Source organism: Heterocephalus glaber, unplaced genomic scaffold (assembly GCF_053883595.1).
Source record: "Heterocephalus glaber isolate CG9 unplaced genomic scaffold, H.glaber_assembly_v1.0 deba00000281, whole genome shotgun sequence".
Classification (NCBI taxonomy): domain Eukaryota; kingdom Metazoa; phylum Chordata; class Mammalia; order Rodentia; family Bathyergidae; genus Heterocephalus; species Heterocephalus glaber.
Window position 1 is genome coordinate 36214173 of NW_028258139.1, and position 288358 is coordinate 36502530.

At 39.5% G+C, this 288358-nt stretch overlaps 7 protein-coding genes and 1 pseudogene across 30 annotated transcripts in view; 2 read left to right on the plus strand and 6 right to left on the minus strand.

The window, feature by feature from the left end:
- Window positions 1-13065: 13065 nt before the first annotated feature.
- Window positions 13066-31965, plus strand: Grsf1 (G-rich RNA sequence binding factor 1). Of its 2 annotated transcripts, none has more exons than XM_087188460.1 (10): window positions 13066-13530; window positions 15077-15233; window positions 17781-17936; window positions 20792-20935; window positions 21943-22078; window positions 24000-24184; window positions 25045-25166; window positions 27424-27559; window positions 29427-29501; window positions 30967-31965. In XM_087188460.1, exons 1-9 carry the CDS (start codon window positions 13066-13068, stop codon window positions 29474-29476), a joined length of 1551 nt encoding a protein of 516 aa, XP_087044586.1. In that variant the 3' UTR covers window positions 29477-29501; window positions 30967-31965. The 2 variants fall into 2 exon arrangements, with proteins under 2 accessions (XP_087044586.1, XP_012923597.1); XM_013068143.3 differs by having other exon boundaries at window positions 13066-13374.
- Window positions 31966-34024: 2059 nt separating this feature from the next.
- Window positions 34025-141326, minus strand: Rufy3 (RUN and FYVE domain containing 3). Of its 20 annotated transcripts, XM_087188456.1 has the most exons (19): window positions 124098-125800; window positions 107022-107075; window positions 80465-80638; window positions 79491-79608; window positions 78430-78531; window positions 75027-75150; window positions 73533-73594; window positions 70213-70278; window positions 68744-68813; window positions 63880-63972; window positions 62496-62579; window positions 59499-59666; window positions 58967-59064; window positions 54131-54250; window positions 51794-51893; window positions 49934-49998; window positions 47279-47306; window positions 45579-45641; window positions 42226-43638 (listed from the first exon to the last, which is right to left on the minus strand). In XM_087188456.1, exons 1-19 carry the CDS (start codon window positions 124273-124275, stop codon window positions 43495-43497), a joined length of 1911 nt encoding a protein of 636 aa, XP_087044582.1. In that variant the 5' UTR covers window positions 124276-125800; the 3' UTR covers window positions 42226-43494. The 20 variants fall into 20 exon arrangements, 19 of the variants coding, with proteins under 19 accessions (XP_087044534.1, XP_087044582.1, XP_021105478.1 ...); XM_021249819.2 differs by lacking the exons at window positions 107022-107075; window positions 124098-125800 and adding an exon at window positions 139996-140320; XM_021249812.2 differs by lacking the exons at window positions 107022-107075; window positions 124098-125800 and adding an exon at window positions 139996-140318 and having other exon boundaries at window positions 45572-45641.
- A 7716-nt stretch (window positions 141327-149042) lies between these two features.
- Window positions 149043-150684, minus strand: Utp3 (UTP3 small subunit processome component). Its single transcript, XM_004871729.4, has one exon. It carries the CDS (start codon window positions 150520-150522, stop codon window positions 149113-149115), a length of 1410 nt encoding a protein of 469 aa, XP_004871786.2. The 5' UTR covers window positions 150523-150684; the 3' UTR covers window positions 149043-149112.
- Window positions 150685-172965: 22281 nt separating this feature from the next.
- On the plus strand, window positions 172966-181051 carry Jchain (joining chain of multimeric IgA and IgM). 2 transcript variants are annotated; one of them, XM_004871727.4, is made up of 4 exons: window positions 172966-173333; window positions 176926-177052; window positions 179281-179361; window positions 179994-181051. In XM_004871727.4, the coding sequence occupies exons 1-4, from the start codon at window positions 173270-173272 to the stop codon at window positions 180202-180204; spliced, it is 483 nt and encodes a 160-aa protein (XP_004871784.1). In that variant the 5' UTR covers window positions 172966-173269; the 3' UTR covers window positions 180205-181051. The 2 variants fall into 2 exon arrangements, with proteins under 2 accessions (XP_004871784.1, XP_087044604.1); XM_087188478.1 differs by having other exon boundaries at window positions 173021-173333; window positions 176911-177052.
- Window positions 181052-190845: 9794 nt separating this feature from the next.
- Enam (enamelin) lies at window positions 190846-203120 on the minus strand. Its single transcript, XM_004871726.1, has 8 exons — window positions 203067-203120; window positions 201604-201672; window positions 201440-201484; window positions 200725-200766; window positions 198879-199124; window positions 197453-197515; window positions 195008-195061; window positions 190846-193671 (listed from the first exon to the last, which is right to left on the minus strand). The coding sequence occupies exons 1-8, from the start codon at window positions 203118-203120 to the stop codon at window positions 190846-190848; spliced, it is 3399 nt and encodes a 1132-aa protein (XP_004871783.1).
- A 15139-nt stretch (window positions 203121-218259) lies between these two features.
- Ambn (ameloblastin) lies at window positions 218260-230840 on the minus strand. Of its 3 annotated transcripts, none has more exons than XM_087188497.1 (11): window positions 230726-230840; window positions 229764-229832; window positions 227515-227580; window positions 225267-225314; window positions 224708-224818; window positions 223179-223301; window positions 222109-222147; window positions 221799-221858; window positions 221659-221703; window positions 221248-221295; window positions 218260-219339 (listed from the first exon to the last, which is right to left on the minus strand). In XM_087188497.1, exons 1-11 carry the CDS (start codon window positions 230738-230740, stop codon window positions 218809-218811), a joined length of 1155 nt encoding a protein of 384 aa, XP_087044623.1. In that variant the 5' UTR covers window positions 230741-230840; the 3' UTR covers window positions 218260-218808. The 3 variants fall into 3 exon arrangements, with proteins under 3 accessions (XP_087044623.1, XP_087044622.1, XP_012923581.2); XM_087188496.1 differs by having other exon boundaries at window positions 223179-223370; XM_013068127.3 differs by having other exon boundaries at window positions 223179-223415.
- A 31319-nt stretch (window positions 230841-262159) lies between these two features.
- Window positions 262160-267150, minus strand: LOC147830281 (R3H domain-containing protein 2 pseudogene; annotated as a pseudogene).
- A 16136-nt stretch (window positions 267151-283286) lies between these two features.
- The window catches only part of Amtn (amelotin), a 12244-nt gene continuing 7172 nt past the window's right edge, over window positions 283287-288358 (minus strand). The window contains exons 6-9 of the mRNA XM_087185202.1: window positions 287161-287196; window positions 285881-285907; window positions 284438-284708; window positions 283287-283598 (exon numbers count right to left, since the gene is read on the minus strand). Coding sequence (XP_087041328.1) covers window positions 283588-283598; window positions 284438-284708; window positions 285881-285907; window positions 287161-287196 — 345 coding nt within the window. The 3' untranslated portion in view covers window positions 283287-283587. The remainder of the gene's footprint in view (window positions 283599-284437; window positions 284709-285880; window positions 285908-287160; window positions 287197-288358) is intronic.

Below are 288358 nucleotides of genomic sequence, written 5' to 3' on the forward strand. Positions count from 1 at the left end.
GATGACAGCAGGTATCTAGATAAGAGCAATCAGTGGTGAGAAATAAGTACTCTAGGAATATGTACAGTAAAGTTATAAAGTCTTAGAAATGGAAACAGTTATTAAAATTCCCTTTCTAAAAGCATACTGACTATAGGCTGAGTTCGGCAGCAGTGGACTTGGGGGGCTGAGGCAGCCTGGGCTCCACAGCGAGACCCTGTTGCCTATAAATAAAGCATGTTGATTATAATATTTTAAATGCAGGGCTAGGGATGATTCCAGACCTCATGCAAGTGTTCTGCATCCCCAGACCTGGATGGATCTTTTTTGTTGTTGTTGTTGTTACGGGGGGTGGTGGGGTGGTGGTGGGTGGATCGAACTCGGGTCCTTGCGCTTGCGCAGCAGGCGGCGAAACCGCTGAGCTAAATCCCCAGCCCAACCTGGGTGGATCTTAAATACCTATTTCTGTGGTATTAGGGATGGAACCCAGGTCCTTTGCACGGAGATATGTCCCTAGTCCTTTTTTATTTTTTATTTTGTGATAAGGTCTCAAAGTTGAAGCCTTAAGTTTTGACACATATCTGTTGGCTGCTTTCAGTTTGACTTTTACCCAGAGGCCTCATGGGGGGAAGGGGTTGCTGTAGAAAGGGCTCATTCAGGCTGGCAGCATTTCCCTCTTGGAATTGCTGCTCTAGGTCTTGTTCTTGTCCCTGTGGGTTATTTTGTCAGTCCTCTAACTCCCTCTGATTTCTTTTCTCTCTACAATACCTTGTCCAAACTCCTGCCAGAGTTGAATTTCTAACTGGGAATCTGTCTATATCACTTTATTTCACTGGGCACCCCATCTTCTTCAAGATGAAGTTCAGGTGCCTTAAAATGAACACATAAGGTTTTTAAACAAAGTGACCTCTAGTAGTCTTTCAGAAATTCCCATTAGGTTAATAGTCCAGCTAGAAACCATTTGTCGTTTCTTGAATTCTTGATTCTCTTATGCTCCTGGGGTTTTACAAAAGATGTTGTCTCTGTCTGAGAGTGGTCTCTCTTTCATCCTGCTAATCTTTATCCATTCAATCATTCCTTAAGATCCAGCTTTGAAGCACTTATCATCTGTCAAGTACTTGCCACCTGTCATACCATAAGGTGGGGCCTCTTTTGAAGGCCAGTCATTTTCTGACAGCAGTCACGCAAAGTGCCACAAATGTGCGTCATGTCCGTTTTCATACTAGCTCACAGGGACCTTGAAAGTGAGGATGACTTTGATAGGTAGATTTCTCTGGCACAAAAAATCCACATAATAGACATCTCTGGAATCAATGACCCTCAGAATAGACAACTCCTAACTGCATAGCACTGTAAAGCATTAGGTCAGATTCTGGTCAGCCAATACAGTCAACAGATATTGTAATGAATGGAAGCACAACAAGAAACACCTGTGAGGGAATAGCTCTCAGGCCAGAATGCATAGGGCAGCCACACTGCCAAAATGATTCTGAGTAAAGGGAGATCTAGACCTCCTGGAGATGTCCAGGAAGTGTAAGAAGCAGCAGGGAGTTGGGTGTAGCTGGTGGGAACAGTGGGGAATGCAACTTACACCTCCAACTATGTTATATTCTTACTTGGAGGGGAAAAAACCTAAATCAAAACTAGAGGGCAGGCTCCAATACTGAGAGGGAGGAGGAGGAGGAGAAGGAGGAGGAGGAGGAGAAGGAGGAGGAGGAGGAGGAGGAGGAGGAGGAGGAGGAGGAGGAGGAGGAGGAGGAGGAGGAGGAGGAGGAGGAGGAGGAGGAGGAGGAGAAATCATGCAGTACTACTTAAATCAGTTTTCCTGCTGGTCTATAAATGATAATGGTACTGTGCTTGCTTAAACAACCTTCATATAAATTAGGTGCCATATTTGTACTTCTTGCACCCTCTAGTAAATGATTGTTATCAATGGAAACTACCACTTCAGGTAAATTAAGGGGATCAAGAGATGAGTGTAGGGGGAGAGAGGGAGGAAAGAGGATGAAAAAAGCAATTAAGGTGTGTTGTGTACATGCATCGACTCCACATAAGGAATGTGAATATGTGCTATAAACATGTACTAGTAAAAAATACATATTAGAATTACTTAAGAAATGGGTTTCTTTAGTCACTAGAATAATGTCCTTTCCAATGTCTAATGTACCATTGCTTTTTTCACTATTTGTTGCTTTTTGTCTAACTAGAAGTTCAATTTATTTATTTATTGTGGAGACTGAACCCAGGGCCTTCACACTAAGCTACATCCTCAGCTCTTTTAAAATGTTTTTCTTCTTATACAGAGTCTCACTGAGTCACTAAGTTGCCCAGGCTGGACTCAAACTATCCTCCTGCCTCAGCTTCCCAGAGTGAAGGGATTACAGGCATGGGCTCTGGTTGCACCCTAGTTTTTGCCTTTCTAAAAACCTAGTTGGTGTAACTGCTCAGTAGTTGGATGGCAAAACACACCACTGCCATCTGACCTTTGTAAAAATGGCTAGCAGATGCTGGTGCCCACCACTATGCTCCTAAATGTCCTCGCGCACAGTAGCAACTCTGACACAGCATTCACAGATAATTCTGTTTTGTAACTGCCTCACCTCTCTGGAATAAAACAACTCTTTATACTGTTCACGTTGACATTGCATTCTTATAACTCCTTCAGAAATGCACTTTACACTTTGTCTAGTTCACTTTTAAACATTTGCTATCAGAAAAACTGTCCTATTAATTTAAAATAATCTATAGCCAGCTGTGGTGGCATGCACCTGTAGTGCCAGCTACTTAGGAGGCTGAGGCAGGAGGGCCCTTTGAGCTCAGGAGTTTGAGGTCAGCCTGAGCAACATGACACCTCAAGAAGAAAACCCAAACAAACAAAGGGGATTTAAAATAAAATAACCCTTTCAGCCAGGAGCTGTGATCTAGAGCTGAGGCAGAGGCATGGCAAGTTTGAGGCCAGCCTGGGCTACTCAGCAAAGGCCCTACCTCAAAATAAAAAGTAAACAGGGCCAGGGGTGTTTTTCAGGGGTGGAGTGCTCCTGGGTTGTATCCCCACCCCAATACCAAAATACAACCTTTTATTTTTCTTCAAATTATATTTCTTTTATTTTATTCATTAAGTGTATTGGTACATTTTGGGTATACAATACGATGACATTCATCATTGGGAATTTGTACCTTCACATGATGTATCTTGGTTCTTATTTTTTTCCCCATTCCTCTGCCCTCCCTTCAACTCCTCCCTATTTACAAAGACTTTGTTTCCATTTTTTCCTTTTCTCATATTTATGCCTTTCCCTTCTTTCCTTTCCCCCCTCCCTCCCCCTCCCCCTTCCCCTTTGGACCTTTTCTTCCTATTTCACATTATCTATTACACATTTTGGTCCTTATTTACACCTTCAGTTTCCAGAGAAACTATTTGGTATTTACATATGTATGTCCTATTTATTTCACTTAAGAGTATGGCCTAAATGTGCATCCATTTAGTTATAAATGTCTCTAGTTTCTCATTCAAATTGTATTTCTTGACTGGATGTTTTATTTAAATAACCAGCTTACTCCCACCCCTATTTTAACAAGTGCAGAAGTTGCAGTATTTGGAGTTATATTAATCTGTCACAGGTCAGTGGTAAATAAGTACATTCTATTCTTTTGCAGAAAAATCTATGGGACAGACATAAAAATTGGATAGCATGGACTTGCTAATGACGGATATAGGCCAGCTGACAAAGCTAATTGAAGAAACATATCACCACCACCAGAACCCATCTTTGCACTTGTGGCCCTAGTGGGCCAGTTTCTCTTCTCAGAGAACAGAATGAGCCAGTGATGGAGATGATAACCTTCGTGTCTTTGTCTCTCCTTGGAAACAACAGGGAACCTCCATTCCCAAAGTGCTCTGGCATCTACTCCAGCCAGTAAGCTTGCTCCTTTAATCTTGGATGATGAACACCACTCCCAGCCCAGAGGAAGGGGGCTTCTGGGCCACCTTTCCACCACTCCCAGCCCACAGGAAGGGGCTACGGGGCTGCTGTTCCACAGCTCCCAGCCCAGAGGTAGGGGCTTCCAAGCCGCCCTTCCACCACTCCCAGCCCAGAGTTAGGGGTTTCTGGGTTGCCGTTCCACTGCTCCCAGCACAGAGGAGGTGAGCTGAGTGGGCGCCAACAGCACCCCTGCCATCGAAATGAGAAGACATGTAAACAAGTCTCAAAAGCAGACTTCCAGATCACCTACAGCAACCCCAAAGGGAAATGAGATGGAATACTCTGATACTCAACAACCTGGACTCCCTGAACTGGCAAAAAAAGAGAATCTGTGTAGCACCGAGACATAATTCCATTTTGGGCTGTAGGCAGGATAACTGGGCTAACCAAATGATTTTTCCCTAAAATTACATAGCATTGCTCCTGACAGATCTGGAAAAAATGAAATCAGAAATAATTTCTCAGATAACAGCAGAGATTGTACCCATAGTACAAGACATAATTAATAAATCTAGAGAGAACACAGATTAAAAAAAATAGAGGAGCTGAGGAACATGATGGAATCCAAACATCAGAAACAAATGGAATCCATAAAAGAGATGCAAACAGATTTCCAGGAGATTCAAAACTCCACTGAAAGTCTACACAGCAGAATGAGCCAATATGAGGACAGAATTTCAGATATAGAAGATAAGATTGCAATTAATGACCAGGAAAATAAAAATTGCTTCAAAATTGTAAGGACCATGAGAAATCAATCCAGCAGCTGCTAGACGATGCAAAGAATAACATAAAACTGATTGGAGTCAAAGAAGAAACAGGAGAGAGTGCAGATGACATAAAAAACATTTCACAGAAGTGATGGCAGATAACTTCCCAAGCAGGGGAAAAGAACTTGACATACAGATAAGTGAGGCATATAGGACTCCAAATAGCCTTGATCAAAAAAAAATTTACACATAGGCATATAATTGTTAAGTTTCCAGAAACCAAACAGAAGAACAAAGTTCTACAAGCAGTTAGAGAAAAGAAACAAATCACATACAAAGGAAAGCCCATTAGAATCACAGCAGACTTCTCAATGCAAACCCTCAAGGCAAGAAGAGCTTGGAGTGATGTATTCCAAGCCCTAAAGGAAAACAGCCTCCAACCCAGATTGATGGACCCTGCAAAACTATCTTTCAAAATGGATGGAGAAATAAGATACTTTCATGACAAAGAGCACCTTAGGAACTTATGAATACCACACCAGCACTCCAAAGAATTGTAGATAATATCCTAGGAACAGACAATGAAGATCACAGCCCCAGGAAGCACAGCAGAATGAATCCATTCAGTGTGACAAGAAATTAAATGTAAAGAGGGAGAATCCAACAGAAAGAGAAAGTCATGACAAGCATAAGTCAATACGTATCAGTTATAACCATCAATGCTAATGGTCTCATTTCACCAATCAACAGAAATAGACTGGCAGAATGTGTCAAGAAGCAAAATCCAACAATATGCTGCATACAAGAAACACACTTAATTCAAAAAGAAACTCATAGATTGAAAGTTAAAGGGTGGAAAACAATACTCCATGTGACGGGAACCCCCAAAAAAGCAGGAGTAGCTATCCTCTTTGCAGATCAAGTAGATTTCAAACCAACACTGATGAAGAGAGACAAAGAAGGACACTACATCCTTGTAAAGGGAATGATCCAACAGGAAGAGATGACAATCATAAACATCTATGCACCAAACACTAGTGCGCCCAACTATATAAAACAAATACTAACAGACATGAAAAGTCATATATGCACTAATACAATAGTAGTGGGGGTCCTCAATACCTCAGTGTCACAAATAGATCAACTAGGCAAAAAATAAGTAATGAAACACTAGAACTCATCCAACTGTTGAACAAATGAACTTAACAGATGTTTGCAGAGTGTTCCACCCTACAAAATCAGAATACACGTTCTTTTCAGCTGCACACAGGTTGTTCTCCAAAATAGACCACATATTCATTCATAGAACATGTTTAAGCAAGTGCAAAGGAATTGAAGTTACCCCCTGTATATCATCAGACCATAGTGTGATGAAATTGGAGATCAATAGCAAAAGAAATTGCAAGAATTTCATAAACACATGGAAATTGAACAACTTCTGAATAACCCATGGGTCACAGAGGAAATTAAAGAAGAAATCAGACAGTTCCTTCAAATAAATGACAATGACAATACAACATATCAGAATATATGTGACACAAAGCAGTCTTATGAGGAAAATTCATGGTAGTGAATACTCATATTAGGAAAACAGAGCCAGCCCAATTAAACAACCTGATGCTGCACCTCAAGCTTCCAGAAAAAGAAGAGCAGGAGAAACCCAAAGCTCATATAAGGGAAGAAATTATAAAGATCAGAGCAGAAATCAATGCAATGGATACAAAAAATTAATGAAGCCAAGAGTTGGTTCTTCAAAAGAATAAACAAAATTGACAAACCCTTAGCCAACCTTATCAGAAAGAGGAAAGAAAAGGCCCAAATCCATACAATTAGCAATGAAAAGGGTGGAATTACAATGGACCCAGCAGAAATCCAGGGGATCATCAATACCTACTTCAAGAACCTATACACCAATAAGATGGAAAACACAGAAGAAATGGACAGATTCCTAGATATGTATGAATTACCAAAGTTGAATGAAGAAGATATAAAAATTCTAAACACCTCAATATCAATGAAATTGACAACATAATTAAAAACTTACCAACTAAGAAAAGCCTAGGTCCTGATGGCTTCACTGCTGAATTCTATAAGACATTTAGAGAGGAATTACTGCCACTACTGTTTAAACTCTCCAATGAAATTGAAAGAGAAGCAATACTCCCGAATTCATTCCTGGAAGCAAGCATCACCTTGATCCCCAAAGCAGAGAAAGCCCCAACCAAAAAAGAGAAGTATAGGCCAATCTCACTAATGAATATAGATGCAAAAATCCTTAATAAGATCCTGGCAAATTGAATGCAGAAGATCAAGAAGATCATACACCCTGACCAAGTGGGATTCATCCCAGGGATGCAGGAATGGTTTAACATACACAAATCAATCAATGTAATACACTATATCAATAGAGCCAAGGACAAAAACCATATGATCACTTCAATAGATGTAGAAAAAGCATTTGACAAAATCCAACACGCATTTATGACAAAAACCCTACAAAAAAGTGGAATAGATGGTCTCTACCTCAATCTGATAAAAGCCATCTATGCAAAACCAACAGCCAATATCATACTAAATGGACAAAAACTGAAACCCTTCACACTAAAATCCGAAAGAAGAGAAGGATATCCACTATCACCACTCTTGTTCAATATAATTTTGGAAACATTAGCCACAGCAATTAGACAAGAGAAAGAAATAAAAGGAATAAAGAGAGGAAATGTAGAAGTCAAATTATTATTTGCAGATGACATAATACTCTATATAAAAGACCCCAAGAACTCCACCAAAAGTCTTCTAGACTTAATAACCAAATTCAGTAGAGTAGCTGGATAACACAAAAATCAATAACTTTTCTCCACACAATCAATAGACTCATTGAGACAGAAATAGGGCAAACTATTCCTTTCACAATAGCATCCAAAAAACTGAAATACCTAGGAATCAACCTAATATAAGAAATTAAAGACCTCTTCTGAAAACTATAGCACTCTGAAAAGAGATTAAAGATGATATCAGAAAATGGAAAGACATCCCCTCCTCTTGGGTAGGAAGGATTAATATAGTGAAAATGGCCAGACTTCCAAAACTGCTATACAGATTCAATGCAATTCCAACTGAAATCCCAGCAGCATACTTCATGGACCTTGAGAAAACAATCCAAAAATACATTTGGAACAAGAGACCAAGAATAGCAAAAGTAATTCTAGGTAACAGAGACATGGCAGGGGGTATCACAATCCCCAACTTGAAACTATACTACAAAGCTACTGTAATAAAAACAGCATGGTACGGGCAAAGAAACAGACCTGAGGACCAGTGGAACAGATTAGAAGATGCAGAAACAACTCAGCCACCTCATCTTTGATAAAGAAGCCAAACACCCTCACTGGAGGAAAGATAGCCTTCTTAATAAATGGTGCTGGAAAAATTGGGTTTCAACTTGCCAAAGATTAAAACTAGACCTATATCTCTCACCATTCACTAAACTAAAATCGAAGTGGATTAAAGATCTAAATATTAAAACAGAAATGCTTAACTGGCTGGAACAGAAGTTAGGTGGAATTCTTGAAGACATTGGTGTAGGAAAAAATTTTATGAACAAAACCTCAGTTGCCCATGAACTAGCACAAACACTCAACAAGTGAGATCTCTTCTTATTAAAAAGCTTCTGCACAGCAAGAGAAACCACCAATAGTGTTAAAAGACAACCCACAATGTGGGGAAAAATCTTCACCTGCTGTTCCTCAAAGGTCTACTGTCTCGAATCTATAAAGAGCTTAAAAAAATCAGACCTCCCAAATTTAAAGACCCAATCTGAAAATGGGCATCTGAAATGAACAGACATTTCTCAGACAAAGAAGTAGAAATAGCAAATAAACTTATGAAAAAGTATTCAACATCACTGGTCATTCAAGAGATGCAAATGAAAACAATGCTGAGATTTCACCTCACTCCAGAAAGAATGGCTGCTATCATGAAATCAACCAATAACAAATGCTGGTGGGGCTGTGGGGAAAGAGGAACCCTGCTCCACTGCTGGTGGGAGTGTAGACTGGTGCAAGGACTGTGGAAATCATTATGGAGATATCTGGAAGTCCCATTTGACCCAGCTATTCTCCTGCTAGGTATCTTCCCCAAAGAATGAAAAGAATCACACCACAGTCATATATGTGTATCCCTATTCATAGCAGCACAATTTGTAACAGCTATAACTTGGAAGCAGCCCAAATGCCCATCAACTGGAGTCTTGGATAAAGAAAATGCGGGCTTTTAAAAAATAAAATGGAGTACTACTCAGCCATAAAAAATGAGAAATTAGAGACATTTATAGCTAAATGGATACACATTGAGGTGATACTCTTAAGTGAAATAAACAGGACACACATGTATAAATACTGAATAGTTTCTCTAGTGTAAGAAACTGAAAGTGTAAATAAGGACACAAAGTATAATAGATAATTTGAATAGGAAGAAAAGGGGCAAAGGGGAAGGGGAAGTGGGAGTTATAGGGGAAAGGAAAGAAGGGAATGGAATTACTATGAGAAAATGAAAAAATGGAAACAAAGTCTTTGTAAATAGGGAGGGATGGAGTGGTTGAAGGGAGGGCAGAGGAAGGGGGAAAAATAAGAACCAAGAGAGATTATGTAAGGGTGCAAATTTCCAATGATGAATGTCATTATTTTGTATGCCTAAAATGTACCAATAAAGTAAAATTTTAAAAAAAATCTTGGATGATGGATAGCACCTTCCTCACAGCTTACACCAATGGGCACCATGTCTTCATGATTATGGACCTCAATTCCTTTTTTTTTCTTTTTTTTTTGGTACCAGGGATTGATCTCGGGTCCTTGTGTTTGTGCAGCAGGTGGCGAAACCACTGAGCTAAATCCCTGGCCCAATGGACCTCAATTCCTTTTCCTCTTTGCCACCCCAGGCTTATTGACATCCATGGTTCATGATTTTCAGTTTGTTTCAAATGCAAAAAAACACAGTGGGTTGGCACCTTTTGAGATTAATTAGGTTTCTTTGCATATCAGTAGAAAAGTGGGGTCACCTTTAGAGCACAGCCAATAAAATGAGTTCCTTTATTAGAAGACAGAACAATTATCCCCTTGGAGCTCCTCTCCCAGCTCACAATCAAGTGCTTCTCAGAGCTGGGAGGCCTTCTTTTGAACATTCTTCCCCAGGGATGAGAGGTGATAAATTTTCTCCTTCTCCCCCAAACGCAGTATTTCCGAAATTTACAACAGCTCTTCCTCAGAATCTGCCCAGGTAGGCAGACCGCTGGCCAGTCCTGTGCTCATGAGTAACCGACAGAACGGAGCCAGCTGTGTTTAAAGCTGAGCCCCCTCCTTCACCACGTTGAACCCATACACTCACTATGCCTGTTTTCTCCTGCTTCATCCTCAACAACTAAATCCTTCCCAACATCACTTTCACAGGTCCCAGTTGCACTTACTTTTGACCTAAACTTCTTGCACTGTCTTAGCCCTTTTTTATAACTCTCATTTTTTTTTTTTTTTTTGCACTTCCCCCTTTTTCTCTTTGCTTGGGCTTTGTCCTGGTCTCTGTTATCACCACCTCAAAACATGTGGACAAGGTTACCAACCCCTTCTGCATTGCTAAACCCAAGATGTTTTTCCTATTCTTGTCTCATTTGATAAGTGAGTATTGATTTTCGTAAGGACTTTTTCTACAGGGTGCTGGGGGCTGAAGTTAGGGCACAGAACATGCTAGGGAAAGTACAGTCTTCCCCTGAGTTGTTTCCCTGGTCCAAAACCTGACACGTTTGAATATTGTCTCTTTCCAGAAACAATACTGTTGGCTTCTCTTAACTTTCTTCTTACTCTTCTCTCTTTCCATTCATCTCTTTTTTTTAATTCCTTTTGATACTGGAGATTGAGCCAGGGGCACTCTATGACTGAGCTCCAGCTCCAGCCTTTTTTATGTTTTATTTTGAGAGAGTCTCCCTAAATTGTCCATGTGGGGTGGAATTTGCAATCCTCCTGGCTCAGCCTCAGTCAGTGCTGGGATTTCAGGAACACACTACTATATCCAGCTTTTCCCTGTCCTTTTAGGTTCATTTTCCTTTGTAGGGCCTTCTTTTCTCTCACTTTGAACTTGTTGTAGGCAATCTTGCCCAAATCAGCAGCTTCTTTTATACTGACACTGGCACATGCACACCCTGCAGTCAAACTTCACTGGCCTAACATAAAGTGAGTTTGATCCTGTTCTCATCTACTGGATCCACACCCAATGTTCAACTTTTTCAGCAATGAAAAGTCACCTCCTTCCGTGCATTTCCAAATACAGTCACAAAAACCAACAGAAAACACTGGCCCCTACGGCAGTCCTCAAGTCTTGTTGATGTCACCTTGGAAGAAAATTTGCCAAGTCTTTTTTCTCCTCATCCCAGTTGCCACCATTTTAATCAAAATCAGTCTCTTGTTGTACATTTCTTTGTCTGAGAGACTTTTCATTCCCATAATAATTAGCACTTGTGGGCTAATTATAGTCATTTGGGATTATAATATTTAGTAAGGCTACACTTTATTTTAAATTTTATTTTATATACAAAAGCAATATAAATATATCTACAGTATATGTTTTGTAGTACTAGTAACTATTGCACCCTGGAGCACTGAGCTACTTCCCCAGCCTTTTAAAAAATTTTTAGCTGTGCATAGCAGCTCGTGCTTGTACTGTTAGCTGAATGTACAAGCTCATGCTTATACTCTTAGCTGAATGACTTGGTGTCTCAAAATTTAAAAATTTTAAATGTAGCTCTGGGGATTTAGCTCAGTGGTGCCTTTGCCTGTCCGGCAAGCGCAAGGTCCTGAGTTCGATCCCTGGTACCAAAAAAAAAAAAAGTTAAAATGTAGCTCAATGTGAAGGCCCTGGATCCAATCCCAGTACCACAAAAAACATTTTATTTTCAGTCACAGTCTAGCTAAATTGCCCAGACTGGCCTCAAACTTTCTATCCTCTTGCCTCAGCCTCTTGAGTAGCTGGGATTATAGGTGTTTTGCCACCATGTTTAGAAAGCATTAAATTCCTTCTCTCCTCCCTCTTCCCCTCCTCTTGAGACTGGATCTCACTCTGTAGCCCAGGCTGATCCCTAACTCTCGATCCTCCTGCCTCTGCCTCCCAAGCCCTGGGACTGGCATGCACTGCCATGCCCAGCTCCAATGCTACAACTTTTCAGGCCTGGTGGTATTCCACCAGTTGCATTTCTAAAATGTTATTGTTATTCTCCTGTAAATCTAAGTGTATGTCTATTCATCCATCACTTTTATACTTATTCTATAAGCCTATATCCTCAAATGCCTTAGTACCAGGAATAAAAAGCACTTAAAATATGTTAGATGAATGAATAACTGTTCCAAGTTTCTTTTCTCACTAAACAATTAATGCTTTCCATTTGAAAGCTTCGGGTGTGATTCCCAATAACAAACTACAGGGCTTCCTTCTATAGAGTTAAGGTTCTAACTCATTCAGATTTGTACTCTACAAATCATGGCTGCTGGACAAGGAAAACGAGGGCAGAGAAAACACAGGCAGAAGCCCCAGCACACGCACACACTGTGCTTTGTAATGACATCTGTTATGAAGGCCTGGCCCACTTGCCTGATTCTGCGGTAGTGAGGCTTGCTTGAACCCCGGGCCTCTGCACTGAGCTACATCCCCAGTCCTTTTTTATTTTGGGTGGGGGCTTAATTTACTGCTGATAACTTAAAAACTGAATGATGTGATGAGAGTTTATAATGATAATAAAGCAATTGATATGGCATTTGGTGCTTTTTGTGGAGTGCAAAACAGGACGACAGAATCAATTCAGAAATACCTGCAATGAATTCATTTACTGTCAAAAAGACTGCTGAGGGCCGGGATTTAGCTCAGTGGTTCTGGCGCCGGCCTCGAAAGCGCAAGGTCCCAAGTTCTATCCCCGGTACAAAAAAAAAAAAAAAGACTGCTGACTTATCCCTACTTCATGGCGATGGCTGCTCACGCAATGCTTGAGACATTCAGGGCAGGCTCACAATGAAAAGATGGTCATTTTCTAGCTCTGGATATTTACTGTGCTCTGCAATGTTAAAAATTCCCTCAATTAAAAGGTGGAAGCATGGGCTGGGGATTTAGCTCAGTGGTTCTGCCGCCTGCCTCGCAAGCGCAAGGACACGAGTTCAATCCCCAGGACCAAAAAAAAAGTCAAAAGGTGGAAGCTTGAGTTGCCTGGCCCGCCCCGCCCCGCCCCTGGGGCGGAGCTCTCCTTCGTCCCCGCCCCGGACGCCCGCAGCTCAAGTGCAGTGTCTTTCTCGCTGCCCGTCTCGGTTGCCGCTTTCCCTGCGCACGCGCAACTGCCGCCGTCGCCACCGCCACTGCCGGAGTCCATGGCCGGGACGCGCTGGGTCCTCGGGGCGCTGCTCCGGGGCTGTGGCTGCAACTGCAGCAGCTGCCAGCGCACGGGCGCCGCCTGTCTGCCCCTATCCTCGGCTGCCGGTCCTTTCCCCGCAGGAGTGTCGGGCCGCCGCCGCCTGCTGCTGCTTCTGGGCGCCGCGGCGCAGACGCGCGGCCTGTACCCCGGGCCCGCGCGCTCCGGGAGGCTGGCGGGGACCCCGCCCGCCGCCGCCTGCTACTCGTTCCTGCGAGCCCCGCTCCTGCCCCAGTCGCTGGCGGCCACCGCGGGCCCGGCGCGCGAGGTACGGGGCCTGGCGGGCCGGGAAGCAGGGTCCCTCGTTGAAGGTCACTGCCGCACTTCCTGTGACAGGTCCGGCTCCGCAGGACCCGGGCCGGGCCGGGGCCGTGCTCAGCTGGTTCCGCTGGTTCCGCCCGGTCGTCGTAGTTCCTCCTTTCCGGTGAGCCGCGGCGGGGGGCCCGGGACTCGGCGCTTGATGCGCATTACGTGGCGCCCTCGCAGGAGCCCTGGCACCTGACGGCACCGCGTGGTGCCAGGGTACAGCCAGCCTGAGGAGATTTTGCTTTTTGTTGAATTTATGGACTCGGGAGCCCGATTAACCTGGCTGCTATGTGTAGGGGGTGAGCGGATTGAACCTTGCCCAGTACTTTCAGGGCCCTTTGTAAAAACTGGTGATGCTTACGGAATTCTGGGAAATTGGAAGAGTTGCCTTAAAACAACTCTTTGTGAGCCAGCTTTAAAAACATTTTTTCCCCTGTGAAATTAACTACAGTGATAATCTTTTTGAGTATTACCGTGTGTGAGACGCTGTACTTATATTTATCATTGGGTCCGTAACATTAGACTTAAGTTTTCATGGAAACGGAGAATGGAACACATTTGTCTATCTTTAGCATGGTAGATTGCAAGCCTTCAGGGGGTGAGGAGATAACTGAGGCTTGAACCCAGGTCCTTCACACTGAGCTACATCTCCAGCCCTTTTTCATTCTGAGACAGTCTTGGTTAATTACCCGAGCTCAGTTTGAACTTTGATCCTCCTGCCTCAGCCTCTCATAGTGCTGGAGGGATTACAGGCATATACTACTGCACCCCACTGGTCACAAGTCTTAAAGCCTTAGTGATCTTCCCAGTTTACAGTTGTAGTGCTTGTTGTCCACCTTTGGCTTAGACTTAATGAAATAGAATACTTTAGGTACGCTCAAGTCCCTGTTACCTCCCATGGCTGTTGCCTTCTGTGGTCTCTCCCTTTTTCTGTTGCTCTGACAGTTTCCAAGGCCTCCTACTGTCTTGTTGATTTATCCACTCCTTAATGTCTTTAATAACTTCCTTTTGCCTGTCCAGGGAAGGGCTTCATGTTGAGCCCGCACTAAGGCCCTCTGCTACATGGTTCCAAGTTCACTTTACCTGCTCAGCATCTTTGACACCCGTTTTTACCCTGCAGTTCAGACAAGTGGGATTTCCGGTTTTCAAGTGTGCCTCTGCTTGTCCTGCTTCTTACCCTCACCTCTGCCTGGAATGGCCAGACCTTCTTATTCCTGCAAGGCCCATCTTGCAGTGTATCCTGGTTCTCTTTCTGTGTTGCATTCCCACATTTTGTATCTTGATTATAGCACTAAAGGCATCTTGTCTTCTAGGTAGTGAGCTCTTTGAGATGAGGTCTAATACAGTGCCCTGTGAGGAGGGTGCTTTTGAGTATTTGTCACGTTGAAGGGACCCTCCTTTTTGACCTAAGTCACTATTATTAGGAACAATTTTAGGCCTGATGAATAAGCCCTGAGTGTAGATTATGTCCCGCCAAACCATTAGGATACACTTGCTTATTGGTTTAGGATGTACAATTTAAGCTAAAATAGGCTGAGTTGGATTTGTGAAGTTTCTTTCCTTTGAAATAATTCTAATATGTAGAGCATCTGTTTATGGAAATAAACATTTTCTAAGTAAGTTGACAGAGGAATATTTTTACATTTCTTCATCTCTCTTGAAAGGAGTCCAAAGCCACCTACCTGGAAGAGCTCACTGTGCTCCAGGAGTATGAATTGGCCCCCTCCAAGTTAGGCGAGGAAGTGGATGATGTGTTCCTCATTCGAGCCCAGGGACTGCCCTGGTCATGTACTGTGGAGGATGTACTTAACTTTTTCCAAGGTATGTCTTTCTCTGTTTTTTAGGTAGGGTCTTGCTGTGCTGCCTGGGTTGTTCTTGAACCCTCTAGCTCAGTGATCCTCCTGCCTCAGGCTCCTGAATGCTGGGCCTGCAGGCCCATCCCACTATGCCCAGGTTTTATATATGTTTTAAGTAGGTCATTTTTTTCCCTTTTTTAGTGTTGGGGTTTGAACCCAGAGTTCTCCCACTGAGTTACATCTGCATACCTTTTAAAAAATATTTTATTTTGAAATAGGGTCTTGCTAAGTTGTTAAATGCCCAGGCTGGCCTCAAACTTGAGATCCTCCTGCCTCAGCCTCTCAGAGTACTAGGATTATAGGTGTGTACCACTATGCTCAGTGTAAGTGTATAATTTCATTTGAGTAAAGTACAGCTAAGACAGCTAAGCTGGTAGCCTTTTTGATGGCTGGGCACTCTTATTCTGGGTGGTTACAGATTCTTACCAAGGGACACCATGGATATATTTGTGATATATACCAGATTTATTTATTTATTTATTTATTTATTTATTTATTTATTTATTTATTTATTTGTTGTGGTACTGGGGATTGAACCTAGGACCTTTGCACTGAGCTACATTCCCAGCCCTTTTTATTTTGAGACAGGGTCTCACTAGGTTCCTCAGTTGAGTTTGAACTTTGATCTTCCTCTTGAGCTAGAGTAGAGGAATCACAAGCATGTGCTACCATGCCCAACCTCTACCTAATTGAAAGACTCTAAATGTAGCTGGATGTGGTGGTGCACAGGTCTGTAACACCAGCACTTGGAGTCTGAGGGAGAATTGTTGGAATTTAAGGCCAACCTGGACCACATAGCAAGACCCTGTACCAAAAAAACAAAAAAGGCTTTGAGTGCAACAAAAGTAATGTTAAGACTGTGGTATGAAATCAGTTTTCTCAGAAGTTTTAATATGTATATAACAAGCCAGGCCTGGTGATGCATCCCTGTAATCCCAGCAGTCTAGGAAGCTGAGGCAGGTGGATTGAAAGTGTGAATCCTACCTGGGCAGCTTACCAACATCTGGTCTCAAAATAAAAAATAAAGGGCTGGGGATGTTGCTCAGTGGAAAAGCCCTGAGAGCAGTCACCAGTACTGCCAAAAAAAGTGTGTAACAGCTAGCCAAACCTGTTAGTGGAAATACGGGATTGAAGGGGATTGTTTATGAAATACATTTCAAACATAAGATCGCTTACATGGAATACCCATGTTTGGGAGGTTTACCAATGTATGGTTAGTATTTCTTTTTTAAAGGGGTATTTTATTTTTGACTGTGATTTAAAAATTCCCTCTTAAGAGGCTTTTAGATGATTCTCTTTTAAAATGTAAAAGAATAGCCAGGCATGATGGTGCATAGGTATAATCTCAGCTCAGCACTTGTCACCGAGGCAGGAGGATGCCTGTGCTATAGAATAAGGCTGTCTCTGAATGAATGAATGAGTGTATGGTAAAAGACTGTGACTGTGTTAACCTCCTTCATGTATATAGCATTGTGTTGAGTCAAGCATTTTATGAAGCCTAAAGCCACTGCCACTTACATCTTCAGCTTGCATTGTAAGAAATAAACACTTAAACTGGGTGTGGTGGTGTACAGCTACAGTCCCAGCACTCGGGAGGCCTGCCTGGGCTACATAGTGATTTCAGGGTAAGCCTGAACTACATAGCAAGACCCTGTCTCAAAAAACCAAAACAGGGCCAGGGATTTAGCTCAGTGGTTCTGCCGCCTGCCTCACAAGTGCAAGGTCCCAAGTTTGATCCCTGGTACCAAAAAAAAAAAAAACCCAAAACGACAGACAAAGCACTATAGAGATGTTTGATAATCAAATGGGGGAAATGAAATTATTGTAGCAAAATTATCATTATTATTTTTTGTACTAGGGGTTCAACCCAGGACCTCATGCATATTAGGCAAGTGCTCTACCATTGAGTTACATCCTGCTCCTATTTATTGTTTTTGAGATGGGTTCTTACTAAATTACCCATAATTATTTTCATAGGATTTTTTTACAGTGTTGGGGTTTGAACCCAGGGCCTCTCACATGCCAGGCAAGTGTTCTGCTACTGAGCTGTATTCCCAACCCCCTTTATTTCTTATTTTGACACAGGGCAGTCCTGAAACTTGTGATCCTCTTGCCTCAGCCCTCCCTTGATGCTGGACTGTAGGTGTGTAGCTGTGCCCAGCTCTTAGGAGATATTTTGTGAATATTTTAAAGGAGCGTGCTCATGTATAAACCTAGCCATATTTTTATTCCTTACGTGACTCAAAGCTGGTTGTAGAAACACTGGAGTGGACATAGTGCATTTGAATTGCGCCTGTCCTGACTCAGCCATTGCCCCACTCTGGAGCTGGAGCCGAGGTTGTATGTGCGTGTGTACTCTGTTGGCATCTCTGGTTCTGGTGATGAGGGTGTGTATGAGGAGTGTGAGGAGCGTTTGGACCCTGCTTTATTGCTGGGAAGCTGTAGTTGGTGACTTGTGTAATAAGCTCACAGTTTGGGGTCTGTTTTTAACCGGCTTCTCGTGTACTTTTAGACTGCAAAATCCGCAACAGTGAGAAGGGAATACATTTTCTCTTAAATAGAGATGGGAAGCGAAGGGGCGATGCCTTGATTGAGATGGAGTCAGAGCGGGACGTGCAGAAAGCTTTGGAGAAGCACCGCTTGTACATGGGCCAGCGATACGTGGAAGGTGAGTGTGGCATGGCACTGGGGCACATGCTGAAGTGCATGTTTCTTGGGGAAGTTTTTATTTGAGTTTTGGTAGTAGCGAAGTCGTATTTATGCATACATTATTTTACAGCTGTGAGCATGAAGCACACGGATAATCCGAGTTTCCTATGTATGAAATGAGGCTGCTGATCAGCTTTATTTTGAAGTTGTAAGGATGTGCTATGTGTGGCACATTTAATATTTGATAAATGTTCCTTGCTACTTTCTTCAGAAGTGCATACTGAGTAAGACTAGTGTTTGATTGGATAGCTCACCAAGTGGTAATGTTTGAGTGGACCAAAAATAGTCCAGGTTCTTGTGTATGACAAGGAAAGAGTTGGCAAGCATACACCTGGTAGTATATAGTATGTAGAAACTAGATATGTGTATTAAAGATCATGGGACAATGGTAGCAGAAACAAGAAGTCAAATTGTCATTATTTGCAGATGACATGATACTCTATATAGAAGACCCCAAGAACTCTACCAAAATTCTTCTAGACTTAATAACCAAATTCAGTAAAGTACCTGGATACAAGGTCAACACACAAAAATCAATAGCTTTCCTCTGCACTAACAACAGACTCACTGAGAAATAGGGCAAACAATTCTTTTCACAATAGCATGCAAGAAACTGAAATACCTAGGAATCAACCTAACAAAAGAAATCAGAGACCTCTATTCTGAAAACTATAGCACCCTGAAAAGAGATTGAAGATGATATCAGAAAATGGAAAGACATCCGCTGCTCCTGGTTAGGAAAGATCAACATAGTGAAAATGGCCATACTTCCAAAACTGCTATATAGATTCAGTACAATCCCAATTGAAATCCCAGCAGCATACTTCATGGACCTTGAGAAAACAGTCCAAAAATTTATTTAGAACGAGAAGAGACCAAGAAAAGCAAAAGCAATTCTAGGCAACAGAGACATGGCAGGGGGTATCACAGTCCCCAACTTGAAACTGTATTCCAAAGCTACTGTGATAAAAACAGCATGGTACTGGCAAAGAAACAGACCTGAGGACCAGTGGAACAGATTAGAAGATGCAGAAACAACGCCACACACACACAGGCATCTCATCTTCAATAAAGGAGCCAAACACCCTCACTGCAGGAAAGATAGCCTCTTTAATAAGTGGGGCTGGAAAAATTGGTTTTCAACTTGCCAAAGATTAAACCTAGATCTATATCTCTCACCATGCATTAAACTAAAACTAAAGTGGATTAAAGATCTAAATATTAAAACAGAAACACTGAACTGGCTGGAACAGAGGTTAGGTAGAACTCTTGAAGACATTGGTGTAGGAAAAGATTTTATGAACAAAACCTCAGTTGCCTGTGAACTAGCACAAACACTCAACAAGTGGAATCTCTTCTTATTAAAAAGCTTCTGTACAGCAAGAGAAACCACCAGCAGTGTGAAGAGACAACCCACAATGTGGGAAAAAATCTTCATCTGCTGTACTTCAGACAAAGGCCTACTATCTCGAATCTATAAAGAACTTAAAAAAAATCAGACCTCCCAAATTTAAAGACCCAATCCAAAAATGAGCATCTAAAATGAACAGACATTTCTCAGACAAAGAAATAGAAATAGCAAATAAACATTTGAAAAAATGTTCAACATCACTGGTCATTCGAAAGATGCAAATGAAAACAACGCTGAGATTCCACCTCACCCCAGAAAGAATGGCTGCTATCATGAAATCAACCAATAACAAATGCTGGTGGGGCTGTGGGGAAAGAGGAACCCTGCTCCACTGCTGGTGGGAGTGTAGAGTGGTGCAACCACTGTGGAAATCAGTATGGAGATACCTCAAAGAACTAGGACTGGAAGTCCCATTTGACCCAGCTATTCCCCTGCTGGGGATCTTCCCCAAAGAATTAAAAGAATCATACCACAGTGATATATGTGCACTGCTGTTCCTAGCAGCACAGTTTGTAATATCTAAAACTTGGAAACAGCCTGAGTGCCCATCAACTGGAGACTGGATAAAGAAAAAGTGGTTTTTTTAATAAAATAGAGTACTACTCAGCCATAAAAAATGAGAAATTAGAGACATTTATAGCTAAGTGGATGCACATTGAGGCGATACTCTTAAGTGAAATCAACAGTACAGACATGTGTAAATACCGAATAGTTTCTCTAGTGTAAGAAACTGAAAGTGTAAATAAGGACTAAAAGGTATAATAGATAATGTGAAATAGGAAGAAAAGGGGCAAAGGGGAAGGGGAAGTGGGAGGGGTAGGGGAAAGGAAAGAAGGGAATGGAATTAATATGAGAAAATGGAAAACTGGAAACAAAGTCTTTGTAAATAGGGAGGGATGGAGGGGTTGAAGGGAGGGCAGGGGAATGGGGAAAAATAAGAACCAAGAGAGATTATGTAAAGGTGCAAATTTGCAATGATGAATGTCATTATATTGTATACCTAAAATGTACCAATAAAATTAAAGAAAAAAAAAAAAGGAAGATGGGCGAAGGGAAAAAAGGGACCTCCATAACTCAAACTTCCAGTATTTTTAGGGTCAGACACTTCTGGTCCCACTGTCTCTCTCTCTCTGATACCAGCAGTCTGCCGAGCCTCCTAAACTGAAGCCTGGATGATCATTAGGGTGGTGTTTGGTTTATGGCTGAATGGAGAGAAGGGAAGTGGCTCACACAACTTCCCTGTGTTAGGATTATGGAAGCATGAGTGTGTGGTGTTTATAGTTGAACACACGGAAGGGTGTGTCTCAGTTTCTAACTCTGCTAGTAATATATTTTGACTTACAAAAATTGGCTTCCTTTGTTAGGTAAACCCTGTATCCCTGTTGTACTCTTTTTCCTTGCAGTCTATGAGATAAACAATGAAGATGTGGATGCCCTAATGAAGAGCCTACAGGTCAAAGCCTCCCCTCTAGTCAATGATGGTGTGGTTCGGTTGAGAGGACTTCCTTACAGCTGCAGTGAGAAGGACATTGTAGACTTCTTTGCAGGTGCTCAGCAGTTTGATCACATTTGGGGCATCACATCTCCCATGTCCTCTTTCCTCATTGTCCTTCTGTATCTCAGAAGTGTTCCGACTGGTGAGGCAGATCTTTGGGTCATGTCACATTTCAGAATAATTTCATAAAGCTTTGTTTTACTACTGAAGAAAATACCTTTGCAGGGTGGATGTGGTCAAAATATATTGAGTCCTCCCTGCAAATGTGAAACCGGGGAAGAGGGCAGGACAAGGGATGGGGGATGAGAATGATCGAAGCACTGTATGCTGCTTGCGGCGCATGCCTATAACCCTAGCACTTGTGTGGCTGAGGCAAGAAGATCACCATGAGTTCGAGGCCAGCCTGAACTACATAATGAGACACTGTCTAAAAAAAAATACTTGCATAATGAAAATTACAGAATTATATTGTTGAAAAAAATAAAGATGATCTAAATAATTAGAAATAGCACACGTTAAAAGAATACCTTCTTGGGCTGGGGATTTAGCTCGGTGCTGCCACCTGCCTTGAAAGCACAAGTTCCTAAGTTCGATTCCCAGTACCAAGAAAAAAAAAAACCTCTCCCTATTATTGTCATCATTTTGTGTATCTAAAATTTACCAATAAATGTTTTCCTTGGGGAAAAAAACACCTCAGAACAGTGGCCCTGGTTGTCTAAGACAAAGACAATCTGTATGATTTAAACACATGTAATTCCTAGAAAATAATACACTCTTAGTAGCTATGTTAGTCTCTTAAAATACAAATAATGGCAAAAAAGTGGGAGGTGAGTTGTATGCTTTAGATGGGCTACTTGGACCCTACACATTGTAGAAATATAAGTATTTATGTGTTACTGATGTTTGACTATGTAGTAATTCCCTATTTTACATTGCCCAGCTTTGGGATTGCCAGAATATCTTACAGATTTTATTAGGGCATGAGTAAATGTGTTAATTCTGAGGATAAAATAGTTCCTGTTAGCAGAAATAATTTGTAGTAACTTTCTTCTGTTCTAGGACTGAATATAGTAGACATCACGTTTGTGATGGACTATAGAGGGAGAAGAAAAACAGGGGAAGCCTACGTCCAGTTTGAAGAGCCAGAGATGGCCAGCCAAGCGCTGATGAAACACAGGGAGGAAATTGGAAACCGGTGAGTGAAGCAGACCGTAGTGTTGGGAAGTTCCCTGCAGCAGATCGCAGTGATGAGTGCATGGGATCTGACTGCTGAAGTTATCCACAGGAGACCATGGAGATGGGCTGGGAAAGGAGCCCATGGGAGAATCCTGCAGTGAGCCACTTGTATTGATGCTAACATTTGTTAGATTTGTTTTCTTTCTCTTCCTTTTTTTTTTCAGTAGTTGCCCTTTTCTTTTCTTTGAGACTGGTCTTGAACTCACTATGTAGTCCTCCTGGCAGGCCTTGAACTTGTGATCCTCCTTTCTCAGCCTCTCAGATTGCTGGGATTACAGGCAGATGCCACCACATCTGGCTGTTGCTACTGGCTGCTACTGCTTGTCATTGGTTTTTGTTTTTTGGTACTGGATATGGAACTTGGGACCTTGCGCTCGCGGGGCAGGTGCCAGCACCACTGAGCTAAATCCCTGGCCCTGTGGTTGGTTTTTGTTTTGTTTTCTTGTGGTGCTAGGGATTGAACCCAGGCAAGGTTCGCTCATGGTAGGCTAGTGCTCCAGCCCTGAGCTCTATGCCTGGCCTGCAGTTGGCTTAGAGGAAATTGGGCCAGCTTCCTCGTATAGTGTCTTCCATTCATGTAACATCAGGATGCACATAAAGATGTAGATGATGTATGTTTTAATTTCAATTTTCAAGGAATAGTAAAAGTAGTCAAATTTTCCATTATTGTTTTTTCCATTATTGTTTTTATTATTTATTATTTCTGACCTTTTTACTTAGCTCCCTTATGGTTAAAGGCCACTCCAAGGCCAGTGTATTCAGGATGTGCTGCACGGTTGGTTCAAAGGTCTTTGTTAAGAAGTGCTATTGAGGGCCGGGGATTTAGCTCAGTGGTTCCAGTGCCTGCCTTGAAAGTGTGAGGTCCCGAGTTCGATCCCCAGTACCAAAAACAAAACAACAATTAAGAAGTGCTATGGAAGGGCTGGGGATTTACCTCAGTGGTTCTGCCGCCTGCCTCGCAAGCACGAGGTCCTGAGTTCGATTCCCGGTACAAAAAAAAAAGTGCTATTGACTAGTTTTCTTTCTCTGTGTGGTTCTAGGAGTCACGTTAGGCAAAGCACTATGCCCCTGAGCTGAACTCTTGCTTCGTTATTTAATGTTAGGTTTTCACAATTCCCATTTAATAGCCTATTTTGGAAAAGTAGTCCCACTATCACTGTGATGGCAAGTCAGAGCTAATATTTAGTTCTGGAATTTTCTTTAGCCTCCTGTTAAGTTCTTTTGTGGAAGTTCTTATAATGTCATTTTTAATATCTTGTACAGAGGTGACTATTTATCTGCAATTGCAAGATGTCAAGGGTTGTGAGAAGAGAATAAGCCTTTGTATTAATCTGCTTTTCATTACTGTAATAAATACTTGAGGTAGGCTAACTTTATAAAGAAAAGAAGTTAATTTAGCTCACAGTTTCAGATGCTGAGAGTCCACCATATGGTACAGGTCTTGGGGACCCCCATCCAGTATGGCTGTGTGGGAAGAAGAAATCATGTTTCGTAATAGGAAGGCAGAGAGCAGCTCAGGTTAGGCTCAGGCTTTGGTAATGACTTGCTCGCTGAGGCCTGGCCTGCCGACTTACCCTTCCTGGAACAGTGCCCTCATGAGCGCAGGCCTTCCTAGGGTTCTTCCTGTGTGTGCAGTCAGCTTAGCCAAGCGTTCTCAGACACTATTCAAAATCTGCATGAGGAAAAAGTGTTAGCTTGGCAAAAAGATCTAATCATTAACTACTGCCGAGATTACTTTTTCATGGACTGGTATCTATAGCTTTTTTTTTTTGGTACCAGGGATCGAACCTCAGGACCTTGTGTTTGCCAGGCAGGTGCTGTGCTCCTAAGCTACATACCCAGCTTCTATAGCTATTGTTAATTTGCTCCATGTTTCATAGATACATTGAGATATTCCCAAGCAGAAGGAATGAAGTTCGAACACATGTTGGCTCTCATAAGGGAAGAAAAGTGGTGTCTTCTCCTACTGCCAAGTGTATAACTGAACCAGATGTGGTTTTTGAAGAACATGAAGTAAATGAAGATATTCGGCCCATGACCACTTTTGAAAATGAGAAGGAGATAGGTAAAGTCCTGCTGCTGCTGGAGATTCAGTGGGTCTGCCTTACACGTTTTGGTTTGTGTTAATTTTTTTTTTAACTGTGTTGTATGAAATCTTGAGATTATAGGAGGACAAAGGAATTGAGTTAAAGATTTAATGGAGTGTGAAGGTACTTTGAGTATATGCAGGAGGGCTTACTAACTTTTTTTTTTTTGGTACTGGGGATTGAACTCAGGTCCTTGGCTTTCGGGCCAGGTGGCAGAACTACTGAGCTAAATCCCCAGCCCACTTACTTGCTTTTAATATAATCATTTTGTAGATTGTACCAAAAGGTGAGTACTAAAATGGTAATAAAGGAAGTAAAATGACATTTAAACTGAGGTGGGGAAAGATTTGTATAGAAAGCAGGAATAGTGACTGAAGTAAGGATTTTTGTTTGACTCTGAATTTAATTATTTAATTCCCAACCCAAAAGCAACCTTTGGAATCTTTGAAATGTATTGGATACTTTGGGATTATCCTGTCACCGTAATATATGTGTATGTATATGTACTAAAGTACCTTTTACATATTTTATAATAATGGTTCTAATTCTGTGTATCTATTATATATTAGTACCTGTAACCCAGCAAGTTTTTCTTGCTGTAGAGATTCTTTTATGATCATTTTACCTTCTCTCAAGTTCTTAACTTGGTAATGGTTTGAGACACTACATGCTTGTGGGTGTTTAGGGATGTTGATAAGCAGCAGAGATTTCATTTCATCACTGTGGCTTTAGGAGCCCTTCCTTGCTGGTTCCAGAAGACATGACAATTTTGATATCACAGGTCTTGGTCTGTTAGTGACTCCTGAAGAATTTATGCCCTTGTTTTTGTTCTCCTCAGAATTGCCTAAGGAGGTGTTAGAGAAGGTTCCAGAGGCTGCGGATCTTGGAGCCATGCCTTCCCTGCATGTTGTGCACATGAGAGGGCTGCCTTTCCAAGCCAATGCCCAAGACATCATAAATGTGTGTGCAGTAAGACACCTAGTCCAACTAGGTTGGGAAAGCTCTGAAATTAAACTTGTATTAATTTGGTGTAGGGAGAGAGAAAATACAGTACTTTTGTTACATAGCATGTCCCTTGTTGGAAAGCTTGTTTGATTTTCTGCAGCTGAAAGTGTGGCATAGCTGGGCTTGATAGCACAGGCCTATACTCCCAGATACTGAGTGGTTGAGGCAAGTCCCTATAGCTTAGGAGTTCAGGTTAGCCTGGGCAACATAGTGAGACTGTGTCTCTTTAAAAAAAAAAAAAAAAAAAAAAGTGGCTTTTGGCCAGGGATTTAGTTCAGTGGTTCTGCCGCCTACCCTGCAAGCGCAAGGTCCTGATTTGATCCCCAGTACCAAAAAAAATGTGGCTTTGAGTTTGATTTCTAGTACAAAAAAAAGAAATGTGTTTTTGTATCACACTGAAAAAAATAAACAGATTCGAGGATTTTATAGATGCCGAATAATATGAGATCGGTTTAGTAATCAAAGTTTGATTTCATAATAAATTGGTTCAGCTCATTCAGTTTTTAGTTTAGGAAACTGAGACTCAGGTATTTGGTGACAGCCTTTGCATATAGATGCTCCTGGACTTATGATGAGGCTACACTGCAAGGTGAGAGTGCTGGTAGCTGAGCCTGAGCATCACATCTGAACCCCTGGCACCCTTAGGGCATTGCAGCCTTGTTGTCACTGTCCAGTGGGCTGGGGATGTGGCCGCTGCCATGCCCCATCTTAGCAGAGTGTCTTACTGCATGTCACCAGCCTGGAGAAGACCAAGATTCGGTGTGGTTTCTACTAAATTTGAATTGCTTTTATACTATGGTGAACTAAAAAACCTTAATTGGAACTGTGAAGCCATCATGAAGTTGGGGACTGTGTGTACTAGCCGAGAATCTAGGGCTGAAATGCCCAGCGTTCTCAGTACACACTATGTAGTTTTCTTGCAAACTCCCTGACTTTTGAGAAAATGAGTATAAACTACATTTTTATTTTAGAATAGACACTATGTGCAATAAAACAGAACAACAAAGCTCTGGACATCATGAACTTGACAACGTGTATGAAATATAGATCTAACCTAAAGTTGACAATTACTAGTGATGCCTCATTTGCCATCAGTATTTCAAAGAGCCTAATACTAGTTACAGGAATCAGCATTCTCTCTTTTTGATGGTATTAAGGAACTGGGGATTGAACCCAGGGGCACTCTACCACTCAGCTCTATCAATTGATTGGTTGATTTTATTTCAAGACAAGGTCTTACTAAGTTGCCCAGCCTGGCCTTGAACTTGGCAATCCTTTTGCCTTATCCTCCCAAGTAGGTAGTACAGCTGTGTGCCATCAAGCCTGACCAGGAGCCGTATCTTTATCTGAGTGAAGGTTGTACATTTTATTAGCATTGTGTTCAGTTGCTTTGCTTTGGAGCAGTGACCACTCATATGGTAGTTCTGCTGATGCAGTACTGACGAGGTACCTATCTGATTAAAACACAGTTTTTCTTTTTGAGACAAGTCTCACTACATATAGTGCAGGCTGGCCTTGAACTTACTACGTAGCCCAGGGTAGCCTTAAATTCATAATCTTCCTGCCACAGTGTCTTGAGTGCTGGGATTGCAAGCATGTATCACCGTGCCTGGGAAAACATGAGTTATTAAGGAATGAAGAATATTTATTCCCAGATGTAGTGGTGCACACCTGTCGTAGCACTTGGGAGTTCAAGGCCAGCCTGGAACATGTAGCGAGACTCTGTCTCAACAAACCAAAAAAAAAAAAAAAAACCAAGAATATTTGCTGACATTGTTTAGAAACCCAGAAAGGTATGTGGAATAATAAAAATGGTCTTTATTGTTGCTGGGCATGGTGGCCCACATCTTATAATCCCAGCAGTCAGGAGGCTGAGGCAGGAAGATTGTCATGAGTTTGATACCAGTCTGGGCTACATACTGAGTTCAAAGACCAGCCTGGACTACATAGTGAGGCCCTGTCTCAAAAAAACCAAAAAGAAAAAAAAAGTCTTTTATCATTTTGTTTGAAAATGTGAGAACCATTTGTGTAGTGATTGTGTTTGTAGTTACAGTTTTTTACGAGACCCGTGACTTGAGTTTAGCTTAAAGAGATGATACCTAAAAGCAAAGCTATGAGGTGAGCTGAAGAGTGTAAAGGAGCCATGCAGGGGCTGAGCCTGTAGGTGTGGCTGGTTCAGCAGTGTTGTGCTTGGCTGCCCTGTGTCACGCAGTTCTTCATGCCGCTGAGGCCGGTGCGGATCACCATGGAGTACAGCTCCAGTGGGAAGGCCACGGGTGAGGCTCATGTGCATTTTGGCAGCCACGAGGACGCCGTTGCTGCCATGCTCAAGGACCGGTCCCATGTGCGTAAGTACTTCCCCTGCTTGCTGGCATTGGCCCGGAGCTGTTCCCTATACTACTGAATTAAACATTAGGATAAATAGTTATTCTAATGAAAAGCATCGATTTGTCTGATTTTTCATTTTTCATTTTTCATTTTTTTTTTTTACTCTGGACCTTGTGCTTGCCAGGCAGGTATGGTGCCACTGAGCTACATCCCCGGCCCCATTTTTAATTTTTTTGAGATGAGACTCTTCCTTTGTTGTTGGGACTGGTAAAACTCAAGAGGCTCAAGTGGTCCTCCTGCCTCAGCCTCTTTTGGCTGGGTCCATGAGTATGTACCACCACACCTGGCCTTTCTTTGCCTTTTTGCTTTATTTTGCTTTGTGGCACTGGGGATTGAACCCAGGGCTACTGAGCTATATCGCAGCCCTTTTTTATGTTTTTAGTCAAGGCCTTGCTAAGTTGCCCAGGCTGGCCTGGAACTTGGAATTCTTAGCTTGGATTTTAGGTGCACCACCACTCTCAGCTTATTTTTGTGTTTAACTAGGGAATGGGCAGAAGGCTTGAATTGCTGTCTGGATGGTGAAAAAGTGGATCCAATTTTTTTCTGCCTTTTTAGCTTTTTTTCTTTTGGTGGTACTGAGGATGGGGCCCTTATGTTGAGCTCAGCCTTCTCTTTATTTATTTATTTATTTATTATTTAATGTTATATATGCAGTTTATCTGGTAACAGATTTTAATTTTTTAATACATTTTATTTTATCTCTTTCCCCCCTCCCCTCCCCTCTGTATGTACAAAAGCTTAGTTTCCATTTTTTTCCTTCTATTTTCACTTTTTTTCTTGTCCCTTCCTTCCTTTCTTCCTCCCTCCTCCCTTGTTCCTTTTCCCATTTGAACACTTTATCCTCATTTCCCAATATCCATTATACATTTCAGTTCTTATTTCCACTTTTGGTTTCTCACATCAGAGAAACAATGTGGTATTTAAACATATGTGTCCAATTTATTTGACTGAGGAGTATGGTCCATTCATTTAGCTATAAGTGAAGCTCATCCTTCTTTATGGCAGAGTAGTACTCCATTGTATAAAAAACCACATCTTCTTTATCCACTCATCAATTGATGGACATTTGGGCTGTTTCTTTTTTGGTACCAGGGATTGAACTCAGGACCTTGTGCTTCCAAGGCAGATGCAGCGCCACTGAACTAAATCCCTGGCCCTATTTGGGCTGTTTCCAAGATTTAGCTATTATAAACTGTGCTGCTATACACATGGGTGTGCATATATTGCTGTGGTATGATGCTTTTAAGTTTTTTGGGAAGATACCAGGAAGAGGTTTAGCTGGGTCAAATGGAACCTCTAGTTTTAGTTCTTTGAGGAATCTCCACACTGATTTCCACAGTGGTTGTACCAGTATACACTCCCAGCAACAGTGGAGAAAGGCTCCTTTTTCCCCACAGCCCCTTTGGCATTTGTTATTGTTTTTTCTTGATAACAGCCATTCTTTCTGGAGTGAGGTGGAATCTCAGTGTTGGTTTTTTTTTTTGGTACCGGGGATCAAACTTGGGTCCTTGTGCTTATGCAGCAGGTGGTGAAACCACTGAGCTAAATCCCCGGCCCTCAGTGTTGTTTTAATTTGCATTTCATGAATGATCACTAATGTTGAACACTTTTTCATATACTTATGTGCCATTTCTAATTCTTTATCTATTTCTCTTTATTTTTTATTTTGAGACAGAGTCTTGTTAAGTCCGTAAGTTCCCCAGGCTGGGCTTGAACTTGTGATCTTCTGCCTTAGTCTCCCAGAGTTCTTGGATTACAGGTGTACACCATTATGCCTAAGTCCTTTACAACTTTGTAAAAACTGATTTTTTTAATAATTATTATCAGACCATAGGTATATTGAACTGTTCCTGAACTCATGTCCAAAAGGAAAATAAGACTTCAGGGATTCCAGATAATAAGGTAAATTTATTATAATAAGGTAAGAGGTATAACTGGAAATTATTTTCAGTTGATAATAATCATTAACTCACTAACTGGGAATTTAGTGGAAAGGATTCTTCTTTTCGGGGGGGGCATTTGTTTTGTTTTCAGTATTCATTGCGTGGTAGGCAAGTGGTCTTCTACTGAGCTATATCTCCAATGATTCTCTTTTTAATAAACGTTTAAGGAATGGTAACTGAAACATCAATAGAAAGAATGGAACTTCTGGGAACTCACACTCACTGTGATTGGAGAGTGCTTTGATGTTACCCCTGTGCGGAGTCTTGCTCTGTCCTTCCCACATTTATGCTGTGTGTTCCACAAATGGTTATAGCTGCTTCTAGTAGGTGTTGTACAGAGCAAGTATGCCTTGCACTCACTTTTCTTCCCACTAATATGTACACAGTTCCTCAGTTGCAGATATTTTTAGGGTGTGAAAAGGATGTTACTTTGGTTTATTTTTAAATAAATTTTATTTTATTTTATCCCATTCCCCCCTCAAGCCCCCTCCCCTCCCTGTGTATAAAAGCTTAGTTTCCTTTTTTTCCTTCTATCTTCACTTTTTTTTCTTGTCCCTTCCTTCCTCCCTCCCTCCTCCCTTGTTCCCCTTCCCATTTGAACATTTTCTTCCCATTTCCCAATATCCATTATACATCTCAGCCCTTCTTTCCACATTCAGTTTCTCACACCAGAGAAACAATGCAATATTTAAACATGTGTGTCTGATTTATTTCACTTATGAGTATGGTCTCAAGGTCCATCCATTTAGCTATAAATATCTGAAGCTCAAAAAGGATGTTACTTTGAAACCAGGGTGCATCACCAAGGCACAGTTAACTTGCCACTGTTGCCTTTTTCCAAAGTTGTGTTATGAAAATGATTTTTTGTCTTAGGAAGTACATGGTCTCATATTTGAAAATAGGCCTTGGTATCTCATCTCTTGCTAAATATCTTTTTTTCCCTATAAAGTGTTTAGGTAGTTTCTATTGAAGTTATTTTTCTGCATGTAGTGATGCGTTTTTTTGGTACAGGGGATTGAACTCGGGACCTTATGCTTGTGAGGCAGGCGGTGGTACCACTGAGCTAAATCCCTGGCCAGTGATGCATTCTTTAGAGACACTTAACTGTGATAATTTTTTGAAAACACATGGGTGTTCTGTTATTAGGGATGTTGTGGGCTATTTTAGATGTAAAATCCCTTGATGTTAAATGTTTAGATTACCTCAATTCTTATAAAATACATTCTGTACCCACTTGTAGAAATCTGGCCATGCCAGGCTGTGTTCACTGATACATAAATTCTCTGCAGTTTAAATTGATTCATTCTCAGACAGCCCGCAGTCAGTTAGAAAAAGATGCTGATGTTTGTAATTTCAAATGGTACTGGGAACCACTTGTGTAATCCTTTTCATTTTAAGTAAATGTGCACCATTTTTTGTTTCAGGGTGAAGCAAGAAGCATTTCATTTGCACATGTTTCTTGGACATGGAATATGAAGTTCCAGTTTATTGGCAGCAGCTGCTAGAGAAAAGATTTTGAGGTTTTTGGTTAATTGTATCTAAGAAAAATTTGTAGTGGACTAATTAGAAAGAGAAAGATGCAGTTGGGGATTATGAAATAAACCACAAATTGTAATTTTTGTTTAAGCTGCCCAGTTAAGAGAAACTGGTCTTTCTTTTATATAATTATAAACAGTTTGTTTTCATAGAGAATATGATACCCATTGTAAAGACTACGTATTTTTTTTTCAGCTGTATTTGTTAAACTCTTTCGCCCATTTAAAAAATAATCTGTTCAAGGTTTTTTGTTTTTTTTTGGTACTGGGGATCGAACTCGGGACTTTGCACTTGCCAAGCAGGCGGCAGAACCACTGAGCTAAATCCCCAGCCCAAGGTTTTGGGTTTTTTGGCCTATGAATTAAGAACTCTGATATAAAACCTCTCAAGGGGTTGAAATAATGATATATTTTAACCACTCATGAAAGCAGGGAAGGATTTCAGACTTTTAAACCAGTATGGTTTGGCAAAACAAGTTTTAATTTTAGATGTATTTGGTTACTTAGATGGGGGTAGGAATTTAAAAAACAAAACGTGAGTGTAATGACGATTTGGCAGCTTTATGTCTTTGGAAGTGTTTTGCCTTCTAAGCCTTTTAGCATTGGTGCCTGTCTACTTAAGGGAAGTCAAGGAAACAATGCAAGTCCCTCATTTGCTTCTTCAGTGGGGTAGCACATCCTATATTTTAGAACAAATAGGGTGCCTTGCTTAGGTAAAAATAGCATTCACTGTGTAACTGTGTGAGGGGCTACGGATCAAGCTGTACTTCTGTACACTGGCACTCCCTTCTGCTTTCATGTTCAACAGCTTGTTATTTTCAGTACTAGACAAGACGGCTGGCTTCCAAATGTAGTCATTAATAAACTGTGTGCATCTGTGTCAAGAGAGTCAAAGTTCTCCGTCATACGTGCTTTGCCTTGTTCCTGTCTCAGGGTGACAGCCACCTGGGAGATGCGATTCTAGTTCTTCTCACTGACTCTGCCCAGACTTTGTGCAGGTGATGATATCTGGAGGAGAAATTGTTTCTCTCCCTTAGCATCCAACCGCCTCTGATTACAGCTGAGATGTGTCACTGTACTGTAACGAGTGCATGGATGAAAGCTTATTTTAGGCCGAAAATGGCTTAAGAGAATTTATTACTGGATTATGAGTCAACTATATATATATTTTTATTATATCATCTCCTGGCATACTAATATAAGAAATGGCTAATTTTCCATTGTATTTACATCCTATTAGAATATACCTAACCTGCTTAACAGTTGTGCTACTTAGATGGAAATGTGTTTTCTGTGTGGTTGAATGTGAAGGTTGTGAGAACCTGTAACCATGGTTACATGAGCTGTTAGGGTGTCATCTTTTTCTCTCCCTTTCATAGATTGCTTTGGGGTCTTATTTACTGTGGAAAAGAACTGTAGGGTCTATTGGGCTTGGTGAGGAGTTTATTCATTTGCAAGTACTTTATTTTCAGGTAATGAATCTCACTGCACACCTAAGAAAAGAGTAAGAACACAGGCAGGTGTGGTGCACACCTGTAATCCCAGAACACAGGAGGCTGATGCAGGAGGATCACCGTTGAGTTTGAGGCCAGCCTGGGCTACGTAGTGAATTCAAGGCCAGCCTAAACGACATAGTGTGACCCTGTCTCAGAAAAAGCTACACAAAAAAAGCTCACACAAAAGCTACATAGCTGTTCAATGGAGGTACCTTAGTACCTCACTGTAGAGGCCTGACCCTCAGTACAAAGCAGGCCCAGTATCATGAATTGTATATTCCACTCGTGTTAGTGGGTTACTTTTCTCGCCAGTGAGTAAGTGGCTGCTGATGGGGCAGATTGAATTGCTGGCAGAGGGAGACTGCGGAATGGAGTGAAGGCACTGTTATTTGTATACAATAAAAAGGCATTTCTGTCTTCCCAGATTTGTGAAAATTCGCTGTGCATCCTGTTTGTTATGGGGGAAGCATTGTTAGGGAAGCTTCCTCCTGTCTTAGGCTCCTTTGTCTTTATGATCTTGTTTCGCTGCAGCCCCAAGGGGAGAGGACTCAGGAGGCCTTGTTGAGCTCCAAGGAGAGAGACTCCTGTGGGGAGACAGAGGCCGGCCAGTGTGTCCTGTGCTGCCGAAGGGGTGGGGGGTGCCATGACCCCTTGGCACCCCTGCTTGTTGGTTGGCCATCCATGTCTGTTTCTGTGTCCAGATGGCTGTAACAGTGTGATACCTCTCCATCCCGGCCCAGAGCAAGTGTGGGAGGGCTGGGTACTGCCGCAGGGCTTGTTGGGGTGGGGAGGGGTGGAGCAGCAGGCTGCCCTGAAGCAGGACTGAGAGCAGCCGCTGGCTCCTAGGAAGGAGGCAGAGCTGTGGTAGTCCCTCCTGCCAGGCTGTGGACCCGCTCCCAGGTCCTGTGGTGAAGGCCTGAAGGGCAGTTGCCCCAAACTGGGGTTTTGTGAGGAACTGGAGGAGGAGGATGGAGCTACTCTGTAGGGAGCAGAGGGGCCAGGTGCTCTAAATCCCATCAGTGGCAATGACCCGATAGGCTGCTTCTCATGTCTCAACTGTTGTCTCTGTTCCATCTTTTGTGAAGTGTCTGCTTAAATCTAGTGTGGCTAGCTATATAAAACAAATACTAATGGACATGAAAAATCAAATAAGCACTAATACAACTGTAGTGGGGGACCTCAATACCCCAATGTCACAGATCAACTAGACAAAAAATAAGCAATGAAATACTAGAACTCAATCAAATTCTTGAACAAATGAACTTAACAGATGTTTACAGAGTGTTCCACCTTACAAAAATCAGAATACACATTCTTTTCAGCTGCACATGGGTCATTCTCCAAAATAGACCACATACTTGCTCATAGAACATGTTTAAGTAAGTGCAAAGGAATTGAAGTTAGCTCCTGTATATTATCAGCCCATACAGCAATTAAATTGGAGATCAGTAGCAAAAGAAATTGCAAGAATTTAATAAACACATGGAAATTGAACAACTTCTTAATAACCAATGGGTCACAGAGGAAATTAAAGAAATCAGACAGTTCCTTCAATTAAATGACAATGACAATACAACCTATCAGAATCTATGGGACACAGCAGTCTTACGAGGGGCATTCATAGCAGTGCATACACATATGAGGAAAACAGAGTGAGCCCAATTAACCCGATGCTGAACCTCAAGCTTCTAGAAAAAGAAGAGCAGGACAAAACCCAAAGCTCATACAAGGGAGGAAATTATAAAGATCAGACCAGAAATCAATGCAATGGAGACTAAGAGAATGATATAAAAAATGAATGAAGCCAAGAGTTGGTTCTTCGAAAGAATCAACAAAATTGACAAACCCTTAGCCAACCTTATCAGAAAGAGGAAAGAAAAGGCCCAAATCCATGCAATTAGCAATGAAAAGGGTGAAATTACAATGGACCCAGCAGAAATCCAGAGGATCATCAATACCTGCTTTGAGAACCTATACACCAATAAGATGGAAAACAGAAGAAATGGACAGATTCCTAGATACATACGAATTACCAAAGTTGAATGAAGATACAGAAATTCTAACACCCCAATATCAATGAAATTGACAACATAATTAAAAACTTACCAACTAAGAAAAGCCCAGGTCCTGATGGCTTCACTGCCGAATTCTACAAGACATTTAGAGAGGAACTACTGCCACTACTGTTTAAACACATCAATGAAATTGAGAGGGAAGCAATACTCCCAAATTTAATCCTGGAAGCAAGCATCACCTTGATCCCCAAAGCAAAGAAAGACCCAACCCCAAAAGAGAACTATAGGGCAATCTCACTAATAAACATAGATGCAAAATCCTTAATAAGATACAAATAGAATCCAGAAGATCATCAAGGACATCATACACCCTGACCAAGTGGGATTCATCCCAGGGATGCAGGGATGGCTCAACATACGCAAATCAATCAATGTAATACACTATATCAATAGAGCAAAGACAAAACTAATATGATCATCTCAATAGATGCAGAAAAACCATTTGACAGAATCCAACACGCATTTATGATAAAAACTCTATAAAAAAATGGACTAGATGGTCACTACCTCAATCTGATAAAAGCCATCTTTGAAAAACCAACAGCCAATATCATACTAAATGGTCAAAAACTGAAATCCTTCACACTGAAATCAGGAACAAGACAAGGATGTCCACTATCACAACTCTTGTTCAATATAGTTTTGGAAACAGCCACGGCAATTAGACAAGAGAAAGAAATAAAAGGAATAAAGATAGGAAATGAAGAAGTCAAATCGTCATTATTTGCAGATGACACGATACTCTACATAGACCCCAAGAACTCCACGAAAAGTCTTCTAGACTTAATAACCAAATTCAGTAGAGTAGCTGGATACAAGGTCAACACACAAAAATCAGTAGCTTTCCCCTATATGAACAGCAGAGTCACTGAGAGAAATAGGGCAAACAATTCCTTGCACAACAGCATCCAAGAAACTGAAATACCTAGGAATCAACCTAACAAAAGAAATCGAAGACCTCTTCTCTCAAAACTATAGCACACTGAAAGAGATTGAAGATGATATCAGAAAATGGAAAGACATCTCTTGCTCCTGGGTAGGAAGAATCAACACAGTGAAAATGGCCATACTTGCAAAACTCCTATATAGATTCAGTGCAATCCCACTTGAAATTACAGCAGCATATTTCATGGACCTTGAGAAAACAATCCAAAAATTCATTTGGAACAAGAAGAGACCTAGAATAGCAAAAGCAATTCTAGGCAACAGAGACATGACGGGGTATCACAACCCCCAACTTGAAACTATACTACAAAGCTACTGTGATAAAAATAGCATAGTACTGGCAAAGAAGCAAACCTGAGGACCAGTGGAACAGATTAGAAGATGCAGAAACAACTCCAGACACTCATCCACCTCATCTTGGACAAAGGAGCCAAATACCCTCACTGGAGGAATGATAGCCTTTTTAATAAATGGTGCTGGAAAAATGATTTCAACTTGCCAGAGATTAAAACTAAACCTGTATCTCTCACCATGCACTAAACTAAAATCGAAGTGGATTAAAGATCTAAATATTAAAACAGAAACACTTAACCAGCTGGAACAGAGGTTAGGTAGAACTCTTGAAGACATTGGTGTAGGAAAAGATTTTATGAACAAAACCTCAGTTGCCCGTGAACTAGCACAAACATTCAACACGTGGAATCTCTTGTTCAAAAGCATCTGCCCAGCAAGACAAACTACCAACAGTGTGAAGAGACAACCCATAATTTGGGAAAAAATCTTCACCTGCTGTTCCTCAGACAAAGGTCTACTGTCTCGAATCTATAAAGAACTTAAAAAAATCAGACCTCCCAAATTTAAAGACCCAGTCCAAAAATGGGCATCTGAAATGAACAGACATTTCTCAGACAAAGAAGTAGAAATAGCAAATAAACATTTGAAGAAATGTTCAACATCACTGGTCATTCGAGAGATGCAAATGAAAACAATGCTGAGATTCCACCTCACCCCAGAAAGAATGGTTGCTACCATGAAATTATCCAATAACAAATGCTGGTGGGGCTGTGGGGAAAGAGGAACCTTGCTGCACTGGTGGTGGGAGTGTAGACTGGATCAACCACTATGGAAATCAGTATGGAGATAACCTCAAAGAACTAGGACTGAAAGTCCCATTTGACCCAGCTATTCCTCTGTTGGGTATCTTCCCCCAGAATTAAAAGAATCATACCACAGTGATATATGTGCACCCATGTTCATAGCAGCACAATTTGTAATAGCTAAAACTTGGAAACAGCCCAAATGCCCATCAACTGGAGACTGGATAAAGAGAATGTGGTTTTTTTTTTTTTTAATAAAGTGGAGTACTACTCAGCCATAAAAAATGAGAAATTAGAGACATTTATAGCTAAATGGATGCACATTGAGGCAATACTCTTAAGTGAAATAAATAGGACACAAGTGTGTAAATTCTGAATAGTTTCTCTAGTGTGAAAAGCAGTAAATAAGGACTAAAAGGTATAATAGATAATGTGAAATAGGAAGAAAAGGGGCAAAGGGGAAGGGGTAGTGGGGAGGGTAGGGGAAAGGAAAGAAGGGAGTGGAATTAATATGAGAAAGTGAAAAAATGGACACAAAGTCTTTGTAAATAGGGAGGGATGGAGGGGTGGAAGGGAGGGCAGGGAATGGGGAAAAAATAAGAACCAAGAGAGATTATTTAAAGCTGCAGATTTCCAATGAGTAATGTCATTGTATACCTAAAATGTACCAATAAAATTAATTTTAAAAAATAAATTTTTAAAAGCTGGAAGAAAAAATGCAAATTGGGGGACATATGTGACATGGTATTTTAACCTTTCATTTGTAAGAATGTTTCCTTTGTGGTAAACCATGTAATTAGTGTGAATTATACTTCTCTGCCATAAAGTACCACCCCAAGTGGTAAGGTGCCGTGTCTGTCATCACACAGCATTCTCTGCCCAGAGGAGGCCTGAGTTATCTCTCCACCCCTCTCAGTGATTAACTCTCAGGGATCTAGTATCCTCAGCAACGCTTAGAACTGCTTACTAGTTCTAGTTTTCAGCTGATTTTACATTTCAAGGTAAGTTGTCTGCATGGTTTGTTATTCTACACGTGGACCTGTCCGAAACTCGGTTTCCCATTGAGTATTGACTGACATGTCCAGGTACCACAGAGGTGGTGGAGTTGGCAGCAGGTGTTAGATGACCTCGGTAGTGGACCAGCCTTCAGTGGCATATTTCTACTCAGACCCGACTTGGAGAACACTGGGGGAGTATATTAGGCTAGATTATTTGAGAAGTTTCAGTACATGTCAAACGGACACTTACTATGTTTTTGAAATACAATTCTTTAAAAAGGAGGCCCACGTTTTCTGGTGAGCGAGGTGGAAGTAAAGCTGTCATGGGCAGTGGCTCTGAGCACCTTCAAAGTCACTGGGCCATACTTAGAATACCAAGGTCCTTCTGGTGATGGTCAGGACACCGCTTGAGAGTTTTATTTACATTTTTATATCCTGGCTATAGATCATGATCTGCTTATCAACCCAAAAAATTTCTCAGATCTCTGGAAACAGACTGTTTAGGGAGTTCAGTCAGGTTCTAGTGGGTTAGACTGATAGTTGTTTGAGTATGAAAGCACTTTTTTTTTGTTCTGGGGACAGCCCAGGGCCTGTGTGTGATTGTGACAACTGTCAGGAGTCATTCTGTATACCCCCAGCCTTTTATTTTATTTTTTTAATTTTGAGAGAGGGTTTTGCTAAATTGTCCAGGCTGGAGTCATAGTTGGTGATCCCCCCCCCCCCCCCCGCCAGAGTGCTAGGATTACAGGTGTGTGCTTAAGCTTCTATTTTTAGAGTAGTTTCAGGTACAAAGAATGTTGCAGGGTTGGTGAGGTCCCTATATGCATCTTACCTATTCTGCCTACTGTTAACAAATTACAGTGTGTTTGTTACAGCTAAGGAACACGTGTTGGTAGATGGCTAAATTCCACCTAAATGCTTTAGCGTCTCCCCTGCCCACCCCGCCTCGGTGCCAGGGATCACACTCAGGACCTTGTGCTTGAGAGACAGGTGTGGTGCTACTGATCTACATCCCCAACCTGCTTTAGCTTTTTCTTAAATACCTTTTCCTTCTAGGATCCCACACAGCCTTTATCTGTCATTTCCCCTTATTCCCCTTAGATGGTCCGATGACCTCAGGTTTTCAGACTTGCTCTTGGTGACTGGCAGCTGTTAGGAGACATTCTGTAGACCCCCTCACAGATGAGGATGTCTTATTCTTGCTTCTGCTCAGCCTGGGGTTAGAAGAAGGCCCAGGACACATCAAGGGTGCCCGTCAGCAGCATGGCTTCGCAAGCATGGGCACACACTCATCCCCTGACCAGGCTGCCACAGTTACTTCTGCTGAGACCTACCTACAAGGAGAGGGAATCCATGTGCATTCTGTGGAATTGTGCTGTGTAGTTGGGGCTGCCTCTCCATTACTCGGGTGTTCCTCTCAGTACAAATGTTTCACACTCAGTTACAGTCCTGCACCATTCACTGTTGCGCACATGTTTTCATTTCTGGCCATTGGGAGTTCTCAGCTGACTCCTCGTTTTCACACCCTGGGAGACTCCAGACCCGGAATCAGCCATCTCTCTAAGGAGTTCTAGGTTTCCTTTTATTGAATGATGGTATCAGAAAACAAGATCTATGGTAGCACAAACCTGTAATCCCAGCTGAGGTAGGGGAGCCTGAGGTAAATAAAAAATGAAGAGCTGGGGTTGCTGCGCAGGACAGAGCAGTGGCCCACCTTGTACGAAGGCCTGGGCTTGAACCCAGTACTGGGATGACAGTCCATTGAGTGTGCGTGCTGCTTTGGCATATGGTGCTGCACTGACAGCAACAGGACCACAGATGTGACAACCCAAGTGTGCATGCAGGCATGTTTTCTGTATCAATCTAGACAGTGCTATTTAAAAACTGGTAAAATGCATATAGAACTTTTAACCCTTTAAGAAATATAGTTGAGCCTGGCATGGTGGCACATGCCTGTAATCCCAGCACTTGGGAGGCTGAGGCAGGAGGACTGCTGTCAGTTTGAGGCCAGCCGGGAGTATACAGCGAGACCCTGACTCAACAAAAAATCCCCAAAACCGAGTTGTGTAGCACTGTGCATTACATTGCTGTTCAGTTGGCCTCACCATCTAGCACCATAGTTCCCTACCCTTCCTGAGACTCCACCTATCAATTAGGAACTGCTGAGTCCTTTCTGCTCGAGCCCCTGCAGCGACAGTCCTACTTTGTCATTTTGCCTCCTCTGGGTACGAACGGGATCATGTGGCACACGTTTCCTGTGACTGGCCCATATCACTCTCTGAGTCCTCTAGGGCTAGCCATGTGGTAGCAGCATTTCCTGAGGTTGAATTGTGTTTATCTTAAGTACATACCACTTTGTTGGCCCATCACTAGTGCACTGACAATGCCTTTTGGCCCTCAGGAATACTGCTATAAACACAGGGATAGTTTTCCTCCTCAGTGATTATCAAGACCAGGACCTCACACACCAGGCTCTATACTGAGTTACATCTCCAGCCCAACAAATATTTTGGAGACCTGGTTTTTAATTCTTTTGGACATACACCCAGAAATAGACTTGCCAGTCATTTTTTAAAAAAAGAAATCACTATCTACTATCTACGGGTGTGATTTTACATTTCTACTAAGTGAACATGGGTTCCAGTTCCTGCCAAGTCTTTGCAAATACGTTTTGTCTTTTATCTTTTGCACTACTGGGGCCAGAACCCATTGAACTACCTCCTCAGCACTTTATACATTTTTTTGAGACAGGTCTTGGTTAGTTTCCTAGGCTGGCCATGATTGTGATTCTCCTGCCTCCGCCTCCCAGAGTGCTGGGAATACAGTTGTGCACTACCAGTTCAGGCTCTTTGTGGTTTTAATTTGCAATTCCCCAACGTTTACTGGTGTGGGGTTCCTTTGCACATGTATATTGAGCATCTGTATCTTTTTTGGGGGAGAAATATCTTTTCAAGTACTTTGCTCATTTTCATTAGGTTTTAAGTTTGTCTAAGAGTTTGAGTTCTCTTACATTTAGGTTTTGGATCCATTTTGTTTATGGTATGTGGGTCCAACTTCATTTTTGCACATGTGGCTATCCAATATTTTCAACTTTTTTGGAAAAAGTGTCCTTTCCCCACTGAGTGGTGTGGAAAACTATTTGCCCATCTACTTGAAGGCTCTTTTCTGGGTTACTCTATTCCACTTTACTTTTGTTTCTATGCTAGTACCATTTTGATTTGGTCACTGTAGTTTTTTTTCCCTTAAATTCTTTTATTGGTACATTTTAGGTATACAATATGTTTACATTTATCATTGGGTGTTTGTACCTGTACATGATGTATATTGGTTTTTATTTTTTTCCCCATTACCTGTGCACCTTTCACCCCCTCCACCCTTCCCTATTTACATAGACTTCGTTTCCATTTTCTCTTTTCTCATAATTTTTCCTTTCCATTCTTTCCTTTCCCCCCCCCGCCCCACCCCTTTGGACCTTTTCCTATTTCAAAGTATCAATTATTCATTATTAATCCTTTTGATCCTTATTTACATTTTGTTTTTCACACTAGAGCAACTATTTGGTATTTACACGTGTGTCCTATTTATTTCACTTAAGAGTATGGCCTCAGTATGCATCCATTTAGCTATAAATGTCTCTAGCTTCTCAGTCTTTATGGCTGAGTAGTACTGCATTTTATTAAAAAACCACATCTTTTTTATCGTTTCCAGCTGATGGGCACTTGGGCTGTTTCCAAGCTATAGCTATTACAAACTGTGGTCACTGTAGTTTTGAAACCAGGAAGTACTGAGACTGCTAGCTTTGCTGTTCCTTTTCAAGGGTACTTGGGGCTCCCTTGAGATTCTATCTGCATGAATTTTTGGATTTAAAAAAAAATTTCTGCGGAAAAGTTGAGATTTTTTTTTGAGTCAGGGTCTCACTATGTAGCCCAGGCTGGTCTTGAACTCAACTGTGATCCTCCTGCCTCAGCCTCCCAAGTGGCTGAGGTTTCTTTAAAGGGATTGCATTCACTCTGTGGATTGCTATGGGTGGCAATGACAGTTTTAACAGTATTGCCTTTCAGTCCATGTGAATTCATGGTGTGGTTTTTGCGTGGCGAAGTTTTGTAATTTTTAGTGTACAAGTTATCCACAGCCTTAATTTATTCTTTATTGTTTCATTCTGTTGATGCTGTTATAAACAGTGGAAAGCACATTTTAAAAGAAAGATTAAGCATAATATTAAGTTGAAGTATTCATGACTTAAGTCTCCTTATATTTGGTGGGGCAAAATAACCACAGATCTTTGAAGTTTTAATTTTTTTTTTAAAAAAGGCTAAATACATGTAATTTTAAGATCTCAAGTAATTAATTACTTATTTTTCCTTATATTCCATGTTATAGAGCTACCTCCTTGCTAATTATAATAATTCCATTGTGTCCTGTTTGGGTTTTGCTCTCCTGATTATACGTAGCACCTACAACAGCTCTGGATCATGTAGGTGACCAAGAAATAAGGAGAATAAAGGCTCGCAAAGGAAAAAAAGACAGTAAAATTAGGTCAGAATTACTAATTTATTTTCCCTTAGTACTCTTAAAACTTTAGCTTCAAGTAACAGGCCAGACTTACAGAACAAGCTTTTCACAGGTTTAACCATTTTACCAAATAATATGATGCTCTAGGGTATTTATGAGGCAGGCGGTGGAACCACTGAGCTAAATCCCCGGTCGCTCTAGGGTATTTATATCCCAATTTCTAAACCAGTTATGAAGTTGTATCTTCTTAAGGTCCTAATTGGAACCAAACAACCCAGACACTGGTAACATAATCAAGACAGCATTTACCATTTCTGAAGTGCCCTGAACACACCATGTTCCCAAAGGATTTCTTACTGAGAGATGTCTGAGTGTTATCCTTTCCAAAACAACCTGTCAACCAGCTCTGACTCTTAGCTCAAAATAAAGAATTTTTCATTCAAGGAACCACTTAATACATACTGAGCTACTGTTCTCAGCCATCAACAAATTCAACTTACTGTGCTCCACACCTGACTTAACTTTGGTTTCATCAGCACTTCTTACTTGTAGAAGACAAACTTCCTTCTGAACTCCTTATAAATTCCCATCATGACCTGGGGGTCTGGGGAAGAGCGATGGCTTTTTTGTAGTCGAGGATTCTGGAAGGGGCAGAGACTCAGGTTTGAAGCCATAAGGAGAAAAATACAAGTTCTTTCCTGTTCTGCTAATGAAATACTTGTAGGCCAAGACCAGCAAATTCTGGTCCTGAAATTCTATTACACTATTCTTAATACATTCAGATTTATATTACTCTTTACTTTCTTCTCCCTGAGTGTGGATTCACAGTTTGGCAGAGGTACTTTAAGAGGTAGTTATGGGGGTGAAGAGGAAATAATGTTTACATATAGCAGCACCTCATTTTCGTCTCTACTTTGATCTTTCCCCAAGGGAGGAAACCCAGGCCTCCTACATGCTATACAAGCGCCTTACACTAAGCTATGTCTCCAGCCTGATTCCTGTCTGCTTGGACATATTGTAGTACATCAACCCCAGTGTTACCATCACTGTTCATAAAAGTAGCCCTTCCAACTAAGCCCTGCACATTGTGTTTGTTTTGATATCGAAAAGAAAGGCTCAGTCCAGAACTTTCATTGAGCTAGTCATTAGGGAAAATGCACACAACTTTCAGCACCCCAAGGATGCCTTCCTCTCTGGACCTGGTTTATGAAGTCATCCCTGTCAGCTCTGTGGACTCTGAGGATGGGTGTTAGGGATCCTGAGAGCAGGAGAAAGATGGTCCTGGCTGCCAGCCTTAGGATGGGCTGCTGGAACACTCCTGTGTGAGCAGCTTGTGACAGGGGTTTCTGAGGCACATGGGCTGGACACTGTCAGGGAGAGGCAGCACTTCTGCGGTGCAGGCTCTGCAGAAGGTCCCTCTGCAGTCCTTACACACATTCTGCAAGGAGAGGAGGGTCAATGGGTAGCAGAAGAGCAAGGCAATGGATACACAGGCCAGAAACGGCCAATGTGAATAACAGGTCAGTTACTAGAGCACTACAGTTTACCTGATTTCTTGTGGAAGTTACTGAACAACTGGTTAAATTACAAATTTTTGAAAGTGCTTCAAGCGTATAATAACATCATTTAAACCCCATTCCTGGCTTTTGGGTTCATTTTTCTTTTGTTTTCCTAATTCACAACAAAAGCTTTTTGTTCTGTATTTAACCCCTTTTATAAGCAGTTGAAGACACCATATTTGATTTCATATCTCCATGGGAAGGAAAGAGTTGTACTCATCTTACAGAAGACACTGTTTCTTAATATGGAGGTTATGAGTACAATATTGAGTTAAATATATTTCCCTCATTTATTGTGTTTGAGTTACTTTTGCTATAAAGAGAAAATTACAGTGGCACCTTGATTCATGAATTCACCTCTCTCCATGATGCTGGCTGCAAACCAAACTGGACAAGAACCAAATCAAATTTCCCCATAAGGTCAACATTGAACCTAACTGTTGAATTTGATTTGGTTCTTGTCCAAGTTGGTTTGTGACCAGAATCATGGAAAGAATCAATTTCGTGAACTGAGGTACCACTGTATAACTCTTAAACATATTATTTCATTTGAAAATTCTTTAACAGATAGTAAACTTTGTTTTAAAACTGCTATTAAAAAAAACTGCTATGGTGTCTTCAAAAACTTGATAAAATATACAGAGAATTGGTCCATTTGTCTTTGTATTTACATTGGTTGCCAAAAGAAATGGGGTTAAGATTACACTTGTTTCCATTCTATTCATGTGGATACACATCCCCATGTCAACCAAAACACTGGGGCCTTCATAGTGTGCTGTGATGTCATATTAAAGAAGTTATTAAAAAAAGAACAGAAATGGACAAATATAACCCAGAGATGGAGGTGCATGCCAGGCTGAGGTGGGGGGAGGTTCACTGCAAGTTCCAGGCCAGGGAGAACTATAAAGTGAGGCTCTGTCTCAAAGAAATGGCCAAATATGGTCAGCTGTCCAGTGCCTAATCAAGTTCTGAGTAAATGTTCTTCACTGTGTGCCAGACAGTATCTGAGCAAACAGTCCTGGCCTTGAACTTTCGATCCTCCTGCCTCAGCCTCCTGAGTAGTTGGGATTACAGGTGGGTACCACCACATCCAGCAGCACTAGTTCTCCCCTACCCTACATCTCTTGGTTCCCTTCCCATCTGCAAAAGATCTACCTTCCTGATTCCTCTTTCCTGTCTTGTATTTTGCTCTTTACTCACACTTAGGGTCACTCATTTTTACCTGGCCTACTCTATAATGAACTGGGAGAAGCCCAGGCCAACATCCGTGGATCCATGGGAAAAGCAAGGGGTTTCGTGTTGAGAGCTCCCTTCTGTGCTCTGAGCAGGATGAGGATGAAGTATGGGAAGCTGGGCAGACTTTGGAGCCAGAGTCAGACTGGAACCTGGACTTAACTCTCCATTTTGACTTGAGAAATGCTGGGAAATGTACCTAACAACACCGGGCCAAAGGTGCTTCATCTGTAAGTCCTGACGAAGAGATGATGGCAAAGACCTGGTGTTTCACAAGTGCAGAGACTTTGTCTGCTTTGTTCATTATCATCTCTCCAGCATGCAGAAGAGCACACTCTGCATAGTAGGTGCTCAGTAAATACTTTGTTCATTTCTACACTACATGTGCTTATTTGGTGCAAATTGTGTATGCAGTTACTTATGTCTAATGATAGGGATTCACTGACACGAAATACTCCAGCTACAGAAGAACAGGAGGCTGGGGCTGCCGCTCCTGGGCTCTGCCTGCCAGGTGCTGTGGATGCGCTGTGCTCTGCACGGCAAGGCCCCTGGGAAGGGACCCACGACAACCGTGCTCACCAGTTACATTTGGGCTGCCATCCTGGCACAGCTGACACATCTGGGGCTTCCCGCAGAGCAGCAGCTGACCCTAAACCACACACAGGGCGTGTTTAGATTCCCGAAGTATCACAGAGACGTTGTCAGAATACACATTTTACCCACAATTCATAGCCACTGTAACCACACTACATACTACTGCAAACTAAAGAAACAAACTTCAGGCTGTCCTATCACCTAAACACAACTCTGATGATCCCATCATTACCCTTCCAGCTCTCTTAAATTTTATAATAAAGTACCATGATTTTACTTCTGAAAAAAATTTGAAGCACACACAAGCACAAAGTGAAAAGTTTCAGAATTGCCATCCCTCTGGTCTCACCCTGCCATCAAGAATAGAAAGCAGTAAGCTCCTTGCTGCTGCTTTTTTTTTTTTTTCTTTTTTCCCCAGTACTGGGGACTGAACCCAGGGCTTTCATACTGAACTACAGCCCTCCCTAGTCCTTTCTGATTTTGAGCAAAGTCTTGCTAAATTGCCCAGGCTGGGCTCAAACCTGCATTCCTCCTGCCCAGAATGAGTGGGCTCCCTTTTATATCCACACAGGTAAGTGACAGGAGTGACTCAGTCACAGTAGCATTTAGTAGCAGTAGTATGAGGTTGCCATACTATTATATACTACTATACAGTAAATCCCTGACTTGGGAAAATCCCAGTTGTGAACTTTCACCGATATGACATTTGTAGAAGTGAATACATCTCGGAGGTATGTGTTTGTGTTTCACGTGTTTGTTGGATACTGTCACAGTTGTGATGTGTGCTCACTGTACAGTGCAAGAGTGCACAGTAGTAGTACAATGCTATCGGGGGACTACTGCATTTGTTTTATTTTATTCTGTAAATTATTTGTGTTGGGGGCTGGGGATTTAGCTCAGTGGTTTTGCCGCCCGCTGCGCAAGCACAAGGACCCAAGTTTGACCCCTGGTACACCTCCCCAACAAAAAATTATTTGTCAAAGGTGTGTAAGACTCACTTTGTTGGACTTGCAAAAGAATCCAACTTATGAATGTTCTCCCAGAATGGAACTTGTTCATAAGTCAGGGACTTCATATTCTCAAGTGTTTTCAACTGTTTATGCTGAGTTATTTCTAAGTCACTAAAAAAGTATTTCTCCTCTCCATTCCATGTAAGGAAAAGCTAAATAAAAGAGGGGTGAAGTGAGCTCTCTTTGATCATAGTATTTTGGGGATAATTTCAAATAAGAAGTGAGAACTGTTGTTTACTTAGAAAGCTGCTCAAAGCTGACCTTTGCTCGACATGATTCCCATTTACAAATAGATTTGGAGTTATATTTTATATTTCCTTTTTTTTTTTTGAGACAGGGTCTTGCTATGTGATTCAGGCTGGCCTTGAACTCACTATGTAGCCCAGGCTGGCCTCAAAGGTGCGGCCACCCTTCTAACTCAGTCCCGAGTCCTGAGATTATAGGTGTGCGCCACCATGCCTGGCTTACATTTTCTTTTTCCAAGCCAAAAAAATAAGTTAGCATTTATGTTTTCCAGCATATGAGAACTTGAGGCAATACCTGTTCAGGACACTGTTAGAAGGATGGCACAGAGAACCATACCCATTTATCTTCTTCCCGTGCTACCTTATTTACTGGCTAGGCATGGAACATTAACTCCATTCATTTTTACAAGATGTTTTAAAACAGGAGGCTTAGTTACCTGTTCATCTGTAGGGTGAGACTGCAGCCTACAATGGAGAAGGAAGAACAGTAACACATAGTAGTTAAATATATTTCCAGTTATATTGTCCCAATAAATACTTAGAAGACATATATTTTGCCAATGAAGCAATACTGTGGTTCTTTTGTACTGCTAGGAATAACATAATTATTAATCTTTTTTTTTTTTTTTTTTTCCGGTACCAGGGATCAAACTCAGGACCTTGCAGGCGGCTGAACCACTGAGCTAAATCCCCAGCCCCGTAATTATTAATCTTGATTGCCAAGATTTTGGAAATTTTGGCTTTTAAGTCTATTACTAGAGTCTAATCCTTGACCTACATTATGGCTTCCATTTACAAATAGATTTGGACTTTTAGTCTCCTCTCCCAAATATTCTTAGAATGACAGCTCTAGCAAGTTAATCAGGGAAAGGGGAATGAATGAGAATGTCATATGAGAACTTATTTCAGGTTGAAATGTTTCTTGGGGTATGCTTCTTCTTTTTTTTTTTTTTAATTCTTTTGGGAAGATACCCAGCAGGGGAATAGCTGGGTCAAATGGGACCTCTAGTCCTAGTTCTTTGATATATCTCCATACTGACTTCCACAGTGGTTGCACCAGTCTGCACTCCCACTGAAATGTTTCATGAGACTGCTGAGGTAACCTGGCTTTCCCAACATGGAATAGAACCTATAAGCGAGAAGCAAGGCCTGCTCCTGGCTCTGGGGAAAAGGCAGTGGGTGAGAATGGCTCCTACTGTGCAAGTGGCAGGGTGAGCCCCAGACACACATGTAGATGTGCCTGGAACACAACCCCAGAAAGCCTGCAATGCTTTACAGCTGCAGTTCTGGCTGGGAAGGGTCCCAAACGTTCTCATTATGTCATGCAGAGACACAGGGGTTAGAAACAGACACAGTGAGGATAGGCAACGTTGCCTCTATGCTCCTCAGTGTTCTCATCTATGAAGTGGGAACAGCTGAACATGCTTTTGTAAAAAGATAACTGAACGTGAAACACACTTTCTAAGCTGCCAAGCACAGTACAGATTACAGTATAAGGAAGCACCATGGCCTAAATCAGAATTTCTCATTTGTCGTACTCCCGGCTGTCCCAGTAGGCTGATTTTAGTTTGAAACTAGGTGGACCCTGAAAGGCATTTGGAAGGTGGGAGTTACATCCTTCTTAGTTCTCTCCTGTGCCTATGCTGCTCTATGATGACAGAGGCAGTAGTTTGTTTAGGGAACATGTAGTTACCATGCTCTTTGAGAGCAGAAGAAAAGCCTCTATTGGCAAGGAGGCTCCTTAGCCTGGATGCCTGCACTGTAAGCCCTTGGCGGGCTGGGTACTACTGCTCTGGCAGCTGCCTATGCTCTATAGAGAGCAAAGGTGAGCTGCCTCATCTTCAGCCTGCAAGCAGGTGCCCTGCTCCATGCAGCTCTCTCCAAATTCCTGTGGTGTCTTTCCTTCTCATCAACTTCTGCCCCACCTTTTCAGATAGATACTTTTTGGTACCAAGGATCGAACTTAGGACCTTGCGCCTGCAAGGCAGGATGGTGCCACAGAGCTAAATCCCCAGCCCTGTAAAAAAATTTTTTTTATTGAGACAAGGTCTCACTATATAGCTCACGGTGATCCTCCTGCCTCAGTATCCCGAGTGCTTGGAATTACAGGTGTGTGCCACCACAACCGAGTTAGATATACTCTTGTAGCATTTGAAGTCTGCAGTGAGAGTGAATGTAGAGACTGACTGCTCACTCCTGCACCCTAGGCACCCCGGTATCAGCATTCATTACAATGATGGAGCAACACAGTTCAGGCTCACACCTGGAGTTGCAGGGTCTGTGGGTGAGGACAAATGTGCAACACGGGAGCTACCATTCACAGCTCTACAATCCTATTTGTTCCCCTCCTACAAACCCTTGTCTCCATGGTTCTGCTTTTTCCACAATGTCGTATAGTTAATCTTCAAATTTTAATGTGATGAAGAGTTAAGAAAAAGGAGCCAAGTGACCCTGTTTGAGACCCCAAAGAGAAAGAAGTAAGCAATATGGCAAATTAGTGTTTCTGAAACTGAGTGCAGAGGTGGAAACAAGTCCTACTCCATACATTTAGGGATGTAGGAAGTCTGAGTTGTACTTCATTCTCTTGGGATACTGAGCACAGATGAGAAATGATCTTTTTCCTTTTCCTTTCTTTTTGTGGTATGAGATTGAACCCAGAATTGCTCTGCCACTGAGCTACATCCCCAGCCCTTATAATTTTTTAAATTTTGAGACAGGTTCTTGCTGTATTGCCCAGGCTGGCCTTGAACTTATAATCCTCCCACTCCTACCTCGTGAGGAGCTGGGATTACAGCTGTGTGCCACTGTTCCCAAGGAAAAAATCATCTTTTAACTGATAATTTGAGTTTGGGATTCATCAAGAAAAGAATCAGAGAATAGCCTGATTACCCTTTTTTCTTCTGAAATAGCCTAGTAGGTTTGGCTTAAAAATGTTATATGGCTTATTTATTTACTTTGCTTCAAAGTGTCTTTCAAATTAATACGCTGAATCAGTGTCTGGTCTGTATCAATGCCAACATACTATCAAAATCTCCCTCTTTCCCACCACCCCAAAATGACTTTATCTTAGTTAATACTTGATTAACAAACACCTGGGACTTTCTTCCAGGGGCTTTTTTAGTTTAACATTTTCCTCTTGAATTTTGTGCCTCTCATCCTGCCAAAAGAAAATAATCCAGTTTATTAATTATTCAGGGTACTGAACAATGATGATATTGCAGACATTTTCTTCTGTAACGCCTTAGTTTGGCTATAGAGCTAAGTGTCTTTTTTCTTAATTAGGGAAGGGATCTAAATCTCAAGCATGTTTCCTCATACTCTGCTCCAAGTAGTTTCTTAACTGTTCTAATAGAATTTTCAATAATAGAGTAGATAGTTTTAATTCCTGACATTTCTAGTAAAATTCAGGATGTATCTTTTTACTTGAAATGTATCCTATTTACTTCAAGATAATTTACTTCCTAGGCAGAATATCCATTCATCCTGTTCCCCACCTGACTGAACTCTGAAAAGCAGGCATGGCTATATCCACTGACCGTGTCACCCTCTGGACAGCCACCTAGACACCCCAATGCCACGGTGTCTACAGCCTCTGCAACATGCAAAGCTGCAGCCTGTGATGCTCCCAGTGGCCAGGACCTGCCTGGGCAATTTACAGGGACACATCCTTACACATGTACACACATACATGCGCATACCCACTTTCAACTGCTGCCCATCCATCTGCTTCCAAAAGTGGAAGATATGTTTTCAGACTACTCAAATATCAAGGAAGAGAGGTCAGTGCAATGTTTATCTTCCTAGAGCCCTAACACAGGGCAATTCAGGAATGAGAGACTTAAAGCCTCTTTGGAAATACAAAGTAAGGTAGGCTAAAATTTTAAGTAAATCTCTGTAGGTCTTTCAGATTTTATGTTCACTAAACTAAAATAATAAAGTCAGTATGCTTCATAGAGTGACTGTGGCATAGTTAAGAAAATTTTATTTTTTTGAGACAGGGTCTGGCTATGTAGTCCAGGCTAGCTTTCAACTTATGGCAACCCTCCTAGCTCAGCCTCCAAAGTGCTGGGATTACAGGCGTGTGCCACTATGCCCAGCTATGGCACACTGGTTACTGGTACATTTACCACGTTTTACTCTCTAGCTAACCAGCAGCTCACTCTCTAGAAATTTTAAGCTTAAAATTATGTCATGCTTTGTGATATATAATACACATAAAGAGGGCAATTTCTTTGATTGGAAAAAATATGTCCTGCTTCTCCGAGTTCATTACTGAAGAGGCTGACTCTAGTTTCCCGGTGCAAAAGAGGTTCTGAGCTGGTCTTAGTTTCTCCTCAGGTCTGTGGACGCTGGACGTCTCTCCTTTTGACTGTTCTGTAGACATTTCTGGCTCTTCTATTTAAATTATTCTACATTCTAACTCTTCCTTGAGCCTAGCTCCCTCTTTGAGTAGGCTCAAACTGAAATTCTCATGACTTAAAGAGAAAGGTATAGAAAAGGAAATCCACATGTGAGAAAACTCTGTTAAAGGGGAATTCAGGGTTGGAGGGATTACTATACCGTATTATTAAAAAATATAAGCAGACAGGCCAGGGATTTACCTAAGTGGTGCCACCACCTGCCCTCACAAGTGCAAGGTCCTGAGTTTGATCCCTGGTACCCCAAGGGGGGGAAAATATATATATATGGAAAGATCCAAGAAACACATATTTTTCTTAAGATACCACAATAATCTCTAAAAGACTGGAAGAGCAAAGGAGTCATTAGAAATGACTAAATCAAGTTAGAGTGTGCCAGAGGAAGGCTTGCATTTGAGCTTTCCTCAGCTCATTCCGTCTCCCATTTGCTGTGCGCTCTCCAGACCACAGCAATGAAGTGTGTGAGCACGAGAGACGGGGGCGTGTCCACCCAGGTAGCCCCCACAAGTGAGCAAAGTTAATGAATAACATTACCGAGTTGGGGTCCAGCTCGTGCGAACTCTTTCCTGGCAGGCTCCTATTGTTCAGTAATCTTCTTTCTCTTTCCTGTTTTAGTTCTACCTCAAGCTGGTTCCTAGGATAAGTGGAAAGAAAAAGGAGGAAAAAATTGGATTTTTATATTCATAGTTTCTTTTTTTTTTGGTACCGGGGATTGAACTCGGGTCCTTGCATTTGCAAAGCAGGCACTGGAACCACTGAGCTACATCCCCAGCCCAATATTCATATTTTCTAAAGAATACTAAAGTTCAGTAATACTTGAGTAAAAAGTTGCCAGCTTTAAACAACTAAGCTTTAAAGTACTGAAGTGTAATAAAAGCAATAATGCTAAGAACCATAAAATATGCTGAATCTTTCTTGGATGACTAAGCATATACTTTAAGATCATAAGGTCCCTGAAGGTCATCTCTGAGCATCAGGGTGCGTGCGTGTACGTGTGCAGATGTGCCCGGATATAGTTGAGGGGTGACACTGGGGATTGAACCCAGGACCTCCATACTGAGCTACATTCCAGCCCCTTTTCTTATTTTTTTAGACAGGGTCTCACTAAGCTATTAAATTTCCCAGGCTGGGCTGGAACTTGCAATCCACTTGCCTTAGTCTCCCAGAATGCTGGGATTATGGGCATGTGCCACCATGCCTAATTTAAATATCAGTATTTTACATTAGCTCTTAATGAAGAATTGTGGACCTGAATGACAATTAGTATTTGCTATAATTGAGTTATTTATAAATGATTCAACAGACATTATATGCTGTTTCATAGTAAGCAGCTGGTCTCACTTTTTTTTTTGGTACCGGGGATCGAACTCAGGACCTTGTGCTTGGGAGGCAGGCGCCAGCACCACTGAGCTAAATCCCTGGCCCTGGTCTCTTATACTTCTGTACTTAGTACCAGCTGCACCTTTGGCCACCAGTGCCCAACTTCCATGTGAAATCAGTGGCTTCAGCACAGAAGTGAGTTCATTTGAGAGAAAACATGGGAGACCAGTTAAGGGTTGGAGTCAGAGAAACAGGATTTTAAATGACAGTGTTGCCATTTATTAGTTTAACTGTGTGCGTCTGGACATGTTTAACCCCTCCATGCCGTAATTCTACAGGAAAGTAGGGACAGTAATATCACCTACTGAGCTGATGGGAAGGCACTGAGAGTGACTATGTAAGTGGCACATAGCACAATTTCAGGAAACTATCATTATGCTGGCTATTACCTCTTGTTTATTTAGAACCCTGAGCTATAATTTCCTAATTTTTATTTTTTGCTTGTTTTTCTGAGACAAGGTCTTACCGTGTAATTTATTTATTTATTTATTTATTCTTACCATGTAATTTAGACCAGCCTTAAACTCACCACATTTCCTCTAAAATAAGCTCTACCTCTAAAATAAGCCCCAGTTAAGCTTGTCAGCCAGATGGACACATTTAGTACATCCAGTGCAACACATGACATACTGAATTATAAAATAATAATATTAATATACAAAGACATTAGTACTTAGAATAAATAACATAAATTATAATTAAGTATATGTAAATACCCAAGTGGGCATCTCTGGACGAGAGGCAAACACCTATGTAAACAAACTTGAGACCTATTGCCAAATGACCAATTGGGAGTACAGACACAACACATGAATACTATATGCATTTGATAAGGAACAGATGTGGTTATGCCTAATATGAATCTTCATAATTCAGTATGTCGGGTGTTGTAATGATGTACTGCAGTAGGCTCACATGGACAAGATGTGCTCATCTATGCAGAGCTCTATTGCTGGACATGAGGTTGGGACCATGGTTCTACAGGAAATGGAGTCATAAGAAATTCAGGCTGGAATCTGGGGTTTGGAGAGTTATGATAGTCCAGAAGAAGATGACATGACTATATTTGAGTAAATGTAGATTTCTATACATGAATAAATGTAAGAAAAATAATAACATGAGAAAAATAAGACATTCCCTGAAAATAAGCCCTATTGTGTCTTTTGGAGTAAAGATTAATCTAAGACCCAGTCTTATTTTGGGGGGAAATACAGGTGTGTAGCTCAGGCTGGCCTTGAACTCATGGTGATCCTCCTGCCTTAGCTTCCACAGTGCTGGGATTACAGGTATGCACCACCATGTCCGGCTATTTTCCTATGATGTTGACAGGATTTGGGGAAGGCTGGTGTACATAAAGCTGTCCTGACTACAACCCGAGGGAAAAGACAAGGGAAGACAGTGCCAAGACAGCTGAAGGTCCTGAGACTGCTTCCTGGCTGTCTGGCCTGACAAGCACCCAAACCCCTGTCAGCTCAGCTGCCCTCTCTTCACCGCTGCCGGGTCAGCTCCTCCACTTCCAGCTGCAGACTGTTGATCTTGTCCCCGAAGTCCTGTTTGAAGAGCCGGTTGTCCAACTCCGCAGACTGGCGGCCTTGCTCAGCCTGGCGCAATCTGGATGTGAGCCATATGAACTCATGATAAAACAAAAGCCATGGTGCAGGGAGAGCAAGTTCACAGCACAAAATAAAATAACCCAAGGAAGAGGGCACAGAGAGACAGAGGGGAGACACTTCGCAGGACACAAAGAAAGAAGTCAGGAGGGAAAAAGATAGAAAAGAAATTCTAAACAAAGCAAGATGAAGGTGAACCAGGCAGAAAAGCAGATTTTCCACTTTTTTTTATTCTAGTACTACAGTTTACAGCCATTAGATGATAAACAATAAAACATCACTTGTTAGAAAATCCATATCCAAAGCCAAACTTAAGTACATAGTAATTTGAATTTAACCCACTTGTTTGTTTTCATTTCCTAACGGGGCTTGGACTTCACATTTCTGCTTTACACACACAGCTGGAATGTACACATGGGTAACTACCTTCTTAGACGTGGAATCTTAACATTTTTTTCTAGCCCCTTCTCCAAACATATTTTAAATCACTGGAATTATACATCAGCCCTTACCCAGGCTTCAGGTTACTGTACATGAAAAGCCTTTGTCAGAATTTAGCTGTTTCTTTCCTTTCCATTCCTGCCAAATGGTGTGTGACCAACTGAACAAAGAACTCAGCACTAAGACTCTGTAAGGTTCCTGATCATGTGCTCTGGAAGATTCTGAGGGATGCTTCTTTTAAACATTTTATAACTCTGCACCTAAAAAGAATCATGTTTGGGGCTTTTATACAATAGAATCAGATGCATGCTATGCATAGTCTTTATTTGGTATTTGATCACTCTTTCTAAATGCTCATAGAAAAGGCAACTCACTGCAAAAGTTTGATAAAGAATGCAGTAAGAGTTTTATTTATATAGGTGCAAAATTAGTAGAACTAAAACATGTTCAAGAGCATAGGATCTTCCATGACGTCTGTTTAACATATATTATTTGACTTGATTTTGGTTCAAGTCTGTGCAAGGACCTAAAAAAAGACATACACGAAATCTATTTTACTCTCCTAATTCTGGTTTTGTCAAGAAGAAAGAAGTGGGAGCTGGAAGCAAATGAATTACTGTCTCTACTTCTACAGCTAAAATGTTGCAAATCAAATTGGAAAGAAAAAACAAAACAAAACAAAAATCTCAAACATTTTGTCAAGTCCTTTTGAAGGAATAAAGGCTTATGTATTTCTGCAAATCAAAAAATTCATTAAAAAAATCAAAGTGTTTATAGGATTATTTACAAAAAGGGTTAGATCTGTGGTCACATAGAAAAAGAAGCCCTGCTAGTATTGCTTGTGTATATCTACTGGGGATCTTTATTTTTTATAGTAAATAATAAAGAATGTAAGTTTATTCTTTATCTGTTTCCTTTTTCTTTTTGGTACTGGGGATTGAACTTGGGACCTTGTGCTTGCGAGGCAGGAGGCGTCTTTATCTGTTTCCTACTCTGAAATGTTTGCTAATAACTAAATTATTAGTTTCTGAGAACATGAAGCAAATCCTCATTTAAACAAAAAAGTAACAGAAGCAGAAAATGTCTCTAAGTAAGAAATGACAGACAGGAATCATTATTCATGTCTATATGTTATCCTCCTTGCCAGTAAGAAAAGCAGAATAGATTTGAAAAGTGTGTAGTGCATTTTTAATAGGAGTGTTTTTATTAAAATTGTTTGCTCTGAGCTACTTAATTGGAAGTGGAATTGTAGAAAAAGGGAAGAGGTGGAAGGTGACAAATATCAGGAGGGTTTCCTCAAGCTTCTGCATGATGTTATCTAAGCTACCTAATCACTAACTTTATCTCTATGTACTATAAAGAAGCATAAGGATGCTGTTTTTCTTTTTTTCAGTTACTAGGCAAAAATGTTGCAAGCAACTTGGGTTATTAAGAATAGAACTGTAATGGAATACTGTACTAAGTACTTATCCTTGGCTTGGAGACTCAACCTACATAATGAAAGTGAAAAGGGGTGGTGGTGGCCTAAGACACAGAACTACTTCAGAAAGTCCAGCTCACGCGGTGTCCCCTCACGTCCACTCCACTGCAGTGCAGAACAGGCTTGCTGACATGGGCGTGGGTGTGGACCGTGCCCTAGTTGGTAGTGTCAAGGGCTGGGTTGTAAAGGCAGTGTCAATATATGTACAGAGCTTCAATTTCCTAGGCTTTTACATGATGTTTTACTTATTGATCAACTCAGAAATAATGTCTTAAGTTTACTTGGCATTTAATTTGGAATTTATACCAAATTTTCTAACTCTGGGAAGAAAATAATATAAAAAAACCCAATCTATATATCCAACTGTTTTTAAAAATCCAACAAATTCAAAGCCAACTTTTGGTGACATTTTATACAGAATCAGAGCTTAAATGTAACAACTTTCAGATTTCTTCCTTTTACAGTTAACTTGGGATAACAGACTTGTGAGGTAACCAATTATATAAATGCCTAATGATGTTTTGGGATCAATTTATTTGCTGCACTATTTAAGGTCTTTGCCTGTTTCACCAAATCTTTTTCACTAAACAAAATAAAATGAAAATGAAGTGAAAGGGGAATGAGAAAAGGGATAAAAAGGGAACACAAAGATCACAAGAGAACAAGTCAGCTTAATACTCAGAGAGATGATTCATTATTTTAGTTTCATTTTAAATGCCAAGTCAAAAAATCACTGAAAAATAATCTGATACACTTCAAAAGCACAACTGATGAACATTAAAATCAATCTGTTAAGTCACAAACTTGAAGCCAGTTCTTAGATAATTTTCTTTCCTAGGGTATCATTTTTTGGGGGGTAGTACTGGGGATTGAACCCAGGGCTTTCACACTGAGCTGCATACCCAGTCCTTTTAAATTTTTTTTATTTTGAGAAAGACACTCATTAAGTCATCCAGGTTGGGTTCAAACTTGTGATCCTCCTGCCTCAGCCTCACAGAGTGCTGGGATTACAGGTGTGTGCCACCCCATCTGACACCCAGAATACCTTTTTATTTATCATCCACACCAAAGATTTCAAGATTATTTATAAATCTACGATTAACTTTTTTTTTCTTGGTACCGGGGATCAAACTCAGGACCTTATGCTTGCGAGGCAGGCTCGGCGCCACTGAGCTAAATCCCCGGCCCTACAATTAACTCTGGAGCTAATATTAATATGCACTGCTGCTCCAGGACCCTTCCTGGTTAAGAATCATCTGAAGAAAAAAAGTCACTGATTCATTCATTCATTAATATGCTCAACTTATGCCTCATACATTCAAGGCACTAAGACAGATCCAATGACGGATCTTAAAAGATCAGCTCACTATCCTCATAGAGCTGAAAGATACAATACATAAAGGATTGAAAGGTAAGACAGACAGTGAGAAGAGCTGTAAGTGGTACAGACAGAGATGGACATAAGGCTATGAAAATCCCAAGGACGTTACTTCTATCTGGGAAGAAGTATCAGGCGGAGGCTTTAAATGGCATTTGGGCCTGAATGAGAACATTCCCAGTGGAAAGGGGAAAGGCATTTCTGCGGGGTGAACTATCAGAAAAGAAATGGATGGGAAAGATGGAATGCATCTTTGGACCAGAAGTTCAGCTGTTCTCAAGTGTAAGAAGTGCTAAGTAGGTGTTAAAAGTGCAAACATCAGGTTATGTGGTCTTCCTCACGATAGCCTGATAGTCCACTCTGTGTCCTCTGGGGTGTGCTTTTATCTTGCTTTTTCTCTTTTCTTCAGCCCAGGCTCTCTGGAGAGCTAGTTTCTTCCTCACTCTTCACTTTTACTTTTTCAAATAAACTTTGTCACTGTTCTTTGCCCATTTTATTCAAAACAAAAAAAAAATAATAAAAATGCAAACATCAAATGATCACAGGTGCTGCAATCAGTCTTCAAGTCTCGGCTACTTCTCTTGGCTGCGGAGTCACCAGGAAGAAATTAGTGGTTTCAGACATACACAGGGAGAAGTGTGCTCTGGGGAGGTGAGCTGTGAGCATGGGGTGGGGCAGCTGGTGGAGGCACAGAGCAGAGTGGGACACACACAGGAGAGGTCAGGAGAAAAAGACTATAACAGAGAAGACAGGAAAGGGTTCAAGGTGAAAAAAGGAGGGAGAGATCAGGAACAGGTCCTGCTGGGAGGACATCTATCTTAGAATCTAGCAGCAAAGTAGTCAAAGGCGATGAAAACTAAAATCACACAATTACAAACACATACTTAAAAGTCATTTCATACTTGCACATATACTTCTCATCATGACAATGAAATGGGTTAAGTTCTCATTTCTTTTTTTCTGTTTTTGAGACAGGATCTTGCTGTGTAGTCCAGGCTGGCCTTGAATTCATTATATAGCCCAGCTGGCCTCAAACTCAACAGTGATCCTTTTGCCTCAGCCTCCCAAACACTAGGATTACAAGGCATGTTAAGTTCCCATTTCTAATGTTCAAAGAAGTCAGAAAAGGATGACATTTCTTAGCAATGTTTTCAGTGACATTTCAGAAAACAAAGATAAAATTTAACTGGCTTTCTTCTTTTTTTTGGTACTGGGGATCGAACTCGGGCCCTTTCGCTTGCACAGCAGGTGGTGAAACTACTGAGCTAAATCCCCGGCCCCATTAACTGGCTTTCTACTAACATGTCTGATTTAAGTTGGAAGAATTTAGTGTATTTTCTGTTCAATGAATGCATAGCAAGCCTCCTCACGTCTCTCACTGACAGCTCAGTGTTTCTATAAAGAAACAGTACCTTTACCTTTGTTCCAGTTGTTTAATGGTAGCAGCCATCTGATTAGTCTTCTCTTCCAAACGACTGTTTAGTTCACTTTTCTGTTTTACTCCTAAGTCTGAACTCTGTATGTAAAATAATTACAGAAGATATATGTAACATAAAACCGTGAAATATAATCACACGCTGTTGGAACCTAATGGTAAGTGGGAAACAGAGAAATACAAATGCTTGTATATTTGTGTATCAGTCAATTTCCAAATGGAAAAAAAAGCAATCTGGTTAATATTAGTACTGTTATATGTGCAGTCTAGAGAAATGGAACGTATAACTCAGCTGGCATGTTAAGGCTAGAGCAGAAATTATCTTTTAGGATAAGAAGGGTCTCAAGCCCTCTGCAATGCAGAAAGTGGCCCTGGTTTTCCAGAACAGTGACTGGGGGTCCTAGGATGTCCTGACTCATAGAGCATCTGGTGCGGTGGGCCTCAAGTGCATTTCCTGCAGCACAAGAAGTGGGGGCCCAGGGTTCTGGGAGCCAGTAGGACCTTCCCTCACCTACCTGTAGCTTAAAGGCCAGTTCGTGCTTGAGGGCCCTGAGGTCGTCCAGCTGCTGCCTCAGAGATACCAGCGCCTCCTGCTTCTCACAGACGTCCTTCTCCAGCATCTTCATGGCCAGCTCCATCTCCTGCCGCATGCTGATCTGGAGTTCCAGCTCCCTCTCCACATCCTGCCTCAGATGAAGGACAGTGCTTACACTCTACTCAGCTTGGACAAGCCATAAAGTCTCCTAGGGAAAGGCAGTTCTGCGGACTCCAAGAGAGCAAAGAGCTATCATACATGTCAGAGACATTAGCATAAGAACAGTTAGGGTAACACATATCACTGCTTTATCACTGCTCGGCCTTTCAGCTAAGATCACATGTAATAATTAGGGTAACACAGTAACTTTTCTCAATCATGTACAAATCTGAAAACTTGCTAGTCAAAGACAGTGCTAGTTAAGCACATCCTTGAGGTACTTCAATAAACATTATGTAAATTGTAAATAAACTGCTATGTCTATTACAGAAATGTAGAGTGTTACAGTAATCAGCACAAAATGAGGCAGTTGTAATTCTCTGAAATTTGAATGTTGATGTATTCAAATTTGAGGAACCCAGAAGAGAACTCAGAGTCTCCAAGGTAATATCTCAACTACTGGAGTGGTCAATATAGATAACTGCATCTTTAGATTTACTTCACCTGAAAATCCTCTTTGTTTCAACATTACTGCAATGACATCATCACTGTCATCATCATCATTGGTGCTGGGGACTGAACCCAGGGCTTCTGCACTGAGCTACATCCCTACCCTCTTTTTTTACTTTGAGATGGTCTTGCTAAGTCACCCAGGCTGGGCTTGAACTTGTGTTCCTACTGCCTCAGCCTCCTAGAGTACTGGGATTACAGATGTGGTATCACACCCAATTAGAGCAACATTATTCAGATGAGCAAAGATACAAAGACTTGAGTTTCTTCTGCACTCATGCTATACCCAGGCATATCCTGGGCCTTACCTACTTTCTTTAGAGTTTTTATCATGGATGAGTATTGGGGATTTTGTCAAATGCTTTTTCTGCATCTATTGAGATGATCATATGGTTTTTGTCCTTGACTCTGTTAATATAGTGTATTACATCTACTGATTTATGAATGTTAAACCATCCTTGCATCCCTGGGATAAATCCAACTTGGTCAGGGTGTATGATCTTCTTGACGACCCTCTGTATTCTGTCTGCCAATATCTTGTTGAGGATTTTTGCATCTATGGTCATTAGGGAGATTGGCCTGCAGTTCTCTTTTTGGGTTGGGTCTTTCCCTGGTTTTGGAATCAAAGTAACACTTGCTTTCAGGAATGAATTTGGAAGCCTTGCTTCCCTTTCAATTTCCTTGATGAGTTTAAAGAGTAATGGCGATAGTTTTTCTTTAAATGTCTTGTAGAATTCAGCAGTGAAGCCATCAGGATCTGGGCTTTTCTTTGTTGGTAAATGTTTTATTACATTTTCAATTTCACTCATTGTAATTGAGGTGTTTAGAATTTCTGTATCTTTTTCATTTAACTTTGACAATTCGTATGTATCTAGGAATCTGTCCATTTCTTCTGTGTTTTCCACTTTATTAGAGTACAGGTTCTTGAAGTAGCTATTGATGATCCTCTGGATTTCTGCTGGGTCTGTTGTGACTTCACCTTTTTGGTTCTTAATTGCATGGATGTGAGCCTTTTCTTTCCTTTTTTTGATAAGGTTGGCTAAAGGTTTATGGATTTTATTTATTCTTTCGAAAAACCAACTCTTTGATTAATTTTTTGTATCGTTCTCTTAGTCTCCATTGCATTGATTTCTGCTCTGATCTTTATAATTTCCTTTCTTGTATGAGCTTTGGGTTTGTTCTTACCTACTTTCTTAATAAATATTTAACTTATTGTGATTAAAAAATATGAAAAGTTTGAAGATTTTTAGTATGTACCATTTAACACAGACTCTCCTCTGTACATGACCAAAAATTAACCATAGAGTATATGAAAATGCTGCATTATTTCTAGGACCCTCCTTAGGAAAAGTGTTTTGAGATCTAATTTTTATTCACACAGCAAATGCTAACTATTTTAAGGATGTTAAAATAACACTGCTGCACTTTCAACCTGAAGTTGTTATATACTGCTAATTTTTTGTTTGTTTTTATTTTTGAGACATGGTCTTGCTGTGTAGTTCAGGCTGGCCTTGAACTCACTATGGAGCCCAGGCTGGCCTCGAACTCACTATGGAGCCCAGGCTGGCCTCAAACTCGTGGAGCTCTTCTGTTTCAGCCTCCTGAGTGCTGGGATTACAGGCATGTGCCACCTCATTGGCTATACTGGTAATTTGTAGTAACTTTTAAGCACAGATTAAGTCACTCTTATTTTTAGGCTTTACCCTGTTCTTAGAGACATTATGGTATGGGTTTACTTTGTTTATCACTTATCTGAACTTAAGCATGAGCTAATATGCTCATACCAAGGTTTACTGATAGCCTAATACTTGGATAAATTATGTTACAGGAACAGTATTCCTTCCTATAAATTTTCCCACTTGTATCTAAGATCAAGAATAAATTCAGAAATAACAGCTAAAGAGTATGATTCTGTATTTAGGATTCTTAGTAAGGGGAAGAGAAGCTGCTCCCTCCAAGCTCTCCTGAATCTTTACAGGAAGAAAGGTTGAGGTGAGGGAGTAGTGGGGACCGCACAGTTTAAAAGTAGCTTCTGAACATTTAATATGTCTGTGATACAAACTACAGAGGCAAAAAGAAAAAAAAAAGAGTTTATGGCAAAATCTTATTGCTGTTGAGAATACTAAAAAAATGGACTGAGAAAGCATTATGGGGAATGTGGGTTAAAAAGAATAAGAGTTTCATAGGATTTATAAAAATTTTACAGAACAATCCCGATATTCCTGTATATCAACAGGTCTGCAAGACAATACCTCAGGAAGCCACTTTTCATGTGTTCCTGAGCTACGAGGACTTCGGCAATGCTTACCAATCGTAACTGTGTCTCCTCCTTTAAATGTTTTCTTGCTTCACTCAGTGCTTGCCCATCAGCAGTTCTGTCTTGCTTAGGACCCTTGAAAAAATAAGTAAGATAATATATATTCAAGAAGTTAAATAATCAGCAAAGAATTAGCAGATACTAGAATTACTATTTAGTACAGAAAAGTGATGATACTTAGAAAGTAGGTATAACAATGAATTAAGACCATAAAGAAATTAAGAAGTCTAGAAAATTTTAAAGGTTAAGCTGAATTAGGAGTTTCCTGTCACTTTATTTAAAAACCTAAAACATGTTACCACAACATAAGCTAGACATTTTAAAAACAGTTTTTAAGAAATAACAGTATTCACTGCAAAATATGAGTTGGGCCAAAGGTTTAAGTGATACTATGTTAATTCTCCAGAGTTCTCACATCTGGAGTCTTCAACTATTGAGAGGTCATGTTAAAAATAAGTAGGTCATAAGAAATTCTTCTGAGCACTCACAGTTGTATTCACGAAGTTGAAACATCAGTACCACTCACTCTGCACATAAAAACTGCTTCTGTTCCCATTCAGGGCCTAGTTACTCTTTGGGAGCAATTTCACTAACTGGATGGGTTGATTCCTATGTCCCAAGAGATAAGGAGCATGAAGATAAAAGCAAGTGGAGAGGCTCTAGGCTTTTCTAGAGAAAGCAACACTAGCAGCAGTAAAGAAAGATGCCAGAAAAATCACAAAACCATAACAGGCAGGAAAAACCTCATGCCATCTGGGAATATCTGAGTGTGGCTGATAGGAGTGCTACCAGTTTCTGTAGTCCCCTAAAATAGCACCATGATAATTTAGTACAGTGTTGACAGTTATGACCCTCAGCCATCATAAATGGCTAAGTGGGCTATGTCTTCTAATTAAGAAGGCTTCAAATTGTGCAATAAATAAAAGCTTTGCCAAAAGGTTCGTAGACATGTATAAAAGTTTGGTACTTCAAGGGATTAAGTTATCTAGAAGACTCATTTATATGGTAACTCTTTCCCAGGATATCGGATTAATGAGGTGTCACTTCTTACAAAACAGTAACACTGTGTGACAATAATAGCATTTTAAAAATCACAATACAGCATTCAGTACAAATCATTAGTACATAAAATGGGAAACCGAGTTACACTTTCCTGAAGTTGCTAAACACATGTAGGTGGCCTTGAAGGCAAGAAGCTCGAGGTATGAGAAGGAGTGTAGCCTCCCCATCACCTCCACTGTCAAATACACCCACAGCCGGGTCCAAACAGCATGCATGACCTATGCAAACGGGGCACCTCCTCTGGAAATTCTTTCTGTGGCTGACACACTAGCATGTTCTCTATGAATATTTTATAAATCCAAGGAAGACTCACTTTCCGATTGGATTCCAGTATGTAGGCGCTTTCTTCTTTAACTCGTTCCATTTCTTCTTGCAAGGTAATAATCCTGTTGTTTGCAACTGCAAGCTAATGATAAAATTTTTAAAATAATCTTTTATTCCTTAATAACACTACAAATTATAATCTCTCAGGACATAATTTTCAGGCTCATTCTTAGAAATAAACAAGCTATCAATAAAAAGGTCTCTTGGTTTTCTTTTATAAAATGAAGTACTACTCACCATAAAAATGAGAAATTAGAGACATTTATAGCTAAATGGATGCACATTGAGGCGATACCCTTAAGTGAAATAAACAGGACACACATGTGTAAGCACCGAATAGTTTCTCTAGTGTGAGAAACTGAAAGTGTAAATAAGGACTAAATGGTATAATAGATAATGTGAAATAGGAAGAAAAGGAGCAAAGGGGAAGGGGAAGTGGGAGGGATAGGGGAAAGGAAAGAAGGGAATGGAATTACTATGAGAAAATGACAAAATGGAAACAAAGTCTTTGTAAATAGGGAGGGATGGAGGGGTTGAAGGGAGGGCAGGGGAATGGGGAAAAATAAGAACCAAGAGAGATTATGTAAAGGTGCAAATTTGCAATGATGAATGTCATTATATTGTATACCTAAAATGTACCAATAAAATAAGATTAAACAAAAAAAAGGTTCTCCTAGGGAACTTTGTGTAGAAACACGTAATATGGAGATCCCGTTACACTGCAGGACCCATTACCAATCCACCCTAAGGGTCCACAGAAGACTTCTGTCAATGACTTTCAAAGGGTAAAGAAAGCAACTTCCAGAGCTCTTATTCCGAACAGACCCCAGCAGATCCTGCACACCTACAAACCTACCAAGATAAGGTCCTGGCATTGGCAGGATGTTACTAAGGGGATGCACTGAAGCTCCCACTCCATAGGAGAGAAAAGTAGGATCTTTCCTCTCTGAACCTCCTGAACTCAGCTCCACCCAGAGAATGAATTAGGCTGGGAGGAGGAACTGGGCAGCCAGCTCCTCACTGGCAGCAGACTTGGGCTCTGCCGGGTTCCTATTCTTAGGAGGGAATGTTGAAGGGAAGTGGGTCAGGCATGCTTTCTGGAGGTGAGCCTGAAGCCCACTTCTTATCTGCCTCACGGGCTTACTAAGGTGTAAAGACGGGATTCGAGACAAGCAGTCTGCTCTCCAGATCTAAGTACACCTGCAGATAAGTCATTCCAAGACTCAACTTTGAAGAAATTACCAGGAAAACTGGTTATGGCTGCAGACCCAAGGGGGGCATATTAATTCGGCTTGATCGATGGTAAAGTGGGTATTCACATGTGCATCTACTCAATTCTTCTAAGTCTTTTTTTTTTAATTTTAATTAAAAAAATTTTTTTTCCCCATTAAGTTTATTGGTACATTTTAGGTATAAAATACAGTTACATTCATCTTTGGGATCCTGTACCTTTACATGAGTATCTTGGTTCTTTTTTTTTCCCCTTTCCCTGCCCTCCCTTCACCCCTCCACCCTTCCCTATTTGCAAAGACTTTGTTTCCATTTTTTTCCTTTTCTTATATTTTTTCTTTTCCCTTTTTTCCTTTCCCCTACCCCTCCCACTTCCCCTGCACCTTTAGATCTTTTCTTCCTGTTACACGATATCAATTATACATTTTTAAAATTACAATATCAAGATCTAGGAGACATTACCACAGAATTTAAAAGGATATAGAAAGCATATTACAAAAATCATTTTTGAAATAAATTTGACAACTTCTAAGAAGTACCTTGGAAGACAAATTAATGAAACTAACTCTGGAGGAAATATAAAATTTGAATAGCACCTATTAAAGAAAGTATATTCCTAGCTTGAAAACCTACCTATATGACAACAGCAGGCTCATATACATTTTAACTGATAAATTATATCAATCAATTAAAGCAGAAAAAAGAAGGAACACTTCTTCCCTCATTTTAGGAACTCAACATTGTGCTAATCCTAAAACTGGATAAAGATAATAGAAGAAAAAAGTATGAACATAGATAGAAATTTGTTTAACAAAACAAACTACTGGAAGTCAGATCTGGCAGGATGTAGAAAGTGGTTTTGTTATAGGGATGGCAGTGTTGGTTCAGCATTGGAAGACCCACCCCCAAAAGTCATCATTTTAACAGAGGAAAGGAAAAAGCCATATGATCCTGTCACTAGTTGGAGAAAAAGTATTGGGCTAAATTCTACAGCTGTTCATGGTAAAAGCTATCAGGAGATGAGAAGTAGAAGAGAACCTTCTCAACAGATTAAAGACATGTACTCCATACTTCCAGCGAGAACGCCTTATATGAATGGAGATGATACAATGCTTTCTCCTTAAGGTGGGGAACAAGGGCAGATATGCTTACTCTTTATCTGTCCATTAAACTTTGAAACCTAGGCCCCACCAAAATAGTCTGGCAATAAAATGACACAATTAGGATAGGATTAGCAAGGTAGAAGCAAAATCTTTATATGTAGATGAAATGATCATCCACAGAGAAAATACTAAGAAATCTCTAGGAGCCCCTAGAACTTGTATTTGATCAATTCTTCTAATTCTGACATACTGGGGAAAAGAGGTCTGTTTGTACCTCTTATATCTCAAAATGGAAAGAGAAAAGGCAGTCCTGACTAGCTTTATCTTTTTCTATAAAGTACACATAATACTAAGTTCAGTTTTAGGAAAATAAATGTTATTGATAAGATAAATAAGGAACAAATAAGTATTGTTGGTATAATAAATCTAAGTCAGGGGAAAAGTCTTGTGATGGGGTAAAACTAACAGCCATGTTTACGACTGATTAAAATACTGGGGATTGGGCTGGGGATTTAGCTCAGTGGTTCTGCTGCCTGCCTTGCAAACGCAAGGTCCCAAGTTCTATCCCCTGTACCAAAAAACAAACAAGCAAAAAAAAAAAAACCCACAAAAAAATAAAGTACTGGAGATTAAACCTAGGGTGCTTTACCACTGAGCTACATCCCCCAGTGCTTTTTATTTTTGAGACAGAGTCTTGCTTAGTTGCTCAGGTCTGTATGGAATTTGGGATCCTCCTGCCTCAGTCTCCCAAGTAGCTAGGATTTTAGGAGTGTACTATAGCGCCCAACAACAATCACATTTACTATGTGCTTAGGCAGTATCAGACACTCTTCTAGGCTATTATTGTGCATAAATAATTTAACTTGAATAAACATAAAATATTATTATAAGATAGAGATAAGTAAACCATTTTATAGACAAGTAAGCCAAGCAATGGAACAAGACCTAAGTATTTGGCCCAAGATTAGAAAGCTAGCACATGCTGGCCGTGAACCTGAGTGGGGCAACTCGGAGGCTGTCCAACTGCTATGCCATACTCAAGACAGTAGCGGCAGGATCGCAGTAGAAAATGTCTGTGCTGAATGGAGAAGCCTCATGCGGTACGATTCTAAGAGTCACTTCTATGAATTGAAGTTCTGTATTTATAATTTAAAAATCTTCATTCAAAAATGAAGCCCACAGAGCTGCAAAGGTGTTTTAAAATTCTAACAATGAAAACCTTCTTTTGAAGAAAAATTAGTTCAGCATATTCCTCACTTTAATTTGATTCTACTTAAACCAAATTTATCTTACTGTATATAATGGGATTGTTATTATTAGAGATAGAAGATAAATTCTTTGTAATAATGATAATTTTACTTACCACTTTTCACAGAAACATCTGTGTTATTAAAGAAAAACCTGTAGTGTAGCCTTTGGCTAGTTAGAAAAAAACCAGCTTTGGGCCAGGGATTTAGCTCAGTGGCACTGAACCTGCCTTGCAAGCTGAAGGTCCTGAGTTTGATCCCCGGTACCAGAAAAAAAACAAAACAACAAAAAAAACCCCACCAGCTTTATTAATCATAAGTAAAACATGAGGTGAATTTTCTCTTCTGATTTTAGGGACTTTTCTCAAGAATTCTCCTTGATCTGATCTTCAGAGTCACTGTGAGGCCAAAGGGGGAAGTAGCAACATCCTTGTTTCAGAGTCAGGTGATGAGTGACTCAGGAGCACAGGACACCTGAGCAGAGGCCATGGGAGCAGGGCTGGGACTTTGGACCTGTGCTCTTTATCTTGTCTATCCCACTGTCCTGAGGAAAAATTATAATGTAGGGCCAGGAGCTTGTCAAGCTGACAAGAGATAATGTGAAATAGGAAGAAAAGGGGCAAAGGGGAAGGGGAAGTGAGAGGGGTAGGGGAAGGAAAGAAGGGAATGGAATATGAGAAAATGAAAAATGGAAACAAAGTCTTTGTAAATAGGGAGGGATGGAGGGATTGGGGAGAGGGCAGGGGAAGGGGGAAAAATAAGAACCAAGAGAGATTATGTAAAAGTGCAAATTTCCAATGATGAATGTCATTATACTGTGCACCTAAACTGTACCAATAAAATTTAATAAAAAACAATGACTCGCTTCAGCACATAGTGCCCCAAATATTGATTAAACAAATAAATGATGACTATCATGCTATTGTACTAAATATCTACTAGAGATTGGCCCAGACAAAATGTTAATACTTCATTAGCCAGTTAGCCTATTCATTTCAAATGGGTAAAGAACCCTGGGGTGAAAGACTGGCCAGAGTGAAGAGCTCCATACTAGAGTAGGTAACATCTGAAAAGTCAAGTCCTTTATTTCTTTTTTTTTTCCCTCCCGGTACTGGGGATTGAACTCAGGACCTTCAGCTTGCCAGGAAGGCATGGTGCCACTCAGCTACATCCTAGCCCTTCAAGTCCTTTATTTCTAAGGTGACAAACATCATTAGGTTCACTAATGCACATTATTAAATTTTACAGATCAAAGGATTTCCAAAACACTTACCTCCTCTGTCAGTTTAGTGTTGGATTTTTCTAATGTATCTACTTTTGCCTGAAGGTTATTTACTGTAGCACTATTAAGAGAAGAAAAAATCCATATAGTCTTTATTGAAAAACAGAATAATCTGTACCTTCTTTTTCAGACCTCCACCACACTTATCATTCATTGTCTAATATCCACAATTGATGATAGACTTGTATGCTTCAAGACAATTTACAAAGGTGTGTCTTGCCTTAGTTGCCGTACCTTTGGCACTGGAGTCTGTATTCAGATAAATATTTAATTTAGTTGCCTCCCCGACCCCAATGATTGAACATGGGGAGCACTGAGCTACATCCCAAGCCCCTTATAAATTCTGAGACAGGGGCTTGCTAAGCTGCCCAGGCTGCTGGTTTCAACACCCCCCCCCCCCCGTACCGGAGATTGAACTCAGGACCATGCACTTGCAAAGCAGGCATGGGGCCACTGAGCTAAATCCTCGGCTTCAAACGTTTGACCCCTGCCTCAGCCTCCTGAATAGCATGGCTTACAGGTGTGAGCCACCATGCCTGGCTCAACAACCACTCTTATGAATTATTTTACTTGTATTGCATTATTTCATTTATTCTTTTCAACAATCCTATGCGTTAGAAACTAAGGGAAGACTAAATAAGAGTCCTGTTTATATTTCATTGTCAATTGTAGTCAAAAGGTTGCCTCGGGCTTGGCTGATATCTGTATAGTTTATTATAGTCACAATGGGTTCTTGGTCTCCAGAAAAAATGGACTTAAATTGCATTTGTTAGCTGGAACCAAGAAAACTAAAAAATAATACCAATACTAGCATAGTTGCACTGTAAGTCCTAAATTAAAAATGGCTTTCATTACAGAACTTATAAAGTTCTATACATTATTAAGATATCTAATGGATATACTGATCTCTTGAATTAATCACCGCAGTCTTTAGTATAACAAAAACATCAAAGTACTAAGGTTATCAATAGTTTTGGATCACTGTCCTCCGGACAGAGGAGACTGTTTCATGGTCTGGAGGGTTCTGAAAATACTTGGTGAGAACTTGGTAACAATTAACTCAATTCATAAGTGTGAAATGCAAGGGAGCAAGGGATATGATTCATCCGAGGGAAGTAAAATAATGAATAGTTTACTTAAGATCATCTTGCAATATGTGGCTTTATCTACCCACTGCATTAAGAAGGCTGCTAATTTAATTATATGTATCAGATATTTTATAATTCTTCAGTGGATGTTTTTTATCAGTAGAGTTATAAATTCATAATAATTTTACACTTTCTTTTATTAAAGCTCAGTGAAACAGTTAAATTTCATGTATCCAGTACCTAACTGCCTGCAAGCCACAATTCTGAGTTTGCTGAACATTTTCTGAATTTATCCTCATTGCTCATTGTTTTTACACTTCCCTTCTCTCCCAACAAATCTCAGTAAAAGAATATTATTTATTCATTCTTTACTTCAGATGTCTGTTGAGTTCTTCCACATAGTTCTTCTGGTCCAGAATTGCAGTAATCTGACCATCCCTGGGGGGGCAGAGGACAGGAAATAAAAGATAAAATAAGTAACACAGGAAATACCAAGGGCCTTCCTTCCACCCAGTCTTTTCATAAATTATAAGAAGAAAATTAGGGCACAGATACACTGAGCCAGAAGACAGACTTGACAAGAAAGCCTCAGAAGTTCAAAGATGGGCCGGGGATTTAGCTCAGTGGTTTCGCCGCCTGCTGCACAAGCACAAGGACCCGAGTTCGATCCCTGGTACTAAAAAAAAAAAAAAAGAAGTTCAAAGATGAAGCAGGGCATCAAGGTGCAGATCTATAATCCCAGCACTCTTGGAAGCTGATGAAGGAGGATTACAAATTCAAGCCCAGACTGGGCAACTCAGTGACTTAGAAAGACCCTGTCTCAAACTAAGAAATATCAAAGGGCTGGGGATGGATAGAGCTCAGTGTGAAGGCCCTGGCTTTGATCTCCAGTACTGGAAGAAAAAAAGAAAAATGAAATCCACGTTGACAAAGTGCTTAAATACAAAGTTATTGTATTCTGAGTATGTTTCTGCTGTTGGTTTCTAGTTTCAATCTAACACAGAGTGAGAGCTCACTTCCCAGGATTTCTATTTCTTTGGATATGATAAACTCTTTATTGTTGCTATAAGCATGGTCTATTTTGAAGTAAAAAAAAATTCTCAGAATAGGAAAATCTATTAAGGACAGAGTGACTCAGTGGTTGCCTAGATCTAGCGGGGGAGACTAAGAGAGGATAGCTCTTAGGGAGAGTGGTTTGTTTTGGGATAACAAATTAAAAAAAAAACATTAACTAAAAATAGAACCACCATTCAATCCAACTATAACACTCCATGGCATACACCAGAAGGAATTAAAATCAGTACACCATAGGGATACCTGTATACCTATCTGGTGCAGCACAATTCACAACAGCCGCTACAGAACCAGCCTAGGTGGCCATCAATAGATGAATGGCTAAAGAAAATGTGGCACAAATACACAATGGAACCTTATTCAGTAGTCATGAAAAATGGAATTACTGTGTACTATCTACAGAAAAATGGATGGAACTGGTGATCATGCTCAGTGAAATAAGTTGTACTCAGAAAGACAAATAGTGCATATTTTTCCTAAAAAAGATGACAGGAAAGTAGAAGGAAGACCATTATTAGACAAATGGAAGGAAATAAGAGGGGGATAAGAGGGGGAGCAAGGGAGGCAATGTTGGATGGAAACAAGTGACTGATTACAGAGTTAAGAGATCATGGTGAGGGCCAGGGATTTAGCTCAGTGGTGCCACCGCCTGCCTTGCAAGTGCAAGGTCCCAAGTTTAATCCCCGGTACCAAAAACAAAAAAAAAAATCAAGAAATTGTCTAGAATGGTATTCATTGTTTTATGCTCTCGGAGTGAGATGAACACCTATTTCTTTAAAAAATTTTTTTCTTTGATTTGTGCTATTATAAAACGCTTTTGGTTTTGTTTTCTTTTCTCTGGTGCTGAAGTTGAACTCAGGACTGTGTGCTTCCCAGGCAGGCATGCTGCCACTGAGCTCCATCCCCGGCCCTTGTAAAATGTTACTAAGTGGAAGAAATTAAGAACTGCCATAAGTGTGTGAGGAGATCGGTATGTTAATTAGCTTGGTTGTAACAATCACTTCACAATGCCTACGTATCTCAAAACATGATGTATACCTTAAATATACATAATTTTATTTGTCAATTATACTCAAAAAGTGAGTTAAAGTTAAAAAAAACAAAAACAAAGTGCTTACAAACTTTAGTAACTTAGATTTTAGGTATAATGTTTTATACTCTATCAGTGCATATAAAGTTTTTTTTTGCAAGCTAATTTTTCAGCTTCACTAGTATTTATAGCAACATTTTCCATTTGTCATAAAAGCTGAATTAAACTCACAATGGTGTAATATCATTGTTCTCAAAAGCCATATATTTGCCTTTAAGTGCCATATATAAATGCTATATATAGTAAAAGTATCGGTACATTTTAGGTATAAAATAGTTACATTCATCATTGGGATCTTATACCATTACATGAGTATCTTGGTTATATAGTAAAAGTAAATGGTATGAAGGTTAAGCATTTAGAACCAATTAAACCGTAGCAGGCACAAGTTAAATAGACTCTTCAGCTGAAGGCCAAAATTAATTCCACATGCCTGTCCAATTACCAAAATAATGAGTGATATACTCTTTTTTTTCTTTTTTTTTGGTACTGGGCATCGAACTCAAGACCTTGTGCTTTCAAGGCAGGTTGCGGAACCACTGAGCTAAATCCCCAGCCCTGAGTGATATACTCTTAAACCAAGGTTAAAACTTTGGACTAATAATTATGGTTTTAACTGGTATGTAAAATGTATATGGTGTACTTCTGTTCTCTAATCACCAAGTACTATAAATAATATTTAAAAATTTTAAACTGTTTGAAATAATTTTAAATTTACAATTAAAGCTGTAAATGTACCAAGTTCCAGAAAACTTTCACTCAGCTCCCTATAATGTCTGCTTTATTTTATTTTGTGACAAGTCTTGCCATGTTGCCCAGGCTGGCCCAAACATGATTCTCCTGCCTCAGCCTCCTGAGTAGCTAGGATTATAGGCATATACCATCATACTGACCCTGATGTTAATTAATATTTTATGTAACCCCATGAGGTATATTTCATACTGCAAATTTTAAGCACATTGAGAAAAAATCCTTTTTTTTAAAAAATGACATTGAATTTTTTTTTTTAATTTTTAATTTTTTTGGTACTGGGGATTGAACTTGGGACTTTGCGGTTGTAAGGTAGGTTGTGGAACCACTGAGCTAAATCTCCAGCCCAAGAACAAATCATTTTTGTGAAAAGCTGTGTTTTCAAATAGTTTGTTTGTTTGTTTATTTATTTATTTATTTGGTATCAGGGATCAAACTCGGGTCCTTGCGCTTGTGGGGCAGGCGGTGGCACCACTGAGCTAAATCCCTGGCCCTCAAATAGTACTTTAAAGAGGTGGAGAAATTGGATTCCTTTTATAAATTTTTATTTTGTTTGCTCCTGAGCTAAAGAACAGAACAATCACTTAACAAAAAACCTTTTCATGGTTTGGCACTAAGAACAATAATCAGATGTTCTCAGCAAGACTTTATTAAGTCTATCTTTAGAAATTCTTTTGATAAGTCTGTTACATCAGTATTGCAGTAAATTTGAAACACTACCAAAAGGGGAAACAATACTAAAGAAAAAGAAAAGAAATCTAATTTTCTTTATACATACCCTTCACTGCCTTTACTGCTGTTCCCATCCTTGAGATACATGGAAAAGTCGATAACTCCAACCTACAGAGAGATTTTCAGAATTTAATACAAAATTAGGTAAGTTTTTGAAGGCACCAAACAATATCTCTCTCTAGGTACTCCAAATGATAATACTATCATGACAAAATCAGAAATTTATGATGAAAATTTAATGTTTTACTTTAAATGCAATCAAGAATTGACATGAACTACAAGAATCAAGATTAAATCAATATGACCTAGAAGACCAGATCATGACTAAGAAAATCAATAGAATGCTTAATATAAATGCAAATAAGGTATAAAGTTTCCCTTTTATTTATTTCAGATATTCTGCTACTGAACTTCTAGTCACTTTTAGGGACTAATTTTTTTTTTTTTGGTACCGGCGATCAAACTCAGGACCTTGTGCTTTAGAGGCAGGCAGCAGAACCACTGAGCTAAATCCCTGGCCCCTTAGGGAATAATTTTTTAAGTTATAATTACAAAAATAATGCCCATCCCTCTGAGTAAGTTTCAGAGAATACAAACAAAGAAAAGTAATATAAAAGACCCATAATCTCACCCCCTTACGATGACCACTGCCAACATTTTGACCTCTCTCCTTTCAAACTTTCACTGATGCATTCATTTAAGACTGCCATTTTATTATTCAGCTAATTTATTTGGTAAAATCCCGACTACATTATATTTCCTTTTCTATTTTCCCAGACTAAAACCTAATAGAAATTCATTGTAGCATTTTATCCAGAAAAGATGAGAAACAGTGGTACTGAAATCAGCATTTTTATTTGTTCAGCAATTGATATGTGCTAGGCTCTGTTCTAAGAGAATTACATGTACTAACTTTTGCATTCTTCACAGTAACTCTATGGAACACATATTTTTTTTATCCCCACATTATATCAAAGACTTCAAAGCACTAACAGACTACCTAACTCCAATATATATTCAGCTAGGAAATGAAGAAGAGAATTAGAACTAAATTCATGCTAATTTGCCATCAGAGCCTTCACTCATAACTACCATATTATACTGGAGCTGTACGTAGGGTTACGTATTTCCTTTTTTTTTTTTTGGTACCAGAGATTGAACTTGGGACCTTGTGCTTGTGAGGCAGGCGGTGGAGCCACTGAGCTAAATCCCCGGCCCTAAGGTTATGTATTTAATAGGTTATCACAGCCAAGACAATAATTTAAAAAAACATTCCAGAAGACAAAAAATCTTTAATATTCACATCAAAACTAAAGGCAATCTGGGCCAGGGATTTGGCTCAGTGGATCCATCACCTGCCTCGCAAGTGCAAGGTCCAAGTTCGATCCCCAGTACCAAAAAAACCCACAAAAAACCAAAAACCTAAAGGCAATCCTATTTATAACTTAATTTCTTCTAACTTGGTTGATACCTTAGAATCCACATAAAAAGGTAACAGAACTCAGTGATATTCTTGGTTAAATGAATATTTTTCCCATACCTGAGAGTCCAGATCTTCTCCTTTCATGCAGAAATTAGCATCAATGACATTCAGCCCCACCAACAGGCCAGCAATTATAGCTCCTTCTTCCTCCATCATAAGAGCGTTTGGTTCATAGAACTCACTGAAAGAGACGTCCACAGATTACTATAATAAAGCCTCAAAACCCATGATACAACCACAAAGCAAGGAGAAAACACTTGCCTCATGGTTGAATATGGTCATCTATGATAAGTGTGAAAAAGTAAAATAACACAAAGGTTTTGATAAATATTTTAGGTAACAAGTGCATGAATAACTCTTTAGACAGTATGTACAGGGTCTGGCTGAAAATAATAGTGTCAGTATGGTATTGTGGTTGAAACAAGTATTCAGACTTTTCTGACATATTTGTATTTGTGGTGTACCATGGGATAATTCTGCAATTTGTTATGCATCTAAGAACTTAGTTGCTTTAAAAAAAATTGCCTTATCCTATTTAGTCTTTTTAAGCACACCATTTCTGTAATGCACTGAGTAAACATCTTAAAATTGTGAACTTTCGGGCCGGGGATTTAGCTCAGTGGTTCCGCCACCTGCCTCCCAAGTGCAAGGACCTGAGTTCGATCCTCGATACCCACCCCCCCCCAAATGTGAATTCTGGGCCAGGGATGTGGCTCAGTGGCGCTGTGCCTGCCTGGCAAGTGCAAGGTCCTGAGTTCAATTTCCAGTACTAGAAAAAAAAGTGAACCTTAAGATGTGTTATATACCAACTCATGATGAATGTAAACATGTACTGATAAAAAAGTGAACTGCTGAATTATATATATTAATTTTGACTAATTGACAAAAACTGCCTAATAACCAGTATGATAATAGGCTGAAGATTTAAAATTTTAGGAGATAACTTTCATTGTTTAATAAAAATCAATTTTTACTACAGAAAAAAAGCAAAGAAAACGTTCAAGAAACCTTACAATTCAACTTACTCATAACTTAAGACAATATACATTTCAGATAATTTATGGAGACATACATATTTTTAAGGAAAAATAAAAAAGGTTACATCATTATAATTAACTTGAAAACTTTTTGATTTAACAGTATCTTTCTGTTTCAATAAACAACTTCCTACAACTTTGCTTATGCTGTTTTTATAACATCCCTGTTGTAGGTATTCTGTATTCATGTAGTCCAAACTTCCTTTTCCTTAGACAATCCTTTCTCAAACAGGCTGTTTGGCACTTTTACCACTAAAGCAAAAGAGATACAATGTACCTAAAAGTGAAAAATTCTAAATGGGTAAAAATTCTCTACAAGACCCTCAGAGGATAAAATACTAGTTAACGATGCAGTGATTCCAATACATAAAACCCCAGCCGGATCAGGGATTTAGCTCAGTGGTGCCACCTCCTGCCTCGAAAGTACAAGGTCCTGAGTTCAATCCCTGGTACAAAATCAAAACAAAACAAAACAACCCAGCGAAGCACTCTTACTACATGACCCATCATGTCCTTTGGTATTTACCCAAGTTACATCCACACAAGATCCTGCACAGGAGTGTTCACAGCAGATTTATTCATAATTGTCTAAACTTGAAAGCAACCAGGATATTCTTTAGTAAGGGAATGGATAAACCAACAATGTGACATGTACAGATAATGAAACATTATTCTGTACTAAAAAAGGAGCTACCAAGCTATGAAAAGGCAAGGAGGAACCTTAAATATGTAGTACTAAGTGAAAGGAGACAGTCTGAAAATGCTACATACTACATGACTTCAACTACTTGACGTTCTGGAAAAGGAAAACCCAGGACAATGGTTAAGAGGATCAGTGTTGCCAAGGCTAGATGAGGGAGGGATAAACAGGGGAAACACAGAATTTTGGAGCTATGAAACTATTCTATGTGATACTATAAGGACATGTGGCCACATGCCATTATAATTTTTAAAAACCATAAAAAGAACAATACCAAGAGTGAACCTTAATACAACTGTTAACTTTGGGAGACAATGATATGTCAGTATAGGCTCATAAATGAAAACAAATGTATCATTCTGGCATGGGACAATAAGAGGGGATGTTGTGCTTACGTCAGGGCAGGGAGTATGCAGGAGATCTCTGTACTTTCTGCTCAATGTTACTATGAACCTAAAATTGGCCATGAGCTCTCTAAAAATGGACTTCAAAATTTCTCCCTGGTGGCTGGGGTATAGCTCTGGCTTAATCCCCAGCACCACAAAACAAAGCAAACAAAAAAATAACCCAGTGACTTGAAATACTCATTTTCAATCACTCTGATGCCATGTTTAAACATCACCGCAATCTACTGGATTTCAACCAAGTCACCTGGGACTAATCAAGGTCAACCTCAATTTCTGGTAACAATCAATATCATTTCTTGATTTTAGTTTCTTCTTCTCTATAAAAGATATTAGCAGGGCCGGGGATTTGCTCAGCGGCACTGCGCCTGCCTTGCAAATGCAAGGTCCTGAGTTTGATCCCCAGTACCAAAAAAAAGATATTAGCAAACAGTAGAACAGTTCAAAACAGCAGAAAAATGATCTAAAAATGTACTGTATCTGTCAGAACTGACACACTTTTTGGTACATATACCTTATGTATTTCTTTCACATAACTAGAAGTAAAACTGCCGGGCAAAGCAAATAAAACTATTGTATATGAAGACTATTCTGTCCAGTTCACAATACTGACAGAGTTAATGCTTCAGAATCCAACCTAGAACCATACAATTCCGATCAAAGACACACCCTTGCAGCTATCTAGTGCTTGAAAACTAGACCATATGTCACTTCAGGGCTTGGCCCAGGAAAGCTGAGCCGTCATATTGTAGAAATATGTAAGCTCCACAAAATGGTCTTATTTCTCTTTTTCCTGATTTGTCTAATCTTCTTTGGAATAAAATAATGATAAATGGTATATGTAGATGCAGAAAAATCAAAACAATGCTCTATTATGATCTGCAGTGCAGTTTTTGTAAAGACTGGGTTCTTGGAAAATCCAGGCATTTCTTTCAATTCTGTTACTTCTTCTCTGTAGTATTTCTCAGAAGCAATCTAGTACATTTGAATTTCTTTTGGAAAAATTTAAATGGTTTACTACACTACAGCCTCAGCCCCACATGCATTTTCAGAGAGCACACACTTGTACAACCAGCATCCAGACTGAGAGACAGTGTATCACCAGAAACTTAAAGGCCACTGGCCAGTGGCCTCTTCCTGTCTATTATAAAAAATTGGTTTTGTGTATGTTCTGATCTTTACATAAATGAAACAATACACAATGTATTTTTGTGTATTATTTCCTTGCCCAAAATTATACTCATGAGATTAATCCATGTTGTTTTGTGTGATAACAGAGCATACCAAGGAATGAAGAAAGCTAAAAAAGATGTTCATACCTGAGAAGTTCCTTTTTATTGATCAGAGCTTTCATATATTCTGAAAGTTTCTTTTGCATTAATGCCAAACGAAGCCAGGCTCTTCCTCTGCCTACTGGTGTCCTAGAAAACACAGCAACCCAAAGCACAAATTATAACAGCATGATTAACAGTGGCAGGGGCCACAGTGCAGCAGAGAAATGAGCACAGGGAAGTGCTCCTCATCGCCTCTCCCACTACATCCCCACACAAGGAGTTTTGTGGGACAGCGAGACTTGGGGGTACATTTGGGACAGATGCTTTTGCAAAAATTCTACTGCATGTGACCACAATCTGAAGATAAGACCTCTGGAGACCTGCCTGGAGACAGTCCTTCAGATTTGTATTGAAAACTCCTCCTAAATTTAGTGTGGATTATGTTACTAGCCTAATGCTACTGCAGATGCAGTTTAATCCTTTATCTGCTGAAAATTAAGCCAATCTCATTTGGAATGTTGATCAGTAAACCCAAGTTGTAAGGGAAGTTGTAGGTGGCAGTCCCTAAGGTCCAGTAGACACCTGCTCTAATGCTGGTATCTCAGACTCCACTGAACACTCTTTCCTTCTTTTTTTGAGACAGGATCTTGCTATGTCCAGCTGGTCTTGAACTCATTATGTATCTATGGCTGCCCTCGAACTTGTGATCCTCTTGCCTCAGGCTCCCGAGCACTGGGAATTATACATATGCACCAACCAGCCCTGCTGAATACATGCTTGTCTTGTTTTTCACTAAGTTAGGTCAAGCCACCTCCCCAGACTGAATTTCTTGAGGCTGATTCTCACAAGTGCTTTAAAATAAAAAGAAGTAAGAATATGCTTGGTATTTTAACACAAAGACTACTCTCTTGGAAAAATAATTATTTTTCAAGGGCACATGTTTCTTATAATTCGAGATACCACTTCTTTCATAGTTATTTACTCATAACAACAGTATGCCTTTTGGATTGCTATAAAATAATTATGGGCATTGTCGTCTTTACTGCATTCTTCAAGGAGACAGTAAGAATGCTCCTGTGGAGACGCAGGTTCATCCTTAGACTTACTTCAGTCCTGGAAGGTCTTTAACACTTGCTGTTATCTCTGCAGCTTCTGGAACAAGTTTCTCTACCAGTTCTAGAGGTCCCCAGAAGGATTTATTTTGTCCAAGAAAAGTTTTCTTGGCTAAGGCAACAACAAAGCACCCTTTTAGTATTTTTATAATATAAAGACTCATACTACACACGCGCGCGCACACACACACACACACACACACACACACCTTTCATACTTCTATCTTTTCAGGGACCCAATCCTAGATCATTAGGCAACTTAAAAATTATTCTTGCTTTCAGAATAAATAAAATTTTGTGAAAATAAAAACGTCTCTATTTGCCAAGATTTAGTCCATCATTTTCAGGAAGAAATTGTGGCCCAAGGCTCTAATAAAACATTTTAGCAATTTAGTACTTAAAACTTCATAGCATTAGTAAAGAAAATAGTCCAATGCCAAAAAACAATGATTTGCAGTCTGAATACTGAGAAAGGAGGAAGAAAGGAAGCAAATGCAAATAAGACTGGGTCCTGCCTTAAAAGCTTATGGTTCTGGGCTGGGGATTTAGGTCAGTGGTTTCACCGCCTGCTGCACAAGTGCAAGGACCCGAGTTCGATCCCTGTTACCAAAAAAAAAAAAGCTTATGGTTCTGAACCCTGAAGCAAGAGTCAGGAGACACGAGTTCTAGCACCTGCTCTGTCCAACACGCTGTGCAACCTTGTGGAAGTCACATCCCATGGTGGGAGGCCTAGTTCCCCCTGTCAACTGGACACACTTGCAGTACTGGACTTAAGCACATATGATGGCCCTTCCCACTTAATGCTTAATGATCTGCATTTTTGAAGCCCTGTTAGTCTTTTAAGTCATCACAGCCCTACTCTCACACAGAGCCTACATTCCAGCATATTACATTACTGATTCTATAAAGAATGCTTTCTTTGCAAGTGTGCATTACTAGGAGCTAGCTGCATGCACAACACAGCCCACCTCTCAAGCCGTGCTTCAGACAGTGTTCCATCACCACGAAGAACTGCTGCAGGGGTGCGTAATCAGAGTCCAGAGTCCTGCCCAGGTTCAGAGCTGATTCAATCAAGCCCTTGATACTCAGCTTGGCCATGTTCATCAGGTTCATGCGCTCGTTAGCCATGAGATAATTAGGGTCTGCAACCGAAGGCAGAGAGAAGTCTGGTTACCGGACAGTACATTGTGAAATTCGAATAATTCCCCATGTTGACATGGTGAGAGTGCTGGTGACTTGTGATGAGCCCAGGAAATGACACTCTACTACACTATCAGTTGTTACATTCTTCTCAGCCATGCCCTTGTTATGAAAAAAAATGACAGTTCCCTTAAAAATATCTTTGATTAAGCTGTAAAAATTCGTTGTTGAATAAACTCCTAAGTCCTCATACAGTCACTTAATATTTTCACCACTGCCCTGTCCGCACCCAGCATCACTCGCTCCTGAGCCTCACACTGCTTTTTGCTTCCATTCTCTACAGCCACAAATACAGTGCTCTCAACATGTGTGCTCTAAAGATAAAGCCAACATAGGAGAAAGTGCTTAAACACACTGCTCCAGGTACACTGTTAGTATCTTTTGTATCTATACCAACAATTGTCATTCATAAACTAAGCATGAGCATTCTCAGTATACTGCAGTATGAGAACTCAACTTCCAAATACGTTAAGATTCAGCACACAGCACCAAAGAGACAAGACTTTTTGACAGTAGGGACAAAATATCACATTTTATCTGACAGAATTCAGAATAGTTGAAGCACTTTCCACCTTCATTTATTGGTACTTCTCCTATGCAAGGCACTGTAGGCTGCTCCTTACAATTTATGATCTTTTTTATTTGTTTTGACACAGGGACTCACAATGTTGCCCATGCCAGCCTTGAACTCGCAACCCTCCTCCTGCCTCAGCCTCCTCTGCAGCTGGGGTCACAGTTGTGCCACAACCCCTGGCTCCCAGTTATGATCTTAACTGCTCCTTGTAGCAAGTAATGAGACAGTTGCCAACAGAATGATTTTACAGGGAAGGAAAGTAAGATTTAGAAAGTAAAGCTTTAATTGCTCTGCCCCATTCACATGACCTTGAGCAAGTGACATCAGACTTCATGTCTATCAAATAGCTGGGACTGGTCAAGAGCACGGCCAATGTCAATGATACGCAGAGTCGAGGGCCCACTGTCTAACTCTAGCTTCTGTGCTCTCTTCCCTCCTCCTGATCCTTCATGATTATCTTCTTTCCTTATTTATTACTTTTCTTTAAGCACCCTCCTTCTTTTCAGGTCTAAAGCAGGGATGTAACAGTTAAATGGTCCAAGCTCAAGCTGTTCATTAGGAAATATCAAGATTTGGATTTGACATGAAAGCTAAGGTTTTTTCCATTATGCACGTGTATTCTCCCAAATACCAAATCTATGAAATAATAACTATGTTTCCATAATACAAATGAGCCACTTAGTACAAAAGAGACTATGTAAAAATTTTTAAACTTTATTAATACATTTTAGATATACATAATGGTAACATTTAATAAGGAATTTGTACCTGTACATGATATATCTTGCTTCTTTTTTCCCCACTCTCCTCCTCTCCTTTCAACCCTTCTTCTCTTGTTTACAAAAGCTTTGTTTCTATTTTTTCCTTATACCTTCTTTCCTTTGCCCCTCACCCCTCCCTTGCTCCCCTTCTCATTTGAACATTTTCTTCTTATTTCCCAATATCTTTAATCATTTTGGTCCTTATACTTTCAGTTTCTCACACCAGAGAAACAATGCTATATTTAATAGTGTATCTTAAGCTTACCCTTCTTCATGGCAGAGCAGTACTCCATTTTAAAAAAAGCCCACATACTGCTGTGGTATGATGCTTTTAATTCTTTCAAGAAGATACCAAGAAAGGGAATAGCTGGGTCGAATGGAACATCTAGTTTTAGTTTTTTGAGGAATCTCCACACTGATTTCCACAGTAGTTGCACCAGTTTACACTCCCATCAACAGTGGAGAAGGGTTCCTTTTTCTCTACAACTCCACCAGTGTTTGTTACTGGTTGATTTCCTGATAGCAGCCATTCTTTCTGGAGATGGAATCTCAGCGTTGTTTTCATTTACATCTCTCAAATGACCAGTGATGTTGAACATTTTTTCATATGTTTATTTGTTGTTTCTATTCCTACATCTGAGAAGTGTCTGTTCATTTCAGATGCCTATTTTTGGATTGGGTCTTTAAATTTGGGGGGTCTGATTTTTTGAGTTCTTTATATATTCTAGACATTAGGGCTTTGTCTGAGGAACAGCTGGGAAAATTTTTTTTCACACTGTGGGTTGTCTCTTCACTCTGTTGGTGGCTTCCTTTGCTGTGCAAAAAGGTTTTAGTAAGATGAGATCCCAGTTGCTGATTCTTTGTGATATTTCTGTGAGGTTGGAGTTTTGTTCATAAAGTCTTTGCCTACACTTATGTTTTCAAGAGTTTTACCCTCTGATGTGAGAAACTGAAAGTGTAAATAAGGATCAAAATGTGTAATTGATAATATGAAATGGGAAGAAAAGGTCTAAAGGGGAAGGGAAGGTGGGAGGGGTAGGGGAAAGGAAACAAGGGAAAGGAAAAAATATGAGAAAAGGAAAAAAAAAGGAAACAAAGTCTTTGTAAATAGGGAGGGGTGGAGGGGTTGAAGGGAGGGCAGGGGAATGGGGAAAAAAATAAGAACCAAGAGACATCACGTAAAGGTACAAATTCCCAATGATTGAATGTCACCCTATTGTGTATCTAAAATGTACCAATAAACTTAATGAAAAAAAGTTTTATCTATTCTATCTTCCAGCAGATTTAGTGTTTCTGTTTTAATATTAAACATTAAAGTTTAAGGAGTTAAAGATTTACAGTTCCAATTGCATAAATCTTGGCTTGTTATAGTGTTCTCTTACATAATACATTTTAGAGAAATAGTTTATATGAAAGTCAATATTGTTCTATATTATCCTTAATTATTTGTTAAATAACAATAAATATTTTAGGCCAGTGATGGTGTACCTTTTAGAGACTGAATGACAAACTACAACCCGAAACCCACGTATTTATCACTCAGTGCCAACACTGCAATTAAACAGGAATACTGAGGTTTTAGTTTAGAAAAAAACCCCACTACATTGACATCTTTTGTCATTTGGGGGGGTGCTGGGAATTGAATTCAGGACCTTGTGCTTGTCAGGCAGGCATGGTGTCATTGAGGTAAATCCCTGACCCAACATTTTTTGTCATAAAAGAAAAACATAATAACATGCATGCCATAGGTTTGCCACCTCTGTTTTAGGCCATGTTTTAAATGCAGCTCTCTTTGTTCATAGTAGATCAACTTGTCACAGGTAGAATAAGGCGCCAGGAGTGTAGCTCAGTGGTAAAGTGCTTGCTTAGCATGCACAAGGCCTGGGTTTGATCCAATAAGCTCACAAGAGAACGATGAAATACTATCCCCTATGAGACAATCATAAAGAACATTATATACCCATGCCCCATCTAGGTCCTGAGTCGCACAGAACACACCGAATCAGCCCGCTGCAGACAGGCAGGTCTGTGCATGCCCTACCGACGTCCTGAGTCGCGCGGAAGACACCGAATCACCCCGCTGCAGACAGGCAGCCACCTGATTCCACACTACAAAGATGCAGAGGTCACCAGTCCACCAGACCAAGGTACTGAGTCCCACTGTTCCCGGCCCAGAGGTAGGGGCTTCTGAGCCGTTGTCCCACTGCTCCTGGTCCAGAAGAAGGGCTTCCTGGTCACCATCCCTCCCACTGCTCCCAGCCCAGAGGAAAGGGCTTTTGGGCCACCTTCTGTCCTGCTGTTCCTGGCCCAGAGGAAGGGGCTTCTGGGCCACCATCCCTCCCACCGCTCCCGGCGCAGAGGGAGGGGCTTCTGAGCCACCATCCCACTGCCCCTGGTCCAGAGGAAGGGGTTTCCTGGCCACCATCCCTCTGGCTGCTCCCAGCCCACAGGAAAGGGCTTTTGGGTCACCATCCCTACCGCTGCTCCCGGCCCCTGTCCCACCTCTCCCAGTTCAGAGGTAATCTGTGCAGGCGCTAATAGCCCCCTGCCCCAGTCGAAATGAGAAAACACATAAATAAGTCTCAAAACTAGACTTCCAGATCACCTACAGCAACCCCCAAAGGGAAATGAGATGGAACACTGATATTAAACCACCTGGACCCACTGAACTGGCAACAAAAGGGGATCTGGAAAAAAATGAAATCAGAAATAATTTCTCAGATAACAGGAGAAATTGTGCCCCTAGTGCAAGACATGATTAATAAATCTAGAGAGGAGCTCAGGAACATGATGGAATCCAAACATAAGAAACAAATGGAATCCATAAAACAGATGCAAATAGATTTCCAGGACATGAAAAACTCCATTGAAAGTCTACATGGCAGAATGAGCCAATGTGAGGACACAACTTCACATATAGAAGATAAGATTGCAATTAGTGACCAGGAAAAGAAAAATTGCTTCAAAATTATAAGGGAACATGAGAAATCAATCCAGCAACTGCTAGATGATGCAAAAAAGAATAACATAAGACTGATTGGGCTCAATGAAGAAACAGGAGAGAGTGTGGATGACATAAAAAATCTCTTCACAGAAATAATGGCAGAAAACTTCCCAAGCAGCGGAAAAGAGCTTGACATACAGATAAGTGAGGCATATAGGACTCCAAATAGCCTTGATCAAAAAAAAATCTACACATAGGCATATAATTGTCAAGATTCCAGAAACACAACAGAAGAACAAAGTTCTCCAAGCAGTCAGAGAAAAGAAACAAATCACATACAAAGGAAAGCCCATCAGAATCATAGCAGACTTCTCAACACAAACCATCAAGGCAAGAAGAGCTTGGAGTGACATATTCCAAGCCCTAAAAGAAAACAGCCTCCAACCCAGATTGATGTACCCTGCAAAACTATCTTTCAAAATGGATGGAGAAATAAGATACTTTCATGACAAAGAGCACCTTAGGAACTTCGTGAATACCAAACCAGCACTCCAAAGAATTTTACACAATAGCCTAGGAACAGACATTGAGGATCACAACCCCAGGAAGCAAAGCAGAATGCACCCATCTGGCATGACAAGAAATTAAATGTAAAGGGGGAGAACCCAACAAAAAGAAAAAGTCATGGCAATGACAAGTCAATATGTTTCAGTTATAACCATCAACGTTAATGGTCTCAATTCAACAATCAAAAGAAATAGACTGGCAGAATGGGTCAAGAAGCAAAATCCAACAATATGCTGCATACAAGAAATACACTTAATTCAAAAGGAAACTCATAGACTGAAAGTTAAAGGATGGAAAACAATACTGCATGCGACAGGAACCCGAAAAAAAGGAGGAGTAGCTATCCTCTTGGCAGATCAAGTAGATTTCAAACCAACACTGATTAAGAGAGACGAAAAAGGACACTACATTCTTGTAAAGGGAACAATCCAAGAGGAAGAGATGACAATCATAAATATCTATGCACCAAACACTAGTGCACAACTATATAAAACAAATACTAACAGACATGAAAAGTCATATATGCACTAATATAATTGTAGTGGGGGACCTCAACACCCCACTGTCACAAATAGATAGATCAACTAGACTAAAAATAAGTAATGAAATACTAGAACTCAATCGAACTCTTGAACAAATGAACTTAACAGATGTTTACAGAGTCTTCCACCCCACAAAATCAGAATACACATTCTTCTCAGCTGCACATGGGTCATTCTCAAAAATAGACCACATACTCACACATAGAACATGTTTAAGTAAGTGCAAAGGAATTGAAGTTAGCCACTGTATATTGTCAGACCATAATGCGATGAAATTGGAGATCCATAGCAAAAGAAACTCAAAAAACTTCATAAACACGTGGAAATTGAACAACACACTTCTGAATAACCAATGGGTCACAGAGGAAATTAAAGAAGAAATCAGACAGTTCCTTCAATTAAATGACAATGACAATACAACATATCGGAATCTATGGGACATAATGAAAGCAGTCTTATGAGGGAAATTCAGAGCAGTGAATACGCATATTAGGAAAACAGAACAAGCCCAATTAAACAACCTGATGCTGAACCTCAAGCTTCAAGAAAAAGAAGAGCAGGATAACCCCAAAGCTCATACAAGGGAGGAAATTATAAAGATCAGAGGAGAAATCAATGCAATGGAGACTAAGAGAACGATACAAAAAAATCAATGAAGCCAAGAGTTGGTTCTTCAAAAGAATCAACAAAATTGACACACCTTTAGCCAACCTTGTCAGAAAAAGGAAAGAAAAGGCCCAAATCCATGCAATTAGGAATGAAAAGGGTGAAATTACAACAGACCCAGCAGAAATCCAGAGGATCATCAATACCTACTTCCAGAAACTATACGCCAATAAGATAGACAACACAGAAGAAATGGACAGATTCCTAGATACATATGAATTACCAAAGTTGAATGAAGAAGACCTAAAAATTCTGAACAACCCAATGTCAACCAATGAAATTGAAAATGTAATTAAAAACTTATCAATTAAGAAAAGCCCAGGCCCTGATGGCTTCACTGCTGAATTCTACAAGACATTTAGAGAGGAACTGCTGCCACTACTATTTAAACTCTTCAATGAAATTGAAAGGGAAGCAATACTCCAAAATTCATTCCTGGAAACAAGCATCACCTTGATCCCCAAAGCAGAGAAAGACCCAAGTGAAAAAGAGAACTATAGGCCAATCTCACTAATGAACATAGATGCAAAAATACTTAATAAGATACTGGCAAACAGAATGCAGAAGATCATCAAGAAGATCATACACCCTGATCAAGTGGGATTCATCCCAGGGATGCAGGGATGGTTCAACATATGCAAATCAATCAATGTAATACACTATATCAACAGAGCCAAGGACAAAAACCATATGATTATCTCCATGGATGCAGAAAAAGCATTTGACAAAATCCAACATGCATTTATGATAAAAACCCTACAAAAAAATGGAATAGATGGTCTCTACCTCAAACTGATAGAAGCTATCCATAAAAAACCAACAGCCAATATCATACATACTAAATGGTCAAAAACTGAAATCCTTCACACTAAAATCAGGAACAAGACAAGGATGTCCACTGTCACCACTCTTTATCAATATAGTTCTGGAAACATTAGCCACGGCAATTAGACAAGAGAAAGAAAAGGAATAAAGATAGGTAATGAAGATGTCAAATTGTCATTATTTGCAGATGACATGATACTCTATATAGAAGACCCCAAGAACTCCACCAAAAGTCTTCTAGACTTAATAACCAAATTCAGTCAAGTAGCTGGTTACAAGGTCAACACACAAAAATCAATAGCTTTCCTCTACACCAATGACAGACTCCCTGAGAGAGAAATAGGGCAAATAATTCCTTTCACAAGAGCATGCATCCAAAAAACTGAAATACCTAGGAATCATCCTAATGAAAGAAATCAAAGACCTCTTCTCTGAAAACTATGGCACTCTGAAAAGAGAGATTGAAGATGATATCAGAAAATGGAAAGACATCCCCTGCTCCTGGGTAGGAAGGATTAATATAGTGAAAATGGTCATACTTCCAAAACTGCTGTATAGATTTAAAGCAATTCCAATTGAGATCCCAGCAGCATACTTCATAGACCTCGAGAAAACAATCCAAAAATTCATTTGGAGCAAGAAGAGACCCAGAATAGCAAAAGCAATTCTAGGTAACAGAGACATGGCAGGGGGTATGTATCACAATCCCCAACCTGCAACTCTACTACAAAGCTACTGTGATAAAAACAGCATGGTACTGGCAAAGAAACAGACCTGAGGACCAGTGGAACAGATTAGAAGATGCAGAAACAACGCCAGACACACTCAGCCATCTCATCTTCGACAAAGGAGCCAAACACCCTCACTGGAGGAAAGATAGCCTCTTTAATAAATGGTGCTGGAAAAACTGGGCTTCAACTTGCCAAAGATTAAAATTAGACCTATATCTCTTGCCATGCTCTAAATTAAAATCAAAATGGATTAAAGATCTAAATATTAAAATAGAAACTCTGAACCAGTTGGAACAGAGGTTAGGTAGAACCCTTGAAGACATCAGTGTAGGAAAAGATTTTATGAACAAAACCTCAGTTGCCCGTGAACTAGCACAAACAATCAACAAGTAGGATCTCTTCTTATTAAAAAGCTTCTGCACAGCAGGAGAAACCACCAGCAGTGTGAAGAGACAATCCACAATGTGGGAAAAAATCTTCACCTGCTCTTCCTCAGACAAAGGTCTACTATCTCAAATCTATAAAGAACTTAAAAAGATCAGATCTCCCAAATTTAAAGACCCAATCCAAAAATGGGCATCTGAAATGAACAGACATTTCTCAAAGAAGTAGAAATAGCAAATAAATACATGAAAAAATGTTCAACATCACTGCTCATTCGAGAGATGCAAATGAAAACAATGCTGAGATTCCACTTCACTCCAGAAAGAATGGCTGCTATCATGAAATCATCCAATAACAAATGCTGGTGGGGCTGTGGGGAAAGAGGAACCCTGCTCCACTGCTGGTGGGAGTGTAGACTGGTGCAAGCACTGTGGAAATCAGTATGGAGATACCTCAAAGAACTAGGACTGGAAATCCCATTTGACCCTGCTATTCCATTGCTGGGGATCTTCCCCAAAGAATTAAAAGAATCATACCACAGTGATATATGTGCACCCATGTTCATAGCAGCGCAGTTTGTAATAGCTAAAACTTGGAAACAGCCCAAATGCCCATCAACTGGAGACTGGATAAAGAAAATGTGGTTTTTTTTATAAAATGGAGTACTACTCAGCCATAAAAAATGAGAAATTAGAGACATTTATAGCTAAGTGGATGCACATTGAGGCAATACTCTTAAGTGAAATAAATAGGACACAGATGTGTAAATACCAAATAGTTTCTCTGGTGTGAGAAACTGAAAGCGTAAATAAGGACTACATGTATAATAGGTCATATGAAATAGGAAGAAAAGGGGCAAAGGGGAAGGAAGTGGGAGGGCTAAGGGAAAGGACAGAAGGGAATGGGATTAATATGAGAAAATGGAAAAATAGGAACAAAATCTTTGTAAATAGGGAGGGCTGGAGGGGTTGAAGGGAGGGCTGGGCAAAGGTGAAAAACAAGAACCAAGAGAGACTATGTAAAGGTGCAAATTTCCAATGATGAATGTCATTATATTGTATACCTAAAATGTACCAATAATTAGAATGAATAATCGATAATGTAAAATAGGAAGAAAAGGTCCAAAGGGGTAGGGGTAGTGGGAGGCACAGGGGAAAGGAAAGAAGGGAAAGGAAAAAATGATGAGAAATGGAAAAAAATGGAAATAAAGTCTTTGTAAATAGGAAAGGGTGGAGGGCGTGAAGGGAGGGCTAGGAATGGGGAAAAAATAAGAACCAAGATGCATTATATAAAGGTACAATTCCCAATGACAAATGTAATTGTGTTGTATACCTACAATGTACCAATAAAAGAATTTAATACAAAAAAAAGAACCTATCTATATTAATTTCTACTTATTACCTGTACCTACTTGTATGAGTCTGACCTCCTGTACTCACTGGAGTGTGTGGGTCTAACTGCTTGTGGAGAGCTACTGGACTCCCCACCTAACCCCTCTCAACAGCTGGCAGGTGACTGTGGTTGGAGTTGGATTAACTGCTTGCAAAGAAGGTAATATTTGCTGAGTTTCAAGCTTGTAAAGCATTAATTCAGGGAAATCAATTAACAAAATTAAACGATGCTAGTAGTCACAGTTTACAACCTGATTCCAACCCCATGGGAAGTAGCTCCAGGGGGAGAGGTAGGTTTAAAGTAAAAAACATCATGTTTTGAGAGGTTTTCCAGAGTGTTCATGACTTTATACTAAAACATTTAGTACATTGTCACTGTTCTTGTATTCAGTAGCAAAAATGTTCAACTCTGGCTGAGGTTGGGATGCATGGGCTACAGAAAATTTAATTAGTGCCTATGGAATTCAACTCCTGACCTCCATCATTATGGAGCTAAATTCACTTAAATGGGCACCAAACACAAACACCCACTCCATTCTTCAAAAAATACTGCTTTATCCTTGGTACTATGGACATCCTCAGCCAGTGAGCTACATAATTCTGTTTATGGGGGACTACTTTGTGAATTAAGTTTCATAGTATCTCAGGCTTTTACTCACTAGATGTCAGCAGCATCCTCTGGGTGTGATACTCATAAATGTCTCCCCTACCCAAAAAAAGCCCCTCCCATTGAGAATTACTACTCTAAAACAAGTCAAACAGAAATCAAAGTAATATGACTATTAGACATAGAAAAGTAAAAGGAATGCATTTCTCGTTGTTAATTAACACAAAAGGTTAAAATGAGTATTATTTAATACTTATTACTAACATTTTTGTGTTGAATAGTACACGAGTGCAGTCAGCGATACATACGATTCTTGGTTAGTACAATTAAAAGTACTAAAGTGAATTTTTCTCATTTTCTCATTAGTGTTGGCTACTAACAATGAATATTAAGTAATTGTTCTGTTATAGGATAGAAACATTTTTATTCAATTTATTCTGTTCTTGAATTTAAATATGAAATGACTTTGGAGCACTATTCTACACTATAAAAATGGCTGCAATGAAGTAAGAGGCCTGAGACTTCCGAGGGGCAGGCAAAGTGCTGTGGTGCATACGGGTGTTGGTTGTGTGAAAATCTGTAGAGTTAAGTATGCACAATATGTGATTTTTTCCTGTGCATTTTATACTTTTCAACTATGCCAGAGATGACTTTTTAGGGGATAGGTCTGGGGACTAAACTCAGGGCTTTCACACTAAGCTGCATCTCCAGCCACCCTCTCTCATTTTTTTTTTTTTTTGGGAGACAAGGTCTTGCTAAGTCAGTAAATTGTCCACGGTGGGCTCCAAATTGTGATTTTCCTGCCTCAGCCTCCCAGAGTGCCAGAAAATGATCTTAAATGGACATAATTTTTATGCTAGAGGTGTACTGCACTTTTAGAGCATTTGCTGAGCATGCATGAGGCCCTGAACTCAATTCCCAGCATGGGGGTGAGAAAACATAACTTTCACAATGTCATCAGTCATATTTTTCCTATGATAAAAATGACTACATTCTAAAATATTCCCAGTGCTACCATTTAACACTATTATTCCAATACAATTCAGTTATTCAATTATTTTTTCAATAACTAGTGAGCATCTACTATTCTACTGTTTAATGCTAGGAATAAAGAAGTGATAGACCTAGATCCTGCCATCAAAGTGCTTACTATTTACTAAGCTTGGGTTTGGTAAGAATTCTGGAAAGTGGAATGAAGCAGTGCACAGTGAACACTTGCAATCTCAGGATAAGCTGGACAATGCACATGCCTGCAATCACAGTACTGAGGCAGGAGGATCACCTCAAGTTTGAGGCCAGCCTGGGCTACACAGTGAGTTCAAGACAAGCCTGAACTACAGAGTGACACAGTCTTGCTATGTTGCCCAGGGTGGCTTGGAACTCTCAAAATCCTCTTGCATCTGGGATTACAGGTATGAGCACGAGCCACCATACCTGCTATATTATCATTTTGACAAAGATTAATTTTATTCCAGGACAAGTAATTAAAAATGCTTTTATATTAAATGAAACATTATTTCAGGGAATCAAGTGTAATTTTCCATATTGTTAAAGCTACAACAGTAGATATGACATTAATTCAGAGTTTCAGACAGGTGCAGGCGTAATTAGTCTCCTCTACCATTGGTGTACTTCTGTGAAGAATCTGGGAAGCCCTGCAAATACACTAGTGAAGGACTCCTATACACAGGACACCATAGGGATATATAGAGAATAAAACTATGTGTCGTGGTCTCTATGTTTCTTTTAAATTTAAGGGACAGGTATATTTGTCTCTAAATTCTCAGAGGATCAGACTTTTTACTTTTGTCTTCGGCCGAGGATTTAGCTCAGTGGTTCTGCTGCCTGCCTTGCAAGTGCAAGGACCTGAGTTCGATCCCTGGTACCAAAAAAAAAGAAGTCAACTACTTTTGTCTTAAAGGACAAAAATCATTTAGACAGGTAAGGAAGGGTAGGAATGGAGTTGTGCAGGGAAAGTGATGGGAGGAAGAGATCAGGTAATGCAGCGAGGTGAGAAAGAACAAAACATGTTCAGAAAAACAACTGAAAAAATGCCAGGGGCTGACGGTGCACATGAAGGACTGCTGAGAAGAAGACATGGTAAGGAGGCAAGGGGCCAGCGGCTAAGGAGCTTGTCTGAGTAGGATGGTTTTACTGAAAGTCAGGGCAGATTTTAACATAATAAGATACAAAGGTGCACATTTGAATTTTAGATAAGTCATTCTACATTCTTGTGAAAGATGGCTTAGAAAGGTGCATGAACTCCAAGCTGAGGATATGTAAGGGTCCACTGTAAGAGCTGAGAAGGATGGAACTAGAGCATTGCATGCTGTGTGGAGCAAAGGGAGGCAGCAACGAGAGGCACTCTGGGGCAGAATGTCCTGACTTTAGGGCTTTCTTTTTTTTTTTGGTGACAGGATCTTGCTATATAGTTCAGGGTGGCTTTGAATCCAGTGATCCCCCTGCCTCAGCCTCCTAAGTGCTGGGAATACAGGCATGCATACCTGGCCTGATTTTAGGACTTGATGACTCTAGATGTGAGGGAAAGAGAGAAGTAGGAGAACAAAGAATAATTTCTGCATTTCTACTCTGGTGATCAGAGAAGTGGTGGGGAATAAAGAAGGAGCCATCAACTACAGAAATCATGTGGAAGGGACAATAATATGCTACACGAATTGTTTTTTGGGTTTTTTGTGGTACCAGGGATCAAACTCAGGACCTTGTGCTTTTGAGGCAGGCGGCAGAACCACTGAGCTAAATCCCCAGCTACACAAACTGGTTTTCAAATCAAAATTCTTTTATGAGCATGTAACTACTGAATCTCTTCAAGACCACTAATTTCAATGATAATTTTTTTTTTTTTTTTGGTACTGGGGATCAAACTCGGGTCCTTGCGCTTGTGCAGCAGGCAGCGAAACTGCTGAGCTAAATCCCCGGCCCCTTCAATGATAATATTTTAATAAATGTTAGTCATCTAATTGATTTAGTCAATAGTGAGGATATAAGTAAGCCTGAGTCACATAACTAAGAGTGATTCATCATACTGCTCTGAAAACCAATCATCTACCAAGACCATATTTTATCTCCTTACAGAGCAATGACTAATATTCATACAGAAAAACCATGAATAACTGAAGGAAACCTATGTTACATTTAATGTCATATTAGTATTTAGTATACTACAATACAATGAATTCCTGGCTAAGGAGGAACAGTTTACGTGTTAACACAACAGTAGTTACTCCTCAGAATTTCCTTATTATTTAATAGATCAGAGCTTTATCTTGTCATTCTTTTCAATGATACCTAAAAGTTTTAACCACTTACCAGTCCAATTATTTAAATACAAGATGCCCAAAAATGCCATATTTTTTTCATTAATTTTATAAGATAACAGGAAATTAAAAAACAATAATTTTATCAAACTTATACAATACAAGAATTGACTGGCTGAAATGACATCTGCCTGAGCTCAGGATGGTCAGAATGTAAGTGAACATGCTGCCCAAGTGATGTTGGGTAAATTGTTAGTGGTTAATACGAGATTAAAGAAACCACAAGATATAGAAAGGAGGGCCGGGGATTTAGCTCAGTGGTTCTGCCACCTGCCTCAAAAGCACAAGGTCCCAAGTTCGATCCCCAGTTCCAAAAAAAAAAAGAAAGAAAAAGACAGATATAGAAAGGAAAGCTTTCTCCATGTTGGAAGTAACTAAAGGTCAGTAATTCTTAAATAGATCTATTTTGAGCTTTAGTGTAACTGTGTTAAGAGTATAAAATTTGGCAGAAAAATGAACTATTCTTAATTGTGAAAAAACTGAGAGTACTAAAAGAACTCCAGTTTAACTAATGTCATGGCATTTATTTATGAGAACTTTTATCAATCCTTGTCTACTAAAAAGTCTTATTAGAACCTTTCGATTACCTATATAGCTACAGCCATAGCTATTTCTTCTTAATGCTATTTCAGATAACACATGTACTTCAATTCAGTATAAATAGAGGGAATTTATTAAGTAACACTCTCCCTGGGTTGAAATCTAGTCAATAAAATGTAATCACAAATTTATGTATCATCACTGGATTATACTAGTGACAGCATAATCCTAGATGGATGTTGATGAAATGAGGCTTTATCAGAATCACATCCACCTACTACTGCTAATCTGATTGCTGTCAATCACCTGTTGCACAAATTGACCTATTATGTGACTCCAGGTGAGGAATCTCAGCCCTTTGAGGCCTTCATTTCCTTGTCAGTAAAACAAGAGGTTTGGACTTGCTCACTAATTCTTTTCTCCCATAGAAACCACTCACACATTAATTGCAATGACATACTACAGCATTGGTGCTGAGGGAGCGGCACATCACTATCTCTGGAACACAAAGAAATGGCATGCCCAGTTTGGAAACCCCCAGCAATGACTTGGATACCAACCAACCTACACCTCTGACATGCATGTGTGGTTCCCGGAAAAGACACCTTAGGCTCCAGTGACACTAGTGAATCAGACTCTGCTCTTTCCCAGGCAATCTATGTGTGCACAGACCTAGCAGATCCTCCTGCTCTGGCACATTAATTATAATTCCATCATTTCACAGTTGGTTTCATTGGGGCAAATAATATACATCTATCAGTGGAAAACCCTGGAAGGAGGGAAATGAAGATTAGAAAAGTGATTTAAATAGCAAAAAAAACTACTGAGAAAAATCAGTGAAACAAAGCTGGTTTACCTTTGACAAGATCAACAATACTGACAAACATTTAGCCAGAGTGACCAATAAAGACAGAATAATCACATTACTAAAATCAGGAATTAAAGATGGGACAATTAGTATTGACCTTACAAAAGCAAACAAAACAAAATTATAATGGCATAAATACTATGGAGAAATATATGCTAACATATTAATAACACATGAAATGTATACTTTCTTACAAAGATACAAATTATCAAAACTGATTCAAGAAAAAATAGAAAGTCAGAATAGTCCTGTAACAAGATACCAAATCAACTAAAAAGAAAATTCTATAGTGAAGACCAGGTCTAGATGGTCTCATTGTTGAAATCAGTTGTTTACAGACAATGCCAGCTGGGTGCAGTGGCACATGCCTGTAATCCCAGAACTCTGGAAGGTCAAGGCAGGAAGATCCTCTTATGGCTTGTATGTAGATGTCTCCCCAGAGCCTCATGCACTCATAGGTGGGGCCTATGGGAGGTGACTGGGTCATGGGAGTGTGATACTGAATCCTGGGTGTGTGGTACTGGATCAGTCCACTGATTGGCTTAGTACAGTTCTGGTGTGACTGAACAGATTTACTAAAGAGGGAAGACCCTCCTTGGGTGTAAGTGGCATCGACAAATAGGCTTGTAGCCTGGATGGATTAAAAAGGGAAAGAACAAGGAAGGCTGCTCTTCCTGCTTGCCATTCTATAGACTGTTTCTCCTTTGTGATGCCCCTCTGCCATGATGCCTTGCCTTGGAGACAACCGATTATGGACTGAAACATCTACATTCTGTGAGTTAAATAAACCTTTCTTCTTTTAATGTGTGGGTATCAGGTATTTTGTCACAATGACGAGAAAGTAACTAAGGCAGATCCCAAATTCAAGACTAGCCTGGGCAATTTGTCTACTTAGCAAGACTCTGTCTCAAAATAAAAAAATAAAGAGCTGTGAATGTAGCTCAGCGTAAAGGCCTGTGCTGCAAAACAAAAACAAAAACAACAAGAGCAACACCACAAAAGCAAAACAAAAAAATCCAATAAGATAATGCAAATCAAAATCCTCAAAGAATTCATACCAGTACTTCACAAACTATTCCAAAACACAGATGAGAAGGAACTTTCCAACTCACTATATAAGACCAGTATTTCTTTGAAGCCAAAATCAGTCAGGGACTCCTTATGGTTGTAGATGAAAAATTCCTCAACAAAATACTAGGAAAGCAAACCTGGCAATATACTAAAAAGATGATGTAACACGATCAAGCAGGACTTACACCAGAATTCAAAGAGGTCCTACATACAAAAATCAATGTAATAAACCATATTAATAGAATAAAGAACAAACACCACATAATCATTACAATAGAAGCAGATAAAGTATTCTAACATATCCAAAACATTTTAACAAACTGGGAAGATGAGGAAACTTCCTCAGATAAATGGCATCTATGAAAAACACATCTAACAATACTGACTGGCAAAACACTGAAGGATTCCAAAGATCAGGAACAAGACAAAGGATGTCTGCTCTTGCCATTTCTTTTCTTTCTTTTTTTTTTTGTTGCTGGGGATTGAACTCCAGTCCTTGTGCTTGCGAGGCAGGCAGTGGAACCACTGAGCTATATCCACGGCCCTGCCCTTGCCATTTCTAATCAACACTGCATGGGAGGGTCTAGCCAGGGCAGTTAGGTAAGAAAAAAAAACAGAAAGGAAGGAAGAAGTAAAAGGAAAGGAGGAAGTAAAATTACATCTGCAAATAGGACACTGTATATAAAAACCCTAAAGAACACACAGAGACACACACAAAATTAGCTAGTCAGTGTGAAAGGTGGCAGAATACAAGACAAATGTGCAAAATTTTGTGGAGGTCAACTGAGGTCTGAACACATTAAATGGAAAATTCAGAAACAATTTACAAACTTTAAATTTTATGCTGCTCTGAGTAGTGTGATGAAATCTTGTGCTATCATCCTCCTTTCCTGCCCAGCATGTGGAGCATCCCTTTGTCTAGCAATGTCCATATGCTACCTGTCCAGTGGTCAACATTATCAGATCAACTATGGCAGTACCTCACTGCCTGTGTTCCAGCTACCTTTATTTTACTTGGCAACAGCCCCCAAGAGTATACCATGCTTTGGATATGCTAATGAGAAGCTGTAAAGTGCTTTCTTTATGTGAAAAGGCAAAAATTCTCAACTTAGTAGGGCAAGAAGAAAGGATTTTATACTGAGGTACAATAAAATCTTTTTAACCATATACACTAACTTATTACAGTATATTACTGTACTTGTTCTATTTTATTATTAACCTGATTTTGCCTAATTCATAAATTAAACATTATGACTGGTATGTATAGAAAACACACAGTACACATCCTATAGGGCTTGGTTCTATCTGCAGTTTCAACCATGCCCTGGGAGTCTTGGAATGTATCCCCTGTGAGTAAAGTGGGGGCAGGGGAAGAGGACATGGTGTTTCTATACAACAGCAATGAACAGCTAAAAATGACATTAAAAGGACTACTGTAACATAAAAATTAAAAAGATCAAAAAGAAATAGACATCCAGTGTTCACAGATGGAAGACTTATTATTGCTTAAGATGGCAATGCTCCTCAAATTGATGTACAAATTCAAAGCAATACCTATCAAATACCCAACTATCTTTTTGCAGAAACGGGTAAGTTTCTCTTGAAGTACACATACAAATGCAAGGGATCCAGGATAGCCAAAACCATCCTGATAATGTGGAGGATTCACACTGCTTGATTTCAAAACTTAGCACAGAGCAACAGTAATCAAGATAGTGTAGAACTGTTGTTAGGATAGACACAAAGATTAAAGGGCTGGAGCTGAGCCTCTGGAAATAATCTCATATGGTCAACTGGCATTTGACAAGGATGCTGACAGTTCATCTGAGAAAGAACAGGCCTTTCAACAAATGATGCAAGGACAACTGGATATCTACATGCAAAGAACTTTAAAAACTAGCCAAAAATAAAGAAGAGAACAAGGTCAAAAAGCTGAAACTAGGGCCAGGGATTTAGCTCAGTGGCGCAGCACCTGCCTTGCAAATACAAGGTCCTGAGTTCAATCCCTGGTACTGGGGGGCAAAAAAAAAGCTGAAACTATACAACTCTCAGAAGAAAACAAGGGTCTAAACCTTTGTGACTTGAGAATGGGTAATAGTTTCTTAGATACAATACCGAAAATACAAGCAACAAAAGGTAAACCGGACTTCATCAAAATGGGAGTATTAATTAAAATTTAAAACATTTCAGCTTCAAAGGACACTATCAAAAAAGTGTAAGCTAGGCATTTCAAAGTGTACAAATCAATGGTTGCATACTCAGTCCCAGCATTCTACGAGGCTGACATGGGAGGACTAAAAAATTCAAGCCCAGCATGGGCAACTTAGCAAGACCCTATTTAAAAAAAAAGTGAAATTATAAACCAGAAAAAATACTTGCAAAAATCAGAACTATTCAGAATATATAAATAATTCTTACAATTTAACAATAAAAGATAAATAATACAGTGTAAAAGAATATGCAAAGGATCTGAATAGATATTTCTCCAGAGAAGATACAAAAGTGGCCAGTGAGTACATTAGGGAAATGCAAAATCAAAACTATAATGAGCTTACACTCTTTGGATGCATGTAAGTTGTTTTTGTTTTTTTTTTAAAAAAAGAAAAATAATCAGTGTAAGTGAGGATGTAGAGCAATTAGAACCCTTGTGCACAGCTGGAAGAAATGTAAAATGGTGCAAATGCTTCGAAAGCAAGCAGTCTGGCAGTTCTCCAAAAAAGTTAAATAAATATCTGGGGCCGGGGATTTAGCTCAGTGGCACAGTGCCTGCCTTGCAAGTGCAAGGTCTTGAGTTTGATCCTCAGTACCACAAACAAAACAAAACAAACAAAAATAAAATATCAGAGTTACATATGATTTAGAAATTCCACTCTTCCATATATTCCCAATATGAAAAATAGGTATGTATTTATGTTCTCAGTAGCACTTCTCATAACGAGCCCAAGTGGAAACAAACGCCCACCAACTGGCAAATGGATAGCAGAGTGGTATGTCCATATAGTAGTACAGGACACTGATACACGCTGCAGCATGCAGCTCTGAAAACACGGTAAGGCCACAGAGTTTAAGATTTTGTTTACAAGTGTCCAAAACTGGCAAATCCAGAGACAACCAAGTAGACTAGTGGTTGCCAAGGGCTTGGAACAAAGGAGAAATCGGAAGTAGCCACTGATGGGTATGAGGTTTCTTTTTTGGGTGGTGAAATATTCAAGAATTAGATGATGATGATGAAAGCATACAACATTGTAACTGCACTAGCAACCACTGATTTGTACACTTTGAAATAGTGGTCTTAACAGTATGTGAATTATATAGTATCTCAATAAAAAAATTTAAGAAAAAAATCCCTAAAAGGCAGGCGCAGTACTACATTGAGGCTGAGGCAGGAAGATCTGAAAGCTTAGCCCAGGCAACTCAGTGAGATCATGTCTCAAAAATAAAAATAAAGGGCTGGGGGTTTGGCTCAGTGGTTTTGCTGCCTGCCTTGCAGGCGCAGGGTCCTGAGTTTGATCCCCGGTACCGGAAAAAAAATAAAATAAAAATAAAAATAAAAAAGGGACTGGGGATATAGCTAGCTCAGTGCAAATGCCCTGGATTCACTGCCCACTAGCACATAAAACAAAAAACAATCAAAGAGACCTAACAAAGTGAATCCTTCATGGATCTTGATTCAAATAAACCAAAGGAGAAAAAGACCTATTTGAGGCAATCAACAGGCTTTGAAAATGGGCTAAGTATTATGTACTTTTAAGAAATCACTATTAATTTTGTTGGATGTGATAATGAAGTATTTACAAGTGATGAGATACAATGTCTGGAGTTTGCTTTAAGATAGTCCATAAACATAGCTGTGGGAGTATAGTTAAAATAAGATTGGCAAATAACTCATCATTATTGAAGCTGGTGATAGAGACCTAGAGTTCATCATCCCATTCTTTCTAATTTACATATTTCAAAGAGTTGGATAATTACGAGTAAATAGAAAATTCTGCTTTCCTTTTGCTCAGGTCAAGGTTTAACAGCTAGCCTCGGGTAAAAAACAAGTGCTGTTTTATTTCCAAACAACCAAAAAAGCCTGTTTCAGCACTGAAATGAGTGAGTTTACTTGGTGATTTAACTTTCCCAAATTGTTCTTTTGTACACTTACTCATTCTTGGCTAGGTATACCTTTCTCTAATCTCAATAGATGTTCTTTTATAATCCAAGCTTGCAAGAGAGCTCCCTATGAAGCCATTTCTGATTTCTTCACTTACCATAACATAATCAATTTTACTCTTGAAAAGTTTCCCAACCTGTTCTAGGTACCTTTACCTGACAAATTCTGTGTCACAGAAGAACACCCAGAATTGTGTCTGGAATATTTAGAAGTTATTACAACAGTTACCTTTTGATGTAACATGGTATAAAAACTTAGGTGGTGAGTATAATCCAAGAGCGCCTTGCTTTTCTCAATTTATTCCATATAAATAATTTAAACAGATATTAGAGAGCACTGTGACACAGAGAGATAGATCTGTGAACAGTTAGATCTCCTGATGAAGCAGTTAGATTTCCTTCTCCAATTATTGCTTGAGGGGATTCTTATTCTTTGCGTCTCATCTCTTGGAGCTCTGGCACTTCTGCAGGTCTCTTTTGGTTTGCGTCAAGCCTGCAAGGCCTGAGCGACCCCCGCCCCGCTGCACTGAGGACTGAACCTTGGGCCTTAAGCATGCTGGGCAAGCTCCCTACCAGTGTCCCTCTCAGCTCCCTAAGCACTTCTACTGGTCCCTTTCTCCAGGCTGATCCTCGTGACAGAGGAGACTATCCTGCTTTTTCCTACAAAAGCAATAGAGTTCTCAAGTTTAGTAAGTTTCCCAAACCCAGCTTCAACACAAACCTACCCCATAGTGTCACCCATGAGCTTGGGAACGAGGGGACTGGCACAAACACGCCGATGCTGCACGGCCTGCAGAGTCTTTGGCACTGTAACTAAGCCCTCAGTCTCTAACCTAGATGTCTTGTGTCTTTTGCCAACATCTAAGAAACAGTAACAGGCTAAGTTAGCAGCTTGTAAGTAGGGCAAACTCCAGACCAGACAAAAACAAAAATTATCTGTTGATCACCTGTGCTCCACATGAAGTAACATCAAAAGTAACCTGGATAAAAAGTATACTCAGTCTCAGTGTACTGTAGGATGGGGAGCAGACCCTAAATGCTCTGCAAAATTGAAGAAAACAAGGAGAGAAGTATTGATGGGAATGGGTGTGTGAAGTGAGGTGGAGAAAGTAAGAATGGAATGGGAATTCTCATGGGGAGAAACGGAAAACACAGTTAGGGAAGGTAGAGTCAGACATGCACAGACTGGACTTGCAGGCAACAGAAACCACTGAGGTTCTGAGCAAGGATTGGTGTGATTCAAATTTTATTTCAGATGATTAACCTGATAGCATTTGCAAAATGAATTTTGGGGAAGGGGAGCAAAACAGTTGTCATGAAGAACTGAAGTAATTCAAGTTTAGAGGAGAAAAGGGTTGAATTGAAGAGTACCTGTTAAGGAAATGGAAGAGGCAAGAATAACATAGCCAGGCATTATGACACACATCTGTAATACCAGTACTCTGGGAGGCTGAGGCAGGAGGAACACAAGTTTGAGCCCAGTCTGGGCAACTCAGTGACATTCTGTTTCAAAAAGTGTGTGGGGTGTAAGACTAGGGATGTAGCTCAGCATGAAGGCTCTAGGTTCAATCCCCAGAACCAGAAAAGAGAGGAAGAGGAGGAAAGGAAGGCGATGAGGAAGAGCATGAGGAAGAGGGAGAAGATCCAGTCAAGGATTCTGCACTTGGAGACTAAAGCAGTGTGCTGTAGATGGAAATGTGAACAGTGAACAATGGATGCTGAGGAGCCAGTATAAGCTGGGTTTAGAAACAGTAAAGTATATCTGTGTGGAAGACTCTTCAACATATTTTTCATCATATAGTTGTAAATTAAAGTTTGGAGTTGAAGAATCATCAATATAGGGATAAGAGCAGCAAGAGGAGAAAAGATGCATTCATCAACGGGTATGTTTAAAGAGAAACAAGGATACAGGGCTTCTGGCTCAACCTTTAAAGCATGCCAACAAGTACAGGCTGCTAAGAGCCATCTCAGAAGTTCTTTTACACCCAGAGTGTGGCCAGCACTGATGTACACAGCAGAATGCATGCCAGAGGGGTAGCACAGGGTGCTATGAAAGTCACAAGTCCTCAGCGCGTCGTGAACAGGTTCAGTGTGTCCTACACGGCTAGGCTACACAGGGCTAAGACTGTCTCATCAAACTTGTCTTAGATCTATATAAATAAATAAAGTGTGTACTGAGTTCTGATAAAAAGACATTTTTAGAGTTTCTTGGGTTAAATAAATATGAGGAACTTTGGTGCAGCAATCAGGAACACAAGCTTTAAGACCAGTCTGTGGGAGTCTGAGCTCTGCTCCAACTTTTCCCTAGCTGTGTGACTTCAGGAAATTTGTTCTCTCTCTTTTTCTGTTGTTGAGCTTTTGATTTTATGATAATCAAGGACTCATATGAAGTTGTAACAGATAACACAAAGAGATACCACCAGATAACCTGAATCCCCTAAAAGTAGTATCTTGTAAAATATAGAATGATGTCAAAATCAGGAAACTGACATTGAATAACAGTCAGGACACAAAACATTCATCACTACAATGATCCACACTGACTTTTTATAGCCACACTCACTTCTTTCTCTCCTAGCCCACCTTAAGCCAGGACAACCAAGAATCTCTTTAGATTTCTATGGTTTTGCCACTTTAAGGATGCTAACTAAATGGAATTGTATCACGATCCTCTCCACTGGCTCATTTTTTTGCACTCAGCATGGTTCTCTGGAGAGTTATCCTGACTGCACACATCAGCAGCCTGTTCCTTGATATTTCTGAAGCTCCATGGGCTTCACTTTTCTCATCTATAATGTGATAGGGGTATTGAAGATTAAGCAAAAGTTCATATATGTAAATAAGCATTTAGAAATGCCTGGGAAACACTAGAACAAAAAATGACTATTATAATCATTTAGTCCTCCATAAATGTCACAATTTTACTTAATCTTTACTGAATGACTGTGGCACAGTGCTAGAAGCTGAGACACTCTCATAGATATGTTTATTCTGTTTTTCAGCATGGTGGACATCAAGTCTTAACATACCAGGAATGTCAGAGGAATAGTAAGCGATCTCAAGTAGTACTTTACACAGGTGTATATTCCCTGAATCCAGTGTCATCCAGACATTTCAGTCCTCAGAAGGATGGGCAGTACCTGATTGCAAATTCACAGAACCTATCTAAAAGGCTTGTGATGAGTGTGGACAGGAATTCAGCATTTATTGAGAAACCCAGAACAATAAATTATGTGATTTTTAAATTTAACATTAATAATATTCTTAGTGTGTTTCAAAACATCTGGACACAGATTACTGGAACATAATGGTGTGCAATGCCAGACAATCTGTGTTGTAAGCAGAATGCAATCCTGCCCTTAGCAGGCTTTTCCTCTTCTACCAGACAGAGTCAGAGACCCACTGAACATAAGCCAATCGTCACTGCAATAATAACTCACTAGTAAAAGCTTCGGCTTTGCTAAGATTTTAAAAAACAAACAGGGGCACGGGATTTAGCTCAGTGGTTCCGCTGCCTGCCTCGCAAGTGCAAAGTCCCAAGTTCAATCCCAGGTAACAAAACAAAACAAACAAGCTGAAGGTATAGCTTGGCGGTAAAGCATATGCTAGGTATGTGTGAGATCGTGGGTTCAATGCCCAGTACAACCAAAATCAAGAACAAGCCAACTACTAGTTCCAATCTATAACCTACTAGTTTGTTATTGTTAAAAAGTAATTTTTAAGGAGGTCAAAAGCCAGAATTAACACTTCATCTATTAAAAAGCCAAATTGTTGTCCAGTGTAGTAGCACATGCCTATAGTCCCAGATACTGGGGAGGCTGAGGCAGGAAGATCCTGAGTTTGAAGCCAACCGAAGCAATATAACCAGGCTCTGGCTCAAGAGAGGGTAAGAAAAAAGAGAAGCCAATTGTTATGGCATATCCATAACAACAGATGAGAAGAAGAATTAAAACAGCTTAGCAGTGAAGATCTCTTGGAAAGATCTGTACTTGTATAAATTACTACCTTTCTCCAAATCTGGGGAACTGCTATGCTATGGGTGGCTAATGCTGTGCAATTGTATTGGTTATCACTAGCATTCATTTACAAAATCTCCAAATTATGTAATACAGTGAAATACTACAATTTCACGTGACTGTGGTTAAGTCTATGAGACATGAGAAGCAGAAAATGATATAAAAGATAAGAATGAAATGATTCATAAAAGTTAAGGAGTATTTCCTTTCTTCTACTCTGAATTAAAAATGACATTTCAGTAAGTAGGACGCACATGTGTAAATACTGAATAGTTTCTCTAGTGTGAGAAACTGAAAGTGTAAATAAGGACTAAAAGGTATAACAGGTAATGTGAAATAGGAAGAAAAGGGGCAAAGGGGAAGGGGAAGTGGGAGGGATAGGGGAAAGGAAAGAAGGGAATGGAATTAATATGAGAAAATGACAAAATGGAAACAAAGTTTTTATAAATAGGGAGGGATAGAGGGGTTGAAGGGAGGGCAGGGGAATGGGGAAAAAATAAGAACCAAGACAGTACGTAAAGGTGCAAATTTCCAATGATGAATGTCATTATATTGTATACCTAAATTGTACCAGTACAATACGAAAATGTTAAAAAAAACCCCAAAAAACCAAAACCCAAAAACTGCATTTCAGAAAGGCTTTTGTACAAATAGGACGTTGAGCAACATTTTCAAGTAGTACCTGAGTGGCAGTTTACTAAGATCATCAAGGAACTGATACAGTTCACATCTTCTGGTTTTTTGTTGTTTTTGAGACAGGGTCTCACTTTGTAGTTTAGGCTGGCCTCAAACTTACGGTGATGCTCCTGCGTAAGCCTCCTGAGTGCTGGGATTATAGGCATGTGCCATGATGCCCTGCTCTTCTGGGCATTTTATGCACTACACTGTTAAAGTTCATTTGGGTTCCCTTTTGGGTTTCACCTATGTAACCTTCCACAAAAACTCCAGCAAAACTAAAAGAAAAGGAGGAGGCTGACTCTTCAAGCAGGCTTGCTTCTTGCATTAGTAGTCTATATTAAAGAAATGGAATTGTGCCTGTGGGGAGTCATGGAGAGGAAGTTCTATGGACATTAGGGTTTTCGTTCTGGTTTTGAGATGGGTCTCACTGTGTTGCCCAGGCTGATTTCAAACTTGATTAAGAATTCTTTTGAGCTAGCCTCTTTAGTGGCAGAGACTAAGATGTGTGCAACCATTCCAGGCAGGAAGAACATATATTTTATGTAGCTTTTATCTTTAGCATCTAGGCTATCAAAGAAATTTAGTCTAAGTCTGATGGTGCCTGGGAGAATATAATGACAATGACAACAGCAGCTAATGTAACGTAAGCACTACTCACTAGCAGAAAAAAAGGCAGTATAAAATAATAACTTGACCACAAGAAAAGAAATGAAACTCAGGATTAAAATTCATGTAAAGCAAAGTACTGAAGAAGATACAGTTGGGCATCCTAGAGAGAGAAAACTGCCTTGGTTGTGTTTGTTACTAGAGCAATAAATATACAAGACTTAGAGGACAGGTAACTGCATGGAGAAAAGCTGTCAGAGGGCTCTGTGGAACTCCTGTCACTGGGCAGGCAGCACAGGGTAGGGGATAGGCTAATGAGAAAGCTCAGGAAGAGAGCAGGAGAGGAGCCAGGGCTTGAGAGGGACAGGGGGATGGCCTGTCTGGGAAGAGCAGTGGACATGTGTGCAGGGAAGCACACATTAAAGCTTGGGCACCAGCTGCCTCAGTGGTGAGAGGATACGGAATGACACAGGAAAATGGAGCAGAGATTTAGTTTTTCTGTTTTTAGTATAAAGTGTGTGAATCACTCTGAGCTGACTATAGTTAGGTGCCATAGCTGCAGAAGAATTTGCTGTGGGTAGTGGTGCATTCCTGTAATCCTAGCTGAAAGTGTTTAATGCTATGTAAATCTACAAACAAGCAACATTCCATACCAAACCCTTCAAGATTCCTAGGATCTGTTTTTGAATGCTGTGAAATTGCATCCCTCCCTCCCTCCCTGTCTCTGTCTGTGTCTGTCTGTCTCTGTCTGTCTCTCTCTCTCTATATATACACACACAAACACATATATAGACAAATGAAAAATACGCCATAGAAAAAGTCAATGTATTCTTTAAATAATGTCTCTCTTAAATGTGTTATTTAACAAATATCCTAAAGGAGCAGTGCAAATACACATTAATGCATTTTACTTGGAACCATAAGCATAAAGATTTCTCAATTACTGCCATGGGAAAGAAAAGCTCAATCTGATACACCTTCTTATGCAAAACAATTAAAGGGAGATTAGAACATTTAAAAGGAAAGAAAAAGAAAAGGCTGAAGGGTGTTGGCGTGGCACGCACCTTCGGCATCATCGCGCATTTGTTCCACCAAATCTGTCAAATCCTCCCAAGAGTCTTTGCAAACGGCAAAAAGAAAGGAAAAGAAAGAAAATGTCATGCAAGCCAAGAAAGAAAAGTGCTGTTAAAAACAAGCTTTCCGAAAGGACAACTGAAAGGGAGGTTCCCAGGACTCCTGTGTCACACAGAGACTAGCACAGGCAAAGGGCTGGAAATACAACCTACTAAGCAGAGAGCCAGCTAGGGCCAGTGAACACATCTCACAACTAAGGTGAATTGCTTCAACATTGCTGATAAAGAGAAACATCCCATACAAAGTAACACAGAGCTCTCTTCTTCTACTGAAACCAAATTTGACTCTTTGTATTCTAGCCATACATAACATTAAGGTCATTCCCATTTATTTTGATCACTTTAGTAAAGGTCATAAACAACTGGAACACTTTTTAGACCCAGGACAAATATGATGCAAATGAGTGGCTTTTCTTAAAAAAAAAACAACAAAAAACTCTAAACATTTTTCCAACTCCTCCCTACTGCCCATCCCCTATAGAAAAATAAAGGCTACTGCTTTAAAAATATACAAAATACATCACTTAAAATTCAATAAAGCCAGATGTTTTTTCGACATACAGAATTAGGATCTAAGGCAGCACACTATAATCAAGCACATTAATATTTCTATAGGAAATAAGTAAATGTTTAGATTAAATAGGATAGAAACTGTAAGCATCATTAAGTAAATTCTAGCCATGTTGTATCACCAAAAATATCCACGCAAATTCATGAAAAATCCTTTCAGTTTCTGAGATTTTTTTTTTTAAATTGGATTTGTAGATATTTAAAGCACTTTTAAAGCTGTCTCACACACAAAAAAGCATACTTCAAAGGTTGGCACTATGCTTTTTATAGTAAAGTGGTATTTTGCGTATATATAACCCTTTAATGGAACATGCTGCTCACTCATGTTATGTTGGGTCACAGACACATTAGAATGTACTAGTTTAACCATCTATATTAGCTGCTGCACAGATTTCCTATATCACTTTGCAAGCCAGGAGAATGAATATTCCATCTTATTTTTTATTTTATTAAAATAGAAATTATAACTGTCACCTAATAAAGTAAAAGTCTACCTTACTAAAACAAAATAATGTATAAAGGTCTTCCAAGCTGGTTGTGGCGGCACACACCAGTAATCCCAGTACTGAGGGAAGCTGAGGCAAGAGGACCACGAGTTCGAATCCCACCTGGTCAACTTAAGACCTTTTTCTCAAAATGAAAAAATAAAAAACAAAAAGGGCTGGAGGTGTAGCTCAGTGGTAGAGAGCCCCTGGGTTCAATCCCCAGTACTGAGAAAACCAACCAACCAACCAAACTCTCCAAGACTTGATAATAAAAAGATTTAGAAAGTGAGTTTCTAAGTAAGAATGTACGGTGGATACCACAGGTCTCTCTGACTTTCTCTTTGCCATGTTCCATTGAAAGCACTTTTCTGTTTCTACCAGACATATTTTCTGCTTTTTAAAGTTTTAAGTGTCCAAATCAGATAATCAATTTAAGAGATCTTTCTTTCCCAGAAGGGTAAAAGGGTTGTCTTTTCCTTTTAAAGTTGTTCTCTTTAGTTTGGCATCTTAGGGTTTCACTGTAATAAAGGCCATCAGATACCGGGTTGCGGGTGTAGCTAACGGTGGCAGACTGCATGTCTAGCATGTGTTTAAATTCTCAGTCACCCCACCCCCAAAAGAATAGGTACTGTGTCATTCTTATATAACCCCAAAGATGGTTTTAATGTATTTAAAAACTGTGCCTTTAGCTGGGCATGGTGGTCCCCAGACTGTAATCCTTGCACTCTAGGAAGCTGAGGCAAGGGGATTGCAAGTTTAAACTAAGTGAGAACCTATCTCAAAATGAAAATTACAATAAAGGGCTGTGTTTTTACTGTAACTTTTGGACATTCTGGATTTCTTTATTTTGTATTGCTATATATATTATTCCCTTTTGTGACTATGACAGGACAGTAATCAGTCTCATAAATTACGACAGAATAAGAGCCAGTCTAATTTGTACAATGTTTAAAAAAAATTTAAAAAAACAAAACATTTTTTAAAAATGGGGATGCAGCTCAGCATCAAGACTTCTGTTCAACCTCCACTACTGAAAAAAATTGTGCCTTTGGAATGTGCTCTAATAAAATAACAGTAATGGGCCAGGGATTTAGCTCAGTGGTTCCAGTGCCTGCCTTGCAAGTGCAAGGTCCCGGGCTCGATCCCTGGTACCAAAAAAAAAAAAAAAAATAGTAACAACATTTAATACATTAGTCAATGAAGGGGAGGGCAGCAATAGGCAACTCTGGTCTCTTTCCTAGCACTTTTCATTTTTCCAAAGATAGTATTTTTTGCCTTGACCATGTTTTGTCTGATCTATAGAACTACACTAACATTAGTTTGTATCACAGTAACACACATTCCCAAATTACAGAGAAGACTGACCTAAAAGGCCACTGGCTGACATAGAAGACAGGCCAAGATCAGAATTCTGCTACAGAGGAACAGAATTCAGAGTTGTACCATTCAGAGTTGTGCCAGAGGGTTTCCAAAGGTAGTCTGCTTAAACAGCCTGAGTTCTGTCCCAAACACTGACTTGTCAGGCCGGAGAGGGTGGTGGGACACATGACCACCACTCCAAACACATGGGTTAAATGGTTTAAGATGGTGTGCTTCACAGAGTTTAATAGTCTTTTGTTTTTAAGGTGCATGTGAACAGACTTTTAGTCAAGATAGAAGAGAGCAGTCTAGAACTGTCCAAGGGTCCTGGCTATAATCTGTTCAGGTCTAAGAGGAATAAACCAGGAAACTCATCTCGCACCTCTGGAGATGCGCACCTGGGCAGTCCTGTTAGACTGTGTGCTCTGGAAACCGTGGCAACTCAGTGAGGCAGCAGCGTGGTCTAGGGGAAGGGTGCAGCTCTGATGTTGTTTACTCAGGTGTAGTTCTTACAACCTTTGTTCTTTTTTTTCATTAAGTTTATTGGTACATTTTAGGTGTACAATATAGTTACATTCATCATTGGGATCTTGTACCCTTACATGAAGTATCTTGATTCTTATTTTTTCCCCATTAACATTTCTTCTTCTTGATATTGCTTTCCACTACCAGTCTTTTCATAGTCAACCAAGTTACGGTCAACTTTTGCAAGGCCTGAGAGTTATTTTGTCACTTCAAGGAGTAAGGCCTTTGATTTAGAGTGTTATTTTCAGAAATGTATTCAGTTTCTAGGGAAACACTTCCCAAAAGCCTCACATGCTGACAGATCACAAAGAGATTCTCGAATGACTGCTGTGAAAATAAAAACTAATAAATTTAAGGTAGTAGGCACATCACAGGTGCTCAGGGTCAACTTTGGGTCTGCAAGAAACCAAAGTGTGCTGCAAGTTTTAGCTTGGCTACAGACAGGGTTCTTGTATTTGCCATAATAAGTCAGAGAAAATAACAGTGAATATGATTTTTAAAAATAAGCTAAACAGGGGCAGGGATTTATCTCAGTGGTGCCACTGCCTGCCTTGCAAGTGCAAGGTCCTAAGTTCGATCCCTGGTACAAAAAAAAAAGCTAAAAGGGGAGAAAAAATAAAAACTAAGATACATCATGTTCAGGTACAAATACCCAATGATAAATGTAAATGTACTATGTACCTAAAATGTACATATATATATATATAGCTATATACACATATATATGTATATATAGCTAAACATTAAGCACAGGGTTAAAATAAGTCAGGTTAGGTCGATGAAATGATTAAGTTTAACAGCTAAGGTATCTTTAAATGAATAATAATATATTTAGCTTGGTAACATAATTAGATATTAACAAAGGAATTGTTAAATTAAGTTTCATTAATACTAAGAAGTTCTGTTCTAATAAACCAGTAGTTTAGTTCAAGGTCTACCATTTCTCCATAGCATCTAAAACAAAAATATCTGCAAAGAATTACAAATGGTTCTTGAAAAGGTAAGTCACCAGGGGTCACAGAGAGAAGAGATCTGGGGATAATGGCCTTGTGGACACCTCAGGGACACTGACACCAAATTACAAGGGACATGAGATGGAACAGGGTGGTCTGGGGAGCAGATGACACCAGAAGTCCAGGGAGGGCAGGGCAGAGGAAGAATAAGGGGGAAGTAAAAGGGGTACTCGCTGTGTTTGAGGCTGCCACGGCAGGGCTGGGCATCGTAGGACGTCTCAGATGAAACACAGCACATTTTGTCTACACCTAAGTTTACACCTCTAGGAGAAAAAAGTCTAGCAGCTTTTATCTCAGCAAACTCTAGCTATCATAGAAAAGCTGACATTTCTCATGGCACACATTACATACAATTCAGTCTCTTCTGCTTAGTTTAGGGCACTCTTAGTGCACGGTGGCACATGTCTGAAATCCCATCTCTTAGGAGGCTGAGGCAGGAGGATCACTATGAGTTTGAGGCCACCCTGGGCTACACAGTAAGTTCAAGGCCAGCCTGAACTACACCTCGAGACCCTGTCTCAAAAAACAAAACAGCCAAACAAGCAAAAAATAAAAACCACAAAGTAACAAGAATGAGAAAAGAGCACTTCATTACAGTCACAGCAGACTAGCAGAGGCTATATGAAACCACAAAACAAAACAAAAAAAGCCCTGCTCCTGTAAGCTCTCTGCCCCCCAAAACAAAACAAGAGACCCGTATGTGAAAAGCAGAGGATTTAGTGGATGCTCTCACAAGGCTTGCTCTCTTTCCTGCCGGAAACTGGTACCTAGGCTCGGGACTCTGACAATGTGGGTTTCATTCTGAGCTCCAACACTGAGAAGTACTTATCTAATGGGTACAAAGTTGGGAAAATAACTGCTATTTTTCAGTGTTTAGGACTTTCAGATCATTTGGGAAGGTGGCAATCCAAAGGAGAGTTTGTGGGAACTCCACTAAGAAGGGCACATGTTAAAGATTAAAGTGGCTCTGTTCTCCAAAAGGTACAGGAAAAACTCCCTGCCTGAGAGCACAGCCCACTGGAGGGGCCTGTGACCAATCACAGCATGGCAGTGCAGACACCAGCGCATGAGAAGACAGCCCAGTCGGGGAGAAACTGAAAGCACACTGAAACAGGAGTCAGAGCTTGCACCATGTGGGCCTCGAACCTGCGCAATAGTCCTGCCTCAGCCTCCTGAGCACTGGGTTACAGGAGTGTGCCACCAAACCCTGCAGTATTTGCATGTAGAAAAATTTTGACTATAGTGTATATGTGGCTCTGGAGTCAGCTTTTAAAAATTATTATATTCTGAACATTATGCCATTAAATATTCTTCCACAACAATTTTTTAATGCTTGTTGTATAGATGGTCTAAAATTAAGTGATTTTCCTCTTAAGTCTTCAAGGTATTGCTATTATTGCTATTATCACAGAATACTGTGAAAAGTATGTATGTAAGCTTTTTGCCTGGATCCCTGATTATTTCTTTTTTTAATTTTTTTATTGGTACTGGGGATCGAACTTGGGTCCTTGCGCTTGCAAGGCAAGTGGCGGAACCACTGAGCTAAATCCCTGGACCCCCGGATTATTTCTTTATGATACATGACTGGTATGGTCACTGAGAATTTCCTAAGGCCTCTGAGTTATAGTAGTGCAATGACTTCCAAAAAGGCTGTTCCAGCTGGGCATGGTGGTGCACACCTGTAATCCCAGCACTTAAGAGGCTGAGGCAGGACGATTGTGGAGAGTTTGAGGCCAGCCTGCGCTATATAGTGAGCTCAAGGACAGCCTGAACTACAGAGCAAGACCCTGTCTCAAAAAAAAAAAAGGCTGTTCCAATTATCTATTCCTATTGGCCAAGGACCTATACCTTCTTCCTATCTTTCTACTGCACTACCATGTATTAAAACACAACAATCACCAATTACCACATCATACTGAATTCTTGTTTTCTAAATAAGATACTGGAGATATAGTGGGATGGAGGGAGGGGAGGGGAAGGGAAGGGAAGTACAAAGAAGTAGGGTGTGTTGTGCATATGGACCAATTCCCCAGATGACTATGATCACTCTGTACTGTAAACATGACTGAAAAGACATGATGAGTCTAGAAGACGAGAGAAATAACAATGAACAAGAACAGAGACCACAGATTAAATTGTGCATAACAAACCTTCTCTGTTAAAATGAATTGTTATCTAGGGTTACAGGGAATTACTCCGTTCACTTGAAACTTGTTAGATGCCCATTATAAACAGTAACCAGTAATATTAAGCCTTATGAAAGATGCAAAAAGGTTTTTATTTTTATTTTTTTTGGTACCGGGGATTGAACTCACGACCTTGCGCTTGTGAGGCCGGCGCCGGAACCACTGAGGTAAATCTCCAGTCCAAGTTTTTGATTTTTTTGATTCTTCACTTCTGAAACTACTTATTTCAGAAGTGAAGAATCACAAACATTAATATAAAAAATTGGAGAATGATTCTAAGCACATTCAAACAAGTGACAGAAATAGTACCTAGTGATTCAGGACATGAAGGCTATCAATTGTTACAGACGTATTTGCGGATGAAGGATGTTAGGGTTCTTTCCCTTTCCTGATTTAACATTGGCACAAAGAATCTCGGGAGAGGAAAGCATAGCAACAAGAAGGATCAGGGTGTTGGTGAGGTACTGAACCAACAGGCTGGCTGAAATAGTTAAGTATGCTGAAAAGGATCTGAAAAACACTGGATAAATAAAATCCCCTGAAGAAAGGGGTGGGCTGCCTTGGGTACAGAGTGAAGATTCAGTGTAGCTGCCATTTCAACCACTTGATGATCGTGAACGTGACTGACACCACCACCAACACTTCACATCACTCTTGCACACTCTTGTGAGAACACAATGAACACTCCGTACACAGGAGTGCAGCCCGGCAGCCAGTGCCACCTTGGCAGTGGGCCATTTCACTGTTGGGCAGTGTCCGTGCAACGCTGAAGACTCTCGTGCATTTTATAAAAATAGGAGAGAAGCAAAGAAAATGAGTGGAAAAAAACCTCAGTTCTCCAATTTTATTGATGGCAATCACCAAGAATGCTCCACTCAGCATTTTTTTGGCCTTCTTTGGGTGCTCAGGAGACTCTAGCTGGACAATGCCATCTCAGTCAGCTGTGGACACAAAGCCTGGAAATAAGTCATCAGTGGCTGAGAAGACTCCTCTTGTTACATGGTGGTCTACTGGTAGACTTATGCTACTCAATTCTGGGACAAGAGTGCGTGAAGGGGTGGATCCTTTGCCTTAATTTGAACATGCCTCTACCACTTACTACATCCCTGAGTATCAATTTCTTCATTTGTAAATTAGGGATAATAACAGTACCCAGGGTCAAAGGGTTGTTGTCAGGATTAAATGAGATAGTACATTTGCAACACAGCAAACAGTTTCTGCACAAAGTAACCCCTCAATAAATGATAGTGTCTTCACCTGCTAAACCACCACCACCTTCTCAAGAATACATTCCATACAAAAAGCTGCCTGAAATGGGGCTGTATAGCTTGTGTCTAGATGCCTCCTGGAAGCCTCATGCGGCCACAGGTGGGCAGTATGGAAGGTGGCTCGATTAGTACGTGTGTGAATGTGGATTAAGGGTGTCCCGCCTAGGTTATGGGTGGCACCATCAATAACGGGCTTACAGCCTGGATAGAATAAAAAGGGAGAGAGAGAAGGCTGCTTTGGCTGCTGCTTGTTGCTTGCTACCTTCTGCCTGTCATGAACTGATTCTCCTCTGTGATACACTTCTGCTATCACACCCTGCCTTGGAGCCAGCTGTCTATGGACTGAAATCTCTACAAACTGTGAGCTGAAATAAACCTTTCCCCCTTTAACTTGTATGTGTTGGGTATTTTGTCTCAGCAACACAAAAAGTTACCAAGACAGGGCTCTTGTACAAGAATGAAAAGTTTATTTTTTCACTGAAGGCTCATCTGGCAGTTTTATGAAGAACTGGGTGGGAAGAAGCACATCTGGAGAAAAGCTAGGAAGAAAATGTAGGAATCTAGATGTGACTTGATTAGATCCTGATAAATGTGGAAATGAAAATGAAAGACAAACTGAGGCTCTGCTGTGGAATGGAGCACATATACGCCTTTTTAAGGTCCTAAGTATACATAACACTATATGCATGTTTAATCATGATAAAAAACTGTAATTACAGATACCTTAAAATGGCTTACATAATTTTATACACACACGACTGTATTTATAGATAGCATTAAATAAGGTCATTTCTTATTCCATTAACATGCTTATTTATGAAAATACTTGCAGCCTTAATTTTTTTTGCCAACTTCAGTTAGGTTGTTTCATTTAAGAACTTTCAAGCATTACATGTCTGTAATTTTCTTGGTAGAAGAAACAAATGCTCATCATCAAAAAGATAAGGGAAATATACAACTAAAGTGACAACTGGAAGTCTAGCCATGAATTTGCCTATGTTTGATACTCAAGAGTATGTGCTGTCCTGCCAGGTGTGGTGGTATATATCTACCTGTACTCCTCACTACTTGAGAGCCTGAGACAGGAGGATACCACAGTTGAGGCCAGCGTGGGCCATTTAGTAAGATGATATCACAGAATTTAAAAATAAAGAGGGCTGGTAATGTACTCAGAGTAGAGCACCTACCTACTCCACATAAAGTCCTGGGGTCAATAAGTAGTATCAAAAAACAAAACAAAACAAAACAAAAAACAGTAACAGTTGTCTTATTTTTCTATTAATTGAGGGGAAAACAGTTCTTACTAAGTATTATTTGAAAGACTTATTAAATTAATTATTATATACTTAAGTAAACTTAATTAAACATGTAGAATGAACTTATTCACTTAAAATATTTTAAATTTTTAATGTTAAAAAATAACATTCTGTACAGTGAGAAAGAGAAAAAATATGCTATTTCATAGATACTCCTAATAAGTTTGTCAAGTAGAGCAAGGGGTTGTATTAATATTTCTTATGAGAAAGGTGAAAGTTTACTGGAATGAAAATTTGGAAAGGGGCCAGAAATACATACTGAAAAATCTTCTAGCTATGGCAAATGCTTGTCTTCCCTCCAACCTTTGCCATCAATTTGTGCCCAGAAAACTCCTATACAATTTTTAGGTCTTGGCTCAAAGCATGACTTCAATGGGAAATATTTCCTGGACCCCTCCCCACCACACATGCAGATTTTCTTTTCCTCCTATCAGGCACACTGGGCTTCCCTCATTCAGAAACCACTGCATTACAGTGATTGCTATTTTAGTTTTTTGAAGTACTTTGACTCCACTCCATACTTGTCAATATGTTCCGAAAATACAGAGGGCTGAACTGGTTTACTGTAACCTTACTAACTACAACACAGTTAGGTATAGAGTGGGATAATAAATGTTGAATAAAGCACAGAGGGTCTCATAATGATAAAAACTGCATTTTTAAAGCATTACTTTTCTTACAGGGCTCAAATGGATAGGAGGGCTTTTTTGCCAGAAAAATGCATAAATACAAAATTTTATACATAATTCTTAGAATCATAGATGCCAGGAGTTATGTCTTGTGTCCAGATGTTCCCCCAAAGCCTCATGTGGTCTACTGGAGCTTTTCAGAGGTGGATGGATCTAAAGTGTGTAATGGTGGGATTGATTTATGGTGCAATGCTAGGATTAGAGGTGCCCCCACCCTGGGCGTGGGCAGTATCTGTCCCAAGGGCCGTTAGCCTGGAAAGAATATAAGGGACTTGAAAGAGGGCTGATGGGGTTGCTGCTTCTTGCTTTTTTCTTTGCTAATTCACTGCTTGCTGCCTTCTGCCTGCCATGGACTATTGCCCCTCTGCCATGTGCCGCCCTGCCTTGGAGCCAGCCAACTATGAACTGAAACCTCTATAAACTATCAGCTACAACAAACCTTTGTTTTAACTTTGGTTGTCTGGTATTTTTGTCTTAGCAACAAGAAAAGTAACCAAGACACCAGGTTTAGAAGCCCTACACTAGTTTCCTGGTTAAAAAGCCAATGGGCTTTCCCTGAAAAATGCACACCGAAGGTATATTCCTTTCATTAGAACACATGCAGTGCCCAGGAAGTATGGGGTTACACTAGTACACAGTGCGTGCAAAAGCACACTAGCAAATGTCAAGGTTCTTGTAGCATCAGTTGCTCCCCTAGCCACTGAATGACACACACAGAAGTCCAAACCTGCACCCACACTGTCCTTTCGGAAATATCACCCCTTTGTTCAAATGCTATCTGGCTTTGAACTTCACATCCCAATTTCTAAGAAAACAAAGCTGTAGTAATCCAGCAGTTCACATCTGGTTTACAGCAGCCTCTGACATTTTTGTTCCTTCTTATCGTGGCTGTGAATGCATGGAATACAAGTGCTGTTCATTTCTTAGCCCCTAAGACTGGACTCTGCACCAAAGCATGCCCTGTAAGAATTTCAGACGAACTACCAGACCACACACTTCCTTTCATGTAGTGCACTACGACTACCCTCCTAGATGTTTTCATGAACTTCTTTTCACAGGTAACAGTATAACTGACAGATATAGACATGAAGGCTGAAGCAAATGCAACTGCCCAGGGAAAGCAGTTGTGCACTATCAGCCTGTGTGGATTCTGCCAACACATGCAGTTATCCATAACAACCTTGAAGGGAAAGATCTCAGCAAATGTTCTTTTCCCAACATGTCCATCCAGTATATTATTTTTTCATAGTATGTTTCTTATTATCTGTATTTGGGAAGGAAGTTTTCTAAGTCAAAGCTTATAGTTGTCTTGGTAACCAAATGTACATTTCACTGTACTAAGCTGACCATCTGTACCTCACCTTTCAGTGTCAGAGCCCCATTCCTTAAGAAGGTCAATAGAGGACCACATATTTCTTGATAACAGTTTTATTTTTAACCAATTATTTTTTTGTTCAGAGAGGTCCAAGAAAGGTAATGCTAAAACATGAGTTTAAAATACTAATGTTCTCCCTTAGTCTGGTAAGTAATATAGTTTAGACTACTCCAGATCAGATATAAAAACAGAAATGTAAGTTAAGTGGTAATATGTTAAGGAATGTGGTTTAAGCCTTTGTAGTTCCAACTATGCTTCATAACCACCAATATGAAAAACTGCTGTTTGTGGGGTGCCTTGCATTAATTATCTCATTTAATCCTAACATACCCAGTAGTGACCACTAATATTCACCAATTAAGAAAACAGGAGAGGGCCAGGGATTTAGCTCAGTGGCACCGTGTCTGCCTCGAGAGTGCAAAGTCCTGAGTTTGATCCGTGGTACCAAAAAAAAAAAAGAGGAGGACTCAGGCATGCAGTGATTTAGCAACTTGCACAAGGTCACATGGCTATTGAGTGGTGGGGTAAGGAACTGTATGAGACCCAATACAAACTCTACACTTTTTTTTAACCACTACCCTTTATTCTTGCTAAATAAAGGACCATCATAGCTGAAAGCACTAATAGCCAAATCAAGCTCTTTCTTGTAATAACCCATTTCATGTATACACCTATATTGAGAGTAACAGAGTCTGACAATCTAACTAGTGTCTACTCTCCCCTTTTTTTTGAAGTGCTAGGAATGGAGCCCAGGGCCTCATTCATGCTAGGCAAGTGCTCTAACATTGAGCCACATCTCTATCTCCTAATATCCACCCAGTTGCAATCAGACTTATTAAGTATCCATCATATATTCTGGATCATTTTGGATTTTGTGCCAAAATTCTATTTGGAAACTTCTAATTCTCCACTGAGAATATAAAAAAGTCTTACAACAAAAATCCAACACACACACACAAATCCAACTTAGACCCACTTTAATAAGCACACAAGAAAAAAATTATTGGCCGGGCATGGTAGCACACGCCTGTAAATCCTAGCTCTCGGGAGGCTGAGGCAATAGGATTGCCATGAGTTTGAGGCCAGTCTAGGCTACATAGCTCAAGGCCAGCCTACACTATACAGCAAGACCTTGTCTCAAGAAAACCAAAAAAATTTTACATGGAATGTTTTGTTTTAACTTTCTTGCTGCTTAAACCATAGAAATATCCCAGAAATGATATAGGAGGGTAGGAAAGTGGGAGAAAAAGGAAAACGAGCTAAAAACCAGACATTTAGTTTAAGAACTAAGAACTAGCAAGGAATCTGACTGGAATATAAATTCTATTTTAAAATGTCTATACAACACTTTAATTAGAAAAGGTAATATACATAAAAATATTATATTCTCTTTGGAAATCCAACACTACAGCTGTCTTTTTTTTTGCATGTGTGTGTGTAGCACTGGGAAACTGAACCCAAGGACTCTACTGAGCGGCATCCCCAGTCTTGTTTATATTTTGCTGTGAGGGTCTTGATAAGCTGCCTGGATTGGGCCTGGACTTGTGGTCCTCCTATCTCAACCTCTCTCACAGCTAGTAGCACAGGTGCGCACAACCATGCCCAGGTGAAATGAAACACTACTGCCATCTCTTAAGCTAACTTCAATTTAGTCACATAAAAGTCAAAACATGAAAGGATCAGCACTTCATTTCAAAAGATTCTCTTTAAGATATCAAAAGATTTTCCATCATACAAATTGCTAATTAGGTAACCTCATTATAGGACAGTGATGGCAAACCTTCTAGAGACCAAGTGCTCAAATTGCAACCCAAACCCACTCATTTATTGAAAAGTGACAACACTGCAATTAAACCTGAATACTGAGACATCAACTTAGAAAAAAAAAATCATACATTAACATCTTTTGTCTTAAAGAAAAATACAGTAACATATGTGCCATAGATTTGCCACCGTTACAGGGTAAGCTTATTATAAATTGAGTCACAATTAGAACTGAGTTTGTTTTTAAAGATTTGATAATAGGAAGGTGATGCTATATCTAGTCCATCCCTCATGTAAGTGCAGGCAGGTACACGCACTTATTATTTTCTTGATCCTGGATTATACACACTTGTTTTGAGTATACTACTCTAATCCAGATGCAAATGAGCATCTCAGTAATGGTACTATTTCTGATATTACTACAATAATGATTCAGATCTAGCAGGTGTTTTGCTTCCACTCTTGAGGAAAATAAAGGGCAGATAGTCTCTAAATCTTCCACAGTGCTTTGGAAGTTCTTTTATTTTGAAATTCACTATACTTCCAAAAACTAAAAAAATTCAAACAATGTCTCACTGTATAGCTGAGCCTGTCCTTGAACCCACTATCTAGCCCAGGCTGGCCTCCAACTCATGATTTCATGATGCCTCAGCTTCCCAAGCACTGTGTGACAGGCATGTCACCATGACTAGCTCTGGTGTGTTTTTCTGAATAAGAAAAAACCAAAATGAATTTTACATAAACCAGCCTGCTCCTCTAGTGCTGACACAAGAGGAAAGTGAGCCATCCTTCAAACCCTGGAACGTCCCTTTACACCTCACTTTTCTTCCCCTCCCTGTCCCTCACCTCCAAGAGTGGAGACCGAAGTCTTCTGGGAAGTTGTGTAAGCAGCGCATCTAACCCGGAGAAGCTGAGCTTGAGTTATGCTCCCATGGATGTGGACAAAAGGCTAAGCTGAGAGACAGACTGTTCCGAATCTATTAGTATCAGAGATTAACACTTTTTCCTTTCTTCTGCATTCCCTACTGGCAAGGGAGACCCAGACCTGAAGCCAGAAACTTTGCTCATCTTCCAGACTCACAGTCACTCAGCCTCCAAATACATTCTACTTTTCTGCAACTGTTCCTTCCCTGGTGCATTCATGTTCATTGCTTTAGTTTGGGATGGTCCTCTCTTACCATGACCATTTTAACAGTCATGGATAGGGGTTCCTGGGATATCCTTCTGATCCATCTACTGCACTGCTAGAGTGACCCTTTCACATGAAAGTCTTAGCTCATGTCACTTGGACATTAAGCACAAATGGCTTCTTAGTCAGCCCCTGCCTATCTTTCAGCCTCACGCCTGGGGTGCAGCTCCCCACAAGCTATGCTCCTCACCTCGCCGCCTGCTGTTCCCTAGTGTGTCTGAGTGGCCTACCCCATGCCTGTCTGGATGTGGCTCAAGTCTCTTCCAGGAAGCTTATCCTGAACCCTCCTTCTCCTGTCCTCAGCTCTGGTCTTTTCAGGAAATCCACCTGCAATCAATGTTTCAGATTTGTTCCTGGTTTTATAAAAACAGGAGAGTGATCGCCTGACTGACTGCCGATGGCACGGACACAGAGGCAGATGTTTGCACACCCATTCATTCCAGGCCAGGATGGCAGAGTCCAGACAGGCCTGCCTGCTCTGGACACACAGTGAACCGTGCGAGTGCTACTCCACACAGCACAACCTGGGAACCACAAGCTTCCATACCGAGGCCATGTCACCTTAAAAGGGACACTGCCCACTTTCTTTTGTGGAGTCAGGGGGCCACACACAGGATCTGTTTGGCAGGAGTCTTTCTGTCTGGGAATCACCCAGGAAGGAGTCTGGATCCACCTCTGTGTTCAGGGACCAGCAGCTTCACTCTCAGTAAGGTGAGACTGACATAATCACTGCTCACCATGCAAATGCTTAGTGCTCAATTAAATCTACAGCTGTCACTGGTGATAATGTAACCAGAGGGTCAAACAGACTTTAAAAATTAGGACTTTTTCCTTTTAGAGACAGGCTTCTTCTCCAGCTTCCTCAGCTGACAGTATCCTCTCCTCAGCTCAGATGAATGGACAGGAAAGTAACACCTCTGTCAGAAAGTAACACCTCTGTCAAATTGTAACACAAGGTCAAGGGCAACAACCCCCACAGGATGTGTCTCAAAGGACACATGCAGCAGCTAGGAAGGAGAGGACTGCTGGGGAATTTCCTTGGCTTTTGTCTCATCGTATTTCTTTCCTGTCTTCCTTACTACAAAAGCCCTTGCACTTCTGAATATGGTGAGATGGAGATTGGAGTTAATAGAATAAATCTTTTTCCTTTCCACCAAAATAAATGGCTTTCTGTGTTTCTTGGGTGGCAGCAAGTAGTATAAATCTGAGTGCTGGTAACATTAAAATTAAGGCAGCTGGGTGTGGTGATGCACACCTGTACTACCAGCACTTGGGAAGCTGAGGCAGGAGGATCGCTGCGAGTTTCAGCCCAGCTTGGACTACATAGTGAGTTCAAGGACAGCCTGAACTAGTGAGACTCTGTCTCAAAAAACCAAAACTCGCTGGGGATTTAGCTCAGTGGTTCCACTGGCTGCCTTGCAAGCACAAGGTCCCCAGTTAGATGCCCGGTACCAAAAAAAAAAACAACCCAAAACAACCAAACAAAAAACATTAAAGCAGATATTTCTGGGGGTCCAAATGACTCTTTAGATACTCAGTGGAGTAAAGAAATAAAACTTTCATAAAGCATGGTCTCCCAGATCATTATATTTACATACACTTTCATGGCCCTCTACTTTCTTTCATTATTTTCATTTCTGATCATTTAAAATAACTGATTCTTTTGCCCAATTTAAGGCAAAATCTCCCAATTCACTGTCAGCATCTCTCTACTTTCTTCCATATTCTCTATAGATGATTAAAGTACTAGACTTGGGAACTTATTTGCCTAACTTTCTTATCAAAGAATGTGCCATTTATAGCTTAAGTTTTAGCTTCCATACATTTTCTATATTACTGTGTTCATATCTGTGGCAACGGACACTTGTTAAGGAAGAATTCAAACAGCACTACTACAAATGTTTAAAAGAGCCAAACAGGGGCCAGGGATTTAGCTCAGTGGTTCCTCCACCTGCCTCGAAAGTGCAAGGTCCTGAGTTCACTCCCCAGTACCAGAAAAAACAAAACAAAACAAAACAGACCACTTCTGCTTACCCATAGGACAAACATACTTTTAAAGTATTAAAACTGTTAAAAAATTTTTTTGACACACTGAAAAACTAAGATTTTATAATTAAGGGAATATTTACACAATATTACACAACTTTCAAAATGGATTGGGATTTTTTTTCCAAACAAAATATGCAAATTGAGCATAGCTTTTTAAATTAGTAGCCTTTTAAAATTGTATTTTTTAATCAAACATGATGGATGAAGTCTGACTCATGATAAAACACAAGGTCAAGGGCAGGGAATCACTGCCCTAATTGCACTGATTATGTGTGATTCACCTTCTGGACCTCCCTGTCTGGTAGATATGCCTAACTGCCAGGCAGATATTTATAAAGAATTTCTCCTTACAGGCAAGCATTTTCATGTTTATTATTTTAAGGACAGAGAACAAATGTAAGGTGAGAAAACTACTGCATTAAAAACAAAACAATCTGCAGTTTGGCATTAAGAGAATTATAGGTAGAAGCTAAAAAAGCCCTGTACAATTTAGGGAAAGTTCTGGCAGAAAGTAAGGAGACCACAAAGACTTCAAGACACTGACAGTGGAAACTGCAAATGAGTCATAATAATTAGCACAAATAACTTAAAAGAGCAATGGCCCCATAGATTCCATGTAGAGATTACCATATTATTGTTTAACCTTTTCAAGACATTATGCTTTTTATTAAGTATCCATACTCATTCAATAATGCTGAATATAAGTGTGTTCTCATTTAATTTAACCCATATTAAGATATTTTATCAAGTATTTTCTTTGTAAAAGAAAAAATATTTGATAGCTTATTTAACAACATATCTTGATATCCTTATTTAGCAATATACCCTCTAGTATTTCTAGTGTATTTATCATGAACACCCCTATACTTAGTCATGTTGTCTATTGTTAAGAATCACTACAGTTTCTCTGATGTTTTAATATAGCAAATTAATAGCTTTTCAGATGTGATGTGACCTCAAATGTTCTCTTTGGAGGCTAAAGACAAAGAACTCTAAACAAGCACAAGCTTCTTTTGAAAGGAGACCTCAAGAGATGGGAAAAATATTTTTGCCAGTAAGCCAGGCGGGGGCAGGTGGTGTACACGGGTAGGTAAGGATGAAAGGTTTCCAGGATTATTAACAGCTCAGTGTACACGTTCCTCCTGCGTCTCCCTCACCCTCCCTGCCCCACAGCAACTAGGATGCTGGCAAAACACTGGCGGACAGGATCTGACCATACCTTCGTGGGTAGGCTCTGGGTCAGGTGTGAGTGAGATGTCATCCAGCTCTCGAAGGCAGAGCCATTCTCCATCCATAGACACTCGGAATTTGCAAAGGTAGATGGTCTCCATGGCAGCCTGTGTGATCTTGTCAGTGGTGGGGGTTGGCATATCAGTGGGAGGCGTCAGAGCAGACATGATGACTCAGCTGGGACCACAACACACGCGCGCGCGCACACACACACACACACACACACACACACTCTCTCTCTCTCTCTCTCTCTCTCTCTCTCTCTCTCTCTCTCTCTCTCTAAATAAGAACTCCTCACAAAAAAAAAAGCCAAATCCAAAGCTCTGAAATAAAGCTTTCAGGAAAAGGGGTGGGGAGGTTTAAAGACACCACAAAGCAAAACACTGTATGGAAGCAAGTGCTCAAGAGAGAAAATTCTACCCTATCTTTCCTCACTGACAGTTCCTACCACGCAGCAAAACAGATGATGACGATCTTCTCCCAGTGTCCTCTCCCTCTATCTTCCCTTCCCTACCCTTTTTCTCAGCGGAGCTTTCAATCCAGCACAGCCAATGCTACCTTAGCTGGCTTTAAAAAAATTGGCCTTGGCATGAATAAGTGAAAAAATCCTCTATATTGGTGCAGAAAAAAAACACCAAAGGAAAAAAATGAATGAAAAATAAACCCGTATTTTCAATTAGCTTTGAAAAAAAATTTGAGACTGCAGAAATCACTTCCAGGCTCTGCTCCGATGAGCCAGGATGCTGAGTTCCAACAGGATTGGCTGTGCACAGCAAGCAGGGTGTTGACCAAAATGGCTGACTAATGAGCCTGACTGAGGACCCAGGCCCCGTGACCAGGTTCCCAGGATGCTTCACAGATGCTGCTGGTGTGGAAGAGCAGTGAGGCTGCTCCCTCTCTCCTGCACAACCCACTTCCAGACCATGCTAGTCAAACTGTGAGCAGACATAACACGATGCACACATCCTCATCCATTCCCCTCACTATGCGATACAGGGCTGAGTAACAAGAGGACTATTAATAATGGGGAACACTGCAGCAGAGATGGTGAGAAAGGCAATTAGATTAATTTACTAGGCACATAATTTACCTCTTTTGTCCTCATAGATACACCTATTAAAATTCTTTACCACGCTAAAGACAATATTTTAAGAAAAGCTAAAAGCAGGTTATAATTTAAGTATCTTATTCTCAAGCATTTATAACTTCCCTTTCTGAGGTAGAAAGAGCTCTTTTTCAGACTGGGCAGAGAAAGACAAAAAACCTTGAAGTTTTTGAAATCCTTTCCTGATTAACCGCAATCTCTTCCCTTTTTAATATTGTTATAGTTACCAAGTTTCTGCAGTCAGAAATGTTTCTAAGAAGATAAAACAGCACATATCCCAGCACTCAGGAGGCTGAGGCTGGAGGATCACCACAAGTTCAAGGCCAGCCTGGACTACATAGTGAGACCTTGTCTCAAAAAAAAAAAAAAAAGAGAAAGAAAAAGGATAAAACCATGTCATACTTAAAAATCTTCCCATCCTAGAATGTCTGAAGAAATATTACCACACTTTTAAATCAACACATAAATATGTACACACACATCTACATTATCCAGTCAGGTAGTTATATAGTACCTTGGTAGCCAAGGAGTTGGTATTTGTTGAGGTACATAAATGACAATAGGAATGCTAAGGATTTTTTTTTAATGTTTTAAATAACTGAAAGAAAAAAATTTATTCCCATTTAAGGAAATGTTTTACTAATAAACATAACTTCAAGGAATATAACCTATGACTATTTATTCTATTCTAGAAATTCTTATCAGAGGGATCTCCTAATTTATCTAACACTGAAAACTAGCCGGGTGTGCTGGCATACACCTGTAATCCCACCACTCACGTGGGAGGCTGAGGCAGGAGGATCGCCATGTAGCCTGGGCTACATAGTGAGTTCAAGGCCAGCCTGGACTACATAGCAAGATCCTGTCTCAAAAAAAAAAATGTAGCCGAGGATTTAGCTCAGTGGTTTTGCCACCTGCTGTGCAAGCACAAGGACTCCAGTTCTCATCCCTGATACCAAGAAAAAAAAGTATAGGGCTGGGGATTTAGCTCAGTGGTTCTGCCGCCTGCCTTATAAATATATATATATATAAAATATACATAACTGAAAACTAAAGGGGAAAAAATTCTCCTTGAATATTTAAAAAAAATTTCCTAACTGCTTCATCCTAATTTGAGATTGCACTCAAAGAAGAAATGCTAACAAAATTCTGTGATGAAACGGGCATTTTTCTATTGTTACAATGGTGAACTGACACAATGTTAAGAATGCACAGACTGCCTGGGATTTAGCTCAGTGATTCCGCCACCTGCCTCACAAATGCAAAGTCCCAAGTTTGATCCCCGGTACCAAAGGAAAAATAAAAGAATGCACAGACTGATGGTTCCTCAACCTAAGCAAAAAATATTTTAAGTAAAAAAACGTATTTCATATAGCTAACCAACAAGTCACAGACCAGCAACACAGTGCAGATGGACCCTGATTCACGGAGGTTCAGTATACAGTTCACCGTGGTGTAAAAGTGATGTGTATTTGGGTGAAACTATACTTAACATTCCCAATTCTGATCTTTTCCTGAGCTAACTTTATGCTGTGCAATAACTCTCTGGAAGTGCCTACACCATGACGATACAGCATAACTGATGCTCTACAATGTACTGCTGCTAAACTATATGGTAGGTTAGAGGTATTAAATGACTTTTTGGTCCATATTTGTGTGTACTGGAGATTGAACCCAGGCCTTCATGCTGAGTTACATTTTCAGTGCTTTTAAAAATTTTGAGACAACAAGGACCTGAGTTCAGTCCCCGGTACCAAAAAAAAAAAAAAAAAATTTTGAGACAACATCTTCTTAAGTTGTTAAATCACACAGGCTAGGCTCAAACTTTCGATCCTCTTGCCTCAGCCCTCCAGAGGGTTGGCATTACAGGTGTGCACTTCCACACCTAGTAATTAAATGCTTTGGGGACTAAACCACTGAAACATGCCCCCCAAACCCTATGTGAATTATGCACTCAATGATACTTTCAACTTATGATGCGTTTATCTGGGTGTGACCTTACCCCAAGTCGAGAAGCCCACCTGCAGAGTGTAGGCCGCTTACCCTGGTTATTGTAGGCCTAACAAGGGCTCGGGCTCACTGGCACTGCCCAGCATCTCAAGAGTATAACACTGCTTATCACCAGGCTGAAAAGGAAACTTAAAAGTCAAAGCACAGTTTCTGCTGTATGTGTATGGCTTCCATACCATTGTAAAGTTGGAAAATCATAAGCCAGAGACTGTCTGTATACATACGCTGGTGTACAATTAGGGAAAAATCAGAAACTCTTGGTTTATTTATTTCAATCTCATTTTCTCCCAACATTATCCTACATATGGACCAAGCGCCATTCACTCACTCATTCATTCATTCATTTGGCAAATACCCACTGGCAGATGCTCCTCAGGCCAGGTGGTAATCCAGCACTGGATATAGGAGTATGTAAGACAGGACAACCCTCCTGAAGAAATAAGAGTTTACACATCCCAATATAGAACCCAAGTCCTCACTAACATGTTCACACTTGATCACAGTTCAGTTCCTTTCTAGCCAAACATATATCCACCTTATACACTAAAACATAAGGAACACAGTTTAAAGTTTCACTTTATGTCATGTAATACTTCAAAACATAGTAAGTGGTCATTAAAACCTTTAAATTACACTGAATATAATTCCTGGTACCATAACTTCAAATAGCCCTTGCTAACTGTACTTGTGACATCGAGACTGTACGTCACTGATATACATTTATTACTAAAATACAGAGCAATGAATGCAAGAACAAATCTCAACACTCTCTGACTGCCTCGATTCTAATACAGGGGCCTTCAACTGTCTGCAGGGGATATGTTCCAAGATCCCCAGTGGATGCCTGAAACCAAGGATAATTCCAAATGAACCCTAGATATGCTTTTTCCCATGCTATACCTAAGTATCTATGATATGGTTTAATTTATAAATAGGAACAGTAAGAGAATAACAATAATAAAAACAGAATCGTCACAATGTACTAGCTAATAAAAGTCACGTGGTCTCTCAAACATGTTAGCGCACTGAACTTACACTTCTTCTCCCCGTGGTGCTGTGGGTGACAATGCCTAGTGAGTAAGGGATGGAGGCACTGTGAGTGTTTGGTTGTGACTTAAGGTCACCTGAATGTGAGCACTGTTAACACTAAGATGACTGGCCTGTAACAAGAGGGTGCATCTACCATGTGGTACACTGGAGAGAGACAGCTCATGACTCGAGTAGGATGAACAGGAAAGTGCAAGACTTCTTCACACCACCTAGAGTGGCATGCAATTTAAAACTTCTGAATTCCTTACTTCAGGAATCTTCCATTTAACATTCTGGACTACAGCTGACCCATGTAAAGCCACAGAAAGTAAAACCATGGTTAAGAGACTACTGTAGCTGAATTCACACTGATCATAAACCATGATGATCCCCTCCCCAGCCAATCAGCATTTACTAACTCTTACCTGAATTCAGACTCATTCTAAACAGTCTTCACTGTCCAGCTACCATTTACTAAGCCTCTAAGCCTGAATAGGAGATCTGAGCCAATTATAACATGCCAGCACGACAGGACCATCTAGGTTATTAAATAAGACCCGGTGTGTCAGTCACTTTTCTTGTTGCTGAGACAAAATACCTGACACCCAAAGTTAGAAGAGGAAAGGTTTATTTCAGCTCACAGTTTGTATCAGTTTCAGTCCATAGTCAGCTGGCTCCAAGGCCGGGTGGCATGGCAGAGGGGGACTGCAGGAGAAACAGCTTGTGGCGGGCAGAATGTGACAAAATAGCATAGCAGCAGCAGCTTTTATCCCTTCCAGGCTACCTGCCTTTTGGGCGGTGTCAACCACACTCAGGGTGGGTCCTCCCATCATTCACACCCACAGTTATGTTAAACCAATCAGTGGACTAATTCAGTAATCAAGCACTCTTAATCCTAGCACCACACACTTAATCCCAGCATCACTACCTTAATCCAGCCCCCTCCCAAAAGCTCCACCTACAACTGCAGGAGGCTTTGGGAGGACATCTAGACACAAACCCTAACACCTGGCTAACATTCCTTACAAAGATCCTTCCCAATCCCATTCTCTCCAGATATAGGCCACAGGCAGAGAAGCCCAAAGCAACCAAAGCTTTTGGCAGAAAGAGAAAAACCCGGTTCCTCTTTAGTTTCACGTATGTATCAGTCTGCAGTGACATCAGCAGTCATTTCAGAAATCAGAACAATGGGTGGCAAGGAAACCTGTGCTTCCACCATCTAGGAGTTATTCTTGTTCTTCAGTAAACAGCACTGAAGCTTCAGTACAAACAGGTACTCACTGTTCATAAGCCATGAATTTACTATGAAAACAGCACTATTTGTAGACAGCTAATACAATAATTCTAAATGTTGTTTAGTTCTGCTTTTACATTTGGGTCTTTACTAACATCATAACATAGTTTTGCATACAAAGGCAGTATTAAGAAGCCTTGACTTCTTTTTTCATACACATGCTTGTTAGAAACCATATTGAACTGTTTTCTCATTTGAACCCATTGGCCAGAAATGGCACATACTGTATTTGTAATATGACTGTAAAGAAGGTAGAATGCAGGCTGTGGTCTTAAAACAGAATTTGCAGGTCTATATGAAGTTCAAACGTAAGACAAAGGTTCCAAAAAATACTATGTACATGTTCATAAATACTATAAAAGTACATAAATACTATGTACTATGTTCCATCTGCTTATACAGCACACATTTCCACATTATGACTGACCACATCACAGCAAACAAAATTCGCTTTTCACGCTCAGAAGTTACATTCCTCTTAAAGTATACTGACTTGTCTAGCCTAATGTCCTGGGTACAGTGTGCAGAAATTACTCTAGGTAGCTATCACTATTGAATTTCTATTCTCTGTTGGGTGCTTTACAAATACCACATCAAATCCTCACAAGAACAATGCCAAGTAGATACTGGTAACTTCTTCTTACTGGGAAGCCAACGTCCAGTCAAGCAACTGCCAGGACCACAGCATCTGCCAGCAGCAGATTTGTTACTACTAGCTGCTTCCGCCTAGATATCCCTGAAGCCAGTGTTTTCAACTGTGCAACTTCAGCACTCCATCTCAATTCTTTTCTACAAAGTACATTTTCCTCACAGAAAAGAAAAAGAAAAAAACAAAACAAAGCAACACAGGTAAGGTCCTCATGAAATTTCCTAAACATGAGTGTCAACTCATTTAAGATTTGGAGAGGTACTTTTTTTTTTTTTTTCTAACATATACCCTACCGCTTCATACACCAGATCTGGCATTTAGTTCAGGTTTCTAAGTGAGAATTTTCTCAGAAACTGTGAATCCATCATGGATTTTTCCTGTTATGTGCTGGTAAGGGGCAAACCAAATTCTTCCCAAGTACTGTGAAGGTCAATGTCACTGGTTCCCTCTGCTACCACGGTGGGAAGAGAGCTGGAAAAACCATTTCATGGAGTTCCCTCTACATTTACTTCCTCAGTCGGACTTCAACATGAGGACACTTAATACATCCAGAAATAGGACTTTCTCTAAAGAGCAAACTCGATGTACAGTTTTAGTTCTTTAAAGAATTGTTAATTATATTAACCAATATCCATGAAACTGTTGCCTGATTGGAGACCAACAGCTTACAAGGATTTATGTGTGCCTCTCTCTTCTGAATTCCTGCCTTCCCTTTTAAGGTGATCTCTTCTGAATCCTGTGTAAGTCAATATTTTGTTTTTAAAATATTATTACAAATGTATAGGTTCCTAAGTAACATATTTAGCTTCAGGTTTTTCCTGAAATTTACAGAAAGGGTTTCATGATGCCTATAACCTCCCAAGGTTATAACCTTTCATTCGATACTGCATTTTCTATGGATCATCCACACTCTACTGTGGTGTTTGGCTGTAGTTTATCCTTTTGGTAGTGGTACTATAAAGTTATGTTCCATTATATGTCTATAAACAAGCTTCTGATTCATTTTCCTCTTGGTGGTCATTCATTTCTATTTTTTTACTTTGATACATTTTTATAATATAATTATAGTCTTACATAATTATATAGTTTTCACTTTAATATATAAAAGGATATTATTTATATACTTTTCGGAAACAGGCTTTGATTTCGTTTTTGCAGGTGTACCAATTTTTTTTAACAGGTTTGAGGAAAAGAGGTCATGTCCATTATTTCTTTTATAGTTTTTTTCCCCTTTATTACCCAGTTCCTATTCTGTACATCATGGAACATCTTATAATTTGTGAACTTCTACAACTAAATCAATTTATAAAGCTCACAAAGTTCTGTTTCCTGAGGATTCCTGGATCATGACTTCACAATTTAAGAAGAGAAATCTTGGGGCCGGGGATTTAGCTCAGTGGTTTCGTCGCCTGCTGCACAAGTGCAAGGACCCAAGTTCGATCCCCAGTAGCCCCCCCCCCCAAAGAAGAGAAATCTTATTTCCCTGTTTCATTCCTTGCTGTTACCATGACGACTCCTTATCATGCTGACACTGTGGAAGCCCAGCCCAGGGTCCTGTCACATGCTCTGCCCACCCTCACTCCACCTCTATTTCTCCTTTCCCAGAACAGAAACCCAGTATCTGCCCCTATGCTGAGACCCCTTCATCTGAGGCTTAGATACCAGGTAGGCTCAGAGTCACTTTACAGATACTAACAAAGGATGACAATAAGTAAATGATGGCACCTGAGAAGCAGTGTTAACATTACTGTCTTAAAAACAAACACCACCAGAAGTACTATAATGCACCATCTCTCCATTTGTTAAAATTAAGCCGAGTAAGGCTAGAATACCTTCTACCTTGAAAAGTAAGCGAAACTATTTCACGGTTCAGCGTCAGTGAACAATGATTTACAGATGTAACGCTGCCAGTAACTTAGCAGGTGACCTTACCTTGATATACTTCACTGTAAAATGAAACTGAATCACTAGCTTCACAAGGAGCACAGCTTCCGTGAGGGGAAAATTTGCCTGTTCTGCACTTTATACATCTGCTCAAAACAGTACTTACCAAATACCATACTCTCAATAGATACTCACTGGTACAAATACATAGCTCTGAAGCCCTCTATATTCTTGCACTGATATTTTTCCATTCTCTTATTTCAATTTGACCTTGAAAAATCTCCAGTTCTGTAAACCAAACTACATTTGCCTCAAACAAATCATTCTCACATTGGCTTCCTCATGTGTACATGAGAGATTCATTTAGCACATGTAGGGCATGTCTATGTGACGACGACTAGGGATACAGTGGAAAGAAGCAAGGGAGAGAAGCAATTACAAGTGTTTAAGAAGTCTGAAGTCCCTGTTGCATAAGTACGTAATTATATACATAATATTTTCTGCCACACTGGTTTGTGAATTTCATTCAGTTTTAGCAAATAGGGCCTTAATGAGCAGAACAAGGAACTAGACAGTTGTTGCCTAAAAAGGAAACTCCAATCTAGGGCTTGATTCCAATCCTGGGAGGGGATGGAGGAGCATGACAGGGCATGTGCCCACTCTGCAGGCAGAAAGCCCACAGTGAATCCCAGGTCCACCACTTGGAAGTGAGCAAACTTGCCAAATTATTTGTCTGTGTGCATTTCTTCAGTGACAAAATGGAGATAATATTAACTACTTTGGTAAGTAAAATGCTTAGGATGGCACTTGGCATAAAGCAAGCAGTAGGTAAATGCTTTGGTGGTAGTGGGGGGAGGAATCCCAAACTGCTGTTACATGAAACGCACTTAGTGAGGCTGAATGTTTACAAGGCAGATGCACAAAAAGCTAAAAAATACATGCTGTTTCCCCAGTTCTGCAGTAAGAACAGTGATGAGCCAGAAGTTTTCAAGCATTCAGAACTGGATGACTAGATTTCCTAAGTTCATAAAAAGACAGCACAGGTAGATCAGTGTCTGGGGAGAGTCCCTAACTAGAGTCTAAAAGGTAGAGGAACCACACTAAAAGGCAGCACAGCAAGCCAACCTTTGCTTTCTACCTGCCTCTTACTCACTTGCCTTGTCACACTGCCCCTCAAACTGTACAAAGCTCTCACACCGTTCCTTCACACTTGCCCGGCTCCGGCTCTGCCCCTCCACACAACACGTGCTGAGTGTCAGGTCTCCAGCCCATGCCATGCATCTTGGCCAGCAGCCCTGAGAAGTTTCAGGAAGCGCATTCACCTATGCACAATCACTCAAATACAGCTACAGTACAGGCTATGGTCACATTCATATTTGCTCTGTGAGCTACCACTGCTTTGTAATTCTAAAAACTATTATCTTTTTTTCCATACAATTTCCTTCCTTCTTGCCTCCCTCCCTTTCTGCTGGGAATTGAACCCAGGGCCTCTAAAACGCTTAAGCATATGCTCTACCACTGAGGTACACCCTAGCCCCTCATATAACTTCAAAGCAAAATTTTTTAATGATTATGGTGCACTACTGATTTCCCAAAACAAAATTTAAAGGTTATACATAATCCTCTTGGCACTGTAGCGAGAAGTTTCAATACTAACAAGGTTTGTAATATAATGGTTGTGAATCCTCGACAAAGTTCAGTAAAATGAGATTTTATGTATTTATGTTGGCTACAGGTTAACTACCACACAGTGATGGAGGGGCAGCCTATCTTTTAATCAACTCTTTAAGTAATGTCAAAAAGTATTAGCTAGGGCTAGGGATTTAGCTCAGTGGCACCACACCTGCCTCGCAGGTGCAAGGTCCTGAGTTCGATCCCTGGTACAAAAAAAAAGTATCAGCTAACAAAGAAAAAGCATTATTTCATCCAGTTAATTCTGCCACAGTGTCACAATCATCCTTTTAGGCTTTTCACTACCTATAACCTACACCTCTCAGCTTCGATTCCCCCATGCTCACACCGGCAACCCCAGGATTCTCGCTCTGCCCAGCGTCTCCCCTGGGCCCCCAGCCAGCGCCCTCCCACATCTGTATCTGTGTCTAGACCTGGCCGAAGCCCGCCCCTGCTGTTGCAGACCAAACCAGCCTGCTTCCTCGAGAATCCCTCAGTCCCCTCCCCAGCTTTCTTCACGTGGAACCAGTTGCTGAAACGCCTGGATCCCAACCTTACTGACCCACGATTTCTCCGAGGACGCCCCTGGGGAGGCCGGATATTGGGAAGAAGGAGGAAATGACAATCCGGCCAACTCCCCAGGACAAAACTTTGTGAAGTGTACGTACGCGGGGGCCCTCGTTAGGACATCCTACGGGAACAGCCATGAGGCCCTCTCTTGGGGCTTCAACCCTCAGGGGGGCTTGCTTTGGGCCTCCCTGGAGCCTCGGCTGGCTGGGGCTGTCCAGCTTTGCTCTGAGGGAGCCTATGACCTCCTCAGCCCCAGGACCCAGGGCTGCCCTAGCCCAAGCCACCACTCTGCCCCACCTAGGGACTGGGCTGCTGGGACTTCGCCACTTCCCTGGCCGGCGTGGGGTGGTTCTTGGCAAGGCTGCTGCCTGCGAGGGAGCCCTCCTGGCGAGCTCTCTGTGCAAGAGGTGGTGGTATTGAAGGGACAGTTTGAAGGAGGGGGCACGAGGGGGGCGAAGGCTGAGGAGGGGCTGCCTCAGTGTGGGGTACAGAGCCACTGGGAACGCTGGTGCCCTCACTTTTGCTCAGATGCGGACTCACGGGCAACTCTAACTCGGTAGTCTGAGTCTGAGCAAGAGTGCAGGCTTGACAGGCCCAGTGTGTGGTGCGCGCCTGTACTCCCGGCACTCAGGAGGGCCAGGCAGGAGGATCTCTGAGTTTAAGGCTAGCCTGAATGACATAGCAAGACTCTGTTGTAAAAAACAAAACAAGAGAGAATTTAGGCTTCTCAGAAAGATGGAATATGTGACCAAGTGTGGGCTCTCAGCCACCGCATCCCCTCTTCAAAGGCTCCCTCTCTTCAACACACGCACGCACGCACACACATGCACACACATACACACATACACACACATACACACACACGCACAGGCCCGAGGGGATCTGCCCGAGCATCGGGAGACACCCGATCACACCCCCATGTTCTAGGGTGGTCCAGTGTCACCCATTTCTGCCACCCTTCTCCAGGCTGAGTGGACACGCGGTCGCAGGGCAGCCCACAGGTGGCTGGTGTCCCCAGGCGAAGGGAAGTTTGCACAGAGGAAGTCCTTGAGTCAGAGGGGCAGATGCCGAGACAGACTGACCTACTAAAAGGGTGTGGGAGTGGGAGTGACTGTGCTGGCCTGCGGCTTGTGCAGGGCAACCCAGGCGGCTCTGTTGACAGTGGGAGAAGGGACAGGAAGCGTCCACAAATCCAGCAGTGCCTCGTCCGCTACCCCCACTCTGGTCTGTGGCAAAGGGCTGAGCCATGCGCGTGGATGCAGCAGAGCAGATGGAAATGCAGCCTGTGCCGCCAGGCCGCAAACCCGGCCACATGGAGGACCCCTGCGCTGTGGGTACAGCCTGAGGCCCCAACAGCAGAACTCACTTGCAGAAATCTCTCAGGGATACAGCGCTGTGGCCTCAGATGTGTCAAAAAATTGCACCCCAGTTACAGGTTTAGACAATACTGCCACTCCCTCTCCTTTACAGAGGTGGTTGTTCTGAATCCTGTAGGAAGCAGGATGGGGAAGGCACCCCAATAATGGTTCCCAGTCCAGAAAATGACAGATGTCATGAGTGTTAAAGTGGAGGTGCAGGCAGTTTCACCAAAAGAAAAGGCACGCTGCTTCTGAGGGAGGAGTGGGCTTCCTGGGAGAGTCTGTCTCCAGGAATTTGTCACCTCCACTGCTGTCTTTCTGGTGACCACTGTGCCTGGCTCGCACCTGGTCCTCAGTGAATGATCACTTGAATGAATGAGTTAATCCCCTCAAGGGGATTTATATTTATTTTCCCTCCCTTGGTACTGGGATTGATCCCAGAGCCTTCACACTGAGCTACGTTCTGAGGCTTTTTTTTATTTTGAAACAGGGCCTCATGAAGTGGCTAAATTGCTCAGGCTGGGCGCGAACTTGTGATTCTCCTGCCTCAGCCTCCCAGAGAGCTGGACCTCAGAGATTTTGAAAGCTAAGAAAGATTTTGTCAGGCTGGAAAAAGGGAAGAGCATGTGTGTAGAGGGCATGGGTGGAAAAGCCCAATGAGGAAAGTGGAGCAGTTTTTTTTTTGGCAAACGTGGAGTAAATGCCTTCCAATTCCCTAGAGGGAAAAAGAAAGTAGGGGCATCAGTAGATATTGCAAGAACAAAATGAGGAAAAGAAAGAAAAGGAGGAGAAAAACAAGCAAATAGACAATATAGTGATAGTTTCAAATATATCAGTTCTGAAAATAGTTTTATGTGTATTTTTATGCTTGTCATAGTCACCAGAAATCATGTTTTCAAAAACTATGAAAAAAAGAAAACTATATGAAGACTTTGAAAAAATACTTACAATACTATGTTAAGTGGAAATAAAAACAAGTTATTAATCTGTAAAAAAAAAAAAAAAGAAAAGAAAAATATATTCTCTTACATTCCTGATAAAATTTTACCTCTTTTAATAGGCAGATTTCTGTGAAAAGTCAGACAAATAAGGAAACAAACCAAAAATAATAGGTGATTATATTTTGAGGCCAACACTTGTATTTTAGTCTCCAAAGTTCCTTCCTTTGCCCCCTTTCTCTCTTTCACTACTGGTTTCTTTAGGGTCTTGATGAAAGAGCATCAAGTGATTGAGAACACAGGCTCTGCAGGTCGAGTTGGTACGTGCCTGTAGTCCCCACACTCTGGGAAGCTGAAGCAGGAAGATGACAAGTTTGGGCCAGTCTGAGCAATTTAGTGACTTAGCGAGATCCTGTCTCAAAACAAAAAATAAAAAATAGGGCTGAGGATATGGCGCAGTGTGAAGACCCTGGGTTCAATCCCCAGTACCATACACAAAAAAGGTATGCTTTAAAAATATAAACAAAAAATACACAGGACGTAAATGCAGGAAACAGGGAACCTAGCTCTCAGCATTGAATCTGTCACAATTTCCCAGCCTGTGGATGGAACCCTATCTGAAACCCTAGCTAGATGTTTCAGAATTTAAGACTTTACAAAAGAAATGATGGTGCCTATATTGTATATAAGGAACATCCCTAACAAGGAAACAAAAAGAGAGTAGAAGGAAAAATAGTCAATTTAAAAAGGTATAGGATAGAATATGAGATTTAAAAGAAGCATAAAAACAGATTAGTGACAGGACCCAACAAGGCACATTCCAAGTCTTCTTCCTTAGCATACTTCAGCATTCTAGTTGTACAGACATTATACCTTACAAGACTTCACACATGGCACAACCCCTAAAAAGTTTAGTCTACCTTTTTTTTTTTTGGTACCTGGGATCGAACTAAGGACATAGTGCTTGTGAGGCAGACATTGGCACCACTAAGCTAAATCCCCAGCCCAAGTCTACCTCTTTTGTCTGCACACATTTTTACTGCTTTTTGGCACTGTCATTAAAACTAGAGCTTCTGAACTCAAATGTAAAAGTTAATTTAAGAAATCTAAGTACAGGGCTGGGTGTGGTGGGGCACACTTGTAATTCCAGCACTGAGGCTGAGGCAGGAGGATTGTTGCAAGTTCCAGACCAGCCTGGACTATATAATGAGTTCAAGGCCAGGCTGAAATACATAGTGAGACCTTGTCTCAAAAAACAAAACAAAACAAAACAAAACAAAATAAAATCTAAGTACAGCCACAATTTTTAAAATAAAAACAGAATATTATTTTAATACAGTCTTTCAAAGCTATTATATTACTCTTGGCATACACATCCATCCAACAAACTGGATGTGGAGGAGGAAGATGTCAGCCACTATAATATTCATTTGGTGTTCAATTGGAGCTCAACACTGTTCTGGTAAATAAATCTTAGCCAAGCCTTGCACAGAAGCCTGTAATCCCAGCAGTATGAGAGGCTGAGGCAGGAGGATCACATGTTTGAGCTCAGCCTGGACAACTTAGTGACACAGTGAGACCTTGTCACAATTAAAAATAAGAAAGGACTGGGCATGTAGCTCAGACCAGAGGCCCTGATTTCAATCTCTAGTACAAAACAAAATAACAACAATAAGAAGAAGACCTAAAAACGGATTTATCTCCAGTTTTTAAAGCAAACAGGAGAATCAGAGTTCTGATACCCAGGTACATGATAGAAGGCAAAACTGCACTGATTCTACAGAACAAGGACATATTTTCATTCATATTGAGAGAATTATCCCTTTTTACATGTGTTTGGGTCCTGAATTACAAATTTTTAAAATAAATATCACATAAAATATCAATTGACTGGTCTTTAAAAGAAGTTGGGGGCCGGGGATTTAGCTCAGTGGCACCATGCCCGCTTCACAAGTGCAAGGTCCTGAGTTTGATCCCCGGAACCAAAAAAAAAAAGAAGTTGGACCTCTGTATATGCCCAGTAATTTTTCTGAGCACTTACACACCAATGAACTATTTCAGAAGTAAAGACCATGAAGAGATCCTAGAACAGCCCCCGCCAGGCCGAGTTCCTAGAACTTTTATGTGCTAACATAACAACTTGCTCCATACACCTGCTGGTACCATAAGAGATACTCATGAAACTTCAGTCTTTGCTCCTCCTGATCTTTAAGTCTTTTGCCCCAGTTTTTTTCTTTTTTGGTACCGGGGATCGAACTTGGGACCTTATGCTTTCGAGGCAGGCGGAGGAACACTGAGCTAAATCCCCGGCCCCCCAGTTTTTAATACTTTTTTAAAAAATAAAGTTAACCTTTACTAAAAGGAAGGAGTCAAATAAATTATTATTGAAATTCAGATAATCCCCACAACAGGCACTGACCAACTTTCGAAAAATTCTTTTACATCAAACCTTGTACCACCAATGTTGGAGAACTGATAGGAGTATCTTCATTCCACCGTGATGTGGTTAGTAAGCAGATTACATGGAAATAGAAAATTTTAGGCAGGAATAAAAGAGGGTGTGCTTAAAGGGCAAAGTAGAAAGCAGATTCCTTAGAAAATGAAAAGTAGTGAATGTTGAATATATTCTAATCTTCCCTTCTGGGCCGTGTAAAAAGACTCATTTCTGATGTGAGTGAGACACACTCCCACTGGCGGTTAATGTCCCCAGCACTCACACTGCTGCCTTACGCAGTCTGAGCAAATGGTCAGTTGGCCTACCTTCAGGTAAGTAACAGGTAAGTAACACTGCCGCCAGGGTCCGGGGAATCCTCACCACCGTAACCTGACAAAACATCTCAGCTTCGGACCTCCGCGGTTTCACTAAAGGGTACGGACTTGGCAGACAAGAAATCTGGGTCAACTTCATTCCCTCTTTCAAGCTGTTGCTGAAGACAAATCATTGTAACTAACTATTCTGCTCTTCAGCTTCCTCATCAGAAAAGGGACATCACATCTGGCTCGCAGGGTAGTACTAACCATGATAATCACGGCACATGCACATAGGTAATAGTCAACGAAAATCCCTTATTTTTTCCTAGGGCTTGGTTGGATCCGGGGAGCAAAGCAGGAGGGGTTCGCGCGGGCACGATCGTCCCTCCCCTCTGGAGCGCAAAGCCAGGCACCGTCGGCGCAGTGTGCGCGCAGAGCTCGTCTTTCGGGCCAGACCGCCGCTCCGGAGTCCTCCGCCGCCGCCCGCGCCCCACTGCCGTGCTAACCGAGGGGCTGGGGTGACGAGGCTGCGAGCCTGGAGACTGCTCGGGACAAAAGCCGGAGGTGCGGGTCTCCGCCACGCCTCCCCGAGGGCCCCGCCCGGCCCGCACTCCCGGGCCCCACTCACGGTGCCCGCCGGCCCCGCCGCTCGGGTGGCTCAGCAGCAGGAAGGGCAGAGGGGAGCCCGGCGACGGCGGCGTCCTCCAGGCGCGCGGGGGCTGCGGCGGCGGGCGGGCAGCGAAGCCGGCGGCGCCCTCGCCCGGGTACAGCAGGAAGAAGGGGGCGGCCACCGGCGAGCTTGGTTCCGAGCGCCCGGCCGGGGAGGCCGGCGGCCCCGCCTCGCGCTCCTGGTCCGCGTCGTCGGCCGGCTCCGCGCCGCAACTCCCAGCGCTCGCGGCCGGCGGTGGCGTGGCCTCAGCCATGCTCGCGTCCTAGCGTCCCGGGCCGCCGCCTCCTCCGGCGCCCGGACCAAGCTGAGGTGAGCGATAGGCCCACAGCCGGCCCGCCCGCCCGACGGCGCGCCCGCCCCGCCCCTGCCTGGCCCCACCCACGCTGGCCCGGTCCTGAGGCAAGCCCCGCCCCTCCGCCGAACGCCCCCCGCCCCTCGTCGCTGTCCCTCCCCGTGACCTCGGGAGCAACGCGCCGCCTGCTGGGCCGCGGGCGGCCGGGCGTATTTCCTGGTTGGCACCTGGACCTGGAGAGCGGGCGAAGTTCCCGCGGTGGCCCCGGGTGCGTGAGTGACTAGACACAAAGGTGTGGGCTGAAGGACCAGCGGAAGCTAATTGTTAAAACGGCATCTCTACCTCAGCACCGAGCCACACTGGGCCCCAGCCGTGGCTCGCGGTCTGGACCGCACCCCTGGCCCGGACATCTGCGGAGCCCGCCTCTGGCCGGACTCATGGGCCGGGCCCTGTCGCCCGGCGCCCTGGGGCGGTCAGCTGAGTGTGCACGGTGGTCCACCGCAGGTCCGCGTCCTCACTTGCACAGTGCTGCTCCCTGCCTGTAACGGGCACCGTTGCTTCACTTACAGCGTTTCAATCAATGCTTGCTGAACCAGGAATCTGAAAGTAATCATTTCTTTCTCCGAAAAAGGCAATTTCTGGTTCCTGTCATTATTCTTCATTCTGGGATTCCTAGCTGATCAGCACCGTGCTCGCGTTGCAAATTCTGGCATGGAATCCATTTCGACTCAGTTAAAAATCTGCTGTGTAACATTTACCCACCTACTTTTCCCTGTTCAGCTTTATCTTCTCTGAAAGGAAAAGTATACCTTTCTGTTGTTACTCTTCTCTGTAAAACACTCTCACATCACCCCCAGAATTAACCACGAGACTTTGGAGACAGTCCTTCACCAGGTCTTTTAAATAAGAAGCATTGAGAAAAAGAAAATGGCTTACAAGGAAGCTAACCTCAAGCAATTTAGGAAGTTTAAGTTTCTGGCCTTTCCCCGTTCTGCTGACCCCAGCCTACTTGAGTAAATGATTTATCCTCTTCATGTGTTACTTATTCAGAGATATGAGTTAAATAAACAAGTAAACGGGCTAACACGGGTTAAATATTATTAGCGACATTTTACTATTTTGGCAAAACAGCCAAACTTACAAAAATAAAAAAGTGAGTTGGGGTAAAACCTTTTTCATCTTATCTTCTAGAATCGTAGAGTTCTGTTAGGCTTTTTTGTTTTCATCTTTTGTTGTGAGTCTTGATTAGAGGTTATTTGCCTTTTAAGAATTGCAAACTGTATAATTCCTTAAAGAGCAAAGCTAGATTCCAGATACTGGCTTTAATGCCTATCCTTGTTTGTGTGCAGAAATCTGTAAGGATCATATTCTCATCAGGTTCCATCATGAAGATGTTTTGCAATGTTTCAGTAAAGACTTTGGGAAGAATCTGTACCTACCCCATTTTAGGAAGAGAGGAGGGCAGAATCTTCACAAATCATTTTCAAGAAAGGCCAATAATCACCCGAGGGGGTCACCAAGTTAAGAAAGAATAAAATGCTATGTGGGCTACATGCCAGCTTTTTGCTTTTTTAAGTCAACATACCTGTAGGTATAGAAACATTGACGTCCTGTGGAGACTCCCTGAACCCCTCCGATCGTGCTGAGGATCAAACCTAGCTAGGTTTGCTAGGTGCTCCCAGTGAGATAGCTTCCCAGCTCTTCTTTAGTATCTTTAAATTTCAAGACAGGATCTTGCTAAGTTTCACAGGATGGCCTTGAATTTGAGATCTTCCTGCTTCAGCCTCTCAAGTAGCTGGAATTCCAGGCATATACTACTACGCCTGGCTTGGCTTGTACTTCTTTATTAAAGAAGTTCTATTTATGTTTTGTCATTAAGTCATAGCATAATAAATACAAAAAAATCAGCTTAAATGTGGGTCCTTTAAAATTTACAGGCAAGGCTATTTGTGAACCATTCCTTTAAAGGTAGATGGTACTCCAATTTGTTAGATTTTAATGCCTAATTTAGCTTTTGAATCAATAATACAATCACAGCTCTGCTTTAGTTTTAGTGATGTAAAGAGCTGATTGAGCTGTCACATTTAAGGAAGCCAATATTATAAAATCAAGCTTAAACATGTTCCTTCTTACAAATGGAGAGAGCATCTTCCTGTACTTTTTAAAAAAAGTGACAGAGTCCAAGAACTATAATTAAGAATCAAGTGCTGTTAATCTTCTTGTGAAGTAGAGGAGGAGGTGCTTTTTAACTTTATCTGTAATTTTAGTTATCAATGTTTGGTTTTTAAATGCCCTTTGATGACATTAAGGATTGAGAATACTCCACATGCCAGAGCTTCCTAGAGACCAAGGTCACGGGTGATAATGTATTTTTGGCTAAGATGCTTAGTGCCATGTATTGGAAAAAACAGCACTTGAGAAATGTTGGTATTACAGTACAGCACAGTTTTATTGATTCTAAAAAGAGTTATTTGACATTGTGTGGTACTTGGGAAAAGTAATTTGAAAATAAGGTACCTAGTTTAAGAGTTTGTGTTAAACTTATTTTAATAATGCAGAATGCTTTTTTTTTTGGCAGTGCTGGGGGCTCAACCCAAGGTGAGCTCCATCCCCAGCCTTTTTATTTTTGCGCAGGTCTTGCTAAATTCCCCAGGCTAGGCTTGGCTCAAACTTGTGATCCTTCTGCCTTAGCCTTCCAGTGCAGCTATCACAGGCATGTGCTACCACACCTGGCTAAAAGATGAATGTATTTCTCCCAATATAATGCCTCCAATGTGATAGCTCTTTTAGCCTGCTGTTCTTCATCTCCAAACCTGACATGCTTATTGTAGATACTCTTAAGATTTATAAGCAATATATTAGTTTTGGTAAAACACCTGTGGCAGCTTTCTTTGGGTGGCAGAACATGGATATATTTTTCAATTTTTCTGTACTTACAAGTAGTTTAAAATAGATGTGTAACTTATAATAAACACTCAAGTGCTATTTTGGTTAGTAGTTTGATAATATATTTTTTATGAAGATCTACTAACAACAAAGTTGTGTGTCTTGGGTATTTTGTGGAGAAGCAAGATTCAAGAGTCTGCCTCATAGCTTATATTTTAGAGTTCTTCGTATCTGTTTTTTTTTTTTTTTTTTGGTACCGGGGATTGAACTCAGGACTTTGCACTTGCAAGGCAGGCGCGGTGCCACTGAGCTAAATCCTCAGCCCTGAGTTCTTCATATCTTAATGTTGCTGAAGTTACTTGGTTGGTTTTTTTGCTATTACTTCACCTCATTTGTTCCAATTCTTGTGTATTCCAAATTGTTTCTCTCAAATCTGTCCTTCTATCCCCCCTCCCCCTTTCCTGGGATTGAAGCCAGGGATTTTGCAGCTACCCCCAGCCTTTATTTTGAGATAGGGTCTAGCCAAGTAACTTGTAATCCTTCTGCTCTGGCACCCTGTGTCCCCCATAATTTGACAAGAACTTGGCTGGCTATCTGGGATTCAACCTAAGCTCCTAACTACCTAAGGTTTTTCAGAATCTACCCCCCTTCCCCCACCTTTCCAATGTTCTCTTCCTACTTTGCTTTTCCTGTGTTGCTTTGGTTAAACTTTAACAAGTTCAGCATTCCTCATGCTGCCCCCACAAAAACATACTGTCATCACAGACCATGACTTTGCTTTTCCTACCTAGAGGTACATACAAGCCTTTTTTGAAGTCCCATCTTCATACAATACACAAAAGATGTATTCCTAAATTCCCTTCACTGTTTTTTTGTTTATAACTCCTTCCAAGATCCTATCAAAATTCTTTGATTCTGTGTCCATCAGCGGTCCTAAGTTGAAATGATTCAGAAGAGTTGGACTGAATATGAAGTTTAAGAATAACATTGGACTTATATTTCCTTTTGACGTATTGTTAGTGTAATGGAAATAAAAATCTAGGTATGTCTAAAAGAGATCACTGAATGTAAAAAAATTGTAGGTGCTAAATGGATTTGTTGCCATTGGCTTAATTTCTTCCTCTAACCGTGGTAAAATGTCTTAGTTTAGAATAGTAACATAGGCCAGACAAAGCAACACTTAAGGCTAAGAGTAAACTGCTTCTGGCAGAATGGTGCACACCTGTAGTATCAACACTCTGGGAGGCTAAGGCAGGTTTGAGTCCAGCCTGGGCAACTTAGTGAGACCCTGACTCCAAATTAAAGAATTAAAGGCTGCACATAGTAGCAGAGCATGCCTGTAATCCTTGCACTTAGGAGGCTGAACCTGGAGGATCACCTTGAGTTAAGAGGTCAGCCTGAACCACGTAGTAAAACCCTGTCTCAAAAAAGAAACAGTAAGGGCTGAGCATGTAGCTCTGTGCAAAGGGCCTGGGATTCAGTCCGAGGGAGGGATGGATGGACAGGACATATGCAAGACTTCCTGAGGTCCATGGAGTTCTGGCCTCAGGGAATCCAGAAACCTAGGACATGGTATGTACAAAATGTCAGGGTTAGGCCTTGTTTATGGGAGGGGTAGTGCCCACTGTTTTCATCTGATTCTGCAGGGCTGCCCTTAAAGTTTTGTAGTCTCATGGTTGTGTATCATATTTCACTCCTGCAGTTAGTTCCATTCATATGCCTCATGTCTTGTGCTGTAAGCCGGGAGGAATCTAGAACGCTGCGCAGAGCAGTGTTTCCCAACGTATTCTGTAAACTACATGGGTCAGAATCTTGAGTGACTGTTAAAAATAGAGATCCTTGGGCTTTACAATATGCAGAATATGAGCTGGGATATGGAAATCTGCATTTTAAACTTAACAACTCATTCTTCGACATTCTAGTTTAAGAACCATTGTGGTAGAACCAAGGAGAAACAAACTCATTTAAATGTAGTAGGGATTTTTATTAAAATGGCTTACTAGTAACTAACACTAAGCACTTCATCTGCCTAGTACTTTCCTAAATATGTTATATAGATTAAGTACTTAAATGGCTGTGTCAATCATATTTTTCATTGTGGGGAAATGGGCACAGAGAGGTTAAGTACACATATCAAAGACATGTGGTAAATGGTGAAACTGGTTCCTAATCACTACTCTATAATAGCCTGGTTTTTTTTTGTACTGGAGACTGAACCTAGGGCCTCTGTATGGAGCCCTTCTTAAAAATACAGTGTCTCTGGCTGGAGATTTAGCTCAGTAGTTCCGCTGCCTGCCTCACAAGCACAAGGACCGGAGTTTGATCCCTGGTACCACACACACACAAAAAACTACAGTATCTCAGGCTGGGGATTTAGCTGTCAGTGGCTTCGCTGCCTGCTGCGCAAGCACAAGGACCCAAGTTCGATCCCCAGTACCAAAAAAAAGACCAGTATCTCTAAGTCTGGGCTCAGATTTTTGATCTTCCTGCTTCAGCCTCCAGCAGTGCTAGGAAAACAGGTTTGTGTCACCATGCCTGGCTTCTCTATTGTCTTTCTCAAGAATAAATATTTTACTAACATCCAGGTTTTTGTTTTGTAGCCTAAGAAATGTTGATTGTTGGTATTTTACTATCATTTAAAGCTTCACTTTGAAACAAATGTAAAATCATTGGGTTTTTTTGAGACAGGGTCTCACTATGCAGTTCAGGCTGGCCCCAAACTTGGTGATCCTCCTGCCACAGCCTTCCGAGTGCTGGGATTACAGGTGTGCACCACCATGCCTGCCTGGTTTTTTTTTGGGTACCGGGGATCGAACTTGGGTCCTTGCGCTTGCGCAGCAGGCAGCGAAACCACTGAGCTAAATCTCTGGCCCCTGTTTTTCTCTTTTAAGAATAGCTGAAGTTGTGGGGGTGGTGGGACAAGCCTGTAATCTCAGCACTCTGGGAGGCTGAGGCTCCAACAACTCAGGGAAACCTGTCTCAAAAAATAAAAAGGATTAGGGATACAGATCATAGCAAAGGCTCTGGGTCAATCTCCAACACTGGGTGGAAATAGCTAAAAGAATCAAGAAATATATCATCTGAATACATACCTAAAACAAATGCATATCTAAAAAAATTCCAGTTAAATCCTTCTACATTGTTTTGATTATATACAATTCAATGCTCTTCATCCTTGATATGTAGTTTGTCTCATTTTGGTAATGTTAACTTGTTTACTTTAACAAAAGAATTTAAAAGGTTTTCAGATACAGCAAGACAAAATAAGCAATTTCACGCATTTCCTCAGTATGTCAAATATATTCTGTATCAAGCAAGTTAAGCTAAATATTAAGATCACAAAAAATAACTTCCAATATTGTACAGCTAAGAAACTTGTGCTTTAGAGAAATCAGCCAGCCAAAAGCCAGTCAGCTGGTTAATGGCATTAACCAGTAAGGTTTTCTTGTACTCTTTGTATTTTCCATAGCTGTCTACATTTTATTGTTTTTTGAATTCAGTGATCTTCCTGCCTCAGCGTCTGAGTAATGGGATTACAGGTGTGCTGTCCATTATTTTACTATGCTGTCATAAAACAGGTTGTGTTTTGTCTTGATGCCTGATACCAGTAATTTACCTTACTGGAACTCTGATTTGTGAAGCTCTCTAGAGTTCAGTCTGCAAAATGACCATCATCCTGGTTAACAATTATTATTCATGCTCCTGCAATCCAACAGTACTCAATACCTTTGAGCACTCTCTAAATGTTTGTTAAGATAATTTTAGCTGCGAGGTGTGGTGGCATTACATTATTCCTGTAATCCCAACACAGGAGAGGCTGACTGACGCAGGAGGATCACTGCCAGTTTGAGGCCAGCCTGGGCTACAATAGTGAGTTCAAGCCCAGCGTGAACTACACAGTGAGACCCTATCTCAAAAACAAAAAAACCCAACTAATTTTGGAAGATGTGAATATTACATCTAGCAACTTCTTGTGCTATTAACTCACATCTGATACAGCCATATCTTATTTGTAAGATAGCATCAGCTACATCCTAGCTATTCCAGAATGAGTATTTATAGTGAAGTGTGACACTATATAAGGCTTAATTTTTTCCACTTTCCTAAACGAAGATTTTTCATTTAAAATATTTCTTAACACAATTCTATCTTAATCTATCTCAGGGGTTTGACACAGAACATAAAACACTTTCAACCCTTATCTTTGTATTTTCATTTACCTCTGCAAGTAGTAGCTCTTCCTCCCTGACAAGCTGGCACTCCTTAGATGGTCTCAGTGTAGCAGACACTGTCCTAAGTACTTTACAGACATTATCTCACCTAGCCCTTAGAATAATCCTGCAAAAAGACACTGCTATTATTCAGGCTTTAGATGAAAACAGCAACGAAAAAAGACACCAAGAAACTTAAGTCCCAGGTACTAAGTGTTGCAGCTGTACTCTAACTCCATTCTGATCTTAATCTCTCTTCTATGGCTTCTCAAGGGTAAAAGAAACTGCAACTCAGAGACTAACTCAAAATACCCTGGTAAATAAAGCTGAAATCTTTATTTCTTCTACTCTACTAGAAAAGGAAGTATGGGATTGGACTCTGAAGCCAGAAAAGCTGGGTTGAGATTCTCCCTGTTACTTAATAGCCAGGTGACTTTGAGAGTTTTCTCATTCCCGCAATTTCCTCATCTTCAAAATGTGGACAATAGAATTTGTTGAGGAATAAGGAAATAAGTAGACACAAAGTATTCAGGGGAGTAGTAGGCACTGGATGCTTTCACTTCCAACCTACTTCTTCTAAGGAAAAAAAAGCAAAAAGAAAGTCATATTTGGTACTCTGAGAAAGCAGCTGTACTCCAGGGGTGAAGAGAATAAATGCTCACATTATGCTAGTTTGGGTTCAAATCCCAAGCAGGTGTCCCTTAGAAAGTTAACCTCCCAAAACTTCAGCATCTTCTCTGTGATACTGAGAGAAGTTCCAGCTCACAATGTTACTGGTGAGATGAGGTTATACAATTGGTACCTGGTGAGTGTTCAGTAACTATTAACCACCAATCATCCCTGCATCTCCAGCAGTTACAGCAGAATGTTTAATGAATAAGCGCTAAGAGTTCTGTGCTTTCCTTTGCCAGTCTTCTCATTTTCTTCCTGGCATCATCCTATTTTAAAATTAAATAACAACATTTCCCTCATTATAGGGACCAGAATAACTGCAAGGAAAATGCAACTTTGTTACCTTTTGAAGTTGCCACTTAAACTAATATTAAAAAAAAAATTCAGCAAAAGGAGTACAAACAGCAACCAATGCAAACTACCGGCACAGAAACAGAAATGGAATTTTCACCTTATTAATCACATGAAGGACTATTAGAAAATATTCACAATTGCTGCAATTAAGACATATTTTTTCTTTTTCTACTTTTAATCAAAGTTCCTCTTTATTCCTATATTTTTACAAAATCCACCTCAACATTAGACTCATGCATTAATAAGTATCTTGCCCAAATAGTGTAGCTAGGTAAATATACGGCAGAACTATTTTTATGGACTGTCTTACAGATGATTGCCTAAGGTACAGTCTATTTATGTAAAAAGTTATACAAGTGCTTAAGTTCCATTAATACTCCACAATTAACTGAGTGGGAAACTTTCCCAGGCTAGTACTTAACAAAATATCGCGCATCTTTTTTCAATACCATCTCTTTCCCCAAGCATCTTCATACTGTTCCTACAGCTCTTAATATGACTTTAATATCAACTAAAGGGCACATAAACAATAAGCTCCCTACTATCCCTGGCATGAACTTTAAAACTTAAGTAATATATTACTAACACAATCACTTTAAAAATAAAAATTTATTAATCTAACATGATTGTCAAAAACCTTAATTAAGCTAAGCAAACATTTTACTTAAGCTTTATGCTCTTTTTAACTCCAGCACGAATGCCCGATAATTCACCACTATAACGTTGGTCTTCTCTTCGAACTTCACGAACCTGGCCTCTTCTTCGAATTTTGGCTCTTCTGAACTTCTCCCTATGTTTCACTCTGGGATTGCGGTCAATCTTTTTCCTCCTAGGTGTGAGTCCCTTATTTTTAGCAATCTGATAGGTAATGGCTCTCTTTGCATTCTGATCTTCAAGAGCCTGTTCTTCAGCGCAAGTTTCTTCTTTCTTTCTCTTCAACTTTTGCCTGTCCTCCATTTCTATGTAGTATTTCAGTGCAGCTTCTTCATTAAAATCTGAATCACCAGAGAGATTTCGAGAAGCGGAAGTCTTTGAAGCAGACTTTGGCTTGGCCTTGGTGAGTTTTGCTTTTGGGTTCAATTCTTTCCTTATAGGACCATTCTTCAATGTAAGCAGATGTCGAATTTCAGAGGACAGTTTCTGATCCACAACTGACAGCTTGTTGATCAGATTTCGGTAGGTAACAAGCCTTTCTATGACAGGATGTCCATGTGCGGGGACTCTCCTAGCTTTCAGGATCAAATAAAAGCTGATGTTGGAACAATAGTTCAAGTAGAGGTTATATTTGGTCTTCAGGTATTGGCTCCCTTTCCCGGGTGGAATTATTTCTTGCTCTATCAACTGTAACAATGGCTCTAGCTCATCTTTCACTTCTCTTAACTTGACTTTTAGGTCTTCTATAAGCTCCAAAAGCTCTGGTGATTCTTTTCGCAGCATCTTTAGCTTCTCTTTTACTGAAATTTTAGCCAAATTCTTGACGACCCGTGTTTCAGCTTCCTCTACCGGAGGCATGGGTTTTGCAAAGGACTCCACCCAGGTGACTCCAAAATCATCCTCTTGCAGGGCTTGGGCTAGGCGCCGCTGAATGACCTGTGCCTCCTCCTCTTCCTCTCTCTCCTCCTCCTCTATATCTTGTTGACTCTGCCGGCCTCGGGATTTGGAGCCATAGTCCGTGTCATAGTAAAGTCTTTTCCTTTGACCCCAAGACAAACTGGGATCCACAGAGGTCTCAGCCTCACTCTGCACGGAGCTGCCGCCGTCGTCATCATCATCAACGCCCTCCTCCCCCACACTCTCTCCGTCTTCGTCTTCATCGTCAAGATCTAGGGCTAGCACCTCCTCCTCGCCATCCTCCTCCTCCCCGCTGTTCACCTCGCTCCAGCCCTTGGCCAAGGCTGCCCGGGCTCGCGCCTCATGAAAGTCATCTACTTCATCTTGGTAGTAGCTGGAGTCCCCAGGCGAGGGTGGCCCTAATAAATCGTCTCCATTTTCGTCTGCCGCGGTGCGACCTCCTCCGGCATGCACAGCTGCCCACCTGGCGGCTCCGCGCCGCCGGGATCTCCTCACCATGGCTCACACGCCGTCTCAGGTTCTACAGCGACACAGAGACTGCAGCCACCTCTGATCTAACAGCGGGAACCACACGCCCCAAAGCGAGCACCACTACTACCACGCTAGTAGCCGCGCGACCATGTAGCTACAGGGATTTCCACTTCCTTCCGGGCTGAGGGGCGGGACTTCCGCTCAGCCCCCACGGGGCCAATCATGTTGCTGGCTCCTTTTCTTGTCTTTCAGTTCCGGCGAATTAAAATCTCTCCGTGTAGGAACAACAGGTTAAAGAAATTGCGTTCCTCAGAGCTCTTTCGCGAGACTTCCATTCTGTCTCGCGTGAGCCTGGAGGCCGGAAGCGTAGCCTCCAAACAAGGCGAGATCGCTGCACCAGCAGGGGGCACTGTGCGCCTGCTCCCGATGGGTGTGAGCGGGCCCCGTGTTTGAGTACGGAGAGCCAAGTCTAGGGTCTGCAGTCTTTGCTCTCCCTCCCCGGCCATTCGAAGTGAGACGGTTTGCTTTCGAGTTTCTCCACTGTAAGCTGCAGACGCCATTTCTGGCGCTGCAGCCGGAGGGCTTGTGGGCGCAGCGCTTGTCCGGAGCGGCCCCGGGGTGCCGGTGGCGGGGAAGGTAGCGGGGGAGGCCGTGCCGAGGTGTGGGCCGGGGAGCTGGGCGGGCGGGCCTTGCGCGCGGCCTTTTGCGCCTCAGTGTCTGCTGTGGAGAGAGCTCTGCTACGGCCCGCTCCCGGGGTGCCGTTGCACACGGGCAGCCCAGCTTCCCCTCACCGAGCTCGTCCAGAGCTCCCCACCCTTCAGGCCTCCTGCGCTTCTTGGTTCCCTGCACGCAGCTTTTCGTCGCCTGGTAAGCAACTGGCGCAGTGTTCAGCCAGATCTGCTGAGTGAACAAGGATTGAAATGACACCACCTGATTGCGTTTTTGGTGCCATATGAAGCCGAGTGAATGATGATGCCTAAGGCTGCAGACATCTCCAAGGGAGATCACCTGACCTAGCACCGGTTTTAGAGACTGTTAATCACAACTTTGATATGGTACATGTGGAAACAGTGGCAAATCTGTCAGAAACCAGGGACACAGCTCCCACACCCGGATTTCACGCCCACACACTGGGGATCGAACCCAGACCCTTTGCCCTGAGTTACATGCCCAGCGCTTTTTAGTTTGGGACAGTCTCAATAAATTGCCCACGCTGGACTCGTCCTTGGGATCCTCTTGCCTCAGCCTCCCAGTCTTTGCTTCTTTAATGTGAATGAATTTCAGACCTTTTCCAGAGGGTAGGGTGGAAAACCCAGAAGCACAGGTTACTACTGTATATTTGAGGAAGAAGGTGTTAATAAGAACTAGTAAAAGTAATAGAAGAACTAGTTATGCTGGACTTAAGATGTATTATTTAGAGATAGAGGTTTGAAAGGACTATCCAGTAATATTGGTTTAAATTTAGGTTTCTGGACACTGGTATGATGGGTTCAGAGTTAGTATTATGACACCCTCAAGTGTAGGAAGTTGGAAGCTGAACTCTGCTAAAATTAATGGTGACATCATCTTTACAGAAAGTATAGTGTCATGTTAAGAAAATAATTTTCAGAAAAAGCAGTGCTTGCTTTTTTTTTTTTTTTTTTTAAGTGCTTGCTTTTTTGAGACAGGCTTTCCCTATGCAGTTCAGGCCAGCCTTGAACTCACCAGTCCAGACTGCCCTTGAACTCCTGGGAGTCCCTTGCCTCAGCTGCCTGAGTGCTGGGATTACAGTTGTGTGCCACCTCGCTCAGCTTTAGAAAATACAATTTAATGACTGAAAAGGTGTAGGTGAAAAATCTATATTCATATAGTAAGCATGAAATAATAAAATTATTGCTGTAGTGGGGATTAAAGCCAGGGATGCCCTACCAATGAGTTACATTGCCTTTATTTTTTTTTTTAATTTTGAGGCATGGTCTTGCCCATTTGCTCAGGCTGGCCTCAAACTTGGGATCATCCTGCCTCAGCCTCCCGAATAGCTGGGGTTATAAGTATGTGCTACCATCTCCAGCTTATGAAATTCATTTTGGAATGTAAATACTAATGTTTTTTTTCATTGAGGAATTATCTGCTTATATATGTTACTGTGCTTACATTATATACTGTAGTTGCTCCAAAGGCAAATTAGCCATTTAAGGAGCATATAATTGAGTAGAAAAAAAGACGTGGCCTCAAGGGGCTTATCACCAGGTGGAAAAGACACAGAAAGATTACCAAGATATCAGGCAGTGTGCATCTTCCATGTAGTTCAGTAAGAGATTAGCAGGATGAGAGATGACATCCAGATTGCTGTTTTGCAAATGTAGGGCTTTGGTATAGCTCATGGGCAGAGTGTTTTCCTAGCACGCACAAAGCTCTGGGTTCAATCCCCAGCCCCACTGAACCCCCACCAAAACCCAACCAAACCAAAAAAAACAAAACAAAAAGAATGTTATATCTAAGATGGCACTGTAATTATATCCTTACTAACTGTCCTACATTTTTCTTGTATCAAAACATTTAGGCATATAAAGCAAATACTAATTGCTATAGATAAATTAGAAAACTTTTAAATGGGAGTGATCATATCACTCCAATATTATTTAAACATTACATTTCCTGTCTATTTAGAATAGTTTAAGTAATGAATATTTAGAGTACTATATTCTAACATTCTAAGATTTTTTTTTTTTTTTTTTTACTAAAGAATAGTTTAAAAGTCAGTTCTTTGTGGCTGGGGATTTAGCTCCGTGGTTCTGGCTCCTGCCTCGCAAGCACAAGGCCCGGAGTTCCATCCCCGGTACCAAAAAAACAAAAAAAAATCAGTTCTTCAGTTCCAACAGCTTCATCATACCATTCCTAAGCCTAATATTAGAGTTATTTACCATTTAGATAAGGAATGTTTTGTTGAAAATTTGTGTTTCTAAGCTGGGCATGGTGACGCATGCCTATAATCCTAGTACTCAGGAGACTGAGGCAGGAGGATAGCTGTGAGTTCAAGACCAGCCTACTGAGACCCTGTCTCCAAAACAAAACAAAACAAACCCCAAAACATGTTGAGTTTCCAGAAAAAAATGAATAAAAACTAACACTCTTTGACATTAAACTGTTACATTTTTGGCAAATGCAATTTATCATTATCTTTATTACATTATTTTGGTATCTGGCTCTACATGTAGGACCAGCAGATTTTCTTTATGCCCTAAGCCATGTAGGGGATTCTCATTGTGGAAGGCAGAGTTCTGTGACTGACACCCTGGGTGGTACAGGGGACTTCCCCCCCAGGTGTGTGTCCTGGTGGTTGAAAATGTCCCACCGGATCTGTTTACACATCTGTTTCTTCCTGAAATACTGAAGCAATAATATTTAATGATAGCTAACATTAAGAATGGTTTCTTTGTTTATCTGTTTTGGTTTTTGAGATGGTTGCTATGTACTTCAGGCTGGTTTTGAACTCACTATTAGCCCAGGCTGGCATCCAGCTCACAGTGATCCTCCTTCCTCAGCCTACTGTGTGTGCCATACCATATGTGCACCATTCCATGGCTGGCATGAGTGGTTATATGTCCCAGGAAGTGTCATAAACTCTAGACAATCAGCCTTCTGAAAAAGGTACTGTAATAATCTCTATGTCTGAGGAAACAAGCGCAGAGGGCTTAAATGAGGTGATAAAACTCTTAGGTGGTAGAACTAGATTTGAACCTAGTCTAGCTCCAGAATCTATGCTGTGCTATAATGAACTATTGTACTATGCTGGCTTTCAAATATGGCCTTAATAGCTCTCCTAATTTTTAGTATCTTGTACATTTTAATCTGATGTCATCCATATATAACTTCCCAGAATACTATTTCCATCACCCTACACCCTGGTTCAAACTTTCAGTGACTCTCAGTTCCTATCAAGAAAAAGTTTTCACATCATACGTCATCCCCAAACATCTTTTATTTTTATGATATTGAAGATTGAATCCAGGGGTGCTCTACCACTGAGCTATGCTACCGGCCATTTTAATTTGATTTTTAAATTATTTTTTGGCTGCTAGAACAATAACAAACTGGACTCTTTCATAGCTGGTTATAGTAGATACCAGTTTTAAATATTTTTCTGATATTTCTTCTCAACACGCCATGTCTTTCCAGTCACGTAAACATCAAAATACATGGGCAAGTTTGTAGTTTATTAATTTATGCCTCTTCAGTGACTATATTTGAATGACTATATAGAGATAATTTGATTATAGAAAATTGGTAAAAAAATAGGTTCATTCTAATAATAGCTATAGACAGGACTATTCATGTTTGTATAACTGTGCCTAAATTGTGTTATTCAGGTAAACAGTGATTTTTTTTTCCCCATTCTGCTATCCACAGCCAATTTCAGAACAAAGTTTATGGTTTCTAAGACAGATACTGTGCAGCCAATCTAGGTGAATGCTGTATGTTGCTATACTTAGTGTAGCATATGTTTCTGTGCTACAGCATTTCAAAGCAGTAGCCTTTAACAGTGCATTGTCTTTTGAGCTTCTGTACTTATCAACAGGGTTTTTAATTTTATGTATGTATGCCTGTCACAAGGAAGACCTTGCAGGTAATTTGATTGGCATCATTTTTTTTTTCTTTTCTTTGTGGCTTATAAACTCATGGTGTTTCTTAAAGCAAGCAAACCATGAAATATTTAATATACCACTGTTGTGAATTTAAACGAATGCTTAAATACACGTTTACTTTCTATTTGAGCATTACAAACTAGCTTAGGATAACTTTAAAGGAGTTGTCAAAAGGAATATAATCATAATGTACTGCAAACATGTACTAATAAAAAACTTTTTAAAAAGTACTGTAGCTTGTTTTAATTGCTTAGTGAGTTATAGTAAGGTAATAATTTGATATGAAAACAATAGGAAAATGTATTCTTGGTGTTAATAGCTCTCAAGCTACTTAGTGTAATCACAGAAACTCAGTGAACTATTGATACAAAAAATGAAAGGATTATTTTTAGATGTAAGAAAGAAAATGTAAGAGGTGAAGTATAGTTGCCATCTGCTTTCATTTCTGTTAGAAACCACTTACTCTGTATAGCTTTTTTTTTTTTTTTTGCAAATAAGGTCTATATTTATCTTAAGTCACACACACAAAAAAATCTTAAAAGTGATTTGGAAGCAAGATATGAAATGTCTACTGAAATATATTGTAAACATTTGAACCTTTATAGGGATATACTTAAAATATGGCTTTGATAGCCTTAATTAAATATGGTTTGGTAACCTTAATTACAAAATGAAGAATTTAATGAGATTGTGATACTGCTTTCCTTTTGAAGCTCTAATCCAACTGAAAACTGTGTAATAATTTTTTAAACATGACTTTAATCATGAGACACATCTATACAGTTATTTATATGTGAAATAGTAATCCATTGATAGGTCCAGCTTTGGTGGTGAAGGCTCAGGTAAATGGTTTTCCTTTAGTCATTCCTCAATTCTTTACAGAGTAAAGTCCTTAGGTTTTAGCCAAATATTCCAATAGCCTTTAGCCCAATAGCCTTTATCTGGCTGCAAATTAGTTTTCCAGTTGCTTTCCTACTACTTTTCTTCTTGAATTCTACATTTTAGGCAAACTAAAATATCATTGTTATTCTCCTTTTCTCCCCCTGCCCCTTTCTCCTTTTTTTTTTTGAGACAAGGTCTTGCTATGTAGTCTAGGCTGGCCTCCAACTCATGGCAATCCTCCTGCCTGCCTCAGCCTGCTAAGTGCTGGGGTTATAGGTATTTGCCACCACACCTGACTTCATCTTGTTTTGAGATTTCTTTCTCTGGGCTTAGGTTAGACTGCTCTCCATCTCATTCTTACATGGCCTTCAAGGCCCGTCTGAAATGATATTTCTCTAGGCTGTTATCTCTGATATATTTACTCCCATTAACATCTACTAATTCCTGAACTCCTCCTGTGTTAGGTATTTCTAAACATTTTCTCTATTGTGTTAAGATTAGTCATCTGCTTGTCTTATCTTTTCCACCAGAAATATGACCATTCTCTGTAAATCTTGTTATAGCTAACATAGTTAATTATATATGATAAATACTGACAAATAGCTGATCAAATAATGAATTAAATTGAGCCCTGTTAAATTTCGATAAGGTATTAGAAGTTATTGAAACAACCTAAGAATTTAATAAGCTGTTTACAAAATAGGATATTTATTTCGGGTATGGAGGGATAAATGAAACTTTATGCTTAGAGCAAAGAGGAACCTTTGAGGGTTTTAGATGGAAAGAGATAGGATAAATAATTGAAGGATGCAGAATTGCAGGTAGACAGTTACTGCGAGAAATCTCACATTGAAAGCCAATATTTTGTAAAATTAATAGACATTAATAGAAATATTTTTAAAAAGAATATGGTATTACTGTGGGATCATTACAGTCATGTAGGGATGAATTTTTTTTTTTGAGGTACCAGGGATCGAACTGAGGATCTTGCGTTTGCCAGGCAGTCGGCAGCACCACTGAACTAAATCCCCAGCCCGTAGGGATGAATTTTAACATGCCAACTAGGACCCTGCAGATAAGAATATGCAAAGCACACAGATTAAGAGCTACTTTTTTGTGTGGGTATGATTGAACCTGGGACCCTCACACTGCCCTATATCCCCAGGCCTAATATTTTAACTGAAGACAAAGATTTGAGGTTATTTTTTCCTTAACTAGCTAGCACACATCAACTGGTAGACCAGAAGAATTATATAATACCTGCTGATAGAACTTACCTATTTCTGTATTAGTCAGCTTTTACTACTCTAACAAAATACCTGAGATAATCAACCTAAAAGAGAAAGGTTTTATTATCTCCCAGTTTCTGAGGCTGTTGTCCATGACGGCTTGGGTCCATTGCATGTGCGCCTGTGGTAAGGTGGTGTGTCCTGAGGGAGCGTATGCAGGAGCACTGGGGTGTGCCCCCCATAGCTGGAAGACTTCCTAGGGTCCATACCTCCCGCAGTGCCCTGGGCTTGGAAAGAAGTCTTTAACTTGAGTACTTTTGGGGTACAGTTAATCAAACTAACTCTCCAAGGGTCACATTAAAGTGGCTCCATAAACAAGTGAACAATATGCAATTAAATATATAAACCCATTCATGTTTTAGACTTCTGACTCTTTGGAACTAAATCATGGAAAAGTGCTGACCAGAAAATACCTCTGTGCTAAAGTGTTAATAGTGTCTGGGCTTTCTCTACTTGTGCCTGCCAATAGGATTGATTTTTGTAGGTGTTCATCTTGTACAGGCCCTGTGCTATTTCCTCTCAGTCCATTATCTTATTTAACTCACAGCATGTCTGTAAGAATGGCACCATTATTACAGATGAGACTCAAGTGTGAAGTGATTGGCCTTAGTCACTTGGAACCCAAAACAGTTTCACTGTGAAGATGACTTTCTGAATCAGTGTTACACTCTTTTCTTGGTTGTATTTTATGAGCAATGAAAAATTGTAGGGCCCAGATATACAGTATTCTGGAATGCTCAGATTTACAGACTAAGATTATGTAGAAACACAGTATCAGTTTAAACCAATATGATGGCAGAAGAACAGGTGAATTAATTGGGTATAGTGGCACACACTTATAATCCCAGCACTAGGGAGGCTGAGGCAGGACGATCATGAGTTCAAGGCCAGCCTGGAATGTATAAAGTGACCTTGTCTCAAAAACAAAAAAAAAACAACAAAAGAATTAAGATACATTATGTACAGGTACAGATTATCTATGATGAATGTGATCATTATGTATGTAAAAAATGTACCAATAAAATCAATTTAAAAATAAATTTAAAAAAAACCCCAAAACAACAAAAAAAGATGAATTAAGGAGCAATCAGTCATTGCATCTTTCCAGTTTTGTTTTGGGACTAATGCAGTAGGTGTGTTCAGAGTGCAGGCAAAAATCATAAAGCATAATGAGAGGTTATTATTCAGAGATTGGTCTATTACTCCTTCATTAATTAATTATGGTAAGATTTAGTCTTAATGTTTTCTTCTGTAATTCAAATATAAATTATTTATTTACTGTAAGTTATTTTCTTTCAGTTTATTTTTGTCTGTCATGATTGCCATATCAGAGCATTACCTCACACCATGATTTCTAACTACTGTGATATTTTAGTACATATCATTTAAAATAACAGTGAGTACATATAAGAGATTTGGCTTCAGATACATGTAAATAACTAGTATTCTCATATTATATTGGAAAACTTATTTATGTTGTTTATGAGCAGAACTGGGTGAAGTTATTAATAACCAAGTATGTATTACAGTTGTTCATGTAAAATCACTACAATCATCTTGTATAATAATGCCAACTTTACATCCATGTAACACATTTTAATTTTGCATAGCACACAATATCTTTTTTGTTTTTTGGTACCAGAGGTCAAACTCAGGTCCTTGTGCTTTCGAGGCAGGTGGTGGAACCACTGAGCTAAATCCCTGGCCTCATAGCACATAATATCTTACTAGGTGTAAGGGCAGGTATGTTGAAACATGCAGAGTATGTAGTCTCTGGACTTACACCAATATACAGAGATTGATTTCATCGAATGGTCATATTTCCTTTTAACTCTGAATTGTCAGTGCTGTGGTAGTCTCTGCCTAGATCATAGTTATATCTTTTTGCCTGGCTTCTAGGAATGTTTCACTCATAGCCTTGATACCCTTTCCTCTAGGAAGTGTTCCTTGACCCAGCCTCTTCCTTTCCCCCTGTATGCCATAGTCCATTATCATGCAAATATTATAATTACTACCTGTGTTTTCATCTGATCCAAGATCATATATGTTTCATTCACTTGCATCCCTGCTATGTAGAGTAAATGCCAATATGTATTTGTTGAATTAAAGAATAAGTGAGTGAAAAAACATTTGAATTGAGAACAAGGAAAGCTCCCTTATCCTTACAGACTATATTATCTGTTTGCTATAATGGCAACTTTATTTGGCTTAAAGAGAAGTTCTTTTAAGTAAAATATGTGGTTGCCCTAATTATACAAGAAGATTATGAATCAATAGATGGATGTATTACTTTCCTTTTGGAGCTGTAATAAATTTCTACTAACTTAGTAGCTTTATACACTATCCTTATACATCTGTTGTGGTGTTTGAGTTAAAATCAAGGTATCTTCAGGGCTGTTCTTTCTGGAGTCTCTAAGAGAGAATCTGTTTCCAGGCCTTTTCCAGCTTCTAAGGGCCCAGAAAAGAGGCTGCATTCCCTGGCTCACAGCCCCTTCCTTCACCTGTAAAGCCAGCTTTGTAGATCTCTGCATCGCCTCATCATCTCCTGTCTCCTTTTATGGATCCTGGTGTTCATGTTGGACCCCCATGGGTAGCCCTGGATAATCACATGTGAAGGTCAGTTTATCAGCATCACAATTTCATGTGCAGCCTGCCTTTCTCCTAGCCATGTGATGGAACACATTCACAGGTTCTGAAAATTAGGACATTTTTATGGATCGTTAATCTGACTACCTTAATAGCTTAGCTTTTATGTCAGTTCAAATGAAGATGCTATCTTTTTTCAGTATAAAATAATAATAAAAGATGCTAAAATTATTTATTGCAGCCATGTTTTTGATGCTTTATACTTTTTTTTTTTGGTACTTGGGATTGAACTTGGGTCCTTGCACTTGCACAGCAGGCAGCGAAACCACTGAGCTAAATCCCCAGCCCGCTTTATACTTATTAATGCTCATCAATCTTATGTATATATTGTAGTCATGCTATTTTATAAATGAAACTGAGGAAAAGAGGTTTTAAGTAGCTTTCCAAAGCCCCACTGATCCCAGGAAATACCTGATTACAAAGCCCTTGTTGTTGAGTCACTGGGAAGACTGAGTAGATACATCTTCAGACAGATAGTTGTATCCAGACTTAAAAAATCATCACCTGAGTGCCAAGGATTTAGCTCAGTGGTCCCACCACCTGCCTCGAAAGTGCAAGGTCCCAAGTTCGATCCCCATACCAAAAAAAAAAAAATCATCAACTGAATATTCTGTATGATGGGTTTTCCCTTTCTCCTTGTTATTAAAATGGATTTAGAATGGCATTTGCATGTGGTATAAACAGTTTGAATAGAAAAATTAGAACAAGAAAAGTTGATTTTCTGGCCTATTTTCCCAAATATGTCTTAATAGTTTTGGTTTCTTTTCTTTTCTTCTTTTTTTTATGTTTTTGGTGGTGGTTAGGATTGAACCCAGGGCTCATCCACACTAAGTGCATGCTCGGTTGCTGAGCTGTGCCCTAGCCTTAGTGCTAGTTCCCCCTTATGGGTGTCTCTTGGTACTACTCTTTGTGACCCTCCTCCCCCAATCTAGAAAGTGTTAATTTAGTATAGACTAGAAATTATGGACGTATGAAGAAAAGTGATGAAAAACGTAAAGTAACATGGCTATCTGTGAAATGTTCTGTGGAGATCTAAGATGAACTAGTTAGTGGTGATGAAGTGAGACTGAAAGGGTGGACTCAATGGGATGACTTTAAGCATGGACTTGCTAGAGATAATTTTAAAGATTTTAGGATTTTGACAAGAGTTGGGAGGAAAGAAAGTTAAATTTATGGTAAGGAAAATGACAGAATAAAAAAGATTCTGAAACAGAAATTAGAAAATCATACAATAAAGAAAAAAGAAAGCAGATATATTTGACTACACAAGAGCCTCTCCCCAAAATAGGTTCCAAGTTTCCCTAGAACAGGGAGGGAACAGACCAGTAGAGGTCATGAGCTGGAGGGCATGTGTTAACATTGTTGGAGGGGTTTCCTGGGAATTTTTTTTTTTTTTTTTTTTTGGTACCGGGGATCGAACTCGGGTCCTTGCGCCTGCATAGCAGGCAGTGAAACCACTGAGCTAAATCCCCAGCCCGGGAATTTTGTTTATTGTGTTTTCAGAGCAATTTCCCTGAAATCTAAACAGATTTTCTTCAGATGAGGTTTTGGAAGTGGGCCATGTGTGTATGAGGACCTGCCCAGAAAGTCGTGTGGTGGGGAGGGACTCTGTGGGCAAACGACTGACACGTAGCATCCCAAATAGCACTTCTGTGAAAAGCACTGCAGGTGCAAGTTTATTTAAAACAGACCACAACACAGGTGCGATTCCCTTTGTAAACACCTAACCACAGAACCCTGCCTATGTTTCTATGTGGAAAGCTGTGGGAAAGAAAGAATTTGGTTTTATGTCTGTCTTAATTTTTTAATTTTTAGAAAGAATGTGGAATCAAATTTCTTCCTCACATTTTGAATTCTTTTTAACTTTAGTATTTGCCTCCTGATAGCTAAATGAAAATTTTACTGATACTGTACTGTGATTGGATAAAGAACAACACGACAGTCTGCGTGTAAGAACCAAAATATGCAGGGTTTAAAAAATGCCAGTTTGGGCCGGGGATTTAGCTCAGTGGTTCCACTGCCTGCTGTGCAGGTGCAAGGACCTGAGTTCGATCTCTGGTACCAAAAAAAAAATGCCAGTTAGAAGAAATTTTTAGCGGGGCATGGTTACAGTGCAAGCCTATAATCTAGCACTTGGGAAGCTGAACCAGGAGGATCACTGCAAGCTGAGGCCAGCCTGAACTACACAGCTAGAATTTGTCTCAAAAACAAACAAAAGAAAATTCTCCATATAGATGGGGGAAAATAATAGTTATATACAGTAAAATAGACTAGAATTTAGGCCTAGGATCAACATTTAGCTTTAGAATGACTAAGATTGATTCTAAAATTCAAAATAGCCTGGTGTGGTGGTGCATACCTGTAATCCCAGCATTAAGGAGGCTGAGGCAGGCGGATCACCTTGGGCTCAAAGCCAGCCTGGGCTACAAAGTGAGAACCTGTCTCAAAAAAACAAACAAAAACTTTTTAAACTTGTACAATTTAGAGAAAAAAATTCCTCATATGTAAGTCCACGATGTCGTTGCTGTGGTTTTCCCCCTTCTCTGTTGCATCCACAAGTTTTCCTGCTTTCTCCATGTCCTCTGCAGGCCCTGCTCTTTCCATCTGCGTGCCCTTACTTCCTGTTTCCTCACTTAGAACAGTATATTTCTTTTTCAAGTGAGTTTTTTTTCCTTCACATTGCTTTAAATGAGAGATTATCCTGGGTTTTCCATAGGAGCCCCGTGTAATCACAGCAGCCTTTAGAAGAAGAGGACTTTTGTAGCAGAAGCAATGACAGAGGGCAGGAGATCTGAAACTGAGACATCTGACCCTTTGTTGCTGGCCTAGACACTAGGCCGCTTGCCAGGCCCACTTTGGGCATAGCCGCATGGAGTTGCGACCTAGGTGCTGCAGCATCTGGGACTGTGTTCTGCCCAAAGCTTAGCGAGGATAACCAATCATCTGTTTGGAACCGCTTCATTTATGTCCTGGCTAGGCCAGCATGGGCTCCTGCTGTCCCACTGTCCTGTCTCCGCCTGTTTCTCAGGGCTGTTCTTGAAAGTGGACTGCTATAGTCCTGCTCCACATTTTCTCAGCACAGGGCTTTGTTATCCCAAACTGTCGTGAGTTTCATCTCAGGTGTTTGCTGTCCTCGTTCTTTTCCCCATAGCAGGGCCTGGTTCTTGATGGTCATAGCTGTATCCTAGCACCAGGGGTATAACGTCTCAGATGAGAGTATGCATAGCAGATACTAAGTCTAAAGCAAACACGTACTGAAAAGTAGAAAAAAAGAAACCAAAAACTCCATTTATTGATTTTTTTTTTTTGAGACAGTCTCATTATGTAGCTCAGGCTGGCCTTGAAATTGCTGCTATCTGATCCTCCTGCCTCAGCCTCCCCAGTGCTGGGATTACAGAAGTACAGCACCATGCCTATTGGAAAATAGTTTTTTAATATAATAGTAAATGAGGTAAACCTAAATAGAGGCTTTATGTCAACCTATATCAACATAATGGAATACTGCAGAACTACTTCAAAGATAAACATAATCTATCAATTTTTTTTTTTTTTTTGGTACCGGGGATGGAACTTTGGTCCTTGCACTTGTGCAGCAGGCGGCGAAACAACTGAGCTAAATCCCCGGCTATCTATCAATTTTTTGAAATCAGTTCATAAGATATACATGTGACCAAAAAGGAACAAAATATTTTTGATAGTGACTCAGTTTTTAATTTATTCTGAATATGCAAATTGTAAAACACCCATATCCAATTATTCAGTTTTGGAAATAAAATGTCACAAATATAGTTGCAGTTGCTTACGTACTCCTTAATAGTATTAGGCATGTCCTTAAATTTCTGTGGACAGTGATTCTGGGTAGTTTATATCTGTTCCTGTGGGTCAGGACAGAAGCACCCTCTGAAGGAGGAGGGAGGTTCAGGGCAAGCACAGGTCCTGGTGGGATGGGTTGCCAGGCTGGTCAGGGGCTGTCTCTGTTTTATCCTAGAGAAGAGGCCTCTTCTGTCCTTCCTCAGTCATGGTATACAGGACTGACTTGTGGAACTTACTATTATTTGGGGAATTTTAATTAGTTGTTTGGTTTTTTTTGATACCAGGGATCGAACTCAGGTCCTTGCGCTTGTGAGACAGGCGGTAGTTTGTTTAATATCAAACTTATAATTAAATATGTGTCTAGTACATATAATGATTTTTCCACTTTCGAATGCTTTGCCTTGTTTCACTCCTTTTTAAGATCATTTTTGCTGTTGTCTTCTCTTGACAGATCTTCACTCTAGTGCCAATAAGATATTCCCTTGGTTTATTTCTCCGTGTTGATTCAATAGTTACCTATGCATTGTGTCAAAGATATAGGAAGCAGAGCTCTGATATATATGAAGAAGGTATAAATGTTGTGTTTCTGATGCCCCTTTAACATTTTTTAGAAGTGATGATTTTTGGATAGAAATCTCTGAAATCATATATGTTCGTTGTGGGAATGTCAGTGTATTCTATGATTCTGAGCTTGTTACATGTTCTTGAGGATAAAAGTAAACATAGAGTTCCTCTGTGATAGACTGGAAATTTGTCAGATGCAAAATTTTTATCTCAAATATATATTTTACAGTCTTCATTAAATGTTTTTCCTCCTCTGAAATCAATAGAGTCTGGAACTTCTTCATATTGGTGCTAAGGTAGTGAAAGAAGATAGCTTAGAGAGATTTCAGGACTATTAATTCTCTTTTCACATTTTTTTAAATTTTTATTTTTTTAACATGGTGTCCTCTTTTTTTGGTTTTAATTTTTTAATTAGTACATGTTTCTGTACATAATGATCACATTGCTTGTGGGAGTTGATACATGTATATAACATATGTGCTTTTTAAATCCCTATTTCCCTTCTTCCTCCATCTCTTGGTCCCCTTTTCTTCACAAAAGCTCTGTCTCCCTTTTTCCTATTATCTTTCACTCTGCTCTTTGTTTATATTTCAGGTTTCTCATATGAGAGAAACTATCTGACATAGCTGTATGTCTGATTTATTTCACTGAACATTTGGTCTCAAGGTGCATCCATTTTCCTACAAATGGCTCATATTTATTCTTTATGGTACAGTAGTGTTCCATTATTTCATATTGGCTATAAGGATTAATGGGTTCATTTTGGCTAACAACATGCATGTAACATACAGCACTTTGATCACTTTCACCTTCCTGTAACCCCTTGACCTACCTTCTCCCCATTTCACATTTTTGTTTCCATACATATGTTTTGATCATATTTGTTTCCCTATTAACTACTCCCATGCCCCACCCCTTCTCCACTACTCCTCTCATCTAATCATCTGCTTTCTTCTATCTTACCATCTTTTTTTAGGAGAACATGTGATATCTGTCTTTCTGAGCCTGGCTTCTTTTGTCCAGCATAATGGTCTGCACATCCATCATTTCCTGCAGATGACAAAGTGCCTGCTCCTGTATGGCTGGACAGTGCTCCATGGTGTGGATGTATACATCTTCTTTATCCACTGACCTGCGGGTGGGGTGATTCACTTTCATTTCATTTATCCTGTGTAACACCAGAGATGTTGCCATAGGTAGTTAGGGCTTCACACACAAACGTATAATTATCCTTCTGTAGCACTTTTGGGAACACTAAGAAGTTGCTTCTAAAATCTAAAAGATTTTTAGATTACTTGGAATTTACAGATTGACTTTTAATTCAAGGTTTAGCATGACCTTAATTTTTTTCTGATTCTTTTTTTTTTGCACCTGATTGGGCAATTCTATTCATTACCTAAACTAGTCTTTCTTTTCAGGTTCAAGGAAAAATGAGCAATGTGTATTATTACACTAAATGCAGAACTTAATCCATTAAAAGCAAAAGCAAAAAATTTCAGCCACACTTTAGATTTAAAACCAAGAACGCTATTTAAAAAAATAATTTCTTCAAAGCGTTTAAGTGGCAAAATGCCAGGCTGCCATTAAGGATCCTTTTTGTATTAGAAGACTTTATTTTCATTTTTTTTTTTTGGTACTAGGGATCTAACTCAGGACCTTGTGCATGTGAGGCAGGTGGCAGCACCACTGAGCTAAATCCCTGGGCCATATTAGAAGACTTTAAATGAGAAAAATCATATGATATTAAATATAAAAGCTAAATGAGAGATTGAGTTATTTATTTAGTTATTTTTTGTGTGTGGTGCTGCTGGGCCAGGACCTTGTGCATGCTAGGCAAGCTCTCTATGACTTGAACTATGTCCTTAGTGCAAGAAATTGAGTTTTGTAAATATTCATGCTAGCCGTAAGGGTGAAATATAGAGTTTCAGTCTGCGCGATAGTATGGCTATATGAGTTAACTTGAAATGAGTTACTATACCAAAAATATGCTTGCTAATGGACTGTTGTGAGCTTATACATAGGGCTTCAGCTGCATGGCCCCGAAATCTGTCCTAAATGCTAGCCTACAGAACATTTCTCTTAATGACTTAAATAAGGACCTCAGTTTCAAGTTGCAGACACTGTGAAATTGAGAGAATAAGTAATGTCTTGAGTTCTAGAATCTGGATTCAAAAAGAATTTATTAGATTGTAATGTTGGGCTGACATTAACAAGCTAAAATGTAGGGACCCAGATCCCATTGAAGTGTTAAATGTGGGGAAGTCATCATTTTACAGAAACATTTACTCTTTGTTTTTTTTTTTTTTTTTTGGTTACTGGGGATCGAACTCAGGACCTCGCACTTACAGGGCAGTCGGCAGCATCACTGAGCCAAATCCTCCACCCTGAAACACTCTTAAAATAGGAGATTTTAGAGCCAAGGGTGGTGGCTCATGTGTATAATCTCAGATACTCAGGAGGCTGAGATGGGAAGATCAAAAGCTTGAGCCCAGCCCGGGCAATTTAGAAAGATCCTGTTTTAAAGTAAAATATGAAACAGAATTAATGAACACTGGGGATAATGCTCAGTGCTAGAACACTGGCCTAGCACATGTAAGGCCCTGTGTTTAATCCCTAATACTGCAAAAAGAAAGGGGGGGCGATTTTTAGTTGATTATTACACCTAATTAAAGCCAATTGTGTAGCATGGCTACCAAAAAAGAGGGATTATCATCTTAAGTGGACAATTTTTCTGTTTTGTATTGGTCATTATTGATCAGATGACACTTGATTTGTGTGTATGTATTTAGATATACTTTAAAAGGGACATTGAGAAGATAAGCTTATCCAAAGAAGAGACCAATAATTCTAGGATTTAAACTTAGAGGCAGTTTTCAACTCCCTGTAAAAATGAGGCAGTGGGGCCAGGGATTTAGCTCACAAGGACCTGAGTTCGATCCCCGATACCAAAAAAAAAGAGACAGTGACTAGTGCTTGACTGATGGCATTCTCCCTCAGGCGATGATACTCATCTTGAGACTTATGAGTTGTTGGGGCACCATGAAAGGGTAGGAAGACTTCCAGGCCAGCACTGGAAGGGGGGAGTGGAAGGGCTCCAAGCGGAAGTACATGAGGAATGAAGGATGAGAAGTACAGGTGTTTGAGTTGGTTCTAAATGTGATCAGGTGTAATGCCATTTACCTTTTGAAAAGATCAATTTACTAAGTGGACAAGGAGTTATGGGAGACTTGATGTGATGAATAGTTTAATATATTATAAACATGAAACTCTATTTCCTCTTGATTATTTCTTCCAAATTATTACAATTAAATTTTTTTGTCTTCTTTTGACAAAATTTTAAGGAGGTCCATATTTTTTCATAATTAAAAGTCTTATTTATTTGCTCTTGTCTTAAAATTGCTGAAGAAGTCTAATTTTAAAAAGTTCAGTTCTAGGGCCGGGGATTTAGCTCAGTGGTTTCGCCACCTGCTGTGCAAGCACAAAGACCTGAGTTCAATCACAGGTACCAAAAAAAAAAAAAGTTCAGTTGTGTCTAAAAAGTTCTATCTGAAACTCACTTTTCTTCATCAATTTTTTTGTACCAGAAATCGAACTCAGGACCTTGAGCTTGTGAGGCAGGAGGCAGAACCACTGAGCTAAATCCCCAGCCCTCAAACTCACTTTTAATTTCAAGTGTCTAACCTCCAATTCTAAACAAAATAGAATAACAGAGATCAGATTTACCTTCCCATGTGAAACAGTATAAAAACCTGACAGGCATCCTGTTATCGCAGCACTCTGGGAGTCAAGAGACTCACAAGCTCAATGACACCATCTCTAAAAAACCCAAAAAACCAAAACCAACCAAAGAAAAAAACCCCCCAAAAGTGCTGGGGCATGGTGGCCCATACCTGGGCTAAAGACTAAGTTCAAGGCCACCCTGGAGTATACAGTGAAACTGTATACCAAAAAAGGAAGAAAGAAAAGCTCAGCGCAAAGGCCTTGGTTCACTCCCCAGTAGTGCAAAAAACAGAACTTGACCAAATTTATGAAATAGTTGTTTTCAAGACATTAGGCAACAAAGAACAATGATTTCTGGGAGACAGGAGACAAGGCGCCTACTGCTCTTGACCCATCTTATTGCCTCAGAGGGAATTTCTGAGTCATGGCTTTAGGGTGAATTCTGCCAAATATTTAAGGAAAAAATCATATTAATTCTATATAAACTATTCCAGAAAAATACAGTACTTCTAAACTCATTCTTTTGAGTCAGCATTATTGTAATAAAAAACTAGTCAGAGACATTATAAGAAGACAACATTTTTTGGTGGGGAGGGCACCAGGAATTGAACTCAGGACTTTGCACTTGCCAGGCAGGCATGGCACCACTGAGCTAAATCGCCAGCCCAAGGAAAGCACATTTAAAACCAGTATACCTCAAGAATATAAAAGCAGAAGTTCAAAATAAAGTTTTAGTAAATCAAATCCAACAATTTATCTTTGATGTTACACCATGATTAAGTGGAGTTTATCCTGAGAATGAAAGGCTAGTTTAACATTTAAAAATCAATGTAGCGCCTGGGATGTTGCTCAGTGGCGCTGCACCTGCCTGGCAAGTGCAAGGTCCTGAGTTCAATTCCTGGTACCAAAAAAAGAAAAAAAATCAATGTAATTTACTATATTAAGAGACTGAAAAGGGAAAAAACTACATGGTCATTTCAAGACAGAGAAGAAAAATAGGAAAAAATCCAGTATCTATTTTTCCTTTTTTTTGGTACCGGGGATGGAACTCAGGTCCTTGTACTTGTGCAGCAGGTGGCGAAACCACTGAGCTAAATCCCTGGCCCCAGTATCAATTTCTGATAAAAATTTTCAGCAAACCAAGAGTAAAGAACATCCTCCACTTAACAAAGGGTATACAAGGGAAACTTAACAATACTTAAAATTGAATTCTGAATATGTGAACTTCTTAACAGCTTTATTGACATATAATGATGTAATGATAAAGAATAAACTGTGCACAAAAAAAAGAATAAACTGCACACATTAAACTGTATACTTTGAACCATTTTGACAGCCATGAATTCATGATCACTATCAAGATCATGAATATATCCATTCTCCCCCCAAATTTTCTTAACCACTTTATACTGTCATCCTGTCCTCCCTTCTCTTTTGTCTTTATTTTTCCAAGCAATCTACTTTTTGTCCCTATAGACTTTTTGTGTGTTCTACAAAAAATACAAATATATAAAAATATAGAATCATATGGTAGTTGCCATTTAAATTTTTTTTGGCTTTCTCCATTCAGAATAATTATTTTGGGATTAATCCATGTTATATGTATCAATAGTTCACTCACTTTTTATTGGTTAGTAATAGGTATACCATAGCTTGTTTACATAGTTTGTTTATAGACATTTAGATAATCTCCAGCTTTAGCCTATCACAATCAAATTAACGCCCCTTCCCCACCTACCCCAAGTTAGAAAAACTATGGATGTTTTTATTCCTATCTTAAGTAGCAAGAGCAGGTGTCAGTTTCTAGATTCCTACGTACCAGCACCCACAGGACAGATAGGTTCTTTTGGGATGCTTCCCTAAACTTCACTGCAGATGGCAGCAGCTGGTCAGGTTTGGATTTTCTGAAACTCAGTAAGGAGTTTCAGACATGGTGATGATGATGACCACGACGACAATGAATACAGCTTGCTGTGTACCAAGGTCTGTTCTAACTTCTTCAGATGAAGTACATATTAATCTCACAACAATTTTATGAAGTATGTATTGTTATCTTCCTCATTTTACAGACAAGGGGACTCAAACAGAGAAGTTAGGTGGTTAGTCCAGTGCCACACAGCTAGAAAGTAAGAATTGGGAGACAAACCCAGCATCATTTCTCTTAATTATGATGCTACAGTACTTCTCAGTTTTTCCTTCTTTCAGAGCCCCTGCTTTATTTGAGTGATTTTCTTAATACTTTTCCTCTCTTGGTTTTGGGAAGAGGAAAGGACCCTACCCTCCACTCTCGTAAGGGTGAAGGTGGAAGCATCTCTTACCCCATGCAGTGCTACTTTATCAGGTCAGCGCTCATGTTAACACTTCCCTTTCCCTCGCTAAGTCCCCCAGGACTGGAGATGGGAGCGGGGAGTGGCAGGGTGGTGGTCATAAAGTCAGTTCTCTGTTACCTCTTATTAAATGGTGAAAGAATTCTTTGGCTCTCTTTAGTTGTTTTGTCCACTCTGGGCCTTGGACACCAGTGCTGGGGTGGGGGAGAAAGAGTTACATTTTATTAGAGGCTGTTGTAATTGGGGACAGAGGATAGTGGCTTGGACTAGGATGGTAGTGAAAATAAAGAGAATCAGATGAATATGGGACGTAGTTTGGACATAAAGGCAGCAGGTCATAGCGGTGGATTTGATGTGGGGGAGAAGAATAAAAGGAGTCAGAGCAGAAGATTTTGGCTTGAGCAACCAGCTGGATGGAGATATCCTTTACTGAGATGGAGGAGACTTGAGACAAAGTATGGGAGCATGAGCGTGGATGCGTCATTAACAGTACTGTTTTACGTGGTTAGACAAGTAGAGAAGTAGAGAGAGAAATAGAAAGTTGGATATAGGAGTGTAAAGCTTAGTGGGCAAAGGCAAGGCTAGACCTATGCATTTAAAGCCATGTGATAAAATAAAATTAATTAGGAAGAGGATGAGACAAAAGAGAAGGCTGAGGGTTAAGCCTCACTTCCTTCAGTATTCAGAGAAAGAGTCAGCAAGACTGAGAACACGGGAAGGCAGGAAGAAAGCACGGGAGCATGTTCTCTCTGTCCCTAGATGGTTTGAGTATCCCACAGGGAATGAGGCGTCCAGTTGGCTCAGCTGTTTTCAAACAAATGCTGAACTCAGGCTGTCTGATGTATTAGAAATAGAAACAAAATTTGAGGGAGAATATAAAGTTGAGACTTTAAGATTTCTTTTATCCAGATAAGTCTATCACTAAAATTCTTATTCCATGAATCTTAAATATGAATGTAGAAAAAGAAAGCATTTTTGGTGGAGAATTTAGAACACATACCTAAGTTCTCAGTCACTTAACTCACTTGCATGTAAAAGTTTCTCTTCACACTTTGCATTTTTTTTGTGGGAAGAACATACTGAAGCAGGAGATGAAAAACTGGGATGCACATGTGCACACACATCTATTTAGTTCATGATAAAAAGAATATGATAGAATTCACTTATAACACAGATCTGTAAACATAAACAGAAATTTCAGCTAACTTGTTTTCAGTGGTGATCCTATTTTAAAAAAATTATTAACTTCTTGCTCTTTTGTAAATAGTTAAGGCTGGTAGTTACCTATCCCCATCCCGCTTCCAGGCTAGTCCACTGGTTTTCAGCTTTAATGTCCAGTGTCCATCAGAATCTGATGTCTATATTATAATCAATTGGACTGCTACTATCTACTGTTTACTGTGGTACCAAGGATTGAACTGAGGGTATTTGCACTGAGCTATATCCCTAGCTCTTATTTTATTTTTTATTTTGACAGTTCTTGTTCAGTCACTAAGTTGCCCATACTGCACTTGAACTTATGATCTTCCTACCTCAGTTTCCCAGAATGCTGGGATTACAGGCATTTACCACCTTTTTCTGTTTTGTTTTTGTTTTTGGTACTGGGGATCAAACTTGGGTTCTTGCACTTGTGCAGCAGGTGGTGAAACCACTGAGCTAAATCCCCAGCCCCTCACCACCTTTTTCTATTACATAACATTGTTTATATGGTTCCAGTATATTTTTCTTAGTTGCAAGTAGTCCTATTGATAGTAGAAATTAAAATGAGAATAAACTTTGATGGTATAGTAAGTAATATTTCACATTTCACTACCTGGTACTTTGTTCTTGCTAGACTTTAAATACACGTTCTTAAAGGAATATAATTATGTGCTAGCCTTAATACTGTATCTCTTTCATTCTTCCATTTTCTATACCTCTAGCTTGCCTGCTTTTGATCCTGAAGTATTATTTATAACTTCTTAAATTCTGGGAGGCCCTTTAAAAATTACAGCTAAGAACCAACAGTAACACTGATTTGGTGCTGTTGCTTAGAAATGTAACCAACATATTCCTGGAACCCACCCTGACTCAAAGAGAAAATTCTAGCAAGTTGGAGTGGGACTAGGGCATATCTATCCAAAAGCTCAGTTTAAAAAAATTGACATTAATTAAGTGAAAAAAATTTAAACAAAATATTTCAGTGATTCAGTTTTCTGTGGAAGCATCTCAAATAAAAATCATCTCATGATTTTACAATTCTGTATTACTAGATGGGAAAACACAGATCTGCCTTAATGCTATGAAATGGAAATATGGAACTGATTCACTCAGTATCTACCAGTTTCTAATTCTAACATATTTGAATGTTATAAAATTAATAAGTATATATTTAGATATGATAGCTTAGTTAATTAAGCATAATAGAAAAAATTGACTCAAGATGCAGTTGCAGCTTTAAAGGGCTTTCATTTCTTCCTTTCCTTTATTCCTTTTCTTTCTTTTCCCTTCCCTTCATTTATTATTCCAGCACCAACAAATGTGAGATGTTTGATTTGAATATATGTAGGTAATAAATTTGAGAATCCTTATTTAAACATGCTTAGTGGCCTCCTGACTTGATATTATTATTATTGATCTTCTGCTTAATATATTTCTGTAGCATAAATGTAAAATAAAAATAATTGCATTAAATCATGGCCTTTTGGGGATGCTTTAGAAGAAGGTACTTTAAATATGAATCATACACTTCTTCTCAGTGTGGGCTTTAAAGTTCGGCTTCAACCGCAGTTGTGATTGTTTTGAGTTTGTTAGTTGCCTGGAGTGTTATTTTAAGAAAGCAGAAGCACCATCATTTGCACACTTCTTAGCGATTGCACACCTTAACCCTGACTCTGTGGCTGCAGTTTTCAAAAGAAGTGAAGTCAAGATGAAGAACCATGTGCTTTTCTGGGGAGTCCTGGCCATTTTTGTTAAGGCTACTCTTGTGACAGGTATGTGGTATTTATTTTTTAAAAAGCCCAGGTAAAAGGAAAAATATAGCATAGACCTATTTTTCAGATGTAAAGATTTATGTTTAGGCTTTGGCTGGCCAGCTAGCCAGCTACTTCTAACATGCTTTAATTTATATATTGGCAGTGATATTATTCAGACAAGACTCAATGTTCTTCTTCTTCTTTCTTATCTCATAGCTGTTTGCTTATTGCAAACCTACAGATTAAGAAAATAGATATTTTTGGCTAATTTATAGCCATACTTATATATGAAAGTCCATACTACATCTTAAAATTTGGTAATCTGTCCTTGTGTCTTAATATTTGAGAGAAATGAAGTAATAATTACTGTAAGTAGAATATAGAAAGCATTGTGATTTTATTTCCTCAGAAAGACTGGTAGTATTTGTAACAACTTTTCTGGATCAGAGCCCACAGATATATTTAATGATCCTTTCATAATATTTAATCAGGTTGTCTATAATTTAATGGCTGTATATCTAATATTTTGTTTATGATCTTTCAAACATCTGTTTGAAAATGGATACATTCTGAATATAGAAATACAGTGTTAAATAATTTTCATCTAGAAGACATATGAATTAGAAGTGATATAATTTGCCGAAGATTTAGCTCAGTGGTTTCGCTGCCTGCTGCACAAGCGCAAGGACCCGAGTTCGATCCCCGGTACCAAAAAAAAAAGAAGTGATATAATTTGACTGAACTGTTTCTAACAATTAATAAACCTGTTCTTATTTTTAGATAGGCAGAAATGTGATTAATAGTCATTATATATATTTTTACTAATAGCATCAAGACTGTTCTAATAATATTTAAAAGATAAACATGTTAGTAATAAACCATTTATATTTATATATACCTAAATATGTAAATATGTACATATATAAGCATGTTTACATACTTATAGGCATTGAAGTATAAAATGTACACAGCTTTATATAAAATAGCTGTCACTTATTGAATACTGTTTTGACATGCTAATAGATTTACATAAATTAATTCTCACAATAACCATATGAATATAGGTTCTATTATTATTTCCAATATATAGTTGAAGCAATTAAGAGTTAGGTGAAATAATTTACTCAAGGTCACACAGCAGCGATAGGTAGAATTCAGGCAATATGACCATATAGTCCATACTCCTAACTACTGTCTTATTGTGCCTGCATAAAGTAACCACCTTTTTTTCTGGGCATGGTGGCACATGCTTATAATCCTAGCATTGGGGAAGCTGAGGCAAGAGGATTGCCGAGAGTTTGAGGGTAGCCTGGGCTGCACAGTGAGTTTAAGACCAGCTTAGAATACGTAGCAAGACCTTGTCTCAGAAAACAAACAAACAAACAAACCAAAAAACACTAAAAAAAGGAATCATGTTTTAATAAACTCATTATGGTCATATCTACCATGCATTGTTATGTAGTTCTCTTTCTTTTTGTCTGGGGATTGAATCTAGGCCCTTCACACTGAGCTGCATCCCCCTCCCCTTTTTAAGACAAGATCCTGCTAAGTTGCTAAATTTGAGACAAGGCCTTGCTAAATTTTCCAGACTGGGCTTGAATTTGTAATCCTCCCACCTCACCTCCCAGAGCACTTGGATTACAGGTGTGTGCCAACATGCTTTGCTTCTATTTTTTTATTTGACTGAATTAAATTTAACAAATATTTACTGAGTACCTACTATGTCTTAGATGCTCTTGGAATAAAGTAATGCAAATCCCTAATAACAGGCTGATTAGGAAAAATTCAGCTTTTAGGTAAGAGAATGTTAAAATCTAAGTCCTCATGAATAGAAAGTATTTGTACATTTTCCAGTGGATGTATTAGTCTGTTTAATATTTTTATATACCAACAGTAATGACACGTTCTTCCTAGATTTCTGTTAAGGTAATACATTGCATCTCATCATAGAATATGGATATTTTTTCATTTCATGGTCAATAATCAAGTCATTTACTTGACTCTCAGTCTGTATTTTTTGGTCAGGCATTATATACTCATTTATATTTCCTTGGGAAAAACATTTAAGAGTTATGAATATAGAAGTAGAGAAGATGACCCCATTTGAGTCATTTTACTCTTTTCAGAACACTTTAAGAATTATCTTGAATTACCTTCTCCAGTACCATACAGAGTTGTGTCAGATTTATCGAGAACTTTGAATAATGACTTAATTATTACAAAGTGCTTCAGTTGCAGTGATCTTAAAGTATGTTTGTAATGGCTGAAATATTGCAATTAGGTTCTCTGTGCTCTGGGAATCATCTCTGGAATAATTAGATTTCCAGTTGCAATTATCTATCTTTTCTTTTTATGTTTGTTTTTTGAGACAGAGTCTTCCTATGAATCTCATGTTGGCCTCAAACTTAGAATGATATCCATCTTGGCCATATAACCTTTATAACTTGATTTCATGTACTAAATCTTTTTTTTTTAAATTTGAAGCTTAATGGGAAGAATTTTTAAATGCCATATAGCTAAAATTATATAAATAAAAATATCTTTAACATCATGGTTAGCATTATTGAATAATACTATTATTAACTCAAGTATCTGTTAATTGCTCCAAGCCTAGTAAGAAATTTTTTTGTTTATTCCTTAAAATACTAACCTGACCCGGCCAGGGATTTAGCTGAGTGGTTTCGCCACCTGCTGCGCAAGCTCAAGACCTGAGTTTGATCCCCGGTACAAAAAAAAAAACCAAAAAAAATACTAACCAGACCCTTTTGTGTAATATTTAGATTAGACAATAAATGTTGACATTCAACGTTAAGGTTTCAATGATTACCTGTGTATTAATTCATTTATTCATTATTTCTGTGTGCTGGCTTATTAAATTAAATTGAACTTGTACTTCACAATATTTTCTAAATTGTTTTTGCAAATTCATATCTTTTTATAACTATATATCTCCATCCTTTAAAATGATTCTTATAAGAAATATTAATACAACTCTTATTTTATTTACTAGAACAATTGTCCTATGATCTGATTATTATTATAAAAATAACTAGGAAAATTGTAGAGAATATTTAAATATCTTACAAAAACAGTTTCTCTTTGGGGGAAAGGTGCCTGTTTTTGCTCTAATGTAATCTAAGCAAGATTTTTTTTTTTTAGTTACAAATGAGATTTGAAGAAGGATGTGACATTTCGAATGGAGTTTATAAAGGAATATGTTATTTTTTGGTTCACTTTTGAATTACTCTACAGAGTTTTGTTTTCTCTCTTACTTTGGCATTTGGCATTGATTTTTACAAAGCTACATCATTCAAAGAATTGTGCCTTTGTTATAACCATTAGAGGAAAATCAGAATGCTTTCAGCCCAGGTTTTCATGGACTAATCCAAGAAGAAAAGAGAAAACTCTTTTTTGAGTACATTTGGATTTCCTTTACTGTGATGTGAGAGTTCACTTAGCTATTTTAGATTAGAAAGAAAACAAATGGAAAAAGCTGAAACTGATCAATAATAAAACATTTTTCTTCACACAAGAAACATAAGTGAACTAGTTACAAAATATATAAAGTGACTTTGGTTTCCTTTTTTCATAACATGTTTTATCTTCAAAGCTCAAGATGAAGAGGAATGGACCGTCCTTGCTGACAATAAATGTCAGTGTGCTCGAGTTACTTCCAGGGTCATCCGTTCCTCTGAAAACCCTAATGAGTACACTGTGGAGAGAAATATCCGAATTATGTAGGTGACATTCCATAGTTCCTTTTCCATTCGTAGTTCCTTTTCCCCTCATTGTAAGCAGAGATACTTTGTTATTAAATGTTGTTTAAATGCAATACCTGTATCTTTATTCTCCTTCTTGATGTGTAGCACCCTATATGAGGCTGAATCTTGTTAGTGACCTTAAGGCAATTTTGGAGAAGTTGAGGGCAGGAATAAAGTGTTCCGGACAACCTAAAAATGGACAGCTAGATCAAATTACAGCTAAAGGTTGTGATGCACTTATCACTATACCCTGTTTATGTGGAGTAATTTCAGTTGAATTAAAACTTTCAGTTGTCCTTGATCAGTTCAAACTGAAACTTCAGATAACACTAGGAGCCTTATTTTGTACCATGTATGGTCTATTAAGTATTTTACACTATATTCAGATGTCTGCATAAAGATGAGACTCACTGATCAACTTGACTAATTCGATTCGGTCTTCACCTGTAGCTTGGACTTGAGCTAGTCATTTCATTTCTCACATAGTCCAAGTTATATCCTATGTAGCTCTTATTCAACAGCAAAAATACTGATAACAATTGAGAAATAAGATTTGTATTAGACTCAATCGGTAATAAATTTCCCTTGTTAGACACTCCTACCCTAATAGTTTTCCTCCAATCAAATATCTTTTATAGAAAGAGAACACAGACAATCTCATTAAATTAATAGGATAGGAATAATATGTTTAAGAGTATTGTTTCGATTTCTGTTTGGTTCACTTAACAGCTATGTGCTTTTATTTTTTTAAATTTAAATTTTTATTAATACATGTTTGTTGTACATAATGATAACATGGGGAGTGGGTACATGTACATAACACATCTTAATTCTGTTTATATTCCTCACCATGGCCCTCTTCCTATTTGCAAAAGATAAACAGGTTAATTATCCACTCTAAGCTTCATCTTCAAATGGGGCAAATAGTGGCTACTTCATAGGATTATTGTAAGAATATTGATTTCATTTAGAGCTTGTGTAGTTCCTGGCACATATTAAAATATTTACTTTTATTTATTTATTTTTAATATTTGATTTTATTTATTCTAACCTATGTGCCACTTATCAGTATACCACTGTACTGCTTGAAACTCTTTTGGTGGTTTCTTATTCTTAGAATATGTTACAAATGCCCAGCTTAACTTACAAAGCTTACCATAAATTCTCAAGATTATCCATTGCCACTTTTATGTTTAAAAATCCAGCAATCTTGTAATGTCTTTGTTTCCTACATTTGCAGTGCTTTCTTTCTCTTCTGTATGCCTCCTGGTTCCTCTGTTTGAAGGAGTTTTTCTCCCACCTCTTTCAACCTCATTAATATTTCCTCTTCTTTAGCTTTATTACTTAATTCTTGTATGAACTTGGGTAGGTCAGTAATCTCTCTCATTTATATTTTGCACATCTTTAAAATGTGGTTAATCATATCTGACTGCCTGCTTATTCTATTAGTATTGAACATATTCCACACATCACATTTCTATCTAGGTACTAGGAATACATAGCCATTTTTTTTCCCCGGTACCAGAGATTGAACTCAGGACCTTGCGCTTGCGAGGCAGGTGTGGTGCTACTGAGCTAAATCCCTGGCCCTGCATAGGCATTTTTGCCTCAAAGAAATTACATAGCCTAGACAAACAACTGTTCTGTAGACAAACAACTATAATCAGGCATTTACTATAATAAGTACAGATGAGCTTTAATGAGACTACATGGGGAAATGTTTATCTGGGAAGGGGATAGGATCAAGGTAATCATAAAAATAAGACAAGTTGACAGGGTTTGGCAAGGTTTTGCAAGCTTATCAACAGAGTAGTTACTTTGAGCTTTATGTTGAATGGGAAATAATTAAAGTACAGAAAAATGACTGTAAAAACTGAGTAATAGTACCCTGGTACCTCGGTTCGTGAATTTGGTTCTTTCCATGATTCTGGTCACAAACTGAGTTGGATGAGAACCAAATCAAATTGAGTGGTTAGGTTCAATATTGACCTTATGAGGAAGTTTGACTGGGTTCCCATTCAGTTCTTCTTGCAACCAGAATTGTGGAGCGAATTGAGTTCATGAACCAAGATACCACTGTATTACCTACAGTGCTTAAATGTAAAGATAAGTACCATCCAATTAAATAGTACTGTTCTATCAGTGTACCGATATCAGAAATAACAATATCTGTATTCTGTTATTTTTATTGTTTCTTTTTTTAGTGTTCCTGTGAACAACAGGGAGAATATCTCTGATCCCACCTCACCACGGAGAACCAATTTTGTGTACCATTTGTCTGACCTGTAAGATATTTTCTTTCATACTCATAGATATGTGGAAGTTAATACCTTTTAACTAACCTTGTTAGAATGTTTCTGAAAATATGTTGGAGTATAAAGATTTATAAGTATCTGAACTTTTGAATGCATTCCCATGTTATTAGGTATCACACATTCACGGGACCATGACAGATAAAAAGTAGCTATACATCTATTCTAAAGAAGAAACTAATGTCATTCATACAGGAAGGGTCATTTTATATTAATAGCTCAATAAATAGATTTCAGCTTATAAACATGAAAATGTTTCTTTGGAAATGATAGAATCAAATAGTTTCTAAAAATATTATTTTCTCATTTAAACAAACTAAATGATTGGGAATAAACCTAACACAAGAGAAGTTTCTGTAGGTAAGACAATCACATTATCATATTATTAATTATATAGCTTACTTTCAAGTAATTTTTGTGTATTAAAAGTTGAAAAAGCTCACAAACTGTTCTGTAGTATACAATTAATTAGGTCCAAAAGGAATCATCTTTTATTATAGGTCAGGGCTATAAGAGCTCATTGATTTTAGATAGAAATGTATGGTCACTCATATTTTGATACAGCATTTAATGTGAATTACTAATATGTGTCATTTGTTTTTCAGCTGTAAAAAATGTGATCCTGTAGAAGTGGAGCTGGATAATCAGGTAGTTACTGCCACACAGAGCAACCTCTGTGAGGAAGACAGAGTGCCAGAGACGTGCTACACTTACGACAGGAACAAGTGCTATACAACTGTGGTCCCGCTCACATACAGGGGGGAGACCAAGATGGTGAAGGCAGCCCTGACCCCCGACTCCTGCTACCCCGACTAGCATAAGTCACTGCTAAATGTGCAGCTCTGTCCTGAGAAGCTCTCTATTTAGTCCAGAAAGTTAGTGTATTTACAACCAGTGAATTTTAAGCCAAATTTTAAAATTAATGCAAGACTAACTTTCCCCTTAAAAATTGAAGTAATGGTTTTATTTATTAGGCAATTACTTCTCAAATCTAAATATTAAATATCAATTATAATGCTTGTCTGAGGGGTATGCTTCCTTAAGATCATAGTTTTTAGCATTTAAAAAAATAGACAAGGAAAGAAAGTAAAACTCAAAGAGTAAAAATCTGGAGGCATAATTAACTGTCCTTTTCTCTTTGCTTGGTTTTGTTTTGGAGAGCCAGAGCATTTGCACATTCTATGCCATTTTCCTTTTAAAAAGTTTCACTGTGGGCCAGGGATTTAGCTCAGTGGCACCACTCCTGCCTAGTAGGCATAAGGTCCTAAGTTCGATCCCAGGTACCCCCCCAAAAAAGTTTCGCTGTGTAGAGAAAACATATGTGTAAACATAGGTCAATTATATGTCTTCCTTAGAAAAATGATAATTGGAGAACATGTTCTGGAACTGTGTATAAAATTATTAAAAATGTAATCTAATATTTATGAAACCAATTTGCAGAAAATGATATAATTTAAAACATAATTAAAAGTACATTTTGACATAATATACAGATGTGGCAGCAGAACTTCCTGTTTTTGATAAAGAATTTTTTTCAACAATCAGGTTAGTGTAAGATATTCCCATTGGAAATCATCTTTGTTGCAACTGAATCTAATGTTTTGTTTTCTAAAATATGTGTTCTCTAACACAGTTTGAACAATTAAATAGAATCATAAGCATATACCTGTGTGAAATAATTTATTAGAAAAAAGCTTGTGTTAACTTTCTTTTTTTTCTTTTTGTGTTGTTATATGTGAATTAAATATAATTTGTTATTGATGAAGTTTGTAACTACGATAAAATGATGAATTAATCACTGAATTCATACATTTATATATTTGACCATTTTACATCCAAAATTAAATAAAAAGGCAAGGTCTTCATGACCCATAAATCTTTATGGCAGAAAGGCAAAGCTAACTGACATATACCTAAGGGCACTATGGAAGGTAAATGGTGACTCTTGATTTAAATCAGTTGGAGAACGATGAGTAAAAATCAGTTTCTGTGAGTCATTCTTCTGTTTCCTTTTTAAAAATAGTGGTAGCCATTTTTAGTAATGTCTGTGTTTATGATGATTATTCAGCTTTTCTTCACAGATAAGGTTTGGACACTCTTTGTACATCAGTAGGGATAATAGTTTTGATATATGAGGTGTGGTTGAAAATTTTGATGAATGTTTGCATTTTAAAAAACTATTTCAGGAAAAGATACATTGTCATTAATCCCCCTCTATTTTGAACACACTCATCCCATCATTCTTGGTACTCTCTAAAGCAGTTCTGGAAGTCTATTTCCATGAGTGTCTAGTTGTGCCTAACTGGACTTTAGTTGTGGTGTCGTGGCTGCCTCAATGTCTTAAAGGGATTTAAAACATTTACCTTTCATGATCCTTTTGACTTTGGGGAAGAGCCAGAGGTCATACAGTGCCAGATCTAGTGAATAAGGAGGAGGACAGGACACACCACAATGGTCTTAGGATTTGCCTTTCTGTTGGATGCTACTCAACAGCAACATTCACCATATTTTCATCACATGTCATAAAGACTCAAAAGGGGACTTCCAGAACCATTTCAGAAAGTGGCAAGAATGGTGAGATAAGTGTGTTTGAAGTGAGGGGATCTTTGGGGGGTGGGTAATGGCAATGTGTCTTTTATTACAGTAGTTTCTTTTTTAATTTAAACATTCACCATATACAGTACTTGCACTAAAAATATACCCATTCTTGATTGACCTTTGATCCAGCATGTGGTTTTTGCAGTCTTTGAATTTCAGTTAATCAGTAAGTATTGGCTGTTAATCTCTTGCACAAAGCCAATCTGTGGTAATTAAGCTTCGGAAAGCCTCCATCCTTCTCATCTTTCAAAACACTGTGTAGCTGTATTGTCTCTGTGAGACCCATCCCGATTACTTTAAAATTTCTTTAATTTAAAATTTACATTAAAAATTCTCTTTATTCCTTTATCTCAATTTATTCTTTCTCTGTCCTTGCCAACCTCAGGGAAACTTTATCTTTGTTTATCATGTTACCATTTGTCTCCCCATTAGAGTATAATGTCTGGTGTTATATCCCTAGCACCTAGAACAATATCTGCCACACAGAGGTGCTCAGTATATATTTATTGAATGAATGACATTAATAAAGCTTAGTTAAACAATACACATGTGCATAAAGAATTATAATTACTTGGCAGAATCTGATAAAAGAAAAAAATAGGCTCCAATGGTTAATGAAACTGCTTCTGAAGAAGTCCCTCTACTCCAGTTCTATCTTTGCCTGAGTTTTTGTGTAACCAGTAGGAAAATTTTTTGGGTACCATGTTGCAGTTTTATGTATGAAAGACCCTTATTCCAGTATTATTTTTTTAAATGCCAGCTGGAACTCCTGTAGGTCTTCCTTTTTTCAAAGTTCAGTTAAATTCTAAGAGTACTATACTGTATTAACAATTTATCACTAGATGCTAGGCACCAGTCTAAGTGCTTTGTTTATATAATTCATTCAGTGTGAAACTAGAGTAGCTGATGACTCATACATGAGAGTTAGTGAAGAAGGATTAAAGCCTTCCTGCTAGCTGCATTCATGTGTTTGCTTGTTTTAGCGGGACATTTAGCAGGGGTACACTAAGACATTCATGTGAAAGGTGCCTCCTTGTTCTTAGCAAGGAGCATGATTGGCCTATGGCTGTAATACTCAGCACTATGTTTGTGTGAGGCCAGATGCCAATGGGCTGCATCAACCAGTGATGATTCAGTGTGTTAGGAATACCAAGACCAGTTTCTGGGAGACACAACACCTTCTGATTGGTCACTGACTTTGGACTCCCCTCTGACTTCCCTGAAAATTCTTAGCACTGCATCACTGTCAGACATTACCTTTCTAACCTTCCTCCCTCTTTCCTCCATGGGGTCAAACCTTCATGAGGATCTCATAGTTTCTGCAGCCTTCCTTGATCCCTTCCCAGTTTCCTCACAGCTATTTCTTAATCTATTTAGACCTCTACTCTCATCTTGGAGTCTGTTTCCAGAGAGCCTGGGTTACTGTTATGGCCAATTGTGATCTATCTGATTTAATGATGATGATGATACTGAGCATTCTTCACAGGCCAAGTAATTTACCGCTGCCATCTCATTTAGTCTTCACAATGAGGTTTTGCTTATTCTTTCACATTATAAATGTGCAAACCAATCCAGTGGATACATAGCAATTGGGTTCACAACCTTGTCCAGTAACTGGCAACGAAGACTCTAAGTCACTCTGCTATACATTGGCAAATACCAGTTGAGGCTCTTAATCATGCCCACTGTAACATTTTCTTATAGTTTATTATGAGGTTAATGCCCAATTCATTGACCTGTCATTAAATCTGCTACAAGTTTTTTACTTTATGTATATCTTTTAAATTTTTCTTTTTTTAGACAAGGACTCACTATGCAGCTCAGGCTGGCCTTGAACTCATGGTGATCCTCCTGTCTCAGCCTCCTAAGTGCTGAGATCACCAGTGTATGCCGCTGCGTCTGGCTTGCTTTTTTTCTTTTTTTGGGGGGTGGGTACCGGGGATCGAGCTCTGGACCTTGCACTTGCGAGGTAGGCAGGTGGCACTACTGAGCTAAATCCTGGCCCATGGCTTGCTCTTTTTAATTTAAATTAAATGGATGACATATTTAAAAGGCATAAATAGGTACTGTTGGCAAGAAATGTTTTTTTTCTACATAATTCTCGACAAATTAGCCATTTGCCCGAGGGAACACATTCAGAACTAGCTAGATTAAAAAATATAATTTAGCAATTAAAGTAATGCTTCTTTGTGCCAGGCTCTTAGGTCTAAGCTAAGTTTAAGACTATTGTTACTCTAATGGTTTTATGGGACTTGAACATAGTTACATTTCTACAATCACAAGTACACAGATGTATGCACACTCGTAAACAGACATGACACACTTCTATCCTGGAGGTAGAGGATAGGATATTAGCCTTCATGACTCCTGACCAGGTCTTGGCTGTGAGGTAGCAGTGTATATAATGACTAACCAGTAAGTTCATGGTCTAGATTGGGATACAGGCCCTAAGTGACTGACGTTGGGCAGATTAATTAAATCTAAGATTGGTTCCTTATTTAAAAAATCGTAAAAATCATCTCAAAAATTTTCGTAAAGATAAGGATCCATCTTGTATAGATGTAGATATTTTTGTATGTCTTTAGTACAGCTATTACAGTAGTCAGCAGTACTCTGTTGTCTTTTGGCACTTCTCCGTATCAAGGCAACATAACAATGAGAAACGTAGCTGTACATTGGATTAAAATAATTCTTGAATTTCAGAGTGCATGAGAGTAATCTGGAGGATTTGTTAAAGCTGATTACTGAGCCCCACCCCTAGAGATGCTGGACTAAGTAGTACTGGGGTACAGGTGGAGAAATTGCAGTTCTTCCCAATTTCCAAGTTCTGCAGCTGCTGGAGTTGAGAACCAGGGCTTTAGAATGACAAACCTCTACTTCCATCTAGTGGTTAAATTATGAGGTACAGAGAATACATTTTTTTTCTTTTGTAAGGAGACGAACTCAGGATCTTGCGCTTTCGAGGCACATGCTGGAACCACTGAGCTAAATCCCAGGAGCAAATACATTTTTAGCATACATGTTTTCATTTAATCCTTTCTAATGCCCTACAGAAAAAAGTACTATCTTCATTTTACAGATAATGAAACTGAGATGTGAAGAGAGCTAACCCGCTTAAAGTTTTTTTTATTTACTTGTTTTATTTTATGAAAAAATAAAACAAGGGGCCAGGGATTTAGCTCAGTGGTTCTGCCACTTGCCTTGAAAGCACAAGGGCCCAAGTTCGATCCCCAGTACCAAAAAAAAACAACAACAAAATTTTATAAAAAATAAAAAGAGAATACAATAGTTGATACATGTTGTATTATTATCTTCAAAGTAATTATTCAGAATAGAAGACATAAACCAAAATGATTCTTGCAAACAAGAAACTAATGGATAATAACACAAAACTTGAAACAGCAGAATATGTAATTTGGGGAGGTGTTTAAACTTCTCCCTACCTCCTATTTATTTCTCTTATATTTCTCTCTCTCTCTCTCCACACACACATATACATATGTTTGAAAATCTATATATATCATATAAGAGAAGGTATGATATATTTGAGGCTGTGTGTCTGATTTCACTTAACATTATGCTATCAAGTTGCATCCATTTACCTATGAATACATCAAGTTTATCTTTCTTTATGGACACATGGTACTCCATTGTGTACAAATATCACAAGTAGTGTATGAAGAACTTAATAATTGGACCCAAACTGTAAAAGCCGATGCTCTCATGTTATCATGTCCTGTCTGAACATGTTTCCATACCATCTTCCCCAGTAATTCCACTTCTGAGGGAATAACCAGAAATACTGACAAAGAAGAATGCAGGCCTGTATTTAACACAACATTATTTATGATACTGAAAGTCCATAAGGAGCTATGAGTCCATCATAAATGGAATGTTACTATTGATCTATTCAGACTATTCTACAGAGAAGAAAAATGAAATTTTAAAATATTTTTAATTTTATAGAAGTTCTTTATACAATGTGAAGAGAAAATGAAAGATATTACATAAAGAATGACTTTAAAAACACCTCCCCCCACCATGCATTCGTGGAAATAGGCCAAAATGTTTTCATTTGTTTCCCTTTACTTTTCAGTATTTTCCAAATATTCCACAGTATATGTTACATAATTTAAAAATGTTAGTTATTATTAAAATTTTAATCAACTATGTTAATTTTTAAGAAATTCTAAAATTTTACCTATTTACATATATATTTAAGGAGAAAGTAATATTTTCTTAGCCTCTATTCTGTGTCTAGCACAGTGCTAATTGCCATGAGTGTTATGTATGAAGGGTGATTTTACTTCTAAGGAATTTTCCTAGGCTGTAGGCAAAACTCACACAGAGAAAAGTTAGTACTTGATGTAGGACAAATGGATGATTAAATATAAAAGATGTGCTGTGAGCTTTCAGGGAAGCTGGGGACATCAGGAGTGGGATTATCTTCAAGAAGATGTTAACTGAATAGGGTTCTCAAAGATGAAAGTAGAACATTTGAGAACTACATGAACCAGGCAGACAGGAAGAAGCATAGCATAAATGTAGGACTAGAGGCAATATCAGCCTGGTCCCCTCTTCTTTTGAGTGCTCTATCAAGTCCTTTGCTTACGTGCTTTACCCTCTCAAATTGGTGATATTCAGTTTTTTTTAGTGGTCAAGACCTTTTTGTCTCTTCCTTAGTGAGTAGAAAGTAGTCTAGCACTTTGCCACCCCAAGCTTGATCCACCAATTGGTTAAATCATCATCATTTAAATGGTACAGAATAGTGGGCCCTGATCCAGGTCCACTGAATTAAAATCTGCATTTTAACAGGATTCATATGCACATTGAGAAATGTGGTGTGATGAGCAACAAAGTCAGAAAACAGCCTGGACCCTAGTAAAAGGAGGCAGTTGCCAATTTGGTTTAATAGCTAAGGGACTGACGAGGTCTTCCACGAACAAAATTTTACTTTCCTAACTACATCATGATTAGGCTCATGCATGATGGGTTATCTAGGAGCACTACATATTAGTCAACACTTGAGAGGAAAATCTGCTTACCGTACTTACCCATATAGCACACACCTTCATTTTAAAGTGCAGAAAGGAGTGAGATACAGTTATTTGAGTAAACTTGGAGGCAGTTACTATAAGGCTCTGATGAAGTGCAGAAACAGGAGGTGTGGGACACTCAGCAGATGCAGTGGGGTGCTAAGAGCAGCTAAGAGGCGTGCAGCACTGCAAGTAGCTTCAAGTATCTTACAATTTTGTCTGTCAAATTACGGCTCAGCTTCCTCCTTGCTTCTTAGGGAGGTTTGTCTTCTACTGCTAGGGAATTTTGTTTGTTACTAGCAGAATTGTGTTTCTAAATCAAACTGACCATAGATTGAAAGTGAGAGAAAATGGTCCCGTGGCTGTGACTGGAATTGGGTGAGGTGGAGAGGGAAGGAAGAGCAGGAGGACAAAAGCAAATGCTATGTAGATACTGTTTTGTGAAACAGTGGTAATCTGTTTTCCATCAAGTGCAGTTTTCTTCTGAGCTTAGGTAGCATGTGGCTTGAGTCACAGTGAGACGGTTAAGATTTTGTGAAGGAGGAATAGATCAGTTGATTTTTAAGTCCAACATTTTTGTTCCCTTTTTGATTCTTAGAAATGAAGTTTGGTTTCCTTAATGTCATGACTGAAGGACACTAGGATCAATGAAGGAAGAGGAAATAAATGGACAGACACATGTCTATATAAGTAATAAAACTAAGGTAGGACTCTGATGTAAGTGAATAAAGTGAAGCATGTGACTATATCTTTAGGTGTTCCAAAGGCAGAAGAAGAATCTCCATGTTACTGGTTGTAGGTTAATTCTCAGAAGTTTGACTGTGTCCTACACCTCTTCCTCCTACTTTGCCTTCCATGTCAGAGAAAGTGCAAGGTCTCCTCAGCAGCTTCTGTGCCTTTAGAGGCGCCGGTTAGAGTCTGATGGGAAAGGTCAGAATGCAGGTGTGGATTAGCCTTGCTGGATTATCTTGTGTGTTGGAATCCTCAGCTATTATACTCTTCTTTATTTCCTTTATCAACTAAAGATTATAACCAGTCATTTTTTAATCTGCCAGATACAGGAATTTGACACAGAAGCGAGGCAGCCATGAGAGAATGGGGATCAGCACCTCCCATTTCTGCTCTGTGTATCTGAACTTCAGGTCAGATTACACAGACTCTGAATTGATAGCCAGGGCACAGAGGAATGGGGCCCTTTAATGGGAGGAGCTCAGATCTCTGTCCAGGATTGCAGGAGACATCTGTGCTTCTGAGATGAAGAGCCATTTTCTGCAGCCCCCCTCCCTTTTCCTCTATGCACTCAAATTCAATAGATTTTTTTTTTTTGTCACACTGTGCTTTTCACATTTTATCTTACAGAGGTCTCAGATGATAATTTAAACAGCAGTACCGCATAGATGCAGATGTGTCAACTACCAAAACAGCTATGTGACTCATGCAGTTTGGTGAAATATAAAGTGAATGTTTTTAATGAAAGTATTCACATTAAAATTTGCAAAAAATTATTTAAAAAAATAATGAAACATAATAGTGTAGTTTTATTTTAAGAGGGTAGTTCTTTTTCTTTTTTATTTTCTTCTTTTTTTTTTTTTGAGACAAGGTCTCACCATATAATTCAGGCTGGCTTTGAACTCACTATGTAGCCCAGGCTGGCCTTGAACCCTTGGTGATCTTCCTGGCTCAGCCTCCCAAGAGCTGGAATTACAGGCCTGCACCACCATACCTAGCCCAAGAGGATAATTCTTGAGAGTTTTATACAAAATAAGTTAATCATTTTTCAATGGGTGAGTAAAGTAAAAAACGGGTGGGGTGGGTGGGGAGGAATTCTGCAACCAATGCATAGATAATCTACAGTTTGGTGATTCAGATGTCGCTGAACAATCCAGCTACAAATGGTGGTACCTTATTCTGCATCCCACACATTTCCCCTGTGGAAGAGCAGACTGCAGTGTACTGTTTTCATGTGAATGTTGAAAGCCATCCAAAAATCAGTCAGTCAATAAATATTTATTGAGTACCTTCTATGGTCAAGACACTATGCTAGACACTTTAGACGATTCAAGGGCAAAGTTTTTTTTCTAAGGGAGTTTTCAACATTGTATTTTCCTCAAATTTCTGAAATCTTCTGTTATGAAATCTGTCCAATGAAATTTTCTCCTAAGAAAATCCTTAGTTAGAAGGTAACTTTCTAGGTAATTCTGAGAAATTTACCCTTCTAGGCAAGCAATATCCAGATAATAGGCCAAAATCCCCTTAATAATAGCAAAAATAATAACACAACTCAGATGCATTCTAAGCAAGGCAATATAGAAATATCTACTTTACAAAATATTTTACACTATTTAATCAAGATACCAAGGAACTTTGTCTGTGAATAATTCTACAAGGACATGAAGAATAATAAGCATATTAGTAGTGGTATATATCAGTAGAATCACTAATACTGAACTAGAAAAGAAAATTAAACATTGAGTGTTTTATCTGCATAAAATGGTGTTTCCCAAAATGTCCTCATATAAATCCTGCAGATCAAGAATAGGTGATGGGGTGTGGCGAGTCCTAGTCTTTTGTTCTGATGGTCAGCCCCAGAGTGATAGTTTCTTCAGTTCTTTATTCCTTACTTCTTAAGCCATTTTCCTTGGGCTGTTACTTCTAGAAACTAGTTTGCCTTCCCTTCTCCCAGAGTATGTTCCTCTAACTGAGCTATCTACCTGGTAGAGACCATGAGGAAATTAAGAATAAAAGTAGGCCTCATTCTCTACTTGTTAGTAAATTTATTCTACAGTGGTAGTTTGGCTGGGCCAAGAGAAAAATGCAGGTAGAATTTAGAGTACATACAAAAAGGGGGGAAACGACATGTTATTTTAAGATACGAAAGTAGTGTAGCAGAAAAAAGAAATTGAAGATATGATAGGAGTCTGAAAAAGGATTATTTGGCAAATGATACATTAAGAGACAACAGAAGCTGGGTATGGTCGTGCACACCTATGATTCCAGCACTCTGGAGGCTGAAGCAGAAGGATCATCACATTTTCAAGGCCAGCCTGGGCCATATAATGAGTTCAAGGCCAGCCTGAACTACATAGTGAGACCTTGTATCAAAAAGCAAAACAGAACAAAATAAAAAAGATAACAGAAAATTAAGAAGAAAGGAAGACATAGTGGAGGAGGTAAGCATAAAGACTAATTGTAGTTAGAGATAGCTAGCTTAGTATGTGGGAAATGATAATGAGAAAGGTGAAAAATAGAAAACTAAATATAGAATGGTTGAGGGAGAAAAAAAGGGAAGAAAAAAGAAAGGAAATGATAAAGGTAAAGATAGACAATGAAATAAAAAAATTCTGAGAGACTATCAACTATGAAAAAAATTCAGAAAAACCAACAACAAGGAAAAAAATGTACAGTGCATCAGGACTATTCTGATGGGTAGATCTCCATACATAAAATGGAAAGTTCATCTGCCTTTCAGATGTGCAAAATCAGACGGTTTTGCAAGTAGGAAACCTTGAGGGAAAAGGAGGAATCAGCAAGCAAAAGGAAACTAGCCCAGACAAGTGACTTCCAAGTTTCAAAACAGGGTGGTCATGTCCTTCATGCATTTTCCTATGTCTGCACTAATTTGTGACAACACTGGATCCAGCCATCCCCGTAGGCCCAATCATATTAACTCTACCTGGGCCACTATTCCTACTTCTGGGAGGGGAAAACTTAGGATTACCAAGAAGGGTGTACATTAATTAAGTCTTGGAGAAAGAGTTTGGGAACCGTTGGTATAAAATATTAGATATTTTCCCTTCCCGACAATACTTGATTGAAATAATCCCTAGGCCTGAAGTAGTACACAGTCTTGTACTTGGTCCTGAGGATCAGTCCCTTTTTGAAAAGATTCAAATGGAGTATGTCCGTCTACATTAACTTGGTCTATATTTATACTTCTAAAAGGCTCCCCAGTAGCTAGCCCAACAAATGTATTAGGATTTTGAGTAGGCATAGTTAGATCCCTGTCAAATGGGCCTTGTCTTCCACTGATAGATGGAGTTCCAATGCTAGAAGACTGAAGCTTTGTTAATTGGGAGCCAAAACATGGTACCTGCAGGACACTGGGTGGTCTTTGTTGCTGCTGCTCACCCTCCTTTCCTTGGATTTCATTTTGGATGCCTTCTGACTTGGGCCCTTCATCAGCTGTACGAATAACAAGCTGCTCAGGAGTAAGGTCAGCAGTTCTTTCATTGAGATGGTTGCCTTCAAAAATTTGTTCCAGAACATTGTTCCCATCTCCTCCAAGATCATTTTTGAGACAAGGTGTGTTCTTTGATTGAGGAAAGCTGGCTTTGGGAAAGGATCTAATTCCCACTTGACCCTGTTGATTATTCACAGAGCATGGTGTGTTCTTCAGAGTTGGCACATCATCTCTAAAAGTGCTTGGGCTTTGGCTTTCCCCAGGCAGTTTCTTCTCAGAGCTGTTTCTTTGGCCAGGTAGGATGTTTGCTGGGGAGACAATAGGTCTTGCATGTTTGGTATGACTACTTTCTGTATAGGTGGGGTTGATGTTTTGATTCTCTTCTGGTGTATTACCATAGGATGGAGTGTAGACTTGTAGAGCCAGTGGATTCTCATTGGGCCCTGTGGAGCTACCAACACAGCAAGAACTTTGTGGGCTTTGGTGAAATAAATGTGCTTCTGTTTGCTCTGATAGGTAACTTTGAGGAATGAAGTCCAGGAAAGCCAAATGCTGTCTCTCTGGTGAATTTAACCTAGTCATTTGCATATCATAGTTCAATTTCTCACCTTCGTGCCACGTTGGGTTTTTCTGGAGGCCAGCGGGAGGGTTACTGGAATAGGGATAGTTCTCTTTCTGGTTTGGTAGGCTAACTTTTTGTAAATTTGTTGCCTGATCCCAGTAATTTCTGTTAAAATATGGCTCACTTTCTTGCTGCCCCGGTACTTTAATCTTGTGGTCCCAGGAGTTCCACGAAGGAAAGAGAGTGCTTTCTTCTTGTTGGATGGCATTATTAACATAATGTCCCCTGCTGTCCATAGGTGGTGATGTAGTGGGACCTGGTCTGTATAATGGAAAAGTCTCATCCAGGGTCCAGGGATAAAATTCACTGTAAGGAGAATCTTCTCTGGGTTTTGATGGATTATCTAAGGAATAGGGAAGATATTCCTTTGGTTGATTTAAGGCATATTTCCCACCATCATAGTGCCTACTTGTTGGTCTTCCATTAAAACTCAACTCTTCCTCACCCCATCTACTTTGTCCTGGGAAAGGTTCATCTCCAGTTGGATCAGGTGGGTCCTCTTCATTATAATGGACTGTCTCTTTCTGGTCTGCAGTCTTGAGGGGATATTGTGGATGTTTTGGTTGCCCCATAGTATTGGGAGAATCAACTCTCTCATCCCATGTATTACCTCCAATGTATGGTGAGTTTTCTCTGGGATAATAGGAGTTATATTCATGGTAAAAAACATTTCCCCAAGAGCCAGGAGAAAGATGAGGTAAATGTTCTTCCTGCTTGCCAGGATCTTCCTTAAAGGATGGAGGGATTTTTTGGTGACTCCAAGTATTTCTTCCAGCAGGAAAATGTTCACTTTTAGGAGAAGGGATTACCTCAGGATAGATAGGCTGATGTGTACTGTGCTTTAATTCAGGCTGTTTAGTTTGTGTTTCATATGGGATTCTTTTTGTCTCTAAAGCAACCCCTTTGGGAAAGTTCTGGCTTTGGGTTTGTGCATTAGAATTTGGCACTCCTCTGGATCCTCCTCTTGAGTAATAGGAGTTTTCATGTTGATTAGCAGAATTAAAATTAGGGCCTAGCATGTTACCCTCAGGGTGAGGCCATCCAAGATTAGGTTTATTAACTCCATAATGTTGAGAGTTTCTCCAGGAGCCTGATGTATCCTTTGTAGGAGTCACTGTTCTTTCTTTTTGACCCAGAGACTTTCCCTTTGGATTTTGGATTTTTTCATTGTGGCCAACAGTACCTTGTTTGGGACTCAGTGGAGTAACACTGGTTCCCACAAAAGGTTTATTTGGCCCCTGAGGCTTTCTTCTGAAATTTGCTGGATTTCCTGCGTAATTGGGGTAATTGACTCTAGAAGTGGGTGTGTAAGCTTTTCCATAAGTTGGATTTCTGGGACGAGCTGCTTGTTTGCCTTCCCAAGCAAAGGAATTCCCCTGACCTCTTTGACCTGGTTGACTTTGGTAAAAAGACCCAGACTGTCTCTGCCCAGTGGCAGTACCTGTGGGATTTGATTGTCTTCCTGAAGGAGAATTTCTCATGTTAGGATTTGGATAAATTTCATAAATTTTTGGCTGACTTGGTTTCCATGGGATTTGACTTCTGGGTATTACCTGGCCTGAAAAGTTAACTCTAGGGAGTGGGAAGATCCCATTTTGAGCTGTAGGGTTGTTCCCAGTATTCAGCCCAGGAACATTGTTTAGTGTTGGACTGGTGTCATTTTTGCCTTGACCTCCTGGTTGGGTAGAATTAGTCTCAGGTACTGTTGAATTAGCTGAGGGTTCTGATGGTGGATCCTCTGGCTTAGGAGGATCTTCTTCTTTAGGTTTTTCATAATCTTCAATTTCTTCTGAGTAATAAGGACGACCCCCAAAGCCAGGATATCCAAAAAATCCAAAATAAGGATTCTGTAGGAAAGAAGATGGAAATTCATAATTATTCTTTGTTTCCTACCATGGTGTTGCTTGGAATTTTTTTTAATGTAATGGGGAAATCTTAGCCAAATGCTCCTTTTAACACCACTGGCTGTGCTTTCTTGAAATTTGATTCCTCCTTAATTTCCATGTTCCCACACCTTTGGTTTTTCTCTTCTGGTGCTGTTTTTGACCAGTCAGTCTAGATCTTAAATCTGAGGGTTTAATTTTTTTTCTTTTGGTTCCGTCCTCTGGCCTCCTCATTTCTCTGTTCTCACTTTACACACTTGCCTTGAACAACATATGGCATGCCTGTACTTTCTATCCAGATACATGCTAATGACTGAGAGGTGTAACTCTGTTCCACAACACCATCTCCTGAGGATGAGGCACGTCTTCTGTGGGCTTCAATTTATGTGTACAATAAAGGAATTAGATGATTTTTAAAATCCCCCTCTGGGGGTAACATTCTAAGATGCTCTTAACTTGCTTCTCTGCCTATCACTGTTTAAAGTCTTTTTTATTTTTTTGGTACCGGGAATTGAATATAAGACCTTGTACTTGCCAGGCAGGCATGGCACCACTGAGCTACATCCCTGGCCTTGTCTAAAGCTTTTTTTTTTTTCCCTTAAATTCTTTTATTGGTACACTTAGGTAAACAATACATTTACATTTATCACTGGGTGCTTGTACCTGTACATAGTGTATTTTGGTTCTTATTTTTTCCCCATTACCTGTGCGCCCTTCACCCCCTCCACCCTTCCCTATAGACTTTGTTTCCATTTTTTTTCTTTTCTCATGATTTTTTCCTTTCCCTCCTTTCCTTTCCCCTTCCCCTCCCACCACCCCTAAAAATATTATTCTCATTTTCTTCCCACTGTTTTTTTTCTTGGTACCGCGGATTGAACTCGGGACCTTGTGCTTGCGAGGCAGGCGGCAGAACCACTGAGCTAAATTAAATCTGTGGCCCCCTGTCTAAAGTTTTAACAAGTGTTTGAGAGACATCTTTTTTTTTTTTTTTGGTACCAGGGAACGAACTCAGGACCTTGAGCTTTCAAGGCAGGCAGCGGAACTGCTGAGCTAAATCCCTGGCCCCTGAGAGACATCTTTCAATCCATGTGGAGCAGAAATGATGAATCACATTTTATTCAGGTTACTGGCTTGATTTGTTTTACTTTTTTGGTTTATTTTTCCTTTTTTTAAGCCTTAGGAGCCTGAGCTACAGAAGATTCATATGTTGGATTTTAACTTTCTTTTTAGACGTGGATCAAAAAGCAGAGGCTGATAGATTGTAATTCCTTTTGGGGAATGTAGCTTTACTTGTGCTTACCCCTCCTTCTTCATTGCTGAGTGGTGGACGTCCAAAACCGGGGGGTGGCATCCTCTGAAAGGTGAACGACACAGTGAACACAGGAGAAAACCACTCTCTACGCTGCCGTTTGTTTATAAGACTGAGGGTGTGCTAAATTAACTCGTTAGTAATTGGGTGTTTAATACTCTGAGCTTTTAGCTTCGGAGTCTATAGCTGTTGCTATTAAGAGTTGTGATACATTAGTGAATGTTGTAAATCCAATGGATTTAGCTGGATCCTAGATCGTCCTACTCAAAATACCCTGGATGGCTGAATCTCTTATTTGGCCCTCCACTACCTCCAGCATGCTTACCCCCACACCTATCCCCACCACAGAGAGGGAGAGGCAGGGGGAGATTGATTGGAGTAATATTAGATTCCAAACATCTATAATAGAACATCTAATAATAGCGATTAAGTAATGATGTTATTTTTAGAATGCTTGCTTCACATGTGGGACTCAATTTTTCTAATCAAATTTGAAAGGTGAGTTTCTGCTCAGGGACTGTTACAAAATGGGAGGATTTAGAAAATCAGTTTGGTTCCCATAGACTTTCTCTTTAAAAAATCATTAAAAAATTATAGTTAATGCATATTAATTGTACATATTGATGGGTTTCACTGTGACCTTTTCATACATGCATATATTGCTATTGTGCTTTTGTTGTGTCCCTCTTCCAACTACCCTTTCATAACCTCTCCTCACTTCCTCTTTCCTCCAGTCCCCTTACCCTTCTCTTGTTATCTTTTAAATGTTTACCGTATTCTAGCTTCCACGATAAGTGAAAAATACAATATGTGTCTTTCTGGATTTGAATTATTATTATTTTTTTGGTACCAGGGATCGAACTCTGGTCCTTGCCCTTGCAAGGCAGGTGGCAGAACCACTGAGCTAAATCCCCAGCCCCACCCCCATGAATTATTTTACTTAACCTGATGACCTCTAGTTCCATTTGCCTGTGAATGACATGTTTGTTCTTTTTTATGGCTGAATAATACCCCATTATGTTTAGATATCATATTATTTTTACCTGTTCATCTGTGGACAGGCACTAGGCTGATGCTACTGTCTGACAACTGCGAGTGGAGCTGCAATAAACATGGTGTGAAGGTATCTCATGATGCTGACTCCATTCCTTTGTAGTGTATATCCAAGAGTGGTACACTGGATTGTATGGTAGCTGTACTTTTAGTTTTTTGAGGAACTTCTATACTGTTTTCCATAGTACTGTACTATTTACATTCTCATCAACAAGGTATAAAGATTCACTTTTCTCTGTTCTGTCAGCAGGGTTTTTTGTTGTTGTTGTTGTTTTGTTTTGATAATAGCCACTTTGACTGGAGAGAGGATGAAGTCTCATTGTAGTTTTGATTTGCATTTCTCTGATGGCTGAAGATGTGTGGTTTTTTTTCCATATATTTATTGGCCACTTGAACTTCTTTTTTGGAGAAATGTCTGCTCAGATCATTTGCCTCTTTCTGGACTGAGTTTGTTCTTTTGTTGATATATATATATATATATGTGTGTGTGTGTGTGTGTGTGTGTGTGTGTGTGTGTATTCTTATAAACTTTCAAGAAGTTCTGTGTAGATGAGATTAATATTGTTCCATCACAAGAATCATGGTGCTTTTAAAATCTTTACCCAGAACCTCCTTAGTTTCCTTCACTTAGTATGGCTGTGAAAGGAAGTCACTCTTTTAAGGAGAAAAAAGGGACTCTTACTCTTTGAAATCAATTGTTCCTGGTCGGTAAGAAGCCCTCTTAGTTCTGGGGTTGTAGACAAGAATAACCCATACCAAGGCCGAGCATATAGTTGTCAGTTATTTCTTGATGTCGTTTTAGTTGTTCTTTAAACTACTACTGGCCTTTACTATTTCTTTAGTTCAGCTAGTTTTGTCATTTCTTTTTAAAATGGCTATAATACTATTTCAATATTGTTTTATTTTAATAATTTTAAACTTTAAGAAATCTTTTATTAGTATTATTTTGCAAGATAATAATGATATATCTGTGCCTAGAAACAATAAGATAGCATGTAAACGTCTTAGTCTAGTCATATCTGACTTTATGGTTTTCAAACTTCATTTTGTTTTAATTTTCCATTACATTAATTGAGAATAAGTATTGTATTCATAATCTCTCAGGGAAATGGAGGGATAGTAATAAAGTAGTACAACTCTTTAAGATTAATTTATTAATGAGCTTTTAGTAGCTGTTAGGTAATTTAGGCTGTTTCCATGCTGTGGATTAGTCTGATTGGAAAATGCAGAAACCTCTTAATTTTCTGGATGATCAGTGCTGTAATAAATTTGTTTCACACTCTCCTAATTGGTGTAGGGCGTTCCATTAGGGTGTATGAACATGTCTTAATTTAAGAATAATATACTAAAATAATTTTTCTAGTATGAAAAACAATTTCTTACCTGTGGAATTGGCCATGGGGGTTGTTGATAGGGAAATAATCCATTGTTGAATGGTGGGAATGGCTAGAGAGAAAGAATCAGAGTTATATAGAAGTGAGAAAAATAAATGCAACATGAAACAAACTGAATATAGTTATTTGAAATTTGGTCTATATTTCCTTTTACATTAAATTCTTTCCCCCTTATGTGTGTGTTTTAAAGACAGAGACGGTAATAATAATTACTATTATCAAACAGTTATGGTCCAAGCACCATGCTGTTTTCTATTATTAAATTATTTTAGACCTCAGATAACTGTCAAAGATATGTTCTATTATTATTCCCATTTTACTCAAGAATCTGAGGGTCAGAGAAGTTGTCACTTGCTCAAAATCTTATAATGGGAGAGTGATTGAAATCAATATTCAAAGCCAGGGGTATCTTTTTATTGGGATTTTGGATTCCCTATACCTATCATTGCATGTAATGATAAATGATCCAATGACAGTATTTTTGAAGGTGAAGTCTTGAGAAACCATTTGTACATCCTCCAGCTTATATTAGGACTATACTTACATCATCCTGAAGTACTAGAAACAATGCTAATTTCAGAGCAACTGTTTAAACTATCAAAATATAGATTTAGAAAGAACTTAGAGACCAATCAGTTTATTCATAGGGACATCATTGTCTAGAAAGGTGAAGTGACTTGTCCACTACCATAAACTGGGGATAGTCCTTGAGCCTTTCTTTTTTTCTTTCTTTCCTCCTTTCTTTCCTTCTTTTTTTTCTTTTTAATTTTCTTGTTTTTTTTGAGACAATGTCTCACTGTGTAGTTTCAGGCTGGCCATTAGCTCACTATGTAGCCCATGCTGGCCTCCAACTTGCAGCAATCCTCCTGCCTCAGACTCCCGAGTTCTGGGACTATAGGTGTGTGCCACTGTACCCATTGAGACTTTGTTTCTTTACTCTTACACTTACTGTCATTTTGTTGTGATGTATTGGCTCCATATTTTTAAAATATCTTTTTTTGTGTATGCATGGTACTGAGAGCCTTCACACTGACCTCCATCTCCAACCTTTTAAAGGCTTATTTTATTTTGAGATAGTGTCTTGCTAAATCTAAGTTGCTCAGGCTGGGGTCAAACTTGTGATCCTCCTGCTTCAGCCTCTGAGAATGCTGGGATTATAGGCATGTACCACCATGCCCAGATAAAAGGGTCTTCTTTAAAACAACAATATTTAGGTGATTTTTAACCAGACAAGGCTAGAATTGACTTGTCAGGCACTTTTAGATAAACATCAAAACTAAACTAGATATTGTATCACCACATGGAGTGTCTGTACTACATTTTGGAGGAAGCCTGTATGCAGAGGTGGTGGGGCCCCCAAATCCCTTTCCAGCCTTTTTATGATTCTAATCTGGAGTTTCCTGGGCAGGCCTCACCTGTGGTGGTTGGGTGTCCACCTTGCCCTTGGATGGGTCTTGTGGTGGCTGATTTAAAGGCTGCTGTTCTGGTGGCTTTTGTGGCTGAGTCTGGTTGGGCTTCTGGGTCTCTTGGGTTGGATCAGCCTTGGTCTGGTGTTGGGGTCCTGGGGGGTTCTGCCATCCACTGGGCTGTGGCCACATGGGGGGCATTGGGTACTGTGGATACGGTGGTGGGATTTGGAAGCCACCTCCATAAGGGCCCATCTGAAAGAGCAGCAGAAACAGTGACATCGCCTTAGGGCTGAGCTTCAGATTCCCCATCCTCTAAACCCAGCCAAAGAGCTCAACGATACAATGGAACTTGACTCAGCAACAGAAGTTTCAAGATCTTCAGCAAGAACTTTAAGTGCTGTCTTGCTAAAATGAACTTTAGTCTTCCAGAAAAACCAACCTAATCAAAAGGCACAATTCAGTGAGAAATTTCAGTTTAAGAATTTGATGATTTCTAACTCTGAAATCTGACTCAGGTAAGGACTGTACTAGGATAGGTTACAGGGAATTTGATATCAAGTTCAGAACTCACATGACTTGTTACCAAGCTGGATAAAGAGACAAAAAACAGAAAAAAGGTAAAGGATGTGAGACTGTAAAGCAAAATAGAAAACAAACAAACAAAACCAAAAAATAAAAACAAAAAAGAAGAAAAGAGTAAAAATTGCTTGTATATACACCCCAGTATTGTTCCTGTGCTTGTTGGCTATAGGTGGATTCTCATTAATTCTGCTTTTGTTATCAGGATCTCTATAATTGCAAAGTTGGACAGGGTAGCAAATGTACTTATAATTTGAAAATGTTAATTTATGAATTGACATCAGTCTAACAGTGTCAGCCTCCATTTAAACATTTCCTCCATGATTTAATGCCAGTCTCTATCCCTAATCTTCATTAATTATTCTCTATTTATTGGATAATTACTCATGATGTAGTGCAGTGCAAAGGTTATGAGAATTAAGATTCAGGATTTTATGGGCTGGAGATTTAGCTCAGTGGTTCTGCCGCCCGCCTCACAAGTACAAGGTCCTGAGTTTGATCCTCGGTACAAAAAAAAAAAATTCAGGATTTTATGAAAATTAAGTTGGTGAAAATGTCAATCCATTGGCAAAGGCACTGAAAGCAAGAAGAGACTGTGAAAAAGTTGGGCCAACAGAAGTTGAGGATGAGAATATTGAAAATGATGATTTTAGGCAAGAGTATTCAAGTGAGAATGGCTTTTATTCAAATGAAAGAGATTAAGAGAAAATTACTGAAGTCCTTGATGCCCCAGTCCCCCAAATGGCTGTCACTATCATGTCGAAAAGTCAGAAGTGACATATTGTATTATTAGGCCATCATAAATTTTTGTCAGAAAAATTATACCAAAGGAGCCAAGTAACACTGGATTCATGTATTAACTTGTTCTAAGAATTAACATTGATAAGAATAACCAACAATTTCAGTATTAACTTTCAAAATAATAAATAAAATTAGCTATTCTAACAGTATTTACTAAGCTATTATGTTGTCATTATTTGTGGAACTGTCTTCTGTGATCTTTTTCCAGAATCAATTTTTCTTGGATATAAATAATCCTTGTAATTAATAAATGATTTTGGTTTATAGGAAAAGAACAATAGTAATGAATAAGGAGAAAATTTGATGTGAGGGGACAAGTGAAATGATTTTCTGTCCTTGAACCTTTTATAATGATTATATTGTAATTTAAAGACCTGAACGGCTACTGTCTGTATTAGCTAAGACAAACATTACAATGTAGCTCTTTGGGTGTAAACAAGAAATCCTTAGCAATAAACAAAGAAGAACTTACAGGCGGGGGGTGCATATAGTTGAATTGACCATAGCGCATCATCTGCAATGAAAGGAATTCATTAATGTAAGCTAAAGTGAAAAGTTTCTTCAGTTGACAAGGGATCAGAAATAAGTTGAATTTCTGATTTTAAGGTAGGTAGTCATAATGTCTTTGAGTACTTATACACAAATTTACAATAAGTGTGCCTTTAAAAATTTCTGGGTCTTTTAAAGACAGGATTTAATTTTGAGAAGAATCAACATAAGATAATTTAAAAAATCAAGTCTACTTCAAAGTTTTGAATATTCTGTTCTATTCATTTGGTGCTCAAGATTTGAGAGCAACATAATTCTGTGATAAGATGATTCTTTGTGATGTGTACTAAATTTGGCTAATCCTTGTATGAGTTATATAAAAGATATGCTTAAGCATCTACCTTCTAACATTTGGTACAAGTGGCTAGTTTTGCTAGTTAACAAAATTAGCCAAGAAGCTGGTATCAATTCAATTTTAAGATAAATCCACATTTCATGAAAAGCAATATGGAAGCACGTAAGTGGAATCATATTGATAGAAATTGCTACTTTACCTCATTTAGGACTTCAAATCTTCCTGCCTTCTTTCATAAGAAATTTCATATATCAGAAATTTTGTCAGTATACTCATCTTTCATGAACGTCTACAGTAGGATGAGACTCTGGAAAACTTCTCCTCTGGTGCTGAGCATACATACCTCCTCACTTTTGCTGCTAAATCCAGGCATTCGGGGCATGTACATCTGGAACTGAGAGAAGACAGTGACAAATGAAGACCTCAGTGCAACAAGCCCCACTTTTGCCCTCAGGCTGTGCAACAACAGAACACAAAGGAAAGGTTTAACAGTTAAGAGATACTCACTGGCATAGCTGCAGAATTACCAAGCAGACCTAGAAATACCAAGAAGATCTTCATTTTTCCATTTGGTACCTATAATACAAAACTGTATTATTTTTGGACTTAGAAATAACTATGCATAGGACACACTGCAGCTACTTAGGTACTAGCCTGCTTGCCTGTATTCCAGGAGAATACAGAAATACGGGCGTCTAGTGCCATTTCATTGTTAAGAAACTGTTAGTTATTATCTGGTACTGTTCTGAGCTGCCTAAAGAATCAGATTAAAAAGAAGGATGAGAGGGATGGAGGGAGAAAGGGAAGAAGGAGGGAAGGAGGGAGGGAGAGAAAGGGGGGAGAGAGGGAGGGAGGGAGAGAGAGAGAGGATACTTGAGAAAATCATGACACTAAAATGTGGAAATTAGAAATTAGGAACTTACCCGAAAAATAGGAATATTTATAGTTTTGAGTTTCTAGGTGGCAAGTTAGTTTACAAACACATAGAAATATCCAACAACATTCATTGTATGGAATAATCACAGTTTTGTTTTGAGACAGGGTCTCTCTATGTAGTTCAGGCTGGCCTTGGACTTACTGTGTACCTGAGGCTGGCCTCAAACTCAAGGGATTCTCTTGCCTCAGCCTCTTGAATGCTGAGATTACAGGCATGTACCACCATGCTTGGTAATAATCACAATTTTAATGAGTGCACATTCTAAAATTAGGACTTTATACTACTTTTTAAGATGTTAAAGACAACATGCCATTATAGAGAAGTTAATTTGTATTCTAATTAGATGGAAAAATTCTATTTTTCCTTTTTTTCTTTATTCATTTTTCTATTGTATAATAATGTTAATTATTATTATTTTGTCTTTAAAAATTGCTTTTGTTTAAGGGCTAGTTAGGACAATAAGAACAAATACCAATAAATGTAAATTTATCTCTTTGGTAGATCAATAACAGCTGAAACTAGTGTGTGTAATATAGGTTACAACAGCACAAAGAAGCTAAAAATTAGAATGCTGGTGTAGGTTTACCCTTCTAAATATTCCTAAGATTATGAGTCCAGATTGTGAGGAGCTTTGGATATTTAATTTCTCTCCTGATTATCTGTCAGTTTCCTCTCTATTGTGGCCATAACACCCTCTTGATAACTTGCATACTCATGATGTATGTGGCTTTTTATTTTACAAATACTCATCACCAAATGCCACTTATTTTCTCTTTTATAAAATTAGCATGTTATCTTAGATGACTTTTAAAAACCCTTCTCCCTCTAAAAGTGCATGATTGGATAAAAATTTATGATTATTTTTTGAATTGAAAGTAGTTTTCATTGATTGCTATGAAGTACAATTCATCTGTGAACACAGAAACTCTGGTTCTTCTGACATATTAAATAGTGTTTTGTTCACTCAGCTATACTTCTGATAATATTTAGTTTGATATATTAGATACTGGGAAAAATAAATGAGAATACTCACCAAGTTACATAGCTTAGGAAAAGAGGCTCCCTTTCTGCACTGAAGCAGCAACATTTTTTCACCAAAACTTTCATAAGCCTTTGGGAAAAAAATAAAAGATTTAGGAGCTTAAATACAAGAGATGGAAGAAGTAAATGAAACAAATAGCAAAGCATCACCTCTGAGCTAGTGCACATCATGTTGATCATTTTACCTAATCATACCTTTATTAGAGAGTCCTCAGCATCAAGATTAATCTTCTTTGCTTTAAGATTAGGGTGAAAGCTAAATCAGAGAAAAAATGACATAGGCATTATATTTTGAGATACTTCTAGTGCAGTGTTGACAAAACTTCACATCTTTATAGAGAAATGTGCAAATGTACAATATCAAAGGAAGTCTAAGTAGTTTGGAAGAAAACCTGTAAGAAAAACAAACGTATTAAATAAACCAAAGAGTTTAAACTTTTATCAGATTAGTCTACAAAATGATTATACAACCAAAATTAAGGAATGCATAAGGAAATCAGTTAATATCTATAAGTTAAGTTCATTATTTGGCACTTTGTATTTTATGTTAATAATTTCTAATACTCACCCAATGCTGGTTAGAAGCCGCAATGTGTGAAAAAATAAATTTTTACTTCAACTTTGTTAGTCTGTCTTTGAAATAGACTCTTAATGGTCTGCAGTGGAAATGACTACAAATTGCTGAAGTCAGGGAGAGCTAAGGAGCAAGATACATTTATTTCTTAATAACAAAACAAAAATTCATGAAGATGTGATATTGAGTACCAAAAAGGCATAAAATAAAAAGATTCCTCCTTGTCAGAACCCTTGGCATAGCAAGATCACATTTAAGCACTGTTGTAGACATGTACAACCAATCAGCTTTGAGGAAAATGGTTTTGCCATCACAAGAGTTTAAGGTAAACACACACACACACATTCAATGTAAAATTCATAATGTGTTATTATAGGAGCTGTCAAATCAAGTCTCTTATTATGCGTAATAACAGTTTGGGAAAATGAGCTTACAGCAGTAAGATTTAAAAGATGCTTTCCTTGTGAATTTGAGTTTTGAAGTATAGAGAGTTCATTTATACAAATATATTTTGGGAACAAAGGTGAATATTAACTACATACTATTGTCATAAATCATTGGCCATCATCAAAAGACAGAACAACATATTTAATTTCACCTATTTAATTAATATATTGTTAATCTGTAATTAAACTGGAACATTATAGCCATGACCAATTCAATGACTTGATTTGGTTTATACTATATGAAGCCAGTAGGACATAGTTTCTTTTTTTAAAGTCAAATATAATTCATCCATTGGGGATTTAGAATTTTAGAAGACCTAGGTAAAATGGGAAGTGAATTCTCAGCTATTCATGATAGTACAACCTCATGCAAGCAGGAATTGAGAAATTCACTACAGGAGTTATATTACAGATTTTTTTCTGCAATCTGACTTTTCTTTGCAAAAATTTCACTTCTAAATAAATCCAGCTATATTTTTCACTGACACAAGCAAGCTTTGTTGTCTTGGCTGAAGTTGGATTCTCCTGTTATCTTATGGCTCCACCAGAGTAGACAGTTGCTGTGGTGATGTTTGCCCAGTTTAATGCTGGCATTGAAACATTGAGAATGATTGAATGGGTTCTACTTAGTGAGATTCTGTATAGAAATATATCCAGTGGTTGCATGTGGCACTATTCTTCCAAGCCACAGGAAGGTCTAGGTCTTTCATCTTGGGCCAAATAACTCTGTATTTATTAGCACTCTGACTCCCCAACTTTAGTGCCAAAAAAAAAAATTGTACTAGAATAATCATCTTTAAGCTAAAATGTTTTATTTTATTTTATTTTTTTTTTGTACCGGGGATCAAACTCGGGACCTTGAGCTTGTGAGGCAGGCGGCAGAACCACTGAGCTAAATCCCCAGCAAAGCTAGAATGTTTTAAAAGCCTATGTATCAAACATATGAAAAGGTATATCTATTTCAATGTCTGGCTGCCTTTATCTTATTCTGCAGAAATTATAATACTGTGTGTACACTGAGGTGAACTTGCAAGCAACAGGACACCTGGAGAGCGCAGTGTATTCTCAGAAGTGCAATGAGGCCTATGCTGGATGGCCTGAGGCCTGTGCCATGTACACGGGGGTGGGGTTTTGTTTTTGGCTTTAGCATACAGAGGTTATAGAGAGTTGCCACTAAATCTCACTTTTGGTTGCTTTCTCTAATTATCCTTGTTCCTTCTGCCACAAGGGTGCTTGTTGGTCACAAAATAATCTATATTTCTAAAATCCAGGCAATGCATTTCAATGAGAAATGGATTGAGAAATGGATTGGATTGAGAAAATAACCAAATCTTTCTTTTTCTTTAAAGAAAATACTAAAGAAATGCTCAACTCTATAAAATGTATTGAAGCCAGCCCTCCTTGACTTTTCCCCATTTACTTCAATCATCACTTCTTATTTTATAAATTCTTTTCCTCTCCACTTGCCACTGTTTGTGAACATGTTTTATGATTTGACTTTTTAAATTTTTTGTATTTTTAAAAGTGTATTTCTTTGTTGTTTTTCTTCTGTTTCCCTTCTCATCCATAAAAAAGGCATTTGAACCTCGGTTTTGTGAACTCAAGAAATCTTATATAGGAATTTGTGCATTGTACTCTTCTCTCCCCTGCCCCTGGCCTAAAACAAAACACATCTATCAAAGGTCTGTGACCTCCTTACTTTTGTTTGCTTTGAATCTTAAGATCTTCCCATTAATCTAGATTTTAAGTTACTAGGAGAAGGAAAGTATTTTTATTTCTTCTTCTTAGATACAGTAGAAAGAGGTTGGGTTTTGAGCTACCAGACCTGAGTTTAAATTTCTACAGATTATCCAACTGTCCAATTTAATGTTCAGTAAAATGGAGGTAACATAACTTGCTCCATATGTTTCCTCTGATATGTAAATGAAATAATATATGTAAAATGCCTGACACCTAGTAGATAACTGTCAGTAACTAATTCATCAATACATCAAGGTACTTTTATTTTTTAATTATTTGTTTATTTTGGTACTGAGGAGTTGAACCCAAACCCTTCACAGTGAGCTATATCTCCAGCCATTTTTAAATTAAAAAAAAATTTTGAGACATGTTTTTGCTAAGTTGCCCAGGCGGGGGATAAACTTGTGGTTCTCCTGCTTCAGCCTCCCATAGTGCTGGGATTACAGTGAAGGCACTTTTGCAGTTCTATAGAATATGTTATATGGTTTACTAATCATTCAACAGTAATAAAGAAAGTCATAGTTCTCAGAAAAAAATAGATCCTCTTCTCAGCTTTTGAGCTGAAGCTCTTTTGAGCTGAAGTTCTGTAGATTATTAGCAGCAGAGCACTCCAACACAGCAGGGTCACAGAATGCAGAATCTAATACAAAGGAGCTTGTCAGCCTCCATTACTGGTGCCAATAGTGTCTCAGCATCCATAACTTCTTTGAAAACATCCATATACCACATTCTTAGGCCCTGAAGGTAAGACGCTCGTCTAATAAAAAGTCAAGGAAAGGTAGTTTAATCTCACGTATTAAATGATTAATAATGTTTTATAATAGTTCCTGAGTGGCATCTTCATGTGCAAACAAAGCCCTGGCTTTAGGCCCACACATCCTGCATAGGGTATTAGGACAGGGAACTTTCTGAGTTAGGACTCAGGAGTGGGTCCAAATTCTGGTTCCCACAAATTTCTTGTTTTACAATTTTGGCCAAGTGATTTAGTCTCTCTAAACCTGTTTCCTCATTTATAAAATGGGGGACAAAAATAGTATACTTTTTATGGGTTTGTTGAAAATTTAATGAGGTAATTCTTTTAAGGTTCTAAACATTATATGTAAGTAAATAGGTAAATAAATGTTACTTATTATTATTAGAACTGTCTCATAGTTGCTTTATTACTGACCACTGACACTTTTCCTAAAGATTTTTGAGGAATGTTTCTCCTCATTGTGGTTATTTATTCATAAAGAAAGAAAGAGAAAACAAAAAACTTCCAAAAGCACAACTAAGCATCTACACAAACAAAACAGAGAAAAAGAAACTGGATCGTAAAGTTGATCCGGTTTTACCAAGTTCCTATCTGGCATTTGGTCTGCAGGCGGGAAAGCTACTCAGCCGTGCAGCTCTGGGGATAACTGTCTGGAACACCTTCAAGGTGGTGTTCACTCTGAGAGCCCTGAGCCATCAGGACTCTTTATGTATCTTCAGGGTCAGTGTTTGAATGTTCAAATCAAAGAAGTCTGTCTTGTTCTCTGCCTTCCTTCTTCTTGAGTGGAAAACATAACCCAGTGGTTAAGAACACAGGCCTTGGAGCCAGAAGTCTTGTGTGCTTGCATTAGCATTTGATTCACAGTAAGTGTTTCTTACGGGTTGAGTTTTTGTTTCTCTTCTTGAACTTCATATAAACTGTTGTAATGTAATCTCATCATGGAAGTTATAGCTTATATTTGATAATTTTTTCCATAATTTTGTTGGTTTAATTTCTCTTTTCTATAAAAAAGAGCTATATAACATGCTGTGTTTCCTTATTACTCTGATTACTAGGAAACAAGGGCTAAATTTGATGTTTGAATAACAGTGGATGTAGGTTATGTGAGGCCTACACAAAAATTTAAGGGATCTTTTATAGAAAAAGAATATGCTGGGCATGGTAACACATGCCTGTAATCCTACACTCTGACAGGCTGAGGCAGGAAGATTGCTAAGTCCAAGCCCAGTCTGAGTAACTTAGCCAGAAAAAAAAAAGTCTGAAAAAAAAAAAAAAAAAAAGGAGCCGGGGATGTAGCTCAGTGCAAAGGACTTGAGTTCAAGCTTTAGTACTGCAAAAACAAAGCAAAGCAAAACTAAGCAAAAACAAACAAACATTAGTACAAAATGCATTTAGTAGAAAAGCAAATATTTGTTTTGTTTTGATAAGAAACAAAATTGCAGCAAATTTCAGATTTTAAAAGGTAACAAATAGTACAGACACCACAGTATTTAGAAAAACAACTTGATATTTTTTTCTACTGCTTGATGAATTTCAAGCTTTATTTCCTGTCAACTACCTGTATGTTTCTAGGACCAGTTGCCAGTGACACATTTAGATCAAAACATGATCCTTTGATCCTACAACTTTGGATCACCTGCCAAGTGAACAAGTACTGAGAGTTAGGCAGGAGAGGTAAAAATATTCCTGGGAGCCATTCTTACATTAGCAATAATTTAATTACATACAGAATTGATTGGAAATCACATAAATAATATTCTACTAAACCCAAACTACATGTCTCCCTGGATTAGCTTCCTTAAAATGCCCATGGTTATTCTAACATTGTTTGACTTTAGACAAGTGTTGTGGAAGGAGCATTGGAGTAGAAAGAGACAGCAGTCTTAATCAAATGTGGATAAATTTTACAAAGGCACATGATCATGTGAGCTAATTGCTTAGCCCCTCTTTAGTGTCAAAAGGGCCTGTGGGTCATTAATTTCAGGTGACTGCCTCAGACCTTCTGCTGAGTCTGCCTCTGAATCCCTTTCTGCTTGTGCCTGCCTTGTAATTTTATTAATCTTCTTCCCTTTTGTTGCTGTGAACTATCTAAAAACAACTTTTTGCAGAGAGATAGATATAAACAATTTAATTAATAAACCAAAATAGCAACAGTAAGCCCTGCCTAATTAATATTTTCCTACAGGGAAAGCACCTTGGGATATATAACTTCATTAACTCTGTGCTAGAACTGTGCTAAGTACTTTAGATAACTTACTTAGTATTCACAAAAGCCCCTTGGAGTTAGGTACTATGATCTCTGACCAACACTTTACTGTTGAATAAATAGAATCTTAAAGTTAAATAATTTGCCCAAGTGGTAGAATGGGGATTTGAACTCACACCTGTTAGTGATTAGCCATGTCCCTGTAGATAGCCTCGACAAATGCAGAATGTGTTTTAACTAGTTAATCAGGACACAATAATGAGAATTCTATAAAAGTCTTTTCTATAAAAGTGAAATGGAGTGTGGACTTAAATAAAATGCATTTGTAAACTTTCAATTCCAAATACTTACACAAGTTAATATTTTTTTTAAGGGGCCAGGGATGTAGCTCAGTGGTGCTGCTCCTGCCTGGCAAGTACAAGGTCCTGAGTTCAATTCCCGGTACTGGAAAAAAAAATATTTTTAAGTGGACAGATATTCTTGTCTTGGAAATGAAGAATGTACTCTTGGCATTGGAAATATAGCACATGCTAGACAGGATGAATTAACTTTCAAATAAACAGTTAGAGCAGACTACATAATTGAATAAGTTTTTGAGCTTGTTACATCATTTCTTGCCAGACACCATCTAATCACTTTCAGAGGTGTTAGCATTACATGGACATACAGTATCTGCATTCAGATGATGCGTACACTCCAGTCCCTTCTCCTTAGCAGGCTGGTGTACATGGGGAGCAGCCCTCTGTTTGACTCATGTGTTACATGGGTTGAGTTCTCATTCCTACTAGCCATCACCCACATCATCCATGCATTCACACAGCATGGATTTGTAAGCCCACCCAGGGCACATTTTCTTTTCCTCATAACTGTAAGCAGTAGGCATTTAACACATTTGGAAACTGAGGCTCTGTGCGATTATGTAACAAACATGGGCTCAGGAAGCAGAGTGTGGATTTGCATTGAGATCTATTAGCATCCATTTCCTACTCGCCGTAATACTTTCATCTCAGGGCAAGGTGAACACCAGCACAAGGAGCAGTGCTCACCAGGGCTGAGTGTCAGCGACAGCAGGCTGTCTCCCTGTTCTGGGTATAGGCCCATCCTGGTTCTTTCGTCTCCCTCTGAAGAAAGGATTCAATGCTTGCTCTAAGTCCAAGAAGTAGGAACACAGCACAATTTAGCATTCAAAAAATAATTAACTGAAAAAAATTGAGTTTCTAAAAAAGCAGACTGTTTTGGAAACACTATGTAGGCCTTGAATTCAGTCATCTTACTGCCTCAGCCTCCCAAGTGCTGAGATTATATGCATGCAACACCATGCTCAGCTGGACATTCTTCTTTCAGTTTTTTAAGAACAGATTTTGCCTTAGATTTTCCTTATTGTAAAGTTTTCTGAAGAGAAAAGAGAACTGAAAACAGATAGCATATACTTTTAGTTTGTAAAGAAATCATTTCTAAATAAGTGGAAGATGTCACCAGAAATAAAGGGAAAAACTATGACTCATAGAAACTCGGAGTCAGAAGAGAACTTGAGGTCACAGAAAGATGTGCACCTTTGTTCTTCCCCTTCCACAGACTTAGAACCTTGGGGCATCATCGACACCTCATTTCTCATTCTCAGGCAGACCCTGTCAGCTCTACCCTCAGGACAGATCCAGAATTGGACTGCTTTGCATATCTCCACCTATGGTGGTCCATTCTTGCCACTTGTACCTCTGCTTCTTGCTTCTCTTTAGTTTATTCTCAGAAGCAGCTATGGATACTTTAGAAACATAAGTCAGACCATGACACTCCTCTGGGGCTCATCACAGCTGGGGTCTGAAGTCAGTCTTTACAGTTATCCCAGGGTGCTGTGCAGTCAGCTCCCACCTTTCTGTTAACCCAGCTCCTAGGACTCTCCATCCTTCCCTGCTTGTCCTCCATTGTCATTTCTTCACTGTGTAGATAAGGGAACTAAGGTCTGGAGAGACTGATTGATTTTCCTAGGGTACCCATTGTGGTTAGAGTAAGAGTTGGGGGCACTGACTTAGTTTAATGTGAATTTCACCACATAGTACTTGTTTTGTGCCTCTTCTTCTTCTTCTTCTTCCTCCTCCTCTTCCCCTTCCCCTTCTTCCTCTTCTTCCTCTTCCTCCTCCTCCTCCTCCTCCTCCTCCTCCTCCTCCTCCTCCTCCTCTTCTTCTTCTTCTTCTTCTTCTTCTTCTTCTTCTTCTTCTTCTTCTTCTTCTTCTTCTTCTTCTTCTTCTTTTCTTCTTCTTCTTTTCTTCTTCTTCTTCTTTCTTCTTCTCTTCTTCTTCTCCTCCTCCTCCTCCTCCTCCTCCTCCTCCTCCTCCTCCTCCTCCTCCTCTTCTTCTTCTTCCTTCTTCCTTCTTCTTCTTTTAGTACTGGATACTGAACCCAGGGCTTAGGGTAGGGTAGGCAAACACTTGAACACTGAGCTACATTCCCAGCCCTTTGAAACAATTTTTTAAAGAAATTTTGAGACAGGGTATAACAATGTTGCATGGCCTGGCATCAAACCTGTGATCCTTCTGCCTTAGCCTCCCGAGTAGCTAGAATTGTAGCTGTGTGCCACTGTACCTGGCTGTTTGAGCAATTCTAAATAATTTATGTCACAGTCCATGTTGGAGATTCAGTATACCAAGTAGTAAAGGTTCAAGAAACAGAGAGGCAGAGAGAGGGAGATAGAATGAGGATGAGAGTGTCACACACGCATGTATACACACTTGCATAGAGTAATAGATAAGAGGAGAGAGACAAGAAAAAAGACATGGTACTGAGAGAACCCCAGCTGGAGTCCTGCCTCTAGCTGTTCCCCATAGCCAAGCACAACCTCCGGTCTGCCATTGTTCCTACTGTGGTTCATTTCCTCAAGTCATTTCTGTTCCTTGAACAAGTCCTCTTGCTTGCACATGGGAATATTTTCAAATCCTAGTGAAATTAGGCACAGAGTCTGGGTTAATGCATGAGTTTTCCCCACTGATACTATGACTAAGAAGGTGCTCAGAACATGGCAGAAGTTAGCATAGGATTCCAGGCTGGCAATCCTTCATCAGGGAGCTTCAGGCTGGTTTCTCACTGTGGGCCACGTATTCCACTCTGTGCAGACATAAGCAGACTCTTTAGTTTGCTTAGTATTCAGTTGAAAATAAAGTGTGTGTTGGGCTAGTTTTTTTTCTAAGGACTTTGCAGTTTTAAAATCCCTGCATTCAAGTGTCACTTGGTCAGGGATCCCTCCTTGACCATTCCAGTGTCCCTCCCCTCTTCTCTCAGCCTGCTTTAGTTTTCTCCACAGTGTGTATCATGACCTGGTGCTGCGTGATGCTTGATGTTTTGTTTATTACCACTTCTTCATGGCTGGAGTTGTGCTTTGTACACTGCATTTGTGTGAATATTTATTGACTGAGTGTGTCTGTGTTCCAGGCCCAGCGTGGGAGTGATCATGAAAATGTATGCTGGGTACTCACAGTTCCAGTACTGAAGAAGGAGGCAAATATCTTTTAGAATCTGGTGTTCAAAGGAAAATCGTATTTCATAAATCTGGCTTGAAAGTAGCTGCCTTGGCACATCTGGGCTTTAGGTAGATGGGGACGAAAGCCCCCAAGAATCAAGGCAGGGTGTCCCTATCTACCAGGATCTCTTTCCTTCTTCCATCTTACCCTTTGTGAGGAGGAATTAGCTTGTTACACACAGAAGTGCTGTGGTTTCTGTCTTTGGGAATCTGTTCTCCTTGTTTCATGGAGGTTTCCCAGCCTTAGTCACAGTGAAAGGATGCTCAAAAATGTGCTAGACACATAACTCTAGGGTTGACCTTCTTTTAATGCCAGTTTTTTCAAAATACCTTTTTAAATAGTGTCCATGCATTTCTAGCTGGTAAATAAATTAGAATGCAATCCCCATCCACTCTGAAGAGTCTGCAGTCATATCCTTGGCTGTGTTTGTTGCAGCTTATCTTTAAGTCATTACCCAACTGGTTGTTAGGTGCATCTCTGGGCAGAAAGCTGCTGAATTTGGGAAAAGATGAAAGCTCAGGGGAGAGCTGAAGGCATCAGCAAAAGGCATTTTGACAAACAGCTCATAATGATCGTTTCCCAAGCTGGGAGTTTTTGTTTCTAATGTCTAGCTTCTGTGGAGTGTGGTTGCTGCTTTTTCTACTTTTCTCCTAGTCTAATGTTTATGGAAGAAAGGGGTTGTTTAAACAGGTTTGGCCTCTCTGCAAACTGCAGTGCTGTCTGTTGGTTGTCATCTGATTGGTAGCCACATGCTGTCTACAAGAGTCAGCCTTTTAGTGCTCAGCAGTTGGCATGGAAGAGGAGCACACTAGACCAAAGCCTTTTTGTCTTTGAAACATACTTTCCCAAAGACAGGGTAACAAGTTCTAATAACATTTAGACACTGAGTCTGGGCCAGTTTGAATATTTGCTTCATATCATATAACATCACTAGTGGACAGTTACAATGATTAGATTAGGATTTCTTAACCTTAGATCCAAGGAAGAACTGCCATGTCTGAGTAATCACAGAAATTGTAAGCAGAATTTTGTGTGGTTTTTTCCATTTATTCTTTGGGTAAGATGACTCATGGCTTTCACTGGCTTCTCCAAACAAAAACAAAAACAAAAACAAAAAACAAAAACAAACTTGACTGCTGTGTAGAGTCTGTGTGGGGTACACTAAATGAGAAATCTTGAGGTCTGGGTTCTTCAGTCTCCAAAAGCAAAAAGATTTCTCTCTATCTCTGTCTCTGTCTTTGTCTCTCTCTGTCTCTCTGTCTCTGTTTCTGTCTGTCTCTCTTTGTCTCTCTCTCATTGTGTGTGTTTTTTTGAGACAGAATCTTTCTATGTAGCCCAGTCTGGCTTTGAATTCATAATCCCCCTGTGTTGGCCTCCCAAATGCCAGGCTAATACATCATTCTTCTAGGCAGTGAACTCCTCACCCATAAGCAGGAAGATTGAATTAAATCAGCATTCTTTCAAGATTTTTCATGTATGTAGTCGTTTAAAGACTATGATCCTCACCTCATGTGATTACAATCTGTACTATTTACTTCATATTTTTCTTTTCATCTAACATTCAAAAATTAAAATTTAGGGCTGGGGGTTTAGCTCAGTGGTACCTCTGCCTGCCTCGAAAGCACAAGGTCCCAAGTTTGATCCCCGGTACCAAAAAAAACAAAATTAAAATTTATTTTGAAAAGAATTCTTTGCACTTGTTGATCATAGTTTTTTGTTTTTGTTTTTGGTACCAGGGATGGAACTCAGGACCTTGAGCTTGCGAGGTAGGCATGTTGCCACTGAGCTAAATCCCTAGCCCTGCATTTGTAAGTGGAAAACCAGCAGCATTTGTTATTCAAATGTTATGTAAAGATAATTGTCTTTGAACCAGTGGAAGGTGTGCCACACCTGACACACTGGTGTACTGAAGATGTTATGTTGACCAGTCTAGGTTCACTCTTCTGTCCTTCCTCCACCCAGAAGACCCAAGAAAACACTCCATCACTAAGGCATTAAGAAATTAGGAGCTTTGTGGTTTCATCTTCTGTGGCCAGATATAATGAAGGATGCTGCTTAGGAATCTCAATGGAGAAAACAGGTGTAGGCATAATAGAGGCCAGATAGTGGTGCCTATCACTCAGAGACAAGGATGATGCAGTGAATGGAAGAAGCCATAAGATGGCAGCTCATCAGAATGTTGTGACCAACAGTGCTCTGTAATGATTGTTCATTGATCATAGGACTCTAGAAAAAAAACAGATGGATAATACATTACGATACTGCTTGATATCAAAATTCTAGGTTCACTGAGCCTAACTCAAAGCACCACAGTGCGAGTCATAGTTTTTCTCTGGTTCCTGGGTGTTCCTGGGTGACACTAGAATCCTATGAAGAAGAACCCTGCAATGTGCCTACATGAGTATATCATGAAAGTTTCCTGAAACTTTCTATAGAGGGAACTGCAACAATTTACTAGGGAGACACTGTGGCATGGTGGGGGAAGTAAAATATTCACAATTTCTGGGGATCATTGAATAGTGATTCTGAGCCTGAGAATCATTTATAATTTATTAATTAATGCTTTTAGAAGTCAGATGAGAGCTGTAACCTTGGTCTGTACATGTCTAATAGTGGGTCTAATGGCTTTATTATGTGGCTCTTTCCCTAGTCTTAGAATGCATACTGAGAATAATTATACTAATTGACAGGATCCCGCAATGATTCCTACACCAGTGGAATAAATGATATAGTAGAAAGGGCCAACTGGAAGGAAGAACTGACCCCAGAACTGACCTCTCTGGGGAATGCAGAGATCAGTGTCACCACTGATGACTTGAGAGATATAAGGAAGATGTTCTGCTACTTCTCCATTTAAATCACCTGTTAAGCTGATACAAAAACTGAACGGGTCATGGGATGTTACATGGGGAGTTGCTACAAACTCAATCAGGTGGTGTTTCCAGTTGCAGATTTATTTCCAGATGCGGTAACTTTTTTTCAGATATGGTAACTTTTGTGGGGCAAATTAATATAGCACAGGGCACTTTGTGTAAAGCTATTTATCTGGCAGATGATTTCTATTCCAATCAGTAAGAAAAATCAGAAGCAGTTTACTCTTAAGAGACAGGAACAATACTAGCTAATGGTGGTTTGCCCTAGGACTATGTCAGCTGTTCTGCAATCTGTTCTAATATTGTGCTGAGTGTCCTTGATCATCTTTATATTCCACAGGACACCATGACTGTCCAGGACTTTGAAAATACAGTGCAACAGGATTCGATTATCATGAAACAAGTCACAGGGTGGAACACAAATACTACAAAAGTCCATGGATATGAGAGCCTAGGAGTCCAATACATATTAAGATAGCTAAAAGTCATTGGCTGTTTGTTGCTTCTTGTGCTACCCTACACTAAGAAGCACAGTTTTTAAAATACTTCTTTGTGGTTTGAAGACAACATATAACACATATTGTGCTATCTTGAAAGGCTGAAAATGCTGAATAGAACCTGGAACCTGAAAGAGGTCCATGCTACAATGTAAGCTTTGCTACCACTTGGGCTTCGACTCAGAAGATGCCAATGTATTGGAAATATCTGCAGCAGTATGAGATCTGCAACCAGCCTTGAAAGGAGAGTTACAGCAGAGATTTTTAGGCTTTTCTTTGTGAAAAGTAATTCATTTTGACAATTCCCTCTTGACTCCATGGGCCCTGCTAGAGACAATGTGCCTTACTATCGGAGGCTAAGTGATTATGACATTTGAGTGGCTCATATGGACTATGTGATATATGATTCATTGAACCAGAAAACTGAACATAAACAACAGCAGTGGAAATGATTTCCATATAATTCTTATTTGTAACTTTGATGCCTTTTCCTCAGTCCACACATTTGTAATCATAGGAAGTTCTTTGTGAGTAGATTACTACATATCCAGGTTTGCCCTAGGTAGTCCTAGTTTATACTGTTTTCCAGAATAATCATTAATAACACTCCTTTCATTGTCAAAAGTGTCCCAGACAGAGAGTCAAAGCTACTCTGCCTGTGACCAATTTATGGAGAGGAGCAGTGTGTGGCTAGGTCATGGATTTCTGTTTGGTATTCTGGTATCAACTAGATGTTGGCCAGTCAGTGTACTGCAACACTTCTCAGTGGGCAGAACTTTAAATTAGGTATCTGGTTATCTATTTTGTGTGGAAAAGGAGATGGCCTAAGAGATCAAATTGCACTGACTCAAAGTTCTCCAGATTGGCCACCTAGTCAGGGATTTGGAAAGAATAAAATCAGAAGGTTGGTGATAAGGAGGGTCTAGAAGAAATGTTGTTTAGGAAGACCTCTCTGAATGGAGAATGGTGTGAAGATATTTATTTCTCATGTGTTCACATCCTGGTAGAGGGAAACCATGGTGAAGGAGATTCTCCATAATCGAGATGGTCCCGCCTGTGGGTGACTTTCAGGTTCTTTCCCTGACAGTGTTGGTATTCACTCAGTGCCAGTGTTCAGAAAGACTATGGTGGCAGGGATAGAGGTCATTCAAGGATTCCACAACATGAGATCTCTCCTCACCAAAATTGACTTAGCTATTATCTATCACTAGCTATTAAGCCCCCAGCCTACTAGTAGCCGAAGTCAACTTTGAGCCCTGATGTGGCAACGTTTGTCAGCACACTGGCCTCACAATGCTTGTTATGCATTCAAAGAAGCCCAGAGTGCAAGGCATAGAAAGTGAATGGAAAGGCACAGATTCATCAGATAATGGGAACAATTCCATTCTTTTACTACTGCTGTTTGGCTAAATTCTCTTTATGAAGTGGATCCATTGGAAAAGAAGGAAACTATTATGATTCAGCAATTTCACCTGTTTACCTCATTTAATTCTCACAATAACTCTGTGAGCTAGGTAGCAGGCCCTTACAAAAATAAAAATATAGACACAGAAAGATGAAAGCCTCATACATTCTAAGATAAGATATCCAGGTTTAAACCCAAATCTTTCTGTCTTTGATTACACTGATTCTTACGAGGCTGTCGGGCATGCTAAGGTGGATCTTGCTATCTGCTGGCTACTATGGAAGTCATTCTCCTGCCCTCACCACCTTTGCCAGAGCAACTTGAAGGTTGGCAGCTCTAGCCTATGGAGTGGCATGAGCAGCTTGCTTTGCTAAGACTCCTGAAGAATGGCAGGTTAGTGATATTTCAGGGCTCTCCTTCCTTGGCTTCATCACCTAAACTCTTCATCAGGGAATGGAGAAGACTGGAGTCTAAGACCTGGGCTGGGCAACTGAGGGGGAAACAGAGAGAGGGTAGTAGGAGGCTGGTTTTCAGGGCTGATCAGATCTGGGCTTGTGATCTCTTACTTTGGGCCTGTAGCCCACCCTCATACATACCCAGCCTTGGTAGCAGGCAAGGGTCATTTTCTATAGCCCCTTTCCCTATGTTACACTTCTTGGGATTGAGGTAATTCCCACATGGCTCTTGTGCTTTTCCTTCTGGGGAGCCTCATCTGCAGATCTTTTTGATACTGTCCTGTGGAAGTTTGTCTGACCCCTCCCAGCCCCTCCAGTGCCACTTAAACTAGATTAGGTGCCTACTGTCTGTCATTCTAGGGGTACCTTGTACTTGGTCTTTTCACAGTGCTTTCCATGTGTGCTGTAGCATTGAGTGTGTCTATTTTCCAGTACTGTTGTGAGACAATACATGTGAAGTAATTGAGCTTGGATTAAAGTGGTTGATTTTGTTATTAATGTGATTATTTATTTACTTCCCAATCATGCTTATTGTGACATTTGAAGGAAAGGGCTATGTGCCTGATCCTTGCACAGTGCATAGGATTTAGGTAGATATTCAGTAAATTCTCAATGAAAAAAAAGAATGAATTGAATAAAATGAATAGCAAAGGTAAGAGATGCATATGCTTTTCTTAACTGTCTTCATATAAATAATAAGCATATATTCCTGATATATCCAGTGAGAAAAAATTCTTTATTTAAAATAGACTAATTGTTTTTCTTTTACTAGATTAAATAAAATACTCTACAAATGAGAATTGTAATCCAATATATGAAACCCAGTAATACCAGTTTAGGGGTTCTACACCAATCCCCATTTCATAAAGTTTAAATGAAATAGAATTCTGAGACTATGTGCCTTTGCTTAGAGAGAAAAGCAGTACCACATTTTCTGGATATAATAGTGTTATTATGCTCACAGGAGAAATCCTATAATGACTAAGATAGCTAAGACACAAGTTTATCAAATGCGGAGACTCTTAGACTTGCTCTGGTGTTATTAATCGTATTTCTAAATCACATAGACAGTCAATACATTTTATTTCAATAAGAGAATAAAAGCAAGAAGGGAACCTAAGCTATTTCTAACCACTTGTATTTATTAATATATGCGTGGTGCTTTAACGCCTGTGCTGCAGGAGGGTAGCCAGTGTTTTAGCTAAGAGGTACACTATGGGGACGAAGCTGTGCAGTTTGTGCACAAAGAAGCGAGCTGAGGGCTCGAGGCTGTCAGGGCTCTTGGTAACGCCATGCGTTGTGAATTATCTGGGGGTGGTGGGCCTTGTTTCCTGGCATCAGTGATTGTGGAGTGTCTGGGGTCATTGTAGTTTCCATGGTAGCTTCTCCCAGGGGTGTGGTGACATCAGCACCATAGGTGTCGTAAGCCTCAGCTAATTCGGGGATCATCAGTGGGTCAGTGGTTGCCGGGGTGACCCCAAGGGGTCTCTTCCTCTGCCCTGCAGGGCCCCTTGCCATGCTGGGGACATTGTCATTAGGGAAACCGAGGAGCCCTTCATGGGCTCCAGGTGCTATCTGGGAAAGAAGAGCTGCGTTTTCTGGATTGTCTGGGTTGGCTTCCTGCAGTGGGGAGCCTTGTGCACCTTCTCCTTTCTCTGGGCCTTTGGTCGCAGCTGGGGAGTCGAATTCCAGAGTGAAGTCTCCAGCCATGGTTGGATCTTGAGGCATCCTTCTAATGGTGTGCCTCATGCCTGTAAATCCCGGCAGCAGGGCTCCGTAGGTCATGGGGCCCCCTCTTCCTCCCTGGAAATCAAACATTTATCAAAGTCACCCTTATTACCTACTACTAACCATGCCATTGCAGTTATACCTGAGAATCTATAGAAAAACTGATAGAGAACAGGGAACTGGCAGATAGCTTTGTGTGAGCACGTTTCTTGCAAGTCTGGATTTGAAATACACAGGAGAGGGTTCTATACATATCTGGGCAGGGGAAGGCCACTTCTGTGAAAGGCAGAGACTCTTCTCCACTTAGGGGAAGGGAAGAAGGGGAGCAGTGTGGTGGCCAAACGGAAACAAGGCTTGAGACAGTTTGAATTCCATTCGTAAAGAAACAATAAGCAGTTGAAATGGGTACTACCATCATAAGTAAACAGACACCGAATTCATAACTACATTTGTTGAGAGGTGTTTTGAAGGATTTTGCGTGGTATTTGTGAATATACTGCAAATGAATGAAGCCCGATATAAGAATTTCTCTTCCTTTCTCTCTCTCTCCTTTTCTTCCTCCCTCCCCTCCCTCTTTTTCTTCCTCTTTCCTTCTTTCCCTCCCTTCTTTCTCTCACCCCTCCCCTCCTTTTAGAATAAGTACAAGAAAAAGCCTGATTTCTCTGGAGGAACCAAAATATTTTCTTTCTGTGGGCACATAAGTGTGTTCCATTTTCTACCTTTGCTGCTAAAAATATGGGAACCAAAATCTTGGGCTATTTGCAACTGAGCAGAACTGTGTGACTTGCGCTTACATATTCTGATTTCCTCACAGTTTTGACTCCTTAAAATCCTACCTTCAGTTTTTTGTTGTGTTTATTGTGTGTTTTTCATAAGCTACCACAAAATCTGTTGAGTATTAGGCAGAATGTAAATAACTTAATGATAGTATAAGACAGTAATTAGCACTGAACTTGAACTTCTGATTTCCAGTCTGCCTTGTAGTGTGGTAGACACTGTGCTCTTTCTACTTCCTCCTGGCTCTTTACTAAGTCTCAGCTTTCACATCATCTCCTCCAGAGATACCACTATGACTCCCTCACTGGGCTGTCTTTTCTTACTTCCTGTTTCCTGATGATGAAATGGTTGTTGTCTCTATCTCATGAATGTGACTGTTATGTGTACTCCTTATCTTTTCCATTTGTTAGACTAGAAGCTCCTTCCCAAAGGAGTGGGATTGGTCTTGTCTGTGGTATTTTCCTATCTTCCTATGGAAGGCACTCAAAAATGTTGAGAAGTGAGTTCCCTTTTAGAGAAAGAATGTGTGTGCATTTTTGTAATCTGATTTGATAGGATGAGTAGTCAACAAGGACTTGTTAATTCAGTGGGGCTTTTATTTTCTTTTTTACTCTAACAGATATAAGATAGAAATCTCTGAGGGAAAAGGGCAAGCTGTATGAATTAGTAGATCTCAAATCTTATAATATGTATGGATAATAATAAAATAAGATTGTACTTACTGACAGTGCACTTTGAAGTTTTATAATAATCAAATTTTAAAGTTGGTTAACTTTATTTCCCTGTTTGGACTTTAATTTTGAGTTCTGAATTACTTGAGCTGCTGCTGAGTTGGGTGTTTTGGAGGTGAAATTGCCCTAGAAGGAACGGGAACCCTGCATGCACCGCCTGTGTTTTTTTGTTTGAAGAGTGCTGCAGGTCAGTGATGGTGGTCCTTCAGGAGGGTGTGGCTTCTGTCACAGCCCTACAAGCGCTGAAATCAAACCCTATACTCAAGGGTTGGCATCACTCTGAAGTAAATGGCTGTAGGACACAAGATGAACCCTTTTGACACTGCCTCGGAATCAGGCATTTGGTTTTGAAGTAGAAAAGTCTGAGTCCTGAGCTCCCTGGGCTACTTTCATCACCAGTGTCTCCTATAGCTGGTCACCTCTGGCTGTCTGTCCCTGGCCACCGTTGTCAGAAGAGTTAGAAGGTGCTACTTACAGGCATTTCTTCTGAACTCATGAAGCCAAGTCTTGCTGCAGGGGCACTCTGTTCAAAGGGAACAGTGCATCAGATCATGAAACGGCCATCTCCTGACACCCTCCTAGCTACTCAAGACAAGTTTCAGGTCACTCAACATTCCCCTAACCCTTAGTATTGATGTTGTTGCCAGAGTCGGCATACGGAGCCAATTTGTCACATCTAAAAGTTATTTTTTCTTTAATGCCATTGTATGTATGTCTGGCCAGAGTTCTCCAAATAAGAAATGTGCCTCTGTAGTATTTCAGTTGCTAATGTAGGCATTTAGGCAATATTTATTTGGAATGTTTTGTGTGAAGTCTGGGTTTGTATAATTTTGCCTCGTAAGATGATATTTGATTAAAAATGATACCTTTTATAGAATAGACTTACCAGTTGATTTGTTCCATAGGACATGTAAAACATTCCTGGATAAAGCTAAACAAAATAAAATAGTTATCATAAAATGAACTTTCCAAAGGCAACACTTTTAAGTAAATTGCAAACAGAGAAGTGGCATTAAAGAAACTTACTGTAGATGGTTTATTTTGTGGCACTGGTACCCGAGATATGAAGCGGGCTATTTGGAACACCTTTAAGTGGTGGGAAAAAAAATAATTCACACAGGCAAATTCCTACTACAGTAATTTCTAAGCACTGTATCAACTGTATTTTTAGATGGTTTAGTTTGAAAAATTAGTACTTGATGTTTAAGAAAGCAAAGGGACCCATAATATTTTATATTCATAGATAAATGGGATGATTTAAAATTTTTATTCAACTTTTTGAAATATAGAGATTTTTTTTTCCCCAAGAAAGTGTGTCATTGAGATCTGTACTTACTGATGGAATTTGTGGATCTGCAAAATCCAGTACTGGGAGCTGTATCATAGGTAAATATTATAGTTAACAGTCAAAATAGATAAATTTACACCCTTATCTTATGTATAATTATAATAAGACAATTGTAAACTGTGTTTCACTTTCTATTTTCTTTTAGTCTTTTGGGGGAGTGATCTATGAATTTACACGGGACATGACTGAAGCGAACTGGCAAGGGGTGAAGCATGTCAATCGTGGATTGATATACTGTGCAGAGTAAAAAAATAATGCATTTTTGAATTGGAACATACTTGATTGATTTGAATTCTGCCTCTGCCACTTAGGCTTTATTTAGCCCTGGGAAAATTCTGTATCTATCTTTGTAAGATTGTAGTCAGGGTGATGTGGGAAATGTTAAATGCCTGCAATGTGCTAGTTGTATGGTACCTTTCTTTTTCCATGCATTGTTCTTTTTCTACAAATACTTTTACATGGTTGCCATCTCTCTATTGAGAGATAATAAATAGTCCTATTGTTATACAGAGGGATTAATCACTGTCCTCAGTCTTTCTGAGACACACGCACACACACACACACACACACGATAGATAGATAGATAGTTAGAGAGATAGATAGATAGTTAGAGAGATAGATAGATAGATAGTTAGAGAGATAGATAGATAAATAGATGGCCTGGACTTCTCCAGGCTGTCCTATTTCCTATGGAAGTTTTCATCTTTTGAAACTAAGAAACCAAGTTTCACAGGCACAAGATCTTTTAGAATCTGTTCCATCTCTGATGGCAAAGATCAGAAAAATGGATGTTTATATTCTAAAAAATAAGTCCTTAAAATAAAGGTGACTTAATAACATATTTTAGTGCATTAGGCCTGAGGGCTGTGATTGTTTAAATATGGCTTGCAAATTGGTTTTCATTCATTAGCTTAGTAGGTGATCCTAATCTGATTTCAGAGGAAAGAATTATGGTGGGCTAGGTCTGTAACTCAGTAGTAGAGTGCTCACCTAACCTGTACCAGGCCCTGGGTTCTATTCCCAGCACCAGGGGGAGTGGGAGAGGAGGGAGGAATTACCTCAGGATTTAGTGCCATCTCTGTTGGGGCCACTTGCTGATGAGCCTCTGGCAGTTCTCCATCCTTCAATGGCAGTTGTCTGGGGTGCATCGGAGGCTGAGGCCCTCCCTTCGGGGGTGTGTCCTGGACAGCAGGGGTAGCAGTGGGCTGCTGGAAAGGTTTCAGGCCTGGCTGTGGAGGCTGCTGGGATGGCTGAGATGGGAGAGGTGGGGGATGCACCGGCACAGAATACTCATACTGTAGGAGATTTGAGAACAGTGTCAGGAAGGGATGGTTCCCTGACCTGTGGCCGAGAGCTTGTCTAGCAAAAGGCCTTGGGTGCGCTCAGGATGGAAGAGGGTTAGGGACTTGTCTTGAGGCAGAGTCAGTGTCATTTGAGAAAGTGTTGTGTATGCTTACCTCCTCTACCCTCTTTGGGGCCACCATTGCTCAGGAAGATGGAACACTACTTGAACTTTCTGCTGCAGTGAGTCACTTCTTCCTCTTGGTTATCATGATTACCAATGTGTGTCTTTATTTTACCACTCTATTATTGGACTATAAGTATTTGTCATAAGTCCTTACCCCCAGCCAAGTGAAAGAGAAATATGTATATTTGGCTTTTACCGAGACAGGGTCTTGGAAATGAAAGCTTCTGTTAAAATCACCATAGTTTCTTTTGCTTCCTTTAGAGATTACTAGTGGTGAATAGTTGCATATTGCTTGTAGATAAGCTGCAAACTCCTGAGATTGGCATGGGAGCCTCAGAATTATTTGGCTCTACTTTGCTGCAATAATTGCCTGTGTTTAAACTCCCAAGGCATTCAATTCTACCTCACAATTCAGCACCTTGAAGTATGCTGTCTTATCTCCCAATCAGGTTTGAAATTTCCTGAGCCTTGGAGCCATTCTAGAATGTATTAACCAAGCGGGGTGTGGTGGTGCACACCTGTAATCCCAGCACTCAGGAGGCCAAGGCAGGAGGATCGCTGCGAGTTTGAGGCCAGCCTGGGTTACATAGTTAGTTCAAGGCCAGTATGAACTAAGTAGCAAGACCCTGTTTCAAAAACCAAAAACCAAATAAAATGTATTAACCCTCACTCTCAAGCACAATTTGGTTATTAGGCACCAAATAAATAATGTTAACAGGTTAATTTATAGATTTTTAAAGAGTTCATTATGTTTTAATCAGGATTTTTATCATCATTTGAAATTTGCCTTTGAATAATTATTTAGGAAATTTTGGTTAGTTGGAAATTGTCCAGGATAGTATGGTTTAATTTTTGAGGATTGCTTTTCTATTGTTATTGCTGATATCTTTAACATAGATCTCTTATATTTTGGAAGCCATGTCTTTCTATTTGAAATAAATACTCAAATAGTTGAAAATTTTCCTAAGTGCTAAAAACAGTTAATAGAATTTGGTATACTACAATTGTTTACAAAATTACTGGTTCTTTTCTATTGCTGCTATATCATAACTTTCAGAAGGCAAGCAGGGAAAGATGTCACAGTTTGAAGTTTCAAACACATCGATGTCATCAACTTACCTGTTGAGTTTCATGTTCTCTTGGTCTCAGCCATGGGAAAGAGGAAGGTGGTGGAAGGAGACCTTGCAGCCACAAAGAATTAAGTGATTTCCCAAAGCCTAACCTAGAATACTAAAGACATGGAGAAAAAATGAACATGCTTCCACATTAAGGTTATGAAGGCAAAGTAAAAGGTGAAAGTCATATTGGTGAATGTGAAATGTATGGGTAAATTCTTCCTTCCAATAGACTGAAATTCCTCTCTGAGAAAGACTGACATATTCCCATGAGTTTGTTTGAGATTTAGCTCTTTAAACACTGTTGTTTCAGCCATATAATAAAATCTGTAAGTCATGAAAGGTTTTTAAAAAAATCTAATGAAAATTCAATATTGTTTTTATTTTTCCCTGTCACATTACCTTATTTTGTTTTAGGTTGTTTCAATTACTTATTTGTTCTTTCACCCTTTAGAATGTTGCCCATTCATAAACAAGTCTTATGAATTACAATGCTGCTGCTACCACTGCCATCATCATTAATATTTTCCAATATTAATAAAAATATTTGAAAATATGATTACCTGAGAAAGTGCGTTTAATCCTTGCAAACTTCCCAACTGTCTCATTGTCTATCAAGAAAAAAAAAGTAGGTTAGTGTTTGTCCCATAGATTATCTGTTCTTTTGGTGCAACTGATTTCTCATGACACTTAACATCATCCACACAAACTTGGGGTAGGTAAATCTGAATAAAGCAAAAGTAGATACAAATGATCACTGAAAGATGATCTAAAATCTGCTGCTGTTGTTGTTCTATTAAAATAATGAGCTTGCTTTTTTAAAAACATTGATTAAAGAAGAAAAAGTATCAGTTAAAGAGGTCACATTGAAAATGGAAAAAACAGCTCATTCAATTAAAATAAATATAAAGGTAATTGTGAGGATATTGCTTCATTAACTTTCTCCCTCCATCTAAATTATTTTGTCTCTTACAAATTCAGCCTGAAAAGGAAAAGGAATTTGAACACATAAAACAAAGCAAAAAAAAAAAAAGTCAAATTTGCCATTTTCCTGAAAAAAAAAAAAAGATCTCAAAATAATAAAAAACTGGAGGAAAGCATGTCTGGGTAGATCTTCCAGAATGCTGCCACTGTTACATCGGAAAGTCAGCTTCATTTTTTTTAATGGGAAAGTATTTAAAGTGTTGCGTATTCAAATTAGAAAGCGAAAAAACTCAGTGAAATTACCTTCTATGTGAAATGAACATCTGGCCCATGTGTGTTTTGGCTGCCCTAGATTATTATGGTACAAAATTTTGTAAAACCTTGTGAAAAATTGTGATATTCATGATCTCATAAATATCTATTTATAACTGTCAACCTTTTTATTGATATGGCTCAAAAAATTTCTATTTTGCTGGAGTGTTCTAACCAGAATGCAGAACTACAATAAAACAAATAAAGCTACATAGGAAGTATAGTACAGTGTTAATGCTATTTTTTATTAGTATAAGTTGGCAATATGTAACAATTACATTTATTTTGGGGAAATGGTATGTATACATACCACATCTTGATCATTTTTACTCCTCCTTCTTCCTCCTCCTTCCTGAGATCCCTTCCCATCTCCACAGAGTCTACCTTCTATTTCCTACTATCTTTTTTTTGTCTTTAAATTGAATCTTGTATTAGAGAAACATGCAAAATTTAACCTTTCTGTGCCTGACTTATTTCCCTTAAGTGTTATGGTCTCAAGATCCATCCATTTGCTTACAAATAACTTAAATTTATCCTTCTTTATGGCTGAGTAGTACTACATTTTTTTTTATCCATACATTGGTTGATGGGCATATAGGTTACTTCCAAGATTTAGTTGTTATGAGTTTTGCTACTATAAATATGGTATGCATGTATCACTGTAATATTATAACTTTAACTTAGAAAGATACCCAGAAGAGGTATACCTGGGTCAAATGGAATTTTTATGTTTAATTTTTTTGAGGAATCTCCACACTCACTTCTGTAGTGGTTGTGCTAGTTTACATTCCCACAAATAATGTGGAAGTGTTTCTTTTCCCCACAAACTTGCCAGCATTTGTTGTCTTTGAGTTCTTGATAATAGCTATTCTTACTGGAGTAAGGTGGACTCTCAGTTTTTTAAATTTGCATTTTTTCTAATTACCAAAGATGCTGAACATTTTTTCATGTACCTAGCCATTTGCACTTCTACTGAGAAGTGTCTATTTCATTTCAGTTGTCCATTTTTTGATTTTTTTTTTTCAGGAGATGAGGTTTATTTTTTTTGAGTTCTTCATATATTCTGGATATTAGCCCCCTGTCCAAGGATTAGCTGGCAAGAATGTCTTCCCACTCTGTAGTCTGTCTCTTTGGTCTCATATCCTGTGCAACTCTTAGTGCTATTTATAGTACTTCTTATAAACAATTAAATTTTGTACAATGAGTTTTCTGCATGTGAATTTTATCAGGTAATATATTGTAAGCAGCAAGGCTAAATATAAATCATTTGTGATTATAGAAAAAAGGGTTTTAATTAAATGTAGTGATTATGTTGAGGCATCTATAATATATATTAGGTATTAGTAATTAGTATTACTTTGATAGAGATAATGTTCTCAAACTTAAAACATCTAAACATTTAAAATTTTAGTAGACTTACAAGATAAAACTCTAATAAATATCATTAACTTCTCTAGAATTGCGCAGGATGATAGCCATAGACTGTGACTAGGAAAATCCAGTCAGTCCATTATATCACTCAGTCAAGAACATACCAGTGTCAAGATAACATAGGAAGCCTCTAGAACTACATACCTCCAGACTCAAACTAGCCATGCCTGGTGGTGCCATGTTTGGTGCTCCCGGTTGCTGAGGAAACGCCTGAATGGAAAGAAATACTTTTGAGTTTTCTTGGCAAGAAGCTTCCTTGAGTGTATCCATTGAATGTGTGCTGGGAATAGAAAGGCCCCTGGTACATAAGGGCTAGTTAAGGGGCTGCCATCTTGGCTTACTACTCAAATCACTTGGGCTTTTGGACAAAGTATGGACAAATTTATTTGACAGAAGTATAATGTTTAATAAATTGTTCCCAAATGAATCATCTATCTTTTGTTGCATCTTAGTGTTATGTTATTTACTTGTTGGGAACAATGTTACATAATTTTAGGGAAAAATCATTTGGTTAGCCTAGTTCTCTTGCCTACAGCCCAGCTACAAAATAACTCTAGTTTGGCCTCCGGTCACAACCGAGACTTTAGTGATCCAGTGATGCTGTGATTTTCCAGGACAAGAAACATCCTGGGAGAACAAACATCTGCTCAGTTCCTCGTTGTTCTTGGACTGTTAACATCTTGTTTGCCCGAGATGTACTGAACTCTCTGCAAGCCTTCTGTTACACCTTGTTTATCCCAATGTGAACTATTAAACTCTCTACAAGTCATTTGTTACATTTGTTTCTCCCGATGTACTAAATTCTCTACAAGTCATTTGTTACGAGGTACTGAATAAAAGGTGTGGTAAACTGGGGGCTTTTGTCTTTGCCTCCCAGAGCAACACTGATCAGACCCAAAGCTCAGCTTCTTCTCAGTCTCATTTTTCTACCTTCCTGTAATTCGCCGTGTGCTGCCGTGGCTCACAGGAGACCAAGACTCACTACAGAGGTTCTGGTAACATCCCCTTCCCCTGTCCCCTACACTTACTTAATTTATTTATTTCTTTTCTTCTGGTACCAGGAATTGAACTCAGGACTTTGCACTTGCCAGGCAAGCATGGAGTACTGAGCTACATCCCTGGCCCTACTTTAAAAGCAAAATTTTATTTGGTTTACACAATGAGAAATAAAGTACCAAAATATAAAACTAAGAGTACTTTATAGCCAGGTCTGGTGGCTCTCCTGGGAGGCTGAGGGAGTAGGATTTCAAATTTGAGTCCAGCCTCACCAATTTAGTGACTTAGTGAGACCCTGTCTCAAAATAGAAAATGATATAAGGGCTGAGGATGTAGCTAAGTACAAAGGCCCTGGGTTCAATCCCCAGCACCCCAAAAAGAATTTTATGTTCTTAAAAAATAATTACATAAAAAAGTAAAAGGGTCAGACTTGAGCTGAATTTTCATGTGCTTTTTGAAAACTTACATGGGAAATAGTGTGAGTTCGCAACATTGGGAAAACTGATGTGTAGAACCTAAGTTGCCTCCTACACCAAGGGTGTCAGCAAGTCCTCTGTCAGCTTTAGTGAAAGATGTTGCATAAACCTGTTGATCCGTGTTTATACTTTTGGTTCATATCAAAGATTCCTTTTCTTAAATATGGGTAGCTATGGGACTCTAATGTACATTCAGCTCCATTGCCATGATGTGTTTGATTTAAGAAACATCAGCTCAGTCACACAATTTTACATCTGCAGGTAAACTTGTTAATTAGTACTTTAACTGCAATCATTTAGCTCAATTTTGCAGCCATAGTAATTTGGCTAGTATTGTCCTTAAAATGTAAAAGAATGTACTTCTTTGTCCAGAAAAATGTCCTGTTTCTATTTCAATTTCATAATTACAGCAAGGAGTTGATAATAAAACTGTGCTATGGCATTGTAGAGACCATTTGTCTTTTAACTTTAAATGAGTCAAATAAGTCTTAGAAATTATCTTTGGAAAAGGAAAGAAGGGAATGGAATTACTATGAGAAAATGAAAAAATGGAAACAAAGTCTTTGTAAATAGGAGGGATGGAGGGGTTGAAGGGAGTGTAGGGGATGGGGAAAAATAAGAAGCAAGAGAGATTATGTAAAGGTGCAAATTTCCAATGATACATGTCATTATATTATATACCTAAAATGTACCAATGAAATTAATTAGAATTATCTTTGGAATATTTTAAATATTGCATGTAGTGGAAAAGTTATATGTTTGATGTACTGCTTTTGGATGGCAAGGCTTTTGATGCAATAGCAGCTGTACCACTGGATCAAGAGCAGAGTCCATGAATGGGCCTCAGCCCATTTCCCTTCAGTGCTTCTTGGTGCCCAACAGTCTGAGCTATCCAGGGCCTGCTCTAGCAGACAGACTCACCGGCACTGCGAAGGTCATTTTCAGGAGACACAGGAGCAGGATCAGATCCTTCATTTTGAAAAGTGGAATCTACAACACAGATGGGTTGGAGAACTAAATCAGATGAATTTTTACTTCAAAAGGTTAAACACATTAAAAAAAATGAGTTTGAGTCTGTTCTTCCAAAGCAATCAGGTTTAAAAAACCCCCCAAAGCAGGATGTTACTAAGTAACTACTTATATTTATTATTTCCTGGAATTAATTGACAAACAATGAAAAACACCTAAGCACTTTTTAATGGAGCTACAGTCTAAATGAGCATTTAGGGACCACCCCCCATGGACATTCTTTAAATGCTGTGCTTCATTTCATAAAATGGACATGAATTTAAAGATCCCTCTATCAGGTGAAACATTGGTCTTTCAAGTACCATTCACAGGAGTTTATCTTTGCCTGATCGCTGGGATGAATTTGAAATGTACTGCAATCATCAGTCACTTCCCAGCAAACCTTTATTGGCAGATATTTGGTATATTGTTTGATGAATAAGTTATCTCCATAACTATGGCAAAACTTATCTTCTACAAACTAGAGTAAGTTGAATATGTTAATTTCCTTTGCTGTGGAAAGGAAAATATATCCCAAAATTTGGTCTTTATTCTTAAAATAAATTATTTCTTTATTTGATAAAGTTTGAAAAGCTCTTTGCTTTTACATGAATGGAAGTCTGACTACCAGAGAGATTTGCTTATCTTTTAATATCTTTCTAATTAACCACTGACACTCATAATCACAAATAGTAAAATGAAAAGTCTAGAGATAAGTTTTATTTTTCTTAGCTGGATGGGTATGTCTTTTCTGGAGTATGCTAAGGGATTACAATAAGCTATTCAGCACCTTGTGGCAAATGAAGATAAATCCTCCCTGGAGATAGGAAAAAGAACTTACATGAAACACAGAAGTTATAAAATCATGTTTTTACCTTAGATGGTGACATTCACAGTGCTCTCAGGGCCTGGTGATGCCAATCAAGAAACTTCTAAGAAAAGAAGATTAAAGCTTTTTCTGGACCGTGCCTGGGACTCTCTGTGTCTCTCAGGCATGGAAGATCAGAAACCTTTATTTAAAGGCCAATCCACCAATCAAAGTGGAGCAAAATGGAGGAAAAAAATCTCTGCTCCTGGAATTAGTCCACACCCTTTTATTGCATGCAAGGACATTGGCCCTGTAGGGTCTCATTATTTTTAATTGTAACTCAGCCCCTATATTTATTCAGAGAACTTGATTGCAGGGAAGATAGTAAGGGAATAATGGACCTAGGCTCTGAAGACAATCATTTTGGTGAGCTGGGGGAAATATATGTAAACTAGGTGCAAAACACGCCATTATCTGTTTTGTGCAAGTGTTTATCTGTAGATAAAGCTAGTGACCCAATGCAGCAGTCTCAAGATTTTCACCCTCCTGTTTATTGTGGTGAAAATAGCTCCCCTCCCTCCCCCCAACACACACACACCCTAGAGGGAAACACTAAAATACCTTCCTGGACTTGAAACGGAAGAAGAAAATGTTAGATGGATGATAAAAGTATTGTGATATTTTTGCTTGGAATCTCCTAAGTATTTTCATATCTGAAGATGTTGATTAGAGGTAGCTAAGCTTTAGGATCGCCTTGGGTAAAGCTTTGGTGCATGTACTTTGAGGAGAGAGGGGGAAAATTTAGAATATTCTCCATGGACCAATCAAACCAATGGGCACAACTCTCGCTTTTGAGTTAGTCACTTTTCTAGGCATTAGTGTTAAGCCAGGTTGGCAAAGTGGACTTGGGTCTCTTACAAGGTTAACACCAACCCAGGTGAGTTTTTCCCCATGAATAGAATGTCGTGGATATAGATAGAACCTCAGCTGCCTTAGTTATGTCTCTGCTCCTCTTAGTCTTTCCAAAGGTGTGATTTCACATATGGTAGGGATAAGCATTTGAGGTTCATTTCTGAAGAAGGGATGACTCAGTACACTCTAGGGAAGTAGAGGTCTCGCCAATTACAGGGAACATTGAGGAAGCTGGTATTTTGGGAGACATACATTTCCATACCCAAGTGCAGGCCTAATAGCTTTAAAAAATGTTATTTAAGAAGTTGTCCCTAAAAAACTCCTTCTCCCACTGACAACAGAATTATCTTTAGAATGCAAGGAAATGTCAATGTTTTTTGTAAACATTAAATGTTATTGAAATAAAGGTCCCCCCTCCCTCTCCCTCTCCCTGATGCTTGATCAAGTCACTTAGTTTCTCTGATCCTATTTCTCTGCAACAAAAGAATAACAATCTACTGGGCTGGGGATTTAGCTCAGTGGTTCTGGCGCCTGCCTTGAAAGCACAAGGTCCTGAGTTTGATTCCCAGTACCAAAAAAAAAAAAGAATTAAAAATTTACTGTCACAGGCTTGTTTTGAAGATGTTGAAATGATGGAGATGCAACACCTGCCAAACAGTGAGTGCTCAATAAGCAGGATGACTGCCCTGTTTTGGGAAGACACCACATGAAATATGGGGTCACAAGGATACTGGGGTGTGTGTGTGTGTTTGGGGGGGGAGGACAGGATTTCACTAAGTCACTAAGTTGCCCAGGCTGGGCTGGAATTTGCTATCCTTCTGCCTCAGTTTCCCAGAGTGCTGGGATTACAGGTGTGCACCACCACACCTGGCCAAGCTACACATATTTAAGGTGTGTGTCTCGATGAGTTTGGACATATGCACATACCCATGATACCATCATCACCCCCAATGTGCTAAACATATCCATTACCTCCCTGAATTTCAATGTGTTACTTTTTGGGTTTTGTTTTGTTTTGTTTTGTTTGGTAAGACACAAAGCGCAAGATCTATCTTCTTAACATATTTAAAATGCACAATATAATATTAACCATAGGCAATATGTTGAACAGCGGATCTTGAGAACTTATTCATTTTGCCATGAATAACAGGCACCTTTTACTCATTGAAAGATAATTCTCCATTTCCCCTTTCTTTGGCCCCTGCTTCTCTGTGTGTAACTATTTAAGATAGCTTGTATAAGTGGAATCACACAGGATTTGTCCTTCTGTGGCTTGCTTATTTCACTTGGCACAATGGCTGCTAGGTTTCCCTATTTGTAGACAGTAAGACTTGCCTCTTTCTGAGGCAAGTAATATTCCATTGTGTGTGCATTCCACATTGTCTGTCCATTCGTCTGTTTGTGAACATTTAGGTTGTTTCCCTAGTTTGGCTCTTGTACATTGTTAGACCCAGCGAGAAAGAACCAACCAGAGACCGATATTAAATCCACACAGGAGTTTATTAACGGCCGGGACCCGAGCCGAGCATCAGACTCGAGCCCCAACTTGGGGGAGACAAACATGTTTTATACACCTTTGAGGCCAACAGTTTCTAGGCCCCCCTATGGGATAGAACTAGCAAAGCAAGTGAAAGGTACAGAAGCGGAAAGTCCTGCCGTTAGAACATTTGTAAAACAATAGTTGATTGTTGTTTCTAAAGAGACTTTCTGAGGGGAGGAGGTTTCTAAGCTTCCTCCTTCTGAGTTCATCTAAAGGGTAGGCAGGTGGGTCCAGCAGCAATATGGAGTCTGTTTTGCTAACTAGGGTCCTTCAATTATAATGCTGGTGTGAACATAGTGGGTCTTCCTAGACTCTTTTCTTTCCTCTTTGTCTTGTTTCTTAAAGCCCTATTCAAATTTTACCTCTTCTATGACTCCTTCTCCACCATTCCATTCTATTAATTTCCCTTCTCTGAATTGTAAATATTTGTATCATTCACCTGACAATCTTTCACACACTACATTGTGACATTTGCTTATTATAAATCTTTAATATTTTGCTTTATATGTGGTCTTTTAATTTTTTGGATATGGTTTTCATTCTTTTCAGTAATATGAAAAATTTCTGCAGGTTCATCACCCTACTGATTTGCATTCTTTTGCATTCTATATGTATCATGTTCACTAGTATTTGGATAACATTTACTTTGAGTGTTTTACAGATATCAGTTTATTTAACCCTCATAAGAACTTTATGAAGAAGATGCTATCCTTATCTTTTTATGCACAATAAAACTCAAGTATCTCAGAGTCACTGCTCTTATTTACTATGTCAAAACAAAATTAGTTGCCAAGTAGTAGAAGACAGGGACTGATCAAAACACATGCACTTGCCCGTAAGGAATTTATCAGAATTTTATTAGAAGAAAAGAGATACATAAAAATTGTTAATGAAACACTAATTAAAGAATAACCTCATTGAAAAGCACATGCATTATGAAGAGGGATGCTAGAGAAAAGTGATTCTCAGAGATGGTGTCTGCCTGCCCTGGACATCTGACCCTTGGGGAAACATTGGGAGGTAGTTTTGGTTGTCACAATTTGCCAGGACTGGGTGAAGGGAGATTTCCACTGTCAGTGTTGCACAGCCCCACACACAGACACCAGTCCTAAGTGTCAGTAGTGCTCAGATTTGGAAACTGCTGGAGAGGCATGCTGTGTGAGTTCTGAAGCAGGAGAAATCCTCTGGGGTTTGGGGGCAGGTTACACAGAAGCTGGCTGTGGAGGAAGGATGTGCTTTGATAGGAGAGTCAGTCAGTAAATGGTGGCCGATGAAGGGGTAAGTTCCAAGGGTTTCAGGGACAGAATATAATGGAGCATCACGTGTTACATTTCCATGGTTGGGAACAGAGATGGAGAGAAAGTATAGTCATACTGGGGAAAAGCCATTTTTTAATTTTTACTTATTTTTTGGTGCTGGCCTTGAACCTAAGGCCTTCACACTGAGCTACATCCCCCGCCTTTTTAAATTTTTAAATTTTGACACAAGTCTCACCAAGTCACTATTGTCTAGGCTGGGCTCAAACTATCAATCCTCCTGCCTCAGGCCCTCAAAGTGCTGGAATTACAGATTTGCAGGACCATGCCTGGTATAGGGAAGGCCAATTTAAAGCACTTCCTTTGGATGAATCTAAACAGCAGATTCTATTGTGCATAATATTAGTAGCTTATTTTTACTGACAGTTTACCCCTTGCCAGGTTATGTTCATTATCTTAATCTATCTTCACAAGCCACACTCTCAGGCACACCATGTAAGAGTGGTGCTTCGGAGGCTGCTGGCAGGCTGCAGTGTCAGGAAGGAGCAGAGACCCTGCTCTCGACTCCCAGTCACTGCTCTGTTCAGTAGTGCTATTGGAGGGCCCTTTGGTTTGGCTAAAGTTTATATGTGATTGTTAATTCTTACAAAAAATGAATAATATATGTGAAATCTACTGATACACTATTACCATGTGGTACTGTAGCATAGGAGTCAAATTTGAATTATTTTTACTACCTAGTACAATGGTCAAAATTATTTTGAGAATTGTCGACAATATTAGAAGATATTACTTTTCGCTGGTTTCCATTTATTTCATATTTGGTAAGAAATAGAAAAACAATATAATACAGAAAGACCAATTAGGTGAAGGTTTTTACCTCTTTAAATTTTTAACTTTAAACTTTAAATTTTTTCTCTTATACTGCTTATCTACTTAACATTATATCAGAAATATGATGTACTTAGTATATCATAAATATTAATATACAGCTATAGTGGTAAATATATTTTTAATTGCCTAAGTAATAGATCTTCTTTTTTGAACTTTGATCATTTCTAATTTTCTACAATATTTGGATTAGTAATGGCTTGAAAATATCTTATATCTTGAATTGTTTTCCTAGAATAATCTACCATGAATATGATTTTTTGTTTTAAAAGTATGTATATTTTCATGACTCTTGATAATATTGTTGAGTTGTCCAAGTTAATACATTGCCAACAATTATGTATACCACGACAATTATTTTACCACAGCTTTGCCAGAACTTGTTCATTTATTCTCTCTCCCTCTCCCTTTCTTTCTCTCTCCCCCTTGTCTCTCCCTCTCTCCTTTCCCCCTCTTTCTCCCTCTCCCTCTCTGCCTCCCTCTCTCTCTCTCTCTAAGCTACTTGTCACCAAAGGATGGTACCATGAATATGACAAACTTTATTCTAGTTTTTGGGTTTGTTTTGTTCTTCATAATATAAAAATATGATATTTTGATGCATATATTAAAAATATATGAAAAATAACAAATTATATTTAGTAAGTCCTTTCTGTGTTGTATACCCTGGGCATTTAATTCCTTTAATCTTTACAACAGCCCCATAGGTCAAGTATTACTGTTACTGTCTGTGTTTTATACATGAATAAAGTGGGTTGTGTGAGACTAAATAGTTTGACCAAAGTCACACAGCTAGTAAGAGGCAGTCTGGGATCAACCTAGACTGATCAATGAGAGGGTGAGACGGCACTAAAGATTTAAAAATACTAAATGAGAAGGAGCTAAATATATAAAAGAAAGTAATGGGATGTTTGAATTTCATTGCAACTTAAACAAGAGACTGAAATAGTTCACGTATTCATTTCACAACTGAGCATCTAATATGTACAGATACTATTTTAGGCTCTGGAGATATGAAATAGGGAAAAACAGATTAGGAAAAAGTCCTCATAGAGTACACCTTTTAGTGGAGAAATAATAAGCAGGATAAGTAGGTAAAATATACAGTATGCTAAATGCCACAGAGAAAAAATTAAGACACAAAGGAGCATAGAGATTATTGCTGAAATATGAGGTCAAGTGGCTGCAAGTTTCACCGTGAATGGGACAACTGGAAAAGAACTGTAAGAAGGGAGGAGGAGGCCACCTGGACAGCTTCAGAAAGCAAAGCAGACCCAGGGATACAGGCACAGTGAGACCATTCCAGGTGCACATGGAGAGCAGAGCCGAGGCCAGGGTGGGTGCAAGACCGCAGGAGGAGTCGCTGGAGATGAAATAGTGTAATAGCTTTCGACTTCACTGTGAGTGAAGAAACCACTGACTGATTTGGGGAACAAGCTGGACATGAGGCATCTGACGCAGCAGACTCTTCTGACTGGGAGACTGAGGGTCCTTGGGAGTAGGGCTGTCTGGAGGTCCCCCCCGTTCATCTGGACTTAAGGACAATCTAGGGGGACGGTAGCTGAAGCGGGGATATGGTTGGAGCCAGCACATTTCCGAGGTGAATCTGGTAGGCTTTACTGGTGCAGCATGTGTAGGATATGAAAGAAAGGTGCCAGCGCCAGAGCCAGTATAATGTTTACCAAGTGGATTCCTTGATTATATCTATACTGCTTCTCTTTAAATGCAGCCACCTGGAACATACAACTCAGAAATTAAAAAAAACAATGTCTCCAAAGCTAGCAAAACAGAGAACATATTGCACTAAAGGTCACGTACTCATAAGCAACTTTTTAAGATTCTCTTTATTCTTTGAGTTACAATTCCAAATGTTACCATTTTCAGATAATATTATTTTTTCAGATAAGATATTAGAAACACCAAATCGGATGGGAAAGAGCATTATTTTGATTTAGAAAAAAATCATATTCACCAGAAAGATATCAGAAGATAAAGATAGTAACACCAAAATATAACAAAAACATAAAAAAATAGAGAAGTGAGGATGCTTGGTACAGAGTCTAATGTTTGTCAGGGCTGCAAAGACTGTTGAAATAGAAACGAGTGTAGTGGTTTTGGGCCACTAAAACGAAACTAGGCTGCTCTGAATTTTTTGGTCAAGTAAGCAGAGAAGTAGAGTGATGGATGTTTTGTCTCTCAGAGAAGGAAATGTGTTGCAGTTGCTTAGCTGAGTCAGTTTCTAGGGAGCATGGACATGTCCTGGCGGGTACACAGAGCTGCAGTCTTATGCTCTAGTTTTCTACCTTAGACAGCTGGCTTAACAAACCAGAAGAAAGTGTAGAAGTTTGATTTACTCCCCTTTCTTTTAAAATTAGGAACTAGCTCAAGCCCTATCAATGAACTCCCTGTTACCTTTTTGGGGGGTCCTACTTGACACATTCCAAAAGCCTGGAGATGCCCCCAAAGCTCTCACTAAGCTCCAATGACTCCTAAGAACCAAATCTTTTGACTCTTTCAGTGTTAAACTAATAACTGTAACCAACATATACATTTTCTAATTGAAGAAGCCCTAATTTCAGGCTGGGTGTGGTGGCACATGGTGGTAATCTTACCACCTAGGGGCCAAGACAGGAGGATTGTAAATTTGAGGCTAGCCTGGGCTACATAGTAAATTCAAGACTATCCTGAACTATATCTGGAGACCTTGTATCAAATGACAAAAATGATCAAGCAAGCAAATAATTTTCAAGCTCCAGTCTACAAACCTTCCCCATCTGTTGTCTTTGCTGGCCCTTCCACCAAAGACATTTCCCAAAGTCTTTGTCTGATGAGCTGGGTGGAGAGGAGCACTTTCCGTGTGGGCAGGGCTGTGGCACCTCTCCTCCCAGTCCTTGCTCTCAGGCTATCTGCACCCCTCTGCCTTCTCAGTGTGGACTCAGTAACAACTCCCCAGGATGAATGGAGTCACTGTGTACTGCAAACATATGCTGATAAAAATAAAAACTAAGACAAGGAAAAAAATGTGGATGTTGCACCTTTTTTTCACATCCTCTCCATTTTCTTTTCTGCTTTCTAGGGAAGGGGGCATGAATGGGACAGGAAGTGTGTGTTTACTCTGCACTTCATTTATCTGGCAAATTTGGCTAGGTGGAATATTTCATTCTCTGGTTAGCTGACATGGAGCAGTAGTGATTCAATAAACATATAAATATTCTGTATGTGAAGATTTATGTTTCATTTGATTATTTCTTTTGGATTTATTTTTATCACCAAAAAGAAATTTGAACTCTTTTTAATTAGACATAGATTACAGTACTGATTGAGGAATCTGCATTGTGGTTTTTGTTTGTTTGTTTGTTTGTTTTTGGTACTGGGGACTGAACTCAGGACCTTGCGGAACCACTGAGCTAAATCCCTGGCCCAGGAATTTGCACTGTGAATCTCACACACTGCCACTCACAGTGTATGTGAAATGTTGGTTTAATATTGCAATTCCTTTTGGACGTTATTGAGCATGAGTAGCCCAGAAGTGTGGACCAAGCATGGTAATGGTTAGTGGACACCACTTTGCCCAGAAGATGGTGTTTTGGATTTGGGGAAGATGAAGACCCTTTTGCTCCCCTTCTGTTGTCTCAGCATTTCTGGCTTGAACATTGAAGTGCAGAGAAGCACAAAACTGCCAGCAAAATAACAGAGGACGGGCAGACGATGAGGCCCATGCATTTGCTCTTTAAACCAGCAGGATGTATTTATCTCTGACTGGCTGTGCTGTGCTTCCCAGGATATAATAAAACTTCTCAGAGAACAATGGGCATGTGTGGGGCAGACAGGGAGAGGCGGTCAGGTTCTACTTTCATTCCATACCTGGTGTGCACATATTACCATCCCTACTGGGAAGTGAGGGTCAAAGAATACTCACAGCCTGCTCACAGCCAGGCAGGGAGCTGCAAATCACATCTGCAGTCCTGTCTGCTGCACAGCCCCCAGCTGTTGCACTGCTCCTACGTGTAGGGCTAGGATGGTCATCACAGGCTCGGTAGGACCCCTGCTCCCACCCACCTCCGTGGGGAGCTTTCAGGGCTCGGGCTGGAACTTCCGCAGTCGGCCCAAAGCAGGTCCTGACAAACACTACCACTGAATCCAGATGCTCTTGGAAGAAACAGTTCTGGGATCAGACACAAGCTTTGCTTTACATCCCCAATCTCATGGTGAATGAACTTTAAAAACTTTCCCCCAAAATCAGTTTCCATGGAATGTCTACTAACCTTCGGAGTTGTGCCTGGAACACCTTTAGGAAACGCTCTTCAAGGAAACTCTCACTATCTTTAGTGCCTCTTACACAGGAGGGCCCAGTATTTGCTAAATAAACAACAAGTAAACAAACAAAGGAAGTCTCCACTGCAGCTACCCTGACAGCTCTATCTGGGAGGAAAGGACAGCACAGACCTGCAGTTACTGAAGGGAGGAGGGGAAGACCTTACCCTTGGACATCTTCTCACCTGAGCACATGTGCAACCTGATTGACCTTCACATTGAGCTGGAGGCAAATGGAATGGTGGGAGAAAGGAATCATTTATTAAATGTTTGCTACATGATACAACAGAAAGGTGCGTTTGCTATGTTCCATTTAATTTTCATATCACCCTTATAAAGTAAGTCTTACTGTCTTGATCTTTAAAAATAATAACACAAGCTCGGAGGGGTTAAGAAACTTGCCAAAGATGCAAATCTGATAAGCCTGTCAGAATCTGAGTCCAGGTTGGTCTGAATCCAAAACCCACGTATACTTTACCCAATTTTCCTTGGGTAGGAAACTGGATTTGAGTGGATTATATCATTGTATTTTTCCCAAAATAAGACCTAACCAGGAGATAAACCTTAGCATGATATATCAGGATGCTTGTAATAAGCCCCACCCCCAAAATAAGACCCAGTTAAGATCATCAGCCCGACAGTTACAATTAGTAGATTTGTTGCTACACATAACGGACATATTGAGTTATAAAATAATGTTAATATATACTTGAATATAAATAGTATATTGACATTAATTATTAAAATAAGTGATATTATAAATTATAATTAAGTATTTGTAAATACCTTTGGAAGAGAGGTAACTATGTAAACCTAGAACTATTTAAACAGATGAACTCCAGACTTATTGCCTAATGACCAGGCAGAGTACAGACACAATCCATGAATAACATGCACACTTGATAACAATTGGTGTGCTTGTGTCTAATATGACTCAGTATGTTCTACATTCTAACCATGCACTATAGGCGGCCTACATGGACCGGAAGTGCTCATTAAGGAGTGCTCTGCTGCTGGACCTGGGAGACTGGGGCCAGTAGTTCCACAGGAAATGGAGCCACAAGAGATTCAGGCTGGAATTCAGGTTTAGAGCGTTAGGGTGATGTTCCAGAAGAAGATGATATCACTGTATCTGAATAAACGTAGATTTCTGTACATGAATAAATGAATAAATGTAGATTGTTATACATGAATAAATGTAGACTGTGGTACATCAAAAATAAGACATCCCCTGAAAATAAGCCCTATTGTGTCTTTTGGAGTAAGCATTAATATAAGATCTAGTCTAATTTTTGGGGAAATATGGTGGTACAGTGTGGACACTTCAATGTTCTTTAAATGTGTTGTAGATATAAACTCCTAATACTGTAGTTGTTAATACTGTAGAAGTGCACAGACCTGACTACTTTCCTCTTGCTAATGGGCTCTTCTCCTTTCTAAAAAAAGAAACAAAACAAATAATTTTGACCATTCTAGAGCACAGAGTATAAACAGTATGAAAGTCCTGTGTGTATGTGTGCTGCATTACTGTGTTGTGTGTGAAGACATGGTCTCCTTGATCCTTTCTTAGTTGACTTCATTGTGTAAGACCTGCAAAGATGAGCAGATGCACTGACTTGCTTTAGAAGAGCTAGGCAGAGCTGGCAGTCTTTGATTAAAGGCCTGAACCAACTTGAAGAAAATCATATTTTGTCCAATATGTATTTTTGTTTAATAGGCAATGTCTGAAGGTGTCTATGAGGGTAATTATCCAGGGAAAATACAGGTCAGAAAAATGAAGATATGAATCATTAACAGAAAGTCGACCAAAAGAGTCAGCATACTTTAAATTTTAGGGTTTTTGTGAATCAGTTAAGAGATCAATTAGAAGCATTTTAATATCTATGAGATAAAAATGTGCTAAGGAATTAGAAAACATAAATTTTCCAAGTAGTTTGATTCTTTTAGATGGTTCCTAAAGCTATATGACAGCTAATGATGATCATAAGTGATATAAAACCAATAATAACTAATATAATGAGCTGTTACAATGTTCTGGGCATATATTAATCACATGACATGCTTTATCTCATTTAAAACTTGGGAGTTACGGTGAGCAGTGTCATTTCTTCTGAACGGTAACTATGAGCAGAGCTGGGAAACAGGCTCTTCCTTTAACAGGCCAGATGTCCTCATTATTTGCCTCAGACCTGCTGGTTTATTTGTGCCTGTTACTGTCCTCCTCTGGGCAGACGTCTTGGATTTTTATACCTGTGCTAAGTCTTGCGTGCCCCCCGATTGTACAGAACACCTGTGGTTCAGTTGTCTTCCCGCTCACACAGCAATATATCTTACACCATTAGAAAAAGTAAGAAGAAAATGTGCTTCTTCCTTAGTGAAAGCAAAACAAGAACAGATACATTTTCAGATCTCATGGAGACAGGATGCCAGCCAGGACCTTGTGATTGCTCTGGGGTCCACCAGCAACTTCGTGGCTTTGCAGGCACCTAGTGGTCGGCACATTTATGGAGACACAGATATGCTCTGTGCCTGCTTTAAATCATCCAGCTGTTACCAGCTACTTCTTTCCAACCCCCTAATTTGAATTTCAGGAGAGAAAAAACATGACTGCTTCAGCTAGCCAGCATTTCGTACCAGAGGTCAGTCCTGGGATGGGCCAGGAAAAGCATCCATGCCTGGCTCAGTCAGAAGTGGCCAGGTAGTGATGTGGGTCAAGGCATGGCTGGAACCTGTGTGGTGAGTGAGGCTGACATGCATTTCGAAGCTTCTAGAAAGGGTTACAACTGTTAGACACCTTTCCTGGCCTGTCCAAAATAAGCTACTTGACACAATTGTTGTCCCAAAAATGTTTAAATTTAATTTATGATGAGCAGCAGACTTCTCTCTCTAGTCAGACGACTTGTAACGTCTCTAGTATTATCCCTTAGAAAGACCTACATCAAGAGTGAAGTCATAATCACACAGTTTGGTATGAACACAGATGTTAGTTAGATGGCAAAAGATGAACATATAGCTCATGTTAGAAGTATGCACAGCTCATGACAGGGATGGACTCGCCACTGGGCCTGGAATATGTGATTCAGTTCCTTAGCTTTAAACGTCTGCATCTGTCATATGCTAGCAATGGCCTTACACATGGTGTGCCCTTTGGGCAAAGCTCCTTCAGGGGCGATAAAGAGATACTACCCAAGTCTCTGTGGCTATACACTACTAGTCGTGGTCTCTAAGATTTTCCTTTTTCTAAGAATGATGCTTTAATCTAGGGTTTTTAGAGAAACAGAACCATATAGAAAATATATACAGAACCATATAGAAAATATATACATGGAAAGATCTTAAAAACATTTTTTTTTGTGGCCCTAAGGATTGAGCCCAGGGACTTTGGACTGAGGTATATCCTCAGTCTTTAAAAAAAAAAAATTATTTTGTAGCCAAGTGTGGTGGCCCATGTCTTTAAATACAGCACTCTAGAGGCTGAGGCAGAAGGATTGCTTCAAGTTTGCCTGGGCTACATGGTAAGTTCAAGGCCAGCCTGAATTTTTAGTTTTTATTTTGGGACAGAGTTTTGCTCAGTTAGTTGCTAAATCATCCAGGTTGGGCTCAAATTTGCAATCTTCCCACCTCAGCCTTCCAGAGTACTGAGATTACAGGTGTTTACCCGTCCCTGTGCCCAGCTGAAAGAGATTTATTTTAAGGCAATGGCTCATGTGCTGATGGAGGCTGACAATGGCAAGATCTGCTGCTATCTGGAAACCCAGGAGAACCCATGGTGTATTCCCAGCCCCCGAGTTGGCAAGCTTGAGACCCAGGAGTGCTGATGTTTCAGTTGGAGTCTGAAGGGAGGAAAGCGTCAAGTCACAGCTGCAGGTAGACAAGGGGTTGTGCTTTTTTTGCTCTCAGTTGGCAGCCTTTTTGTTTGATTCTGGCCTTCTGCAGCTGGATGAGGCCCACCCACATGGTGGTCTGCTTTACTTGGTCTACTGATTCAAATGCCAGTTTCAACCAGCAACACCACAGGCATCCCCAGAATGCATCAGTCAGCATTCTGACCAATCTGAGTCCAACTCACACACAAAATGAACCACTGCCAATGGTATTTAATGTTTATGTTTAGCCAAAGAATTAATTTATTTTCAAATGCAAATCATGCATATTATTTTGGTGATGTAAGCTCAGTTTAGCAGAGCAGGGCTGTGCTTGTTTGCTGTGCCATTGTGATTGTGGAGCCCAAGGCAGAGTGGTCCACATTCAGATCGCTTCCCAGAAGATGTGACCAGGCCAAGCCAGCACTGTAGACCGACTTGGGAGTGAGCTCTTGGACCACATGGAACAGGACCTGCCCTTGAAGTAGAGGCCCATCATAATGTCCCCACAAAGTCCTGAGGTCAAAATCACTTTTATAACAATTCCAAGATGTTCTTTGCCCTTTTCACTGTCCTTCTCACCACATCGCATGGTGGAGTTTTCCAGAGGCTTCACAGTATTCCCTGTAACAATAGGATGTGTATAGAAAAAGATGCAAGGGGCCAGATATCTTCTGTCTAGCCAGAAAACCAAGAGATTTACAAATACATAAAACCAATGTCACTATTACTAAGTTTTTATTTTGGGAGACAGTTTTTTTTTTGAGACAAGTTCTCACTATGTAGTTCAGACTGGCCTTAAACTCACTAAGTAGCATAAGCTAGCCTCGAACTCCCAGTGACCCTCCTGCCTCAGCCTCCTGAGTGCTGGGATTATAGGTGTGTGCCTCCATGCCCAGCAGAAGATAGTTATTTTTATGTAAATATTTTATCTATAATATGATATAATTGGTTTATTGTTGCTATTTGAAAAGAATAAATGTTAAAAGAATCCCCTTATAGAGAAAATCTCTGCAGAGAAAAGGATAGAAAATTAGACATCTCATCTGAAAAAAATAATAATGTGAATCTGAAGGGATAAATCTGGGAACCTCCATTCTGAGATTTCCTATATTGTAGTAGATTTAATTGCATTTGTTTCTATAAAATTGTTTCTCTGCAGTCCACAGTCACACCAGAATCTCCCTTGTGAGCTTAATGCATTCATCTGAGCATTCATAAACTCTTGCTGCACGATTTCTGTCAACTGCTCAGTCTGTTCAGAGGCTGTGATTACAGAGATCATAGCCCTTTCTTCAAGAACTAGCTGCCAGTGAGGGTCAGACATGCAAAGAGCTAAAGTGTGGTGCAGTGGAGAGACGTGCCAAGAGCTATACTACCGTATACATTCTAGAAGTCAGTTTTTTAGTAAACCAGAATATTTTGAATTTTAACTTTGTGCAGAGTATAGTGGTAGGGATATAAGATTAGGGCAAATAATCTTGCCTTCTAGCTGTTGGTGAGACACACACACAAATTAGCAGTGGTAATTCAAGGAAGTATGAGATTAACTGGCAATTACTTGAAGCAAATAAAGCCATATTTCAGAGACATTTTCAAAGTCCATCAGAGAACATAGCTTCATGCAGGAGCAGGTACCAAGCTGAGCTGTAAAGCATCTTGAGTAAGCCTTGAGGAGCAGATTAGACTTCATGTCAGAGAGGAGGGAGAAAGTGACTGAGATCTGAAGTCTTCTTTTTATGATAAGCATTTCCTTTTCTGAAATTAATTCATGGCATAACCTACCTGCACACATAATTTAAAAGCTGAAGTACATTACATAAAAACACAGCATTCTTAGTAATAATTTAAAGGAGAAAGGAAAGCGTAATGAAGAGAGTGTATGTCCATACATAATGCTTGAGCATGACCGCACAAGCAGTCCACATGAAGTAGTCAGATATTCGCACCTACTTGTAATGGCTCTGATGAAACCAAAGGAGCAAAATTACAAGTTGCTGAGCAATTGGAGGAAAATGAAAGAGCAGAGGCACAGCGCATAGTAGGATAAAACTATTGCTGGAGTAAGCAATGGCAAGCTGGGCCTGTCTCTGTATGATAAGAGAAGGAGTGAGTAGCTTTAATTGCAGGAGAGATGACATCTCAAGACAAATTATAGATAGTTGAAGTGAGAAAATAAGGAAGTATGACATTCTTGCAGAAGAGCTGGACCTTATATGAGTGTATGTCAAATAATTCTCTGTTCTGACTGGGATGGAGATGAGAGAGACTCTTCCAGAACACAAAACCACACATTGAGGTATATGTTCTGTTTTGAGTACACATTCTGTCAAAGGCTGTATATTTTCACAGTCAATAGGGAATTGGAGATCTATGGGAAAAAGAAATAGTAGTATAGGAGATGATAGAGAAATTGTGTGGTAGATCTTGGAACTGTATGTTTTAAAAAATGAATTAGAACTGGGTAAGGCAGACCTCACTACAGTTAAATTCTATGTGAGTTGTTTATTTTTTAAAGAATATGGTACAAGGATTGAACCCTGGGCTTTGCACATGCTTGGCAAACACTCTGCCACTGAGCCTTAACCCTGGCTTTTCGACAGCAAGACTGACTGAAAAGATAGAAGCTGGACATGGTTGTGTCCATGTCCCAGCTACTCAGGAAGCTGATGCAGAGGGATTGCAGGATTGAGGACTGCCTGGGAATCTTAGGGAGACCCTGTCTCAAAATAAAAATTTAAAGAATAACAGTCTGGCTTGAGATGTAGCTTAGTGGTAGAACACTTCTGTAGCATATACAAGGCCCTGGGTTCAAGCCCCAGTGCTTCAAAAACGAGGGAGGGGGGTGAGGCAATTACAAGATGTAACTCTTATAACAATATTCTTATGTCACAAATTAAAATAATGGAATTATTAAGAAAATATAGGGAGAAATTTGCATTTTATGTATATCAATTAACAGTAATTGTGGCCCAAATTTTCACTGAAAAATATTTGCCATGGCTATAAATGTGATTATATGAATACATGCTATTATTGGCACAAGGGCCAGGAATGGCGCTTCTTTTAGGGACATCATTTTCCACAATAGTGAACCATTTCTGGAAAAGTTTGAGTAAAAACAATGTCCAATCTTCCCATGATTAAAAGGAAGGCATACGCTTAAAATATTTTGTGTGTTAACACTGTGCAAAAAATACATTTTGTTATAGTAAAAAACATTAGCGCTCAGGCTCAGGTAAACACGTTGTTTTATTTACCCACGTGAAAAGTGGTGGGGCCTTGGGAAGTCTTGCGGAACGTGAGCCCCTTTCTTGCTTGGCGCCTCCCTCGGTAGAGCGGGGAGCACTGCCCCCTGCCGGTGCATATCAAGAGCATCTCCAATCACTGTGACGCGAACAGACTTCGCAAGTTACCAAAGTGCCCCCGTTCTCATTAAGAGGTCCTATTACTGTATAGCAACGAAAAAGGCGGGGACTAAGTTAAATTACACTGTGAGACTAATGCATACAGTGGGTTTGAAAGAGAATGATGTGGCCTGCTGGGTGGAGCCAACAAGTAAGACAAACACAAGTGCAGATCTTGTTCAAAAAAACTGGGGAGCTGTTGGAACGATCTGAAGTCTTAAACTTGTTATAAAATTTAATTGTAGTTTCTCGTGTTTTTGTAATTTTAGTTCTGTATAGTTGTCAACAGGATCATACAGCATTCCTGAAATAGCATGTTTGTTGCTCCATGAAATAGATAACTACTGGTCAGGTAATGAAGCAGGTAAGAATAGAGCATCTGCCAGAATTTTGGTTTTGTGAAATTTTGTAAATTTCCAATAATACAAACTTTAAACCATGTCTAAATTACAAAAGACTCAAAAACATGCCTGATTTTTCCCAAGGCAGCTGACTACATTTCAAGCTTTGGGTTACTTCTCTTTCTCCTTTATGGAGGGATCCAACTCTGGAGCACTCTACCACTAACCTCTGCCCTCAGCCCCTATTTATTAATTTAATGTAATTCAGTTTTGAGACAGAGCTCACCAAGTCACTAGGTTGCCTAGGCTGGGCTTAAATTTATGATTCTCCTGTCCCACCCTTCAGAGTACTGGGTTAATAGGCATGCACCACTACTCCTGGCTTCCTTTTTATTTAAAAATTTTGAGATAGGACCCTACTAGGTTGCCCAGGCAGGAATTGAGCTTGTGATCCTCCTGCCTCCCAAGTGTTGGGGTTACAGGCATGTGCCATGCACTTGTTTTTCTTCTTTAGTGTCACTTCTCTTACTGTTGCAGACTGTATGTAGCAGTTTATGGAAACCTGAAATTTAACTGTTTCCAGAGAGTGTGGTATAAGAGTGTTCTCTGTTATGAGTTATTCTTGTGGCTCAGTATGAACACACCAATCACCCTTTCTTGGCAGAAGTGCTTTTTCTGGAATTCCAAGCTCCAGAAAGCTGGGACTTGATACTTTTTTGGAAAAAAGAATATAGGGTGATTTCAAGTACAGGAATTGCGTTTGATTTCTTTTGTATTTTACAAATCTATCATAGTGTCTAGAACATAATAGGTATTTACTAAAGATCTTTTGAGTGAATAAAAGAGGGACAAATACATAGATGAGCAGAATGTTAGTTATCTTTTGCTGTTTCCTGGCTTTTCCTTTCTGTTCAGTCTTTGCAGCTGATACTTTTGGCCAGCAGAAGGCGTAGAAAATCCATTCACTGAGGATCAAAGTGGAAGGGGGATGGAGGAAGCTTCTAGCTATAGAAATGCATTTAAAAAGGAAATAGTAAAAAAAATTAAGATTTTTTTGTGCATAAACCAACTCCCCACAATGAAAGTAACATGTACTAAAAAAATAAAATTATTAAAAAGGGAAACAGATGAATTTGGAATTGTCAAGAGAATTTAATTTGTCTTTGAATAAAAGATAACTTTTATAGTGCTAATTTAATCTTGACACAATATAAATAATACGTTAGAAGAAAATTCTATTTTTGTTTGTTTTTGAAATATGAAGCTATCAAAACTTTGAAGAGGAAGGGGAAAATAAAGATAGCCCAGAGCTAACTTTGGCTTGCATTTGGGTTCATTTACTTTTATTTTCAGATACATAATATATAGAAATATAAACTCTTCAAGGAATGAGATTTTATATTATTTACTGAATAATTCCAAGCACCCATTAGAATAGTGTCTAGAATGTATTAATACCAAATAAACTATTGAGTAAATCAATAATTAAAATTATGCATAATTTTCTGAGTAAAGTTATCACATCATAAGTATATCTCTGCTGTATTTTTAGTATCTGCATGGTTCATTATCCATATAATCAATACTCAATAAAATGTTCTCTATATCTTTTGATTGAAAATACTCATTAGTAGGGTCCAGCCCTAGAGATCATGATCTAGTTAATTTGGAATGGGAGGCAGGCATAGATCTTTATAAAATTTCATAAAAACAAGTAGGGCTAAGAGGCACTTCACTAAGCTACACACCGGAACTTCCTCCCAGAAAGTTGTACTAATTAGTAGCAGAATTCACAATGTGTAACACACACTGATTTTCACCAGCACTCACTGTTGTGGTGACAGATGGCCTGAACGTCTCCAGTGTGGTTTCCAGGTTGCGTAGGACTCTCATCACTTGGAGAGTATGAGGAAGGCAGACACTCTGGTGCTTTCTCTGCGTCACTCAGTCAGGGTGGAAGTTTTAGCAAGGTCCTTTGGTGACTTGAACACATTAATGTTTGAGAAGCACTGAGGTAGGTTGTTTTTGTTGGAACTTGCAAAAGTTCAGCTTTTAAGATAAATTCCCCCCTCCACATATTTATTATTCATTTGTAGCTCTTCATTTAAACTGTACATCCCCATCCTTTGCCTATCTTAAAATAAAGATGTTCTCAGATGTTCAAAGATAGGAAAAACAGGCTTAAAATGGGTCATAAATTACCTATGAATGCAGAGTTGCTGGTGTTGAAATTTAAATTTGCCTAGAAGCAAATGGTATGAAAAAGGGGGATATGGGGATATCTTGAACAAAGGAAAATGTTAGGGCTATCCTTAAGGCTCTTGGCATCAATCAAATACTCAGTTGTCCATGCATTCAGTGTTTTCTGACTGTTCCTATATATCATACTGCATTAGTGCTGTGACTCTACAGGGCCATACAGCAGTACATGTATATTTGCTCAGATTTATTTGATATGGTAACATGCATGCAAAGTTAACTGATGATAAAAATGTTTCATTGGTGATGGTTGATTGGTAACTGGATGACTCACACATCCTGGTCATCAGGGTATCGAGTTGTGGAAGGAATGGGAGTGCTTACTCTCATTCTACTGAGCAGTTACAATGTATATTTCATATTATTGAATTTCCATAATAACCCTGTAAAGTAGTTGGGGCATTTGGATCATAAACCACGAGAAGAACTGAATAGGATTGCTACTGGTGACAAATGAAAAAAAATCTGGGGTGTTTATGGGAGAAAGGGGACAACTTTTCCTTGCAGATTTCCAATTCATAAATTTAGAAGGAATGAGATAAATAGAAAGTCACCATTAAAATAGCACTTGCTTTAGGCAAGAGTTTTCATTGCTTTAGGCAAGAGTCATGGACAAACACCAAAATTAGCAGTCTAACTTTAAGAGAAACAGGATATTTGCAGAGCCTAAAGTATCTCCTTTAAATTTTTAATTTCAAAGAGACAAATAGTAAACATTAGAGAAATCTAGCAGACACCACTGCACGGTCATAAGTCATATTGATATATGTCATATGTCAATAACATATGTCAATGACACATGTCATATGTTAATAACATATGTCAATAAGACATTGATATCATTTATCCCCTAACTGATGTACCAAGAAGGGGACATTATCTCTGTGTTATCTTCCTCAAAATGTACAGGTTAGGTATAATCCTAAGAGAATATCAGATAGACCTAAATTGAGGGATATTCTATCAAATGCTTGAACATAAGTCTTCAAAAATGTCAATGTTATTAAAAAAAGGAAACCCCTAATCCTAGTTTTTTTTAGGTATCTTCATACCAGTTTCCACAGTGGTTTCATCAGTCTACACTTCCACCAATAGTAGAGAAGGGGTTTCTTTCTTCCCACAACCCTGCCAATATTTGTTATTGGTTGATTTCTTGATAGCAGCCATTCTTTCTGGGGTGAGGTGGAATCTCAGAGTTGTTTTCATGTGCACCTCTCTTTTTTTTTGTATATCCTTTTATTTGTACACTTTAGGTGTACAATTTAATGACATTCATAACTGGAAATATGCACCTTTACATACTCTCTTGGTTCTTATTTTTTTCCCCTTCTCCTGCCCTCCCTTCAACCCATCCATCCCTCCCTATTTACAAAGACTGTTTCCTTTTTTTTCTCGTATTAATTCCATTCCCTTCTTTCCTTTCCCCTACCTCTCCCACTTCCCCTTCCCCTTTGCCCCTTTCTTTCCTATTTCACATTATCTATTATGTTTTAATCCTTATTTGCACTTTCAGTTTCTCACACTAGAGAAACTATTTGGTATTTACACATGTGTGTCCTATTTATTTCATTTAAGAGTATGGCCTCAATGTGCATCCATTTAGCAATAAATGTCTCTAATTTCTCATTTTTGATGGCTGAGTAGTACTCCATTTTATAAAAAAAACACATTTTCTTTATCCAGTCTCCAGCTGATGGGCATTTGGGCTGCTTCCAAGTTTTAGCTATTACAAACTGTGCTTCTATGAACATGGGAGCACATATATCACTGTGGTGTGATTCTTTTAATTATTTGGGGAAGATATCCAGCAGGGGAATAGCTGGGTCAAATGGGACTTCCAGTCCTAGTTCTTTGAGGTATCTCCATACTGATTTCCACAGTGGTTGCACCAGTCTACACTCCCACCAGCAGTGCAGCAGGGCTCCTCTTTCCCTACAGCCCCACCAGCATTTGTTATTAGCTGATTTCATACAGCAGCCATTCTTTCTGGAGTGAGGTGGAATCTCAGAATTGTTTTCATTAGTATCTCTCCAATGACCAGTGATGTTGAACATTTTTTCATATGTTTATTTGCCATTTCCACTTCTTTGTGTGAGAAATGTATGTTCGTTTCAGATGGCCATTTTTGGATTAGGTCTTTAAATTTGGGAGGTCTGATTTTTTTTAAGTTCTTTATAGATTCGAGATAGTAGACCAATGTCTGAGGGACCGCTGGTAAAAATTTTTGCCCACATTGTGGGTTGTCTCTTCACACTGCTGGTGGTTTCTCTTGCTGTGCAGAAGCTTTTCAGTAAGAAGAGATCCCGCTTGTTGATTGTTTGTGCTAGTTCATGGGCAACTGAGGTTTCGTTCATAAAGTCTTTTCCTATCCCAATGTCTTCAAGAGTTCTACCTAACTTCTGTTCCAGCCAGTTCAGCGTTTCTGTTTTAATATTTAGATCTTTAATCCATTTCAATTTTAATTTAGTGCATGGTGAGAGATATAAGTCTAGTTTAAGTCTTTGGCAAGTTGAAACCCAATTTCTCCAGCACCATTTATTAAAGAGGCTATCTGTCCTCCAGTGAGGGTGTTTGGCTCCTTTGTTGAAGATGAGGTAGCTGAGTGTGTCTGGCATTGTTTCTGCATCTTCTAATCTGTTCCACTGGTCCTCAGGTCTGTTTCTTTGCCAGCATCATGCTGTTTTTATCACAGTAGCTTTGTAGTATAGTTTCAAGTTGGGGGTTGTAATACCCCCTGCTATGTCTCTGTTACCTAGAATTGCTTTTGCTATTCTGGGTCTCTTCTTGTTTCAAATGAATTTTTGGCTTGTTTCCAAGGTCTGTGAAGTATGCTGCTGGAATTTCAATTGGAATTGCATTGATTCTAGATAGCAGGTTTGGAAGTATGGCCATTTTCGCTATGTTGATCCTTCCTACCCAGAAACAAGAGGTGTAGTTCCATTTTCTGATATCCTCTTCAATCTCTTTTCAGAGTGCTATAGTTTTCAAAGAAGAGATCTTTGATTTCTTTTGTTAGGTTGATTCCTAGGTATTTCAGTTTTTTGGATGCTATTGTGAAAGGAATTGTTTGTCCTATTTCTCTCTCAGTGAGTCTGTTGTTTGTGTAGAGGATTTTTGTGTTTTGACCTTGTATCCAGCTACTTTACTGAATTTGGTTATTAAGTCTAGAAGACTTTTGGTGGAGTTCTTGGGGTCTTTGATATAGAGTATCATGTCATCTGCAAATAACGACAACTTAACTTCTTTGTCTCCTATCTTTCTTCCTTTTATTTCTTTCTCTTGTCTAACTGCTGTGACTAATGTTTCCAAAACTATGTTGAACAGGAGTGGTGATAGTGGACATCCTTGTCTTGTTCCTAATTTTAGTGTAAAGGATTTCAGTTTTTGATGATTTAGTATGATATTGGCTGTCGGTTTTTCATAGATGGCTTTTATCAGATTGAGGTACAGACCATCCATTCCAATTTTTTGTAGGGTTTTTAATAAATGCATGTTGGATTTTGTCAAATGCTTTTTCTGCATCTATTGAGATGATCATATAGGTTTTGTCCTTGCCTCTATTGATATAGTGTATTACATTTATTGATTTGTGTATGTTGAACCATCCCTGCATCCCTGGGATGAATCCCACTTGGTCAGGGTGCGTGATCTTCTTGATGATCTTCTGCATTCTGTTTGCCAGTATCTTATTAAGGATTTTTGCATCTATGTTCATTAGTGAGATTGGCCTATAGTTCTCTTTTTCGGTTGGGTCTTTCTCTGCTTTGGGGATCAAGGTGATGCTTGCTTCCAGTAATGAATTTGTAGGTATTGCTTCCCTTTCAATTTTGTTGAAGAGTTTGAACAATAGTGGCAGTAGTTCCTCTCTAAATGTCTTGTAGAATTCAGTGGTGAAGCCATCAGAACCCAGGCTTTTCTTAGTTGGTAAGTTTTTTATTATGTTTTCAATTTCATTGATTGATATTGGGTTGTTTAGAATTTTTAGGTCTTCTTCATTCAACTTTGGTAATTCATACATGTCTAGGAATCTGTCCATTTTTTCTGTGTTTTCCATCTTATTGGCATATAGGATCTCGAAGTAGGTATTGATGATCCTCTGGATTTCTGCTGGGTCTGTTGTAATTTCACCCTTTTCACTCCTAATTGCATGGATTGTGGCCTTTTCTTTCCTTTTTCTGATAAGGTTGGCTGAGGGCTTGTCAATTTTGTTTATTCTTTTGAAGAACCAACTCTTGATTTCATTGATTTTTTGTATTGTTCTCTTAGTCTCCATTGCATTGATTTCTGCCCTGATCTTTATAATTTCCTCCTTTCTATGGGCTCTGGGTTTGTCCTGTTCTTCTTTTTCTAGAATCTTGAGGTTCAGCATCAGGTTGTTTAATTGGGCTTGCTCTGTTTTCCTAATATGATTCTTCACTGCTATGAATTTCCCTCATAAGACTGCTTTCATTGTTTCCCATGGATTTTGATATATTGTATTGTCATTGTCATTTAATTGAAGGAAATGTCTGATTTCTTCTTTAATTTCCTCTGTGACGCATTGGTTGTGCAGAAGTGTGTTGTTCAATTTCCACGTGTTTATGAAATTTTTTGAGTTTCTTTTGCTATTGATCTCCAATTTCATTGCACTGTGGTTTGATAATATATAGGGGATAACTTCAATTCCTTTGCACTTACGTAAACATGTTCTATGAGTGAGTATGTGGTCTATTTTGGAGAATGACTGTGTGCAGCTGAAAAGAATGTGTTTTCTGATTTTGTGGGGTGAAACACTCTGTAAACATCTGTTAAGTTCATTTGTTCAAGAGTTTGATTGAGTTCTAGTATTTCATTGGTTGTTGTTTGTCTAGTTGATCTATCTATATGTGACAATCAGGTATTGAAGTCCTGCACTACTATTGTATCAGTGCTTATATGATTTTTCATGTCCATTAGTATGTGTTTTACATAGTTGGGTGCAGTAGTGTTTGGTGCGTAGATATTTATGATTGTCATGTCTTCCTCTTAGATTGTTCCCTTTACAGGGATGTAGTGTCCTTCTTTGTCTCTTTTATTCAGTGTTGGTGTGAAATCCACTTGATGTGCAAAGAGGATAGCTGCTCCTGCTTTTTTTCAGGTTCCCCTCACATGAAGTATTGTTTTCCACCCTCTAACGTTCAGTCTATGAATTTCTTTTTGAATTGTGTTTCTTGTATGCAGCATATTGTTGGATCTTGCTTCTTGACCCATTCTGCCAGTCTATTTCTTTTGATTGGTGAATTGAGACCATTAACATTGATGGTTATAACTGATACATATTGACTCATCATTGTCATGACTTCTTCTTTTTGTTGGATTCTCCCCCTTTGCTTTTAATTTCTTGTCATGCCCTGTGCATTCATTCTGCTGGGCTTCCTGGGGTTGTGATCCTTGTTGTCTTTTCCGAGGATATTGTGGAAAATTTTTTGGAGTGCTGGTTTGGTATATATAAATTTCCTCAGGTGCTCTTTGTCATGAAAATATCTTATTTCATCATCAATTTTGAAAGATAGTTTTGCAGGGTACATCAATCTGGGTTGGAGGCTGTTTTCCCTTAGGGCTTGAAATACATCACTCCAACCTCTTCTTGCCTTGAGGGTTTGTGTTGAAAAGTGTGCTGTGATTCTGATGGGCTTTCCTTTGTATGTGATTTGTTTCTTTTCTCTCACTGCTTGTAGAATTTTGTTCTTCTGTTGGGTTTTTGGAATCTAACTATTATATGCTGATGTGTAGATTTTTTTGATCAAGGCTAGTTGGAGTCCTATATGCCTCACTTATCTGTATGTGAAGTTCTTTTCCCCTCCTTGGGAAGTTTAATCCCATTACTTCTGTGAACAATTTTTTTTTATGTCATCTGCACTCTCTCCTGTTTCTTCATTGAGTCCATTCAGTCTTATGTTATTCTTCTTTGTATTGTCTAGCAGCCGCTGGATTGATTTCTCATGATCCCTTACAATTTTAAAGAAATTTTTCTTTTCCTGGTGACCAATTGCAATCTTATCTCCTATCTCTGAAATTATGCCTTCACATTGGCTCATTCTATTGCATAGAGTTTCAGTAGAGGTTTAAATCTCCTGGAAATTTGTTTGCATCTGTTTTATGGATTCAATTTGTGTCCTATGTTGGGATTCCATCATGTTCCTCAGCTCCTTTACTTTTTAAAATCTTTGTCCTCTCTAGATTTATTAATCCCGTCTTGCACTATGAGCACAACCTCTGCTGTTATCTGAGAAATTATTTCTGCTTTCATTTTTTCTAGATCTTCTTTCATTGCTAGTTCAGGGAGTCCAGGTGGTTGAGCATCAGATTGTTCCATATCATATCTCTGTGGGGTTTCTGTAGGTGATCTGGAAGTCTGGTTCTGAGTCTTGTTTTCCTGGTTACTAATTGCAATCTTATCTTCTATATCTGAAATTCTGTCCTCATACTGGCTCATTCTGCTGTGTAGACTTTCAATGGAGTTTTTCATGTCCTGGAAATCTATTTGCATCTGTTTTATGGATTCCATTTGTTTCTTATGTTGGGCTTCCATCATGTTCCTCAGCTCCTCTCTAGATTTATTAATCATGTCTTGCACTAAGGGCACACTTTCTCCTGTTATCTGAGAAATTATTTCTGATTTCATTTTTTCCAGATCCCCTTTTGTTGCCAGTTCAGTGGGTCCAGGTGGTTGAGTATCAGAGGCTTCCATCTCATTTCCCTTTGGGGTTGCTATAGGTGATCTGGAAGTCTGGTTTTGAGACTTATTTATGTGTTTTCTCATTTCGACTAGGGCGGGGGGCTGTTAGCGCCTGCACGGATTACCTCCTCTGAGCTGGGTGACGTGGGGCAGGGGCCGGGAGCAGCGGTAGGGATGGTGACCCAAAAGCCCTTTCCTGTGGGCTGGGAGCAGCCAGAGGGATGGTGGCCGGGAAACCCCTTCCTCTGGACCAGGAGCAGTGGGATGGTGGCTCAGAAGCCCCTCCCTCTGGGCCGGGAGCAGTGGGAGGGATGGTGGCCCGGAAGCCCCTTCCTCTGGGCCAGGAGCAACGGGGCAGAAGGTGGCCCAAAAGCCCTATCCTCTGGGCTGGGAGCAGCGGGAGGGATGGTGACCGGGAAGTCCCTTCCTCTGGAGCAGGAGCAGTGGGACGACGGCTCAGAAGCCCCTACCTCTGGGCCGGGAACAGTGGGACTCAGTACCTTGGTCTGGTGGTCTGGTGTCCTCTGCACCTTGGTAATGTGGAATCAGGTGGCTGCCTGTCTGCAGTGGGGTGATTCCGTGTCTTCCATGTGACTCAGGACCTCGGTAGGGTGTGCACAGACCTGCCTGTCTGCAGCGGGCTGACTCGGCATGTGTTCCGCGTGACTGGGGACCTCGGCAGGGTGTGGGCAGACCTGCCTGTCTGCAGCGGGGTGATTCGGCGTCTTCCAAGTGACTCAGGACCTTGGTAGGGCGTTCTGAGTCTTGTTTATGTGTGTGCTGCTGGTGCCCACATGGCTCACCTCCTCTGTGCTGGAAGCTGTGTCATGTCTACCCAGAAGCCTCCTCCATGCTGGAAGCTACAGTATGGCTACCTAGAAGCTTCCTCTGGGCTGGGAGCCATGGCATGCCTACCTGGAAGCCACCTCTGCTCTGGGAGCTGGGACATGCCTACCCGGAAGCCTTCTCCATGCTGCAAGCCACAGCACACCTACCCAGAAGCCTCCTCTGGGCTAGGAGCTGTGGCATGCCTACCTGGAAGCCTCCTCCACACTGGAAACCACTGCATGCCTCTCATGTGGGTCTCTTGAATGACCAGTGATGTTGAACATTTTTTCATAGGTTTATTTGCTGTTTCTGCTTGAGAAATTGTCTGTTCATTACATTGTATACCTAAAATGTACCAATAAACTTAATGAATGAAAAAAAAAGTAAACCCTTTGGAGGAGGCTAGAGAAGCATGGCAGTTGAAGGGAATATGGGGCTCCAGAACAAAAACAGTGTAGCAGTCAAAACTGGGAAAACTGAGCAAGCTGCTCTTTAGTGCACAGGATTGTACTCATATTATTTTTGTAGCTTTGATTATTGTGTCATGGTTATATGAGATGTTACATTGTGAGAAACAGGTTGAAGAATATATGGAAACTTACTGCAATATCTTTCTTCCTTTCTTTTTTTTTAAATAGTAACACTCATTTATGAAGATGATATGTTAGCCATAAATTTACATGCAGTAAACAAAGAAACTAAGGCCATAAATTGAAGTAATCCTAGAGATACAAGAAAATTTGATTATAGATATTCATATAGACTTGATTAAATTTAGGTGGCAGAAAATAGATAATTATTTAATAACATATTCAATGAACTTAACTATATGTACACTTATATTCCTCCAAAAAATCACATATTTTGTCAACACTGCCAACATACATTATGTATTTGGCTGCTCAAATAATGTTCATAATTAGAGAATTACAGTTCACAGTCTCTTATCATAATAAGTAATAAAAGTGAACCAAAAAGATCTAATAACATGTCCTAAAGCAAGGTTCTCATTTCAAACATAGTGGCAGAACACCATCATGTCTCATGCTAAGTTTTGGATTATCCTCAAATTGTATGACATTTTCCTCAATGATACATTCTTTACAAAGCATGTAGAAGACATCATATAAAGCCATAAATCAAATTCAATTTAGCATGACAATGAATAGTTCATTCAAAAGTTACAGAAGAAGTGAATACTCAAAATGACCAGTACTTTAGTAAATTTAATGCTCTGCTTTAAACAGAAAATACTGATTACCATTTTGAAGTGTTTTTAAACTATTTTAATTTTACAGGAAAACTAACATGACATGGATATTCTCAGTTGATTTTGCACACAGAAGTAAGGAGAGTGATGATTGAGTTATTTTCTAGAACACAAGATTAAAATGCTATAAGGAGAATTTAAGTTGGTGTAGAAATTTTGGGACTAGAGAGAAGATGGGATTATACTCATGTTTATTTATATTCCAGTATGGATTTTTGAACTTTATTTGTTTCAAAAATTATTAAACTGCCATATATCATAATGGTTAAAATGGGGATGGTAGAAGAAAACCATTAGCAAGCAAGTGACATAGCCATCTGAAACGGCTTATTGAGAATTATTCTAAAGCAAATTATGGAGTAAAGATGGATTTTGAGTGCCTTTCCAATTCCTCAGTAGTAGCCTGTAAGTATAAAATGACAGATATGATTGTCAATATTTTGGTTAATAGAAAACTGTTATTTGAAATAAATAATCTGACACCTATGATACCTGTGTGAAATAATACTATATTAACTTCAACACAAGAGCCTGAGGGTGATTTCTCACGATTTTCTAAGTAATTTAGGAGAGTTTCAAGCTTTCAGGCTTCCCAGACTTTAAACTGAAAGCAGTATTTTTCCACATTGCTTTAGTTAGAGAACTCTGGAGAGACAGACCACTAGGATAAAGATTCAGAGATTTATTAGGGGAATTACTTGATTATAGAGCCAGAGAATTTTCACAGTAGATGTCCAAGGTAAGCCATCTGCAAACTGAAAGACTGAAAACCTTGGTTGTGTGGTTCAGTCCAAGTCTTAAGTCCTCAGAACCAGGGATGGAAAAATTCAGTCTGAAAGTGAAGGCTCAAGAGTTGGGGAGGAGGGGATGGTGTGTGTGTGTGTGTGTGTGTGTGTGTGTGTGTGTGTTGGGAGAGGGTTTGATCAGTCCCAGAATTAGGAAAACCTGGAGCTCTGACATCCAAAGACAAGAAAAGGAAGGACACTCTGCCATAAGACAGAAAATTTATGCTTCCTCCACTTTTTTGTTTCATCTCTGCCCCAAGACAATTGGATAGTGTCTGCCCACACTGAGGGAAGATATTCCCAATAATCCACCAACTGCCATGCTGATCTCATCTGGAAATAGACTCAGACACATCTGAGGCAGCGCAATCATTCTCATCAAAAACAAAAGGTTTCCCTTTCAGCAGTACAGAAATGAGTGCAGAGCCTCCTGAAACCTCTAGCATAAATGGTGCTTTACCAGTTATGTGGACACTCTTCAGCCAGTCAAACTGACAGGTAGAATCAACCATGACACACACTGACATCAGATTTAAAGCAGTCATTCAGGAATTGCTTAAAACATTTACTGGGTAACCACTATGTTTGAGGCACCTTATTAAGTGCTAAGAGTCCAAGTGACTGATATCTATCTTAATGGAAAGTGTAACAAAGAGAAGAATATAATTCAAAGTACAAATACAGGCTTCTTTAGAAAAAGCAATCCTTTCTTGAATGTTTGCTTCTCTATTTCTCTGGTCCTAACACACAGGTCTTAATTTTGACTGCTGATGAGAACTTATGGTGAAGTGTTTCTTAAAATGCTGACAATAATCTCTTCTCCCACTTCCAGAGATGCCAGTGAGATTTTTAGAGTGGAGAGCAGGCTTCTATATATGAAAAAATTCTAAAAGTGATCATGGTATATGGTGGATATTAAGAACCATTTGAACCAATATTTGGGAAAGGAATGTTAGTTTTCCTCCTTTCTCTCCCATCTTCTGAGGCTGCAAGCTCATTGGAAGCATGGTGTCATCAAATCATCCTTCTTACTTGGAAGACTGGGCACACTTCTCCAATCTGAGGTTCCCTCAAATGTAAAGATCATGGCAGTTAGGAAGAGGTGAAGAAGACAAGAACTTGGACTACAAGATACCCAGAAAAGTCTGATTAAAGAACAACTGTTACAACATGACCTCATAATTGCTTTTGCTCTGTCTCAATCTAGTCATAGGATTGCTAGTTATGTCACACAGCATTCATCTCAGAAGGTGCTGTACTTTCTATGATTTATATTCAAGTCCTTCAAAGCATCATTTCTCCTACTGTCTTCCTCATCCCTGATTTCCTCAAATCTGAGCTTTCTTTTTTTTTTTTTTTTTTGGTACTGGGGATTGAACTCGGGACCCTGTGCTTGTGAGGCAGGCAGCGGAACCACTGAACAAAATCCTTGGTCCAATCTGAGCTTTCTTGAAAGCCTCTCATATTTTCTGTTTGGCTTCCTGGTTATTATTAATTTAACATGTCATTTGTTTACATTTTACCCTTGAAATTATACACACGTGGTTTAATTCCTCTTCTACTTATCACAGGACATTTTCTTCTGAGAAGCCTCTGGATCACAATGGCTCCCTCTCCCCAGATTCTCCTTGGCCTTCTTGTCCGTAGCACTCCCCATGCTTAGAACTTCGTGTGCTCTCAATTCATTGGATGTAATTTGGATATTATCGCACAAGCATGTGATTCTGAATGCATAATAAATACTGGTTCTGTTATTACCCTTTTCATGAATCTAAGTAAATTATAAATTGCTTGTCTACAAAGTCATTATTTCTGCAAATTCAAGAAGGGGCCATGGTATGTAAACTTTTACTTATCAAAAATCCTGAAGTTGACAGCTCCCAGCGCAGAGGAGGCTTCTGAGTCAATGTGCCACACCACAGCTTCCAGCGCCTGCAATATTTTTCCAATGCTTCTATAAATGTAAAATTGTTTCCAAATAAAAATTTAAAACATGAAAAACTACATTACAAAATAAATTTATGCCTCTTTATCTTGATTCAGTTCTTAACTATGACCAAAACCTTGACCATGACCACAAAAAAGAAAAATATAAATATAATTAGGATTGCCTTTCATTAAGAGTGATCATTTTATTACAGAATACAAAAGCAGCCTTGTCTGTAAGCTGCCACACCTTTATTGTCAGGAAATCTGCAAAGCATTATTCCTATGGGATGAAAATTACAATTTCTGTGAATTTTTCTTGGCATAGATATTCCTAAAACTTCTCTTCACAACCAATAGTTTCATCTTAGACTGATCACGCAGTCCAACTTATTTATTTTCATTTTGTAGTTAAGAAAGACAATGGAAATTATGATTATATATTCTTTTATAGTTTGCAAAGCAGTCTTAAATTTCTTTTATTTTTATTAGTACCTGTTTGCAGTACTTAATTTTACATTTTTTGTGTGAGGAGTTGGTGCATGTGCTATGGCACATGTTAATTCCTTTTTTTAAAAAAATCTCCTCCCTCTATCTCTTGATCTCCTTCCCATTTGAGAAAATCTATCTCCCTACTTTCTAGTAGTTATCTTTTATTTTTTTCTTTTTTATAATTTGAGTTTCTCATATAAAACAAACCAAGTGATATTTAAACTTACATATCTGATTTATTTCACTTAACATTATGGTCTCGAGCAGTTTTACATTTATGCTTCACTCTATCCCTATGAGATTGGGTAATGATTGTTAGCATCAGTGTTTCATAGATTTCACAATCCAGGCTCTGAGATGTGAAGTTGTCTGGGGGTTGAGAGCCAGTTGTTAGCTGGTACTCACTCTTCCCTGTCTGCCCAAAACTGTCCTATACTTTTGGAAAGCAAAACTGAAAAGCCAATTTCTCTTGCCCTGGTAGACCAGAAAACAGGGCAATACATACAACGCAATAGAGAGTAACAATAGCCTGGCTTTATTTTATTTTAATGCTAGGCTAGAACATTTGCTAAGAATTTTCTTTTTTTTTTTTTTTCCAGTGACAGTCTTTTTATATTTAAAAACAAAACCAACCTTCCCCCACAACCCCCTGCCCCAAACAAACAAAAAACTAGATTAAAGTTTACAGTGAATACACCCAGCAAACATCTGTATATGCAATTAAATACTGTGTCTGTTTCTGCAGCATGAACCTCAAACAAACAATAAGTGTGGAGTTTGAGGAAATAAGAAGGGGGAAGTGAGAGAATGGGGAAATCAATTTTTTTCTTAATTCTGTCCATATAAATATATTCATAGAGACTAAAAAAAGGAAAGGGAGCTTAGGGTGGTGAGAAAATAGAAGAGGGGAGCGTGGGACTCTTTTAATTCTACCTGACTAAAAATTATAAAAGAAATTAATTTCATTGGGGAAGAAAAGATAAAAAATGACAGAAGAGGATGGGAAGGAGAGGGAAGCAGAGGGGGGCCAACCAGGGAGGAATGGGGTACCCATGGCAGGGGAGTGTGGAAGGAGTCCAGTGCCAATGGGAGTCTGTTTCTTCATCCCTAATGTCTTAGGCTTTAGTTTGTATTCATCTCTTTACTTCCCACCTCTGTCCCACCTTAGCCCCCTCCACCACTACCCCCAGCCAGTCCCTTTCCCTCTTCTGTTTATTGGGACCTGGCTCTCCAGTATCCTCAGGTCATAGTTCTTTCTGGCCACTTGAAGTTTGAAGTGACTCACAGAGTTGTTGAGGCAAAGGGAGGCATTTTGGGCAGCCAGGGGGCTGGGGAACACAGCCATGATGTGACGGGACCCGCCGTCACTAGTCGAACAGTACCTGAGAGGAGGGGTGAGGATGAAAGAAAAAACACAATTCAAAAGAAAAAAGACAGAGTCGTCCGGGCTCCTAAGACCGAACTCCGAGTTTATTTTTCTCTTCCCTTTTATACAACCCGTGAGTTTGTTACAGGTGAATTTGGTTGTTACAGCTGAGTTTGGTTGTTACATCATGACCCGTGTCCAGGGACACCTGCTTCCCTGCTTTCCAGTCCCTTGGCAATTCCCCACCCTCATGGGCCTTCCCGTTTCTCGGGGCTACAGAACGTTCATCACATTCCAGGGCAATCTCTGAAGGTAAACATCCAATTTAGGTAAGGACGCGGTTCCTCATAACATAGTCTCCATGAAATGGAGGGTAAGATTCAAAATGGAGTCTCCTTAGCTACCACCGCTCCCCACAATGATGGTGTACAAGGCAGTGAGGTCCAAGAGGCAGCTGTTTTCAGCAGTCCCACTGTTGTCCCCCCCCCCCCCCCAGCATCTTTGAGCCACTGGATCTTGGCACTGACACGATGAGCTGAGTGAAGAGTTTGTCTGCTTCAGTACTGGTGATGCCTTAAGGGAGATCTGTCACATCCAACATCTGCTGTCCATAGGTCAGTGGAGGCAGACATGAGTGCTTGTCTTTTGCCCCAGTTTCCATGTTTCAATCTGTTTTCTTCTTGATGCACCAAGTGTGTTGACTGACCACAGAGCAAGGGAGGGCAGATGGACAGATTGTGCTGTAGTGGGTGGCCTAAAGGGAGTAGCGCCCATCACCTTGTGCTGAACTTCCAGGCCAGGGGAACTGTGTGAGGATAGGCAGGGAACCGAGTCCTGTGCAGATGTTGCTGAGGCTGGTGACAAGACAGAGTGCTGGAGACTGAGTAGGAGAAGTGACAGGGTTGTTGCTCATTTGTGTGTTGGCCTGAGGTTATTGTCAGGACTGCACAGGTCTCCAGGATTCTGACCCTGCTGGTCCATGCTATAATATTCTACAATGATTCCACTGGAGCATGGATAGGTTCTGGAGAGGTTGGGGTCCATTGGGGATGTTCAGCTGCATGACCACCACACCTTGTCCAGAAGGTAACACTCCTGAGTACTGCTGTAGCATCTGTGGTAGACTGTAGGGAGAGGGAGACTGAGGCATCTGGTACTGCTCAGAGCCAGGAGGCTGCAGAAACCCCACCGAAGGGCTTGTACTGTTCTGCTGAATGGGTGAGATCATGCTGTAGTACACAGGCACGCCAGCTTCAGCGAGTCCTCCTGGCACAGATTAACTCACAGGACCAGCATAGGTTGCTAGAAAGGTGGCTGGACCACATTTTGTGAGTCACTGCCCACTGAGACTTGGTAAGAAGACAGTGGAGTGTACTGAACCATCAGGCTTTGCATCTGGCTCCCATACTGTTCCTCTGGTTGCTGAGCAGGCCCTGGTTCTGGGGCTGCTGGACCCCAATCATGCCTTGGTAAGCCTCCTGATGCTGAGTAGGCATCATGGGCTGTACCCAGGCTTCTGGGTTGGCTGAGGCAGCTGCTGACCATGCTGGGGCCTATAGACCACCGGGTAAGAGAGAGGTTGATATTGCTAATTGGAGTTAGCATGCTGTCCAGGAGGATAGTAAGAAACCTGGATCTGTTGAGGGGGATACATACAGCCCTGGAGTGGCAGGACTTGCTGAGCAGGTGGTGCATGGCTAGAGGTGGCATAGTTGGAAGTGGGGAGGGGCTGTCCCGGGGAAGCCATGATGAAGCTAGACTGCTGAGGGTGCTGGGAAATAAGGGCGGGGGCCTGTAATAGAGCTGAGGATGGGTCAGCTGCTTCAGTAGAACCTTGGTGGCTAAGACTCATCTGTCCAAAGGGGTTGCTGAGACCATCGCCTGTGAGATCATGTGATTATTCAAGGGTGGCTGTGCTGAGATGTGGGTAGAGAGCAGGAAGTTGCTGTTGCTGCTGCTGTTGTTGCTGGGAGTACAAGGGAGAAGGCCCCAGACAGACTGGGGTGAGGTGACCCGGTTGTACACTTCTGAGGCACCTAGTGCCATACCTGGCCTGGAGAGCCTTCCTGTACTGCCACCTTTACTGCTGCCAATGCTGTCACCTTGGGTGAGGATAGAGATTCCGCTGAAGCTGATGGCTTTGGTGACAGGGGGTTGCATGCTTTGGACAGAGCCATCTGAGTCTGTACTGCTCCAAGGCTGGGACTCCAAGGATTTGAGTTCACTGTCTTGGTGTTCTGGCAGCTGCTTGAGGTTTGGCTCAGCCCTTCTCAGTTCCCCTGATGTCATTTAGATATCCATTCTGGCCAGTCTCTCAGGCAAAAATTCTCTCTTGGACCCTTTGATATTTCTCCTCTCTCTTTTGTGTTGACTTGCTCCTCCTTCCATCCTGCAATGGAACTCTGATCTGGTTATCTTCTCGGTCCATACTGGTATCATCTCTCTTGAGACTGAATCTCTGTTGGAATTCTGTATTCCTCTCATCCTTTATATGTTCTGAGAATCTCCATTCAGGGATTTTTGTGTTGCTGGTCTTCTGGTTGATGACAGTTTGATCAACATTGTGGTCCATCCCAAAATAGGCAGCTACCCACTGTAATAGCATCTAGTGATATGAGGTCATCTGAGGAAACTACTTGAACTGGTTATTATTGTCATTAATAAATGCCAGAATCTCCTGTTCTAATTTTAGCAGCATCATTCTGTCCCTTGGGGTTTTTTTTCAGTGTATTTACAAGAAATTCATGTAAATCTATTCCAGTGGAGTGTGTATAATCTTGGCTAGAGTCACTGGACAGCATTTTCCTTGGGGCCTTATTTTTTCTTTTGTCCTTATCCTCCTTTTCAGAGACATCTTTTTTGGGATTTTCTTCCTCTTTGTCAGAGGGGCTGCTGATGTGCAACTGAATTATATCCTGGGCTTCTAATGGCCCATCAGCGAATGGAGTAAAGAACTCCTCACATACTGCCAGACTGTGTACTAACTTCAGCTTGGGATTAGACTTGGCTCTTTTCCTGGCATGACCATCGTTTGAGGACCACCTGTGTGTGTCCTGATGCACACTGGTCTCTTCACCTTCTTATCCATCCAGATGAAGGATTAACTGTATTTATTAAGTATGTCTTGGAGAGATACTTCAGGAAGGATAGTGAATAGTGAATAGCTTCTAGCAATTCATCTCATGCCTCTGCCCACTGAGGGTCCCACAGCTGCTAATCTGTGGCTGGGCTGTTCTGGCTGGCAGCTTAGCACTTCTGGGGGCAGGTTCTTCTTGGCTGGGGTTCTCTGGAGGGGACCCAGGGCTGGGGAGCAGGGGGACAAGGTGGGGGAGGGGAAAGGGGCCTGGAAGAAGAGGGGAAAGGCTGGGCAAACCTGGAAAGGGAAAGAAAGGGGGAGGGGAAAAATCAAAAGGGAAAGAAAGGCCCACAGTCCACCCTCTCCTGTAGCCTGCATGCTTCTAAGTATTTTCTAAATAGCTAATCTCATTTAATGTTTTTTTCAGTTTTTAGACTGTTGATGCAGAGACAGAGCAGATTGTTGTCTGAGTATGGAATGGGAAGGAAAGAGGGGTGCATAATTCTTTGTGATGGTAATAAACTTTGGTGTCATGGAATGTGCTGGAATCATTACCAAAAAACGTGCAGAAAGAGAAACATAAGGGAAGATGATTTCATTTTTAAATATGTCCTGTGCGTACTATCAATATGCCATGTGTGCACTCTGTAGTATCTGCTCTTTGACTTTTTAAAAACACTTAGAATAATTTGTCAAGGTTTTAAAAACATGTTGAAAGTGCTTACTGTTTTCTTGGCTTGAAAGATTGGCATCTTATCAAAAATGAGACGATAAACTCAGAACTTTGTCTGGCATGATGTAAGAGCTTCCCTAAGCAGGTTTCTGAAGATTGCAATGGCTTTACCAGCTTCCTTTAGTCTGGTGAAACATTCCTTTGAAAAGCAAATGAAACTAGAATTACAGTGTGTGGGGCAGACAGATGTGGAGGGGTAAATGATGGGGATTAACCAGGTGAAGCTTGCTGACACAAAGTCTGATTTGAGTTGTGCTACAGAAATGTGTGGGTACTTACTAGAGCACATGAGTTTCCCTTCTCTGTAACCCATAAGGACACCCTCTGGGGTGGAAGGGAGTGAGGAGAGACAGTGCACACGAAGCAATCTCACAGCAGTTGATCAAGTGCTGCTGAAAGGACCAAAGCTCAGCCGGCTGGGAGGAAGAAGTTCAGGAGAGCTGTGAACAGCATGAGAATGGCAGTTACAAAAGCCATACTGCAGTATCGAATTTGCCCAAAGACTAGATCTTACACTTCCTCATCACAAAGAATGACATGTACGTTTATGAGCTCAATTTAGCTATTTCATAATGTTCACATATTTTAAAACATATCGAATACTTCAAATATATATGATTTTTACTTATCAAGTAAAAATGAAGTTTTAGTGCACACTTTTACAGTCCTGATAATTGCTTTACTTTTCAAATGAAAAAGATTTACTCATAGGCAGAGTAAGCAGAATGACTATTTTGGAATCCAGTATGTTCACACTCACACTTTCACAATTCTTCCATATCAAATCCTTGCTAATTTTCCTTCCGTCAGAACAGGAAGGGGCTATTAATGCTGAATGTTTAGAATTCCAGATGTGTTTTTAAGGAATAATCACTTCTTTTTAAATATAGGGTGGTGTGATGCATCGTAAAAGGATGTTCCTACTTTATCAGAATTAGCAGCTAAGCCCCAGATTGGAACAACATGGGCTGAGTCCTCACAGCCTTAGTTTCACAGAGCCTTCAGGTACTGGGACCTGCAGTCTCCTTGAGCACTGTGTACCTTTTTATGGGTAATAGATTTTCTCTTCCACAAGATACTGTGGAAAAAGGAGGAAAGGTCAGGAATGGACTTTGCATTTGTTAATGGTACATGGAATAATATGGACTAATTTTCATTGCTTAAGTCAACTAAAAAGCTGAATGACATAGTAAAAAAACCTTAAAGCAATCAAAAGGTTAATAAAATAGTGAGAAATTACTAGGTCAAGAGAGAAGAGATGATGGGAATCTAGACTGGAAGACCCAGCATTTGGGCCATTTCCTTTACACTTGGTAACAGAATGGTATGTTTGATAGGTGGTTGGGCCAGAGGACTAAAGTTGGAGTCTGAGGACACCTAAAGTGGGAATTCTGGAAAACTTCACTATTTTAGCTATTTAGGACTACTTTAGCTATTTAGTACTATTTAGCTATTTAGTACTCTGGAGTACTACTCAGCCATCAAGAACGAGAAGCTAAAGACATTTATTTATAGCTAAATGGATGCATACTGAGGCCATCCTCTTAAGTGAAATAAATAGGACACATATGTATAAATACTGAATAGTTTCTCTAGTGTGAGAATCTGAAAGTGTAATTAAGGATTAAAATGATTAAAATAAATAATGGATAATTTGAAATATGAAGAAAATGTTCAAAGGGGTAAGGGCAGCAGGAGGGGAAGGGGAGAGACCAGGTTACAGGCTGGAATCTGGAAAGACTCCATGTATAGATTGTATTTAAAACTATAGGAAGAGATGTAGATAGAGACTAGGCTGGAGCTCATCAGTGGATTGGGAAGGAAGAGTCACTGAGATCAAAGGAGAGAAGGTTATGTTTCCAGAAGAAGCACATACAACTATGTATAGTACAAAGTACTTGATAGTGTGATAAATGACTGTTACTGTTTTAGGTACTTATCATAACATGCTGTGTTTTTCATCCTTTAGAGCATAATCCTACTGATACAAAAGAGTTTACTGTAAAACAGCATGCTGCTATGCCAGTGGTAGCCTCATGTATCTCATGTTTAACTGCGTATTTGGATAATGTCAAGGGGACATCACAGATGATTGACATATACCTTTTCAGTTTGCACTTAGAAGTTGGCACTCTGTGTGGTACTTTGTGATACACATGGATGAAATTGCCTAATAACATATTTCTCAGATTATATTTCCATCACATGTTACATGACTGTATTGAAATTTGAATAAAAAAAAATTTGACCTATGTGGAGTCTACTGTTAATTAGAATTTTTTCTCCAGACCACTATTTGTCCAGTATTAGTTTTGAAAATCTTTCTAAAACAAATCACATCTTCTGATGTCTTGTTAATACTTGAGAATTTTTTTAAAATTACATGGAATAAAGTCTTTGTAAATAGGGAAGGGTGGAGGGGGTGAAGGGAGGGCTAGGAATGGGGAAAAAATAAGAACCAAGATGCATCACGTAAGGGTACAATTCCCAATGAGAAATGTAATTGTGTTGTATACCTACAATGTACCAATAAAAGAATTTAATAAAGTGCAAAAAAAAAATTACATGGAAAAATGTTTAAGTACTTTTCAGTTTTGATTTGGTTGAGTTCTATTACATTTGAATATTATTATATTTTTTCCCCTTGCATTGTTTTTCTTTGAACAATTTTAAGTTTTGTATATGTGTGTGTTTAGTGAATGACAATAAAGTTATACATTAAAAAGGAAAGAAAAACTGGTGGATCAGAGAGGTGCAGCTGCAGGCATATCCCAGCCAAGGCCCCACCCTGACCCCAGGGGCTTGGGCACACAAGCCCAAGCCAAAGGGCCACCCAGGAAAGAGCTGCATAGGCACAGAAACATCAGTCAGAGGCCTGCCCTATACCATTGGTAAATTCACACAGATCCTGGTGAGTAGCCTTGTGGACCAGAGAGGTGCAGCTGCAGGCAGATCTCAGCCAGGACCCTGCCCTGACCCCCCACCACTTGGGCTAACATGCCCAAGCCAAGGGCCTGCCTGGAAAAGAGCTGCACAGGCACACAAGCGCTGGCCAGAGGCTCCCCACCATACCATCAGTAAGTGCGTGCAGTCCCTAGCCAGAATCCTACTCAGACACTAGGGTCTGGGGTGCACAGGCCCCAGCCAAGGCCCTCCCAGACAACAGCTACATAGGGGGCCAGGCCCTAGCCAGAGGCATGCATAGATACTATCCCAAATTGCACAGATGCCAGCCAGAAGCCCACCCAGACAACAGGTCAGCTCAGGAATCCAGAAGGCAACTATTCTGAAACCAGGAATTGGTAAACTGTTGAGCAGCAGAGAAAAGGCTGCTCAGTGGCTTGCTGAGAATTAAAGACCACTGGGTGAGCAAAAAGTGGCCTCAAGAAAGGAAGAGAAGGCTGTATCTGTTGAAATTAGAAGACACATAAACAAGTCTCAAAACAAGACTTCCAGATCACCTAAGGCAACCTCAAAGGGAAACAAGATGGAACAATCAGATACTCAACTACCTGGGCTCCCTGAACTGGCAAAAAAGAGGATCTGGAAAAAATGAAATCAGAAATAATTTCTCAGATAACAACTGTGTCCATAGTGCAAGACATGATTAATAACTCTAGAGAGGACACAGATAAAAAACTAGAGGAGCTGAGGAACATGAAGGAATCCCAACATAGTGAACAAATGGAATCCATACACAGATGCAAACAGATTTCCAGGAGATTCAAAACTCCACTGAAAGTTTACACAGCAGAATGAGCCAACGAGAGGATAGAATTTCAGATATAGAAGATAAGGTTGCAATTAGTGACCAGGAAAAGGAAAATTGCTTCAAAATTGTAAGGGACCATGAGAAATCATTCCAGCAGCTGCTAGATGACACAAAGAAGAATAACATGAGACTGATCAGAGTCAATGAAGAAACAGGAGAGAGTGCAGATGACATAAAAAAAAAAAAGGTTCACAAAAATGATGGCAGAAAACTTCCCAAGCAGGGAAAAAGAACTTGAAATACAGATAAGGGAAGCATACAGGACTCCAACTAGCTGGGAGAAAAAAAAAATCTACACATAGGCATATAATAATTAGATTCCAGAAACCCAACAGAAGAACAAAATTCTACAAGCATTTAGAGAAATGAAACAAATCACAAACAAAGGAAAGCCCATCAGAATCACAGCAGACTTCTCAATACAAACCCTCAAAGCAAGAAGAGCTTGGAGTGACATATTTCAAACCCTAAAGGCAAACAGCCTCCAACCCAGATTGATATACCCTGCAAAACTCTCTTTCAAAATTGATGGTGAAATAAGATACTTTCATGACAAAGAGCACCTTAGGAACTTCGTGAATACAAAACCAGCACTCCAAAAAATTTTACATAATATCCTAGGAAAAGACAACAAGGATCACAACCCTAGGAAGCCCAGCAGAATGAATCCATGAGGCAAAACAAGAAATTAAATGCAAAGGGGGAGAATCCAACAAAAAGAAAAAGTCATGACAAGGATAAGTTAATACATATCAATTATAACCATCAATGTTAATGGTCTCAATTCAGCAATCAAAATAAATAGACTGGCAGAATGGGTTAAGAAGTGAGATCCAACAATATGCTGCATACAAGAAGCAAACTTAATTCAAAAAGAAACTCATAGATTAAAAGTTAAAGGGTGGAAAACAATACTCCATGTGAAGGAACCTGAAAAAAAGCAGGAGTAGCTATCCTCTTTGCAGATCAAGTGGATTTCAAACCAACACTGATTAAGAGGCACAAAGAAGGGCACTACATCCTGGTAAAGGGAAGAATCCAAGAGGAAGAGATGACAATCATAAATATCTATGCACCAAACACTAGTGTGCCCAAATATACAAAACAAATAATAATGGACATGGAAAATCAAATAAGCACTAATACAATTGTAGTGGGGGACCTCAATACCCCACTGTTACAAATAGATAGATCAACTAGACTAAAAATAAGTAATGAAATACTAGAACTCAATCAAACTTTTGAACAAATGAACTTAACACATGTTTATGGAGTGTTCCACCTCACAAAAATCAGAAAACACATTCTTTTCAGCTGCACATGGTCGTTCTCCAAAATAGACCACATACTCACTCATAGAACATGTTTAAGTAAGTGCAAAGGAATTGAAGTTATGTCCTGTATATTATCAGACGACAGTGTGATGAAACTGGAGATCAATAGCAAAAGAAAGCACAAGAATTTCATAAACACATGAAATTGAACAACACACTTCTACATAACCAATAGGTCACAAAGAAAATTAAGGAAGAAACCAGACAGTTTCTACAATTAAATGACAACAACAATACAACATATCAAAATCTATGGGACACAATGACAGCAGTCTTATGAGGGAAATCCATAGCAGTGAATACTCATATTAGGATAACAGAATGAGCTCAATTAAACAACCTGATGCTGAACCTCAAGCTTCTAGAAAAACAAGAGCAAGAGAAACCCAAAGCTCATAGAAGGGAGGAAATTACAAAGATCAGAGCAGAAATCAATGCAATGGAGACTTAGAGAACAATACAGAAAATCAATGAAATCAAGAGTTGGTTCTTTGAAAGAATAAACAAAATTGACAAATACTTAGCCAACCTTATCAAAAAAGGGGAAGAAAAGACCCAAATCCATGCAAGAAGGAATGAAAAAGGTGACGTTACCATGGACCCAGTAGAAATCCAGAGGATCATCAATACCTACTTTGAGAACCTATACGTCAATAAGATGGAAAACACAGAAGAAATGGACAGATTCTTAGATACATAGGAATTACCAAAGTTGAACGAAGAAGACCTAAAAATTTTAAACAACCCAATATCAATGAAATTGAAAACATAACTAAAAACTTAAAAACTAAGAAAAGCCTGGGCCCTGATGGCTTCACAGCTGAATTCTACAAGACATTTAGAGAGGAACTGCTGCCACTACTGTTTAAACTCTTCAATGAAATTGAAAGGGAAGCAATACTCCCAAATTCATTCCTGGAAGCAAGCATCATCTTGATCCCCAAAGCAGAGAAAGACCCAAGTGAAAAAGAGAACTATAGGCCAATCTCACTAATGAACATAGATGCAAAAATCCTTAATAAGATACTGGCAAATTGAATGCAGAAATTCATCAAGAAGATCATACACCCTGACCAAGTGAGATTCATCCCAGGAATGCAGGGATGGTTCAACATACACAAATCAATAAATGCAATATACTATATTAATAGAGCCAAGGACAAAAACCATATGATCATCTGAATAGATGCAGAAAAAGCATTTGACAAAATGCAACACACATTCATGATAAAAACCCTACAAAAAAATTGGAATACATGGTCTCTACCTCAGACTGATAAAAGCTGTCTATGAAAAACTAACAGCTAATATCCTACTAAATGGTCAAAAACTGAAATCCTTCACACTAAAATCAGGAACAACAAAAGGATGTGCAATATCAACACTCCTGTTCAATATAGTTTTGGAAATATTACCCACAACAATTAAACAAGAAAGAAGTAAAAGGAATAATGATAGGAAATGAAGAAGTCAAACTGTCATTATTTGCAGATGACATGATACTCTATATAGAAGACCCCAAGAACTCCACCAAAAGTCTTCTAGGCTTAATAACTAAATACAGTAGAGTAGCTGGATACAAAGTCAACACACAAAAACCCATAGCCTTCCTGTACATGAACAACAGACTCACTGAGAGAAAAATGGGGCAAACAATTCCTTTCATAAGAACATCCAAAAAATTGTAATACTTAGGAATTAATGTAATGAAAGAAATCAAAGACCTCTACTCTGAAAACTATAGCACTCTGACAAAAGAGATTGAAGAGGATAGCAGAAAATGGAAAGACATCCCTTGCTCCTGGGTAGGAAGAATCAACATAGTGAAAATGGTCAGATTCAGTACAATCCCAATTGAAATCCCAGCAGCATACTTCACAGAACTTGAGAAAACAATCCAAAAATTCATTTGGAACAAGAAGAGACCTAGAAGAGCAAAAGCAATTCTAGGCAATAAAGACAAGGTAGGGGGTATCACAATCCCCAACTTGAAACTATACTACAAAGCTACTGTGATAAAACAGCATGGTACTGACAAAGAAACAGACCTGAGGAAAAGTGGAAAACATTAGAAGATGCAGAAACAACTCCAGGCATACCCAGCCACATCGTCTTTGATAAAGGAGCCAAACATCCTTACTGGAGGAAAGATAGCTTCTTTAATAAATGATGCTAGAAAAAAATTGGGTGTCAACTTGCCAAAGTTTAAAACTAGACCTATATCTCTCACCATGAACTAAAGTAAACTCGAAATGGACTAAAGATCCAAATATTAAAACAGAAACACTGAACCTCCTGGAAGAGAGGTTAGAAAGAACTCTTGAAGATATTGGTGTAGGAAAAGATTTTATGAACAAAACCTCAGTTGCCCATGAACTAGCACAAACACTCATCAAGTGGGATCTCTTCTTATTAAAAAGCTTCTGTACAGCAAGAGAAACGACCAACAGTGTGAAGAGACAACCCACAATGTGGGAAAAAATTTCACCAGCTGTCCCTCAGACAAAGGTCTGTTATCTAGAATATATAAAAAACTTAAACAAATCAGACCTCCCAAAGTTAAACACCCAATCCAAAAATGGGCATCTGAAATTAACAAGCATTTCTCAGACAAAGAAGTAGAAATAACAAATAAACATAAAAAAATGTTCAACATCACTGGTCATTTGAGAGATGCAAATGAGAACAACACTGAGATTCCACCTCACCCCAGAAAAAATGGCTGCTGTCATGAAATCAACCAATAACAAATGCTGGCGGGGGTGTGGGGTAAGAGGAACCCTGCTTCACTGATGGTGGGAGTGTAGACTGGTGCAACCACTGTAGAAATCAGTGTGGAGATACCTCAAAGAACTAGTATTGGAAGTCCCATTTGACCCAGCTATTCCCTTGTTCCCCTATCTTCCCCAAAGAATTAAAAGAATCATACTACAGACACCCTACCAAGGTCCCCAGTCATGTGGAACACATGCCGAATCAGCCCACTGCAGACAGGCAGCCACCTGATTCCACAATACAAAGACGTAGAGGACACGAGACCACCAGACCAAGGTACTGAGTCCCACTGTTCCCGGCCCAGAGGTAGGGGCTTCCTGGTCACCATCCCTCCCGCTGCTCCCAGCCCAGAGGAAGGGGCTTTTGGGCCACCTTCTGTCCCACTGCTCCTGGCCCAGAAGAAGGGGCTTCTGAGCCACCATCCCAGTGCTCCTGGTCCAGAGGAAGGGGTTTCCCAGCCACCATCCCTCTGGCTGCTCCCAGCCCACAGGAAAGGGCTTTTGGGTCACCATCCCTACTGCTGCTCCCAGCCCCTGTCCCACATCACCCAGCACAGAGGAGGTAATCCGTGCAGGCGCTAACAGCCCCCCGCCCTAGTCGAAATGAGAAAACACATAAATAAGTCTCAAAACCAGACTTCCAGATCACCTATAGCAACCCCAAAGGGAAATGAGATGGAAGCCTCTGATACTCAACCACCTGGACCCACTGAACTGGCAACAAAAGGGGATCTGGAAAAAATGAAATCAGAAATAATTTCTCAGATAACAGGAGAAAGTGTGCCCTTAGTGCAAGACATGATTAATAAATCTAGAGAGAGCTGAAGAACATGATGGAATCCCAACATAAGAAACAAATGGAATCCATAAAACAGATGCAAATAGATTTCCAGGACATGAAAAACTCCATTGAAAGTCTACACAGCAGAATGAGCCAGTATGAGGACAGAATTTCAGATATAGAAGATAAGATTGCAATTAATGACCAGAAAAAGAAAAATTGCTTCAAAATTATAAGGGAACATGAGAAATCAATCCAGCAGCTGCTAGATGATGCAAAAAAGAATAACATAAGACTGATTGGGCTCAATGAAGAAACAGGAGAGAGTGCAGATGACATAAAAAATCTCTTCACAGAAATAATGGCAGAAAACTTCCCAAGCAGGGGAAAAGAGCTTGACATACAGATAAGTGAGGCATATAGGACTCCAAATAGCCTTGATCAAAAAAAATATACACATAGGCATATAATTGTCAAGATTCCAGAAACACAACAGAAGAACAAAGTTCTCCAAGCAGTCAGAGAAAAGAAACAAATCACATACAAAGGAAAGCCCATCAGAATCACAGAAGACTTCTCAACACAAACCCTCAAGGCAAGAAGAGCTTGGAGTGACATATTTCAAGCCCTAAAAGAGAACAGCCTCCAACCCAGATTGATGTACCCTGCAAAACTATCTTTCAAAATGGATGGAGAAATAAGGTACTTTCATGACAAAGAGCACCTTAAGAACTTCATGAATACCAAACCAGCACTCCAAAGAATTTTACACAATATCCTAGGAACAGACATTGAGGCTCACAACCCCAGGAAGCAAAGCAGAATGAACCCATCTGGCATGACAAGAAATTAAATGTAAAGGGGGAGAACTCAACAAAAAGAAAAAGTCACGGTAATGACAAGTCAATATGTTTCAGTTATAACCATCAACGTTAATGGTCTCAATTCAACAATCAAAAGAAATAGACTGGCAGAATGGGTCAAGAAGAAAAATCCAACAATATGCTGCATACAAGAAACACACTTCATTCAAAAGTAAACTCATAGACTGAAAGTTAAAGGGTGGAAAACAATACTGCATGCGACAGGAACCCGAAAAAAAGCAGGAGTAGCTATCCTCTTTGCAGATCAAGTAGATTTCAAACCAACACTAATTAAGAGAGATGAAGAAGGACACTACATCCTTGTAAAGGGAACAATCCAAGAAGAAGAGATGACAATCATAAATATCTATGCACCAAACACTACTGCACCCAACTATATAAAACAAATACTAACGGACATGAAAAGTCATATATGCACTAATACAATTGTAGTGGGGGACCTCAACACCCCACTGTCACAAAGAGATAGATCAACTAGACTAAAAATAAGTAATGAAATACTAGAACTCAATCGAACTCTTGAACAAATGAACTTAACAGATGTTTACAGAGTCTTCCACCCCACAAAATCAGAATACACATTCTTCTCAGCTGCACATGGGTCATTCTCAAAAATAGACCACATACTCACACATAGAACATGTTTAAGTAAGTGCAAAGGAATTGAAGTTATCCCCTGTACATTATCAGACCATAGTGCGATGAAATTGGAGATCCATAGCAAAAGAAACTCAAAAAATTTCATAAACATGTGGAAATTGAACTACACACTTCTGAATAACCAATGGGTCACAGAGGAAATTAAAGAAGAAATCAGACAGTTCCTTCAATTAAATGACAATGACAATACAACATATCAGAATCTATGGGACACAATGAAAGCTGTCTTATGAAGGAAATTTATAGCAGTGAATACGCATATTATGAAAACAGAATGAGCCCAATTAAACAACCTGATGCTGAACCTCAAGCTTCAAGACAAAGAAGAGCAGGACAACCCCAAAGCTCATACAAGGGAGGAAATTATAAAGATCAGAGGAGAAATCAATGCAATGGAGACTAAGAGAACGATACAAAAAATCAATGAATCCAAGAGTTGGTTCTTCAAAAGAATCAACAAAATTGACAAACCTTTAGCCAACTATGTCAGAAAAAGGCAAGAAAAGGCCCAAATCCATGCAATTAGGAACAAAAAGGGTGAAATTACAATAGACCCAGCAGAAATCCAGAGGATCATCAATACCTACTTCCAGAACCTATAAGCCAATAAGATGGATAACACAGAAGAAATGGACAGATTCCTAGATTCATATGAATTACCAAAGTTGAACGAAGAAGACCTAAAATTTCTGAACAACCCAATATCAATCAATGAAATTGAAAATGTAATTAAAAACTTATCAACTAAGAAAAGCCCAGGCCCTGATGGCTTCACTGCTGAATTCTACAAGACATTTAGAGAGGAACTGCTGCCACTACTGTTTCAACTCTTCAATGAAATTGAAAGGGAAGCAATAGTTCCAAATTCATTCCTGGAAGCAAGCATCACCTTGATCCCCAAAGCAGAGAAAGACCCAAGTGAAAAAGAGAACTATAGGCCAATCTCACTAATGAACATAGATGCAAAAATCCTTAATAAGATACTGGCAAACAGAATGCAGAAGATCATCAAGAAGATCATACACCCTGATCAAGTGGGATTCATCCCAGGGATGCAGGGATGGTTCAATATATGAAAATCAATTAATGTAATACACTATATCAATAGAGCCAAGGACAAAAACCATATGATTATCTCCATAGATGCAGAAAAAGCATTTGACAAAATCCAACATATTTTTATGACAAAAACCTTAGAAAAAATTGGAAGAGATGGTCTCTACCTCAAACTGATAGAAGCCATCTATGAAAAACCAACAGCCAATATCATACTAAATGGTCAAAAACTGAAATCCTTCACACTCAAATTAGGAACAAGTCAAGGATGTCCACTATCACCACTCTTGTTCAATATAGTTCTGGAAACATTAGCCACAGCAATTAGACAGGAGAAAGAAATAAAAGGAATAAAGATAGGAAATGAAGAAGTCAAATTGTCATTATTTCCAGATGACATGATACTCTGTATAGAAGACCTCAAGAACTCCACCAAAAGCCTTCTAGACTTAATAACCAAATTCAGTCAAGTAGCTAGTTACAAGGTTAACACACAAAAATCAATAGCATTCCTCTACATCAATGACAGACTCTCTGAGAGAGAAATAGGGCAAATAATTCCTTTCACAAGAGCATGCACCCAAAAAACTGAAATACCTAGGAATCAATCTAACGAAAAAATCAAAGACCTCTTCTCTGAAAACTATGGCATTCTGAGAACAGAGATTGAAGATGATATCAGAAAATGGACAGACATCCCCTGCTCCTGGGTAGGAAGGATTAATATAGTGAAAATGGTCATACTTCCAAAACTGCTATATAGATTTAATGCAATTCCAATTGAGATCCCAGCAGCATACTTCATAGACCTCGAGAAAAAAATCCAAAAATTCATTTGGAGCAAGAAGAGACCCAGAATAGCAAAAGCAATTCTAGTTAACAGAGACATGGCAGGGGGTATCACAATCCCCAACCTGCAACTCTACTACAAAGCTACTGTGATAAAAACAGCATGGTACTGGCAAAGAAACAGACCTGAGGACCAGTGGAACAGATTAGAAGATGTAGAAACAATGTCAGACACACTCAGGCATCTCATCTTCAACAAAGGAGCCAAACACCCTCACTGGAGGAAAGATAGCCTCTTTAACAAATGGTGCTGGAAAAATCGGGCTTCAACTTGCCAAAGATTAAAACTAGACCTATATCTCTCACCATGCACTAAACTAAAATCAAAATGGATTAAAGATCTAAATATTAAAATAGAAACTCTGAACCAGTTGAAACAGAGGTTAGGTAGAACCCTTGAAGACATCGGTGTAGGAAAAGATTTTATGAACAAAACCTCAGTTGCCCGTGAACTAGCACAAACAATCAACAAATGGGATCTCTTCTTATTAAAAAGCTTCTGCACAGCAAGAGAAACCACCAGCAGTGTGAAGAGACAACCCACAATGTGGGAAAAAAATCTTCACCTGCTCTTCCTCAGACAAAGGTCTACTATCTCGAATCTATAAAGAACTTAAAAAGATCAGACCTCCCAAATTTAAAGACCCAATCTGAAAATGGGCATCTGAAATGAACAGACATTTCTCAGACAAAGAAGTAGAAATAGCAAATAAATACATGAAAAAATGCTCAACATCACTGGTCATTTGAGAGATGCAAATGAAAACAATGCTGAGATTCCACTTCACTCCAGAAAGAATGGTTTCTATCTTGAAGTCAACCAATAACCAATGCTGGCGGGGCTGTGGGGAAAGAGGAACCCTATTTCCATGCTGGTGGGAGTGTAGACTTGTGCAACCACTCTGGAAATCAGTATGGAGATACCTCAAAGAACTAGGACTGGAAGTTCCATTTGACCCCGCTATTCCCCTGCTGGGGATCTTCCCCAAAGAATTAAAAGAATCATACCACAATGATATATGTGCACCCATGTTCATAGCAGCACAGTTTGTAATAGCTAAAACTTGGAAACAGCTCAAATGCCCATCAACTGGAGACTGGATCAAGAAAATGTGTTTTTTTTAATAAAATGGAGTACTACTCAGCCATAAAAAATGAGAAATTAGAGACATTTATAGCTAAGTGGATGCACATTGAGGCAATACTCTTAAGTGAAATAAATAGGACACACATGTATAAATACTGAATAGTTTCTCTGGTGTGAGAAACTGAAAGTGTAAATAAGGACTAAAATGTGTAATAGGTAATGTGAAATAGGAAGAAAAGGGGCAAAGGGGAAGGAAGTGAGAGGGTGAGGGGAAAGGATAGAAGGGAATGGGATTAATATGAGAAAATGGAAAAATAGGAACAAAATCTTTGTAAATAGGGAGGACTGGAGGGGTTGAAGGGAGGGCTGGGCAAGGGTGAAAAAATAAGAACCAAGAGAGACTATGTAAAGGTGCAAATTTCCAACGTCATTAATTTCGAATGTCATTATATTGTATACCTAAAATGTACCAATGATTAGAATGAATAATCGATAATGCAAAGTAGGAAGAAAAGGTCCAAAGAGGTAGGGGTAGTGGGAGGGGCAGGGGGAAGGAAAGAAGGGAAAGGAAAAATGCTGAGAAATGGAAAACATGGAAATAAAGTCTTTGTAAATAGGGAAGTTTTGAGGGGGTGAAGGGAGGGCTAGGAATGGGGAAAAAATAAGAACCAAGATGCATTATGTAAAGGTACAGTTCCCAGTGAGAAATGTAATTGTGTTGTATACCTACAATGTACCAATAGAAGAATTTAATACAAAAAAAAAATAAAAGAATCATACTACAGTGATATATGTACACTCATGGTCATAGCGGGACAGTTTGTAATAGGTAAAACTTGGAAACAGCCCAAATATGCATCAACTGGAGACTGGATAAAGAAAATGTTATTTTTTAATGAAATGGAGTACCACTTAGCCATAAAGAACAAGAAACTAGAGACATTTATAGCTAAATTGATGCACATTAAGGCCATACTCTTAAGTGAAATAAATAGGACACTTATATGTAAATAGAGAATAGTTTCTCTAGTGTGAGAAACTGAAAGTGTAAATAAGGACTAAAAGGTACAAATATAATGTGAAATGGGAAGAAAAGGGGTTAAGGGGAAGGCAAAGTGGGAGGGATAGGGTAAAGGAAAGAAGTTAATGACATTTATATGAGAAAGTGAAAAAAATGGAAACAAAGTCTATGTAAATAGGGAAGAGTTGAGGGTTTGAAGGGAGGGCAGGGGAATGGGGAAAAAATAAGAACCAAGATAGATTGTGTAAAGGTGCAAATTTCCAATGATGAATGTCATTATATTTTATACCTAAAATGTACCAATAAAATTAGTAAAAAAAGAATGATAAACTAAAGACGTTTAGAGCTAAATGGATACACATTGAGGCCATATTCTTAAGTGAAATAAATAGGACATACATGTGTAAATATCAAATTATTTCTCTGGTGTGAAAAACTGAAAGTATAAATGAGGACCAAAATGTATAGTAGATAATGTGAAATGGGAAGAAAAAGTCCAAAGTGCAAAGTGTAAGGGAAAAGGAAAGTAGGGAAAGAAAAAAGTTTGAGAAAAGAGGGGGAAAAAGAAAACAAAGCTTTTGAAAATAGGGAGTAGTGGAAGGGAGGAAAGGGGAATGGGAAAAAACAAGAACCAAGATATATCATGTACAGGTACAAATTCCCAATGATGAATGTGATCATAATGTATACCTAAAATGTACCAATAAACTTATGGGAAAAAAAAGAAAAGAAAAGCTGACCCATGTGGAATAAAGACCCTAGTGGAATCAAGATAGGATTATATTTTGTTTAAAGAAAATTAAGACTATATTCAAGAAGGTGAAAGCAAATCTTGAAAAAATGGACAGGAATCTGGAGATATAAAATTTGTTATTGTGGATTTAAAAAAAGGCAAAATAGAAATTCTAGAAGTGAAAGCAAATAAATAAAATTTTGAGAAAACAGGATTAATATTTGATTAGACATGGTTGAAGAAAGAACAAAAGAATGAAGTATAGATCAGAATGTTAGGCTATAGGGTCATAGCAAAACCCCTTAGCAGTATGTATTGATGTTCAGGAGGCTCCCTAGAGAACAGAGGGTTAATCTGCAACATAAATGTGCCCACCACAACCAGTGGTGTCTGCCCATTTGGGAAGGGGATGAGAGAGTGTAAATATCCACAGAAAAATGATCCCATATGTGCTACCTTTCTTCTATGACTTCTCAAATCATTCTATTTGGAGTTTCATAGAAACAATGAAATAAAACAGTGGACTCTTTAAAATATAGACTTTTTAATAAAATAATAGACCGCTGCCTGCTGCGCAAGTGGAAGGACCTGAGTTCAATCCCCGGTACCGAAAAAAAAAAAAAAAAGACTATTTAAAATCCTTAGCAGATTCCAGGTAGGACAAAAATAGATCACTTGTTGAGAAACTCTTATGTATAATGTTTTGCTGAGGTTACACATTTAAAGGAATTTTAATCTACACTTGTTATTTTTAATTCAACTCTGAAGCCAGTGACTACTGTTGCAATTCTTTGTTCTACATGTTGGTCTAAAATCTTTCATACACCCACATTGTAAGGGGTACATGGTTTCTCATTTTAGTTTTTAGTGTATAAACAATTGAAGGTTCTACTTATGTTGTCTTTGTGCCATTTAATCCTCCAAATGTGGCTTCTTAAATCTTAGATTTCTAAACTAGTCAGATCTGCTAATTTCATCAGGAAAACGAGCTTACAATTTTGTGGCTCTTCTCCTGTGCTGGTCCATGGGGTCTTCAGACCCCAGGGGTGCTTCAGACATTGAAGGGGCTACCACATTCAGGTGCTTTCCTTCGGAGTCACCTCCATGGTGTCACCTCCATCACCTACTCTTTCACTTTGCTCACAACTCACTGATTTCTCCTAAATGTCATCCTTCATCTTCTTCCTTCCTATGTTTGTGCTTCGGGGTGACTATCAGATTTGAGACATAATTTATTTCTAGCAGTACCTTGTCCCTTGTGTTGCTACTTTTCCTTGGCTCCAGCAGACCCACTGCTCATAGTTTTTCTGTCTCAGAACCACTTGAGGGAGGTGATTCCTAGCATATACAAATTAGCAAACGTTGTGAGATAATACTTTAAAATATTAGCCATTGATATTGTGTTTATGTTTTAAAAAGAATTGTATTGCAAACATCTTCTTCATCCTCTCTGATATTCTCCCTGCTACTTTTGTGTTTCACTCTTTTGAAAATAATTTGCTTATTGAAAAGTAAATTTGTTTCTCGTATGGGAAAGTGGGTCCTGAGGCAGTTGGGAGAAGATCAGAATTTGTCCTCACATTGCTGAGGATCCTCTCTCTGCTTTGACCAATGTGCTCCCTATTTCCAGAGGAAGTCCTAGACCTAGAGTGTCATATAGGTGTCCTAAGTTCATGAGTTTTTGAAGACATCCAGCTTGCTTCCATCTCAAAGAAGAAAAGAGTCAAATTTCAAAATATATTTTAATATATGAATCTTACAAGTCTGAAGTGGTATAATATTTCAAAGATGAATTTACCCATTTAACTATTATTTTTCAGAATTAATATTCTCATATTTATTTGAGAAATTAATATTCTACATTTAACATATTATCTGAAATTTCAAAGAGAGTTTTTAGGTAAACTAAGAATTTCTTTGAAGATGCTCCAGTGTGTCTCAATCTGTTCCATAATGTAATTAATGAAAGGGATTCACATGTATCACCAAATTTGAGGTGGTTTAGCTGAAAAAGTTTAATACAGCTTACTGTGTTCCTAGAAGAAAAGAAAATACCTCTTAAATGTAGTTAAAAGCATTTTGAGTTTAAGTATTCTATGTGATACCAACTTTCTTTTCCAAAATTAGGCATTTCAGTATTGTCATTCTTTTTTTTTTTAACCTAAGAATATTTGGTTCTAGGTATCCCCACATGTTAAACAATTATATTTGCTAGTTGATGCTAGCAAAGCTTATTTTTGTAACACTTCTAAAGTCTCATCTACAGATGGGTTCTTCTATTGTGTGACCCCCCAGCCTATCAGTGGCTGCTTGCAGTATTATGTTAGGAAATTTGGAGGCTCATTCTAATGGGTTGAATGATCTTAGTATGGATCTGTTCCTGGTGTCTGGCATAGGGCATAGGGCTGTGGATGAGTGTGTGTGTGTGTGTGTGTGTGTGTGTGTGTGTGTGTGTGTGTGTATGTATTAGGGGAAGACAAGGAAGGAGTGGTACACAGCCTGCTTCCAAATATTTCCAGCTCTGAGCTGAGATGGAAAGTATGTATGTATGAAAGTAGTTAAGTGTCTTCTTTCAGGTTTAATACCATAGGGTTGGTGGCCTGGTAAAAACTTTCTTTCACCTTGCTTAAACCAACCATGAGTGAGTAAAGAGGGCTCTTTGGTTAATTAAGATCTGCAGTTGTTGGACTGGGGATTTAGCTCAGTGGCAGCATGCCTGCCTTGCAAGCACAAGGTCATGAGTTCGATCCCTGGTACCAAAAAACCAAAAAAACCAAAAAAGACCTGCAGTTGTCAAAGCAAGACAAAGAACTATTTTCTCTCATTCTGTAGATGACTTTCATGGGGAGAGCTATTTTCCAAGCTGGGAACTCACCATTTGGTGACCCTGTGGTGATCCCCTTGGTAGTGTGTGTGGCCCTTTGGATGCCTGCAGGGGTAGTTGCTTCAAAGTCATCATCGGTGACACCAGGAGTCAAAAGGTGGCCCTCTGGGGTGGCCTGGATATTAGCATTCTCTCCTGCTTGTCCCCCTGGAAGGGCTCCATTCTGGGCATCTAGATTAGCCCCTGACTGACTGGTGGGCAGGATGCTTCCAGGGAACAGAGGATGCAAGAGGAGGCCTGTGAAAATCTGGGAGCCCAATGGCTAGAAGAGCAAAAGAAACAGAAGACAAAGTCAGAAGGAACACATTTGATGTCTGGTTAGTTGACCTTTCATCTTTGGAGGGCAGAAAGCTGGGGTAGAAACAGCAAGCTGGAGAGGGTAGAGTCAGATAAAATGTGAAGATCCTGTGTTCCTCAGAGGAGATGCCTCTGGGCCAGAGCCACATGGATGCTGTTTTCATCACTGGGACTTAATGGACTCTGCTGGCTCCTTTCCTCAGAAAGGGAAAGCCAGAATTAAGCCAACCATGGGAAAAGGTAGCTTGTAAACCTGGAGAATACTAAGGCAGAAAATCCATATGACAGTGATGGGCTATCTCTCTGTTACTGATCTATGACATAACTCTCTTTTTCCTAATAAAAGTTTTAACAAAAGTACTAAGCAAGTTAGGAGATTAAAAATTAATGAAGAATTAGTTCAAGTAGATTAACCAGCCATCACCTTCACTGCTCTAATCTTTTAAATTTTTTTTTTTCAGGGTAAGGGAAAGAATCTAGGTCCTTGCACACACCATGCAAGTGGGCTACCACTGAGTGCACCCCCAGCCCTTTGTGTTTTTCAAGGTCTTGGAATATTCATTCAGAAATATTTCTCTTGTCAATTCAGCCACTCTGTGTGGTTTTTGAAATAACTGAATGAATTTTTCGAGCTTTCCATTGTTGAAGAGATTCTGATTGGGCAGGTCTAGGTCAGGCCCCAGAAATTTGCATTTTAAACTACTTCTTAAAGTCATCCTGAGTTAGTGGGCCAAGAATGAAGTTTGTCTCAGATTTAAGAGAATCCAGAAGTAGATTTATGAAACCAGAATGAGAATTAGGCCAGGTGGGATAGAAACACAGAATTTTTCAAACTGAGGATGATGACACCCACAGTTTTGAAATAAAAATGAGTGACAACCATCAGTAAAAAACTAAGACCGAGGGCCAGGATTTAGCTCAGTGGTTCCACCACCTACCTCGTAAGCACAAGGTCCCGAGTTTGATCCCCGATACCAGAAACAAAACAAAACAAAACAAAAAACCCCACCTAAGACTGAACAGACTGCAAGTTACGAGATTTAGAGTTTCTTGTCAAAAGAGACTATGTGAAGACAGAAGACATTGTATAGAAGTTAAAAGAAGTTAATATGATAGTGATTAAGTTTTTTTTTTTACCAGTTCCTCAGAGCTTAGGATAGTAGCCTAAAAGCAAAATTATAAACACAAGGTATTAGGCAAATTTAAATATATTGAAGGGACTATACATTATAAAACATAACTTAAAAACTTAAAATAAATTAAAGTATTTTAAAGAAACATTTAAAAAATTTCAACATTGTGTTAAGCTGTCTTGTGATCTTTACACAAAACTGACAGTAGCATATGACATAGGATTGTCCATATGTATGATTTGAATGATGTGAGGACACTTTCATTTAAACAGTTATGTATTTTTCTATTTTAAGTAATAGATGCATAGTGGAGGAAACTTGGAGAATGGAGAGAGAGGCATAATTCCACCATTCAGTTTCATGTACTATACTTTTTCCATATATTTCTTCTTTACATAACAGAAATTATATCATTATATAGTTTTATGTCTTGCCTTTTAAAAAATATTCCATAGCAGTCACTTAACTGTACTATTTACAAATTTTAATAGATATAATTTTGAATGGCCACATAGTGTTTATTCTTATTTTGAACAGTTTACCTAACCATTTTTTCCAAGTCATAAAATTGAGTTATACCCAACATTTTTCTCTACCAAAATATTACTTTGATGGCAATGTTGAACATAAGCCTTTGCTCTATTTCATATTATTTTCTTGGGACATGGTCCAAAATGTGGAATTAAGGATTGTTTTAAACTTTATATTGAAGTCTTTTTTTAGAAGTAAAGTTGTCACTTATGCTGATATTAATCTTGACCCTTAGTAATTTTATCAGTGCTATCAGGAATTACGGTCACAAAAGTAAATAAGAAGAGAGGAGAGAAAATGGTCTCTTTTGGGGGAAGATACATATAGGTAAAAATAAATTTAAGATTAAAATATAACCCCCCGAATCATGACTCATAAGATGAATCCCATAGATTAGTTTCTTTCGTAACAGTTTGGTTGGGAGGACTGACTGGTTGTTTCTTTTGGTGTACCATTTACTGAAGGTGCAACTCTCACTGAGTACCTGTATTTCTATTGATGTGTTTTCAAATGGGACATAAAATCATGTCTTCAAGAAGTTGTTTTCAATATGACATAAAATAATACATGTGAAGAACTACAACAGTACTTGGCACATGGTAAGTGCCCAATTAGTATTAACTCCTGTTATTATCAGCAGCCATACAGTGAAAAGTAGATTGAAAACTTGGTGACTAACTGGCAAATTGGGACAAGATTAAATATTTCACATCAAGGTGACTTAAAGTAAAAATCATACTAAAAATATCTTACCTGGGCTCCAATTTGTGCTACAAAAATTGGTAACATCTGAAAATAAAAGAGAAAAATTCACTAAAAATATATTAAAAGATAAGTTCTGGGAAATAGTATAAATATTGAGGATTTTCTTAAACAGATATATTTGTTTAACCAATATTTGTTACTAATGTATCATCTATAATCATAGATAAGGACTCACTCATAGAATTGGATAGGATTCATCCCATCTGTAAGATTAGTCAGGGAGATATTTAAGACCCTGTCCACACCAGCACATTTGAAGTAGAAGTTAGCACAGCAGACGGAGCTATGAGGGTTTGTGTCCTTCAAAGGCCTGTGTGATCAGGTTGGGTCCTCAGCTTGTGGCACTCTCTGGAGACAGTGAATTTTAAGAGATGGTCTCTTCTGGGAGGTCTCCCAGGTACTAGGGGAGTTGCCCTGGAAGGGGGCACTGGGACTCTCATGCCTGATTTCCCCCCTTTTGCATCCTGGCCATGAGGTTAGCTGCATTTTGTACTGTTATGCACTTCTTGCCACCACATGCTGCTTTACCACAAGCCCAGATGTAACAGGGACAACTGACTATGGACCGAAACTCTATTGTCATCTTCTCAAATAAGCCTTTTCTCTTATTAAGTTGATAATCCTAAGTATTTGTTATGGTAATGGAAAGCTGACTAACACATAAACAAAAAGTAATTTTAGTGTCTAGCAGATATAATATTGAAAATTACAGTGATGATAAAATGCATAGATTTCTTTTACTTGTTGCCTCAGAAGAAACATTAAAACAAGTAATTGATATTTTAAAACACAGAAGTTTCTTGAAACATATGTCTATTCTCATCATAGTTGCCTGACTGTTCTGTTGTTAAAATACAGCACGGCGGGAACTCACAAGATGTAACACTCAGTAACCCCAGCATTGGCAGAGATCTTAGAATTAGCTGAGAAATAATTAAGCGGTCACTGGTAGCTAAATGTTATGAATTTGTAGCTGGAAAAGATTTGGGTGAGGTGTTAGAATGGTCTGGAACTCCCTATTACTTCAGAACTACACAAAGAGCTGACATTTGACAGGAGTTGTATGGATCTAGAGTCTACTCCAAACCACTCCTTTGATAATTGGGAGCTGCCAAGAGGTGCCTAGGTTTGTGGGAGAAGAAGTTAGCCTCTCTGTATAGGGAGAAGTGGGGGGTACAGAGACTGG

Bases quoted from the DNA above. Each gene is read 5' to 3' on its own strand.
- Grsf1 (XM_087188460.1), top strand. From the start codon at position 13,066: ATGGCCGGGACGCGCTGGGTCCTCGGGGCGCTGCTCCGGGGCTGTGGC. The intron at 20,936-21,942 runs GTGCTCAGCAGT...CTTCTGTTCTAG, and splicing joins CATTGTAGACTTCTTTGCAG to GACTGAATATAGTAGACATC. The intron at 24,185-25,044 runs GTAAAGTCCTGC...TGTTCTCCTCAG, and splicing joins TGAAAATGAGAAGGAGATAG to AATTGCCTAAGGAGGTGTTA.
- Rufy3 (XM_021249819.2), bottom strand. From the start codon at position 140,290: ATGGCTGAGGCCACGCCACCGCCGGCCGCGAGCGCTGGGAGTTGCGGC. The intron at 78,532-79,490 runs GTAAGTCTAAGG...TGTGTTTTCTAG, and splicing joins AAAGACCTTCCAGGACTGAA to GACACCAGTAGGCAGAGGAA. The intron at 51,894-54,130 runs GTGAAGAGAGGG...CACTTATCCTAG, and splicing joins GAGGAGCTGACCCGGCAGCG to GAACCAGCTTGAGGTAGAAC.
- Utp3 (XM_004871729.4), bottom strand. From the start codon at position 150,522: ATGGTGAGGAGATCCCGGCGGCGCGGAGCCGCCAGGTGGGCAGCTGTG.
- Jchain (XM_087188478.1), top strand. From the start codon at position 173,270: ATGAAGAACCATGTGCTTTTCTGGGGAGTCCTGGCCATTTTTGTTAAG. The intron at 177,053-179,280 runs GTAGGTGACATT...TTCTTTTTTTAG, and splicing joins GAGAGAAATATCCGAATTAT to TGTTCCTGTGAACAACAGGG. The intron at 179,362-179,993 runs GTAAGATATTTT...TTTGTTTTTCAG, and splicing joins GTGTACCATTTGTCTGACCT to CTGTAAAAAATGTGATCCTG.
- Enam (XM_004871726.1), bottom strand. From the start codon at position 203,120: ATGTTGCTGCTTCAGTGCAGAAAGGGAGCCTCTTTTCCTAAGCTATGT. The intron at 200,767-201,439 runs GTATGTATGCTC...CTTTCATTGCAG, and splicing joins TTAGCAGCAAAAGTGAGGAG to ATGATGCGCTATGGTCAATT. The intron at 197,516-198,878 runs GTGAGGCCTGCC...CTTTCTCTCTAG, and splicing joins TGGACACCCAACCACCACAG to CCATTCCCACCATTCAACAA.
- Ambn (XM_013068127.3), bottom strand. The intron at 225,315-227,514 runs GTATGTAGTTCT...TTTTCTTGATAG, and splicing joins TGGCTAGTTTGAGTCTGGAG to ACAATGAGACAGTTGGGAAG. The intron at 219,340-221,247 runs GTAAGTAGCACC...TTTGATTTCCAG, and splicing joins TGAGTTCAGAAGAAATGCCT to GGAGGAAGAGGGGGCCCCAT.